Source organism: Drosophila teissieri, chromosome 3R (genome assembly GCF_016746235.2).
Source record: "Drosophila teissieri strain GT53w chromosome 3R, Prin_Dtei_1.1, whole genome shotgun sequence".
NCBI lineage: Eukaryota > Metazoa > Arthropoda > Insecta > Diptera > Drosophilidae > Drosophila > Drosophila teissieri.
The window spans coordinates 20,271,418-20,547,837 of NC_053032.1; the positions used below are offsets into that span (position 1 = coordinate 20,271,418).

The following is a 276,420-nucleotide window of genomic DNA, read 5'->3' on the forward strand; positions in this document are numbered from 1 at the left end:
GGAATGGAAATGAAAATGGAAAAGTTTTCGTACCGCCTCCCAGCCTCCCACATCTACATCCACATTCACATCCACTCGAGTGCCAGATTGGAGTAGCAATGGTTACACAAGCTCTGCTGGCAGCTCCAGGAAAAACTTTAAATGGGAAATTTGACAGACAGACATAACGGTATTTTAAATGCGATCCGAATCACACACATGCGTCCCAGCAGCATTGTGTGTCCATCAGCAGCTCAGGCGATATGTTCTACACACATCACAGCATCACAGCATATACATCCATATACTATATCCTTGGCTTACCTATTCCAAGTCCGAGGAGAGTTCAAAGTGTGTGCCTTCTGTGGGGCAAATTGAAAAGTTTAGCCGGCTAATGAAAAACCGGCTGGCCGGGATCAAAGCACAAGTGCCGCCTGGCATTAGTGTTAGTATCGCTGCATTTGCGAAATAGCCCTGAAAATAAATATATATAATTTGCAGCAGCGTGGAAATAATAATAAAGAGAACAAATTTCAACCGGGGGAAATGGCAAGGTGCAAATGGCATGAAATTACCGCAAAGAGCTGGCGACCCAAAATGTCTTACCCCCCCGCCTGCTGCTGCTTCTCCTCCTGGCCCAAATCGAAAGTGAATAAGAGGGGGGCAGGGGAGAGGGGCCAGGACAAAAACCCAAAACAAGTCACCGAATCTTCCACACGTACGTATGAATGCGCCCATGTGCGTGTGTGCACCTCATTTCCGGGCATTGTTTTCGGCCCCGTACACGAGTCTCCTGCCTGCTGGGGCTGTCGTTTAGCCGGTTCCTGCACTTCGGTGCACTGAGAGAAACGAAGGAGTGAAAAGCATCCCTTATACTTCAGCACGAAAGATGAGGAAAGATAGGAGTGCCGTAGTGCTTAAAGTATATACATGCGAATCTTGCAGTTTATCAGCGAGAGATAGCCTGATACACCTCTGATTAACTAGAACTTGTATCTTTTGATAAACCTCTGATTAACTAGAACTTGTATCTTTTGATTTTGGTTCGGATTCATTTAATGCAACTTTTTAGTTTATTTTCCAGTGCACTGTGTGGTTGTGTTCCCAGTTCTGGTTCTGGGTGCTGTTCTCAATGCCATTCTCGTTGCCGCAGTCGTGCCCGTTCTACTTCCTGTTGTCGTTTGGCTGCTGTTTTCACGTTATGAGCTACTTGTTGTCCCGGTGCCGAGGCCTCCTTCTATCCTCCACCTCCTGTATCCAAACACATGCAGATGCGGATCCGTAGGCCTGCTGCTGCTGCTGCTGCTGCGTGTGTGCGACATGTTTACATAAAGTCCTTTACCGCTTCTAATGCATTATGGCAACAACACGAACGCCACTCGACGCTGCTTGTATTTATCGTACGTTCTTGCCCCGGAGCCTCTCCTCGCCTCGCCTCGACCGGGCTAGTTGAATGCGACAAGCGGCAACAGCAGCAGCAGCAGTTGCAGGATGGGTATGGGCAAAGGTGCAACCTGCAGCGTGCAACGTGCAGCACACACAGGCACACTTTGAAATATCACAGACGCATTGCACTGCTGCTGCTGCTGCTGCAACAAAGACACACTCACACACACCGTCGCCTACATATTTGCATACGATATTTATTATGCTAAAAATAAGCCAAGATTTAAAAGCAGGCGAAATAAGGCCAACTTGTGTGCCTCCATTCGGGTTCCTACACTCGCAGCTGCATAATGAAGGCGAGGCGGGAAAAAAACAAATGTCATGACAACTCTCACTCAAGCAGCCTTCACACCTGCCTTTCGCTTTTGCACAGTCTGCTCGCTATCCTTATCCGTATCCGTATCCCCTTTGTGCCACCGGAAGTGGGTCACGTATGCTTCTTCTCCTGCTCCTTGGTCTCCTTGGCTGCCTGGGCTGCATTGGCTGCCTGGGTCGCCTTGGTCTCTTGGTCGAGACAAAGCGGGGTTGGCTGTAATTAAGCCCGCGATGATGATGGCGTCGTTGCCAAACGGGCTTGCCACGTTTGTTCCTCAAGTGCCAGCGCCGGATGCGGCTGCTTGGGGGAAATTCTGGTGATTCCAGTTCTGCGTTTGAGCGCAGCCAACCTTTGCAAATTAACTTAAATTTTTAAAAGCTTAATTCGCTTGCCAGTTTGCCAGCTTTCCAGTTTGCCGCCATGCTAAGCGGGGCCTAAGACGCCTGTAATGCGTTTAGCGATAGGCATTTGCATGCTTTTAGGCGCGCCGCATCCACGAACAAAACAGCGCAATAAAAGCGAGTAGCAAAACAAAAGGCTGCCATAAAAAGTGCTAAATCCATTTTGCAACAGACGGCTAACCCAGAACCACCCACCACCCAGAACCACCCACTCGCCAGCCAGACGGGCTGTGCGTGTAACAAGTGCCACTCAAAAAAAAGAGCGAAAAAAAACCTGGGAAAAAAAAGTGGAAAAGAAAAGGCGAGCTGGCTGAAAACAATGAAGGCGAAAAGCACTTAATAGGCTGCCACAGCGCCGTTGACATGGCCATTTATATGCCGCAACTTGGCAGCGTTTTTAATTCATAATGCAGTGGGGTGGTGGAGGGGGAAGCAGGGGCGTGGCCCCTGCGCAGGATGCCGTCAGGACTTTGTGACAGCAGCCTTCACGTCTAAGCCAACCAGGAAGCTGTCCGCTATCTGAGTGCCGCCTGTCATCACCTCTTTTCATCCCAGCATCGAACTGCGCCATCGGAAGCTGCTGAAACTGATTCCATTTTCCAGATCAATCTCAGTAACTGAATTTGGCAACATCGAACTGACAACTAAACCGAGTTGGCCACGTTAGCGTAGGTAATTAATAAGCTTGACAACGAAGTACATGCCCAAAATAGGTATTCCTTGCTTTGAGGACACTATCGCAACGTCCTTTGAATTGAGAGCAATGCTCGTCTGCTCAATGTTCGTTAATGAAGGGGGAAAATAAGCCATCTCTGAATAGTCATTCGATTCCTTGCCTGAATGGACTTCTTTGTTGCCAGCCCTTCTTATTCATAACATTGTTGCTGTTCCCGGGGAGCAGTCGTCGTGAATCCAGCGGTCCAGCTCTTTGTTTGCTGCCCAAATTGGGACATCGCTACATTGCTACGTATACGTAATATCATTTATAAATACGCCTAACAACACCCAAGCAGCCAGGCCCCATACGTATTGATGTGCAGCTAATGCGACCCCAGAGAATGACTGGCCAGCAGCAGCAGTAGTAGTAGCTCCATCGGCGGCAGAAGGACCTCCAGGAGCAGCAGGACCAGCAGGAGCAGCAGCATCACCACCAGGAGGAGCTGAATCAGAAGCTGAAGCGCTAACGAGCTGTGCCTTGGCTGCAATTGTTGCCAGAGCTGAATGCCAAAGCAAATAGCAGCTGAGGGGCAACTGAAACTAAAGTCAAATGCAGCAAAAAGAATTGTAAAAAACGAGGCAGCAGTGGCAGTACAACAAATAGCAAGTTTGTTCGGCGCCAGGGACACCAAAAAAGGAAAGGATGGTTGTGGGTGGTTGTGAGTGGGTGTGGGTGGGTGTGAGGGGGGGCAGGCAACCAAATCAGAAAATCCGATTTGCATGGATTTGTTGGTTTCTTTTGTTGGCGTAGAGTATCCTTGCCACTGACGCCAATGCTGTTGCTGCTATTATGCAGCGCAGAATGCTTGCTGTTGACTTTTTGTTATTTTTTCTTAATGTCTGCTCAATGAAAAAAGTAAAAAAAATGGAAAATAAAAGTAAGAGTACAACAAAAAAGCTGAGGGAAACCGGCTACCGCTGCCACTGCCACTGGCATCGCCTTTGGTGCCCGCTGAATTTTGCTTGTTTGTTTGTTTGTTTCTGCTAAATTGTGTTTTCCCTGTTCATTCATTCGTTTGGCTTTCCCATCCGTTTTCTGTTCAGTTCAGTACTGTGCTGTTCGGTGCTGTTGCTGCGGAATTTTTCAGTGATTTTACATGTAAGCATCCTTGTGAGCTCTGTGGCATGTCCACAATTGAGGCAGCCACTGCGAGTCCTGGCAGGACAAGCCTTTCGGACCGCCTCGCCTATCGTCCATCTGGAATCCCTGTCCGATTTTATATGTTTACCCCGCTTACAACTCCGTTCACTGTTTCCTTTCATACCCGCTACTGGCTGCTTCCGAGGGTATATTGTATTCGTGCACATGTATTGTGCATGGCATGCAAATGAAGTCGATAGCAGAGACTATAGATTGAATGGATTCCCAATTGTATGGCTGCTCAGTAATCCTGCTTAAAATATCTCAAAATGCCTTTATATTACATATACTTTAATGTGGTTCATTACGATTTAATAGGTAATATGCAGTCGCATCGTTGCACCTAATAAGCGCGTTTTATATGTCTCTTTCTGAGGGCAATTCCCGTGGAGAAAGCGTCAACGAAGTTGTCGTTTTGGACTGCTACATCGAACAGTTGCTTGGAGAGTCACCCCTCCCATTCCCCATGCGGGAATCCACCGAGTCCAAGTTGCCTCCTCCAGTTGCCAATTGTTCGATTCTATTGCACGCTGTTGCTCACTGGCCACATATATATCCCTATATATATATATAAATGTATGTGTGCGCTGGTGTGTTCTACAAGGATTTCCCATGTACAATAACGTAATCTACATAATTTTCTTTCAGTTTGGTTTCTCTCATGTCTCCCATGTCAACATTTCCCACACCGTTTTTCAATTTTTGTGGCCAGGCATTTGACTTTGGTTTGTCCTTGCCGAGAGGAGCGCACTCACTTACTCGCTCACTTGTTGCCCACCGCCCACTCATCCACTCAGCCACCCACTGCCATCCACTGCCCCCGCTGCCATCCACTGCCCCCCACTGCCACCCATGCATCCACACATTGAAGCGAGGTCCTTCGGTCTGGTCGCTTCCCTCCTGTGGCAGCATGTGTTCGCCTTCCGGCAGCAAAGTGTGAGAGTATGAGAGGGAGCAGCAAGCATCTCGACCAGTGGCTGTGTGGCAGTGTGGCTGTGGGTAGCTGCATGCTGCATGCGACCCACTGCATCATCGGGCCGTGCTCCAGTCATGGTCTACTTCTCGCCAATCGCATTATTATGCGGGACATTGTGGCCGGCTTTCAGCGTTGCCATAACGCTGCCAGGACCCAGGCAGGACACAGGCAGGACCCAGGCAGGAGCTGGTGAAAGAACTCCAACTGCGGCGCCAGCTTTGCACACACGGCTGAAGCCATAATCCATCATAAGTTAAAATGCCTAACCCATTTGCAGCAAAGATCGCAGTGGCCATTGTTTGCCCTGGTGAGCCCACTTCGCTGGCCAATTGTTGATGGAAATCCATTTCATTTTAACATGCTGCCCAGCGGCCGCAATTAGTGCACAGCCAGCGAGGGGCGCTTACTTAGCTGGCTTTCAGCTGCTCCCGTTGCTCCTTGCTGCTCCTGCTGCTCCTTGCTGCTCCTCGACCGGATCCGTGTACGAGTCCGGGTCAGCCGGAGAGACTCCGGGCGACTGTGTGTCCAACTGCCCGGCTGTCAAGCCCTTGTTGTCACACAGCGAGAACCTGCAAGTCCGGCACATGGCATGCATGCAACGTCGTCGCCGTCACCATCGTGGTATCTGGACGTTGTCAGGCAGCTGCCAGCTGAAGTGGCATTAACTTCTCCGTGCTCCATGCTCCATGGTCTGTGCTTCCAGAGATTCCCGTGCTGGGCTTACGTTTTAATACTTAATTCTATCTCATTGCCGTTGCTCACTTTAATTTTCCTGGATTTTGTCTCGGCCAAGTGATTGATGCCAGGGCAAAGTCTGGGAAATCTCAGAAAATGCCAAGTGGGATAGATTAAAAACGTTGTTTAGATATTACAGGCTATACTAACAGCAAATCACTTTTGCAACACCCTTTAAAGAGCACGATGTTCAGTGCAGTTTTCTAGAATTTCCAGAATCTTGCTTAGGCCTTTAACTTGCCGGATTTCCTGGCAAATGGCTTAATTTAAAAGTTGCGCAAATTGCACACTTGGCCCTCCAATAGAATGTGGACCACGGCTAACAAAGTGCCACAATTTTCTAATTACAGCCGCAGTGAGTGCGTGCATGCCGCAGCAAAGGCAGCTGAGGCACGCAACCAAAGCGAATGCAACAAGCGCCAAACTGCTGCATTAAATTAATTGAAAAATCAGGAAAGTAAATAAAGCAGCAGGCTGAGCAGTTGGGCGTGGCTATGCCTGGTTTGGATTCGGTTGGGTGTTGGGTGGCAGGCAGGAAAGAAGTGCAAATTAAGGGAATTCAGTGCACGACAAAATCGAATAAACAGCGGGCCGAATAAACCAACGACCTGCGCTTTGAGCCCAAACGATTCAGGTCGCCAAAGGGGTCGAGAGTCGAGAATGTGGCGGCGCACATGCAACTGCAAATGTGGCAGGGTGAGAGCGGAGTGAAGTTGCCCATCGGCGTAATCCCACTCGAATCTCGGGCTTTCCGCTTTCAGCAACCCACTTTCAGCTTGCCACCCACTGAAAAACGTGAGGTCCTGCGAGCGTTCATTAATCAAAACAATTAACGAGGCCGCATTTGCGCGACATTTCCTTTTTTTGTCAAGTGCCCGCAGGCACTTCGCCCACACGTAGCCGAAAAAATAATGAGCAGACATATTTAGCGCCCGGCATTATGGACTTGGGAATCCAGCAGTGTCCTTCTGTCGTGGTGGCCAGGCCCCAAATGGGGACGGGGACCCGCAAAAACCATAACAATAACCAATTTGTCAAGCACATTGACCACATCCACAAATTCGGGCAACGCCCCCCTTTCCGAGCTGGCTCCGTTTCGCCACGCCGTGCCACTTATGGCAGGAAAACATAAATTTCATGCCAAGAAGAAGCTGACCCCCCTCCATATCGTTTCCTTTGGATCCTTTCGAATCCTTGGAATTCCCCCGAAGCCCGTAGCCCCTTTTTTACCTCCTCTCCGATTTCCGCTTATGAGAAATGGCTGCTGATGTCAGAGCTGCATTTCCCGTTCCACTTAATTTCAGCGCTCTGCGCTGCTGAGCCAATAATCTTCTTTACTTTTCCGAATGGCCAATGGCCACAGCACAAACATATCACATATAACAATATTCTCGAGAAGAAAAACTCAATTTTGTGGGCATACGTCTTATGGCCCATATCTGAGTCGATTCCCATTCCTCCCAGAATAAGTCGTTATTATTGTGTTGTTTTTTGTGCTGCTGCAACTGTGAATAACATTTGTGAAATTGCTGCAAATGTGTGTAAAATGTTTCGAAAGTTAGCTGGCATTGTTTGCGAGCAGCTGGATTAAAAGCGTATTTTAGCAAAATTTAATTTCCGGCAACATAGCCTTAAATGGTTTGAAACTTGCACTTGTGTTGCTTAATTGCCTGAGTGAAAGTAACTTTTATGTTGGGATTTTAACGCCACATTTAGTGCATATTAAAAGGGACTTTATGAAAGTATAATATTGGAAAACTGCCGAGCGAAAAGCAAACATTTAAGGCAGTGCAGCGTGATATAAGAGACAAGGTGAAATTAATTTGAAAAGTAATGCCGTCACATTTCTCACACATTATTCGGTTCTGTGCCGACGCATCCGCAGTGGCACCTCCGCATCCTGCCACTTCTGCCACTTCTGCCACATCCTTTTTGTGCCGCCACCAAGCTGATTGCAGTTGATAATCAAAGAAAGCGGCCAGCAGACGAAGTCTGGTTACGAAAACGGCGGACATAAAGTGGCAGCGAAAGCCGTGTCCTGGCCTTATCCTGTCTGTTGTCCTGCCACCGTCTGCTTCGTTTATGCAACAATTAAAACTCGCAATGAGCGTGATTGTAAATTAAAAGAGATAAAAGAATATGTCGCATGTGCGGGCTGTGTGCCGTGTCTTTTTTCGACTTTTTATTTACTTTTTATTTTGCGGAGCCACATGAAATATGCGGCTGGCTTTTATTTATGATTTCCGTTGATAAATTCACCGATCTCCACCCATGTTGGTGCCCATGTAGGTGCCCCATGTCGGTGCATGTGGGCAAACAAAGGGCGGAACGGCCAAAGTTATCGAGAGCATGCAACTTCCGGGCTTTGGGGCATTTCTCTTGCAGCTGCAGCCTTGACACCCGCAGCTGAGCTGAGCTTTAAAATGCAACTGCCCGCCCCGCAGCAACTTAGTTGACCCAAGATGCTGCTGCTCCTGATTAACCAGCAGATGATGCCGCGTTGTCGTCCCTTACTTACTCGCAACTCTGGCAACTGGCAACCTGCATCTGATGGCCCGCCGGCGAGTCGTTTTCCTTAACTTTTAATTATTTCGCGAAATGCGAAAACGGGAATTGCATTTCGAGGCAGCCCAAGACACGAAATGCGAAATGCGAAATGCGAATCCACTGACCCCCTTTTGGCCATCTACCATGTACCATCTACGCCCTCGGGCGTTTATTTTATTTACCCAGCGCCATGCAATCTCAACTTGCAGCCTTGTAAATCAGTCAGTCAGTCACCAAAAGCGAGAGGGCCGAGTGCCAAGGTGAGGGTAATCTCTGGCTCCACCTCTAGCTCCTGCTCCTGCTCCTGCTCCTGCTCCTGCTCCTGCTCCTCCTCCTGCTCCTGCTCCTTCTCCTGCTCCTTCTTCTGGTCCTGCCAGCATATTTGTTTTGTTGTAAATCACAAGGAGCAGCAGCGAAGCAAAAATGTTGCCTGCTTTCTGCATCGCATCGCATCGCATCGTCCGTCCACCACCACTACACATGCCACTTTACACCCAAAGCAAACACGATTTTCATTTGTATAGTATATAGCAATCCAAGGGGGGAGTGGAGTGTTATTTATGCAGACCTATACCTCTCTATCTCCTCCCCACTGCCACTGCCAGTGCCACGCCCCCTTTGGCCATCGAAGGCAACGCGGGAATTGCTTGTTTCTCGTTTTGCCATATTTTTTCTTTTGCCGCCGCTGCTGCTGCTGCTGCTGCCGCTGTTGCTGTTTAACAAAGCGCATAAATTCGCTTGCAACTGTGTCCTCAGGGTTGAGTGGGTGGTGGCAGTGGGTGGTGGCAGTGGGCGGTGGGTGGATAGCGCTGACCCGCCCAGCTGCATCCCAATCCCCCGCCGATCGGCGCTGCGGCAAAAAGCGTTCGTTTCGGCTTGCTGCGCTTTCTCATCTGCCTTCCGCCTCTGTTCCGAAAGAGGGTCCTTTTTTGCACGCCGCCTTGTTTGTTTGTGCCACTGAGCTGGTCAAAACGATTTTTGCCTTGGCTCGTTGGCAACACCCCCCCCCCAAATGCCCTCCCCCTCGCGAATGCCCTGACCAAAGCAGCAGCAGCAGCAGGCGACCCCTTAACCATATGCAAAATGTTGCTTTTTCTTGCATTTCTCCTTTTCCTGTTGCCCTCGCTGTGTTTTGCCCCTTATCTGCGCGCCCAGTTGCCAGTCCCCCCCGCACCCCGTCCGCTAAATATAATAAAAAATAACGCTTGCAACTTAATCTCTGACAGCTCGTTACCCGTTTGCATGAGCACGATATTCATGAGCTGCTAAGCTCGAGTTACAGTTACTTGCTACTGCGATTGGGAATGGGTATGGGTATGGGTGTGGCATTGCACCGCGTTGCAATGTTGCACCACCATATCGCTCAATTGCTAAAACCACCGCGAGTGTTTGTCACAGATTGCCTTATTGCTGTTATTTCACCTGGCGCTTAAAGTGGAATTTATTTATGCACTTGCCACTTGCCACTTGCTTTGTGCAGCCAGCCCATGCGACTTTGACATTTCGATTGAGTTACCTCGACTTATGTACCTACCAGGTTACCGGCTGGCTGGGTGGCTGGGTGGCTGGCTGGCTGGGTGGCCATTTGGCCATGTTTGTAATTCCAGAAGGGTCGGGCTGCCATTTAATTTATATAATTATCAGCGGCGAAGCGCCAAAGGGGTCAGCTGGGGCATATACGATAAGCTACTTTCAGTTGAGACCTGACACTCGCTCGGCGGACGCTCGATAAGGCGCTTCTGGCCCAAAGCACACACACACGCACAATTAGCGAGCGGGCCAAAAACCCGCACACACACACAGACACACGCACACGCACACTTCCGCGTGGCCATTACGCATTCATTGGTCCGCGGGGAGTTCATTGTTGCGGCCAGCAGCTGCGTGCTGCCAAAACCAAATGAGCAATTGACTGCTGCCCCTGCCCCTCTGTAATCACCACCCACCGAATGACCTTCCCCTGTGGGCCACCGCACCCGAACCCGCACCCGAAGCCGAACCCACATACCATTTGCATTATCTCGCTGCCCATTTTAATGTGTCGGTTTGTAAATAATTGCAAAAAACACATAAATTATGTATTTTAATTTACATTTATTTTACGCGTATTTTCAATGAAACTGTTACTTGGCCGCAGCTCCGGCCGGGTCGACAACAAATGTTAATTTATTGTTGCGTTCCCGATTCTTCCGCCCTGACATTAAATAATTGTGCATTTATATGATTTAATTTGTGGCCACTGGCCAACGGTCAACCAAGCGGAATGGGCATGGAGCGGGATTCCCGAGGATTGCCATTGGATTGGGTTGGATTGGGTTGGATTGGATAGGCAATGTGCCGCCGGCACTGACTAATTGCAGGCACCACCACTGCGCTCCGTGTTGTCACACATTCGAGGCTCGAACGGATTGAGGTCATTGGGTGAGCTACAGATCCACTGCCCCACCGCAGATGGAGGGCAGGATACAACAATAGCTTCTATTTCCAAAGTGTAGCCTAAATCCTGGCGTTTCCCTGGAAACACAGCCAATGGGTCAAGGTGTTACAGCTAATTGTAAAATATAACTGATGTAAATATGGTTAAATCCTTCAAAACATAAGATAAGATTCACATGTGTTGAAGCCTCCTGAAACACATTACCCTTCGTTGGGAAAACACAGCTAAACGAGTTATAATTTCGTGCTCTACTCTACTACTCTACTTAGATATTTTGCATTTTGCAGTGTACTTCGAGTGGATATGACTGCCACAGAAACAAGACCGAAATAAACCCAAGTGTGGAGATTGAGAAGGCTGTTGCAAGCTGGGGAAAGCAAATAAATGCATGATGTATGTGCAACCACAGAGGCTTTTCCTCCAGCATCCTCTTATGTCGTCTGCTCGGAATCTGTGTCGGATTTAATTTGAATGCCCGGCTGGGATTGCCGGCGTGCCTGAGTTGCATACGGACTCGATCCGAGTAACAGCTGCAGATTAGCCAGGCATTTAGCACCGGGACTACACAGGATGCACTGGTTGCACTGGTTGCAACTCACCTCAAGTCGATCAATCGAGCGGCTGCAAGGCGGCAAATGAGGCGTGCTGGGCTGCTGGCCAATGATGACCATGGTGGCCATGATATGGTGGCCATGCTGGCGATGGAGGAGCGGCAAAATTACTTGCAAACAAATAGGTATAAGTGGAAAGTTTCCCAACAATTTTTCTCAGCTCGACTCCGACTTCGCTGGCTGCTGCCACATGTAAGCCTTGGCGGCGGCAAAGGCAAAAGTCGTTAAAAGTTTATGAAAGTCAAACAGAGGAACGTGCTGAATGGAAGAGCCAACAAGAGGAGACCATCGGGCACAAAACAAAAAAAAAAAACAAAAAAAAGACGAAAAAAGAATGAAGACCAGAAATTTTTATAAAATAACTAAGCGCAACGAAACGTGGCCCGCTGGCCAGAGGCGAGTTCCGCCCGGACGGCCAGTCATGTCGATGTCCCTGCTGATTATGTACTTGGCCATCTCACCCAGCTCCACCCATCTCTTGGCCATCTTGGCCAAGTCATTTTTCAAAGTTTCCACTGCGCCACGCTACGATTTGATGCTCACCATTTGCGGGCTGCAAATATCCTGGAAAATTATCTCATTTCGGGCAAATAATTCGGAAAATGTTTAAGGTATTTGCCCGTCTCTGACCGTGAAGCCAGTATTTTCAGCTTTATTATTAGGATTTATCTTGATTATTAGTTTACCATTTACGCATAAAACATTTTCAGTTCTAAACACGGTAGCATTTGAATCTGAAACTATCAATACAACAAAAATAACTTCTTTAGATTGCTTAGAAAATCCCCTGCAAATGCATTGCAAGGTAATTCGAGTGTCGCAACTTTGCGAGTGGAGTTTTTCCTCTGATTTGCCTGGAAATGTTTGCAATTTTTTATAGAGCGCCGCAAATTCTGGCCATGCCCCGATGGCAAACAACAATGACTCGTCGAGGGGCTGAAGTACGTTGTCAAGCGCCATTTTCCGCTTGCAAAATGATTTGATGGCAGCGGCGCTTCCGCCCCAAGTCGTCCTCGTCTTGGCCGTTTCCGGATCGGGATTTAAGGCGAACCGAACCCACTTCCCACTCCCACCACCCACTTCCCACCGTAATCCACTTCCCTGCCCGGCAGTTCGTTCCGCGCCAGTTGCGCTGCATGCCATAATCTTTCATATTGTGCGGCTGCCATGTCAGTTTTTGCATTATGTATCTCAGAGTTAGGACGAGGAGTCAAGGAGCTGAGGGGTGCGGCATTATCAATTTGTGCGCTCCAACTTTGTATTTAACTTTTGGCTTTCCACTTTCTTGTGGCCATCAAGTGGCCTCCAGCTCATCCTCATCCTCATCCTCATCCTTAGAACCATGCCCATGTCCCCACCTGGCTGCCCGGATTCTCCCGCCGCTCGAGAGCCGCACCCATTTTAATTTGAACTGTCAAAGCCGTGCGTCGAAATCATAAATTTTATTAAGCGCAGCCGAGCGGCCATTTTGGATATGGATACCCAGTCCCTAGCTATCCGTATCCCAATCCGGACCTCTTCCCCTGCTCAACTCATCTCATTTCATCTATTAGCCGGACTGCACGGTTTAATAAAAAAGTTTCGGCGTCGCTTAAGTGGGTTGGACAAAGGGCGCTGAAAAAAGGGGGCGCCGAGGTTGCGGTTAATACACAAGTATGTATGGCATACGTATACGTATATATATATCAGGAAAATTCCAGAGGTGAGCGTGTCCTGCGCCCTGTGGCCCTGACTTTTTGTAAACTTTTTTAATGCAGCCATTTCGGGGCGGGAGGCAGGGCAAGGATGTGTCCTGGAAGTTCGGCTGCCTTCTAATAGAGTCGTAATAACTTCATCATTATTGACGCATAAAACAAAATTTATTTATGCTCGCTTCTCGGCCCGCTTTTCGCATTTGCTTCTGCTTCTGCTTTTGCTTCTGCTTCTGCTTCTGTTTCTGCTTTTGCTTTTGCTTTTGCTTCTGTTCCTGCTTTTGCTTTTGCTTTCGGTTTAATGCAATACAACAGACAGCGGCAATATAAATACTTTTATGTGCGTGTGGGCCGAGCCACGCCCACCGTTTCACCCGCAATGGGCGGGCAAGGGACGAGTTTTATGGAATATATTTTTGGAGAATTTCGCTTTTTTATTTTATTCCCTTACGCATTTAATGAACTATGATGAGGGTCGCTCGGCCCTTTCCCCCAGGTTCCCATGGCATCGAAATCAGCACCCTTTTCGATTTTATTGAACTTTTTTTTATTAACTTTTTCGCATCGCTCGCAATTTAGTGTCCCTTTTTTTGGGGGAGCGAAGGAGGTCTTCTGCTCGTCTTAATGATAATTTCTCAGGATTTGAAGGCAGCCGAAAATGCTTTTGTAATTGCGTGAGGCGGTGGAGAAATTGCGGATTTTGGATTTATTTATGCACATTTGTGGAGCGCACAATGGTGCCACGCCCCACACACCACAAAGTATATATATTATACTAGATTCGAGCATAAATTTCCAGGTGAGAATGGGAAAAACGAAACAAAAGCCTCAACAAGGCAAACTTAACTAACTGTGAAATTTCTTATTGTGATTGCGTTTGTCATTGCGTTAGTTTACAACTCTGCACAGGTGTCCTTGTGCTCCAGCGCAGGAGTTCACCTGTACACCAGCTATACATCTATACACCTGTACACCACCTATACACCTGTACACCAGCTATACACCTGCCCCTGCAGCCACCCACTCACATGACAAGCGTCGCCTGCCACAACTTTCCATGGAATTTCAAAGACATTGACTGCACATCTCTAAGTTATGAAAATCTGTGCGAGAATTCTCTTAGCTAAAGCGCATTGAACTGTGCAAATTGCGAGCAATTTAATTTTTTCTCGCTCTCCGTCGGAATCAGCTAGCTGGCATCCCGTAACCCCCCCGCAACCCGCAGTCGCACGTAGTCCGTAGTCCGTAAGCCGTAACCCGTGTTCCGTACTCTGTGCTCTGTGCTCCGTATCCGTGCCACATCCCATTGGCCCACCTCTCACGCAGCTGCCCCGCGGGAGGTAGCGAAAACTTTGCGTAATACCAAAAAGTGCTGGCAGCACATTTCGAGTGCAAACTTTATATTAGAGTTGAAGTGCCACACACACTCGCACACGCACACACACATACACTCGCACACACACACACTCGATCGCATACACACCGACACCGACTCCGGCAAGTAAGTAGAAAAGTGGCAAAAGTGCAAGTACGTGGCTTGGCTTGCCTCGAAGTGGCCAAAACCCCTCGCAAATGCAACGACGCGCCCTTTCGCGACCCTCGCGTTATTTATGAGTTGCGTATGCTATAACGAACTGCAGCGAAGCACACCGAGAGAAATCGGATGGTATCTAGTGATCGATTGTGGAACCAAAGTGGATCCTACACCCAAAGAACTGCATTAGGAAACAGTTGGTATGCAAACTATGTGCAGTTTTCGAAAACGCATGGGGATTAGTTCTATAAGATACGCAGCTCATGTCTGGCTAATTCCTGGAGTAAATAGTATATATCACGATATTTTTGGTTTAGTGCATCAAAGGCAAAGGCAGCGCACACAAAAGCGCAGCAGCACAAAGCAATGCGCCAATATGACAACGACAACTGCGAGAAGCTGTTGGCTGAAAAGTCCTGCAAGGACCCACTGGTCGCAATTACAGAGCACAAGTCATCGACTTGCGCAAAGTTCAGCCAACTTATGATACTCGGCAGCAGCGATTCCCTGCTCATTCCCTGGCCATTTCCACTCGTTTTTCCCATTTCTTTTCTTCACTCCACTTTTTTTTTTAGCTTGCATACTTTCCGGTAATTCGAAAATATTGCGAATTTCCCCCCGGCTGCATTTCACTCTCGCGAATCGCGAATCGCAGGTAGTTTCTGCTAGTTGTCACGGAAACTGCCGCCCACTGTCACCGCCCACATGCAAGCCACTAACTACCTGGCCGGCGGAGCGATGAAGTTGCCTTGGCACCTGCTTGCCAGCAGTCCAACCCTTTGGGCCGCCAATCCTTTGGCACGCCACCTTGCGTTTCAAAGGAATTAATACACGTTAAGCCATTTGCCGCCCAGCACCATTACCTTATTGCCCTGTCGTTTGCCATGTGGACGCAAAACACGCTTGCAGAAGTCCACTCATATGACAACATGCAAATGAATGAGGCTCCGTTTTAAAATAAATCAAATTAAAACCAGAGAGTTTGCTATATAAGAGTTCCTCGACTATAAGATACCCGTTACGCAGCAAACAGTCAGCTTTCTTTATGGCATATTCATAGAAGTTGGCAAAAAAAAATAAACGGACATGGCTAGATCGACTCGGCTATTGACCCTGATCAAGAATATACATATATACTTTATATAGTCGGAAAGGCTATTTTTGTATGATAGTATAGTATGATATAGTATACCCCTTTACTCTATGAGTAACGCGTATAATAAGCTCATCATCATATAATAAAACCAGTGTCCAACTTATTTCACATGTGTTGAACAGAATCATGAGTACGCCCAATAAAAGACAGTATTTAACAGAGTCTTTAATTATATAAAAATAATAGTGAGGAAAGCTTTCTGATGAACATTTGCTAGTGCATAATCACTTGAAATGCCATTTTGTTCGATGTGACTATTTTATTCCCAGCGTTCGTGTTGCTTTGCGTTCGGCGATTTGGCTGTGGAACGTGCGCTGTTAATTGCATAATTTCAGATTTATTTTTGATATTTTTAATTCAACCCATACCCCCTTCCCTGTCATCGTCTACTGGCCGCTGGCTGTTCCTTAATGGGCGGGAGCACACCGGGAGCTACTTGGCATAATCGCGGGTAACGGGCGAGTCAATAAAAATAAAAATGAATTTGCGAATTGTGCGCATTTAATGAGTTTCACATGTGCGTTTTTAATTAATAACAAAGCACGAACGCCCACACCCTCGCAACATTGGAGTATAGAACACATATACACATGCTGCATATCCGCGAGGAAGTGGAAAATGGCGTTGGTTTATTAAAATAATTTCCCCGGGCGATTCTAGCAGTGCATTTGCATTGTATGTTGGCATTGGGAATGCGCGTCGAAAGCCAAATATTTCTCCACTAATGCTGACCGCTGTGCTCACAGGCCAATATTGGATTACGCGAGGTAATTAGGCTTCAACTGTGTTCCCAATATCGGTTAATTCTATTTGATCGCCCCGTGGTAGGTGGGGCACTTTCGCTAATTTTTATCACCCCCACAGCGAAATCAAAACAAATTTAATCATGTTAATATAATTACTAAAAATTAAGCCATAATCAACACACGGGGGAGCACAGCGAAAGTAGGCAAACACCTGCCAGCCGTTGGCGCCAAATGGCAAACAACAAACGGCAAAGGTCCTGGAAGGGGTAAAGGTAATGGGGAGGGGGTTTGGGAAATGGGGTACATAACACCAAAACGACCCAAATTATTTTTAATTCCCCGCAGGATAAGCGCGCCTGCGACTCCAGAGGCCCTTCGCCAACCGGCTTGCCTTGGCTGCAATTTATCCTGCGTGCTGCGCATATTAACGAAATGATTATGGAATTCATAATTACGCACACACCATGTTGGTCCCAGTGTGTATTGTAAAATGCGTCAACACATTTGCCAGCCAGCCAGCCAAACGCCGGCGAGAGCTCCCGCAGGAGCCGAGGTCGTCAGACAATGAGTTCTCAGCCTCTCAGTCGCTCAGTCCTTTGCCGGCCCACATGGCGCATACGCAATTTCCACTGCTCAAATATTTGACGCATACAGCATACAGCGTATAGCATACAGCGTATAGCATACAGCATATAGCATATAGCATATAGCACATAGCGCGTGATTAAATTAAATGCCGTGCGAGTTCGAATCGGAACAGCCGGGCGACACAACTAATTAAAAACGCCCAACATTGCGACGTGTCCGGGACCACGAAAGGAATTTGTTTGTGCCCCAAATGCGATGGTGAATGCGACGGGGTCATCGGCCCACTTGACCGTTGCGTTGTCCAAATATGCCTGTGTGTGCGTAATGAACTGCTCTCGCCGCATAATGCGATTATTGTCCCTGGCAGCTGGCTCTCCCACTTTCTCCCACTTCCTTGCTGCGCAGGATAATTCAATAAATTGCAATACCCTGCTGTTGGCCCGCCCCCAAGGGCATTTAGATGCCAAATCAAATGCACTTAACTAAACTAAATGCGGCCGCAGTTCTCGATTTGCTTGCGCCTCAAAGTAGGCAACGAATTGCGCACAGCATAAATTTCGCTCGAGTGAAGCGGGGAAATTGTTAAAAAGGGACCAGAACCCACCGAAAACGATTTTCCTTGGCGAACTGAAAACTTTTTTAAGTTAATTGAAATTCAACCCAGCCTGGGCACGGGCCACTCACCGGGCTGTAGAGATACATACCTCCAGCCCCCGGAAAAAGGTTTCGACTCTAGTTTTCGTTTGATCCGAACTGGGATTGCCACTGCCCATTCGAGCCAGGATATTTATGTCCGTGCGTAGGCCTCGCAGGGCAGAAACCGATTCCGATGCGGATGGGGATGGGTATGGACTTGTTGAATAGCCCACGAATATGTAGCGAGCTGCGCCATCTTGGAAGCAGCCCGGGCAAACAGTTTAGTCAGTGCCTGGCAATGTGCTTAAGTCTCATTTATTTTTCATGGGCCGGCCTATAAAAATTGTAATTTCATTACCACCGACAGGCGGTGGTGCTGCCAGGTGGGGTGGCAAGTGCAAAATTGAAACACACTTGAAAAATGAAGGTGCCCCGCCAAAGCAAAAGCAAAAGCAAAAGCACAACCGCAACCAAACGAACAGCAAAGGTGGCTCAGTGGCTCGGTGTCTGCCACTGACTATGGCCTTTTTATGAATTTTTAAAAATGTTGCTGTTTTGGCGGCTGTCGGATGTCGGCTGCCGACGCTGATTTCGCAGTCATGGGCAGTCCTGTGGCCACAGGACCCAAATGCCCGGCCACTTGTTAGCCATTTTACCTTCGCCACATGCGAGCTGGTGAGATTGTGAGCTGGTGAGCTGGTGGGTGAGTATGTGGCCAAGGTACTTAACTTAAATGGCAGATACACTCCTGCCCAAGCCAGTCGACATCAATTTAAATTGAATTTTCACTTACCCGAGCATGCGGGGACTTTGCACTTGGACTTTGGTATGCAGCCCAGACACCCGGCAATTTACGTCCTGAATTAGTCTAATGTAAAATTTAAACCTTAACCTGGGCATTTTCCCTTTGCCGTTTCCAGCTGCTCATCTGCTTGGCCGTTTTTCCCACTCGCTGGCCAGCGAATTTTTTGGGAGGGGGGAGGGGCTGAGTTTATAATTGATTAGGCCCGACATTTAATTAGCAGCGAATATTTCTGTGCCATTGCGGCTTGGCTTTTGAGCACATTCATAATGCTTTGATGGCGCGCATACCGCGTCCCGCTTCAATGTCACCAATTATGCTAATTAAAGGTGCCGGCGGAAAACTGGAGCCCCGAGCTCAACAATGCGCGCAAAATGTCTCCGTTTACGGGCGCAGGATATCAGGGCGGGTCCTGTGGGCTGCTGGCTATTTTTAAACGGCAAATTGACGGACTCAAAAGGGCCGAGGCTTAAAAAAGGGCTAACTAACTGGGCGGGGTCGGGTCAATTGACAGCCGAGTCGTAATTATCAAAATATGTAGAAAATGGCTGGCTGGCTGGGTGGGTGGCTGAATGAGACAGGTCCTGGGCGCTTCTGGGCCTTCTGCCTTCTGGAATTGACAAATTAACATAAGAATGGCTGGCCAAGTGAGCAGCCAAAGAAAAGGCATGAAGAAAGAAAGGAAGGAAGGATAACGTTTACGGCAGGATAGCAGGAAAGCAGGAAGGCGGGGCAAATCCCAATTTGCCGCATATCTTAAGCCTGCGAGCGGTAACGAACCTGTTGATGAATCAAACTCGAAATTCAAATTTAAGACTACGGCCAGGGCGTGTCCTTGCACAATGTCTGCGTCAGCTTAACGCTTGCTGCACTAATTCAATTAAATATTTGTCTTTGTAGTTTTCGTCGGCTGGCTAGATGGGGATGGTATATGCCAAGGCGGTGGAAATATGATGAGGACCAGGATCAGAACTAGGACTAGGACTAGGACCAGGCTGAGGCCCAAACTCAACACCCGAAAGACAAAGAGAAAGCCAAGGCAGCCGGCTGCCTTCTGCCGGCTCAGGATAAACAGCCATCGCCCATCGCCCATCGCCGGGATAATGCAAATATTGTCGAGAGCGCGCAGCTTTCACTCAAAAAGTGAGAGCGAGGGAATGGATGGAATGAATTTATTGCTTTTGGGAATTTTCCACTTGATGGCACTTAATGCGATTTAGTATTTAAATGAAGAAGGAGATGGCACTGGAGTTGTGGCACAACAAAGACGATAAACCCATTCGGGCGCATTAAATTAATCTCAGCTAAGGCATCGGCCGCATCTCAAACGACTTAATATGGGGCCACGCTAATCCGGCTACCGATTTTGCCTGCATTCGTATGGCGGTGTATCTATACATCTATTCTCGACAAAACATCGATGATGTTTTCCTCCGGCCAGGGAATAGTTTTCCGCTGATTGAAAATCACATCGGTCACACACGAATGCAACGAGACCAACTGACAGGCAATCTAAAATGTTTTGCTGGCTGCACAAGGGCGGCGCCTCCGATTACTGCAACAATGGGTTTCACATTCAGTTTCCATTTCCACTTCCACTTCAATTTTAATTTCTATTTCAGTTTCAGTTGCCGCTGCCGAACGCAAACTGCGAAATCCCCCGCACTGATTTAGTGTAAATATATAGGCATATAGCAATAGTAATTGGCGATTGTTTTTTGCAGTGATTTTTATTTCGTTATCGTATCGGATAGTGTAGCATGACAATATGTTAGTTGAATAAATAAATAAATAACTGGTGTGTCGTAAAAAGTGTAAAGTGTAAAGTGCATAAATCTAGTTGCCGGGCGAAGTGGGGGCAATGTCCTAATTAGGTGTGGAATATGCGTATAAATATTTTTATAAACGGTAACTGTTCTATTTGGTTAACAAAATAAGCAGCCAGCAAGCAGCCAATTGGCCGTTGCATAATTCAATTAAAGCGCCTGCATTAATGCTAATGCAAATAGCTGCAGAACTAATTGACTTTCCATAATTTCACCGCTCGGCTGGGCCAGCGAATAAATATTAAAATTAACTTAAACTCGCTACCCGTCACATAAAACGAAACTAGAGAACATTATGCACGAATTATGCTAATTGCGTATAATCAAAATAAGTTGAAACGAAATACGTCTAAATTGAACCGCCACCCGGTAAAGAATAAATAATTAATCAAGTTATCAGATATATAGAGCATTATAATCGGACGAGGTCGAAAGATTTTTAACTTTTTTGTTTGCGGAGTGAAGAGAAAAAACTTTCGAGGAAACCTATGGCTAAGTCGAGCCTTAATCGCCTTACAACTACTATTTAACATGTGTTCGCTTATTAAGTTGTTCATAGAACTTACTTTTGATATATCATAGATATATGGTTCCTAAAATTACCTCGACACCTTCATGCTGCCAGCGAAGGATGCCCAAGTCAGGTGGGTCCTTCAACTGTGACTGTTTCGACTGTGCTGCGAGTGCTCCGGACACTGCGACCTTCTGGCCAAGTTCGCCTCGGACTACTAATGGCGGTCCAGCTCCAGGATGCACTCCAGTCGCTCCAGTCACCGGACATCCACCAGGTGAGTCATTATCCTTCGCGTGGACAGGCAGCAGTTGAATAAAGATGTCGCCGGTAAGTCAAACATGCGCAGCTGCAGCCGAATGACCAGCTGCAGTGCGGGATCAGCTGCAGAGTTAGATCTACGATCGATTGCGGTGAAACTGCGGGGGTCACTTAAAACCCGGCCACGGCGAACTTACCTTCGCCGGCGGACGCGGATTTGAGCTTAGTCTAGGGCCAAACTTAATCGATGCACGAACTTACCTTCGTGCCTAACAAGATTGTGAGTGGTGTATGTACAAGGACTAAAACTAATGCTCGCTAGGCCCACAAGGCTAGTCGAGAATAGTCAGCGGATCTTGGATCATGGATCATGGATCAGGTGGGTCGGTCAGGTGTGCCACTTACAACTAGCAATAAATAACTGGTAGCTCCTCAGGTTACACGACCTACTACTGGCTGTAGGGATGGCAGAACTGGTAGACCAGCCGCTGAGACCGCTCCGTCTTCTTCATGATGCCCTTCTTGTAGTACTGCCGAATGGAGCGGGACAACTTGTCGTAGTTCATCGCCGGTCGGTTCTTGCGCCGACCCCACAACTTGGCCACCCGCACCGAGTCCTCGATCTTGAAGATGCCCTTGCTGCGGTCGATCCACCGGATGGCCGTGCCGTTCACCTGCGGCGAGGCCAGCAGCTCCTTGAGGAACTGCCACAGGTGGATGTGGGAGCCACCGCCGCCCGTTCGTCCACCATTGGCACGTTTTACTGTAGCCGTAGCGCCGTTGGAAGCGTTGGTGGCGGGCGGAGAAGTGGAGCTGCCGTTCAGAGGTGCCACTGGTGCATCTGCTTCCATATCGTCATCATCTATGGAAAGATTCATACGAGTTAATCAACTGGCCAAGATCAAATCACATTGAAGTCTATGCAAATAGTTGGCCATCTATCGAACTCACCTTCGCTGTCCTCGTTGTAGTCCAGGTCCAGATTGGGCATCGCATAGCTGGCCGGCCAGAGATCAGTGCTCGCAGACTGCTGGGAATGCTGCTGATGAGCGGGCTGGTCGGCGTAGGCCATCTTCCAGATCTCCAACTGGGCGTGCAGCGTGCTGCCGCTCTGCAAATGAAAGAAAGAAAGCCGAAAGTGAGACACTTCGAATGGGAACAGAGCCTTAATCCTTGGCCATATCCCCAGATCGCCAGATCGCCATCTAGACGGCATATCAATTGGAAATTCTTGGGCTATCCAAGTGCATAAATTATGTGCAGTCTCCATGCTACAAAAGCTGCACTGACAGCAGCAGCAGCAGAAGAAGTATGTAGTGGTAGCAACAACCAGAGACAACGGCGACGACTTACTTTCACCTTGCAATGTCGTTGCTGGTCGTTGGCTCAGTTCGAGTGCTGCCAGTCCCGCTCGTACCCCTCTTTAACCCCCCTCCCCTCCGCAGTCATCTGAGCCGCGACGATGGCTCGTAATCATCCGTCCAAGTGCTGCAGTTTCACCAAACAACCTTCACACATTCTTTCACCTTTACAGCCATGACCACGGTTACTAATTTCTGTTTCTTTGGCGACAGGCCTGCTCTCCGATTTCGTTGTCGTGCGCGTTCGTCGCCTAAGTCTTTTGTTTTCTGCCTTTCTCACTGCACTCTCTGCGGCTGCCACAGCGAAGGCAGCAACAAAAGCATAAGCAAAAGCAAAAGCACAAGCAGCACCTAACGAGCCTAGGCGAATGTAATCATTGATATATTTTTGGCAAAACTCTCGACGGGCCGAGAGCACATGCTCGCTGGATGGTAATGGGAATGGGTTGTGGATGTGGATGTGGAGTAGTTTAGATGGATGGCCAAACCGCCAGCTCTGCCTAATTGCTGGCAACAGGTTTCAAGTTTTTGAATTTGAGGACCGAGCTGCGAGCTCTGAGCTTTGGCTCTTAAGTTTTAAGTTTTAAGTTTTGCGTTTTGCTTTCTGATTTCTGATTCCGAATGGGCCTGTAAGCCGCTCTGGCTGGCAGCCATGACGTCAACGCCAGTTACGAAACTTGTTTCGTTTTAGTTTTCGTATCGTATCGTATCGTATGGTTTTGGTTTTGGTATCGTTTCGTTTTGTTTTGCTCCTCGTGGTTTTTGTTGTTTATTTGGTTAGCCATTTCCATTCCATTTCGATACGTACCCCGTACGCGAAATTCAATTCAATCGCATTGATTGGGCCTCTCCGCATATTGGCTCTTTGCTATTGGCATTTGCATTGTGTTATTGTTTTATATGCCATGGGCTATTGGCCCGTTGCTTTGTGCTGATCGATTTTGTAATATGCCCAACTATTTTGGCACTCGCCCAGTTAAGTCATACGTGTGATTTTGAGTCACCCTTCTTATGGCCTGCCTATATTTCTACATAATTCCTAATCAGAGGTGTCATTGAAACACCTTTATGGTGGTTTCTTCTATTTTCTTGGAATTTGGAAAAACACCAGTGTCAACCTATCTTGTGCCCATTATATGTGTCATCTTTTGCAAATATTGACAAACTTGCTGCTTTAATATGAAATTTAAGTGTATAATTAAATAAGCCACTTAAAATTTGCATTTACGTATTTCTTTGATTCTTCAACTCGATAATTTAAAACCCGTTGTTTCAGTTTAGAACCTATAACTCCCAAATGTACTTTCGTTTCCAAAACTGCTTATTATATGTGATGTATCTAGTGGCTGCCATTAAATCAAACCAGTTCACACATTATATCTAAATGTAAGGCTAAAAATACATTCTTTTGGCTCCCCAATAATTGGTATTCAGTTAAACAAAAATCACAAGCCACCTAATAACTCGGTAGAAACAATGAAGTGTTTACAGCTGGAATTCCGCGACTTCTGCAAGTCAAGTGGAAAACCCTAGAGATTTCTGCGATAAAGACGGTGATTGACTTTCGGACTCACCTCTGGTAGTCGACGCACGAATTCCTCCTCGCTGAGTAATGCCAGTGCGGCTCCGTTTTCGCAGAAGTGCAGCTCCAAGTCGCCAACCGGCGGCAATCTGAACTGGGCCAAGGTGGAGCGGAGCCAGGCGTGCACCTGGGCGGGCGACCAGCCATTGGGATCTGCGGAAACCATTCAAGTTATAACAAACTGTTCGAAGGACTCGGGTACTCCACACTCACCCTGCGATATCTGCAGCTCCGCGCAGATGGCGTCCGCCTCTCGCTTGGCATGTTCCAGGGCCAGTGAAATGACGGGCTCAAAGTCGCCGCGCACCTCGGCCAAGCCGCCGATGAAGGATTCCAGAGCCAGGGGCTTCAGGTTGTGGCGCTTCTGGAAGCTGGTGTCCTCGAGGCACTCGCGCAGCAGCTGGTGATCGGGCTTGGTGTCCTGCAGATTCTGTGCACTGTGTAGACTCTGCTGCTGCAGCAGGGAGTTCAGATCGATGAGACTCTCGATGTCCGCATCCAAGGGCTCGGCCTTGATGCTCTCGCCGCAGGACGATCTGGGCGATGGCGTTTCGCAGTTGGACTCGGGCGGCGAGGGCGGCAGGATGTGCAGCTCCTGCTTGATGCTAACCGCCTCCAGGGAGGGCGAGGGACTGTTCAGGCTGTCGTAGCTGCCGCCAAAGCGGCCAAGTCCGTAGGCCGCGAACTCCGACTGCAGCGGACTGGATTGCGGCGAGGGGTAGGCGCTGTGCGGGTAGGCGGGCGGTGGAATCAGCTGGTGGCTGGAGGGGATGGGGTAGGGCGCAGGGGGCTGCTGCTGGAGGGGGGGCTGGCTGTCCCAGGCGCACTCGACCTTGATCTGGGGCGCGTTGTACTGGAAGACGGTGGTGGGAATGGGGGCGGACTCCTGCGGCAGCAGCGACAGGTCGAAGTTGTCTGCATAGGAGGAGTACTGATCCGTTGGCGGCTGGGCCTGGAATTGGTGTGGCTTCAGCTGCGGACTGTGAGGCATCTGCAGAGGTACAAAGAAAGTGGTGCCAAAGATAAATACACAGTGAAAAAACAGACATTTCTTATTAAAATATATATTAATAATTTTTGCTCTACAAAATAATAGTAGCACAACTATTTTTCCTATCTTAAGCTTGCACAGTTTATTTCTGCCAGTTATCTACATTCGTTTCTATATATTTTCGCTCAGTGCATGAACAAGAACTAGAGTTAGCCAAAAAAAAAAGAGGGCCAGGCTGCTAATTGAAAATCAAAACACTGCTGGCGCCATCTTGCCGGGACTTCACTAATTATCCGGCGATCTGAGATGTGGAATCGCGGCCACCTGTCTTAATTATCACGCCCATGAAAGTTAATTAGTTTTATTTCGTTGATTCCATCTGGATTTTTGCGTATGTGCGTATGTGCGGCCGCCTTTCTAATTCGTACTCGCAGCACCTACCTGACAAGGTATGGAAATTTTCGGTTCTGATTCGTTTCTGTTTCGAGTACTGATTCGATTCTGATTCTGGATTCAGTACTGATTCGTTTCTGAGTTGCTGCTGATTGAGTTGAGTGCTGATGAGTTTGGGTCTGAGCTTAACCTTAGTTATCCACCGAGGGTGGCGGCACTGGCAGCGAAGCCGACGAGACAAGAGCAGGAGGCGTACTAAGCTCGCAGTGGCATTGATTTTCTCATTTATCAACTTGTGATTTGCGATTTGCGATTTGCCACCAGTGACGCCACAGAAGGCAGCTGCGAGAAGGAACAAAAAAAACAAAAAAAAACCCAAAGGCCCCTAGACGAGGGGGGTGTGTACTTTTTTCGAGCAGCCAAACAATGACTAGATCAGAATCAAAGCGTTCTCTCAGCTCTGGGCTTCACAAACTCATTCGTCGTCTAGGCAAGCAATTTATTTGCCTTATTCAGTATTTTAGTTTTTCAGTTTTATTTGTTTATTGGCACGGCAGCGTCATAAAAGAAGGCAATGTTAATACGGCTCGACTGCGCTACCAATTTTGAGCTGTGAGAAACTGGTTTTTCATTAAGCAATGCAGCCAGACTTCTGTGGGCCCAAGGGAGAGGGAGTGAAGGGGGGCTATATGGCTATGCGCTGTGCGCTTATTATTATAAAAAACAGCTCATACTGGATTTTCCAAGTAGTGCTTGTAGCTGTTTTTTTTTAGCTATCTGATATCGGGGAGCATTATTATTATTGGCTGCGCTCGACGACGCCATAATTCTAACTAGTCACGATGTTATTACAATTTCTGTGTTTTAATTGCTCGACAACGGGGCGTATGAGTGATTTCAGTTCGCTTTTCTCGCCTGCCCGCTAATTGCCAGCACAAACATTTCGATTTCGCCGCAACACCGAACACTTCGGTGATTACCTTGCGTAATCTGCATATTATTAGAGCGATATCCACAGCCGTGTACTTCACCCGAATCCCGAGCTGGGTTCGAAGTCAAATAGAAGGAAAGTACCAAGGAAAACTTAGGACATGATTCAGCAGCTGCAGTCAATGACTCAGTCGATTGGCCATAAAGAAAAAAACTGGTGATTGCCGGGCAAAAACTGCATAATAAATTGAGCTGCTACGGGCCATTTATGGACCATTAAGGACCAGACGGCCTGCAAAAATGTCAACTAGTTATTACACTCGGCTTCCAAATGTGTGATCGAAAATAGATGCTAAACTCGCATTACATTTTATGGCCATTAACTGACCACCCTCATAAATTCGACTTGAACTTTAGAGTCGAGCGAAAGACTCTCCAAATAGTTAATGCAAAATAATGCTAATAAATAATTCCCACATTTTCCAATAAAAGCGAACAGCATTTGCATAATTTCCACTCAGACTTTGATTTATTCGCTGTGTCATAGTCTCCTACCCTTAGACAAACCCACATCCTCGCAGCTGGGCGAATTAGATCACTCGGGTTATTCCAGTATATGGATTTCCTGCTGCTTTGGAGCGCTGTCGAAAACAACAAAGACCTCGGCGATCTGAATCATGTGGTGTACTCGTAAATTTTAATTAAATCTCGTTCTACAAAAACCGTGAAAACAAGCTCAGAACTCAGAACTGAGAACTGGGAACTCAGCGATTGTGACAGAATCGGAGTTCCCAGTGCCGCAGAGAAAGATGCGGACAAAAGGCTTTTTTGTGGCCAAACGCTGTTGGCCGGTAATAATTCATTGGCGTGTCGGACATGGGGCGGCTGTCAATAGAGGCTTTTGTTTTGAGCCAAGCTGGAGGGGATGGGGGCCGAGAATATATGCGGCCATATCGATATGTCGAGTTACCATTGGCACCCGCACCCATCTACGTCACAAGATTGCTGATTTCGGCTTGTTTTTCGCTTGTTATCGATCACCAAGCGCTGGGTGTCAAAGGCGGCACATGGAAACAATGGGCCCACGGCAGCAATTAGGATTTGGAACGGCTCTGCCAAGTGGCTGTCAGGTGCGGATTGTATTTTTAGAAAAACCACAGCGCCATTACAGCCACATTTAGCCGGCAATTCTATTTTTACCGCCATCTACAAAGGCACACCAAATTGATACGACTTGGAGTGTGGGTGTACAGTGCCGTGTTGTTGTGAAAGGGAAATATGTTAGGTTCTGGACTTTCCACCTGTCCACAAACAGGATACATTAGTACTCAATACTCGACTCACTTCGATTCGATGAAAACTCTAATCGAGGAACACGACCAATGACTAATGCCGCATAATCGGATATTCAGAGCCGATGGTCAGGAACTCACATGTCGACTGACACGCACCGACACCGAAAAAATTGAATTCCAATTAAATTATATCAATTCGGGCATTCGAGCAGCAGAAATGCCATAACTTCAAAGCTGACTCATTTCAAACGGGCGGACGAGCAAATAAATCGAATATGCCGAATTTTAGTAAAATTCCAGCTGGCTGCTAAAAATTCATTTTCCAGCATAAACAAAAGAAAACAAAAGACAAAACAAATTCAAATCGGAGCACATCCGAAATCCGAAATCTGTACGCAGAAATCAGAAAACAGAAACCTTAAATCAAAGATATGAAGACCATGTTGAAAGCAAACATTTTGAGGCGCTGTCAAAGGCAGTGGCAGATTTGATTTCCCTTTTAGGGCCAGCAAATTGAAAAACCCTTAGCCGAATTAGCAACAATAATATTTGAGCAATGTGCGCCGGGCGCAGAGAGAGAGTAATAAATTGAAAATACACATCCAAACTTCGGTAGAGGCCAACAAAAAAAAAAAAAAACAAAAAGTAAGAGAAAAACAAGTTTTATGATTTTTGTGGCTAACTCAGGCTGAGACTCAAAGTCAAACAGAATAAAATTCATTAGAACAAGTCGAAGCCACTGTCAAGAATGTGGCATATTTATTTGTGTGCGCTTGTGGTGGCTTTCTGCCTGCCTTTGCCTAATAATAAAATCAAGTTTACGTTTTAAAGACAAAAACGACAGCAACGACAAAAGCATTATTAAAAGCTGCGATCAGATAGCACTCCGGCCAGCTTATTGTCGTAGCCGCCCCATAAGCCGCACAGCCCCACAATAAATGGAACGAATAACTGGCGACTGGACTGGATTGGACTGTACAACGCCTAAGGCGAACTCACGACCGATCTATAAAGTATACAAGTATATCAAGTATAAAGCCATTTAGCCAGATCTTACACGGGGCGCGCCCAGGCCCATAGACAAAGGAGACCTTGGTTGGCCCCACCAGAATCGTACTCGCAATCGTACTCAGAATCGGCGGCATATGTATCTGAATCTGAATCTGAATCGGTATCGGCAGACAAAAGGTTGGAGTGAAGGGTACATACATACATATGTTCTTAGCGCGGCCAGCACGAAAAAGTACAATAATAATAATAATATAATCAGTTGCAAGTGCAGCTTTGGCGGCCTTGAGTGCTGACATGCAGCTGAGTTATGGCCAGGTGATATTTAAATTAATTTATATGTATCTTTGAACTAAATAAACAAACTATGCTAATGCCGCACGGTCCTAGCCTCAGGTGTTCACTTGCCTCTCAGCTCTCGGCGACAATTGTCAGGTAATCTGTTCTAATCGCATTATGGCAATGGAGCTGGCAAAAGCCAAGCCGAGCCAAGTGAAGCGAAACGAAGCGAAGTGGAGCCAGTCTGACCCCGAACTCCGCACTACCCTTTCCCTCGGCCAATCGCAAATTGTTTGTTTAATGAATGTTCGCTTTATTCGCGCGGCATCGGATAAACCTTATGCCATATAGCACATATACATAGTACCTTGCCCATGGGTGATGATGGGCCAGGGGGTTACGGCCATGTTGAAGTGCGCTGTCAACAGCATAGGCAGCGCACACACACATGCACATGCACACAAAGACAGAGACAGAGATACTCTGGCAAATCCCCAATCCACGTACAATCTACCAGAGACCATCTACCAGCTCTCGGATGCGTGGGTTAAGCTGTCAAAGAGACAAGACTTATTCTGCTTATTTTTACATCGCCCGACTGGCTGCCTTCTGTTTGTTTCACTCATTATTCTGTATCTTTGTCTCCGTATCTCTGGCTTTTTGTCCTCCTATCTGTGTGTGTGTGGTGCAAGTGTGAGTGTTTGCAGTTTGGTGTTGGTTTTAGCCACTTCGTGACGGGGCAAAACTGTGCTGCAGCTTGCCATTCTTCGCTATTTGCATTGCATTTAATTGTCGACATTTCATGCTAGATAAATGGCTGCCAGCAAGGTTAATAAATATCTCAAATGGGTGCCACATTTCAATTATGCTGCATTCTTTGCAGCCTGCTTAATATGCCAACTGTCAGTGGCAACTGTAACGACCCACAATGTTCCGGCTTTGCCCTCTTGTCCTCTTGTTCTCTTGTCTGTCTTGTCTTGGCCTGGGAAACTAACATCAACTAACCAGCTAACCAAATTAATTAAAGCTCCCACTTCGACGGCAGGACTGAAAGATCTCTGCCTCTCAGTATGCCGCACATTAACCCGCCCGATAACTACTTGGACACACTCCTCTGATGGACAATGCAGACATCGACTAGCACTCCCACACCCGCCGCACAAGTGGCACTTACAAGTGGCACCATCCCAGTTCAGGCTGGGAGACTGGACTTTTGGCCCATCCCACACCCACACCCACGTTCTGGGCAGGAATGCGCTTATGTCTAGGCACTGAACCCTGCAGATCCAATCCCTTCTGCACTCATTATGCGCTGCACGCACTGACAATTATTCCGTATAAAAGACGTTGCGAAGCCAACTCATTTCAATTTGCATAAAAGCCAGGCGAGATTCAATGCTGAAGCCGCAAGACAAGACCCGCAACCACAGGCTGCCGTGGCAATATTTTAGTAATACACTGCAAAAATATGCCAAATATACCAGCAAATAATTGTCATCTTGCGGAGTTTCAAACGAGTGAAAAGAGTGGGCTAAAATGGTGATAGAACTTTCATTTGGTATGTGAAAAACTAATTTCGCTGAGTGCATGTGCCACAACAATGGCCAAGTTGGGAGCCACACCCAAAAAGTGATTATTATTGTATAATCGGTTTGATTGATAACCAGTCGTTCTGGACAGGATGGAATAGGATTGGATAGCTTGGATAGGTTGGATAGGATTGGATATGTTGTATATGGCCCTTGACTGAGCGAACTTAGAAATGCCACTCTCGATGGATTCTCGATGGTGGATGGAGATGGAGATGGCCTGGCGCTGAGGGAAAGAAAAACCTGACAAGTTGAAGTATTTATGTCATGTCGAGTTTTCCTCAACTCAACTCAGCTCTCGTCTTGTCTCGACGCGGCTTAGTGTGGCTGAGCTGCGAAAGCGGCTTGCATTTATAATTGTTGGCAGTAGTATTTATTTTATTATGTCCATAAATATAATGAGAGATGAGTGTGTGGCTGCCGCTGGCAATCTAGTCTCCTTGTCTTCTAGCCATCTTGCAATCTCGCAAGTTTGCAATCTTGCAGTGCATTTCTAAGCGCTGTTCCAAGCCACTTGCTTCTGTGTCAGCGTCAGCGACAGCGATTGGAAAAGCGCGGAGACACATTTCCATCAAATCAATCAAAAATGGTAAATACAAGTTTTTTTCCTCGCCATTTTCCGTATTTTCTTTTATTGCAATGCTGCAAGCAGCATCACCAGCACCAGCAGCAGCAGCAGCAGCAGCGACAAACGTCAAAGACTTGCGTACATAGCCAATGGAGCTTAAGTAGGTCCAACAAAAAGTATCTGCTGGATTGGAATGCACTTTCCGAGTGAAATGCCAGTGCAGGCCGACATGGCAGCTCTTACTCGGCGTTTGTGCTACTGTTTGTTGTCGTGCCATAGTTGACAATCATTTAGAATCACTTCTTGCAAAATGAAAGCATCTTTTGAAAGTTGCCTTGAATGCTATTGCAGTTGCTGTTGCTGTTGCTGTTGCTATTGCTGTTATTGTAATTAAAGACAAATGCGAAAATGTAACTGGCTGACTTAGTGGGTATGCTGTAGACTGTATACTGAATACTGGGTACTGGGGTACTGGGTACTGGGGCTACTCTCACCCAGTGACACGCATTCGCATCAGCATTCGCATTCGCGGGATGCCAAGTGCAAGATGCGGAGCGAAAGATACTTTTGCCGCCTACACGAGATGCGCTGCGCTGCTAATTAAAAGCCGCAGAGGCAGCTTTTCTGCCACCAAACTGCGCATAATGTGCCAAGCGACAGATACAGATACAGATACTCTATATTCCGACTCAAATGGCCCCCGATGATAATGGCGGGCGAAAGGTTATCATCATCTATCAGCTATGTATTTCTATGTATGTAGTTCTATAGCTACAGCTATGTTTTCCAGCCACTACGGATACAGATACATTATCGCCACTTACCTCACTGGCTGGCATGTACAGCATTTTCTCGTACTCCATTTCTGAGTCGCGCTATAAACAATTATGGTATTTCGCAGATATTTTCTCAGGCTCTATAGCTACTGTATCTCTGTGGCTTCCAGCTTCAGCTTCAGCTCTAGCGTAGCTGTATCTCTCGACATGCAAAATTCGAATTGTCAGATGCGAAAGTCTCGGGTGCTCTGTCTCGTTCACACGCGCGGCCTACCGCTCTGGCCGTCTCTTTCTGGCTCTTTCACTTGTTGCTGTTTTGGTTTCGGACTTAAAATGTTTAACTAGATTCACTCAGCGTTTTGTTTCACTGCCTCGGCCTTGCTGTTCATAGTGGGGGTTTTTAAATAGTTTTCGAGAGTTTGTTTTGTTTTATTTGGACTTTTGAGCCAGTTTGTTGCATTCACTGGCTATTCACTGCATTTCGTTACTAAAATTTCCACTGGCAAACTTGTTGCTCTCTCTCTCTCTCTCTCTCTCTCGCTCTTTCTCCTTCTCTTTCACTGTCTCTCTGGCTGTCTCTGTTTGGCACTGGAGTGTATTGCTCGGTCCGCTTGTCGACCGTTCGCCAAGTCTTCACGCTCGATTCTGTGAGCGGTACGCGCTGCGATCGCTCCGCTTACCTCATGCGCCGAGCTTTTGAGCCGCCAAACTGGTTGGTAAGCTCCTCTTTCTTGCCGAGAGCTTTGCCATTCAGCCATCGGCGCAACATCGATGCCAAACAAAGGTCCATCAATAAACAGATACCCAAATACCCATACCTAGATACTCAGATACCCAGATACTCAGATACCCAGATACTTAGATACCCAGTTACTCAGATACTCAGATACCCAGATACTCGGATACCCCGATACTCGGATACCCAGATACTCGGATACCCAGTTACTCAGATAGCCAGATGAAATTTATTGGCTCGCATAAAGTGACGCATACAACTGGGGCAACTGCAACGGTGATTGAATGCAGCCCGCTGCCACGCCCCCCGCCCAAAAATAGAGTTTCCAAACGTTGAAATGTTTGCAATACTCGCAGGGCGATGCACGTCGATGGCATTATCATTTCCGCTTCCGTTGCATGAGACGCGGAGACGCCGCCAGCAGAAATGTCCTGAGATGTCCTGGCGAAATACAATTTAATTTGGCATTTATATTTCATTGCCCAGCGGCAATTTCGCTGTTTTTGACAACCCATAAAAACGGCGACGCCGCCTGAAGTCCAACTTCAATGTATTCCTATTTCAAAGTGTTCTGCAGTTCATGTAACATGCATCTAAATGCAACTTATTCCAAACACATATCAATTGCTTACACAATTATTTATTTATAATGAATAATCGAAATCGCTTACAACTGCTGAGAATCAAATGACATTTGGCATCACTTTCATTTCAACCTGTCACTTAGTCCCTATAACCACAATAAATTCTTTCAGCCAGCCAAATTAATTTAAATGCTAATTTTGTTTTAAGCCCATACAAATGCATGCTATCGACACATTAGAAATTGTAATAAATAATGCAATGACGAAATCTTTTGATTTATAATAATCGCGTTTTTTCAGACTAAAGCCATAAATAAAAGGGCCATTTGAGATTTGATTAACAAGCTTGGCATGCGATTGTACTTAAACCAGAAATGTTATTTATGTTTAAATCACACTCCCTCTCCTTCAAGGGATTAAAATATAGAAATTAGCGAGGATTGCTGCCCAAGTGGAACCCTGCAAATGATTTCCACCTGGACAAACGCGCCATTGTGGGTCATCCGGGTTGAATTGGCTCAGCAGGAAGCGCTGTCGCCTAAAATGAAAGGCATGTCAACAGCAATTGGCACTCAGCAAACCAGACGCACTTGCTCGGCGCTGGAGCCGGCTCACCACGGATTCCCAAGCCCCGCCGGTGGCCATCATTATGCCAAATGCCGGCCCCTCCGCGTTTAGCTGCGGACAACGACCAGCCTTTGGCTCCCCCTCCCTACACGGCAAATGTTTTCATATAAGGATATGTTTGAAATTACATATGAAATTAAACCTAATATGCAGTATATCAATTTCCTTAGAAGTCTAAATAGACATGCTTCAATTTCCTTAAAAGTCTCAATAAGCTTTTAACGAAATCAAGCACCTTAAAAAAATGCAAGCTTTAACTACACATATATGTACATACATTTTTAACAAAGGGTGCCTAGCTAGATATGATTGCAAAAAATTGACTGAAAAGAGTGGAAGAGTTTGAAGTTGAAGTTGCAGTTTGAAGAGCGCTTGTATCTGATTTTAATTTCTGTGTACGGAGCGGCGGGGTGCCCATCAGAGGCAGCGGGGCTCCGTGATGGACAGCCGGCTCAAAGGAGCGGCGTGCTTAATGGTGAGCTGCAACCGCCGAGAGCCACGGTGTGGCAGCTCCTGGTGGGGCAGCATTATCCACGTCCAGGCAGCCTCAGCCGGTTGGATTGGCCCGGGAAACGTGCTGAAGTGGCAGGACACGCAAAGGCCACGACAAACAGCTGAACAGCTGAATCAGCCCCTGCGGGCGGAGCACCGTTCAATGGGGAAATGACGCCGACTCCAAGCTGGCACAGCTCCGCGGGCCACCTACTTAGATTGAGCGGCTGGGAATAGTCATCGTTTGCAAGGTAGCGAAATATTTCAAAAACATATCCAGAACTTGCCTCAAATGGTGGCGAAAATATAATTAAAGTTCCTAAATCCTAAAGTCAAGTGTGCGATAAGATTAGCTAATCGGGACACCGAAGCCGCCGCAAAGCATCGTTTAATCAGCCTGGTGCAAGATAAATCAGCTGGAGGTCGGGGACGAGACAGGACACCAGGACACACAGTGTGGCTGAAGGATAACCTGCGGCTGCTGTCTGTCGATTCGTATTAAGTCCAGTGACCAGAGCCCAGGGCCCAGAGAGTTGATTCGATTTGCTGGACATCATGTACTTGGACTCTTATGAGTGCCGAGAGAGATGCGATGCGACCTAATGCGATGCAAGGGGCACAATGTGCATTGCATGGGCTCCATTGGGATCTCACACTGATTGCTCCTAAATCAAAGCAAGGATTAATGCGTTGGTCGACAGTGGTTGGTGGCGACTGCTACTCCCAGCCAGACAGACATATACAAATAGAGAGGGCCAGGACCCAGCCCCCCACACTCACACACATAGAGACAGGCACGCACACAAAGGACGGGAGACAAAGTCGAGGCAGGAAGTGGGCTAGAACAAGCCTCACACATGGGCGGGGCAAAGACGTGAGGTGTGACAGCGCATGCAGCCGGATGGATGGTCAATGAGACACTTCCGGTGTAGGAGGCCACAGCAGCAGCATTGATGTAAATGAAAGCCGTTTCGCTTAAGCCGGGCACAATGGACCGTGCGCACTCCGGAAGCACTGCATCCACGATGGGATTCGATGGCGGAAGCGGGTGGCTGCAGGATGGCTCATGGCGCAGGAAGGCGAAAGGGAAAGGAATGGGAAATGGAAATGGAAATGACTGGCTTCACAAACCCCCGGCTCGCTGGACGGGATCGTTGAGCAAACTGTTGCACGCCTGTTGGACATTCAAGTAGCAATCCTTTGGGCCCTTCGCTCCCCAGCGGGCAGTGCAACCAGTCTAGCTTTTTCTCGATAATTCTAAATTTTTTTTATATTTATACTACTACTGCGTTTATACTACTTAAATTTCGTTTGGCTATCTCTTGCAAAATCCCCGATTCTGTTGAGCTGCAATTTAACCCAGGCTATCTGTTTATTATTTCGACAAAGAAGAGATTAAAAATATAAAATACAATAAACTACAAAGGCAAACAAACAAAAAAAATGCACTGAAGTGTGCGAAATATATTTGGCATAGTACTCTATGCCACTGAAAAATTGTGATTTGCTTTTATTTTAAATGTTCGAATAAACCACGTTTGCATGCAAACCCCAAAAAAAACATGTTTTTTGTTTGCCAACTTTAATATGTTGTTAATTAAGTGTTTTTAGGTGTTCCATGGCGGCAAAAAAGTGCATTTTTTCCGCCAGCTCCAGAGGCTGTGACCCTGGGCGAGGGATCCACCCACCAAATCCCAGTTTTGTGGCGAAACTTTGTATGAATCGAAATGAATCGAACTGAATCGAAATAGCGAACGTATAACGAATCGTTGCGGTGTCAGTTCGCTTGGAAATCCGCTCGAAAGCCATTCACAAATGTAATCCGCTGGCCAGCTCAATATGCGGGTATGTAAATAATTGCCACCACCGTTAGTGATTTGTCCAATGCCCCAAAGGGCACTTGATCCGATTCCGTGCCGCCCATCGCAATGCTGGACCAGGAGGTAACCAGGAGGACGCTGGGTCTGCAAAGGAATCGCGACAAGTTGAGAGTGTCGGCTCAATGAGCCGACGCGTTGATTTCAAATAAATAAAAATGTTAATTTTAAAACTGCGCTTCGCCACTGGAAATTACAGTTATTCGCTGTACGTGTTTAATTATTTTTAAATCACGGTTTCACGGCTGGAGTCCTCCGACAGGACGAGAGGACAACTGCAGGACATCGATGAGCACGGCTGTTTTTGCAGGCTCATCACGTGCCGATTGTCAGCTCTTCGAGAGCATTCGATGGCGGCCCACAACAGTCCACTTAAAGTATTATTTCCGCAGCTGGATCCTTAATTACAAGGACTATTTCGTGTGGTTGAGTTTTGCGTGTTTCGTGTGTTTTGCGGCCCCGAATTATAAATAGTAATTATGAGTTCTTTGAGGGCCGGCGAACCGGCGAACCGGCGAACTGCACATGACACAACTTCAATGCATAACAAATAAGGCAAATAATGACTTTAAGGCCCAAGACAAAGAACTTTCGTTGGTTTCATTTGCATAACTCGGCGCAAAGTGAAAGGGCAACACATTCACACACACACACACACATGAGTGAGAAGTCAAAGGTCAAGCCCAGGAAGAGGCCGTAGCTTTGAGGACTTGAGCCGCAATTTATGATTTCACACAAACAGAAAGACAGACAAACGGACACATTTTTGGCCGACGGGCAAATGCATTTGCCGTTATGCAAATGACGCACTCACTGACCAGTGACCGTAACCTGATGTCCGTAGGATGTCCGGATGTCCCGCTGTCCTGATGTCCCGCCGTCCTGCTGTCCTGATGTCTTGATGTCCTGATGTCCGGACAGGAGTTGATTAATTTGCTGCAGCCCGTCGTTTTTCGGGGGGCACTTTCTGTTTGTGTTTTCCTGACTGCATAATAATGAAACCTTTTGTCGAATTATGATTTCATTGTCTTTGCTATTTATTAATTAAAACGAAACGTTTTATTTGAGTTGCCCAAAACAGGAAGAGAACAGGATGGCAGGATGAGGGTGGTGCGGTTTACTCCATAGCGGTTGGCATCCACCCTCTGTTTTCTGACTTTGCCCAATCTCTTTTTGGGGTTACTTTGCCAACATCATCATCGAATCAAATCTCTTTTCGTTTTCAATCAAATAATTAATTGCAAATTTGCGGTTCGGTGCAATCAGTTTGCCTTTGACAGTCCCTATCCCCCGAATTTCCCTCATTTTCCCTCTTTTTTACGTTGGGTCCTTGTGGGCCTGCTCTTTTCTATCTTTTTTTTTCGGTTAGAGAAGCTGGCCAAGGCCAAGCTCCTTATGCAAACTGGCTGACTGTTTCTATTCTGGGCAAAAATATGTATCTCCGTGTACATATGTATGTATGTATGTATCTCGTGTACATTCATTTCTTGGCTCTTTCGCATTTTCCACTCGACGGTGACGTCAATGGCAAGTCACTTGAACCAAATCGTAATCATGTAGAGCTCATTTGCCTTGAAAGCCGAGTGCAGGCAATTGAAAAGTGGAAAAAGAGGCTAACAGGATAACAGGTGAACGCCTTCGCTTTCGCCTTTGCCGTTGCCTCCGCATCTGAAATCCCAACTCCTGCTACTCCTCCTACTCCTCCTACGCCGCATCCTCCAGCTGGTCGTCATCATTATTGGCAGCGTTGAACGTAATGGCCATTCGTGTATAATGTTGCCAGGAATCAATTGAATTATGGCGCTGCTCAAGGACTGCCAATCGAGAAACAGCCAGCCAGCTAGTCGACAAGACAATCGAGCAGCAAATTGCGTAGCCCGAAACCGAATGCTTGACTGGATGTGTCTACCTCCGCGCTCTGTTCCTCCCCAGCACCTGGGCCGCCCTTTGAGGCTGCTCCTCCAGTTCCCTCCCAGCCGCACTTATCTCGGCCATTGTCTTCCCCAAATGCAAACGCCATCCGAGCATATTGAGCATATTGAGCATCTTGAAGAGCTTCTGGCCACCACTCCTTCCATTCCTGTAAGCGCCTTTGCTTTGTTCGATTCCCTGCTCTACATGCAACGCAAAATCCACAAGGATGCAGCAATTATATGAATGTTATACTCGGAAATGAAATAGTTAATACTACTAATGGGTAAACTAGAGGTAACTATGTGATTATTTATATATTTCATATATATATTATTAAAACTAGGAATAGTTTTTTCGCGCTGTGTATCGGTACTGTCTCATAACGTGCATCCGTGTCCTCACTATTTGCATGCCACGCCCCTCGCCGCCCCTCGCTTCTTTGGTGTTGCGCTTCAATGGTTTTGTTGTCCCTCGCACCGGAATTGTATGTTAAATCCTTTTTGCGAACAAATTCAATTGTGCTTGTGCAATTTTTGTTTGATAACTGCAAACCGGTGTGTCTAAATCTTTGATTGCCTGTGCGAATATATATAGTACATATAACATAGTCGCATAATAGTATATATACTTCGTATACGTATATAGACTAGGTCGCATTGTTGGAAAATACTTTATGCGATTATGAAAATGCCTGATTGCACCTTTTGAACTGGCGTATTTGGAAGCCGGCCGAGAGCTCTAATGCTATTTAAAGATTACCCGCCTCCGACGATCGATCCCCAGACTCCACTCCTCTCGTGCGAAGTTGGGCGAAAGTTTGCAGCTTAAGCAGGATGTGCCAGGATGCGAGAGTGGATTGCCGGATTGCTGGATTGCTGGATTGCTAGCTGTTGCCGGATTGCTGGCTGTTGCCAACTTAGCCACAGTCAATTAAACGCGAAGCGGGGAAAAAGAGCGCCCGCAAGCGAATAAAACGAAATCTAAATAAATAGCAGGGGTAACAGCTCAGTATGAGAGTAATACGAGAATCCTTGGGGTCCCTCCTAGCACGCCCTGCACTCCCATGTCATTGCACGCGTTATCCTTCAAGGAGCCGAGTAGCCAAGGAGCACAGCAGCCATGGCGAGCAAAGGAGTGAAGTTTCCGCCAGCAGCTGTAGCAAAATTAAATAGAAAACTGGAAACTAAACGAGATTATCGCCGCGCCACAGCGATACTCGTATACTCTGCTGCGGCAAGGACCTCGCCTCGCAGGATATCCGAGTGACACAAAGAGCTCGTCCGAGCCAAAATGCTCGGACCCGAAAGCCATCAAAGTCGCAACACAGATAAATGACGGGCGTCTATATATAAAGTGGGGGTACACACACACACTTACTTACTTACTTACATACGTATCTGTGTGTGAATGGGCGAGTGTGTTGCCTGGCATCGAAGGTCCTTGCAAAGGCAAAGGGACATTGCTCTGCTCATTGAACTGCGGCTAAGAATGCAGGGCGCCAGCTCCTTCCGCTGCTCCTCCTGCACTTGGTTATGAAAATGACAAATGTGCCGCAGCTCCAGCTCAAACTGCAGCTGGAGATGGAGATGGAGTTGGAGCAGGAGTTGGAGCAGGAGCTGTTGCTACTGCTGCTGCACTTATAATTAAAATATGCAAATGCTACCCGGTATGTCAGCGGCAGGACTGCCACATGTAAATATTTATGCAGCACGCCGCTGTTGCACATAGCGCATTTTATTGCTACCGAGCTACCAACTACCAGCTACCAGCGAGAGAGTTGGCATAATTTGCATGTAAACGCGCCATTTTTCTTGAGGTCGCCCACCGCAGCTCGGCGTTTAATTATTTTGTTTGCCCGCGCCGCTTCACTCCACTCGCTATTTATGCAAATGCAAATGTTTTCACATCAATTTCCAAGACTGCGGCCCTCATTAAGCCGGCTGTCCTGTGATGTCCTGTTTCCACCCCACCCCCCTTTGCATTCCACTCCTTTCCTTTCCATTCCATTCCATTCCGATCCATTCCATTTGATGGTAGAACGATTATAATTGAGTTCCGCCAAGTGTTTTGCCGCTCAATTGATTGCGCATACGCAGCGTGGTACAATATTTACGCAATGCCAATTTTTTGTTTTTCCCGCGGTTGATTTTGGCGTTGTTTTTTTTGCACCCGGCTGGCTTACCAACATGTGTTGGTGGGGCATAAATTACGCAATTGATTCGTGCGTGGGCTGAGCAGTGGCCTTAATCAAATTAACCGGTACAGATGTAAATTAACTTTTCATATCAATTGCAATTCAATTAATTAGCATGAAACGCAGACCTCCAATCTCGGCTGTAGGGTAACCGAAAATCAGGATCTGCACGGCCTTAAAGTGCCACACGGCCATGGAAAAGTCATTAAGCCCGGCTGTCTGACTCTCACAATTTTTTATGGCACGCACTGATCTTACAAAAATAAAAAATTAAAAAATAAAAAAGGCGAAAATAAAAGGAAGAAGAATGGTAGCGCGAGGAAGGAGGAAAAACCTGCGAAACACCTTGCGACGTGCGGGCAGTGAAACGTAAATTACAATTAATTACATTTTAATGACGCTTGTTTAATTCAGCGTTTACAATTACATACACAATTATGGTGCCGGGTAGAAAGCGGGTAGAAAGCGGGTGCAAAATGGGTAGAAAATGGGCGTTAAGATGCAGGACACTCGCTCATTACCCCACTCGCACCACTGCACTTGGATGGCTGCCATTTTTATGCACTTGCCGCCATTGAATTTAACAAATTTCGCCAGCTTTCTCTCTCCTTTGGGCTCCTTCGACTCTTGGACACGCAGCCATATTAACGACTCGGGGAAATATTTTCAGCAACTGACCCCCAGCCACCCCAAAAACCTTACCATTGCCAGCCAGCTCTTTCATTCGTTCTCAGCGTAATTAACTCGGACCGGCACTTTAATTAAAGTGCTCGCAGAACAATCAAAGGGAATTTAAACAGGGGGCCACACAAATAAATGACAAACCGAAAGGCGAACGAGCGACGACGACGAAGGAATGAGCCATTCAGCGATCCGGCAGCGAACAATTTCCCTGAAATATAAGCACATTAATTCACCGTGGCCTCCGGAGGAAGTATAGAGATGGAGATGGCGATGGAGAGAGGAGCTTGGGCGAAATCAGACAACAGGCAAATTAAGGTGCGAATCCATAAACACACAAGTGCGAAGCTATAAAATGCCGGCATTCGGCGAACTGCGCTATGGTGTCTGCTTGCCAATGGGGCGTATGCGTAATGCAGCACCAGCTGATAGCGGCTGCCGGTCCTCGGATTCTCCGCCCCTCCCCCTGCCCCTCCGCCTCCCCCTGCCGTGTGAATTGTGGCCATTGTGGCAGTGGCGATACACTGAAATAATTAATTGGGCTCATTAATACAACCAATGAGATGACAACAAGGGGAAAACAAGGGACCATCTTTAAGTCTTTAAATCGGTTAAAAACAAAGCATATAAGTATGTATTACTTCTCATGCAATACAGCTCTCTAGGCTGGTGATTTGAAATTACCTATAAAGCTATCTTAAAGTAGTCAGTTAATTTGTATTTGAATACATTCACCATCTGATACATTTATTACAGTGTACGCATCAAAGGAATGGCAACAAGGCACGGAGCGGCGGGAAGGGGAAACAATAAATACGCTTCAACTATTTGGCAATGGCGGCAGGCAAGTTTAAAATGAATCCAACAAGAGCAAGATGATGTTGCGGAGGCCACAGCGAGCAGACATTAAATTGCAATTTATGCCAATGAGTTCTTAATGTACAGCGGCGTACGGCACAGCAATTGGTTCCCCCTAATGGCCGCCAACTCGCTTGTAATTTATTTGCAAATTATTATTAAAAGTTTGCCTTGACTTCTGTGCTCCCTCCGCTCCCCCCTCTCGACCTACAAGGCCGGGACAGTTCCTAAATGATTCGCACTTAGTTTGCTGTCAGCCACAAAGGCACAACCGCAGCAATGGAGGCCATAAATCAAAGTGGAGGCCCAGTACTTGGCTGACCTTCACACTCGTCCTGTTTACACACGATACACGGAATTCCCCGAGTTTCACTTAGAGCCCATAGTACCACACTCGCAATTAGTTGCCAATTAGTTGGCTCTGGGACCGCTAATCCTTGTCCTCAAGTAAGTGCAGGTTCGGTTGTGGGCGGCAACCGAACCGATATGTGGGCGCTGATAGCTGACATCGTGCTTATTCAATTAAACGCTCGGCAGCAGCTCAATTTCAAAATCACATTTATCAAGCCATTAGTGTTGAATAATCGCACATTCCAATCACGGCGACTGACGGCTGCACCGTAAGAAATTAGCTATAAATTCGGTAGCGTTGCATAAGGAAAGGGTTTACTACATAGTATAATATATCAGTACTCATAGATAGTCCCTCCTTTGGCAAGGACCTTCGCAGTTTATTCACTGATTTAACGTCACTAACCTCTGCTGTTCTGCAGTGTAAGGAAATTGAAATTGAGGTAGGTGGTTGGCTTGGAAGCCACTCGCATTAAAAGCAGTTGCCGCTTTGCTGATAACAAAATTTGCCTACCATTATAAGCAGGCTTGCATTGCCATTGACAATCCCGCTGCCTGAGACACAGACTGAAGATGGCCCAAAGGATGCGAATGCGGAATGGGAGGCGGATGTGGTTGTGGCTCTGTTAGTGGCACCAGAGCACATAGATGAGGAGCTCAAGCACCGACGAGTGCACTCGAGGCTGGCAGACGAAGGGCGATGGCAGCATAACCCATAGAATAACCCAATAAGGTGGCACAAGATAGGGACAACGAGTGCGAGGCGCTGCACAAAAACCAATTGTTGGCCCGGCCATAATGCACGGCAGCAATCGCATTAGAAATAGTTGGGAAATCAAAAAGATTATCAGACCGGCTAGAGAAGAGCAAAGGAAGGAAAGACGACTGGCTGGCTGGATGGCAAGAAGAATGGAAAATGAGGTCCCATCCAGGCCACAATGGCGTGTGCCGCACAATGGAAGTCAATTTGAAGTGGTGCGAAATCCCTGGAATTTAAATTATATTCCCTACCTATGCCGTAATGCATATATTCCTAATAGATTACTACTGGCGAGCTCAGAAAATGGTTACTTCCACTAGCCATGTAACAAAACCACAGATTATAGCGAAATAGTTTAAAAAAGATTGAATAGGAAAATGTAGGCATTGGGTAAACAGGTAAATTTGCATGTGATAAGCCTCTTAATGACCACACCAAATAATTAAACAATTAAAAAGAACTGCCATATCAGTGTGCTTGCTAATTGTCCTGCAAAATCGCATCTACGGCAATTCAACTAATGCCGAAAACAAATAATTGACCCGCTCGAAGTTCCATTCAAATCTGATTGCGAACTTTTCAGCGTAAAATTGCATTCGCAGCCATTGTGCGGCCGCAGATCCGTGGAGCCACCAGCGTTTGCCACCGACCGCCATTATGATAAATGCGCCCGGAATCAAATGATGCTGAAAAGTATGCTATGGTTTATAAGGCAGGCAGACAGCCGCCGGATCCGCAGGATGGGCTCTGGCCCATTCGATTGCCTGCCTCGCTGTGGCGGCGACTTGCACTGGCTGCCACTGCCACTGCCACTGCTAGTGCCACTGCCATTGCCACAACGAATTAGCGCCGTAAATCGCATTTAAATCGTAAAATTCCCCCAGCCAGCAAGTCGCTTTACATGCAGCCGGCAGGATTGGAGCTGCGAGCAAGGAGTATAAGTGCAAGAAAGAACGATGACAGGACGAAGTCAGAGACCGAGATATGCTAGTGGATGGAGCATGGGAAGGCCCAAAGATTTTGATCCTATCAACTAAATTGCATTTGGCAGTTTGCGAAAAACTTTTATCCGCCGACCACCCCGCACGCCATAATTTCAGTCAAATCCCCGCCGATCTGGGAAAACAATGAATCAGACAGTGCGGCACATCCAAGGGGTAGAGGGTAATGAAAGTCAACGGCATCGACTTGGCCATTGCACGCCTCATTTGGCCGAGAAGATGACGTGACATCGATATCGGGGCGATGTGCTCGGTAATTAGGTCGATTGCCAGAGCCCATTAAAGTTTACGACATGTCTTAGTAAATCGGCAAACACTTAAGCCGCAAGTGCTGCTCTAAACTGGCGATTTGACCAAACAAGTACCTCTAACCTGAGATTATTGGCCCTTAAGCTGCTTAAAGCAAATATCAAGTGCAGAATTAAGGCACTTCAATTTTAAGCAAGCTAATTTAATTGTTATTAGTAAACCAGTAATGTTTAATCATACCTAGAAAGGGAACTAACCGGTAATTTTTCAATATTAATTTTCTTTGATTTCTAATCTGCTCTTTCCTTACCCATCCAGGGCTCTTTGGTGGCTCTGGTGATTCGAAACTGGCCTTAACTGGCTGCTTCTGCTGCTGCTGCTGCTGCTGCTGCTGCTGCAGTTTCCAATCGATTGCGCCATGTTCGCACTTCATACGATAATGTTGAAGTTTTGCAATTTGCGGCAGTGGAAAGTTGGTCTTTGCGCCTGGACGCTGCTACCTCAAGATTTATAGAATATTTTTTCTTCGTTCGCTGCCGTTCGCTGCCGTTCGTTGGTTTTGCCGGCAAAGTTCTCTTTTTAGGTGCTTCTTTTTATTTTTTTGACTTTGGCAAGATTTATGCGGCAAAGTCGGCAGGAGTTGTGGAGTGTGCTTGCGCATGTTTCGATAATTTGCGTGATTTTTGCATTTATCCGGCCCAGAAACGAGCAGCGCGAGTGCATGTGAAAGTGGATTTGGATGGGGCACGGCTGGATGTGGAGGATGGGGCATCATTAAAACTTGCTGCCACTACAAATGTGGGCCAGACCCGCACTCCCATTCCCACTTCCCCCCGCGGCCGCAGCGCACTGCTGTACACATTTTAAATAATTTTATAATGATTCCGTATTTATTTCAGCTGGCAATTAAAACCGGCTTGCCGCATAAAATATTTACTTGCAATTAGAGCAGCAGCCAAAGCCACTCAAGTGCAGCTCAGCCGCGCCTTCGCGGATGCTCAGAGGATTACGACGGAGGAGGTGGTGATGAAGTGGGTGGCGCTGCAGGAGCAGGAGGAGGAATCGAAGGGGGCGGTTGTCCGAGGGCCGAGGGGAACGAGGTTCGAGGGTCGAGGGTCGCCATGACAGACACTAATTATGGATTCTGCAATTTGCGACGTGCAGCTAACCGCAAGACATGGCAGCGACACAGGAAGGATGTGCCACAGGACACACCTCACTGCCATTCGCGCTGCCATTTTGCGGTTCTTCGAAGGGGATTGGCCGCCTTGCCCACACCATCCCCGTCGCGTCTTGGCCACGGGAAGCCCCTGCAATGGAAAGTTTACCGGGCTGGCGAGGTGCACGGAGGGAAAAACAAATAAATATTAGGTAGTCATCAAGGCGAGCTTTAATTGGCGCTTTCGAGGAAACTCGCTTTTCATCTCCGCCGTAAATGAGACCAGCTAGAGATTTCACTTTCGCGCTATAAGTAGAATCGCCATGAATCCAAGGGATTCACTATGTATCTATTAGGTTTATGTGTATCTATTACTGTATCTGTTTCTATAGTTGTAGCTGTATCTTTTAACTGTATGTGTATCTATTACTGCATCTGTATCTATTACTGCATCTTTATCTATAAATGTAGCAGTATCTATTACTGCATCTTTATCTATAACTGTAGCAGTATCTATTACTGCACATGTTTATATTACTGCATCTGTATCTATTACTGCAGTTAAATTCGATATCCTTGTGATGTATTGATGGCATTTCGTTCAGTGCACTTAATAAGAAAGTTCAGCGGCTGCCTGCTGGTAATAAGCAAATTGAGATGACAAAGTTTATTGTTGATTTTGTGTGGCCGCACACTCGCGAGTCCATGCTCGGTCCCTCTCCTCCCCGCAGCTTCTCCGCTGCCATCTCTTTCTGCTTCTCCACTGGGGACTGGGCCCCTAAATGAGTTATTTAAGTAGCACTCGCGCCCCAGTTTAAATGCGCTCGTAATTTGCCTTTGTGCCATCAAAGTTTCCTCCGCATGTGTGTACATGTGGCATGGAAACACACTCGCACACTCCTGTGTAAATGTAAGCTATTAATGCGCCTCCTTGGGAGACGGCCTCGAAAACACCCAGCCACCCAACCACCCAACCACCCACTGGTATCAGCCCACAAAATGTGGAGTGTACAAAATGTGCGTCGTACTTGTGAGCTGCTTTCATTTCGGGCTCTGTGCTTCTGGGTCTCTGCGCATGTATTTTACTTCGCTAAGTACGTGATTTGATTAGCGGCCAAAAATCCTAGTCCTCCGTCCCGCTTTTCAGGCCAAATCCGGAGAAGTTAAGCCGGAGAAACATGAGCGTTCAGATCCGACGTGGATATTAACCCTTGGTTGGGCATAACTGCGGGTGTCCATTTCAATTGAATTGTACATAAGAAGTTGCAAAATTTACATTAGTAATTCATAGTACTATATGTTATAAGAAGTGAAATATTATCCTTAACATAAAAACAACTTTATTCGGAAACCACATTCAGTACCTTTAGCATTAGCATTTACTTTTGAAAGAATTTATAAAATGTATTGCAAACCCTTTTAATATTTTTCAATTGAGAGCATACAGAAACAGTTTACCTGTTGGCCTACTGAAATAGCTGCTGAAATAGCTCATTTTATAAATAATTAAATAATTATCCATGTAACTTTGTGAATACACATGTTCACAACACTTGAAAGTGAAATAAAATTAGCGCTTTGTCTAGCGAGGGGTTAAATGAAAATCCTTTGTGATGTGCTGGCGGAAATCGCCTGTTGATGCTGCAAATTATAGCGGGCAATTTCCCATTTCATTTTTCACTCGGTCAGTGTCCGATATATAACACCCCCGATGTCCAATGTCCGGTGTCCTTTGTCCTTAGTCCTTAGTCCGATGCTATAGCTCTTCAGTGCAGTGGAATGTCAACAGCTGAATACGTGAGCAAACATAGAAATGGCTGCCATTGACATAACACACACAAATACACAGATACACGCACACACACATGCAGTGAGAGTCCTGGGAAGAAGTAAACGAGACATTAATGCTATTACGCTTGTGTGTGGGTGAGTGTCGCTTGTGTAAAAAGCAACTAATGAAAACGGAAATAAAAACCGCTCGAGGAATGCTGATGACTCTCCAAGGATGGTATTTAATATGCGTAAATGTGTGTGTGTGTGTGAGCGAACTAAAGAGTGTGTGGCTCCTCGCTCCTCGCTCCTTGGAATTGTGTGTGAAAGTCTCGTGTGGGCAGGAGCTCCACCTCCAGTTGCAGCTCCTGGTCGTCCTGCTGGCATGGGGAGGCACACCATGCCAACCCATTTCGCACGCGCACCCAAGCACTTAGCATCAATTTGGTGGCTCGTCCATAAGACTCGGCAATCTGGAGTGGGGGGGAATATGGGCCAACTCGCCGCAGACAACTAAGTAAAAGCATAAGTAAGGCACATAAATCAAAAATTCAGTGCCGCCGCCTCGCATTGCTGCCTGTCAGTGTGGCACGCACAAATACTCACTCACTCACTCACTCGCTCACTCCTGGCCAGCAATCTAGCAATCCAGCTCCTGCTGCCACCTCTGAACCTCCTGAACCCTCCTGAATATGCCGCTCGTCCTGCGGAATTCCTGGCCAGTGAAGCCCTAGTCCAGCCCTTGGGCAGAGCAATTACCAGACAAGTACAGAGGTAAGCCCACGGCAAGTCCAAGTCCGAGCCGAACACAATCGAAAACCCAGCTAGCGTGAAATATTAAGGCGCAAGCGGAATAAGTGCACTGCTAGAAACTCAAATAACTTCCGAATAACTAGATAATTGTGAAATAAATACAAATAAACATATAATTGTTTATTATTCAGTTTATCATTGGCCACAAACTGCACTCAAAGTGTTTATGTACTGAAGAGATAAGCACACACAAGTATAATGAAGTTGCAGTTCAAACAATATACTAAGTGATAATGTTAATATTTATAAGTTGGGTTGTGCTCTTTTCACAGACTGACTTTTTTTGCTGAGTGCTGGTGAGACCTCTTCCCTTCACACCTGCCATTATCCTGCAAAGGACTTTGACTCGGACGGCGCCAGCCAACGGGACAGGACAGGAGGACCGCTCCTTGGCATCTGGCGGAGACGGCACCTGCGGAATGCCGCCAACGCTCGCTGGAATCTCTGTGAAAAATATTTCTATGCACTGCTCCAGTCTTAGCCAGCTCCTTGCGGATCCTTTTACCCCAAGTCATGGCCATAACTCTGCCAATGCGGGGAGATATATAAATTTGCTGTGGCCAGACAGGTGTGTAATTTATTGATTATTCCGCTAGATATGCCACGCCCACACCGCACACTCCACACCCCCCACACACACACACACATAGAGGCACACATACACTGGCTTACAGCCGAACTCCCACTCACTTGTTTAGACATTTTGTCATCTTCAATTTGTGTCTGTCACTCCGGGCCTCCATCCTGGCGGCACTGGATCGCTGGGGGGAGGAACTGAGGAGGGTGTATGTGCGGTGCATTTCCGAAAGTGGATTACAAGCTGAAGGCACTTGTAATCGCTGTGTTAAGCCAGGAGGAGATGTTGGCAGGATTGGATGCTATTGAACCGAGCGGAAGTGCCAGTGGCAGTGGTAGTAGTAGTGTAAGTTCCTTGCCTCGACTTGGCAGTGGATGGCTGACTGGCTGGCTGGCTGGCTGGCTGGCTGGCTTGGCATCTTCATTTATTTGCCCGGCTCTGGCAGGCGGCGTTTATTGAGTTTTAATTGGATAAGTTATAGATGCTCATGTTGCATAAATTCCGCAAACTCCTTTGTTTTGACACCACCAAACCAAAGGCAAACCGGCGCAGCTGCAGATCCTTGGCTGCTGGGCAAAATTGTGCGGTCGTGCGTCAAGTGCTGGGGAACGTGCAGCTCATTTACCTGACCAGCGACGCTTGCGGGGATGGGGCCACCAGTTCCAAACCCCACGACGTCCACTGTCATCTGCACGTCAGCACAATCATTGAAAGTTGGCCGGGAATCTCGCTTAATTAATGCCAACTAAGAAAAGCGTTTGCCGAGCTCATTTTCATTATATAAACGCAGCCACTTTGATTTCCATATAGCGAGCGGCAAGGAGTAGGATTGAAAACAAACAAAAAAAAAACACCAAAGACACCAACAAGAATACGGCAATAAATACACAAAAGCTGCGAAAAACAAAAGCGGCGAAAAGGGAAAACAATGGAAAAACATTTTACTGGCTTGTCGCTGTCTTTATTGCCGCCTAATCGCAATGGACCGCGCCGAAGTTGTTCTTTTTGCCAGGCTGCACTAAGGCGGCATCATCAGTCATGCTACTTCATTATTATCGCTGACATTGCCACCCCATGGTATGCCACACCATACCGTACCATACCATACCATGCCTTACCATACCATAGCATCCCCAAAAGGACACACCCACTCCTTAAGCACCCACTTCCGCGCCCGCTTGTCGCTTATAATTCATTTCTATTGTGCCCCGTCCCTGAAAGTCCTTTTTGATCCAGCAGACTTATTTGTCTTGAGGAAACTCGCAGTAAAATTGCTTTTCCTACTACGCGCTCACTTCCTGTTGCCGCTTGTTGCGCTCCGCTCTCGAGAGTCTGGAGCTGGAGCTGGAGCTCATGGCTGGATGCTGAAGCTGGAGCTGGAGCTGACGCAACTTTCCCACTGCCATTGTCTTGCCGGCTTTGTGCGAAGGCCAGGGTCCAAAGGATCGGTGTTAATAGACGCCTGGCTGCTGGCTGCTGGACTCGCCTGCAACACGCAGCATCAGCTACAGAAAACAGCGTCAGCATCATCACACTGCTCAAAAAAGGTATCTACCTACCATTTACCAACAAATAGTATTTCTTTTTCTATCACATATCAAAAGGTTAACACTTACTTACAACAAACATTTACCTTTCTTAACGAGATCCAAGATAACAGCACCCCTTGACTAAGTGTGTTTTATTTCCACACATTTTTTCAGTTCCAACTGATTTGTCTCAGTGCAGCAGCGTCGGCAGCGAACGCTTCAAGTTGGCTCTTCATTTGTCGCTTTGTGCTTATTGTCATTGCGCCCGGCTTCATTTTCTTGTGATTAATGTCGTCATTAACTGCAATTAACTTTTTTAGTTGCCGGCCGCGACAAATCTTTGCCGTTTTTGCCTGAACTTTGGTCGCCAACTTGACTGGCATGTTGAGCAATGTCAATTTGAGTCGTCCTCGGCATCCCTCACTGGACGCCATCAGTCATGTATGCCAGTGTGGGCGAAACTACGGGCGACAACTTAATAGTTTTTCCCCTAATTATTTGTCAAGCATTCCGCTAATGGCCTGGGTCGACCTTCCACCTACCACCTACCAAACACCCACCCACCCATCAGCATTCGCAAAGTTCTTCGGCAAGAAAGCTGAAAAAAGGAAGCGCTAACGAATCTCACATGCACTCGACAACTCATTGGGGAAATTGCTTCTGAATTCACGCACGATCCAAGTTTGTCTTGCTCCAAAAATAGAGAGTGTTTACTAATTTTAGCTCAGAGGTGCTCACAAAGTCGTTTGAACTTTAATTTTTTCAATCATCATATCTTTGTTAAATCATATAATTTGTAGTAGTAATAAATGACCGAAAACATGTCTTAAAACTGCAAATTCTTATGGGCAAAGTTCACAGCAACTTTAAATGTGATACAGCCAACTTTTGCCACGAATCGCGAGCCCTACGCGAAAGTAATTCCGCTCGGGGCAAGTGCACGAAAATGTCCTGCTAAGTACGAAATAAAAGCGTTACGTGTGTGTCCTGGCGTGCACTTGCCGGAGCCATAAACTGGCCGACTTCCAGAGTTCCGGAGTCGCGGACTACATATGTATATAGACGTATATTCTTATATGTTTATATGGCGAAACTACAACTGCGACCTCGATGAACTTATGTATTTACAACGTGGACGCACGCGTGCTCCACTTGCTCGCCGGCCTAGAATTATGCTACAAATTTTATAATTTCACACCTAGGGGAAGCGGAAGAGCAGCCTCCGCCACCCCAAAAAACGGAAATGGCTCGTAAAACAGCGGCAAACGGCATTGAGAAGTTTCGCCACGGCTTTTGTTGCTCCTCCGCCTTCCCGGCCAGAAATTTCGCCATAGGATGGGTGCCTTTTTGGTTGTTTTTTTTTTAGTGGCCTCCTCGAACACTCCACACACTCAGCTGGGACTACTGGCTTGCATTTTTGTGTTTTAACTTTCTTACAATAAAGTGATGTTATCTTGGTGCCTGCCAGCTACTTTGCGGCTTAGGCAACAGGCATGTGGGCGGGCGTCTCTGGTGGGCTGGCGGTCTGGCAGTGGGCTGGTGGTCTGGTGGGCGTGGCCAGGTGGGTGTGGAAGGCGGTTGACAGGATCTAGGGGAAATTACTCTGTGCTTTATCGTGCATATAAATCTATTTGCTCAGGTGTTTTTAGCTGCTAATATGTTTGTGATGACTTTATTTTGCGTTTACCGCCAGCTTTGCCTTCATCTGGCTTTTGGCTCCCGGCATTGCCTTAGCCAGTTTTCTTTACTTTATTTTTCCTACGCCCCGCCCACGGACGCATTCCTCCCTCAGCCACCTTATTTAGATTGGGCTGGGCGGCACCCCAAAAAGCTTAGCCGCTTTTTTTTTGTTTGGTTCCACAAAAGTTGTAAAAAGGTTTTTGAGCCAGGCCAGATGCGCTGGAGGCTTAAGGAGCCGTACTCTGTCGAAACGCGAAACAATGCCAAGGTTCGCCGTAATATTTCTGCAAGCGGCCAATGCGACCAATGCGACTAATGCGGCGTATGCGCAATTTGCGTAAATACGTGACGAGGCCCAGGCAAATTAAAAGGGTCGGGGCATTAAGCTAAATGTTTAAAGCACTAAGCCAACGGCATGCATGTTGTCATCAGGCGGAATGAAATATTCATACTGGGCCAATATACATACGTGTGCTTGGGGCCTTCAAAAGGCTCGGCAAAGCTCTTAAGCCTTTTTTTAATGCCTTAACTACAACTAGACCAGGTTGTGCGACCCATCATCCTTACGCCCATTTGAACACACAGCACACACAGCACACGCACCACACGACGATGTCGCCGCGACCACACCGCATTTGCTCAGGGGATTAACTCTAAAGATCTTAATGCCTCTATTTCGACGGTCTTAAGTAAACTTCCGACCAGGCCGGGCTCCCAACAACAATGTGTGACAAGTCAAGCAGTAGCGAGCCATCTCCTCCGCCCCCCAGAGCGTCCTTTTTTTCCAGGAGCAGGAGTAAGCCCACACCGCCGACTACCTCTTGGTTTTTGGCTTTATATTTGTGTTTGTATTTGGCCCAGTGTTTGCTTTGCCCACTGGCTCCACTCATGTCGCCTGCTCCAGCTGCACAGGAAATAAAATTTCAGAAACTATATTTTCATTATTTACTTGGAATATATACAGATATCCAGCTAACATCTTGGGATATAATGAAGTAATTTATAAATACTTATTTACAGCTTTAAAGCACTCACTTTTAGATTGTTTGTATTTTTGAGAAATATAACTTTAAACAACATATTTCTCCCAGTGCGGCTGTGATTCCAGCGCTGCTGCTGCTGCTGCTAAGCCTCAAGCAGCACTTCCGCATCCTGGTTTGTGTGCGCTTCTGTGGCCATTGGGCCTGCTCCTCATACCGGGCCACATATGCACATTGTCATTGCCAAGTAGCACTAATATTATTTACTTTTCGTTAGCTTGTGTTGTGCCAGCTCAATAGATAAACACGTGTCGCCATCAGCCATTCCCGGCATGATGGGCCATGAAACGGGGTCTGGGGAACCCCCACCTAATGCCTATGGCAACCCCTGTCATTCTGGGAGCTGGGAGCTGGATGCCCGGTGGCAACAATTATGCCGAATTATGTGCTGGAACTTTGGCTGCATTCTCAATAAGCCAAACTTTTCCCCGGATCGCAGGAACGGAAAATTATAAAACGTTAAAATTGAAAAATCATGCGCCAGTGCGGAGCAACAAGAAGCCAACATCCAGATGGTGCCCATGGCCAGTCGACGAGGCCGAGAGTATAATTGAAAAATATAAAGTATCGCCGCAATCTGATTAAAATTACATTTAAATAATAACAACAAAAACAAGGCGGTCAATTGGGGGCGGGGCGGGGGGCAGAGGGTAGCAACGAGCGAGCCACAAGCGAATATTCTGTGATGTGCGTCAGGCACGAAACTTGCAATTACAGTTTGCAACGCGGTGGCAGGTAAAAAACTTTACAAAACTTTCCAATTGCTTTTCATTGAATTGTTATCGATAGTAAAGAGAATGGAAAAAACACAAGGAAAAATGGGCAAGGCAAAAATAGAGGAAAATGGACAAATATACCTGGTTGAAAGCCTGAGGTAAGAAATTCTTCAAAGGACTCGCCAAATCCGTAGCATACTTTCCAGCGTTCTTTAAGTTTCATGTGCTACGCTTTAACCAATTTAAACGGGTAGCTAGGAAAAGCTTTACTTAGTTTCCGCTGTCATAGCATTGTGATTTATTTATACAGTTTGCTTTTACAAAATATGGTTAGATTAGGGGCTAAGGCTTTGATTTCTGATGGGCATGATATACATATTAACAGATGTATGTAATGCTTTTGAACTGAATGCTTGCAATGGTGCACGGTAGCAGCTCAACTGATCTTGTTGCGCAGATAGTACTTGATGAGCTGAATGCACACTTCGGCATCTTCGGCACTGTCGTGGCCGGCCTCTGTAGAAAAAGGAAATATTTAATATTCAATACACATGAAGAAATAGACTCGACTAACTCACCATTCTCCTGTATAATCCGCTTTAGGTTTTCGATGCACAGTGTTTTCAGAGCGCGCTTCTTTGGCGGTCCCATCTTGTGGGGAAACAGCACCGAGGTGTCCACCACAACGTCGTGAATGAGTTTCAGTGCCTTCAGATCGCTTTCCAGGCTGTGGCCAACGAGCACGCTTTTGGCATGAAACATGGACATCAACACCGCCTGCACGTCGCGTATGCTACGCGTCTCGTTGGAGAGCATCGCCTCTGTGATGCCCGAGTAGCTAAAGTAAAAGAATTGCAGATTAATGAGAAACAATCGAAAAGCTACATTCACGCACGTCGTATTGTAGTCCACAATCTGGTTGTCCGGCTTGACCAGAGCATCGTAAACGGTGCGGCCATTTATGTCCACCACCGTGACGCGGGTTAACTCTATTCCGTGCGTGGTGTAGCACATCTCGCAATCCAAGGCAAATATGTCCTTCTTGGTGGGCACCATGTCTTCACCCCGCTCGATTGTCTTCACGAAGCAGGTGAGCTTGTCCGGATCGTAGTAGTCGCTCACGTGGTAGTTGGCGTAGGTGCAACCCGGTGTGCCCGCCGGTTGCTGGCAGCATCGATGCTGGTTGTCCGTGAATCCTCGTCGATATCCCGTGCTTTTCGGATGGTAGTTACACATGTCAAAGCCCTGGTGCTCGTATATATCCAAGCTGAATACCTTGCCGCAGCGGGAACAGTAGCGCTCACTCTGGTTGGGGCGACGGTTGGGCCGGCAGGCGCGTATCACTGCTGATCCGCGCTTCTCGCCCGGACGCGGATAGCCGTTCTCCACCAGCTGCTCTTCCGTCAGGCGCAGATCGAAGACCATTTCGTATGCTTTCTCAGCGTCTAAAGCATCGAAAGGCTCGCCATTGCCCAAGGAGCCAAGTTTTCTGCAAAAGATATTTATTTAAACTTTTCTTAGCCAAATTAAAGACTATATGCAATTGAGATGTTAGGAATACTGGCAAATATCATAAATGTTAACTTTTATGACTTCCCGGTTCAAATGTGATGTCATAAACAGAATTTATGTTTATGCTTGTGCCCAGGGGCACTATTTACAATTAAACGAGTCTCATCTTATAATGTGCATATAGATAATCAATGTAGTTCAAAATACAAACCCACCCCTTTTTCTCAACGCTCCAGGACGTAGTAAGCGCCCGCTTGCCGCCCAGCATCATCTCATGCGACACCGTCTTGCTGGCCACGCTCGGCCTGTTTCCTGCCTCGATTGCCTCCTTGCGGAGCTTGTTAATCGCCAGCATGCAGCTGTTCTTGTAGATGGCAGGCGTGTTGCACTTTTTGAAGACGGCTAGTTCCTCCACCTGGGCGCGCTCCCAGGCATCTGCCAGCTGCGGATAAATGATGGTGCAGTGCTTCACCATCATCTCGTAATACTGTATGCGCACGTTATAGGATATCTTCGAGCTGCTGGGATCTAGGACGGTTGGCTTCTCCGCGTTGGACACGGGAGCCGATTTGTCTAGCGCAGCAGTGGGCTTGTGCGCCACTCGGCCGGCGCCCTTGAAGGATTGTGCAGGCGTGAAAGCTGGCTTCTTCTCGGCCTGCAGCTCTTCGATCTTCTTTTTGGCCCGAGCGATGGCCACAATGTTGGCCACAGGTGCTATGCTGCGGGCTAGTAATCAAAATTATTTGATTTATATATTATATTATACATTTCAAAATGGAATGCTCACCTGAACGCACTGGTGGGGTCAATGCACTTCGCGGAATAAGGGGCGTGAGGTTGGAGTTGACCTTGGCCTGACGTAGTTCCTCCTGCGCTTGGCGCACCCGCTCCTGTGCCTGACGTAGCTGCTCCGCAGCGGCTTCGGCTTGCAGCTTCTCCTGGCGCCGCAGTTCCGCTCGCCGGTCGAAGATCGCCTGCATGGCATTACGGATGTGATTGGGTTTGCGCATCGCAACCGAAGGAGCCAAATGTGGCTTGACCTTGTCAGCGTTCTCGTGGGCCACCCGGCGCTTCTGCAGAGCCGCTGTGGCCGCCTCTGTGAAGGTATCAATGTCCGGCGAAGGAGCTTTCCGCTTACGAGAACTCTCCGGGTTGGCTTCGCCGCCTTCGTCCTTGTGCATCTGCGCGAATTTTTTTTCCATTTCGTCAAAAATCATTTCGCACTGACGAACAATTTCTCCTTCCGAGGTATCTGCTTCAAAATCGAAGTCCAGGTCATCCAGATCATCCTTTGGTTCCGCCGTTGTCAGCGCGGTAGCTTCAGCCTCCTTATCTTTATCCGCTTCCGGTTCGCTCTTCGAAGAGCTAGTGTTCTTGCTCGATGACGAGCTGCTCTTAGACTTGGACCGTGAACTAGAGGAACTGGATTTGTGATGATGACTCTTCGAGGCGGATGATGAGGAACTGCTCTTGTGCCTGCTGCTGGAACTTTTCTCGTCGCGGTGCTTATCGCTGCTGGATGACTTTTTGCTGGAAGAGGAGCTGGAGGAAGACTTGTGCTTAGAGGAACTTGAGCTCGAGGTGTGCCGCTCCTTGGAGCGCTCTTTGTCGCTGTGGGATGACTTTCGCTTATCCTTATCCTTATCCTTTTTCTCCTTTTCTCTGTCCCTGTCCTTATCCTTGCTCTTCTCTTTGTCTTTTTCCCGATCCCGATCCCGATCCCTGTCTTTGAGCTTTTCCTTTTCCAGCTCTCTGACCTTTTCCTTTTCTTTATCCCTTTCCCGCTCCTTGCTCGGCTTATGTTCATTTTTGTGGCTGTCCTTGACATCATTTAGCTGCTCTTCATGCTCTTCCTCCTCGTTTTCAGACATTATTTCCATCTTCTCTTCTTCGTCGTTATTCTGGTCATGGTCCTCGATCTCCACCTGCATCTGCTCATCAATTTCCTTTTCGAGAATCGCCTGCCAATCGTTATCTCCTTCACCATTTGCAGCTGAGGGCTGGCCGGGCACATATTTGGGAGCACTGTCCACGACCGCCTCCGGCTTCTTCTTCGCCGGCGAGGCGTTCAGAGCCGGCTTCTCCGGGTGGTACTCCAGATTGGACTTTTTCCGGGGCGCACATAGCGTGATCTGGGGCAGTGGAAGAGAGAGCAGCTTGGGCGCCGGCTTGTACTCGGGCACGGGTGGGGGTTCAGCAGGCGGAGCGGCCTCCACCTCGTCTGTAAACCGGAAGTGAATAGAATTTCTTGCGAAATTAACTGGACGTAAATATCTCACCTTTGCGGACATGCTTAAAGTGACAAAAGGGACGCTTGCAGGTCGCCGCATCCTGGCCGTCGAAGTACGGGCACAGGAAGCCCTTAAAGAGACCCGTGGATGGCAGCATTTCCACCTCTTGCTGGGATTAGTTGTTTATTAAAGCCGCTTAAGAAAGCAAGCGTCCCAAATTTCTTTCTTTTCTTTATGCCTGTCTCTTTCACTCATTTCGTCAGATGTCAGCTGTTTCAGCTGCTGGCGGCGTTGCCAGATGGGCGGCAGTTTGGATGCTATGACTGGAATTAAATAATTAATTTTTTTTTTATTTTTAAATAATTACAATACAAATAATGTCTAATCTAATTAATATCTGATTTGTATTAATTTTCTTAATTTTTTTAGCATATATTTGTGCATATATAGCAGCTGATTGCAGCAAGTCCGCTTGATTATATCTGGCGGCTTGGAAATTAAAATCTGAACTTTAATTTTCAAAAGTTATGCTTTACAATGGATAATTTCACCTAAAGAGAACATGGTGTATAACGGTATACACAGGTAGTGCCAAAAGTCTGGCAACTCCTGCAAACAGGTGTTCGTTGCGCCAATTTCCTATAGGGTCGTTCGCCGCTTGTAAACAAAAACGCAGCAGTTTAAAAATAAAAATAATTGATTAACCTATTAAATCGTCTGCTTATCTAGCCAAATGAACTTGATAGCTGCAGAATCGGTTTAATTTCGATTGAGTGCACCGCAAACCGAAGTTCAAGTACAACATTCTACTGCGGCCTCATTGAAGGTTTGTGTGGGTGTGTCCGCTGGCATCTATTATCTAGAAATTCATATAAAAATTCAAATGAATGCGGCTCTTATCGGTGGCCGACTGTCTGCAGTACCAATGATTGGGGTGATATACTATCAAACTGAGTCAGTGGACGCGGGTGGCGGATCCCACGGTGCGATAACTCAAGTGCTCCTCCCCTCCGGCGAGGTGTGCTGTGATATGGAACCAACCTATGGATTCAGTCGTATAACGGCAGTCTGGCGGTTCGGTTGTCTCCGGCAAAAGTGAATTCTCCATCGAGTCCAAAGGTCAGTGGGCTAGAAATTCGCCTATGATTTCACCAGTGCGCCCGGGAATATAAATATTTATAAAGCTCCCCAATCCGGACTTTGTCCCGCTCGCGGAGATTGGTGCAGATAATCGTCTAGTTGCAGTCCCATAAAGTTTACATTCAACTTGGAGCATACTTCGCACATTCGTTGCACATTAAGCTGTGTGATATTAGGTTGCACACCATTTTAATGTTTATCCTTCGTTGAGATTAATTTGTTTTCGATGTGAATGTACTCTGTAATTTATTGAGCGAACTTTGGACCCGATGAATGCGATTCCCGATATGATTATTGTACTAATCTAGCATAGGCCTATAGAAAGCAACCACACACGCAGAATGATATCAACGATTCCAACTTGTCCCCCGCAGCTAAACCACCATGGACCGGGCAAGCCTATATTTCATGAGCAAGGATGATAAGAACACCTTCGACTTCGATGAGACTTTACCCTCGCTCCCGCTGCCGGAACTTAGGGATACCATGGAGCGCTACTACAGCTGCATCCAGCCATTCGGGACCAAGGAGGAGTTGGCCCAGGCCCGCAGGACTATTGATGAGTTCCAGAACGGCGTGGGCGTCGAGCTGCACGAACAGCTCAAGAAGCGGGCGGCCAGCATGAGGAACTGGCTGGGCAGCTGGTGGGAGGACTACGGATACCATCTGATTCGGATGCCGCTGCTGCCCTACCAGCTCATGGTCATGCCCGCGCAATTGGAGATGGTGGGCGTACCGGAGACACCCGAATACATGCTGAAGGTAAGTGGTCCGACATTAAAAGCTCAATGGGAACACTTTATGTTATCATGTAGACTCTTATTTGCTTATCTGCAAGTGCATTTGACTTCGTGCCTCTTGCTTAACAAGTTTTGAGGGCTTCATGATTGAGTGTATGTTTTTCGCAGAGTCTGGCGCGGCACATTTACCACACGCTCGAGTTTTGGGAACTGACTAGAACGTCCAGCATCAAGCCACTCTCCTCGAACGGCGGCAAAATAAAGTACTCCTCTGCGCTGTACAAGCACTTCTTCTCCACGTGTCGCGTGCCAGGCGAGGAACAGGATCGTATAGAGAAGCATTTTCTCACCAAGGATGAGGGTAAGACGCCGAGTCACATCCTTATTTCCGGCAAGGGACGCCAGTTCATCTTCGATTGTGTGCACGAGGACGACACTATCCTATCGGCTCCCGAAATCCTTGTGACTCTCCAAAGACTGCGCAGCATACTCGACTACGAGCCGTTGGGCGATTGTGTGCCCACCCTGAGCCATGACGAACGTACCAACTGGGCTCGCAACCGCAACCGGCTGAGGGAAATCTCAGATGCGAACAAGGAGACGCTGCTTCTGGTGGAGAGCGCAAGCATGGAGATTTGCTGGTACGAGCAATCACCCAAGGACTATGAGGAGTCCTCCCAGCTGGGTCTCTACGGTGATCTCCATTCCCGCTGGGCTGACCGCAGCAGCAGCATCATCGTCTTTCGCAACGGACGCTTCAACTGGGCGGGTGAGCACAGCTGCTACGATGGCACCGTCAGCATCAGTTACGCCACCTTCATGCAACTGAGCTTCCTGGAGGTGCCAGAGCCCGACTGGTCCGTGGCCGAGAAAGGCAATGTTATAGAGGTCAAGGAGCTAAACTTTCAGCTGGATGACACTCTCAAGAGAGAGATCAAGCGCGTACAGAAGGATATTGATGATAGAGTAAGATAGTCTAGATAGAAACCTTTTATTGAACTGATTAATCCTTTTGTATGTGGTATCCTCAGGGTGTTGACGTTACTGTGACCTTCACTGCGTTCGATGACTACGGCAAAGAGTTTATGAAAACCCATCGACTGCATCCAGACTCCTTTGTTCAGGTTGTAATGCAGTGGGCCTACTACCAAATGCATAAAGAGTAAGTTCCTCTTTGGACTTACAAGACATCATTATTACTCCACGAATATCCAACAGAATTGCTCCCACATATGAGACCGCTCTGATGCGTCAGTACTACAATGGACGAACGGAGACTCTGCGATCCTGCACTGGTGCTGTGGCGGAGTTCCTACGGGCGACCTCCAACAAGCAGGTTGGCGATATGTCACTGGCGAAGGCTTTCCGTCGGGCAGTCGATGAGCACAAGCACTTCATGAACGAGGCGCGCAAGGGACATGGCATCGATCGACACTTGTTTGGCCTGTGGTGCGCAGCGTATGAGAGCAAAATGGACATTCCCGCCTTCTACGATGATCCCTTGTACACCAAGAGCGGCGGTGGAGGCAACTTTGTGCTTTCGTCCAGTACTCTGGGCTTCACTGCCAACGTTGGCTTCGTGGCGCCCATGGTCTTCGATGGCTACGGCGTCTTTTATTCCATCACCTCTGAAGCGTAAGCTAGATTCTTATCTTTCTTGAAGTTGCTATTTAATTTCTCTCATTCTAGTGTGTTCATTAATACCACCGCTTATCGCGATAGCTTGAAGACAAGCGCTCGCAAGTTCAACGACATTTTCAAGGACTCATTCCGCCGCATCAGCGTACTCTTGGAACAGTTGGCCAAGGAATCGAAGCTGTGAAAAGCTCATCTAGTATTAAGAAGAGATCTAATCATACTTTATGTCGTTAATTGGCTCCAGTTCTTGTTAGTTCCGATCAGAAAGTACATTTTTGGATCATTTTCTATTTTGTTCTACTATTTTGACTATTATTTTTAAATAGCACTATTGATAGATCAACTAGATTTTAAATTTTAAACATTATTTTTTAAAAATTGGTTTCCTTATTCAACCCACCTTTGATCGGAAACTAAACGAGAACCTGGACTTTGTAGTTAGTTTGTAAGTTAGTGTGACAGAAAAGGTGTGCAGCATTTGTAACTTCGTGTTAAACGTTTATTTAAATTCAATGATCGATTAGTTTATGCAAATACATTTCTCTCGGTAATTCTTTTGTTTCAACTCTAAAATACGGCTAAATAAGCTAAGCGCCCAGCCGCTTCAATACGTTCAACACTTGTTCACTTTTGACTTAATAAGCGAGCGCCGCAGCTGGCCCTAGATACTACGTACAAATTAATTGGAGCTTGCGCCGGATTACAATATATATATTTATATACTCGTCTATATACGAAAACTTTTCGTTAGTAAGTTCGATTATCTGGGAGCTAAATGCTAATTACAAATGGTTCTCACTGCGTGTCTACAATTTATGCAGTGCTTCGGAGTCGCAGACCCGAGGACAGAATGGGGAAAAAAATCGTCGGATGAGCTGAGTTAGGAGCAGGGCCGTCCGCACTAGTGCGGCGGGGGCGGAGGTCGATAGTAGCCAGCGTGCGGCTGCAGCATTGAGTAGCCGGAGGAGGGCGGCGGTGCTATCCGTTGGCCTCGTCTCTGCTGCTGCTGTGGCGGCAAGCCGGCGTACGCCTGCACTCATTCCTGCCCAGTGGCCGGAACTGGCTGAAGGTTCTGCTCGGTAGCCGGTGGGGTGGCTGCTGCCTCGTCCTTTGCTCCCCCACCTGGAGTGGCGCCCTCGCCGGTGGCCTGGAAGGCCGATGGTCGCTGCACAAACATGTTGTCAATGATGTGATCTATGTTGTCAGATATGCCCTCCTCCTTGGCTCCGACCTTAGCCTTATGCTTTTCAGAGGGCGGGAGAATGGGAATCGCGTTGGTGGGACGACGCTGGGGCAGAGCTGATGGTCGGCTAGTGGTTTGAGCAGGCGGCACAAAGTAGGTGGTGCCACCGACTGTGTTGTAGTTCTGATACGGCTGAGCCGGCTGAGTTGCGGGCGGAGCCTGTGCCGGCGGCGGTGTGGGTTGTGTTACAACCGGAGGCCCTGCTTGGGCGTACGCCACGGCAGCCGGCGTGGTTGGCAAGTAAGCGGCACTAGCCGGATTCACATAAGGTGCCTGGGGCACTGGCACTGGCACTGGAACAGTCTCCGTTCCGGTCACATAGTACGGTGCCGCCTGTGTTTGCGGATATGCGGCTGCCGGTGGGGCATGTGGCTTTGGTGGTGTTGGCACTGCTCCTGCGGCAGTAGGTGGTCCCAGTTGCATGGTCTGCAGTTGGGCCTGCAGCTCCTGTTGCTGATAGGCGATCTGCATCAGAACATGTGGGTCCTGGATCATGATCTGCGATTGTTGTTGCTGCTGCTGTTGAAGATGCAACTGCTGCTGCATCTGCTGTTGCTGCTGCTGCTCCGCCAAGTGCTGTGATGCCTCCTGCTGGGAGCGACGCAAGCTGGAGTAGCGCTTGGGCGCATTTCGCTGTTCCTGATGCAGTGGCTGCTGCTGCTGCTGGGGCGCCTGACTCTGGTTAGCCAGCGAGTGCATCTGGACACTGCCCACATGGCTGGGATCGTTGCGTTGCTGCACCTGCTGCAGTCGCTGCGACAGGTTCGACGTGGAGAGCGGCGTCTGTGGAGATTGTTGCTGTTGGGACGGCTGTCGTTGTTGCTGTGGCTGTTGCTGATGCTGAGGTTGCTGCTGCTGCTGTTGTTGGTTGGAGCGTGGAGTGGTTTGCTTCTGGTTACGGTTATCCAGTTGGTCTGGGCCCCGCTCCCGCTCTCGTGGCGGCTGTCCACGGCTGTTCTTCTTGAACTCCATGCCATTCTGACGTCCGGGTCCGCCGTTCATCCGCCCAAAGTTGCGATTCCTGGGCCCACGATCACGTTCCCGCTCTCTTTCCCTCTCCCGTTCACGCTCCTGGGATCTGTGAGGATTGGAGCCACTGGCCAAGGGCTGTTGCTTCTCTGCAACCAAGCCTCCAGCACCGACGGACCGTCGGTTTTCCTTTTCTTCACGCGAGGATGATGTTCGTGGACCACGTGGCTTTCTCTCGTTGAGCGCCGGGAAGTCCTGTGGCCGCGGCGGCTTGCGCTCCTTATTGCTTGCTTTAAGGTAGGCCTGTTCGTCCTCCCAGTTTCTTGAGTATTTACTAGGCCCACGCGTATATCGCCGGCGACGTCTGGCTCTGGGCGGCGCGTCCTCGTTTCTAATGTCATACCCGTATGTTTGCAGCAACTCTGCTCGGGATTTGGGAGCCTGCTCCGCAGCCTCGAAGCGATCGTGCGACCAGCGATCACCGCCTGACGCTGGCTGCCATTTGCGCATAGTCTTGGATGCCTGTGAGATCTGTGGCGTTTGGCCAGTGGGCGTGACGCCGGCTGCCGCTAGTCCATTGAGTTCGCCATTTGGCTCCGCCGCCGCCTGGCCAGCACCGTTTTCCGGTTCAATCAGGATTTCACCCTCGGTCTCAGCCGTTCGGTCGTCGTGCTCGTAGAAAGTGCCCCGCTTGGGGATGTACTGGGGATTGCTGCGGTCCTCGTCCACCTTCTTCTGGGCTTCGCTGTCGGCGACGGAGCGGTCCAATGCCTGCTCCCCGTCGCCATCATCCGTTTCGCTGCCCACCTCCTCGTCCTCGTCATCCGTCTCAGATTCCTCCTCGCTGCCACTGCCACTGGCGCTCCCGCTGGCACTCTCCTCGTCGTCGTAGTCCTCGCCGCCCTCCAGATCACTGGCCGTGTCGTACTCGGAGTCGTGCGGATGCGAATTGGAGTTGGGCTCCTGGGTGGGCGAGGTGCCCGGCTCGACGTCCACGGTGGCATCCGTTGTGGGCGTTACAGCCACTGGCGCCTCGCTGGCAGCTGGAGCCGTGGTCTGGGGGATGTCGGTCGGGGGCGTGGCTGCCGTTGGTTTCTCCACTTCGGCCATCGCGGGGTCTCTTCGGTTTTCTGCCTCGCTACTGCTGCTGCTTCTTCTGTGGATTGGTATAGAACGGGATTCTAGGTGTCACTGGGATAGTCGAGCCAGAGCCCCGTATATCAACTTACGTGCGAATTCTTGACAAGGACTGACTACTCTAGTAAGCGTGCTCCTTGCTACGAGAAATTGTGCAGAAAAACCAATAATTTCGCTGAGTTTTCTCGACAACAACGCAATCAGAAAATAGAAAGTCTAGGGTTACCTTTCTCTTGCCGCGAAGATGCCACACCGCTGAAAACGTAACGACAGGGCGAGATACGTATGCAATGCACATACGTAATTGGTATTGAAATACTGGCTGCTCTGGTAGTTACCGGTTGAAATAAGAAATATTATATTTAATTCTATTTTTTAGTTTAATGTATTAAGTATGGAAAACAAAACAAAAATGGCGGAATGCACTTAAGAAAGATGAAATCAAAACCTATGTGTTCTTGGAGTGTCTGTGTTCTATAGGGGTTATCGAAAACTCTATCGACGACTTGTCATCCCTGGCCAGCTGTTGGAGGGGAAAGAAAGAAAGCGCAGAGCGGAGTTCGAAAAGAGCGACAGACGGTTAATTAATATCACTTGGAATCTGAAATCGGACGAGAAGCAGACTCCGCAGAATAGGAAAAGATGTCGAAGTTTCTGGGCGTGCCGCTGAAGAAGCCGTCGGAGGTGGACGTGATCAAGCCGCTGAATAATCTCATCCAGAGCACCTACAACGGTGCGTCGGAGGAGGAGAAGGGCAAGTACGCAGAGGCCGTCAACGAATTTTCGAAACAACGCAATACGGCGATTTGGAAATTCTTCGAAAAGTACGAGGCTTCGCTGGAGATTGTGTACGCGTAAGTACCACCAAGTCTTTGTGGCCATTTCCCGGGGATCTCCGGATGAGTCACTCGCACAAAAGAGGCAGCTAATCACACCCGTTCCATTCAATTCAAACAGCACCTGGTGCTTCTGTATTAGTGCGGTCGGTGGTGGTCAGACGTAAACAAGCTCTCGGATGACGTAGTCGTTAACTAATGGATATTGTTTTGCCTCCGGGTTTCGTTGCCTACTCTGTATTTCCAGCTATTATGACCAGATATGCGCACTGGAGACAAAGATATCAGTTAGCGAACTGCAGATACCCTTCAAGTGGAAGGACGCCTTCGACAAGGGCTCCATTTTCGGCAACAAGATCAGCCTGAGTGAGTGATTCACCTCCATGTGCCAAGTATATTTCACCACTAACCTGACTACCCATAATCCACAGCTCACACCTCATTGCTCTATGAGAAGGTATGCGTGCTCTTCAACATTGCCGCCCTGCAGAGCAGCATCGCTGCCAACCAGCCGCTGGATTCGGATGATGGCCTTAAACTGACCATCAAACTGCTCCAGCAGAGCGCCGGCATCTTTCAGTACTTGAAGGGGGCCACGCCGGCTGCAGTGCCCTCGGAACCCACGCCCGATCTCAGCCAGGATTCGCTGACCGTGCTGCAGGCTCTGATGGTCGCCCAGGCGCAGGAGGTTTTCATTTTGAAGGCAATTAAGGGTATGTAGAAGCTATTCAAATAAGAGAACGAACACCATTTATATTCAAATTCTTATCTATGAGCAAAGTTTCGCTGTTTACATTGGGCGATATAACTATTTTATCAGTTAAAAGCATTTCAGTAGAAGTCCAGTGTGAAGAAGTTTCATATACTTGGCATACAATGAAAGTCCTCAATGTAACGAGATTATCCGATAATATTAATTTTGTTTCGCGGGTTCATGACCCTATTATTTTCGTTTAATTTATATGATAAGAACAATTGGAATGAATCATTCAATTCAACAGAGATAAAGTTCCGACCACTGTCTCAAAAGAAATCGAAAGACATTTCGCTATGAATGAAAGTCTAACAATTTAAAGCATTTATATTCCGCCAGATAACATGAAGGACCAGATCATCGCCAAGCTTTGCTGCCAGGCGGAGGAGTCCTACGCCGATGTGCTGCGCGCCATGCAAAAGGAGTCTGTGCGCAGCCTGTGGGAGAAGGAGTGGATACCTACGATTGCTGGAAAGCAGGCTGGCTTCCATGCCCTCACCCAGCTGTACCAGAGTTTGGTGTGCCGTGCCGCCAAGAAGATTGGAGAGGAAATTGCTCGTTTGCGCAACGCCATTGATCTTTTCAAGGCAGCTCAGACGCGTGGCGGAAATGAGACCTACTTGGATGAATACTTTAGCCGCGCCAAGCGCAACTTGGCCGAGTCCACCAAGGACAACGAGTTCATCTACAACGAGATCATACCAGATCTGAGCACCTTGACCCCTCCTGGAAAGGCCCAGTTGGCCAAGCCACTGGCCATCGCTGTCCCCATGGCTGCCAACTTTAAGGATATATTCAGCAGTCTAGTGCCCGTGGAACTCCATCGCGCACTCACCGCATCCGATATGCGGCGCAATGAGATCGTCAACGTGGAGATCATGAAGCTGCGTGAAGCCACCCAAACTCTGAACGCCGTTTTGGCCAGCTTGAATCTTCCAGCGGCCGTGGAGACAGCTGATGGCAACAGTGGGCTTCCACCGTCGCTAAAGGAAAAGGCCAACGAAGTTCGCCAGAAGGGCGGCATTGAAAATGTTCAGACGCTGCTTAAGGATCTTCCCGAGTTACTAAACCGCAACCGCGAGATCCTCGACGAAACAGAGCGTCTTTTGGACGAAGAACGCGACTCTGATAACCAGTTGCGTGCGCAGTTTAAGGAGCGCTGGACTCGCATCAGCTCCGATAAGCTAACGGAGATGTTCCGCACCAATGCGAAGAAGTATCGCGAAGTCATCACCAATGCCATTGAAGCCGACAAGGTGGTTCGCCAGAAGTTTGAGGCCAACCAGAAGGGCATCCAACTCTTGTCCTTGCCACCCGATCAAATCCAACAGTCTCTGCCCTCGGCCAGTGGCAGTGTGGATCCCAACTGCTCCAGCGTGCAGCGTCTCAAGAAGCTGATGGACGACGTGGAGACCATTAAGGCGGAGCGTGAGGCCATTGAGTCCGAGCTTAAGGGGGCCACGTTCAATATGAAGGACGAGTTTTTGATTGCCCTGCAGAAGGATGGTGCTATTGACGAGCCCGCCCTATCGTTGGCTCGCATTGGCCAAGTACTCAATCCTCTACAGCAGCAGGTGCGCGAGAGCGTGGAGCGCCAGCAGTCTTTGGTCAGCGACATCCAGAGCGCTCATGGTGCCTTTGTCTCTGAAACGGGCAGCTGCGGCAGCTCGCGGGATACTTTATACCAGGAGCTAGCAACCGCTTTTGATAGCTACATTGAACTTTCTGGAAATCTACAGGAGGGCACCAAGTTCTACAACGACCTGACGCAGTTGCTGGTTGTATTCCAGAACAAGATCAGCGACTTTGTGTTCGCCCGCAAGACAGAGAAGGAGGAGCTGCTCAAGGATTTGACCACAGAGTCCAGTCGCCAGGCTTGTCCGGCCACCCCGGCCCTGCCCTCGCACTATGCATCCACATCGGGCAGTGGCAGCGGTAAGTGAAGCACCTAAACCTAACTAAACACGATATCGAAACCGTTCTTTTCTTTCAGATATTCCACCTGGTTCCGCACCCGGTGTGCCGCCTGTCGCATCAACGGCCAACATTCCGTATCCGGCTCAAGTGCACGGCATGCCCATTCCATATGGAGCCCAACCAGGTGTGCCCTATCCCGCCTATGTGCCCGCTCCAATGCCACAGAGCTTCAATCCGTACGCCACCTTGCCGTATCCTGGCAGTAAGTTAATGTCCCAGTCTTACATGACTCTTCAATAATGCTGTGCTTTTTCTGTAGATTATCAGTACCAGGGATTCCCGCAGGGACCCCAACCCGGCCACTACGGAACATACCCAGGCAGTTATGCCAACCAGCAGGGCGGATATCCGAACCAGAAGCCACCTGGCTGGTAAATGGCACTGTAGCTAAGCAAGTTCATGTCCACATGTGCACAGTATGTTCCGCCCAAGAGTCAATCGCATGGCAGAGCCTCAGATGAGTCTGGATGGTGGGCAGACAAGATGGGTGGTATTCGGCATTTAATGCTCCGTGTTCTGGTTCTGTTTGGAATTTGTATCATACATGTTGATGGCTTATTGGATTTTAATCTCATATATGCAACCATATTATCACGTATCACAGTAAACGTTCTTACCCTAGACATGTGCGTTTAACTAGAGGGAGTTACTTTTTAGCCTGCGAAAGAACTCGCGCTTCATTTCGGCAATTACCCGTGGAGCACACATGCTGCTTACTAGAAGCTCCCAAGTGGAACTAATGGGAGTTGTCTCTGGTGGGCTGGCAGCTTTTCGGAATCTCTTGGAGTTGGCGCTGAGGAGCCGCTTGTATTCCTCGTGGGGCATCACTTCCAAAGGGCGCACCGTGAGGTTGATACTATTCAACAAAGTTTTCCAATCCGCTTGGCTGATATAGTCGATATCGTATAGCTTTCGGCTATTCTGGCTACTCTCCAGATTCTGCACCGCCTGCTCGAACTGAGCATAGAGGTCGCTGGGCTTGGTGGACAGGTTACCCATCTGGTTGGGATTGAGCAGGTACTGCTTAATTTGATCGCTCTCTCCCTTGACAAAGCTCTCCACGATGTGCATGACCAGGAACTCGTCCAAAACCAGGTCCATGTCCGCTTTTAGCGGCACCCAGTAGTTAACACTCAGCGACGTGGACATGGCCTCAGCGTAGTGCCACCAGTTACGCGGCACGATCAGTACTTCGCCCGCCTGCAGGTTGCAGTGATAGGCCTGCCGGCCCAGATGCTCGTAGCTCTGCATCTTTGCCGGATCCGGGGCGTAAAAGTTCTCCAGGCAGTAGACACTGGACTCCTCGTAGGGAATCCTGGTGCTCTGCAACGGCGTCTCAGGCGGAAAGAGCAGCCACGACTTGCTGCCGTGCACCTGCACCACGATGTTCACGCCATAGGTGTCGTAGTGGCACGGTGTGTTGGCCCGTTCCGATCCCAGCCAGAAGCGAAAGTCATCTCCGATGTCCGGGAAGCCGAAGCTGGAGAAATCGATGCCTCTCCGGCAACTGGGTGGCACTACGTCGGCTCCCTTGTACTGGTAGGCCGCCCAGTGGGTGTGCTCCTCCGTCAGGACGTACTCCCGCAGGAATTGCTGCATGCTGAGCTTACTGGCTTTGGTCCGCTTTCGCTCCCACTGCGGCGTACTGCTGTCCGCCAAGTCCATCAGCTCGAAGTCTGGAAAAGAGCTGGCCTCCTGATCGAAGCGCTGGCACCAGTCGTGGAGGGATCCCTCGAAGCACTCCCATTCCAGCGGAAACTGGTCCAGGACCAGCGGCACGTGGGTGTTCAGGATGAGATCCCTAAGTTTGCAGTTCGCTGCCATGTTTTGTTTACTTTCCCATTGGGTAACAAATACATATATATTTGTTGCGCTATGGTCACACTGCGCCAAGAACATTTTATGGCGGGATTATTTAAATTAAATGAAATGTTACATATTTACATATTAAATGCTACATAGTGTCCTTCTAGAAAATTCCCAATATAATGTACCGTGTAATCATCGTTCGCTATTACCCTTCTTAAAAATGGATTAGAAATTCTAGTAGCCTTGCTTTTGCAGCATGCAAGTTTATTTGATTTCCTTAAAAATCACACCCTTGGCTGGTGGATATCTCGTGTCATCATCCTTTGATGGTGTGTCCCCTCAAGCGTGCTGCAGCTGCGCCCAATGTGGCTAGGAAGAGGATTAGTAACTTCATTTTGGTTAACTAAGTTTCGTTTGGCCGCCTTATATATTCAATACCTTTCAAGTGGATAAAAATAATTCGCTATGGATTATGGTGCTGTAATTAAGATTCAGAACTAAGTTGTGGCGTGACATTATTATTTAATTACATTGTAAATTGTATAACGCATAATTATGATTTTGTATTTAATTTACGTTTAGGGTTTCAAAAGTGGTATTCATTAATTCGATATAATTTTTTCATCCATAATCGCATTCATGGGCTGTTTTACCCAGCCTTCATAATTGATTTTCTGGTGAATCTGCTTTCCTTTCTTTTCCTCCATCGTTTGCGCCTCACCGACCTTCTTCCAGTCGCTGTTCTTATTCTTGTCCTTGGACCTCTTCCTCCGTCTTCGCCCGGATGCGAAAATTGCAAAGATGACCAGGACGAGCACGAAGATGATGGCCAGCCTCATTTTGGTCGGCTGTGGGGCCAAGTGCTGACTTTTAAAGGCGGAACATATTAAGTAAAACCAACCAATTTGATATTGCAATTTGCCTAAGGTTGGAATCGAACGGCATCATTTTATATATGGAATTTAGTTTTTGGTGGAATATTCCACCTATGATATGAATAATTAGAATGTGGAATATTTTTGCTTACACATTTTATTAAAATTAATTTTATTAAAAAAACTAACTTTTACTTACAGACACTCAATAGGCCAACCAATTTACCATACTACGTCTAGGGTATCAACGATCTTATTGATTTGTAGCGTGTTTCAAGTGTAAATGCGATTAGGCGAAATGTTGGTTTAATTAGTAGGAATTTCGAATTACATAATTGCAATCAAGATTGCGTGAGTAACTTGTTCTGCAGATCAAGTTGTCCAGTAGTTCCAGATGGAGGAAGAACCCCAAACTGCCCCGCACGCAAACGAGTCTTGTTTTCAGATCGGTTTGGCTTGGTTTGTTTTGGTTTGGCATGGATTTTGCTGTATTTCGTTGGATCCCCGGGGTCTACCGAGCAGAGCCAACACTTTGAGATAATTATTTTGATATGACGGGCGGAAATGGCGTTAACAAGTGGCTAGAAGTGCGACAACGATGGCCCGGAATCTGTTGCACATTTGGCCAAACTGCTGTTGGCCGACATTTGATTGCCAGTATGGGAGTTTGGGAACGGCGCATTCCCTGATGACGGCCGTAAAAAATCGATGAGAAGGTCCCATCCTCCAGTTGTCATAAAAGTGATTTACGTCTCAGTCGCAGAACCACAAGTCATTAAGTCCACTTAAGCCGCGCACTCCATGTGCCACGGACACGGAACACGGGACACGGGATACGGGTGAAAAGTTCAACGCTCGTGAGTCAGCAGAGTCGCTGGCAGAATCGGAAAAGCATAAGCTGCAAAAACAATTATGCGCCAGAGTCGCCAAAAAATACGCAAATAAAAAAGAAGCGATAAAAAAGCAACGAGAAAAGCGAACTCGAGAAGGGAAGAACAAACATACAACATTATTTATGCGGCAGTTTGGAGGTGCGCCATCGCAATCGCCATCGCCGTCGTCTGTCTGCCAGATTTGTTGTCATTATGGGGCTGTTACTGCTGGCGACTTGGCGCTGTCTTATAAAAAATGTATCTGCATCTGTATCTGTAGCTGTATCTCTATCTGTATGTCTGCGGCTTTATCTGCGGAATGAGAAACTGCGCATGCGCACGCTCGCCCCGCTTCCGTTTTGCTGTGTGCTGTTTTTTTGAGGCCCAATCTTAAATCTTCCCATAGGGCTTAGTCGGGAACACGCCCGACATAGCCGCTTATATAATTAGCTGGAATTTTTGGTGTTTTTGTTATTTTTTGCTCCGCTGAATGGGCAGCCAAATTTGCCAGACACCCACCCTTCCACCGACCCCTCCTGGCCACCTTGGTTCACCTTTGTCCAAGTCAATAAACTCGCAGCAGACAGTTCCGCCCCCCATTTTTTTTTTGTTTTCTTTAGCTCTTTGTCTGCTTGCGACTGTCAGCTATCAGCTCTTAAAGGGGATTGCACTTAAAAATCAGTCAATATTTATTTATCAAAACAAAATCGTTCATGCACTTAAACCTAGCTTGATTATGCCATAATTTATTGCTTGCCGCAGTTGCTTAGCTAAATGCAGTTTGGGCTGGTCCTTCGGCTGGGTGTCCTTCATAAGGTTCGGACTCAAGGATTTCAGATCGAACCGATATGTATGAAGGTCAATGTGAAGTCCACAAGAAATACTATTCAAATATTTCAGGCTACGAAACGTATATAGCTCATTGAAATCTGCCACAAAGCTGATTAAAGTTTGAGTATAAAATTTCAATTAAAATTTCAATATACAAGTATATAATCCGATTAGTTTTAACTCCGTTGTGATCTAGTCAGAGATTCCAACTCAGTCTGTTCTGTTTTTACCATAATGATTTTGGCAGCACTAAAATCTCAAATGAAAGGACTGCGTATTGACCTCTTTGTGCTGACATGGCTGACCGTAGATTGAGATGAGGTGCACCCACCTTGGACCAGCCCACCTGTTATTGTATTCATTGCCGTGGTATAAAAATAGACCGCACCCATCGCACTTGTTAAACAGTTGCTCAGGATGCCATAGATGTAGTGGGGAGTCGCCGGGAAAGGAATCCGAGTGGAAACTGGACGGAAGAGGAGTGGAGCTCCCCGGTTAAGAAGATTGAAAACAGAACGCCCGTCACCGCAGTCTTTCGAGGGTGCATCCAGGGGCACCAGGGCCGCTGGATTACGAGATGATGTTCTGGTAGAACTGCGGCTTCTTCTGGTGCTCCTTGATGACATAGAATCCCTTGGGCTTGCCATTGCCCGCAAAGTACTTGTGGAAGCTCTGCTTGCTGACCGCCTGCGCGGGTGCATAATATGTGGGTGACTTGGGCTTGAGCGACTTGCGGTACTTGGCCTTGCCGCCGCCCGCACTGAAGCCCTTCTCGGCGGTCTCGTTCTCCCAGGGCTGGCGCCAGGTGGGCACGCTCTGGATGTCCAGCAGCCTGTTGCGATCCGCCGCCGAGACGTGGGCGAAGTGGGGCTTCTTGGCGAGCGCCTCCTTCAGGACGGGCAGGTTCCAGTGGTAGATGCGGCCCGGCCGGCCATTCGAGCTGAAGGGAAACGAGACCTGCAATTGAAGCGCACTGATTAGACAACATTACCCGTGCTCTGCGACTGGCGTCCCATAAATCAGCCGTGCTCCGGCGTCTGAATCGGGAATGCCACGCACTTGCTCTGGACATGTGGACTCGAGTGGATTGGAGAAGAGTCGAGTGGAGTGGAGAGGAGAGGAGTGGAGTGGTGTGGACTGGAGTGGGGTGGCTCAAACAAATTGCATTTTTAATTGAGGCTCGGACTTGGTTAATGGCCTGCATATTAATTTCTGGTTCAACCGGGAATGGAGCAGCATTGGGGCAGCGGTGGAGCAGCGTTGGAGCACCGGAGTCGTGAGAGCGTAATAATTTTCGTGCCACTGCTTGTCGGACATCCACTGACATTGACACTTGCCGCATTAATTCACAAAGGCCATGTATTACAGCTCGGAATGCTGTAGAGCACCCGGATGGCACTGGACTCGCACTGGACTCGCAGATACCCAATACTCGTAACCGCTCGGCATGACCCTATCGAAGATCTATTTATAGGACAGCTGGCCGCAGCGCATACCCATTTTGGGGCATTGGGGGTAACACGCATATAAATAGCAACAGCGAGCAGTTGGGCCCCCCTTTCGTGGCTACCACCAACTGCCATCAAATGGGTAATCCATTTCGCTTCCACTGCCACCAACTTGCCACTGCCGCTCCTCCTTGCCGCCGAGTGCAATTTTGCAATTTGTTTTATGCGCATGCGCGCCGATGTTTATCGCGGTCTAGGTCCAAACCTGGCTGAGAGCCAGTTCTGGCCATGGCCAGAAGGGGCCATCCAGCCAGTCAGCCAGTCAGCCAGATCCAGACCCAGTGCATTGTGTGTGTCTATGGTGTAACCTAATGGAATCCCGTTTACCTTTTTCCCGTTAGCTTTCAACGCCGACGCCTCGGCAACTGGCGATGTTGCAACTGCAACTGCTGCTGCTGCTGCTGCGGTTGATGCTGCTGCTGATTTTGCTGCTGCTGCTGATGCGGCTGCTGCTGCGCTAGTTGTGGCTGTCGCCAGTGTCATCTTGCTGGGTGCGTTACCTTTGTGGGCACCATGGTTGCCATGGCCAGACTTGTCCTGCTGATCCGCGACGGAATTCTTCGCACCGGGTCCAGCATAGTAGTGCATATTTGGCGGCAATTTGATGATGAACATGTGTGAATCATCGCGCGAGGAATGGCGTCGTGACTCAACCGCCAGTCGCTTCCTGTTGTGGCTGTTGGGCGCCTTCACCTTCATGAAGCCCATCTGGCTGCAACGACCAAGTGAGTTGGTGTTATGTTATGCTTGATAGTGTCTGTCTGCCTGGCGAGCGTTGTAAGCGATTCCCATGAATATTTCACTACACAATTTACGGCTTACCAAGGGGGTTGAGTTGGATATGGCGCTTTAATTAGACCCAAAATAAGGGGCTGTCTAACTGGACAATGAGAGAGAAGTGGCTTTAATCTTCGGTTGTTGCTAGTCAACTATGCAAACTCAGATGTGCGTACCCAAGTTGGCCATGTTACCCCAAGAATTACCACTTCTAAGCCCCTGTAGTCGTTTAATCAGACATCCTAATTGGGATGCAGCTTGATGGCTTAATTAAAGATAGATTACCTCAGCACTGGAAAATTATTAATCATAGTGTAGTAGTGCATTGCGTAGCTACCGTAAAATAGCCCTAATTTGCCCTTAAATAGCGCTATTAAGCAAGGGTTCTTTAAGCAAATTATATTAAGGCTAAATTCATTAATATTTGTTATGACTACAAACTGCTAGAATTGGCTCTCTGCTGGTTTATTGTCAAGTTTATTCCAAGGATGTGGGCTCACCTGAGCAGCTTCTTGTTGAGCCCGTGAGCGCTTCTGGCCAGTTGCTTGGGCTGCTTGATGGCTGCCATGCCCGCTCCTGATCGCCTGTCCAGCCGCTTGGGCCTGTGCATGTGTGCCACATCCTTGGCGGATGCAGCGGATGAAGTGGATGCGGCGGGCGCAGCCAGCGCTCCCGAATTGCTGGCACCCTGGGCCATCGCAGCGACGCACAGGAGGCAGTAGAGCCTGCGGAATGGAATGAAAACAGCTTTAATGGGCAGCATTTTATGGGCCGGCACTGCCAGTTTTTATGTGCGAAATTCAATAGGGGATTAGGTAGCCTGCGGCTTTCGATTGGAGCCCACGGGGCGGTGCTTCAAGGTTCAGGGTCGTCCCAGCGGCACTCCCTTTGACAGCTGAGATGGCCCGAGGTCTTCATTTCGAGCTGGTTTTTGTTGTTTTTTTGTTTTTTTGGTGGGGCAGCGGTGTTGAGTGAGTGAAGTGCTTAACTTTAAATAGATGTTGCCCCTGCCCCTGTCCCTGCCCCCAGTGTGAAATTGAAAACCACTGAAAACTACACGCCGTTGCTCGAGTGTCAAGTGGTAATGAGGAAGAAAACGGAAAACAAAGCAGATAAAATGCAAATAGGCACGTACAATTACGGGTATCCATCCCCGAGTGCGGCTACCATGGGTGAAAGAGCTGGGAAACCCAAGAGCCATGGGAGCATTAGAACCATCCACATATCTCCACCTCCGGTCGGGTGTTGCAATCACCGATGCCTTTCGCCCAGAATGCCACAATACGGCTATTACTGCTCGTGCTGCTCATACTGCTGGACTTTCAGCAGGTCTTGAGGTCTCCAGAGAAGATCGGCTCTTCGACTTTGTCAAGCGCAATGCTATTGACCGACTAAGCCAGTCAGTACACAAAGTACCACAAAGTGCCACACACTAGCAGTTCCTCATTGGAGTGCAGCCCCTTGGCGGTCCGGCGCTCGTTACAAATTATCATGCAAATTGGCTGGGCTTTATGCAATAAATGTAACCGAAGGCCAGCCGACGTGCCCGGCATTCTGAGCCAAGTCTTAGCCTTCCAGCTACCAAAGATAATGCATGCAAACAAAAACCAAAAAAAAAACGCAGCTCAAAAACCTTAGAAGTCAAAGAAGCTGCATAAATTTCGAGTGCAGCAAGGCAAGGAAACTACGCCCCCAGGCGGGATTAGAGGCCAGTCAGGAGCAGGAGCAGATGGAGGAGCAGGAGCAGATGGAGGAGCAGGAGCAGATGGAGGAGCAGGAGCAGATGGAGGAGCAGGAGCTGGAGCTGATGGACGGGTATATGGGTATTTGGGAATGGGGGCCAATCGATTTTGCGGATTGCAAATCCATGGGAGCCCAATCGAAAGCGCCCAAATCAACACGTACTTAGCAGTGGCCACCACATGCTGCCATCGTGTGCAGTGCTCCATCCACATCCGTGGAGCACACACATCCCCATCCCCATCCCCAACCACATGGCGATGCAAGCCAAACAAACACCCCAGGCGGGTAGCTCCTACTCCTTTGTGTCCTCTTGTCCTCTGTGTGTCTGCGCTGTGGTTTTTGTGGCCATTTTCATGTTAACTCCGTATTGATAAATTGCAGAATAAGTGAATGCATTTTTTGTTTTTTCATTTACGTTCGTATTTATTTTGTAGCTGCCGTCCGGGTCCTGAACATATGCGGCATTTTTGAATTATTAATGAATTACCAGGCACAAAGGAGCCCGCAGCCATACAACATCCCATACAAGTGGATGTATGTGCAACACGAGGTTGCGTGTTGCGTTTGGGACCACAGACCAAAGACAAGGGTTTCGTGTGAAAATTTTGGCAACAGCAGCGACTCACATCATACCACCTTCGATAACTCGGAACTTGTGTTTGTGCCGGGATCAATAATTCAGAAGCTCAAACCACAAACCCCTTGGAAACTACTGTACAGAAACGTTCTTGTCAAAATTGTACGTTGTATAATTGTGGAAATATTGTGAGCGGAGATAGAGAGGAATACTTGTATTCAAAATGCGCTTTGATCTGAAGGAATTGCTCCTGGTTTCCATGTCCGCCAGTTCAGATGGAGTCATACGTCGCCACAAGAGATTCAAATTCGGCCAAGTGAGCTACCTGGTGCACTACGAGCTGCACCAGGGAAAGCTGATGATCCGCCATGTGAAGAGGATGCGACGCACTCCCTCCTTGAGCAGTCGTCTGCAAAAGCGTCGTCGTCGTCTTTTGAAGCGGATGCTGAACGGAGGCAGTGCACCCACAGCGGTCGTCCAGCCACCACGGCTGATGCAGAGCACCACCAGCCAAACGCAGCTGCAGGAGTGGTTCAACAGCCAGGTGGACACCTCGGACCTGGTCAGCAACATCTCCAGGGAGGCACAGACCCATGAGCCCGGCCAGCAACTCACGAGCATAGCGGTGGGCACAGAAGTTGAGCTGGACAGCAGGGCCAGCCAAACGCTGCTCCAAGAGTGCACATCCAGTCATGTGGACACCTGCGACTTGATCATCACCATTGCCAGGGATCAGCAGACCTTCCATCCCGACCATGTGACCCTTGCCAGCCAAACAGATACCCACGACCTGCATTGCAACACCACCCAGACGGATCTAAGCTCCAAGACCACCAACACGCAGACCAAGCTGGCCAAGCTGACCTGCCTGGGCACCCAAACGATGGTTCACTGTACCACTGCCACGGTACAAACCCAGAGACACCGCCAACACATCAGCACGCAGACCATCGACGACGAGGAGGAGCTAATCAAGCCCCATCTGCAGGCCCTGTATCTCATCCACGAATCTATCAAGAACCAGAGCAACCTCATCCAGAATGAGGTGCTGGAAGCCGTCAATCAACTGGTTGATATCAGCCTGCTGCAGGTGAAGCAAATGCGCATGGAGTTGGACCTGCCCAGGGAGGCGTCCTTGGAGCCAATGACACCCATCCCGTCGAGCCAGATCGGGGATAGTCAGCCAAAGGAGAATTCCTCGGCCAAGACTGACTCATGCAAATTGGAGCCCAAGTACAGGATTGTAAGGTAACTAAATGCTAATTTAACTGCAATCCAAGAAACTTGCTTATACCAAATACTTACAAGGGAACTTCTAATATTTTGGGGAAAACCTGTTGTGATTCAGAGTGGAAATTAACCCTCATATATTTGTAAAAGGTTCTTACATTCACATATTCAGCAAAATAGCCCAGCTGCACTTTTTACAACGCGTTTAGCTTAAATCGCTTCAGGGAAATTCCGTCAATTCATTAGTTATAAGAATGCCAATTTATATGCCCTAAGTGCCATAAAGAGGAGAAATATTTTTATAGATTTGAGAAGAGCTGCGCGTTTCTTCAGTGCAGTTTTGCCGGGCAAATAACAATAAAAGCAGCACTAATTTAGCAGACAACTAAAAGCCCCCATCCCTCGACCCGCAGAGTCGTCAAGGACAAGAGGAGTTCCTTGGGTCGCTTGTGGAACTGTACGCAGAAGTGCAAGGGCTGTGGTCTGCACATGCACCGCACCAGGCACCGGGTGACCAGCGAGTAGGTGACTCACTTCTTCATAACCAATCCCCACTTATGTGCATACTACATATCCCACCAGAAACCAAGGAACCCAGACGGAAGTGGAGACGGAGGACGCGGTGGTCAGGAGCGAAGTGGCGACGCAGACGGAAAGGGAGCGAGCATTCTGGACCATGAAACGCATCTAGAGAGGATTGCACACAGTCCTGGGAACTTACCCCAGCAGCCAGGCCGCCGTTCTCATCCAGCTTGGACTCATGTTGATGAACTTGTGCCTTCTGATTGACACTTTTAGCATGTGGCAAGCGACGATTTCAAGTAATCAAGTAAACGCAATCGAATCACAATTGCAATGTCTTTTCGTTGTGGCGCCAAACGTTGAAAAACTGCATCTAAACTCGCGTTAGTTACGTGCGGGCTTTTCAATTCGGAATTCGGTAGAAAAGATACTCGGATTCGGATTTGGATTTGGATTTGGATTTTCAAGTTCGCAATTCGACCGCAGATACGTCCGCACACGATAAAATCTCGCCAAAGACTGAATGAAGCGGGCCGGTCGTCGTCGCTGTTTATGCCACAGAAACAGAACGAAGCCACCGCTTGGATTCGGGTACTTCAGCTGGGTGCTGCACCATGTGAGTGGCCAACATGACTAACCCACCACATAGGATTGACCCGTGCCGAGTACAATCACTCGGGTTCTCGGAAGAAAGTCACATTTGGAAAATGGAACTTTCGAGCTGGTATGCAAATATGTATTTTCAGCTTTCGAATGTGGGAATTACTAACTAGTCTACCATTCACTAAATTCTTCTTTTTCTTAGTTTATAAATTACTTATATATTTTTAGCTATTTTATTTTACAATTTATTTCGACTTTTTTGCATAAAAAGGGTTGAATAATTGATTTAAATAATAGATAGTAGACCTCTTTCAGTAAACTCTTAAATATTTTCTTTTAAGCTAATTCCTTATAATTTTACAACAAATAAGTAATGTTTATAAGCCAAATTGTGAAAGGGTATTCAGCATTCAGCGCTTGCAGCACGATTCTTGGTTCTTTCTTCTCCGCCTTTGGTGATTCGTGGAGTGGCTTCGACTTCGAGTTTGGAGTTCGGCTTTTTGTTTACGTACCCATTCCCGTACCCGTGCCCGTGCCCCAAGCCGCTTGCCTCACCATATTTTACCCATTTTTCCGACGGTATGCAAAAAGCAACAAACAATAATAACCAAAGTCACGCTTAACGACTGTGACGTCGCCGCGACTTGGCCTGGTCCAAAACCCCCTCCTCCTCCCGCCCTCCCTCCCTCCACGATGGCACTTTGTATGGACTGTGGCCAGTCTGCAGATCGGGACCGGCTTCTAAAAGCCAGGCCAAATAATAAACATGCAAGTGCCGCATGGCGTGGCATAGAAAAGAATAAAGAGTGTCGGCCGAAAAGTTGCAGTCGTCGCCGTCGGTTGCGGAGTTGGGGTGTGAATGTTGCACGGAGACATCTGTGACATCCCATGGAAACTTGGGAGTAGCCCGCTGTTCCGCTGCTCCGCTGATTGATTGCCAGGATGGTACAGTGGTCCAGCGTTCATGGGAAACGCCCCCGTGGCAAAGGGGTTGCAGTTTAATTGAGATTTATTTATGGTATGTGCGCGGTCAAAGACAAAAGAACCCGCTCTACCCAAACCCAACCCAAACCCAACTCAACCCAGTGCCAATCCCAATCCCAACCCAATCCGAGTCCCAGGTCAGGTTCCCATCAGGAGCCACGTCCATAATAACGAGCAAACAATGCGCTACGTTCTCGGGATCTCTGGCAATATTTGGACAGTGGGCAATTGGAGAACTCCAATTGTGCGGCTGCTGTTTCAGTGGTTGTTATCGATGATGTTGTATGTTATGTGGCCGACCAGGCCACTTCACAACTCCGCCACTTGAGCGGGCCAAAAAGCAACGGTTTGGGTTTCAAATTGGGTGGACCGGCGTCCGCCTGCTTGTTATTGTCAATTGTTGGCTATGAGTGGCATTGGCTTTGCTTTTGCTTTTGCTTTTTATTTTGCTGTTGGCCTTTCTTTTGCAAGTGGCAGCCTTTGTTTTGGACAAGTTAACAGATTGCAATTGCAATTCCAGGTGGTGCCAGTGGTCGAGTCCACGAGTACTCGAGTGTGTGGGTGACATTCAAACATTCTAACTGTCTGGCTCTGGCCTGGAATTCGTAACTCCCATTCTCATACCATGTCCATAGCCATGCCCATGCCCATACCTATCATCGATGGCCAGTTCGGGGCTAAGTGGCATGTTGCGGTCCACTCATACAGCAATTTTGGGGCAGCTTTAAGTGGTGCAGGCAAACAAAATGTGTGAGGCAACCCACCAGCCGAACGGATTGTAATCAAATGTTGCCTGAATTGTTTCCAGTGCAGAGCCAACATCAAAGTGAACGCCCACCTCGAGTTCAGCTCGTTAAGCCCAATTAGGCATTCGCAATTTCTGGCTGGTCAGCTCCTCGCTCTATAGTTCTATGATATCAGAGCACAACTTTCACTTTAACTGCGAACAATGGCCACAAATTCGCAGACATGCGGGGACAAAAACTTTGCGAAAATCACAACAAAATGGCAGACGACGGACAACGAAGGCAACATGGCGTCTGTTTCCTTCCGGTCTACAGATTGAGTTGCCAAAAAAAAAGAGGAGAAAGAAATGCAAGAACGTGGAATGGAGTGGAGACTTTGGTTAGCCTTTTTGCCAGCTGAAGTAGGAACCTGTGGCCTCTTGGCCGTAAAGTAAACCACCTACCATAAAGCTGCCATAAAAAAGTGTGCTGAGAGGCAATCATTTCCATTTCCCAGAAGTACCAGCTATGCCAGGTACCAGGTACTTGCAAATTTCCGCAAGCGGCCGCAAATGATTAATGTCAATAGACGATGGCCGATGGAAAAGCGCTGGAATCATTCAAGAAAGCTGCCAGGTTCTGGGGAGCCAGCCATGTGGGTCGTGAACCCAGCGAATCGAGGACAGCGCCGATCCGCAAGCGTCGTGTGGGTGCACAAGTTCAAGTGGTGCGGTGGCCCAGGTGATTCAGCTGGATCTCTTGAATCTGTTGGATCTGTGGGTTCTGCTGGTCAGGTGCGGCGATGGATAACCTCGATAAGTTGAAAATTGCCGGGCAGAGGCATAAATGCTTGCACTTGGAAAAGAATGCTGAACATGTTCATAGTTGGAGGAAATATTGTTGGATCTTTTCAAAAGAGTTGGTTGGAACTTACTCATGTTTGGAAGATTTTGATTGCCGTATAGTTTATTTGGAAAAACTCGTGGGAAATGACATTACTCGATTTGAAGTAGGTAGCAAGTTCCTCATTTTTCTGAGTACATACAATATAGGTGTTGCAATTACGCTCGCCATGAGACAGCAATTTGGTGTGAGCGAAAATCGTCCACGCCTCCCAAGCACAATAATTAGCTGGGCGATCTAATGGGGAATTGGAAAGTACCAACGCCTGCACCTAGGGATATGGCAACAGTCGTTTTTTATTCGTTATTCGTTATTTTTGTCTATCAACGTCGTTTTTTTCCACGCTTTTTTCACTGTTTGTTAGCCATGCCAGGCATGTCCAGCAATTTCACCGCTCGTTCAAACGGCGGCGGCGGCATTTGCCTATGGCTTATTTTATTTGCCACGTCACTCCCGCCGCACATGCGCATTGCTCAGCGAATGTGACAGGTGAGCCAGGGAAAACCTTTTGGCTGGGAAACCAGGGAAGCACGCGATCCAAGCCGAAGCGCACTTGCCTAGCCGATCCGATCCAAAAGTAATGGAATGCTCAGCTTCAAGGGTCATTGTCATCGCATGCAGACTGGAGGAGTGACTCCCGTGTGGCGGCGGTTCTCTAATTCTCCAATTCAATTACCGACTGCATTCTCGACGGCCCCACACGGCCACACACGGCGTCACCAACTGCATCTGCAACTGCAGACAATCCCACTCAGCTGCAATTTAGCTAACGGCGGTTCTGCATTAGGCCATATTTGGCTGGATCCGGTAAATGCTTTCAGACTTTCAGACGCCTTGATTGACAGCCCAAAGAAATCGCGGCAATTGAGGTGTTGACAGAGTGTCAACCGAAAAGGATCTGGCGGACCCAAATTAATCACAGGGGTTCAATCTATTGAGCTTGGAAGTGAACCCGATAGCAAACCAGACCTGTAAACAGTGGCTGTTCCTCAAAATATAACCTTAGCGCGCGTGTATTTTGTAATTTTATGCATATGCATAAGTGGGTATTTTACTTATTAAGTATTACTATTTTGTTCGACCGGAATAAAGGGAACTAATGTGCTTAAAAACATTAAGTTCTACGTGTTGCAGCTGAAAATGATTGTAGCACGTGTTCGACCGACTTCTTTTTATAATACAAAATATTGCTGGTAATAATACTTCTCAAAAATCCACTAAAAGACTATTTTTATTTTTTATAAGTTTCTCTTAGTTTAAATAGGGGAACATTTTCAATAAGGCGTATAAAGATTATACCATTCAAATTGATACGATTTTTAATTATACTATGTCTCCCTTTCAAACGCAATAAACTAAGCTGAATCTGAAATATTTTCTTAAGCCACAATTTCTACTCCATTAATTATCTAAAAATTTTAAAGATTCGCGCCAAGCTATGTACTAAAATCTAAAAATACTAAATAAGAATACCAACTGCAGTTGTTGTTAGGCCTTTCTCCGTGGTGGTTTAATTGAACAACCGAGGTACGGTCACACTGCAAGTTAATTTGGAAAATCTGAGCGAAAATTTTCTAAAAAGGGTTGTTTGTGTATTGAAAAGCCTCAGAATTGGTGTAAAAATGACGTCGCTGGACCCGGCGCCAAACAAAACGTGGGAGCTGTCGCTGTACGAGCTGCAGCGCAAGCCGCAGGAGGTGATCACGGACAGCACGGAAATCGCGGTGTCCCCGCGGAGCCTCCACAGCGAGCTGATGTGTCCCATCTGCCTGGACATGCTGAAGAAGACGATGACGACGAAGGAGTGCCTGCACCGCTTCTGCTCCGACTGCATTGTGACCGCCCTGCGCTCCGGCAACAAGGAGTGCCCCACGTGCCGCAAGAAGCTCGTCTCTAAGCGCTCCCTGCGCGCCGATCCCAACTTCGACCTGCTTATTTCGAAGATCTACCCCAGTCGCGAGGAGTACGAGGCCATCCAGGAGAAGGTGATGGCCAAGTTCAACCAGACGCAGTCGCAGCAGGCGCTGGTTAACTCCATCAACGAGGGCATCAAGCTGCAGTCCCAGAACCGGCCACAAAGATTCCGCACCAAGGGCGGCGGCGGCGGTGGTGGTGGAGGTGGTGGTAATGGAAATGGTGCTGCCAATGTCGCAGCTCCCCCGGCACCAGGTGCACCCACTGCTGTGGGCCGCAATGCCTCCAACCAATTGCACGTCCACGACACAGCCTCCAATGATAGCAACAGCAACACCAACAGCATTGATCGCGAGAACCGGGATCCGGGTCATTCGGGCACATCGGCAGCGTCGGCCATTACCAGCGCCTCGAATGCTGCGCCCTCCTCGTCGGCCAACTCGGGCGCCAGCACTTCCGCCACCCGGATGCAAGTGGACGACGCGTCGAATCCGCCCTCGATGAGGAGCACTCCCTCACCGGTGCCCTCCAACTCGAGCAGCTCTAAGCCGAAACGCGCCATGTCGGTGCTGACCTCGGAGCGGTCCGAAGAGTCTGAGTCGGACTCACAGATGGACTGCCGCACCGAGGGTGACTCCAACATCGACACAGAGGGCGAGGGCAATGGCGAGCTGGGCGTCAACGATGAAATCGAGCTCGTATTCAAGCCCCATCCCACGGAAATGTCGGCTGACAACCAGCTAATACGCGCACTCAAGGAGAACTGCGTGCGCTACATCAAGACCACGGCCAATGCCACCGTCGATCATCTCAGCAAGTATCTGGCCATGCGGCTCACACTCGACCTGGGCGCCGATTTGCCAGAGGCCTGTCGCGTGCTCAACTTCTGCATCTACGTCGCTCCACAGCCTCAGCAGTTGGTCATCCTGAATGGCAACCAGACATTGCACCAGGTCAACGACAAATTCTGGAAGGTGGGTTTTGCGCTCTTTACCACGATTATATATCGTCTTCATTCTAATAATTGTATGATTCTAGGTAAACAAACCGATGGAAATGTATTACTCGTGGAAGAAAACCTAAGCGTACGAAGCGTTTTTAGTATTAGACCGTTTATTTCTGAAATGGAAATATATCTAGCTGTAGAGCTTAACACGTATATAAAGCATTCAAGTAACACAAAATATATGTAATTGTAAGTAAAAGGTTTCATGATTGAGTTTTTTGGAATCCCCTGCATAAGTCCTCAAAACAAAATTGAGAGTTAAATTTCTTCGTCCAGAATCCTTTGCAATGTGAATGTAAAGGAAATAATCAACATCAGTATCGGTTGCATTCAGCATCAGATTTATTTCTGAATAGAAAACAAATTCCTAGTGCGTAAAAACATTACAAGGCATACAATATGTAAACAACTATATTTTTAAGTTAAGTAGAGAGTTCCGTATCTGTGGGTTCAGTTTAGTAGAATGTGAATGTTTGGTGAGCTTAGGCTCTAGCACGACTCGGAATACACCATGCGATAGGAGGACGGTTTCCGTTTCTTCGTTGTATGACTAAAAGTTGACTGCGGTAATATATTTTTATGGTTGTGGAGGCCTCCAAGGCACTGGGATAGGTAAAAAGAGGAGCAGGGTTGAATGTACTCCAAAAGGTAACCGTGTGACTTTGGTTGGCGTTGCACAGTGCACACAAAAGCATTGATTAGCACCGAATATATGTATCATTTTGGCACCCGACGCATCTTATCAGCAATGGCGTCCCTGAAGTCGCGAAAATCGCTGCTGCCCTCGATTTCGTTTCGACATTTGCTCTGGATGCGATAGAGCCCTCTGCTGATATCCGTCCGATCTGCACTGAGCATGCGCCTGGAGAGATCCTCCTCCAGATCGCGGGGCAGGCCCAGATCAATCAGTTCGTCCACCTCGTCCTGGGTGAATGTGCGCTGATGCTCCGCCAGGAATTCGGCGCACTTCTCGTAGATGTCCAGGTACTGCTCGGCCTCTGTCTTGTCGCCGGAGCGCCTCGTCTCCATGAACTTGCGTAGCAGTCTGGTGGCCTCCGCGTCCAGTAGCGTCTCATGCACACTGTTCGACAGAGTGTAGATCCTCCGCACCTCGGCGACAGTCATCTCACTGCATCCGCAGAAGCACCTTATCACCTCCATGGCTTTGTTCTAGCGATAGGATATAAAAGACCGATGACTAAGTGTCTTCCTGTTTACCTTTTCCTTGATTCTACTCACCTTGCTCGAACGGCTGCCCATGTCGATGGTGTAGCTGCGACTAGAATTGGGTGAACCTATTTCTAGAATATGATTACTTGACGGCAGGTGTACACACCAGGTTCAATCTGACTTCTTATCTTATTTATATTGCATATGACCGGCAAGACTCTTTTTTTCCAAAAATTATATTGGTCAACAAAATGGGCAGTGTGATTGCGCAGGGGTGTGCCGAAAATTCCACGATTCCCAGCCATTGATGGACTAGCTCTGGTCAGTCTGAATAAGTTTGAACTGCGAACTTGTTGCGCGCGCTATTACAAAATATTAAATAAACAATATCATATAAACAAAGACTATTCCCTATCAAAATTATTATGTTATTTATAGTTGTATTTTATCAATTATTCGATAGCTGATTGAACTTTTAAGGAATCTCATACTTTATTAGGAAAATACATACATAAATGAAACGCTTGTAAACAATAGAAAGTCTGCCATTTGATGGCGCACCTACAGCTTGGACTTGAGGGCCTTCATTAGCTTCTCCAGCTTGAGGGCCTTTTGGAAGTCGCCGCTGATCTTCAGCTTGCCGGTCATGTAGGCGGGAGCCGCCTTCAGTTTTCCGGAGAACATGTCGAAGAAGTTGTTCGAGTTCATGGTGAGCGTGGCGTCGGGAGCGGCAGGTGGTGTTCCGGCACCGCAAGATCCAGAGCCGTTCTTCAGGTCCAGGAACCAGGTTCCCTGCTCAGCACCGCTGATGTTGAACTGGAAGACAGCCTGCGTCTTGGAGACAATCTCTGGCGAGAGGAGAGATTCGATTTTCACGAACAGCTGGGGAATCTTGGCGTCTCCTCCACTTGCCGGAGCAGGAGCTGCATTTCCTGCCGAATCGTCATTTTCCACCGGAGCTCCCTTCTCCTCCACGAAGAAGTCAACCATCAGTTTGTCGGCGTTCTCGCGGAAGCAGGCGTAGTCCGTAAGATCAGTGACACCCGCCGATTCCAGCACCTCGTCGTCCACAAAGAACTGACCTGTGGACTGCCTGGGCTCACGGGTCAGGATTGCGTAGGCCGCATCGGCCATGATCTCCGGCTTGCGTGACCACTGGGCGGAGTCGGGACCCGTCAGCATCTCGATGGCCGCAGTGTGGATGGCAGTGCGCGGCCACAGAGCGTTGACGGAGATTCCCTGGTCCCTGAACTCGGCCGCCATACCAAGCACACACATGGACATACCGTACTTGGCCATGGTGTAGGCCACATGGGGGCCAAACCACTTGGCCTTCATGCTCAGCGGCGGCGAAATGTTGAGGATGTGGGCGTGGTTGCTCTTCTTCAGGTACGGCAAGCATACCTTGGACACCAGAAAGGTGCCACGAGTATTGATGTTGTGCATCAGGTCGTAGCGCTTCATGTCCGTGTTGGGGGTGCTGGTCAGCGAGATGGCGCTGGCGTTGTTGATCACAATGTCGATGCCACCGAACTTGGCCACCGCGGCCTCCACGGCGCTGCGCACCTGTTCCTCATCGCGGACATCGACCACACAGGGAAATGCCTTTCCGCCGGCCTTCTCGATCTCCTCCGCAGCCGTGTATATGGTTCCCGGCAGCTTGGGATGCGGCTCCGCTGTCTTGGCCGCCACCACAATGTTGGCTCCATCGCGAGCCGCCTTCAGAGCAATCTCCTTGCCGATTCCTCGAGAGGCTCCTGTGATGAACAAAGTCCGTCCTGCTAGTTTTCCTGTGTTGATCATCTTGTTCAAAGTTTAAAGACCGTTCGCTGTGAGATCTGGACTCCCACTGGTAACGGTGACAGTGTTGCAATCGCAGATCCCAAGAGAAAGTCCAAAGTGCAGATTCAACCGATTTAATCCACACAACAAGTTGCCGCTAGAGATGGTCGCCTGTCGCTCACGCACGCGCTTTTTATTACTTTATGATCAATTGTATAATTTTTTTAAATTTAAAAAACCAGAAATAATGGAATTACAACTTAAATAAAAATTTAAAATTAATAATTTTCAGTTAAAATTGCCAATATAAACGTAAAACTAACAACCATCTTTTGAGTCATCGAAAACACGACAAGTGATCACATCTCTGGCTCGATACCGATTGGCGCACTTATCGATAAACAGTGCTATCAAGCTTATTCAAATTCTTGCGCAACTTATTATAAATAAAAAATTAGATTAAGACTTAGAACGGCTACCAAGTACTTTTATTAGTTTCTAACTCTAACTATCATATACAAAAATGGCACACAATGGAAAACAACGATTCATCTGTAAAACTCAACACCCAACAACTACCTTTTGCATGTGTAACTACAAATTCCTGTTAATTAGTGGAACCACTTGGGTTCTAAAGTTCGTAGGCCCGGTCGCCGTTCTGTGATTGTTAAATGAGTGTGTCCTCGTCCTGCCCCTCGAAGACCATCAGAAGCGAGTGCTGCGAGGGTGAGCGACCCAGGGTCAAGCCGCCCAAGGATCCATCTGGCGAAAGCAGACCAGTCTGCAGACTGTTGTTGTCCCGATAGCCGGAAGTCGAGGATGTCTGCGAAACGGAGTCCCAGGAAATCTCGCCCAGGGCCTTTGCCTGCGCCTGCGGTACCTGTTCCTCCTGCGAGGTGACCTATGAAGAACGTATGTATGCGGATTTCATGGCCAAGTACATTAGTAGATTCTGGTTGACTTACAATGCTGGGTGGTTCCATGGGCGTCAGGCGACTGCGCTTGAGCCTGAAGGTCTTTCGACTGGCCGCCTTGGATCGCTGTAGGCGTGAGCGGGTATGATCCCCGGAACTGTCCTCTGCGGGGCTTTCCGGCGAGAGCGGTGTGGTGGATGTCTCTCCGGATGAGTGCCGGAACTCCACGGACGATACGAAGCGCAGCTTGGGCGGCTGGGCCTTGAAGGGAGCCTGTTGCAACGACTGCGAATGCGAGAGATGCGAGGGCACGGCGGAGGCGGCACCGGTACCAATACCACTGCCCGATCCATGTCCCGAACCGCTCGGCGTTGGCCCCACCAGCGTGGGCGCCGATCCTGCGTCCGCCTCGCCGCTCTGGCTCTCGCTGGTCGTCGTGTGCGGATCCCGGCCCGTGGAGCTGCTCGAGAGCGACTCCCGCGGCGGGTGCAGCGTCTGCTGCGACAGCGTGTCGCTGGGCGTGCAGATCCCGCCGGATCCGCTGCGCGAGTCGATCGGCACGGCGGAGACGTGGGAGTGCGAGGCCTGGCCCGTGGTGGTTCCTGTGAAGATAGATATAAGTGAAGGTCTTTGCTGCGACTTGTGGGCTTCAGCCGCACTAGTTGCCGCCGGTGTGTCGCTCTTCTTCTGCTCGGAGCTCTCGCGATCTGTGGAGACTGAAACATGAGTGGGTGTGTGGAGCAAGGATTGGGTTTCCGTCCGTTCCGGTCCCCTTACCGTAGCGTTTCTCCTCCAGCTCGTCGCGCAGGTCCCGCAGCTCCCTGGCCAGTTCTAGCAGCAGAGCTCCCTTGGACTTAATCCCGCCCTGCGGCGGAGTTCCACGCAATCGCTCCCGGATGATGAACTGCATGTGTCGCTCGTGATCCCCAATGGGTGGCTGCGATATCTGGAAGATATGAATCGTTAATGTGGTTCGATTTTTAAACAAATTTTGGAATATATTCAAAATGGCAAAAGGTCATAGGAGGGATTGCATTTTGCGTATAGTCTTGAGGCAGAGAAGTGCAGGTCGGAAAACTACTTGGTTAAAGGAGATGTGGGTATCAAAGGATAGTTTAATCGGCTTACAGATATGCATCATAAGAAATGATAATATTAAATTAATCAAAAATGGAAACTTGAATTCAGTTAGGGGAACTTGGGTTCATGTTACCCAGGCACAAATAGGCCTCTTGCCGCTCTATATCACAGTTCATCATCATTCGACTCTCAGCTCGATTTGTATAAACCATTATCTTAAAGTTATCCCTTTAAATACGATTACTGCAAAGATGGTTAATATGTTTGGGGTCACCAGCAGTGAGCATACACCCAAGGCAAAATCCATCGTTGGGGTCACCAAAGTAGAATGGAAGTAATGAGACCCCGTTTCTTACCTTGTGCAGAATGAAGGGCAGCAGGACAATGTAGAGGGGCGTTCGGTGGGTGACCACAAACTCCATAAAGCTCCAGAGATCCGGGGCCGCCTCATTGCGCCTGCCGAGATCCCTCATCACCCGAACGATGCGGGGCCACTCGTTGGAGAGCCGGCTCTCGAAGCAGATGCACACGATGCGCAGGGCTAAGAAGGCGGCCTGGTAGAGGGACCCGGAGATGCGGGCTGGGCGCTTGGCATCCCGACTGCCGGTGAAGGTGAGTGAGCCGGCGCGTAGGTCGCCGGTCACCCGGTTTATTTGGGACACGGCCTGCCCGGTGCGACCCGCCGGCGGACTCATCGCATTCAACACGGCAGTCAGCAGGAAGGAAACGTCCGACATCTTCAACTCGCCCACGTCGGATACGCCGCGGCCCGAGCAAACCTTCAGACACAGTGGCATTATCAGATGCATTAGAAAGCCCTCGGCCTTTTCCTGCGTGGCAAACTCGGCGCTACCGCCGCATATCTGGACCAGGGAGAAACAGTCCACGGGGCTGACCACCTGCAGGGCCACCAAACGCACCACGGCCGAGCAGAAAAAGGCCGGCGGATTCTGAGACATGAGCGCTGCTCCTGCGCTGGAGACGCCCTCGGGAATGCCGGGCTCGTTGACGATCAGATTCTGCACCGTGCTGATGAGCGTTTTCATCTGCTGCCAGTGCAGCACGTACGAGTGCCGTATGATCGTCTCGTGGATGCCCTTCAGCAGTCCGGCGGCCGCCTCCCAGTCCGTATTCCTCCTGATCGATGGCTTCTTTGAGATCTTGAGGAACACCTTGTCGATGCGCCGTAGTATGGTGACCAGTGCGTTGCGCAACGTATCGTTGGACCACTCCGCCCGTGGCAGAACCGCCTGCATATAGCGCTGCAGTCCTCGACAGGCCATGGACTCCGGATCGTAGGGCGACACCTTCAGCAAGGAGTGCGCGATGTCCGCCAAACGTATGTGGCACTTGGCGTCCAGGACCTCGGTGGGTTTCGTATCACTGGGCATCTTCTTGGCCAGCTCTGCTAGACGCACGGTGGATTTCGTGAGGAAATCGGCCACCACGGAGAGTAAGACGTCACGTGGTCTTCGGTACTCGGTGCGTATCATTTCCGAATCCTCGGCAGAGTCCATCATGTTCTTGGTGCGAGCATCGGTCATGTATTTGGGATGTGTTTCCTCCTCAAAGTCCAGGCCGGGTGAACATGGAGGTCCCCGGCTGCAGTTGCGCTGCGAGGAGCCCTTGTGCTCCGGACTGTTCCGATACGGTCCATTGTAGCTCTTGGCCAGACCCTCGCAGTTGTGCACCATGGTGCGTATGGCCACCGCCAGCTGGAGGATAATATCGCGCTCCGACTTTCCCTGCAGCGGAATATAGCTGGGCGACTGGATCTGTTGCAGATAGCAGGGCAGAATGGCCTCCAAAATGATCTGAAAGGATCAATGGTTAGTGGGATTTCTATCTAGATCATAAGTATGGACTCACTAGCATTTGGTATCCGCGTGTGCTCTCTGCGGAGTAGGACACGACCATGACACATAAGGTAATGCAATCCAGAACCGTGACGTCGTCATCCTCGTCATGGTAACAAAAGTCAATGGCCTTGAGGGGCTTGGGTTCCTTGACCAGCTCCGCAATGTTTAGAGGATCCGGCGAGGGATCCTCGAGACTGAGGAGCAGGTTGAAGAGGCAGCTCGACTGCACTTTGTGGGCTTCACCGTACGTGCCATCCTCATCCGTATCGAGAATGGCGGAAACGGATCCAAACATTTGCAGGATAAAGGGCTTCCGGTTGAGCAGGTAGAACTGCTTTACCGCATACTCAATGGTGGTGGTGATCAGCTTGTTAGTCTGATGCAGGGAGTAGACTTGCAGCAGGGTGGGCATAATCATAAAGTAACCGTTCGTGGAGAAGATGTTCTTGAAGTTGAAAGCGGCGTTGATGAAGGTGGCCATCACATAGCGCATGATGCACGAATCTTCGGCGTGCAGAATGGAGGCGCCGGAAAGGACGTTCAGAAAGAGTTGGATGTCCGCTGAGTAGGCAAAATTCCCAGCCATGGCCTCGAACATGCGGGCGATCAGTCGCACCCACATGAACTTGTGCAGGACGTCCAACCCGAGCAGCACCTTTCCGTACTCGCCACCATGGTGCAGATCCAGATCCACCTCGAGTGCCTTGCGCGGAAAGGAGGGCAGCTTCATCAGCTCCTCGTGCAGGAACACCACCCGCTGCACCACCATGTCCACGTTCTTCAGAATGGCCCATGTCAAGTGCACCTTGCCGATCTCCACAAACTTCTTGGTAAGCTCCTGTTTCTGGAGCGCCAGGAAGGACTCCTCCGGACGCATAAGCATGAGACGCACCTCCGGGTATTGAGATCTCTTGAAGAAGTACAGATCACGGATGTACCAGTTGGGGTTGAGGATTTTACCTGTAAGATATCAAGAAGTAAGAAGGAAATCACCAGCTTTTAGGTCCAATCCAACTTACTGCTCTTGTAGTCTACTAGGCAGTAGTGACTCGTGTTCTTTTCATCGATGGGATAGTAATCCAAGGCCTCCTTGAGCAGCTGACAGAAAAGAGTATCCTCCTGGACGGGAAATTGAGAGGGTATGTTGTAGTCATCGTCCGCTGGTCCATGCACAACAATCTTTTTGGCTGCGGGCACATTGGCCGTTAGCAGGATGGATGCGTCGCATTGCTCCTTACGCAGAATCTGCTTCAGGTCCTTGAACATAATTCCATGGACCGAGTGCACCACCATCCAAAGCACAGATAAAGCTGAGCCAACGAGCTAAGAAGGGATGATTCTTAGGTAAACTATCTATACTTATGAAATGCAGTACCCACCTCTTGCTTCAGTTCGTTGGAAGATCTGACGTAGAACATGATGTATCCTATAATCGAGTTGTAGAGCGCAAATGCCGCCTGTTGGGGCAGACGGGGCACAAATCGGATGAGGTGTCGCAGGAGCTTGAACATCTGATCCTGGCGATCGCGAGTCAGGCGCTCAAAGACATAGCGCAGGAACAGAGCTGACTCCTCCACCAAGCACACCCAGATCACCTGGTAGGCAATCTCATATACCGCATTGCCATCCGATCCAATGGCCGCATCGTCCAGGCAGCCAACGATCTGCATCACGGAGGAGCAGAGCACGGAGGGGAAGAGAGAGTGGGCGTGGTGCAAGTGCGAGGACATGCGAGTGCCATCAAGGTCCTCCTCGATCTCATGGTCCTCCAGTTTCTCCATGCCGGGCTCATGAGATGCCTGTTGGCTGATGGGTATCATGGTGATTAGGAAACTGTGGCGCTCTGCCCGCTGTTTGTCCCTCTGCTGGCGCAGGGCATTCCGGATGGCCTCCGTCTGCTGCATCTTCCGGCTCTTGGTTGCGGTGACCAAGGATCGCTGAAAGGTAAAATGGCGTTAGACCATTAACAAAGACACCCTCCCGACCAGTACATAACCCAGTGTCTCCGCGGCCTTCTCACTCACATGTCTATCTTGGTTCAGGGTTACGTCCATGTCCTTTGTCTGCTGGACTGGCATCCAGGGTGGATCCACCACCGGCAGACTTTCGATGCCAATCTTGGGCGAGGGCAGTGTGAATTCGATGCCACCCGGTGGCACCTTGAAGGTCACATCGTGGGCATTCTCCTCCATTCGTGGCCAGACATGGAAGCGGCACTTCCACAGCACCAGATAGCGCTGAATGGCCCCAATCCTTATGTCCGGATCCTTGTGCTTCAAAGCCCTCTGCATGATGTCGAAGGCAAAGTTCTGGGCCTTCACCGAGCCCATCAAAAATACGGCGGCACTTGAGGTGGCCGTATCGTGATTGGTCTCCAGCAGGAGTTCCCAAGCGGCTGGCATTGCCTCGATGACCATCTCCTCGGTGAGCACAACTGCACCCTTTAGCAAGGTGGCGAGTGGAAAATGGAACAAGTTACGTATATGAATGCGGATGAACTTCAGGATGGGCGGTTCCTCCTGCATCTTCTTTTCTTTTTCCTGTCGAAAAGCTTTGGCCAACTTCTCCGCCATTTCCAGGTCAGGATCATCACTTATCCTGTAAGCACGTAATTAGCAATATAGTTGGGTTACATATGGATACCACCTACCGATCTTTGCGTGACAAGCTATCCTTTCGCTTGGACGGGGATGTCTGAGTGGAACTCTGTTCCGATACTTTCCTAGTGGAGCGAGCTCGAGAAGTATGTGGCTTACTGGAGGTGATGATTGTGGGCTCGACATTGGGATGATCTGCATCGAAGGTGAATCCAAACTCCTCGCCATAAACCTAGCAAATAGTAAAATGTTTTTAGCTCAAGCTAGACCTCTGTCAAGGATCTCTTACCTTTCTGGTGGCTTTGACCAAGCGAGTGCAGGATCGCATGTGTCGCTTGTAGCAAAATGGATGGCAATATCCTTTGTGGGTGCAGTAGTAGTTATAGCTGGACATAAGATCGATGATTGCTTTAAGCCATGGCATATTCTTGGCCGTATCATCGTTTTCGTTCGAGTCCGTGGGCGACTCCGGCTGCTGATCGTCGCTGAGAATGCCCGGGGATTCCTCGCCACCACTGATCATGCCCTGCTCCGAGGTGTCGCTGCGATCGGAGAGCGAGGACACCTTGCGACGTGATTGCATATTGACTGCAGGTATTAAAACAACAAGTTTAAAATAAAAATATAACAAATTCTAAGTGGTACTTACAATCGGTTTCGATGTCCTTGCTGTCCTTGGTGTTGCGACGCAGCTTCAGCGAGCGGCGCTTGAAGGATCCTCCCGTTGTGGTGGCAGTGCCTCGTCTCAGCAGGAATGGCCGAACAGCCGATGCAGTGGGTCGACGTGCTGGGAATATAGAATAATATGGATAAATATATATAATTGATAGGTGTTTAAAAGTTTACAGATGTTACCCTCTTCGCCCTCCTTGGTCAGCGTTGTGTTGCTGCTGTTCTCCGACTCATTGTCCGGTTCGTGGAGCACGAAGGATATCTTGCGCTCCGACTGGCCGGCGCCATCGTTACCGGCCGCTATCGACTGCAGGCTCTGGGCGGAGGTCTGCGAGTGACCCATGGAGCTGAGGGCCATGGACCAGCGGCGATTGGCCTCGCGATAGACCTTCTCCCAGGGCGCCGGCTTGTCGCGATGGATCAGCTTGGATGTCTTTGGTAGCATCAGGTAGGTGTCCCTCAAAAACGCAGTTATCTCGAAGAGGAGCACACAGGCGATCAGCTTCAGGGAGTGCGGACAATCATTGCCGTGGGGATTCACCGATGTTTCGTCCAGAAAGTCCTCCTCTTCGTCCTGCTGCAGTAGCTCGCGCTGCTTCTCGGGATCCGTGAGACTCGCATTGACCGCCTCGTACTGCAGCCGCTCCGTGAAGAGGATCTCCTCCAGCCTGGCGCCCACCATCTCTGCCCACTGGTGGAACATCTTGCCGGCTGCCCGTTGCAGGATGTGGGTGCGTCTGGCGCTCGTTTGGCTCACCTGCTGCTTCATCTGATTGAGATTGATGTTTGCCCCCGAGGCCCGGTAGCTGCCCACGTTCTGCTTCATCCAGGCGGGCCACTGCCCCTTGTTGCACAAGTGGACAAAGTGGGCGCACTCCAGCAGGAAGGTGGCCCTAGCCACGAGTGGAGCTTGTGGCTGCGGAACCAAACAGAAAGATAAAGAAGCGACTCTCGAAGCGGAATGGTATGTATACTGACCAGATCCAGAACGGCGGCCACCAGCTGGGGATCGGGAAAGGAGCCGGGGGCACAGGTCTCCAGCAGGAAGGAAAGTCGCAGCATGCCCACGCGCACCGGTTCGGTGGGCACCAGCTTGCGCTCCTTCAGGATGACCACCTCCGACTCGCGCGGACCGTCGCACATGTCCGAGGAGCTGCGGCGACTGAAGTCCGCCGTCTCCTCGATGCCGCCCACCTTCTTCTTGCCCTTCACAATGCCGCCGAAACGGTTCAGCCGCCGCTCGACGCGTCGCTTGGCGCGCTGAATGGACCGCCCAATGCCATCGCTCGACCGGCCGCGCTGGATCTTCAGCGAGGCGTGCCGCATGAACGTGGAGGAGATCTCCGGGTTGAGCGACCCGATCTCCAGGTCGATGGACGATGCCTCCTTGGGCGTGCCGCGGAACCAGCGCACCAAGCCGCTGAGCCGTCCCAGCGAATTGCGTTCCGAACTGGACGTGGAGTCGGACAACAGGGCGCGTTCGCTGTGACGCGGCGTCAACGTGGGTCGCACTCCGGTGGTCCTGCGCCGGAAGTTGCTCAGTGGCGACTGGCTGGTCTTGTAGTGCTCCTCGCAGGCCTCCGTCTCCAGCAGGCTCTGAAATGTACGAGGCGGGAATGAGCTTCAGATTGGGACTTAGGGATGCTGCTCACCACGGCGCAGGCGGACGAAGTGCTGCGTTTCTTCAGGAGAAGACGTCGCTGGGAACGATTGTCGTCGTTTTGCAGACTCTGATTTGCATTGGCCTGCGGAATGTGTCTGCCAAGTATGAATTTGAATAAGTAAACCTTCTCATATGTGATTTTGGTTACTTACCTGATGACACGAGTGGTCTGCGCGGAAGGACCCTTCTTGTGGGGCCTTGGAGTGACGGCCAGGATGCCGCTGAGGGCCACCAGCCGAAACGGACCGCCGTGGGCGCCCTTCACATAGGTGACCAGCTGCCGGATGTCGCCGTACAGGGCTATATTCTCCGGACCCTTCAGATCCTTGCTGGCCTCCACAAAGCGGCTGACCAGCGGCTTGAAGACCGCACCAACCACCTGGGCCTCGGCGCCGCCGCTCATGCCGCCGCTAAAATTGGTCGAATAGCCGCCCTGACCTGGTACGCCGCCAATATCGGTGTTAGCATTTTTAAATCCACTCTGTCGTTTATGAGCTATTGCATCATTTCATACATACATACATATATATATATATACAACGTATTGGTGGTGACAGTCAAAAGAATCGGGAGGTACAACTCAAAAGCATTAGCAAAATTCTTGGCATGCATAATGGGAAAATAGAACCACAAACAGCATGGGGGATGCGGATTCCGGCCGGAAGAGCAAATCAAAAGGCGTAAGGGAAGCCCAACACAAAATGGCCAATGGAACTCATAAGTCTGGTTGGATCGAGTATTAAATAGGGGGTTTTGGTGCGCCTACAATTGGTTGGCATCCAAGCCCAGCATTTGCGGTCTAGCAGCTGGCCAGCAAATAAGTGAACACTTACTCAGTGGCGACAGCAGGGAGCTGGGATCCACGCAGAAGGCCAGGAAGGCGTGGAAGTAGTCGATGAGCTCCGGCAACGGCGATGTCTTTACCATCTCCTGCATGAAGCGCTTGGTCCTTTGACCAGCCTGCCGCAACATCCTGGACAGGATCTTCTGGCATTGGTTGCGCAGGAAGTCAGCCGGTGGCCCACGAACACCTAAAAATATATTAAATATCATCAACAGAATGTGGAATATATTTACAGCTCAGTAGGGTCGACCTACCATCATTGCAACCGTGTGGACATCCCAGGACCTGCAGCGCTCTCCTGGTAATGCTCATCGAGATCTCGTGGGCATGCTCACCCAACTTGAGCACACCCATTTCAATGAGCAGCTCGCAGATGTTCAGACCCGCTTCCAAAACGCGGAGTGAGCAAACCTGTGCCGGATCCCGCTTGAAAACATTGCTAATGGCCAGCAGGATAATCTCGTAGTCAATCCCGCCATCGCGTGTTATGTAAAAGGAGGAACCCGGCGCCTCCGACTCATCCACGCCCGTATAATCGATGTGGGAGTCCGTGTGGGAGCGCAGCATTTGGCCACGGTAACGGGTGGTGGTGCTGCCCATACCTGTGCTACCATTACCACCTCCGTTTCCAGCCATGCCAGCTATACTGCCGCCATTACTCAAGGCATCCAGCTGGGAGTCAATGGAGCCCTGTGGGAAAATAATTGGGTCTCAGTAGTAGTTCATTATCATATCTCGAGTGCAAACTTATTTCGCCAAGGACAAACCTGGCAGACCACGTTCGAGTCATAACAATGATAATGGCTCACCTGACGCTTCATGTAATCAGGCGAAGGTGTGGGCGTGTGCTCCGTCACCGTAATGATGGGATTCCGGGGATAGAAGGCCGTAGAGCGCGGACAGGTGGCCTGCGATGGCCTGGGGGCCTTGGGCGGCTCAACGTATCTGTAAAATCTTGTATTTTGTAGGATACGTGCGAGAAAGCGTGTGTGTGGCATTAGTCAAAAACGGCGTGCGGCAAGCTGAGGGATCAGGGGTGGTTACTAGAGGGATAGCCAGGTGATAGTTGGAGAAAGATAGTTGGGTGAAAGTGAAGGGTGAGAAAGTAACAGGCTTGGACAGGTGCCAAAAGGTTAGCATACAAGAGGTAGTACGAGTAAAAGGAGGGAAACCATCATGGGCACATGGAGCACATAAAGCATAGAGTGTTTCTTGGAGATCCAGATACAAATCATAGTCAGTTAGCTTGGTAGACCGAAACTCACCCGCTATCAAGCAGACAGCTGGTTGTTCATTGGAGAAGAGTAGTACAAGGCATAGGGTATAGAATATATAGCATTAGCATATAGCTCGACAGCAAAGAATGAGTCTCTGAAGAGTGTGGAATTTCGAGAATCGTTTGGAAGTGTCACCTGTTTGGTATGGATGTGTGTTTTTTTGGTCTGGTGTCAGAGGCCTGATTAAGAGTCAGTCGTATTCTTTTGATTTTGGCTAGCTGGGGGATTTATATATTTACCTCAGACTGGGCATGGACTTGCCCTTGATCAAGTTACTGGCTGGTTCGCGACTTATCATCGAGGCCGATCGAGAGAGCTTCTTCTCACCCGTGTCCAGGCTGCGATGGTACTCCTATGTGATATCATAGAACAATATTACTATCGGTCAGTGTGAATATGGGGGTACATTTAGATAACATTAAACTCTCAAGCCAAACGAACACCATTTAAAATGTAACATTTATATGGGGATTATAAGCGGGAGCCAGGCAGAAACACGTAAGAACACTAAACATAAGTTTTTGCTCCGCTTACTGCATGTTGCAGTGGTGTCTTGCCATTGGCTGAGTTTGTATCGAGGCCTACTTTTTCCAAATTCTTCTCCGACTTCGAGAACATCTTGGTCTCCACGAAAGCCCGCAGATCGGCCATCTTAACGCGTTTCTTCTTCTCACTGCCGCGTCTTTCCGTAGTGCTGGGTGCACTTTGAGGTTCTTCTAAAGAGTTTGGTTGAAAGTATACATAAGAAAGGGTGATAGAACCAGTAGAACTTATAGCGTACCTGCCGCACAGGCTGTCACCGTGGGCGATGGATCTGGTATTTCAATGTAATCCTTAACCACAGAACTGCCTGGACTATCACGACTATTGCTGCCTGGTCCCTGGTACAGTGAAATCTCGATTTGCGGTATGGGCAAGGAGTTCGAGCGCTTGCGAGGTTGGTTCAAAGTGATGGCCGCCTCCTCGCCAATGTCACTGAGTCTGAAATGGAAATGGCAGTTATGTGAGTTGAACATCATATATTAGCTATTATTACCGATTGTATAGATACTGCAGGCTCCAGAAGATGCCCTCCTCCTGCCAATGGGAGATGAAGAGGCAGCGGAGCACTGCCACATCCAGGAAAGTGGCCGCGGACACATCTGCCTTGATGCTCTCCGACTTATCCGAGTCCGTCTCCTTTTCGATGGAGGCACTGCGCTTCTCCTTCATCGAGGCACCGCGCATGAGTTCCTGCTGATCAAACTCGAACTTGGTGGAGGGCATCTTATCCTTGTCGCGGGAGTTCATGGACTGGCGACTTCCTCGGCGACTCTGGGACTGTTGCTGTTGCAGCAGACTGGCATCGGCCTGGTCAACAAGATACATTGGTGGATGCTTACTTACATGGTTTATGAGCTTACCGTAAAGAATGAGTTATCCATTAGTTGCGGCGCTGAAGGCAGTCTGAAGATGACCACACGTTCATCCTCCACGCTGGAGGCTTCTTCTGGTATGGTTTCGGGAAAGGCAAACTCCTTGGGCGAAGAAACCCAGGAACCCTAGATGTAAGCAAAGTTGTAGAAACAATCAATTACTTTAGATTTGTTTTAAACCAACCTCCTCGTCCTGCCTTCCATAGTCGGAGATACCGCTCTGCGGCGAATCCGCCTTGGGTGACATGGCATCCGCACTGAGTGAGTGCTTTCGGGCTGGGAAAACATCCGTGGATCCTTTTGGAGTGGGTGCACACAGCAAATTGCGAGCCTTGGGCTTTACGGGAGCTGTGAAACATGGAGCTCCGGGTGCTCGATTATCCCACATTCCCTGCCAGAGCTTAATGCCATTCTCCAGGCGAAAGTTCTGGAAATCCGATTCCTTTAGATGGTGTATAATGGGTGCAAATAGGTACACAAAGAGCTGAAAGGAAAGGGTATTAAATATGTCTATATATAAACGTAGTATTAACTTACCGTTATAGTTGGCACAGAGAACAAGTACTGATCAATGGACTTCGACTTGGGCTCCGCCGCATCTCCCAAGCCCAGATCCTCGCCGCCTTCATCGTCGGCACATTCCTCGGCGGCGTAGAGCAGGATCCACTGCATGGTGTAGAGTAGCTTGGTCTCCACAGGACCTATGGCCTGCATGTCCTTGACGCGGTTGTAGAGCAGAGCGGCACAGGCATGCATGACATGTGGCAGAGCTCCTTGCAACAGACGCCATCGGGGAATCACACCCAAACCCTTCGTGAGGGGCGGTGACAGCCCAAACTGAATGTTCTGCACAAGCACTTTCTCAAAGGACTGCAAAATGGGTGTCATAAATATTATATTACAACCCTGTTTATGCTTAGACTCACCTTGCAGGCTTCCTTTGACTCCTGAACATCGAAGATATGGCGGAGAAATTGTTAAATTTATAATAAAACACTTGAAGCACAAATGATTTAAAGCTACCAAGATTACAGCAAAATATAGGGGTCTTCAGACAAAAGAAAAACAATCTTAAACATAGGTACATAAAACATTTAACATATACAATATAAAGGGCACAAAATGAAGCTTTTAACCTCAATATTACACATATTTTTCACATAATATGCATGTAGTTAAACATTGAGCAAAGAAGCTTGAGGAAAAAAGGGGGTTACTCACTACTACAAACATTTATAACTTACATGGTGTCCCGGTGCATGTTGACAAAACTACATTCAGATTCAGACAAATTGCGAAAGATTTTACAATGTTAATTTGTACAGTTTGTCATTGTAGTTGTGGTTTTAGTTGGGTTGTGTATAAAGCATACTGACTGTACTACACACAAGCGCAGGAAAAGTTTCCAAGCCTACATTGAGCTGGGCAAAAAGTGGAGCATACTTTTTTGGGCGGTCATTAAATCATGTTCGTGGCTGTATGAAACTTTTCCCGGCCTGGCACAAATGGAAGACAGGGCTGTTGTTTAGTTTGTGGAAGGTGGCCGTGTTAGTAGTTGTTAAAGAAAAATAAATCGAATGCAGGAAAGTATATAAAACATCAAACATCAAAGTTGGGGCTCAAATTTGGCTTCCAATTTTCCATGATTTTGGCGGAGTGAAATCAAAAGGAGAAGACATTGAACACAATTTTTTGGTCTTTAATGCGAATTGCTTGTGCCAATCTGAATGCCAATTTGGTTTGGGTTTCGGTATGTTACACAGTCCATCCTTACAACAAACACGCATAGCGAATATACAGCACCCATTCTTGTATTGGGAAAATGGTTCCTTATTGTTGGCCCTCTTAGCTCTTTTCGTTTTCTATCTCTGGCAATTGACTTAGATGTTGTTGGCAGGCCCTAGCCAAACTCACCAGACAGGTAGACTCGTGCAGTTTGCCCAGCTTGGGCCGGATGAAGGGCGCTATTTGCCGCCACAGGAATGTTTGCACGGACACCGGCAAGCCGAGGTCCTGCAGTCCACTGTCCTGGTCAAAGTCAAAGTCATCGTTGTTGTTGTTCGCCGCATGGCTGTTGTTGTTCGTCTGCAGGTTGTTGTTGTTGGTGGCGTTGCTTGTTGCTGCTCCCGTTGCGGCTGTCCCCGCGGCATTCGTCACCATGGTGGCCAGCTGGAATGGCACAAGGACACAAATCAAATGGCGTGCAACAGCTGGCCATGCCGAGCCATTCATAAAACCAAGTGGCGCTGGGGGCATTAGCATATGTGCAACAGGTGTTTGCGTGCGCAGGCCCAACACGCTGCTCCTGTTGATTTCCATTTGCTATTTTTCCCAGCGACTAGGTCAGTGCCACTCATGGCACTCCCCCGCTGCCCAAAAAAAGCCGACCAAGTTTTCGGTCCTGGGACGCTGCGCAGAACGCAGACTCCGCATCAGCGGCGAGAACGAGGCGACTGGGTTATAGATACAGAACTGGGTTTCTGGTATACATGCTAATTTGGGGCAAAAATTTTCACAGACTTATATAACCCGAGCTGGGATTGTGGAAAATTTCACTTTTTCCGCGATTAATCGCTGTCGCACTGTCAATTGTTTGCCATTTAGCACACACTCAAATCAAACGTGGCCAACAATTCGCTTGATTGGCGCCGCACCCACTGGAAATCGCTTCTGGCCATCACAACTGGGCTGGGCCCCTTGGACAGGCACTAATTGCAGAGCCTTTCTGCCGTTGGCGCCCGCACAGGGACCCTGAAGCACTTTTTGTTTGATTTCAATTTGTGTATTTTGCCCGTTTTTGCCCTTTTTTCTGCACTCCAACCAGTTTTCTTTGTGGCTCTGCAAGGGCTTACCTTGATTTGCGCGTAGCCAGTTTCGGATAACGTTTACTGCTGGAGCGTTCGGATGCAACTGAGACAAGCGTCGTTAACTGACGAGCTCTGAGCTCCCCGTCGTTGTTATCCTCCGTATGCCATCGTTTCCAATGCCGACAGCAGCGGGCCAGCAGTGCGTATACAGGATATTTTGCCGAGAAACACACACACAAGCGCAGAGAGTCATACTACCACCACCCGCACTCAGCATTAAGTATACGCACTGAATGGGCGACAAAAAGGCTGCTCTCCGTGTACGGGGTGTCCTGGCACTTGTTATGGAATGCCAGAACACACTGTCCCACCAGGACACCCTGTTTCTGAAGCACACTTATCAATGATAACAAATGCCTGAGGGTGGGCATTGCGTATACGCCGCGGGGCGGCCATTAAACTCCTTTGTCTACGAGCCTCCGGGGTGTGACTGCAAATAAATAATGTGGTATTTAAGTAGTAATGGCCAAACATAAGTCGCTGTCCTTTCGGACTTGAGTGGAAATGAAATTTACAGCCCTGCCTTTACTCACTAATTAATCTTCTAGCTGATTAAGCACACTTTGCTTTAAACTGGCTAAGTCCTTTCTAAAATGTTTATATTCTCCCTATTTTGTTGATTAACATTAGTAAAAGGAACTTAAGCTCTGAGATATCTTAAAATAACTTGATTACCAGCGCACAAAGCCCTTAATCCAAAAGTTGTTTACAGAAACGAGTTCTATAAATACAAGCACATGATTTCAGTCTCAAGGGGCTATTTATCAATGACTTGCGCACATTAATCTGCGCAGATTCGTGGCCACCATCGGCTGCTGATAGCAGCTGTTCAATCAAGGACCAAATCGGCCCAAATACTCATGCACCAGTTACTCCCCCACCAGCAACAACAGGTGGCCCCAAGGAGTAAACAATAACAAAGCCAGGGAGGCTGCGCGGCCAAAAGCCGAACCGAAGGCTCAATGCATTGAGAGACAGGACGAGACAGGATGTCCCAGAGAGTGGGTCTGATGAGCATCAGCCGGAAGTTGGGCGCACAGCTGGGCTCAAAACTGGGTCAAAGGAAGGCCTGTCTGAAGGCACGGACACGTACGTGTGTACATGTACATCTATATAGAATGTCAAGGACATGGGTAGATGGGTACATGGAAATGGATGTGCCGGTGGTGCCAATGGCCCGCTTGGCTTAATGGCCACTTCCTTGCCAGATTGGCCGCCTTTAAAGCACCTCGCTTACCCTTCAGGCTTGATCGGTCATTATATACCTACCAGCACCCATTTACCTATGCAAACAATTCGAGCCTCTAGTTGTTGCTGTACATTTTTGCTCTGAATACGCTGCGTGTATCTGTGTCATAGTTTTTATAAATAGCACGCATTAAAATGTTGTTGAGGCGGCACACAAAGCACAAGAACACAAGAAGGCGCCTGAGGGGCCAGTGGTGCGCCTTCTATGTAGATGAGATGCCAACGAGGAATAGAGCATTTTGGAGCATGTATAATGTATAAATATTGAAAAGGCTTTCAGGTGTTCTGGCGGTCGGACAAACAAGAAATCGGGCATCTAACACCCCCACATACGACCGGCTGACAAAACATTTCGAATGATAACAGGCCAACAGGCTAGAGACGTGAGAAATAGAAAATACGTACGGGGCTTGCCAAAAAGACGATCAGGGTCGATGAGTGTATAAATATATACATGTATAGGCCAAATTTATAGTATAGTACATAGTGCCATCGAAACATCTAAACATCTACACATACCCCGTGAAAACGCCAGCATGGAGGCGCAATCTATTGCGCAGCGCTAAACAATCAGTTTCCATCCCCATCCCCAACCCTCCTGAGTGTGAAATGTTGCCCAGAAAATATTATCTGCAAAATCATCTGTAACATCGAATGATATTCAACACTATCCGGCTGGGAATGCCACAAGCGATTATTATTTTGCCTTCACGAACGAAGGAAAAAAAGAACAAAAATCCACAGAATTGCCGAAAAAAACAAAATGCTTAAAAATAGCCCGCCTAGAGAGCGGACAACAAATGGCTCTGGCTCCATAGGAGAGCCCCAATATCTGGTGGTCGATGGTCCATGGGATCCCAAAGAAGAGAGGTGGCATTCGAAAAAGTTCCCCAAGATGAAAGTAAATTCTTGCCATCGCACATTCTACTGCGTATATTTCGGTGTGTGTGTATAGCCTTGCGCAGGAAAAGAGCGAGCGTTTCGTCATCCATTCGTATTCGTACTCGTATTCGTTTTTGAATTCGTATTCGCAGCTATGGCTGTAGCTGTATCTGTATCTGCATCTGTATCTGTAGCTGAGTGCTCGGCGATCGGCTGGTTGGCTTTCACCTCAGAATTACCTTGCCGTACTGCCGCTGACGAATAACGTTCAGTCGAGACCGAGCTCATCCGCGATACAGTTGATTTTCGCATCAAACAGACAAAATGGTGAGTGCCCAGTCGGCCAAGGAATCTTCACACATCTTCCACCAATATCCACCAATATCCAGTGATATATACTATGTATATATGCATCAGCTGAAAACGCCACATTTTCCACACTCGAATTAATGCCAAACTCTCAAATCTTTTTCGATTCCGTTGACAGGCTGATGTTCCAAAGCGTGAAGTTGAAAGTAAGTTAAAAAAAACCCGCACAAAAAGGATTATCTCTAACCTCAAACGAAATCCATCAAAGTTAAACCAATAAATCATATTGAATGAAAGAGGTAACAGAATGCCTAGCAAAAAGGACTAAAAACCAGCAAAAAAGTATCCATAAAAATACAGATTACATAATGTGCGCGTGTGAGATACACAACAAAAAAGTACACAAAAGTCGGTGAACATATTTCGTAATCACTTGGAATATAACGCATACATATACGCGTGCCTATATATAACACTATGCGGAAAATTTTCATTAAGGAATGCCGTCGTCTATATGCATCGCCTGATCTATTTTCATCGATCATTTTCGTCGACCAGAAACCGGGACGGATAAAGGTTGCCAACACAATTCCGGTAGCGAAAATCTAGTGCAAAGTTAAGTTTATCGAGTTTATTGAGAAAAGCCGCGGAAAACAATGAAAATCGTGTGTGTATATGTCGCGAACCCGAAGGCGCGATCGTCATCGAGCCGAAATGCTGGTCGCTTTGAGATCTAATTTTGGCCAAGTTATTTCTTCAGATTTATTTTCGATCAAACGCACAGCGAAAGAGATGAGAGAACTACGCGACTTTGTGTGTATATACGCCTATACTATGTACTCTATATACTGTGTATATAGCGCAGACGAGGGCGAAGGCGTTCGGTTCGGGTGTCGGATTACGTATACGTAGTGTGTTCTTGGGGCTGGCAACTCTCCCAGATCCCCCATCCCCGATCCGCGATCCCCACTCACGCATACACACACACAGCAAGTAGGCAATGCCCAGCCATGTCAAGATTTTCATGATGACCAAAAATGTGCGTACCAGAAATTTCAGGGTTACCACATCGACCCCGTTTTCGAACTGAAAAAGGGTGGTCAACACCCACCTCGGCTAAAGTATTTTTAAAACAAATAACGAGGCAACCTAATCAAAATGAAAAAAAAATATAAAATATAAAACAATAATTTGATGGGATTTACGTTTGATGACTTGCGATCAAAATGCAAATGCTAATCGAGTTCCTTTCGCGCAGATGTCGAATTCGTTTTCGAAGTCATGGGCTCCCCCGGTGAGGGCATCGATGCCGTCGACCTAGGTGATGCCCTCCGCGCTCTGAACTTGAACCCCACCTTGGCGCTGATCGAGAAGTTGGGCGGCACCAAGAAGCGCAACGAGAAGAAGATCAAGCTGGATGAGTTCCTGCCCATCTACTCACAGGTCAAGAAGGAGAAGGAGCAGGGCTGCTACGAGGACTTCATCGAGTGCTTGAAGCTCTACGACAAGGAGGAGAACGGCACCATGTTGCTGGCTGAGCTGCAGCACGCCCTGCTGGCGCTTGGTGAGTAATCTGCTTGGATATATATCCTGGGATATCCCTCTAACTTCTTGTATCTACCAAAAGGTGAGAACTTGGATGACGAGCAGGTGGAGACCCTGTTCGCCGACTGCATGGACCCCGAGGATGATGAAGGATTTATCCCCTACTCCCGTAAGTATTCGTTCCTTGGACGACCCTGATTTGATGTTTTTTTTTTTATTCGTTCATATACGATTTGTAAACGCCGTTTGTCTATTCCACATGTCACTCTTTGTCTGCGCACAAACCAAAAAATCCCCACCATACTGCACTGTGCACTTTGTATCCACCAACTCGACCTGAAAATCAAAAAACCAAAAACCAAAAAACCCAAAAATGTGTGTATCCATGTTTGCGTATCCATTCCATCCAACTCCCGAATGTCAAATGGTATGGTCTCTGCACGGTGATTGCGTCTTGTTTACCCGCCGTTTGTCGTCGATCCACTTGAAATTGAATGCAAACAGAGTTCGTCCAGCGCCTGATGAGCGATCCCGTCGTCTTCGACTAAACAGTAAGTAGGGATGCTGGAGCCCCAGGCCCACACTCTTATGATGTCCGGATGTCTACTTGTCCAACGAATTGGGGAAAACACATGCTGATAATGCCCGTTTTTCACTCTCTACTCCACAGCATTCCTCGCCAGAATGTGTGACAGACCAGATCAGCTAAAATAGTTGAAAACAACAGCTTCAAACCAACTACAACAACACCAACAAACTTTTAGCGACAACCATTCTCCATAGATGTTATATTCATCGCTAACTCTCTCTATCTCTCTCGTATATTATTTTAATTAAAAATTACTTCTGCTACTACAACTGCAAAATTGAACTTCAAGATAATATTATTTTTTAAAAAATAAAAAAATTTAAATTATAAAATAACGAAAACAACAAAAAAACTGAAAAATATTCAAAGTTTTGTGCACCATCATTTCTTGTTATGAATTATTTTGTTGGTTCAGCCAAATGCAAAGCAATAGTTAATGATGATTTTATATGAGACGTGAATAAACCAAATAGCAAATAATATAATGTTTAGGCAAATTCAACATCCGAAAGCGCCCAAAAAGGCAGTTAACAAGTCACCAAATGTGTGAATGGCGGCCTTTTAGCCTTCTCAGTTTACCATGTGAATGTGTGAAAGTGAAATAAGTCAAATGTATTTAAATAAACACTAAGAATAATTGTGCCGCCTGCCTGTAAGGTGTTGCACAATCAATATAAAAGAATCAGATCAGGGTGGAAAGGTTGGGATAATCCTATAGAAACGGTCTATTTAGGGATGCAAATATTTATAAATGATTTCGCTTGCTTGTTGATTAAAAACAAGAGCATAGAACTGAGCAAAGTATTTTATAATAATTTTACTCAAAAGGCTGAAATCTCATATTGAATCCATATGTTCCGCAAAGAAGTATCTAGATATTTTCGCCGTAGACTAAACGGATTTCTTTAGCTGGGACACAAACCAACAATGAGAAGCAGACGAATAAACAAACGATTTAAATACCGTGTACTAAAATGTTTTCATAGCTTTTTCTCAAAGAGAGAGCTTTCGAAATATACATTTATTTTATTGGTGGGTTTTTGTCCTTACTTTCTTAATAATTAATTATTTATTAAATTTAAATTGAAAGAATGAAAAATTGGAAATGCCCGCATCCTGATTTCCGCCTTCGTCGTTTATTCAACAATAACAATTATGAGGTAAAAACAACAATTTCTCGGGGGTTGTGATTCCGCTGAGCTTTTGCGTCGACGGCGATTCAAAAAAGTGTCAGAAAAGTTTCGGTTAAATGCGACGACTGCGAATCAGTTGAAATCGAGATAACAAGCCGACAAGCCGACCGAGCGGGTGCTGTCTCGTCGATTTAAAATTTGCACTAGCAAAAATCCAAATAAATTAGCAGAGTGCCAGTGAAGTGAGTGAGCGTGAGTGCACAAAGTCGAAATATAAATATTGTCATTTACGCCGTTTCAAATTATATATTTCTGTGAGCATTTCTCAGCGATCTATTAACGGCCAATCGAAAGTGAACCCAAAATATATTATTCCACACGCTGAACGAGTGTTAAGTGAAAAGGACTAGCCCAAAGATACACACACACACAGAAAAATACCGACAGATCTGAAGTCCTTTTCGAGTTTTCCCGTGAGTGCAACAAATACACACGCAGCACACATACACACGCACACTCGCTCGACTTTCAATATGGCGGATGTCCTGGAGAAAAGCTCACTGCTGGATGCTGTGCCACCACTAGGCGACCCCCACCCACCGCTGCCCCACCAGCAGCTGCAACAGGAAGCAGCAGCACCAGCAGCAGCAAATGCCGCACCACCAGCACCACCGCAGCAGCAACAACCACCACCGCATCAGCAGCAGCAGCAGCCACAACAACAACTGCAACAGAAGCCAGCAAATGCGAGGGCTAATCAGGATCAAAAAGGTGAGGACGATACACTGGATACACAGAAAGGAAATTGTTCACATTTAACAATATTAAAGTATTAAGCTAGTGAAATGATAAGAAATGATGTGTCAAAACCAATATCGTATGGTAGAAACTTTTCTATCTATAACTAGCTTCTATATGTGCAGTATGGTGCACCTGAATTTAGCAGTTAAAGTGACTTCACAGCGCATTACGCATACGCCGTGTGTGCTTTAGAAAATCAATTAGGAAAGTTCAAGGCACGCCTCCGTAGCCCAGTTGCACTGGTGATAGCGATAGCTATGGCTCAATTAGGCAAATTATATTGCCGGCACACCCCAGGACATTGATGGTTATGTCGGGCGAGCATGCAGGCCGTGGACTCACGTCATGCCCGCCACATTATGCAAATGGATTTTGGCCGGTTCAGTGCTCTGTGTGTGATCTGTTTGAGTAACCGCTTAGACCGGCAAGTTTACGGCTTTGGGGCGCAGCTCAAGGGGGCTCGACTACCGTCGGCAGGATGTGGATGCGGCTTCATTGTGCCCCCCGCCCAGCTCTCGGTGTAATGACCTGCAACTGTGGCAAGCCACCACCCACACGGCGGTCGAGTGCAGCTTTTAATTGTTCCTTATGCCCGGTGCCTTTGCCTCCAGTCCGCTGCATGGGCTACGTGCAAGTGTGTATCTATCAGATACATATACCATATACTATGTACGAAGAGATACCGATATGGCCGACTGCGATAAAAGTTATCAGCCATTTGAGCTCGTGCACTCACAAAAAGATTATCCCTGGTCTTAAGGGTGTCATGCTGCACTTGTGCCTTATAAAAATAAGCAAAGCTCCATAAATCGAACTTTAAGTCTTTAAATCTCCCTTAACAGTCTAAAAATGATCCTAAAATGCACAAAATATATATTATTGTCAAAACATAAAGTGGCTAAGTATGCAAATTATTAATACAAACCGAATCAAGTGTGCTGATAGGCTATAACTATTTTTCCGAGTGCACTGCTGCTGTGGTTGCTGTGCATTTGACCTCGTTTCAAATCGAGCTGTGTGCGTACCTCTTCACACGGGGTCGTTCAGTCTGCAAAGTTCAGAGGCATCAGCTGGCTGAACTCTATATTGAATTTCCTGTTGAATAGGGTATTCCGCATGCGACTAGGCTCCATTTCGCACTATTCTCTAAAACAGTTGACTTCATTAGGGCAGTGCGATGTGTGTGCAGCGAAGAGATACACCCCTGCCTCGTCGGGTGAATATTAAATCAAGTGTGTTCGAGTCAAGAGCAAACCGGCTCTGCTAAATAAAAACAATAACAATGCGCTGCTGCCGTAGCATTGTTTAGCGCTAAAAATAAAAGTAAAAATATAGTTGTTGATTACTATCAGAGCTGTCAGCTACATGAAGTCACCCGCTCGCTCTACATCAGCATCTAGATTATATGAGCCACTCGTGTTGATAACACTTTCTACCTGGCTGTTTTGCACTTTCTTTGGCTATCATATTTTCTACAAATAATAATAATAATCATCGTGTGACGTAATTGTGCTCAATTGAAAACAAACAAATGTATACTGCGCTCAGCGATTTTATAAATAGCCCAGAATCGCTGCAATTTCTGTCACCCATTTCGCGGTGGCTTTTCAATTATCACAAAACGCTGCCAGTTTCGTTTCTCATTTGCAGTTGGCGCTGCAATTGATTTTCTTCTCTCTGCCTTTGGTTTTTCCTATTGGGGCCGTGTGCCAGTTTGCCGTAGATACCTTTTTCTCAGCGGAAAGCTTTTTAAACTCTGCTAATTGTTAAGGTTTCCGCTTTGTGAAACAATTACCAAATATTTGGAGCCATATTTGTGGGGCACACCCATGCACAAACTATTCAAGCAAATCGAATTTGGATTTTGGCTTTTGATTTTGTGACTTTGGGATACGCATGGCCTGTCCATATGGTCTTAATGATTAATTAATTAGAAGAATTTGTATCCACCTATCAGTCGAACAGCCAACCTTATGGCCAATTTGTTCACTGGTTGTAGAACTTAGTATGCAAAACGGGAAGCTATAAAGTAGTTAATGCATTGTGTATCTGATGGATGCATCTGAGAATGCGGCACAGTTGGGGCTTATTAATTAATTTCAAAATTAAAAGTTTGATCAATAAAGTGGGCAAGAGAATATTAATAAAGTACTGCCTTAGCACGGGTGTTTGCCTAATTGTTTTTCCGCGAACAAAGTGTCGCTAGACACGCGACATGCAAATCCCTTTCGATCCGTGTTACCCTCTAATTAAAGCCACAAAAGAGTTGTCAAATGGCTGCGGAGCGTTGGCACCTTCAATTCCAGTTCAATAAACTCGGCCAGGGAACTGTCTGCGATTTCGATTTGCTGCAATCTGCCCGATTTTCCACGACAGTTTTCACTTTCCCCAGCAGGAGGTGGTGTCTTCAGCTGGGCGGGTTACCCAATCCAATCCAATCCGATTCGAACCCAATTCCATTACCAATTCCCATCCCAGTTGGCTTATACCGCTTTGGACAGACGCCGCATAATTTGTTGTTCTGCTGGAAGTTGTAGCCAAGTCCATGTTTGGTATAGCAGCCCGTTTTGGGCGACGTATCGTGCGTGCGGCTGCCGCACTGACAATTGCCACATTTTGTGGCAGGCAATCAATAATCGAAGTGCGTCAAAAATACAAATGTTAAAGTTACCAAACCGCCTGCCAGTTCGACCATAAATACGGCCATGTTCGACACGAAATGCGCGCCACCAGAGGTCCTAGTCAATATAGCCATAAATTTGGCTCTTGATTAATTGATAAGGTGTCGCATTCAACATGGGAATATGAGAATAAAGTGGTGCATATGTTACTTTTTATACTATCAAACTATAAAACGCGTTTACCTGATTTTCAAGGAATATACAAAATTAAGAAGACATATAGAAATACTCGTTATATCGATCTTGGGAAAAATGTTTACTTTTCCATTAGTTTATTTGTAGTAGCGAGAAGCGCGACCAAAACCGCCACGATATTCCACCTGTCCGCTTCCGGCGCCCGCATCGCCTTTCTTGTCCACTCCATCGTCGCCAGGAGCGCGTCTGTAGTTCGATCTGTCCTCGTCGGCCTTCGAAGCACCTCCAAATCCACGAGGTCCCGATCCTCCGGGTCCGCCACGCGGACGCACTGGCTCCGAGCGAGCAGGACGCGTCAGAGTGGAGGGCACGATCTCCGGGGGCAAGTGCAGATAGGTGCGCAGCTCCTCGATGCCCTCGTTGGTCAGGCACCAGTAGTAGTGCCGCCAGGCGAACTGCTCCGTGACCCAGCCACGTGAGTGCAGCGACTGCATCACCTTGATGACTTGCAAATTGGGTATCTTCTCCAGATCCGGGTGCTTCTGGATGGGCGAGTCCTTCTTCGCCACAAGCACTCCCTCCTTGAAGAGGTATTCGTAGATGGCGACACGATTGGCCTTTGGAATGAACATCTTGAAGCTAGCTGATTTAAATCGAAAGAATTCCGGAAGAGCGAACTTCACTTGGCGAAAAGTCACAGAAAAAGGAGATGGAGTTTAGTGTGGCCAGCTTAAATTTGTGTTTCCCGAAACTTCCGTTTTTAAGCACTACCTATTGGCATTGGTGTTCATTTAGTGTTAAAAAGTTAAAAAGTTCATCGTTCAGTGTTAAAAAGTTCATCGTTCTTTTAAAGATAATATAGTTTGGTTAAATCTTTTTTAAGTTTATGATCATTTTATATGCACCCCTTCTGATTTAAGAAGCGAATCTATTCTCATATCCTGAGATTGCCGGTGGTTTATTACCCCATTTATGTCAGTGTGTTCCCTGCATCTTGCCGGATTGGATGCGCTTTAAGCTTTCGCACTCCTGAGAAGGAGCTGTGATTCATCTTTTGCGTCGCAGGACATTCTGGCCAAACATGCGCACTGCGAGCGGCGGCAACCACATGAGGAATTCCTCCCCCGCAGGAATGCCGAGCAGAATAATCAATGAGCGAAACGCAGACACAAATTGACCAAGGGAAGCCAACCAAGAGGAAGGCATGCCGATAGATACAACGTGAGCACACCACACAACACCCACCACCCACCGACCGGCTGCATCCCCCAAAAAAAAGCTAAACAAATGCCGGAAAGAAAGGAAAACGAAAGCGATTAGGGGGTGGCAAAACCACCCCCCTTAGGAAAGTGTCAACAAGAAGCAGTCGACCTTGCTTAGCGTGCGTTTCCGATTAAATGCACTCGCTTTACACAACATTTAAGTAATTTTCTACTAATTAAAATGGTCACCAAATCGATTATTCTATTTTAGTAAGTGCGTATTAACTTATAAGCACTAATGTATAAGCAGTGAACAAAGAATATAAAAAATGTAACGGATTTATATTAGTTAATTTCAAATTCGAAACGGCTGTTAAATGCAAGCAGTGCTGGTTTGGATACTAGCTTTACGCCGGGTGGTTGTATGAGCTTAGCGCGGACAGCAACCAAGCGGCAAATTGCATATAAAGTCAGGCGAATTCGTTTATATTAGCAGGAAAATATATTTAAATCAGAAAAAAAAACCTAAAATAAACTTAATAAAAAATAAAATATTTAATTCTTTTTTTTTAGTAAGAAACGTAATTAAGTAATTATGACTTTTAATTAAACGCAATTTTTTTTTTCTTTTCCAGGTTTGTATGCAGATTTATGGAGTTAATGTTAAGTTAATGAAAACTTCAAATGGCTTCACTTATGGGTATGTTGAATATGAAGAACCGCCAGGAGCCTTGTAAAATCAAACTAACCTAGGCATTCAGCCCCAGCGTAAGCACCCATAACCTTGGCAATCGAAATTAGGCTACAGAACTATGCAGACATTACCCCAGGACCAAGCTCCTGCCACGTCTAAGGATGAATCCGTGGCACCCTCACGTCAGCTTGGATCGTCGCTGGTTTACTTTTATGTCTACGCATTAGAGCGCCGGAGACTTGCGTGCTGGCTGCTTGTAAATAAATAGACAACAATTAGGGGAACCTATGACAACAACACCTGGCTAATGGAAAGGTGCGTGGCAAGCGGTGCAAGTTGGCCCTGCATGGATATACATAAAAATATCCGTAATATCCATCCAGTGCCGTGGGCAAAGGATTAGGTCTGCAAAAAGGAATGCACAAATGCGCGTCCAAAGGCCTCCCCCGTGGCCATTAAATTAATCAAGTCAAATGAAATCTGCATATAAAATCAGCGTTATAGGGCCCCCATTCGCTCATTGTTGGCGTGTTGAATTTGCATTTTTCCCCGGCGCCCCACTAATAAATTTGTATGTCAATAGAATAGGCAGCAGGCAGCACAACGGGCTGCTCCACCAAAAATATATCCTGGCAGCGCTTTGAACTGCGCAAGGACACATTCTGTTTATGCGCCCCGAGAAGTTTACGAGCGGCCACGCTCCGCCAGACCAACTTGGCGGCGTATCAAAACAAATTCTAAGTATTGTAATTCGAAATTTTTCAAAGCAAATAAAAGCAGTCGAGTTTTAACACTCGCGCCAAACACAACGCAGTGCAGAGAGCTGGCGTCGCAGCTCCGCCAAAATAACACAATAAATTGAATTAAATACCAAAATAAATGTAAAAGTTATAAACAAAATATTATTAAGCCATTTTGTCACAGTTAAAGTGTGTGCTAGTCCTAGGTAAATTGGCACCACATCCCCGTGCTCCGTGCAAAGTGCAAAGTGCATTAGCCTTCTCAGACTGTACGTGGCCAAGTTATTGCCCTCTGGCTAAGGAAAATCGATACAATTGCATGGCGTTTGTTGTTTTATGGCCAACTGCAACTGCAACTGCAACAATTGATAGTCGTTGGACTGTGCGATACGAATCGCTACTGCCACTGCAGTGGCGCGGAAATTCAATTGCCAAAGGACCAAGTTTTGTTAACCATATTTCACCGAGGGTGTATCTAATTGAAATGCAATGCAGCCCGGGCTTAGGAAACTTTTGTGCTTGCACCTGTGCAACTGTTGACTTTCCACCCAACCAACCAACCAAGCAACCCATCCCATTGGCTGATAATCAATTTGGCCAAGACCATTTGGCCACAAATGACAGTTGAGTTGAACATTGTTGTGCGGTTGACATGAACATTGTGTGGAATTTCGGTTGATGTCAGCCGCGGGTAAATCACAAATCATTGCGGCCCTAATTTGCAGTTGCTGCCATTTTTGCCAGGCCTACTTTCGTTTTTTACTATTATTATTATTTTTTTTTTTTGCTACTGCCAGGAAGTTGGCGATTGCGACTCTGAGTCGGCACAAGTTGCACTTGCCTCTTTAGTTGCCAGTCGGATGTGGCACGTGCTGAGGTTGCAGCTCCTCCAGTTTAAAGTATCCCTCGTCGTCCTGTGCAATTATATCGATTCGCCCGTCAAATGTAACACACCCAAAAAATACAAAAAAAAAAACAGCAGAACTTAATGCAAAAGTTTTCGCTTTTATTTTCCCGCATTAAGTTAATTGCCAGGCAGTGCCGAGAACCAGTCCATATAGCACATAGTACCCAATAGTATCCAAATTCGAACAGCAACCCACTCAGATATGAGTGATACCGATGCGGTGAGTTTTCAAGTACCCATTTCGAGTATTCATATATATATGTATATATTTTGGAGCTGCACTTAGAGCACACAAATTCGCCCATGCACAAATGATTTACGAGCATAATTTGCATAGGGAATGATCCAGGTTAATGGATGTATTATTCCGCCGACCTTGCACATACATCATTGTCAGTGGAATGAAAGAACCCTTTGCGAAGCAAATCAAACAGCGATTTCTTGTGGCCCGTCGATTTTGGGCCTTAGAACTGCCAAAAACTTTTGTTGAATCAATAAGCCACAAAAACAATTTGGGTCATGTTACAGCTGGCAACCGAATTTCATGACAAAATTCCCTAATGGTAACCAAAGACCAAATACCCAACCAAATATCCATGTATGTACATATGTATGTACATATAACCCCAAGTAGCCGAGAATACCAAAACAATAAAATGTAAACAAATGCAGAAAGAGCCATCAAATTTGAAAGCACCCACTCAATGTGAACTATATTGATACGTCTGCTCCGATACACGAGCTTTAGCTTTGGCTTCACCATTGCCACTTGGCACTTGGCACCCCCACAGCTTGCAGAAGTAAAAGTAAGCCCACAACGATATATGGCCATACATATGCAAATGATATGGGCCAGTTTACCGCGGCAGGAGCATGTGGGTATATATCGGTGGCATTGGCCACCAAAAAGCGACTCCGCCACGTATTGGGTTACCCGACACTTGCACATTTCTGCACCGACACCGCAGCCGAGAAGTTCTAGTCCTTCGCTAGGATGTACAGCACGGCAAAGGATCGCTCCGGCCAGGAGGTTTCGCCACCGGATTACCCAGTGCAGCAGCAGCGTGCTCAGTCCAAGTCAGAGTATGGCGTGGATCCCGAATCTGTAGATCGTCCACCGCAACCCGCTCAGGAGTATGTGCCTTATAAGTCCACCGATTCAGCTGTGGAACCAAAGAAAGAACCGCTAAGAACTCAGTTAAACACAGGCTATACCGATAGCTCCTCCTACGGCTCAGATTCAGTGTCCAAACAGCAGCTACGATCTCAGCCGAATCCGGAGTACCAGAGCACTGCAGGACCTGCATATGATCCAACTAGGGATGAGCGCAGCCAACTGCAGCCACAGAGATCCCAGCCAGCTGCCGATTACTCTGCATACGAACGGCAGCAACGACCGCCGCCGAGCACAGTAGACTACACCACCGGCTATAATGCACCACCCAAAGATCGCACCACCCTGTCACGCAGCAACTCGCGACCCACCCTCTCACTCAATCCCAAGCTCCAGACTATACCCAATCCCGAGTATGTGCGACCACCACAGAACTTTGTCTTGCCACCGCAGATGCGTGCCGCCGTGGGGCCACCACAGCCGCGTCCACCGTTCGCCGGCGCCAGGCCGATGGTCGGCATGGGACCACGTCCACCCATGCCACCGAACATGGCGGCCAGGCCACCACCGCTGCGCACCACAGACAGCAAGAGCAACCTGCTAATGGGTCCACCGATGCGGCCGGGCATGCCACCGCAACTCAATATGCAGCAGGCTCGTCTGCCCAATGCCGGCGGACAGCTGAGTCCGCCGGGCCAGGGACCACCAAGGCCACCAGGCGGATTTCCCTGGAATCCCGCAGGGGCACCGGGTATGCCGCCAGGGGCACCGGGCATGCCGCCTGGGGCACGACCTCCGCAGAATATGACGCGACCGCCGCCACCCACTTTTGCACGCCCGCCGCCGGGTCAGCCGCTGCAGGCACCCTTCAATCGACCGCCCTTCAACCAGCCGCCCATGCAACCGCAACCGCAACAACCACCACAACAGCTGCAGCTGCAGCAGCAACAGCAGCACATGCAACAGCAGCAGCAGCAGCAACTACGCCCACTTTCGGCAGCCAGTGCACACAACAACAACGATGACGACGACGACGTGGTCATGGGTCCCGCGGTGACCCCGCTCAAGAGCTTCAACCCCAGGCCCGATCCCATGGGGGAGCCGCTGCTGGAGGACATGGAGCCGCCCTTCGAGACGAGCTCCCCAGCCGGGGAATCCAAAAAGGGGCCCGGCTTCAGTAAGACTCAGATCGAACGAAAAAACATAGCCCATTTGTGAAGCCATTTCAGAGTTTAACTATTATCATTTCACTACTTGTTTTGTATTTCAAATTTAACTATCTCAAAAACATAGGAGTTTGATTGCAATATTGTTTTTATGTTAAAGTATCTAATTTAAATTCTTTGACTATTTCAGAGGGTGACAATGACAGCGGCGTGGATGAGTCCACTCAGGAGAAGGTGAGTTAATGTCGGCTTGGAACCAGTTAAGCAGCTAACTAGTTAGCCATAAATTGTTACCTCTGCTGCGTCGCCGTTAATTGAGAGGAAATTAACTGGAACTGGCAGCAAATGAATTTAATTCCGTTGACCGCCTCATCCGTCTGTCTTTTACCCCGAATTGAGTTCTCAAATCATAAATATCTGTAAAAGGCCGGGGCAACCAGCGGGCGATCTGCGAGCTACAAGCTCCACGCTCCATTAGATCCCATATAGCATACTCGTATAGCAGATAGTAGCACATAGCATACGAGTATATCACATATGCCATATAGCATATAGCATATTGTCTGCGACAGTTCCGTCGCTCAGTTCCCAAGTTGGCCTGCGTTCCGTGTGTTCGTGTGCAGACGCCAAAGTTCAGACTAAGTTTTGTGTTGGCAGACGGCAGTTGTTGGCGCGTCGGAAAAACCCACAGAAAGTGCGACAAAAGTCGAACAAATCCCAAGTATATATACTGCATATATATGTGCAGTACGTGAGCCACACAGGTGCGAGTAAAAAACTGCCAGAAAGTAAAAACGAGGCAAATATTGCCCAAAACCCGCAAAAGAAACATACACAAAAAGCGATTTATATGCCTGGTGATATCTGCGCACAGATAAGTGCCAAACACGAAAGGGGGGTTTGGTTTTGGGGCAAATCGCAGCACAAATATACACATATATCCAAGCCGGAGTTGTTGTCTCTATAAATACCCATCCATATGCAAAAGCGACACGAAGCGGCGACAATCGATAAAACAATGCATAAACTATAAGTCCTTCGTACCGAGACATCCAAATCGGCAGGCGCACGGCCGTACGGCCATAAATGCCATTGGCATTACGTTGACAGCTCCGGAAAGCCCGGGAGTGTTGAGAGCCAGTCGTAAATAGATAATAAACCCCGTCAGCACAGCTACTGGCCAGGATGCATCTCGTTATAATGGCCGATACGACCTACTTGCTAGTAATCCATAATCCATAATCCACACGGAGTTACCACCTAGCATCGTTAGTTTACAAAAGAGTGACCTGTGATTGTTTCTTGGCAGGATCGCAACGGACCCAACTCGCCCAGTTCGCCCGTGAAAACGCCCACATCGACCTCATCGAAGCCGGACAAGTCGGGCACGTCGCGCCCACCGAGTGCCACGCCCTCGAACAAATCAGCCCCCAAGTCGCGCAGCGCCTCCAAGAATCGCTTGCTCCTCAAGACCCCCGAACCCGAGCCAGTCAAGAAAGGTGAGTTGCTATCTATCAAATAGATCATATAAACCATATTTGTTTGCCCCATCAGTTCCAATGAACAAGGTACAAGTGGGACATGCGCCTTCGCCCAATCTGAAGGCGGTACGCTCCAAGATCGGATCCCTGGACAATGCCACCTACAAGCCGGGTGGTGGCCACGTGAAAATCGAGTCCAAGAAGATCGACATCAAGGCGGCACCGCGCATCGAGGCCAAGAACGACAAGTACATGCCAAAGGGCGGCGAAAAGAAGGTACGTTCGGATTGTTCATTCTCCACTCCAGAGGATTAATCCATGGGCGGGATCGGTGTATCCACTTCAAGCATATATATTCTGGTTCCAGCCAGTACATGACTCTCTCATAAATCTCTGTAAATTTCTCTCATCTACAAATGGCTTTAAAAGTGCGGAGAAAATCTATCTTTCTCCAAGCGCAAGAAACGTAAAGTATAGTCGCGTAAAGTAAAGTAAAGTAAAGTATTGGCAGAATAAAAGCAATTTCACGGTCGATTTGCCATTTGAGATTCATGCCCATTATAGATGGGCAATCGTCAGCACGGTATCTTGTATCTTGTATCTCGTATATTGTTGTAGGAAATGCAATTACCAATTCGCAGCGACACTTAGCAGCATAATTCCGTTGCCTTATGTAGCGTATTCCAATCCCATCCGTATCCGTAGAACTGGGTGCGACTCTGACATTGAGGCGGATATCATCCGTTCGATCGATATTTTGACTTTCGCTTATAATCGTTTACCTACCTTGTATCTATTTACAACTTACGACCAAACTGAACCGAATCGAATCCGCACACTCACGCACCAACAAACACCACAAACCAAAAACACTGCAAATTCGTAGATAGTTACAACAAAGTTGCAGTGGAACGCCAAGTCCAAAATCGGCTCGCTGGAGAATGCCGCCCACAAGCCGGGAGGCGGGGACAAGAAGATCGAGACCCTGAAGATGGACTTCAAGGACAAGGCCAAGCCGAAGGTCGGCTCGACGGCCAATGTGAAGCATCAGCCGGGTGGCGGAGACATCAAGGTATGTGCCCAACACCCTCCCCCTTCGTGACCTTTCACCCCCTCTCCCCACAGCGATTTCATGTTTGAGTTTGACCCAGAGACGAGAACGAGTTCATACATATGTATTGATTTTTGTAGCGGTTAAGCATGATTTCCGATTGCTGTTGGCTTATGTTGGTTTTTTGGATGCTCCACCTAAGTTACCAACTGGCATGGGCATTACCAACTGGCATCTATCTATTCTATACTATCTATCTGTTTCTCTCAGTGCATGAGCTGCAATGTTCTCTTAGTTTTAAAGTTTTAAACAGCATGCTGCCACGGCTAACCACCTCTGAAAGGTTATTACCATTAAGAAAGACAACAACCTTTAGAACTAACACTCAGAACACCCAAAATACCAAAAACTTGAACCACTTTCCAGAGCTACGATAGGAAGATGAACATCATCTATGGCGAGGGCTCCAAAATAGTCAGCCATTGCGCCAATAACAAACGTTTGGATCAGAATTTGTATAATGAGGAGGAGTAGTGTTTTAGTTGGGTAGGTAACACCCGCCAGATGTATGTATGTACATACATATGTACATCTATTCCAAAAATGGTGCTAAAACGAACCACACACACCTAGTTTAGTTTCGGGGTCAGCATTGTATATAAGCAGATTAGAGGGAGAGCATTATGTTTAGTTCCTAACCATACCGAAAACCACTCTGAATAATTGAGAATAACTTATTGTTTCTCCACCCTTATTTTAACGAACCGAAACATGTTTAAACCATATTTTGGAAACTGTATTTTGTTTTTAACTCAACCATTAATCAACAATTTCGAAGGATAACAACCCCAAGGATGTAAGTAGTCGTGATAACTCTTTTTCCCAGTGTAATCAGTGTGCTTTTGTATAGAAACCTAGATGCATCATGTTTTTTCTCCATATTTTTGATATTTTTTAAAACACCTAAGCAACACTTTTCCAGATCCCAAAGTCACCGCACCCTGTAGCGTATTTTTGTACCATTAAATGTAGCCTTAATACCATCCATTTGTTAAGTTCTGTGCTCTGCTGTTTCTGTGTGTGAAAATTCCAAATTTCAGTTGTGTCCTCCCTCCGATTGGCCGTTGTCGTGTGTCCATAATAATCCACCCGCAATGTCGCAAAACCTGTAAAATGGAATTACCCCCCATTTGCCAAACTCGATCTGAACTATGAACTTGCTAATTGATTTCTGTACGTTGCCGGTGCCGGTGCTACTTTTCAGATCCAAACGCAAAAACTAGAAATTAAGGCACAAAGCAAAGTTGGCTCTTTGGATAATGTAAAGCACAAGCCCGGTGGCGGTGAGAAGAAGATTTTCGATGATAAGGATTATTTGAAAAATGTTGAACACTCTGTTGCACTGACAACACCACCAACACAGGTAAACTACGTGTACATAAGCTCAAAGTAGTTACGTATGTACTATCTATGTATCTAGAACTTAGCATTAACCCTGATTTATTACTAGACTCTTTTTAGTTCATTTTGAAAGCAACCAAAAGTAATCGATACAAGTATTTTCCAAACATAATACAAGTATATTATCGCTATCCCATTTTGTGTTTACGTCGAGAAATTCATTTTTATGTAATCTGTAATGGCAATCAATTACGTTGCATTTTCGATTAACACCTTATGATTTCAATCCGCAACCAACAGAGCACCACACCCCAAAAAGAGGCCCACACACCACCCAAAACACCCAACCACCCACAGACACGCCCCACCCAAACCGCTTTCAGATAACTCCCAGTTAACACCCAAAGATCAATCCGTTCATGGGGAACTGTGATTATGAGATTACAACTAACAATTGGACAAAGTATTCAGTATTTTGGCACATCTAGGCATCGTACTGTATTTTATAATGGGCATTCGTGAATTTTCTCAGGGAGAGCCACCGAAATCTACAGGGATTTGAAACCATCTACAAAGTGTCTAAAAGAATGCTATGCGAGATAGAAAGTAGTTAAAATTCACTGCATACTTCTAGACACGTTTGAAGTGATTGCAAAGCTCTTGTAGTTGGTTAGCTACCTTGATTGTTATAAGTTTTTGATTTTAGATGATTTATTGTCTTCTATTTTTTGATTTTCAGTTCAGTTACACTTATGTACTTTACATTTAAAAATGAATTTCTTTCAAACTCAAACTGAGATTCATTGGCAACAGCGCTTTCCATCCATGTGAAGATCCCGAAGAAGATGTTTGAAGATTTATAGTACACGCAACTCTCTAAACTATAATCTCTCTCTTTCTTTCTCTGTTCCCCCTCTCGCTCTCGCTCGCTCTCTGCCAACCCCGCCGGCTAAATGTAGTTTGCGGCACAAGGGCGCTTGATTGCCACGATCCATCTAGAATTCGGTCTCTGTAACTCAGACTGTGTGTGTAACAATATATTTGAGTCGCTTTTTAAATGAACTCCCTAGCTTTAACCAAGACATCCATCAACTACTGTACTAAACTACTGTACCTAAAGCCAAACGATTAACGATTAACTGATGCAGGACTAAACCGAAAGCAAACCAAACTAAACTCAACTGAACACTAATCGAAATCAAACTAGAACTAGAAAAGCTCACACCGAAATCTCGAATGAGTTTGCAAGAGTTTCTATTTTAAATTGTAACCAATATACCTATACGCAAGGTGTATAGATGATGTAAACTGGCCTGTCCCTGGGAAAACTCCCAATGATGCGGTGTACATTGAATCCCGATCCTTGGGTTTGAGCCCACGGACAAGGACAGTAGTGCCCGCAAAGGGCCCAATGTTTGTTAACTCCTTTAGTATTTAGCGAATGTCCTTAAACAAAGTATTATTTTAATGGCGAACAGCCAGGAAGAAAACCTTACACTACTTAGGATAGTACAAATTTTGAACAATATACTGATCCGCAATTGCTCAAAGAACCCCGAACCCAAAAACTCCGACCCTGAGGACGGTTTAGCAAGAGGCTGACCAGCATTTATATCATCATCCAATGATCATCTAACAACAGTGCTTTGCTCGCTCACACTAAAACATAATACCACTCAAACATCGACCTCCACTCTCACATCAGTTTTAAATTACGATTAATTATGTTCTTCATTTCTGTGCTTAATATTTCTATTCTGTTTATTTTAGGAATATATATACAATTTTTATTAGGCTAGTCATACGAAACTAAGTGCATTAAATTCTAAATTCGTACCGAGTTACGTCCATTAGAGTTATTTATCGCCTATTGCTACTTATAACTACCACATCATATACTCGAAATCCGAATGCAATGCGGTTTTAAACAATATATAGAAACATTCGATTTGATCACGCAAATCCCGTAAGTTAATGTGCGTTGCGAGTCCCTCAAAGACATGTCCGTTGCGTATATCGATAGTTATATATACCTAAATACTTAACAGTGCTGTGATAGACTAACCGAACCGTTGGTACCGATCCAAGCCGATCCAAGCTGATCCAAGCTGATCCATTTGCCAGTCCAAGTCCACCTGCATCCATACCAAACCAAGCCGAACTATATAGAAAGCTCCCTACCCAAAATGGTTTCATGGGCATTTGCTTGCGACTTCCCCGTTTACTCCACCGCATTCCAACCATTCCAAGTCATGACTTTAACTCTAACCAGACTTTTGGTTTACCCCATACTAGTTTACTTTATGATTTGTGCAATCGATACGCATTCACGTTTATATTTTTATCTTGAACGCAGAGTCCACTACCATCCATGACGGCTTCTGGCGCTGATGAAAATTTAAATCAACAAAGCTAAATGCCGAAATGCCCGAAATGCATGTCGAGCTGAATCTGAAAGTGTATCCGAATCCGAATCCGAATGTGAATCTAAATCTGACTCTTTCTTTGCAAGCTAAGATCGAAACGAAAGTGAAAAATGAAAACACTGAGCAAGCAGCTAATTTGAAATGTACTATCTAAGCAAAATCCACACAAAGCAAAACGAGAGTTATGCGATAATTCCCACACACCCTCACATGCCAGTAAATGCGATCGATCAGATCAATTCGATAGAGGTGCAAGCACGCAATGAGATGCAGATACTCGTACATCTACACAACCACCAACCACCACCCCAAATAGAAGCGGTATTTGGTATACAATCGAAAGTATATTTGACTAGTTGAGCAATGCACTCTTAATCATCAGCTACCAGACATGAATTATATATCTCAATGTATTACCAGAACTTCATATATACATACAAATATATATATACATATATATATATATATATATATACATAAAAGTATCTAAATATTTAAGCAAATTATACAAGAATCGTACGAATAAACAGTATGCTTAGTTGAAAATGTTACCACTTGACGTCTAAATGTTAAACGACTAAGATAATGCAGCCATTTAGATACTTTTGCGACCAGTGACAAGCAAAACCAAAACCAAAACCAAACCGAACAGAACAGAACCGATACAGAACAGATAAAACCACGTATAAGCGTACTTTTACTATTAATTTGTATCTTATTAGTCAAGCGCATCATTCTCACGATTTATTTACACCCTGTTACAAAATGTAAGAACAATGGCAAAATTTAAGCAAATAAACAAACAAAAAAAACGTTTTTTCATTTACCAAATCTCGGCGTTGTTGCACTTAGTATTTGAATTCCAACAGCCACCTTTATCGTATCGGTATTGAGATAGACACTCAAATCAAATATTGGAGATACCCACAAGTATCTTATTTGGCAAGCCACGCCCACGCCGCAAGCGTTCCAACAAAGCCACGCACGAGCACACATCCTCTACTCTACTACCTCATTGGATGCATTGGTAATCGAAACAGATAAATTTTGATCAAGCAAATTGTAAGTCGCCATCTCAATCGAGCTATTGACAACTGACAACTGTTTTGCATCACACTCCTGCTCCAGCGCATCTCTCGAGCTGGGGAATCTGTCTAAACACTCTCTTTCGATCCCCGCAGTATTGGAAGGCGCCGCGCATCCAGCGGGCCACCACACTCACCTCGTCCATGTCCCTGCCAGCGGAGTGCCTGGTCCTTTCCGTGTCCATGCCCTCGCTCAACTCGGAGCCCAAGCGTCCCAAGAGTGCGGGGCCCAAGAAGAAGCCCGGACAGGCCGTCCACTCGAAGCCATTCCGCCTGTATTGAGTCAGTCGAGCTGAGCCAGGATATGAGCCAGGAGCTGGCTGATCCACAAGTCGCACAAGACGTCACCCAATCGAAGCACTCAGAGATTTGTGCACAAGTTGATATCGCGGCACGCACTTCTAAAAACATACATATGCAGAATACAAACATTTTATCAAACCGTTGATTGTTTTAAAACCGAAAAAGAAACGAAACGTGGCATTTACAACAAAATAAACGACTAAATGAGAGGCAAAGTTAAGCACAAAATACAGCTGGTTTCGTTTGTTTCTTTATATAATTACAGTATATATTTTCGTAAGTATTAAATCAGTTTTACGGCTGCTACATCTCTGGAGCCAAACGGCCTTCGTTTACATTTCATTTACATAAGACTTGCGTTAGATTTATGTATAATTAGTACAAAAATTGTCCTGGGATTTCGTTACGTCTCAACTTTATCATCATGCTCATTGTGTGTTTGGAAAATTGTGTGCCTTTCTTGGTTTCTTGAGGTTTTTGTATTCGTTTTTGATTCTTGTTCCATCGTTTATTCGAGTCGCGTCACATTTAAATGCATTTGGTTGCCTTTCCATTTACATAATCCTTTTGCTATACTTACGCCGTAAAAGTTGTTTATACAATTCGTTTTTAAAGTTAGGGTAATAAATAGGTCATTATAAAATAATAAACAACAGTTGTTACATTTTCAAAAGACATTGTCAAATGAGCTTCCAGTGATTATGATTATGATTCCAGGGCCGAGTTAGAATAAAAAAAATGCGCATGCTTGAATATCATAAAAAGTGGCTTCTCTAAGAGCTCGTCGTCAAGTGAATTGGCCTGGTTTTAGATTTGCTTTCTGGGGATTGGCTGCCTTAGCTCATGGCTATATAACTATAATACATTTAATGGGAAATTAGGAAATGCATAGATGCTCGTGATATGCGAAACCAATGTTTGCTGCGAGTTGGCTGCGGTTCTAATAATTTTCTCTTTTCTGCCTGATACTATTCGTACAATACATTCGATTCAATTGACTAGATTTCTACATATGTAGTGCATTAGATTTATGATTTCTCTGTGGTTCCGATTTTGTTAACAATGTTGTTTCAGTTGTTGCGGGAGGGAATCGTGGTTTGCCAAATGTGAGACCGCAACGATCCCCAGAAAGAGAGCACCCAAACAAAGAGAAATTTCATACGAATTTTGATGGCAGTACATTTCGATTCACAGAATTTCGTACGATATTTACCGTTTGTTTAGAGTTTCTTTCCGGGGTCGTTGCATTACGAGAATATGGAAAATTTTATAAATAAATACATGTAATTGATTTGTCGATGAGGGCGCTGCGTGAGTGTCAATGTGTTGTGGCCATTGTGCCGGTGTACGTGTCGCTTCCGAGGAATCTCTATACTTTGCCAAAGCCAATAACATTCTACCTTATTTACATAACTAAACACTTTCGCTGGCGTCGCTTTAGCGGCTCTGGCCTGAGCACCGCGCGCACCGCTTCCTCGAATACCTGAATTTGCAATCGGAGTGGGGAAATCAGTCGAGAATAAGAGGTAGGTGAGGGTGTGCCGGGCACCGATGACTTACCGGCTTGAGGCCGCGCTGCGTCAAGGCGGAGCACTCCATGTATTTCACAGCGCGTATCTTGTTCGCCAGCTTCTGGCCCTGCTCGCGCTTCAGCGGCGTCAGTCCCTGCTCTGCCAGGCCGCTGAGTGTCTCTCGATCTTCGCGCAAATCGATTTTGGTGCCTGGAATACGCCCCAAGATATATGCATATTTGTAATTCTCGTTTTCTGACTACAGATTCACATCGCTTGGCAACTTACCAACTAGAATGATGGGCGCATCGGGGCAGTGGTGCTTTATCTCCGGATACCATTTCGAGGTGACGTTCTCAAAGGACGAGGGACTCGCCACGCTGTAGCATATCAGGAAAACGTCTGTCTGCGGGTAGGAGAGCGGTCTCAGGCGGTCGTAGTCCTCCTGACCTGCCGTATCCCACAGTCCCAGCGAGACCTGTATTGTGTCCACTTGCATGGGCGCCGAGTAGTTGTCGAAGCTGTGAAAAGATATCATAATAAAAGTTAGATATCGATCTGCGGTTGGCGGCAATCGAGGCACAAACTTACACTGTGGGCACATATTCGCCGGGAAAGCAGTCTGTCGTGTAGGAGATTAGCATGCAGGTCTTTCCGACGGTGCCGTCACCAACGACTACACACTTTATGGGCCTTCCGGTTGACATCGTGAGTGGCTGAGTGTGTCGATAGCTGTGTACTGTGTGTGTGCTGTGGGCAAAAATAAGATGGAAGATGAATGTCTTCGCCAGCTTAATTCAATTAATTAAGTTCTACTCGAGGCAATAAACCCGCCAGAACCAACTGACCGCAAATTATTTCACAGTCTTACTCCCTTAGTAAATGAATTCTTTGCAATGAAAAATATGAGGCAATAAATTATCCTATTCGTTTTATAGGTTTTTAAACATAATTTACTACCAAATACTTTTTGGCGCGCAAGCTCATACGTTTACGATAAACAATTTCATTGGTTTTTGTGAAGTTGAATGGACTTTTGAAATTTAAATAAATAGATAATACGAATGAAGATTTTTACTATATGCACCATATGCTATAAATGGTTTAAATTATGGAGACTAAGAAGTAATACCTGCTTCTTGAGTCGTACTCTAGTTATGTTAATGTAAGTTATAGTGGGACTGTCCAAGTTACAGAATTCCTACTGTACAGGGTGTAATGGCGAAGGTCTACGCTATATCTCTGGGATGATCAAAGGCAGGGCTCTCGAAAGGTGTGTCCCGGCCGCAAAAAGAAAGCAACCGCAATGGCCGAGGCTGAGGGCCATAAAGCCTAATAAAACGAACGAGGGTCTCATTTCGGTTGCGGTGGCACTTTGTTTTCGCAAATAAAATTTTCAAAAATAGATCATGATGGGCGACACAGACTGGGAAAAACAAAAAGCATAAATGGGAGCAGCGGACCAAATGGCGACCGCCCCTCCAGTGGCGCCCCTTCGACGGTGGGCGGGGCCGACCGAGTGTTGTGGTGACGCGGAAGCCACCGGCAGACGCACCGCACCAACATAAAAAAGAAAATGGGAAAATGTACCGCCCGAAAATAGACACAATTAAGTTCTCATAACCGATTCAATTAAAGTTCAACACACAGAGGCGGCACATATTGCGCCACATGCAACGAGGCGGGGCGTGGCCGCGGGGGCGGTGGCGGCAGCAATGAAAATCTTTTGTTGTGGCACAGTATCGAATGGGAATACAATATTATTTTTACCGTTTTCACCACCTCCTATCCTTTTTCTTTGTCTGTCGGCAGGCGGCGACTGTTTTGTACTTTGCTTATATCACTGTGCGATTTCCTGCGGCCGATATGCGTTCGAGGCGCTGGTTCATGCGGCGCATTTAAATAATTGATTCGCACTATTTCGTTGCGGTTTTTACTTATAAATATCTGTTTGAGGGACAAACGCAGCGTTCCCGAGCAATTTTCGTGTTTTTCCTTTTTGTTTCCACTCCACACAAACACACACCCACCTTTTTGACAGCGACGCTCTCTCCGCTAACAGTGCTGCCCACTCATGGCCAGAAAAATAGCTATATCTGACGGGAGGTATAAGGATAGTTATATTTGACTTTCGGTAATAAAAACCACTTCTATTGAGTACATAAACGGTAATATGGTTGTATTGCTTTTTTAACATATTCCTTAACTATATCCAACTTCTTTTTACAATTTGCACCTTGAAATCAGCCAGATTTGGCGGGGAAAATGAAAACTGGCGCTCTCTCGAAATTGACAAGCAGTGTTGCAAAGGTGCACTGCAAAGGCGCATTTGGCGCTTTACAATACTTATGGGCATGGTTATAGAGAGGGGTTAAACCAATATTTATAAAATGTAAACCAAATTATTTATTGAATTGTTCTTTGAACAAGACAGTCTAATAATTACTTTCTAATTAAATAATTATCAGTTACTCTCACGTATGCTCAAACCCTTACAATTGCTGCTGACTACGCTCATGCTTATTATGTCCACAGTTGTTGTTTTGAGCGGCGTAATGAGCAGATTTGTTTATAAACTTTTACAGAGTGTAAACCAAACAAATTCAGGCTGCAGACTCCTGTCTTTGTCTGCTGTAAGAAATGCGGAAAGGGAATCTCAAGAGGGGGTCCCAGCCCGCACAGTACTGGTGGAAAAGGATTCGCACATAACACTAATTGGTCTAAATCGCGAGCAGCAGCGCAATTCGATTGATGCCAACACCGCGGAGCAGCTGACCGAAGCCATCAGCCAATTTGAGGCGGATGATAGTTCACCGGTGGGTGTGCTCTACGGCATAGGCGGTTCCTTTTTTGCCGGCTATGATCTGGGGGGACTGGGGGGGGGGGGGCCGCGCGGAAGCCTCAACTTTCTGTTGCGTCACGAGGGCTCCGTTGGGCCTACTAGGCGACATCTCCGTAAGCCACTCGTTTGCGGCATCAGCGGATTCTGTGTGGCCGGAGGACTGGAGCTGGCTCTAATGTGTGATCTGCGAGTGATGGAAGACACTGCCGTGTTGGGATTCTTTAACCGACGGCTTGGGGTTCCATTGAGCGATGGTGGAACTGTGCGCCTAGCCGCTGCAGTGGGTTACTCCAATGCCATGGACATCATCGCGACTGGAAGACGCATCTATTCCGGGGAGGCCCGCCGAATAGGTTTAGTGAATCGCGCTGTAGCCACGGGCACAGCTTTGGGCCAAGCTGTGAATCTGGCCTTTTCCATTGCAAAGTTCCCCATGGCTTCCCTAATGCACGACAGGAATGCTGTTCTGGAAAATGCCAATGCCTACAACAAAGACGGATTCCATGTGGCCAGCTACAATGAAATCATTAATGTAACCTCAGCTATGATAACAGATATGCAGGAGGGCGTAAAGCGTTTCAAGAACTGTGAGTAGTTTTCGTTGTCATTCCTAGAAACTCCGTATTAATTGCATATATTTCTACATATTTTAGCTGACATAAAGGGCGCCAAAACCGACTCGTGGAGCATCAAGGAAAAAACCATTCCAGATTGGGAAAAAGCCGAAATTGAGATCGAAAAGCAAAATCAAAAGACATGACATAGTTAACTGATATATAAAAAATTTTGGTAGATCCTCTGGTTAGTTGCAATACTTTGTTGTTATTTATAAAACGAAAGCCTTTATTCACGTAAAATACATTTATTTAATGATTTATGTAGTTGACCGCCGTAATCGCTTACGACTCGCGCTTATTTCAATATTCACAACAATTACAATAACGAATTTTCCTTGAAATTAAGCCTAACTACAAAAAAGAGTTGAGAGGAAAAGCACAAAGTTCTGTATTCCTTGCTGTCGATCGATTCAACATTCACAATTAGTTTACACTTATAAAAAATATGCTAGCGTCAAGTAATCGGACTTGTCGTCTTACTTACAATGAATTTTTGTTATCAAGTGCTGGGCCAAGCGGTTTGCTGGTCTCGCCAATATGTCTTAGTTCTAGGAGTTAACAAAAGGAGTTATTGCACTTAAATCGAGTAAAGCGAGAAACGAAGCTCTATGCAAAAAAGGCTGCTCTTGTACAAACTAGTGTTAAAAACCGACTGATCGTTAATCGTGTTATAGTAGTTTGATTTAAAATACATCGTACATTGTACATCGTCGTACTACGGCTAACATTTACACTCGGCTACACTTAATCCAAAAAATTTGTCATACAAATATTGCACAAAAATGGATCGGACTGTGAGTTTGCACACCCATGTGCGCACTCGTGTTTTAATGTGCTGCACATGGCAAAACCTTCAATCAAGTGGTGGTACGTGTTCACATACATAATCACTAAAGTACGGTGTTCGGAAACCTAAAGACCACAATACATATACAATATATACAAAAGAAGAAGCAATTTTCGCTAACCATCCGTCCATCCCACCGTGTCTGGTATAAAAATATATATAGCGTAGGCCAAAAAAGCAATTGCTGCATTCAGCTGGCGACATTTTAAAGATGCGGTGCGATGCGATACGATGCGGTTTCTGATCCCTCAATCCCCGATTACTTAAGTCGCTGTGTCACGTTGGCCAGAGCCACGGCAAAGGCCTGGAGGGCGGAGAAAGGATACTGGAAATCCAGGGTGTAGGCATTTCCATCAATGCGACCGAATTGCATGACCTGTAAAGTAGATCCAAATGTTATTTGTGCGCTCCTATAGATTGCTTTGTATGCTAAACACACCTGCTTGCCACGAAACTCGATTTGGAAGTTCTTGGCAGACTCCTGGGTAACGCGACCGCCAAAGTCCAGCTGGTACACCTGGCTCATCTCATTCCACATGGGCGCCTTATTGTGCATCACAAATTCACGACGCACTGGCGCCGGATTGGCACAGCTAGCACTGCCATTCGGCTCAATCTTGCCGCGCTTCAGCTGTGGATAAAGATTTTTCCATCAAAATATTTTAAGTTTATAGATTAACCAGCTTACCTTCTGGCGCAGTTGGGCCTTCTGGAAGGTTTCCAGGTCGCGATACTGCTTGCCATTGCCCGTGTTGTTGCTCTCCTCACCGGATCCATTGGTCTGGTTACCTTCATCATCGGAGCTCTCGATAATACTCTGTTTCTTGCGCTGACGCCGGTTTAAAAGCGGTGAATTTAATATGTGGCGAATGGGAGAGTTGCTCTGCTGCCGTTTGTTCTTTTTGCTGGCTGCCGGAGACGCTGGAGAACTTCGAGGCAGTCGTTGTGGGGTTGAAGGAGGCGTCAGACGACCCTCGTCTAGATCACGAAGACGACTTATTATGTTCTCCAAAGTAGTGAGGGCCTAGCATATGGAACATGGGTTATTAAAATTCATCGTTACAATTTATCATCACTTACCTGAGTATGCAGAGAAACGGAAGCCTTGGCCTCCACCGGTGTGGCTTCCACAGTTCCACAAGCTGCTCCCGTGATCTCCGGCTGCGGTTGCCGCTCTAAAGTACTGGCATTACTAGAACCATTGAGTTGCGCCTGGGCTGGCTGTTCTTTGCGCCTCCAACGCACCTCGGACAGCTGCTTCACAAAGCTGAAGCCATTGTCCTGCTTCCTGCCCAGCAGTGGAGTCGAGTTCTCCGTGCCCGACGTTTCCTTACTGCGGCCGATTCCAAATCGATGTTTCCTTGTAAAAAGGGGCGAGTCCGTGAAGCTAGTTATAACATCGAAGCGTTTCTTGGGCGCTGGCTTGGCCTGCACCACAGGAGGCTCCTTGGTCGGCTCCACAGCGGGCACGGCGGATGTAATCTCATCCAGGACGGAGCTCGCCGAGGGCTGACACCGTTTGCAGGCACTGCTGGGGCTCATGTTGTTGCGGCACTTGAAGCACAATGTGTTGGCCGCACTGCTGCAGGCGCTGCTATCGGAGATCTCCTGGAGCTTGCGCACCACCTGCTCGTGCTCCTTGCTGGACAGCTTTGTCTGTAGGGACAACAGGTCGCAGGAGTCCAGGCTCTTGGACTTCCCAGTTTGCTGCAGCTTGTGCCGCCGGGCATCCTCCTGCTGTTGCCTTTTCCGGCGATTCCTTCTCTTGTCCACCAGTATCAGCCGCTTGTTTGGCGCATCCTTACGCAGAGCGGACAACGCTTCGTCGGATGGCGTGATGGCCACCGAATCCAGATATCCCACACTGCAACTGCGCGTAATGGAATCGGGCAGGGCAGGAGCTATTGAAACCACTGTTGGCGTCCGTTTCATGCTGCTGCTACTTGGCGTAGGCGTTGGCGATTGCGTCTCCTCATCGATATACAACATCTCCCGTCGCTTAGCCGTCGAGGATGTCGTTGGCGCCGCACACTTAACCCGTGCATCCATTCGCTCCAGATTTAAATTGAGGTTCAGCGGCACGGGATTCACATGGCTGTTGGCCGAACGCACTGGCTCCGACATCAGGGCATTCTTCACCTGAACCACATTATTGGCATAGTCCGCATTGCTCGAGTACGACATTAGGGTGGTCTGTCCAGCGGCGGGCACTGCTGGACGCTCGAAGATGATGTCCGAGGGAGCCACTGCATTCTTGGGACTCTGCAGCGTGGGCACTGCTCCATCGCAGTACAGCGGCGAGATGGCGTGACGCGACTGGCAGCTGGAGTTGGAGCTGGAGCGGCTGTAGCTGTTTTTGAAGCTGCTGATCGTTTTGGGACGCGTTATGGTCTTACTGCAGCTGGGTCCAGGACCCGAGCCATTCGACGGAGCCTGGTGCAGAAGCACAGTGGTTGACTGACTGGCTGCAGCTCCTGCCTCCTGGGATTCATTGGATGAATCATCATCGTAACTCTCCGCCCGAGCCAATGGACTTAAACCCGCCGACGAGCCAGATCCTCGTTCTCCGTTCACAGTCAAAGAGTTCTTGTGTCGCGCCAAAATTCGATTTGGACGTGGTGACATGGGCGCTATCAATGGTGCAGATGCTCCATCGGTGAGGCGACGTTGCGGTATTATCGGCGGCTTTAAGGAAGCCCCATCCTGAGTGGTGATCACATTAACCTGCGGCACTGCATCGTGATGTATTCCCTGGAGCTGGTGATGCTCGTCCTCGTCCTCAGAGAATATGTTCGGATTAAAGCTGGGATCGGGACCAGGTGGAAAATCGTCGCGCAGCTCGGTGATGACCAGCGTCATTTGACGCGGCTGCAAATGCAGTAGGGACGTCTTATAAGTTACTTGGCCTAAATTGGCTGGGACGGTTTTGGCAAGTCCATGGATCTTGAACTTGGTTCCCCAAATGTTGGAGGTCACCTCGACCAGCTTGACTTCCTGCTTGAGAAAACGAAAAGAATCAGTGATGGCGTGGGTCTTCTTTAGAAGTGAATGTCACCTACCTCCGGCAGTGTGTCCACATAGGCCAGTTCATCCAGGCTATCAGGATCGTTGGTTGTGCCGCCACCAGAAGCGCTCAGCCGATCGCCCGCTTGGTTGCGTCTCTTTGGACGCACTCGCTTCTTGCGCGGAGTGCGTGGGGAGCCGAAGCGAGATCTCTCCTCGAAGTCACTGTCTGATGAGTCGGTGCGCCCACTATTCCCGGTGGTGGTGGACTGGCTGGAGCCCGAGGAGCTCTTGGCCTCGGCGGAGTATTGAAAGTACAAAGGGGAATCTGTCGGAAGAGATCAATATTAAATAACTTTTGTCTATCATTATTTATTGAGATACCTACCATTAACTTGAGGATCAAAGATGACAAACTCGGGACGAATCTTGGAAGTGCGCTTGCCCTTGAGCAGCGGCACCAATCCGCCCAGATACTCCAGATACAGCGTATAGCAAGTACCAGAGCTCAGATTGGAGTCGTCATCGTGCCGGATCATGGTGCAGTGCAGCCGGGTGGAACAGAGCGGTGGTCGCGAAACAAAATCACGCAGCGACTTGAGGTCAGGTACACAGCACTGTATACATGTATTCAATTAGTAAACCAGAAAATTGCGTTATGAACTTAACTTACTCTTATCGTTTGAGCAAACAGATTGCCAATGAGAGACTTAATCCTAGAAGGCAACGGCAGCAGGGGCAGCAGCGACTCGGATCCGACGCTCGCCTGGATCTCCAGGCGGCACAGCAGCTGCAAGGAGGCCACCCGTCTGGAGACCCAGGCAATGTGGACCTGTGTCCCCGTGGCGATGAATAGTCGCTTGTCGTTGTGGCCCCAGGTGATGGCCGAAACGGTGGCGGTGCTGCATGGAATGTGAGCCTGATACAGACAGGTGCCCGTTTCCGTGTAGAACTTGACCAGATTCGTGTAGCTACTGGGCGTGCCCATGTCCTCTGTCTTCGTTCCATCCACTCCCGTTCGCAATGTTCCCGCTACGGCGAGCAGCTCGCGGGAGTTGCTCCACTCCATGACCATGCCAAGGGCGCCATTAAGGCATGTGTTGATATGTGCGGGTAAGACGTCGTCAAACGACTTTAGCAAGTAGATATATCCATTCTGGAAGCTTACTGCTAGGACAAAGGAGCGTTTGGCTATGGGAAGGACAAATATGCGGGTTAAATTGGTTTATCGTCTTCCATTTGGGTCACTCACCCGCATTGGTTACACCGGGCTCCGCCTCCTCGCCCTCCTCCATCTTGAACTTCTCGCAGGACCAGGCCATCGAGGTAATGGGCACATCGTTGGACAGCTGAACCTGCGACACCATCGCTCCGTGCACGTCCATCACGATAACCTGACCCTGGGTGGTGCCGAAGTACACCTGCTGGTCGTCGGGCGTCCAAATGCCGCAGGTAATGGTGGACTCCAGGTTGAGCATGGAGGACCAATATCGCTGCCCAGCCACGGATCCCACCAGAACGAAGCCATCCTGGTAGCAGATCAGCGCCATGCGGCCATCGTGTGACCAGGAGAAGTGGGTAACCGGTGTGTTCCGATCGTTGATCAGCTCGATGGACCAGCGACCCTCATACTTGATCCACACAAAGATGATGCCCGAGCTATCGCAGGAGGCCAGCTTCTGATACGGTTCATTCCACTTGACCAGGATAACCTGTTTCCCAAATAATATCAGTTATGTAGGTACTTTAAGTCTCGGCATGGTGACTACACAACTTACATCCGATCTATGGCCGCGTAGGTTATAGTTGGTCCTCAGCGGATAGTCCATGTTCTTGCGGCAATGTGAGGTGGTAAAGGTCACGCCCACAATGCCGCGCACATTGCCCGTGGCCAGCCATCCCTCCTGGTAGTAGTTGGTGCGGTTCAGCTTCCATCCCTCGTCCTGAAAAGAGTCAAGAAAAGAAAAGCCAGTTGAATGGGATGTCCACAGCTGCCGACAGCTGCTTGGCAGTGCGCCTAAGCAGTCGCCAATTGCGAGTCAAGTGCCCGTTGCTGGCTTCCAAAACGGATTACCGCAGGCTCGAGGTCCGTCGTCCCTGGCCCATTCACACATTTGCCACCATCGACAGGCGGCCGGTTGGCTTGGTAAATATGCTCCACTTTCCGACTGCATCGCTTTATTCCTTACTCTTTGAGCCGATCAACCTGCCAGCTGCCTATTTCGCAGCCCGAGGCTGGGCATTTTTACTCAACGCTTGTGGATTGCCAGGAACTCGGGGTCGTTGGGGTATGCTCACCATGGTGATGACAAGAAATGCTCTTTACTTTAGGCATGTTTTACGTTCTAGCTTCATTAGGAGCTTAAGTCAAACAATCCTTTTTTATTTCCTAATTAACGGAGTGAACCCAACATCAGGAAGCAAGATTCAACAATCGCATGTAATAAAGTACTTTATGCTAAAGTTCCTTTGCTTCACTACATTTAAACTCGGTTCAAGTTCTTTGTTTTTACAAAAATCGTAATTATATTCCTTGCTTTGCTTCTTGTGCAATCAAAGTTAGCAATCAATACGTACGTACATAGTTCGAAACGAATTCGCTTATATAAAGGTAAATGAGAACTTGGCACTTGTTTGGGAATGAATTGAAAGCAATTATGCCATCCAATTAACATTTCAAAAGCTTCCCACAGTCGCCATCAGTCAGTCGAGCATTCATTCTGCAACTTTTAACTGGGTTTGTTTGCCTGCTGGGCATTTTCCCGCTGCGGGCTTTCTTTAGGCAAACTCTTTGCCAGTTTATCAACTGCAGCAGCAGCTGCTCCCAATGCTCCTCTTGCTGCTGATGCTGCTGCAGTGGCACTCAACCGCAGTTCCTCCTCCTGTTTTACAATTTGATTTGATTGTCGAGAGCCGCCAACCGCCCAACCACCCAGAATTGATTGTTTTTCCGGGCGGGGCCCGCTCACAAAAGCTTAGCCTACATTTCGGCGCGCAGCCGAGGAATATTTCAATTTAAACCAAAATTCGGGCGCTTTCAGCATTTTGGCTAATCCCCGCTAAGCCGAATGGGCGTTTTTTGGCGCCCAAATCCAATTTGTGGGGCATAAATTAAAATGCCGCCGCAGTGGCAAGAACAAAAATTACGAAAATTTGTAATTTCCGTTTCGGACAGTGGGCGGCGGACAGTGGGTGGTGGGCAGTGGACAGCGGACGCAGTGAACCTTGCTGGGCCGTTAGCCAAGTTAATTGCTTTATTGGCCTGATTGATTGGCGTGCATATGCTGATGTCCTTGCTGATTCAATTATATAATTGAACGAGCAGCACACACACTATCTGTCATGCAGGCCATCGAATGGCTCACATCCAGGCTCACCATGGCTCATTATGGCACAATTGAGCAGGGAAAACGCTTCATTGGCAACAATTATGAGCAGCCGGCATTCGTCATTCCGTCATTCGCCATGCGGCATTCCTTTGTGGAGTGTTATTAACCTTTCACTGGGCCACTTGAACCGAATCTGGCCCGTGCTCTTGGCCAAAATAGATGCACTCGAGAGCCACTCGATTTTGCATTTTCCACAGCATGCTCGATGGCACTTCAGCTTAATAAGTATATCACGAAGCAATAAATTGCTACAATGAAATCGTTTAGAAAATGCCTGGCGAATCAATCGAATTATGCCAATGTTTGCTTTAAGCATTCAACTGCTGGAAATTTCCGTTTTCACTTTGGCTAATGCAATTTCCCTCAAACGCTGTAATTTCATTTCATCGCAAACAGCAGCAACATCAATGTCAAAACGGTGACATCAAGGCAACGGCGCTGACAGCCTCACACTTTGGCCACGTCTTTTGCTCTGGGCCTTAAATGTTCAAGTGGCTACTTGTAACTTGTTAGCCGTTTGGCGAGGTTGACACCTCCTCCTGCCCGTCTGCTGCATTCGCATTCGCATTCGCTTGGAAAATGACCTGAGAAACGTCTGAGTTCTCCATTTGAAATATTTAAATTCGTTGCGACAAAGTTTCTGGTGTGTTCTGGCCCGTGGAGAGAACATGGCCAAAAACCAGATGCCTGCCTGCGATTATGCTGCAGTTGTGGCTGCAGCAGCGGCAACATGGGCTCCATAAATTATGTTGCAGCCATTTGGCACACGAAGCGGCATTTCCTTGCCGCTCCATTTCGCAAATACACAGCACACACGCATTTAATTAAAAAGGCAGAGAACATTTTTAAGGCTAAAAGCGGCAGCACCTGACTGACCGACCCCATACATTTTCCCCACTTTTCGCGCACATTAACCATAATTGCAATTTATTATGCATGCCAATGGCAACTCGCGACGCATTCGCATCCGCTTCATTATCCTCATGAACACGGCACTAATGGCCCAAACTGCGGATAAACGGACAACTAATGCTAATAAGCATTTAATGCATTAAATATTTGGTTCAACGCTTCACAAGTGGCCCATAGAACATCAGAATGCTGTCATTTATTAGCCTAAAAAACCTTTATAAATTATAATGCGATTTTTCATATCAAAAGGCTATCAAAAGGCTCTTTTTGAACGGCAGAGCTGATAAACATTTAATAAACTGTTTAGCTAAAATGAACAAATCGATTTATTCACAAAGCCTAATGTCCAAAAACCTTTGACTAGCTGAAATTGTCCGCAAATATGGCAAACATTTAAAATATATTTAATGAATACCCAATTATGCTTTTACCAAAAGCCTTTGATCTCTACACTAAGCCAATAGAATTTCAACTTATTTATTAGTTTGTCAAATGCCTAGCAAGTGGACAGCACAAATTGATGAGCTTATTGCACTTTCCAAGAACACTCTAATTTATTGATAAAGCCAGAGAAAATTGTTCAAAATTTCCTTTGCTAAGCAGGAGAAGGCTAATAAATACATTTTCAAAAAAACTTTAATATAAAGTGTGGCATTTTGAAAATGCCCCGAATCGTTTGAGCCCGCATGACAAAGTCAAAGAACTCTTATGCAAAACAGAGCACTTATGCCCATGTGCGAGTATATATAGAAGGCAATCTATATGTGTATCTTTGGGCTATTTTTGCACCTTTTGCAGCCAATTTTAAACGCCATCCCGAAGGCTGTTTTGGTGCTGCTTGTGGTCTTATTTTCGGGGTCGTTGACAAGGAGTTCAAAGTGTGGCCTGGAAAGCCATCGAATCCATTCGGGTCAAGTGTAGAGGCAACTAAAAACAACTTGGAGATGGAAAAGAGAACTACCAGCCGCCGGACTGATGCCAAAGAGTTTCGAGAGCATTTTCAATTTTCATCAACTCGCCGTCGTCGTTTCGCAAACATTTTCTCTCGGCGAACGAAAGTGAATTTACGGAAAATAGCGGCGATCCATCAGCACTTGGCCTCAGTTGCCAAAGATCTTTTGCGCCGTGCGATCGACGATCTCTCTCGTGCGGATACTTCTGAAAATGGTCCACATTTTCTAACTACCAAATTCGAAAACGTATCAAAAAATATGTGTGCAAATTTGCTTTGGTTGGGCCTGATTGCCTTTGTGGTTTTGGCCAAAAGTGGCGACTCCTTGGCGACCAAACGCTACTTTGGAGTGGGCGAAAGGGTGAATGGAGACCAGCTCCTGGTCAAGGATGTGCTCCATTCCCGTCCAGCCAGCGGCGGCGAACTGCCCGGAATGACTTTCACCTACGAGGTTCTGGAGCCAATCACCTGCGTCGAAATTCTATCGGAGGAAGTGAGTGATACTCATATATTCTACAATATATGAGTATTAAACTTTTACTGTTTAACTTTTATGGAGCTCTCAAAGAAAATATCTAAAAATATGATAAATATAGTTTGACAGGCGAAAGAATAAATCGATTTTGTTGTGTACACAGCACAAACTTGTCATGTAAAAAAGATGCAAATTAGTTACGAAAAAAAACTGTAGACAGAAAATATTGCTGCATAATTAGTCAGAAATTGTGTATTTTGGGTTATGAACAAGTGAGCTTTATGTGCGGATATTCTGTGGCTGACCCCTTGTTATTTTAATATTATTATTTTTTTTTGTTATTTTGCACATGCACGCAACGAAAATAGAAACAGAAATTGACATTTTTTTCGTCACAGCCAAGCGACAAAAAGTTTGGCCCATAGATGTATATTTATATCCAGTGCCGGGCTGTGTTTACCACAAGTATATCTACTCGCTCAATATATTTTCATATTTTTGTTTATTAGCTTTGCCCTAAAATATGAGGGACTTGCACAAGTGAGGCGCACGTACTATTGCTAAAGTGTTCAATCTATCGACAACTGGGTCGATAATTGAAAATGAAATGAATAAATATGTACTAATACTAATAATACTCGTATTGTATGAGAAAATCGCATACTTTGAAGCCAATAAAAATAAAATAGCGTGAGGAAATGTGGCAATTTGGCAAAGCCGACAAGTTAAATGGGCAAAGAAGGTGGAGGGAAACGAGTACATATTATTTCTAGAATAACAAGAAGGCAAATGTGAGCTGAATGCATTTTCGATTTGAGCATCTTTGAAGGCAATTATGACGCGGGATTTTCCCTAGAAAATACACCGAATTATTCGTAAATCAACTTTTGGCGAAGTACATATACGTAGATGTCCGTGAATCTGATTGTCAGACCGAGTAAACAACTCGGAAAAATGTGGCAATCGCTGATGGATGTTGCCGAGATGGTCGCGCCCGATTGGATCTGTCCAAATTGGCGGGGATTTCTCATTTGGCATTCGTTTTCCATTTCAGAACATTTCGGCGGAGGTGAAATTCAGCTTGGTGAATCGCCTCATCGTGGGCATAATCCAATTGGCTGCCACCAATCAAAGCGTTGACCCTGCTGCCACTCCCGAGGAAGCCACTATTCCACCAACCGCCGACTTCGATGTGACCATCATGGTGTTTGGCCTAAATGATACCTCTTCGCACTTCGATCCCGCACTGGTCATCAATCGCGATCAGCAGTTTCAGGGCGAAATGGAGCCCTACGAGCAGATCTTCCCAGAACCGGATCAATTCGTCGAGGTATTTGACAACAACAGACGAGATGCTCTGGAGATCGACGAGGAATATGACAATCTGTCCGAGGAGGACATCGAGAGCTTTACGGAAGGTCCTTTCGTAACCGATTACTTCGATAAGCCAGACAAGTACATTGAAGTTGGCAAGAGGCAGGCGGGCAAGTTTATCAAGCATACTATGCATATGATATCTAATAATTCCCTACCTTTTAGGCGATGAACTTCTTTACAACTGCTATCAGACATCGCCGGATGATTCGGAAACGCCAACCAACCATTCGGTGGTTTTCTACTACATCGACAATAATTCGATAACATACGTAAGGTTTTCTATACTGGATGTGAGTATTACGGGCTATGTCTTATGAGTATCAATGGACTTATACAATTGGCACATTTTCAGCACTATGCCAATAGAAATATCTCAGACGCAGATTATAAAGCGCCCCAGGCGGAGTACAGTCACTATACGAGTGGCACCCTGAAGGCGGTGATTACGGATTTCGATTCCAAAAGCCTCTTCGTCCAGATGTACATCTACGGTTATCGAGGCCGCACGGCGCCGGCCAGCTATGAGCCTTTCCTGCCGCCGCCACTGTGGCAGAAGGCAGTCCTGGAGTCCCGGACCAAGAGCAATGCCACACCGCATCTGACGCCGCTGCAGACGCTGCAGCTGCTGCTGCTGACCGGCCAGAGGACCACTCCGCCGCCGGAAGCCTTCAACGGCACCGTGGAGGCGAAGGAGGAGCAGCGAAGCATTCGGCCGGAGGAGATGATGTTCGAGCGGATCCAGGATGAGAGTGAGAAGAATTCGGCACTGCGCCAGATGAACCAGAGCATGGGAATGGGCGCTCTGCTGGGCCTGCTCTTCCTGATTCTGCACAACTAGGTAGCCGGGGGGGAATCATTAGTTAATCCATGGAAAGCTTTATGCGTAGTCTTTAGTCCAACATTCTGTCTATTGTATTTTACGAAATAAACTTTTGGCCTAAGCCAAGGCACACACACACATACACTCTTCCGCAAATTGAAAAAGTTGCGGCGAAAGTAGGTCATGGCGTTGGCTTGGCCCCTGGACACCCAACCCCCAATCCCCAGAACCTTGCCCAAACCGCACCCACAAACACTCTCACATGCGCCAACCCCTGGCCCATAAACCAACTCCCTTGGCAAATTATCTGCGTCGGCGGTGGTTGATTTGGCCTGGCCAACACAGGGGGAAGGGGGAAGGCGGAAGTACGGAAAAACGAAAAAGAGTGGAAATCCAACTGACGACAGCGGCCGTTTTCCAAAAACCCATCTATCCAACCATCCACCCACTCAGCCACCCACTCCCCATCGAATGTGTTTATTTGCTTGGACATTAAGTCGGACCCAAATGTGTCCTTTGCCTTGGCAATTTATGTGCCTTGTATTTTGTTTCAACGCAGCGAAGAGCAAGTAGTAGCATGAATTGGGGAAAAAAGGCAAATTTGTGTAACATCGGGAGGCGAGAAATCAAGAGTGCCACATAGCAAATAATCCTTTAGGCGCTTAAAGTGTTTCGTATGGGCTCCCAACTCGAGAACACAGCGTTTGTCAAAGAAATCTAATAACTTTTATTTCAATTTCCTGCTAGCAATGGCTACATATCCATGTGACAGTCGTCCTGCGGCTGCAATGCTATTTCGTCCTTTGTTCCATGTCGTTTGCAGATGGCAAAGTACAAAATATAAAGTACAAAATACGTAATGCTACCTGGGCGTCTGCAGCAGCAGCAGTAAAAATGTCACAGCCACACCGAGGGACCAAGATGAAACCGTAGAGGGATAATGGCTTTCACATGGGAAACGGACGCAGGACACGGGACGAGGATGGCGACGAGAACGACTGTCCGGCACAAAGGACATGTGACTGAATGAATGACTGCACCGGAGTTGGAGAGCTTCGCAGATTGGACTTTTACCGCAGGGGGCACGAATGCCCGACAATATTTATGTTTAATTTACAACTGAAATTAAACAATATTTGCACCACTTGCCGCGCTTCCCACAGTCCAAAGAGGAAAACTTTGTGGAAACGTTTAAAGGAAAATCCTGGGCGTGGAACCACCAGCTTGTGCGGAATTGTAAAAATGTTTCTTTTTATGCGTGCCAGCGCTTACAAAAGTTTTTATCCTCGGACTTATAATTCAGGAATTATACGAGTGTATACACAAGCAAATACTTGCTTAACACACTGAGGAAATGCAAGACCTTTGAATAAGCAATGAAATGAGGAAGACATAAATGGAGATAATAGGTACACTACTAAATACTAATGAGAACATATTCTTCAATATAAATCTATTTTTATTTATTTTATATATATATTATATTATATTATTATTTTTTTTATATATTTTATTAGGGAATAGTTATTTGACTACATAATATATTTTGGGTATCTTTTGTGTTGTACTGGGTTTATTTCTCAGTGCTCGTAAGCGTGTCTGTGCCACAAGGCGTGGCATTGTAAACAATATGGATAAGCAGCGCACAAGTGTCGTCCGCCTCCAAGCACCCGGCAACATGGACTCAACTCGATATCCGAGGCAAGCCAAGGGCACCCAACCCAATCCAATTCCAATCCCAAGCCCAATCCCCAATCCCCGTGCCGCATCCCACAGCCCAAGGCGACGCCATAAGGGGTGACGTGAGCTTTTGTCAATAACTTAATAACTTAAAATATGGTTTAATGCTCACGTAACAACATTTTGCCACTTGTGCCGTGCACATGTAGGTGTGAAAGGCTTGGATGGCTGGCAGAGGTGGTGCTGGGAGGTGGGTGGTTTTCGAGGAAGGTTGCTTAAGGTCTCATCGCACCACTCACACACCCCCGCCGCCTTCCATCCTTTCAAAGCCAAGGAAATATCCACCGACCAGGACGACCAGACAATGCCAATGGCAATGGGAATGGGATTGGGATTGGGTTTGGGAATGGGACTGACTGGCAACTGGCAACTTTTATGGGCGTGCGGAAAAGTGGTTCGGTTCCTATGGCTTACAAGTGTATACACAGGATATAGTCGTACTGTGGCGATATAGCCTTATTCGCCTCCCGGCATTGCGCACGTGCTCCACCTTTTGATCCTTTTTAATGCCAGGCCCAAAAAGCGATATCGATTTTTTTTCTCGTATGTTATTTTATTTTTTCTTGTTGCCTCTGCCGCCGGAGACGCATATGTGTTCGCATTTAAAATAATTACAAAATATACAGCACGTTGCAGACACGAAAGCTTACAAAGAAATATTTTAAGAGGTATTGCTGTTAATGTGATTTACAAATAATTAAGAAGTAAGTTTTTCACGTGCGATTTCTAGAATATTAAATTTAAGTGGGTTTAAGATGCACCAACTGTTTTTGCCCGAGTGCAGTAGTTAATTGGAAGTTGTATTAGACATAGAATGTGTTTTAGTGTATCCTCCGCATTTTTGTTGCCCTCACATGCGCCCCATATGCGCCATTACCACAATTTGGTGGGGGCAGTCGCTCCAGTGCATCCTTTCGGCTCCAGCTGCACATAATACATTCGCTCTGTTTTTGTGTGTTTTGGAGACAAAACTCAACTCATTAGCGTTGGGGCAGAGGCGGTGCCACATCGGGATCCCGTCGCCCCACAATGGGAACACGGGGCGTGGCATGTGGGCACATGTCTGGCTCACTGGTTTCTGCATTTGAATTTGCATTTTATTAAATTTCAAAAGCCCTTCACACATGCCCCCATAACCGCACCCCCCCATCCACTCTCGAGTGCCCACCTGAAGCCCCCATTGTTAGACAGGTGGATGGTGCACGGTGGTGCAAGGTGGTGCAGGGCGGTGCAAGGTGGTGCAGGGTGGTGCAGGGTGGTGGTGATGATGCCGAGTGCAAAAGGTTGAGCATTGCATATTTATGCACTTAATAACGCATTTTAGCATGCTCAAGTGCATCTCATCTTTTGTTACATTTCGCAGGAAAAATAAACGGGGGCTGGGTTGGAAAGTGGGTTGGTTTTTCTGGGGTGGATGGAACAGATGGAAAAGCGAGTGAAATACAAACGAGACAGAGCCAAATGAGTTTTCCCTGTGAGAAGCAGCCAAATGCTGCCTCTGTGAGTTGACAAATGGAGCATGAGAGTCGCTGACATGTTCATATGCAGAATCCATTCTCATATTACATGAATGCTCCCAGTGAAATGGAAGCGAAATGTACACAAGAAAGGGAATGAATTAAAATGCATAAGGACAACACTGTCCAAAGTGGAATATTTATTGTTTAATCTCAATAAGAGAGAATGTATATACTGGATTTTCCATATCCTAAGGCCCCCCAATATCAGGATACTAATGCATTTTTCTCGTTTTGGAAAGTGTACCTACGGCAAAATGGAAAATCGAAATCTCCACAAATTCGAGAGGCCATCCAATCGAATTCAGAGCCTGGGGACCACAATCAACTTTAGTTCCTGCATTCCCGGCCAGCGTCACTGGCATCACTCTGGAATTATGCAATAACAATGGCCAGGCAGTTGCATAATTGATTGATTGAATCCGTATGCAACAATTGCACAGAGACAACTAGTTGGCCAGTGAGTGGCTAGAGTGCTCCGAACGGGAATATTGCTGTGGGCTTGTCCTTTCCGAGCGACCATTGTGGCCAAGTGGCAGGGACGCCAAAGGACAGAGCACAAAAACCGCAGCTCCTGGCGAAGGACTCGATGGAAGGCAGTGCAAACAAACAAACAACGAAATGCTGGACAAACCAATCAATGACACAACTGAAAGCCACAACGTCAGCCAAGCCAAGTGTGAAGAGCCAAGTGGGAATGATGGAGCAGTTAGACACTTGGAAAAACTATCTAGCAGTGTAATGAATAAATTGTAAATTAAAAGAGCCTTTAATAGATTTTTTGGTAAGTTTACGCAGGGAAAAAAACCCCTTAGACATGTTTTTAATGTTCTTATATTGTATAATATTATAATATTTAAATGCCAATTTCTCTGTGTGTACCAAGGAGTCATCGCTCAAAACATGTGTGGAAGCGTTGTGGGCACATTAAATTACAGTTTTCAGAGCCAAGAACAAACAATCGAAAGTGCAGACGCGCCTCCAGCAAAAAGGATGTGTGGATGTGACGTGGCCAAGGGTCGATGGTATTGGAATCGCACGACACAAAAGGAAAAGCGGCGCCAATCGGGAAAGCCCCGCCCCGCCCCCTCGACGAGCCACTGCGTCCTTGGCCACAATGCTGTCTAATTGAAACTGTCGCCGGCAGAAGCCTGGTCGTAAATCAGGGCCAGCACGCGAAACTAAGCCAAGTCTGTTTCGAGATGTTGCCGCTGCCTAAACAATTAAAAAGTTTTCAATTAACTCGCGCGCCGCTACGAAAATTGGCACTTGTAATCGGCACCTGTTCAACAAGCGTAACAGAACAGCGAGGCCTGCGGATGTTTTCCCGGGCATAGCGATGTTTTTCGGGGGTTTCTGTTCCTGTTTAAATAAGCCTAGAAGGGTGGGGGGCGGTGGCACTACCACAAGCAGGCACGTAATACATTTATTACGCGTGAGCACGCCGTTCCCTGATGAAAATCTCTGTGCGTGTGTGTGTGTGTGTGCAAATGAGTTTCCAACATTGCGTTGCATACTTTCGGGGTGGCAAAAGTTAGGCTTTAAAGAGCAAAATGCAAATGCCCGTGCTTTCTAGTGGCTTGGGAAAAGGTATAGTGGCAGTAGAGGTACTCACTTTCCGTGCACTTAACCCTTCTTTGCTGCTATAAATCTGTATAGCAAAGTGGTACTTTAAAGCATTGCCAAACAAAATGAAGACCGGCTATGATTTAATTTTCCTATTAGGTTAAACATTAAACATACGAAGACTTGAACCCACCCACTCTTCAACAGTGTGCCACATTAAACCCCTTTTGCAGGGCACACACTTAAAGCGGAAAAGCGGAAAGGTGGCAAAAGCGGGCCATTATCCTGATCCGGTGGAAATTAACTTAGAGCACGCAGCGCCAGCACAAAATGCGCGACTGAGAGCATAATGGTCTGCTGCACATAATTAGCCAGTGGCTGTCCGGTGCCAAAGGCCATTCAAGTGGTTTTGTGGTCAGTGACCAGCTTTCAGCAGTCGCAGGATCCCTCAACTGTCGCTGGGATTGAAAAGAACTCAATTATTTTTTACTGCGCGTAATTAAAACTCAGCAGAAACACATGGAAGCCGGGGGAGGCGGAGATCCTGGCTACAGGATTGCTCAGTGTCAGTGGCACTGGCAAATATTAATGATGTTAAACCCTCCAGCAACGGCTAATGATGATACTGCTACTGCCACTAATTCCAACGTTCGTCGACTTCATCAGCAGTTGGCAAGTTAATTACGCTAAGTGAACCATTTCAGCTAAAAGCCATCATCTTCAGAGCTTCGTCTACAGTAAGCGTCTTCAGCAACTTCAGCTCGAGTGGAAATTGTTATTCTTTTTGCATTATTAAAAGTTTGGCAAGACCAGGCAAGTTCATAAAAATGCGCCAAACTCCTGGGCTTGCCATAAATATGCAAAATATATATTCCCATATTCAGCTGAAACTTTTTATGCCTCATGGGCCGCACACAATTTTTAAGCATGTGGTTGAAGCTCGAGCATATAAAAAATGCATTACTTTTTTAGGCTTAAGATATTACACTGGCCAGTAGAAACATTTTAAGCTTTCTATTTATAATTTCAATCGCCGGAAAACCTATTCCTCAAGAAAAGTGTTCTCCCCAAAAGTGTGAACAAATTTCCACTTCTCGCTATCGTTTCATCATTTAGTTATCATTAGATTTCATTTGTTATGGATTTTGCATAAAGCCCAACCCACCAGAGATGAAATTACGATGTTGAACCCGGGGATTTCCCATGAAAAAGGCGACATGTGTGTCATGTGCCAGGCTATTAAATTTCATTTTATGCTTTCAGTTTTTGGTCCTTGTCCTCTGGCATGTCAATTTGCTGCCTCAATTTATGCGAAAATCCCGCGACAGTTGTTCAACCCTTAGAGTAACGAAAAAAGAAAAGGAAACCAAAAGGAGTCCAGTCCTTGTTTGAGAGGTCCTTTTTCTACAGAAGTGCGAACAAACAGAAAACCAATACAGCAACAAGCTATGCCGACGATGACGCACTTCATCATAAATATTCTATTAATGGCAGTGCAGTTGTTAAAATATTATGATGCCATGAAAAACTGGACTACTTTTTGGTGTGGGGCTGTGGCGGGTACTTAAAAAATCACTTCGAAATATTTCTCGCTTGTTTTAATACGCACTTTTTCGCTGAGATGATTTATGCGCGGGGGAAATGGAAATGAGAATAACTCCCCAATGGGTTCGAATTTGTTTGCGTTTGGGGGGGAAAATGTCTGCTTATCGCTCGTAAATTGCTGAAAGGCGTAACAAGAAATTAAGCTTGTGGCTTAACGCACTTGCAACTGAAATGGCAACGCAATCGGAATGGAAATGGAAACGGAAATGGGTTCGGTTTTCTGTGTGGTGGGGGTGGCATTACGAGGGTAACGATGCCACAGACACGCGTCCCTCACAAACCTCGACACGTGTCCAACTTAACACTAGCTGCTGGTCACGAACACCTAAACAAACTGGTTGTTGGTCCTGATTTATACTCATTGCCTATACTTTTATGCATCTCCTTCCTCACTACTGAGTTTCTTTAAGTGCACTCGCTCGTGTTGAAAACAAAATTGAAAACAGTTAAACAAATCGCAAGCGAGTTTATTGCTGGAGAGTGGTGCGCATCGCGGCACAAAGGAGAGGTCCATCCAGATAACCAGCCTAACCAACACATTCCACTCAGCCAACAAACATATCCCACTCGACCAACTCGTCCAACTCAGCCAGCATATCCAACTCATCCAGCATATCCTGCATATCCCGAGCTGAAAAGGACCGCAGCCAGACGAGGATCCACTTGAGGCTGCGTGGGCGGCATTCACTTAACTTTAATTTTGCGCTACAGAACACAAGAGGATGGAGTCAAGGAGCCGAGACAGACGTGATTGGATTTTTATATTCAATATAAAAAGGATTATATGGCATTTGTTGTGCAGCCATTGAAAGTTCATAATGATTGGAAAAGTTAGGGCCACGCAGCAGACGAACCCACTTCTTCCGTTTGAGCTTTGGCTTTGGCCAACACGTGGCGTGTAAAATCAATTTTAAGACCGAAATGAGTGCAACGTGGCCATTAGGGACTCCTAATCCAGCGACACCTGCCATGTCCTTCAAAAGGCCTTAAATGGGCATACAGAAATAGCTCCTAGCGATGGTAAAAGCCAACGGGGTTTTCGGGTCTAAGCACTTCCGGTGTGAAAATGTTTGGCATGTGTGAAGTATCCGGTGCCTTGTGAAGATTATCTAGATTATATGCAGAGATGCCATGGAATAACCGAGCAGAAGCCACTTTCCAATTTAAGACCTTACCAACAACACCACCAACCATTCCGGCTAATGGATAATGGCCAGCGGTCGGTCCTAATAGTTTCGCCTGACAGTTTAAAGTGCCGGACAGTTTAATGGACCTTGTCCAGTATTTATTGTATTAATATTGCCAGCGCACAGCCTTCATGCACACTAAGAAAAATTAATGGCAGTTGCGAATGGCTGTGCTCTATAATTAAATTTAATGAGACGTATTCGATGGGTTTCACTAGGATTTTGAGGAAACCTTTTTGAAAGTGTCCAAGAGTATGCCACACTGTTGCACTTGCTTTGAAAGATTTTTATCATTTTAAGCTCGGCAGACTCTCCAATTTGGCTTAGTGATGCCTTGATAGGTTCCATGTTAATGGCTTGTGGCCTGGCTAATAGTTAATGACTGCGTACTCACCTCGGGTATATCATCTGGCACCTTTCCCATCCATGATAATGAGAGTATCGTGCAGTCGCATTTTGTGTTGATGTTTCGCTCGAAGTGTAAATGCATTTTATGGCCCAAAAGCGTAGGCCAACTAACTAGATCCTCAAGTGCTGGTTTTTCTGTGGTAGCTATTGCTGCTCAACGCCGATTTAAGCCACAAACATGTTGCTAAAATGAAGAGGGAGAGAGAACAAGAAAAAGAGGAATGGGTATGAGTTTCATTATCGTTTAGTATAACATGCCAATAACTAATTTACGATGAAAGCGAAATGGAGTATACTCGTATGTTGCCGTTGTCGCTACTCGTGTTCCCAATGTTGTTATTATTATTCTGGTTACTGCTGCTGCTCCTGGTACCTTATCAGGCCAAAACACACACTAGCACACGACCGAGAGCTGCCTTTCGGGTCATTGGATGGGCTACGAACGGGGATTTATTGATGGAACGGAACGATGTTCCGCCATATGTTCGCAGTGCTCCCCCTAAAACGCTATCAACTTCATCGTGCTTCTTCAGGGGTTGACAAATTGCACCACACACACACACACACACACCAACACATGCACACGCTGCGGTACAAGGAGCAAACACACACCCACGTATACGACATAATTTGAAGCATGCTTTTCAGGGCACACTAATTGGTATTAGTGGCTAAGTGGATGTGTCCTATCTTCCTTTACTTTGCCATTCGCCAGGATAACCCACTCACACATACACGCGCACACGGATCTCATAAAAATCCTTTTTACCAAATGGCTTACATGCAAAATATATATGTATACATCAACTGGCACTCAGACTTTGAAAACTTTATGCGGAAGTCGAATGCCTCGGTGGCCAAAGTTTTTGAATTTGTTGATTTTGTTATGCTTGCTCTTGAAGGGAAAAGTTAAAGAGTAGATAAGCTTGGCACAACAATTAGAAATTATTTAACTTTTCATAAATTAATTCGCAACTCAAACCATTTGGGAGATAGGATAGCTGATAAAAAAGATACTGACAAATTTTCAGTTTTAAACGACATATTTCAATCTGCCAAAAGCACAATGCGCCCCTATTTTTCAAATATTACAAATGGTGAAAGCCAAAGCGTTGTCAAAACTTCTCCATCACTTTCGCAACGGCACTCATTTAAATAATTTAAAAAGTTTTCGGGCAAAAAGTCGAGTAAAGTCTTGCTGGGCCAAGAGCTCTGGGCAAAGGAACACAATCCCTCGCTGAGCCAAGCGGAGCAGAGTCCTTCAGTATGAGAATGTTTCAAATTATGCTTGAATAATTGATATGGCTTGTTGCTGTCTGTTGTCTCGTTTGATGGCTGCTTGACTAGCCGGCTTCTCGTTTTCTGTACTTCGTCTAGGCAGCATGGCTCTGCACTGATCAAAAAGAAGCTCCTTTAATGGTATGAAAGTGAACGAAATAAGAAAAGCAACTGTGCTGCCTAAAAAGACTTATTTATTTGGAAAGCAGATACATAACACTTCTATAACTTTGATTGATCTTTCCCCATTACATATGATTTTGTACAGTGTATTGCCTGCGGCTGAGGGAACTTGAGGATGAACACGAGAAGTAGGGTGGCCGTCCAGAGACAAAAGCACACACGCATTTGCTTCAATTATGTCGTGAGCATTGTCTGATTGAATTGGATATGTGATATACCATTTTTGATTGCGTATACGCCCCGGGGGCGAGCCATCATCAGGGTGGGCATGTGAGAGCCAACTAATGGAATCTTTCGGCAAGGATTTGCCCTTTGCCTGCTTAAATATTGATAAAAAGCCAACTACCAGTCGCTGTAAATTGAAGAGTCCTTTGAATTCCATTTCAATAACACACAGAAAGACAGGCAGACAGAACGGTGAGCGAGCGAAAAAAAAATAAAGAAAAACATACAAAATGGGAGGAATGCATTCTCGAGTAGTTCACGAGATGAATGATTGCACATTCACCGTGGGGCACATTCCGAACGTGTTACTTTCGCCACTCAGCGATTGCCAGACAGCCATTGTTCGCCCGCTTTTAAATTGTTCAACGTGCCGCATTTGGCAGCCAACCTGCACATTGCCACCCACTCACCCGACTCACAGACCCACCAAAAACCCACCGAATCCACCTGCAGCCTTTCGGCGCTTTCATGCGACACTGAGCACTTTTTTAGCCATGTGCGGTTCATGGTCGCCATAACGCGTCAGAGGTACGAAAATAACTGAGGCGGCGTTGTCGGAAAAGCTGTCGAAATGCCAGTCAGACTTTGGCTGAAGCGAAAACGGCTGCTTCGAGTTCGGGTGGCGCAGATGGTGCAGATGGTGCAACGGACACGACAACCTGGGCCAGACATCATGAAATATGCATTTAACCATCAACAATGGCAAGCAGCCTTGGTAATGGCCACCAGCTAAGCTGGCGAGTAAATGGAGCCAAAATTACTCGGCACAGGATTACTTAATCCATTGCAAATGCATTTTTGCGATTGCACTCGATTTACTGCACCCAAAGGCCAACAATGGCGTTGTGTAAATAAATCAATTAAACAATTGATTCAATATCCATCAATTTGCCATCAAAATTTCAATTTGTTTTCCTTTGTATTTACTACAACACACTTTACTCTATTTTCCCAAACAAAACCCCGAAGCGTTCTACCTCCGCCTGAAATATATATAGGATTTGTTTCGGCTTTGCCATTAAAAGTTGATTAGGTGGAAAGAAGCAGAGGCGGAACACACATCGTTGTTCACAAAGTAAACATTCGCACTCTCTGCCTCCTTCTGTTGCAATTAGCCTGTCGAAATTAGATTGCGTATACGCTCCGTGGTACACAGTTTGCCGTGTAAGGCGCTTAACTATTATGTAGTCGTAACTGCTGGCGCTGTTTGGGGTAAAACTTTTGCGCTTCGCATCATGTTGACAGTGGTACCAAATATAGTATTTACATTGATACGTTCTCTTATATTTAATGTTTTATATGTTTTTAATATAGTGTTTTAGGTAGCTAAGCAATTGATCTTAGAGTTCGTATTATATTTTATTGTCACAAGCTTATATTCACTTATTACAGGCTCAAAGTATTATGATAATTCCATCTCATATTTACACTGTGCACCAGATTAACATTCGCCCCCACTTTATAAGTAATGCATAAATGTATATTTATGTGCGGGCCAGTGGCTTGCCAAGCCACCCACTTAATACCGCTAAAATCCTGATTTACTTTTTTATCCTTCGCGCATGTCCCTCCATTATGTCTGCGAATTAATTGTGGCAATTTGCTTTTGATCCTTGGGGCACAGGACGGAATTTGAATGCACGCAATTATTTCATTTTCATCATGCTTTTCATCTACCTAACGAGCTGGCATTGTTCATATTTTTCTTGTCCCTCGTTTATGTCTCGGCTATATTGCTGTCAGCGGTCCGGGAATGCCCTTGAACCGCCTGAAACTAGCCCAGCTCCTTCCCTTTGTATATCGTATATCGTATGGTGTGGCACGGCATTATATACATAGTATAGCGTAATGGAAGTGCAGCGGTGCATGCAACAAGAGCAGCGAATACAACAAGAACCACACTGCAAAGTCGAGTGGAAGGAACGAGCAACTTTGTGCCCAATTCGAATTTTCTGTGTGCGTTGCCCTCGACTCGCAAAGTTTTGTGACGTCGGCCGCAGGAAAATATTCCACATACCACATAGCCACATAGCGTTCACATGACGACATGTATCGGCGAGGTATTTATGCCAGCCTTTGGTTTCCAGTTTAATATTTGGGGTGCAAGGGCCGCTCGTAAATCAAGAGGCCTGGGTAGTAAAGTGCCCTATATGGCAAATGAATAATTTGAAGTTACTCTAATTGCAAGTCCTTTGCAGTATCCTTTTCGCTGCAACTCTGATGGATTTAATGCACTTCTATCTATTTCTACTGGTGTAGAATGAATTGAAATTATGATCAAACTTTCCAAAAAGTTACTTGTGTAACTTATATTCATTTTTTAAACCTTCAACTACAATTTTGCGGCTAACTACCGCTGTGAAAAAGGATCTAATCCTGGCTTCGGTGTTCAGTTTCCCCTAATTATGTGTGTCCGCTTTGTTGTGTGCCGCATGCCAGGCAACCAGTGGGATTGAAACAAGTTCAAAGCACACGTAACACCACCCACCACCCACCACCCACCCACCAGTATTTTCGTATGCCCCCAATGGGGGGAAAGTAATTGCTGGGAGCTCAGTTTCCACTGCCCGTGGGGCATTCGCTTTAATTAGCCACACGCCAGCAAGCACAAGAAATGCGTTTGAAAAGGACAAGAATCGGTGGAAAAAAAAAGCGGGAAACAACAAAAGGCGACACCAAATAGGATGTGCATGCATTTAATTGGCAAGGTTTTCCACGCCAAACCCCCCCTTACCCTTTCCCTTAACTCTTGCTGGGCAATGGAAAGCCCCGCGGACAGGGGAAAAGGCATAAAATTTTTGCATAAATGACGAAATAAATGACAGCCAAGAAAAGCAACATTGACAAATACGCACCCCGTGGGCCAGAGGGGGTGGGAAAAAGAGCTCTTTGGGGTGCCGGCAAAACATCGAATGTCTTTCTATATGCGCACTGAGCTTTAATGGTGGAAAAGCGATGGGGAAAACACTGGGGAAAACGCCATAGAAAAGCTGACGCTGGGCTCCTTACCCAGCTTTTCCCTGCTGCCCTCCATTGTTCACTGCCGCTTGTTTATTGACGTTTTTCTGGGGGCTGCGGGCGGGGGGCAGTTGGGGGTGTGTGTCGTATAATTTGTTTCTACTTTAACCTAACCCAAACCACCCCGTCCCCATTCCCATCCCCGTCCCCGACCCCAATTCCATTCCAATTCCGATTCCCGATCCCATTCCCCGTTGGAAAACATGCTGGGGAAAATTGTGCGCCTCAGTGGCGCTACGGAGTTACAACTACCCAAAATGTATCTGGGTTTTTGGGTGCGTTTTTCCTTCTCCTTGGCAATATAAACAATTTTTCCATTGCTTCCATGCCGGCGCTGCTGCCGCTTCAGTTATGCAAAATAATCAACATGGCAGCTAGTCAGAGATATTGGCAAGGCAAGCAATAACACAAACAATAACAATCACACAAAAAGCAACAAAAAATTGAAGAAACAAAAACAAAAGCAATAGCAAAGGCAAAGCCGCCTGTTGTCAATGGCGAAAATATTGGCAAAACATTCGGAAAAAACCGCAAATCGAGCAAACTGCACTTGAACTTGCCACAAAGAGCCGCCACATCGTCCTCCCGACGTCAGCTCGAATTATATAATGCAAATCGCGACAAAATACAGTCAAGCATCTTTAGCTTGAACAGCTAACTTGAGAGGAATAAAGCTGTAAAAACTATTTAACTTCTAGATTATCGCAAATATATTAGAGATAGCTGCATCAATATCAATGAAATCTGATAAAATTGTAGAAATTGTTCTCATGATCGCACTTATTGCGATCACACTGTACTTGCGAAATGGGGGGCAGGGGCAACTGAAACGCAGCGAAATAAGACAAAATGTAATGACCTTGGCAGCAGCGCTAACACACATTGCCACTCACACACCCCCGCATTCGAGCACACACAAACTTAAAAATAATTTCTCAAAGAGAAGCGCCAAGAACAAGCACAACAACAAGAACAAGACATTGGCGGTCATGCGTTGACGTCGCGGTCGCGGCCGCAGCCGCAGTCGACGTCGACGCTGGCAGCGGCATCTAAATTATGCAAACTGAGAAATTGCGGCACACACAGCTACACACACACACACACACGCACGCACAGACCGTCCAGATGTCGCCCCAATGCAAATGTAACGGTTATGTGCTATATGGCTTAACTGCTTATCGTCCCGGCTGACCAAACCAACTAACGGAATTTCAATTTCGGCACGCATTTTCCACGGGCTTTTTATAGGCGTGTGCTCCTGATTGCCCTTTTTCTCCGGCCGTACTTTTCCCGCCGGAGTCGTATCACGATTAGTGCACAGAAAGAAAACGTTACTACGATTCTGAAACTTTTCCAACCCCGGTGCGTTTTGAACTCAGTCCAGTTTTTCAGTTGAGAGCTAGCTTATGATGAATTTGATAACTTGACCAAACAAACACACATACTAAATTGAAAAAAAATAATTTGTCAGCGGTCTCCTGTTACACTTTTCTGTTTGAAATAGACCTCGGATTTCAGTGCAGGGAAAACATAACACACACGTAGTAGCCAACTGCGAAAGCCAATGCCGATCGATTTTCACTGTCATTGGTTGTTTGATGCGGATTAATCGAAAACGTGCGTGGGCAGCTCACTCAACTGAAACTAGAAACGAAACCGAAACGCTGGGAATTTAATTCGTGTGAGCTGGGCAAATAGGGCTGATAAAAAAAAAAACTTGTAACCAAGGCAAGAGCTAAGGCATCAAAGCACCTGTAATTAGCCCAGAATTTTGAAGTTTTTGTGGCGCCCGAGGTGTTGTGCTGATGTGGCCACAACAAAAACTTAGCCACATACGGTGAAACTTCCCTAAGACGAACCATTCTCCGCCCTTGATTAGGACTTCTTACATATTTTTAAGCTTTTTTGTTGCAAAAAAAAACAGATTATGCTGCAAAACCGTAGTATTTCGTTATTCTGGACCAAATCATATTAGCAGTGTATGAAATATTCTGTTTTTATAATTTCTGTTTTTATAACTTAATTAAATAATAACGAAGTCTTAAAAAGTCAACTCTGCCCAACTAAAATTTCTATCAATTCACGACTTTAAAGAGCCTTAATCGGTTGAGCTTAGGCAGTTTGGCCTGTAGTATAGACATTCGCAGTGTCCGTGGCTTTGGGCCAATCCACCACCAAGCGAGAGAGGCTAAAAGGATGTTTGCCAGCCAGGGGACAACGGAATTCCGCAACTCACCTGTGAAATCCCCGCCCCCTTCGCGGCTGCTCCTGCTGCTAGTGCTGCTGCTTGAAGTAGCGATGAAAGTGCTGCTGCTATGGGAAAACTGAATTGATCCAATCGAATTACTGCTTTTCAAGCGAAAAATTGGTGCAGCGCCAACGGAATCGAGTGTGTTCTTGCAACTGTTTTTTGGGGCAGACGTTCCCGTTACTGTTTCCCGTTTTCCTGCGATTTTCCTCTTCTTCCTGCTCCGCTCACACACGCACACAGATGCAAACGGGGAACGCACATGCAGCGCGGTTGGAGTACCGTTAGCACACACTGCTTGCAACGACGCCCGAACGTGGACTGTCTGAGAATTTGGATTCCGGAAAGTTGGCAGGCAAACAGCGACGAGGATAAAAGGGGGGACGGGGGCGCCCGGAGCGCGCCTGCGCTCTCAAAAGTCCATCCGCATCGTTCTTATCAACGGAACTGTCAAACTGACGGAATTTACGCGCTCCGGTTGTTGTTAACGGGTATTGATTTTCTAGTTACTGTATTAACTTTGTATTAATTCTTTGTGCTAAACCTAAGTTCTACCTATTTTTTCTATGACTACAATTCCTACACTTTTCTATGTTTTTTTTATAAACATTACTTTGCTTTCTACATTTATTTATAGTTTTTGAATAAACAAATAAACAGCAGTCCTGCTAACAGAAAGCTGTAACTGTAACTATGCTGTTACGATTGTAACGACTGCGAGGGCTGCACTGCTTGCAGCGATAAGATATCGATGTACCTGATTTCACCTGACTTGATTTACTAAAAATACACGGAAATATCGATATCTTATACGTATTATTAATATGAATTAAACGTGATTCGTGAGATGGGATAATAAATTTGTATAAAGTTTTACAGTTTTTCCTCTTTTATTTACTATTACATTACCTTTACAATTCATTTTACAATTAGATTACATTGGATAAATTTTAAAATAAGTTTAGTGACAAAAGCGTGCCGCAGTTAGATTGCTTGAGATGTTACCTCTTTAAAGTTAAGCTTTTTAAAATAAAACCATTGTTAAAAGTAATAAAACAAATAGATATCTATCTACTTATTAACATATTTTATATAAATACCTATACCAATCTGAGATTGTTTTTGTCACATTTTTATATTTTCATTTTTTATAATAAGCTCGGTTAGATATCTAAATCTTATCGATACCAAGAACGAATTGACAACCCTGTTAAGCAGTGCTTGCAACGCCGAAGCAGTGCAACGCTGTGCAGCACTGGACCCCCAGCAGATTTCTCGTTTCGTTTCACAAATAAATTGTCAATAACTTTGCCAGTCGCTGGATGCAGGTTGTTGTTTCTTTTTGCCAATATTGTTTGTTGTGCAGCCGCGTTCGCGAGTGTGAGTGAGTGTGCCAGTGTGTCTGTGTGTGTGTGTGCGTTTAAGTGCGGGGCCTTGGGTTGCCCCGAATTGCAAAGATTGCAAATAGAAAAGCAAAGAAAAACGGCCAGAGAGAAAGGCCCAAAGGAAAATTGTGCAATAGTCGCGAAAATCGAAGGACTCGCTGCAGGACGACGACGATGTGAAGCTGCAGGCGGGCGGTGAATCGGAATCAACTACGGAAATCATGTGCCTGGCGGCGGAGCCACCGCAGAAGCAACCGAACCGGAGCAGCACCTCACCCACATTCAACGCCAAGTACAGGCGAAAATGCCTGCTCCTCCTCACGCTCCTCCTCTTCCACGGCTGCTTCAGCGGACTCCATCGGGCGGCCGCCTTCAACTGCACCGCCCACGGCGGCCGCTGTCAGAACGATGGCCAGTGCCAGGAGGACGGCCAGTGCCTCTGCGCCGACGGCTGGCAGGGACCGGAGTGCCAGTTCTGCGGCGGAAAAGTCCGGTAAGTTCATACAAACATCAGGTCACATAAATACAGTGAAACCTCCATATTAGGTCACACAGTTGACCACAGATGGGTGAGAACTTTCACCACCCAGAAAGATCAGCTTCTGCCCAGTAAGACGTGCTGGTAAAGCCATCAATTTCATATCAATTTTTCATTCTGTTTGGTTCCACGCTATTCAGTGTGATCTCCTCTGCCTTTTCGGCCCGGCCTATTTGTGTCAGGCAACGGTTCAGATTCATCTGGTCGGACGGGTTCTTGGCCGGGTTTATCTCCACTCAGCAGTGCTTTCATCCACCATCCACCGTCTCCAATTTCTCCCATTCCTGTCCCCGTTCTCTTTCTCCCATTTCCCTCTAGAAATTCTTTCACCTGCTGGCCGCTTTCTTCGCCTCCTAACGCTTCCAATACGGATTATTCAATTAGTTTGCTTTGACTTTGAACTTGTTTGGGGCAGAGGCTAGTGCTTTTCGGCTTCTGCTTTTGGCCACATTAGCTTCTTCGTCAAATGTTTTGATGGAACAGGGAAAACTTTAGTGTAAGCTTATAGTTCAGTTGCTATATATGTATATATTCCTGAAAGGCAATTACACATTCATAAATGAAAATCTTTATAATAACTATTCGTCATGCGTTTGTATGTTATCGGAGTCAGATACAAAACGCTTTGATTATCTACTGTACAACTTCGTTAAGAAGAACCAAGTAACTAATAAGCAAATAATGGGATATTAACGTATAAAACCAAAAAAAAAACTTTTTCGCATAAATCCCACATACTATTCTAATAAAAACATGTTTGATTCTCCAAACATTAGATAACAGCTTTTTGCCAGGCATAGGGTGATACTTTAAAGTGGAGGGCAAATGCTATACCTTATATTATATAGGTATGTGAGAAGTCGCTGGGCCAGTTTGATTGCTCACGCTTACGCTGGCGTCATAAAGCTTTTGAAATGGTTTGTTTATGTTTCTTAACAACGGCTATTTGCTCGCGGAGCCCGATAAGCGAGCGTTCTATCTTGACAATAATTAAACCCATTCACCTGCCGTGCTGCTGATGATGGGCACCTGGAATTTGCGCACTCGAGCATTGAGGTCGTCGCTTCACCTGCCCCATCATCCAGAAACCAGTTTCCGGGCTCCACCGAGACCCCTGATCCCGGCCAGCGGTTGAGCGGTGGATCGGTGGATCGTCGGATCGCAGCGTTTAGCGAGCCATAAATTCCGGAGCCACACACATGTCCGCTCAATATGAGCAGTGATAAGGACTGGCCTTATCAGTAGTGAGTGTCCGCTTATCACCTGTGAATTTTCAGTCTTTTTGCTTCTAGTTAGAATCGAACCGCTGCCCACGATTCACCAGCTCGAATTGCCAAAGAGAGGCAACTTTATTGCCGGCTTTCTATGCAAAAACTGGGCGCATTCAAACTGGTTTCCAACTCACTCCAAATGCATTCCAGCCCAGTGGCCACATGACGAGGGCGCCTATTCACCTACTCCGGCTCCCGGTGCCGATCCCCCAGCTATGTGGCTCCATATATGTGGCTCCAGCCACACCATCTCCAAAGCTGTGCGTAAGCTAAGCGCTCGAGTGCACAGCGTGACTCACCGGCTGCCAACGAGTGTGTAAATCTATCTTTGGACGACATTGATTTTTCGTGGCTATCGTTTGATATGGCCCCAGGCACGGGCTGCATCCCGGCTGGACGAGTGTTTACTCAAAGTTTAGAACTGGCCGAGACACAACGCCCACACGACGCAGTCCTCTACAGATGCGGTCGCCAAAATAGGGGTTTCTGGGGGGAACAGCTTTGAAACATATAAGAATCTGCATGGAATTTTATGTTCTATTTTATATGGGTATAATCAAAGTCAAAGCCGTTTCAGAACTACTGAAAAATATGACCTTCCCATTCCCATAAATAAGTTTTTATGTCTTTCTGAGTGATGGCACAAAGCTAGAAACCATAAACTTAAAAAATCTCGTTTAACGAGCTGGTCTATTTCATATTTTTGACAAGCCAATATAATAATAACATGGTGACCAATGACGACAAAAATAAAACGATTGATGAGCTAGTCACCGCTTATATGGGGCAACAAGCCAAATTGTACTCTTAAGATAAGCCCCTGTGATTATCGTATAGATAAATAGGCAATTATTAGTGTAGCCACACTGAAAGTGTTTTCCACTAATCAAAAAATCCCATTACTCCTAATCTTGTGGCCGCAACTGTGTGTGTACTATGCGCAGTACTTATCGGCACTTGCTTGTAACGTGAGTCGCATTTAGAATGCGGAAGGCTGCTGATTCCACTTTCTCCGAGTACACTGGCTTGGCTGTGTGAGTTAATTGTTAAAACTAGAACAAATAAACAACTCAAAAGAGTGTGCAAAGTTTCTTCAATTGGTAAGCAATATGTAGGGTTTCACTTAAGGCTCTGGAATATTGCAATTATAATGTCAAATTTAAATCACTTAAAATTGCAATTTTACGCATTTTACTACCCATTTATAATGATTTAGGGACATTCTGTAGTTTTTATCTTTGCAAGCTTAGAAATATATGGAGTATTGCTGGTGAAAACCCATTTTTTATCTGCTTAAAGCTTATAAAGAGTGTTTACCCACTACTATACCATAATCATATAATAGTTAAAACGGTTCATAATTTAACGAATGAATATTTATTTTCCGGCAAACTTTTCGTTGTCATAGAACGAGCAATTGTTCTTTTGACCTTTTAATTTAAGAAACGAATGAAAACGACTATTAATACGGCTGCTGCAACTACAGGGTAGCATTTAATTATCATATAGATGAGTACATAAGTATGTAGAGCGCTGCGTTTTGTATTCGCACAGCTGTAAATTGAAATCAGAGCGACTAAATCAGGGGAAAGCAGTTATTTATAAGCGGATGTGCAAACAAAACACCAAGAAAATAATAAGACAAGACAGACAAAGGAAGACTTTGGCAGGCGACTGGCGGATACCCTACTCGAGTTTCAAGCTCTTAACTTGTCACATTCCGTTCCGTTCCGTTCAAGACTGTCTTCCAGACATATTTCCACTCGTCGTAATCCCCGTTCACAGAACAAAAGCCGCGGGAAACAAATGCCCCAAGAGTGGAAATTGCACAGCGACTTGTGGCCGGTCAACAGTTGAACGGCTTCAGTTCGGACACACATAGTCCACGCAATACGGACGCTGCTTTATAGCAAACTATACCATCTCGCATACACTGTACCCATATCAATTGTAGATTGCAATTGCACTGGCCGGCTGACCGGCAAATTCAATTATCTGCTCACAGCATCGGGCTATTGCCTTTTGCATGTGCAACGGGCGCAGTGGTGCACTCACTATCGCTAAATCGATAGAGGAATTGATTTATATTGCCACCTCGAAGCTAATGGATTCCATATCCACTCTCTCTCTCGCTTGCCATCTTTCAATCCTGCAGCATGTACCACCCCATGGGCACGATACACGACGGATGGGGCAACTATTCGGTGAGCGTCAAGTGCAGCTGGCTAATCGACGCCAGGCATCCGCACTGGAACCGCCGACATAACACCAATCCGTCGCGAACCGCCAACATACGGATCCACCTGCGCGAGTTCGCCACGGAGTGCGGCTGGGATCACCTGTACATATACGATGGCGACAGCGTGGACTCGCCGCTGCTGGCGGTGTTCAGGTGAGCTTCGTCTGCTTTGGCAACATCTTTACTCCATGACTAACCATTGGCTTTCCTCCATTTCGTTCAGTGGCCTTATGTACCGCGGCAACTTCTCCATTCGCCGAGTGCCACAGGTGATAGCGAGATCCGGCACGGCTCTGGTGCACTTCTTCAGTGACGATGCCTACAACATGTCCGGCTTCAACCTCACCTACAAGATGAACGGCTGTCCCTCGGATAGCGATGGTACGATTGTCGTTTACCTTGAGAAAGGGAGATTATAAATACTACTTACACCATTTCAGAGGTGGAGTGCTCCGGCCATGGCAAGTGCCGCGATGGCGACTGCATCTGTGATCCCATGTTCAGGGGTGAAGCCTGCAACATAGCCGCCTGTCCCAACAACTGCTTGGAGTCCAAGAACCAGGGCCATTGCCGCCTTGACCAGGAACGGTGAGTTGGCTCTATATTTTGTACATAATCTGTACATGAAGCCTTTTTTATTATTGTTCATTTTTTGTTTGCTTAACATCGTGTTTTAATATAGTATTCAAAGTGCCCTTAAAGGCATTTGTTATTGTTTTTATTATATAACAAACTCTTTACCGGCTATCTGTAGATAACTTGTCACTCGTCTATATTTAGAATGCAATTACATGCCTGACTAGCTTAACTAAGTGTAAACCAGAAACTAAACTAGAAAAGCGATTAAATACTAATCTATGTGTAAAAAGGGCAAATGGCTTGTTGCGAATTTGCAATTTCTCATTCAATCTCTCACTTTCTTACAGCTGCTCCTGTTACGAGGGCTTTGCCGGCGACGACTGCAGTCAGATCAGCGCCCACGGCGCCTGGTCTACGGTCCACCCGAAGCACTCCTCGGCGCCAGCCGGCAGCGCCTCCCATGGCGCCACCATCTGGCAGGACAAACTGCACATTGTGGGCGGTGAATCGTACGGACGAGGCGAACTAATGAGCACCTATGACTTCAATGGCAACGTATGGGAGACTGTGCAATCGGAGGATGGAAGCGAGGCACCTGACAAGCGATACGGTGCCTCAACAGTGATGTACGGCGGCAAGATCTTCATGTACGGTGGAGTGGTGAAGGGCCACGGCATCTCCAACGAACTGTGGGCCTTCGACGTCTCGGCGCGAACGTGGGCCAACATCTCGGTAAGAGCGGATCCCTCGTGCAACGCCACTGGAGGAACCTCCGCGATGTGCGGACCGCTGCATGTGGTGGGTCACACAGCTACCTTGGTTCCCGGTTACGGGGACAAGAACAACTACCAATACATGGTTGTTATCTTCGGTCACTCTCCAAACTACGGCTACCTCAACACAGTGCAGGAGTTCAACTTTGCGTCACGCGAGTGGCGCATTGTGCCCACCACCGGCTATGTGGTGAAGGGCGGCTACGGACACAGTGCCGCCTACGACTTTCTAACGGAGAAGGTGTACGTCTACGGTGGAATAGTCTCCGAGAGTGAGTCCAGTCAGGTGCTCAGCTCAAGGTTGTATGCCTATGAACCGGCCACGCGAGTTTGGAGCCTGCTGTCTGCGGCGCCAAGTGCGCGACTGCTACACACGGCCAACTTTGTGAACCAGGGACTTATGATGGTCTTCGGTGGAAACACGCACAACGACACCTCGCAGAGCTACGGAGCCAAGTGCTACAGCCAGGACCTGCTCGTGTACGATGTGTACTGCGACTCGTGGCACTACCATCCGATGCCGGGCCACCTGCAGGCGGATCTGGCCCGCTTCGGCCACAGTTCGGTTGTGTTCGAGGACTCGCTGTACATTTACGGCGGCTTCAATGGCCAGCTGCTTAACGATATGCTGCGCTACCAGCCGGGATACTGCAGCTACTACACCAAACAGGAGAAGTGCACGGCAGCGCGACCCGGAGTGAAGTGCATTTGGGATGTGCAAAAGATGCGTTGCATCGCCATTACCCAGGTGCAGAGATCAGCGATCTACGGACGCGAGCAGTACGATTACGTGGCTTGCCCGTCAAAGAGCCGCCTTACCCTTACTTCAGAGTTACTGCACGATGTACACCGTTGCCAGGAACTGGCCAGCTGTCAATCCTGCGTGTCCACCGCCTTTGGTTGCACATACTGCGGAAACGGAGTGTGCAGCAAGGAGCGGTGTCGTGAAACCACCTCAATGGCTTCGGTCTTCTTCGAGTCGTCCACGCAACTGGCCGTGTCCACGGTTAGTCCGCCGCTGAATGCCAAGCATCTGGACTCGTGCCCCATCTCCGAGGAGTACCTGGTGACCTCGGTGTGCGAACAGCTGCATAACTGTCGCGCCTGCTCCGCCAACCTGGCCTGTCGCTGGGACTCGGAGCACAACCGCTGCAAAAGCTACACGTCCTCCGGTGGAATGGGTTTCAACCGGACGCAGGATGAGGTGGCCTGCTCGCCGTCCTGCGCTTCACTGACCAACTGCCAGAACTGCACCGAAGATGAGTGCATCTGGTGCCAAAACGAACAGCGCTGCGTGGACCGCAATGCCTACACGGCCAGTTTTCCCTACGGTCAGTGCCGAGAGTGGACCACCTTCACAGCCAAATGCCGTTCCGCTCCCATTCAATCAACGGCTCTGGCCGTGGGCAGCACTACGGCACTGTCAAGTGCTCAATGTGGCTACTACAACAGCTGCCAGATGTGCCTGGACGATCCGGCTTGCGGGTGGTGTGACAATGGCTCTAACACGGGTCTGGGCAGGTGCGTGGTTGGCGGAGCACTGGCGCCCTACGATGAGACGGAGTGTGCACTGAAGCACTGGTTCTTTACGTCCTGCCCGCGGTGCAATTGCAATGGGCATTCGTATTGCAATGACCAACAGCATTGCGAACAGCCGTGCAACAATCTTACGACAGGAGCCCACTGCGAGAAGTGCCGCACTGGATACTGGGGAAATCCCATCAACGGAGGAAAATGCCAGCGATGCGATTGCAACGGCCAGGGCGTTTACTGTCATCCGGACACTGGCAAGTGCTTCTGCACCACCAAGGGTATTGTGGGCGATCACTGCGAGAAGTGCGACTCCCAGAACCATTACCACGGCGATCCGCTCAAGGGCTCCTGCTACTACGAGCTGACCATCGATTACCAGTTCACGTTCAATCTTTCGAAGAAGGAGGATCGCCACTTTACGCAGATCAACTTCAGAAACTCGCCAGGAAAGCCGGAGATCGATGCGGATTTCACAATTACGTGCAGCGTGCCGGCTAAAATGGACATTTCGGTGAAGAGGGCTGGCTCGCCGGACATGCTCATCTTGGTGGGGGTTAACTGCTCAACGTTCCGTCATCGGTTCCCCAAGACGGACTACCAATTCGGGCATTCGCCCGATGACAACAGCTCACTGACCACGTTCTACGTGTTTGTGCACGACTTCCAGCCCCCAATCTGGATACAGATTGCCTTCTCACAGTATCCCAAGCTCAATCTGCAGCAGTTCTTCATCACATTCTCCTCCTGCTTCCTGCTGCTGCTGCTTATGGCCGCCGTCCTGTGGAAGATTAAGCAGAAGTACGACATGTTCCGGCGACGTCAGCGATTGTTCGTCGAAATGGAACAGATGGCGAGTCGACCGTTTTCCCAGGTGAGTTCTGAATAAGGAAACTTGAATGCGTAGATGCTAATCCACACACATTTTGGCACAGGTGCTGGTCGATATCGAAAACCGCGAAAGTATTGATCTGAGTCTGACGCTGGAGGGCATTGGCCACCTGTCCAAAAAACGCAAAAAGGTAGGCGAATCAACCGATCAGTTCTTAAAATTATTTCCGACTTAGCAATCAAGAAGAGATTATACAAAGCAAGACCTAATTTGGCCTATTGACATTAACAAACTCTACAGTATGTTGTATCTTAATAAACTCATTGTATTTTCTTTCGCAGGAATGCCCTAGTCCCATCGCTTTGGAGCCTTGCAGTGGCAACCGAGCCGCTGTGCTCTCGCTTCTAGTCCGGCTGCCCACGGGTAAGGATTTATACTCATCTTGAACCATATATGTTTCTAACCTATTCAACGCTGTATCTGCAGGTGGCCTTTCGCAAGCGCCTTCTGGCCAGTCCGCCGGTCTGGCTGTGGCCAGCGCCTTAGTCACGTTGGGCAATCCGCGTCGTCCGTCGATCGATCAGCATCCCAAGGAGCCAAAGTCGAAGCGCAAGCAGAGCCAGCACCCAGACAGTTGTACATAATAACCGTAACACTATGCTTACCTACATAAAGAAATAATGATAACGATAATGATAATAATTATGATAATATGTAACTAGCGAATAGGTACGAGTATATAGTATATTTGCCCCGACTTTCTTCTACTAACCACACACAAAAGGCCAGCTAGCAAGTTGATAATCCGCAGTTATTATTACTTTAATGCATTAGACTAGTAACGAAACGAGAATGAAAGAGAGAAACAAACAAACAAATAATAATAATTTTTAGCAAAAGGACATATTTATATACGGTTATATACAATTTGATATAGTTGATAGGTCGAGTAGCGTTGCAATAGTTATAAATGTTTAATTTATTATTTATACCGCGAACGTGCGCTCAGTTCGATGGCAACAGCAGCTGTATTCAAATTATTAATGTATTTTTTTTACTTAACCACATAGCCTAAGCGTGTTGTTAGAATTTATTTATGCAAATTTTGTGAGTTGCCTCGGCAGCAGCTGCACCGTATGCCGCGACAGAAACAGAGTCAAATACAAAAGACATTCAATTGATCTTAGCAAAAAGTGATGAACCGAACAAGAGGACAGACAGACAAAAGCGATAGATACTTGTAAAAGGAGAAGACAGAGCGAGGTGACGGAGAAATGCAATACTGTGTTCAATAATAGAAATATTTCTGTTTTTAATATCCGTGCAAATATTTACAACGCAAGACATAAGTGGATCAAGACATAGACCGAAAAAAGAACAAAACAATGCAAGTGTAAATAATATACGTAAATTACTAACGCTATTTAGATAGTAGTTATACATATACAAATAGCTCTTGATATGAGAACGCGCCCAAAACAAATCAAACGATTAAATTGTACATGCAATCTAGATGAGATCCAACATTTACCAAAATTCCAATTAAATCACAAACTAATCGTAAGGTTTCCTCTTGGCAGCAGCAAACAAACAAAACAGTTGACTACTACAACAGAAACAACTCACACAATTAATTAACTCTATAATTCAAACTAAGACAAGTCTCACCAACTAACTAGATGCACTCTCTGATATACAAATCCAGCAATGGAACAACCTCTAGAATCAAAAGGCACTCGTCGAAAACTTTAACTAACACCTAGAGATCTTTTAAGAACCACACCTTTTAAAGTACACAATCTCCAGTCGAGATGTTGACGATCGCTTTGGTTTAGTAGGCAGGCAATTGTAAATCTGTTTCATTTTTTAAAGACAAACTAATAAAGTCCATTTACGAAATTTAATTTCAATTGTAAAATGCGTTCAAAAAACATACACCTAATATATAAAGAAACAAACTTGCCAATCCAGTTCCATGCCCCCCCCAAAAAAATCGGAAGTAATCGAATGCAACAAAAAACATTTGCGAACTTGTTTGTTATCCCAGAACTAGATGATCCCCGACCGCAGACAACAGCAGCAGCAAGATATACATAGATAAAGAATCATATATTAGTTTATTAACCAATAAAAAGACACTCCAAATGTAAGCAAAGTGAAGTGGCTTGGTTTTCATTACTCATTTCATTACAGCCGCTGCGCTGCGGATGCCAGTTATCCCATGCATTTCACAGAACTTTCACTTTCGCCGGCTCCACGGCGGCGAGGGGGGCTCCAAAAGTTGGGGGCGCGGCTGCATGGCCTGATAAACCGGGTAAATGTGAGCTGAATGTGTATTCAGGTCGAGGTTCGATTGGAGTAATTGTGGAGCTCCGTGGCAGCTCTCTTACACGTACGCGGATGTTGTGATTGGGGTGGCCCTTTCCTGTTTCTTTCTTTCACGGATTGTCTGTTTGACTGCTTTTTGGCCCCCTCTGCTCTTTATGGGCCCATCATTTTCGAACATCTTCGGCAATTTGTGTGGCTTTTGTGTCACGATATCTCCAAGCACCGCATTTAATTTAATGATGACGATTTTATTAATGAAATTAAAGAAGAAAGCCGACGGCAGCGATGGCAAAGCGATGGCAAAAGCGTGCGAAATCCGAAACGAAGCGGAAGTGCTGCCCACCAAAGATCTCCATCAACATCAAAACATCCATCAGAGGCATTCCACGCCCTTGCCTGCATTGACGTCTTCACTATGGAAGCATATATGTTTTTTATATATATTTTGTGCATATCCAAGTTGAGTCAGTCGATGTGCGGGCCAGTTAATTCGGTTTTACCCACTGCCAAGCTAATTCTGGCCCGCGAAGGCCAGCACGCACTAGGTTAAGTGAACGATTGCGCTCCATGGCAAATAATAATCAGCATTAGCCGATCGTTATGAATCAACGCTGGAATGGCCAGAGTTTGAGCCAGAACCAAATGCGCACTGCTCGGAGTGGAATTGGAGCATGAATAAGTGTCCACGTATGGGAGGAGCCCACTGAAACCCCCCCAGCTACGCAGCATATTTCAAAATTCCCCATTAACAGCAGCATAACAACTTTACGAGCCCCAGACAAAGGGTCACACATTAGTTGTTTTGCGTTATTTGAGGCCTGGTAATTATTATATATATTATAGCACTGGTTGTGTTATTTTCAAAGTGCTTCCTAATATTTTCTACCGATAACCGTTCCACTTAAATATTCAATGTTTGTATTGTTTCCAGAGCACTACTAACTTATAGCCAGAAACCTAACAGTCAGTTATATAATTTACTATAAATAATTTGTTTGAAATTCTGGGTAATAAATATAAATTGAAACTTTTAATCGTATCTTTGGGGGCATACCTTCGAATAGTTGGTAGTTAATACACCGGCCTTGCAGCCTAACCCCCAATGCGTCAGAGGCTTTTAATTCACTTGGAGCTCGGCTGCTTGGGTTTTGGATTTTGGCAGTTCGTGTCGCAGGCGCAACATGTTCGATCGAACCGCTTGGAGCCGTCTTGGCCAACTGGGGAGCTACTAGGCCAACGCGAAGACTTGCAAAAGCTCAAATGCGCAACGCCCGCCGTTGAGGTTGCACGCGAATTTGAATTGCCGCCGCGGATCAGTAAAAATTTCAAAAACGCGAGAGTTTTTTGCCCAAGTGATCGCAGTGAAAACCGAATTTGGCACAACAAAAAAAGTCCAACTCTGTGAGCCCAGTGAAATTCAGTGAAAATTTGCTAATTCCATAGCATTGGCCAGCTGTGCACCTGGATTAACGCACAAACCGCTGGAAATTGAAACCGAAACCGAAAACAAAAGCAAAACCATAACCGAATTCCTAAGCGAATAGTTTCACTTTTTATTGGATTAGCCGCAGCAGCATCCGAATTGAACAGGTTTGTTGGGCAACCGAGGGTGTGGATCCGTGCGGGGCTAATTGAAATTGAATCCGAGCTTTAAGTGCTGCTCATAAAGGTGTCAAAGGTGGCAAGTCAAATAGTCAAAGGGGGCTTCAGCTCAGCATCTCAATCTTAACGATTGAGCCTACATACGCTAATTGAATGCTCAAGGTGAACTATTGGCATTTACGATCGATCGTGCCTGGTGGCTTCTCGATTCTCCGAAAACTGGAATAACCAAGTAAACAACGCATTCTGTTCAAATATTTTGCTCATTACGAAATTATGTCAGAGTACTGGGCTTTTGAGCTCCCCACACAAAAGTTCGACATGCGCAATTTAAACGGCTCTAAAACCCAAAGAGCCAAAGAAGAAACGACATTAACTGCGCCAGTCCAAGCCGAACCGTTAGGCGTAAGCCCAAAAAAACCATTTCGCAAGTGTGGTCTAACTGAAGTTAACTGTAGCTGCAACTAAAGAAGTTGGCAATAAGCCACCAGCCAAGGGAAAAGAGCCAAAAATACCTGTATGACTCGCAGCTTGACTTTAAAGTGGAACATTTTCGCTTGCTGCGTTCCCAGGGGAAATGGAGATGGCTCATGGGTTCAGCACTGGGTCGATCCAATTAAAGATTAGGGAACTGACTCTACAGGCTGTGACCTCTGTCGATCTCTTACTTAACTGCCTGATTAAGTGCGACTGCGTTAAAAAGTTGGCCATAAAAGGGAAGAGGTCATGGAAAAGGCCAAATATGCAGATAGATGAGTTTATGATGTCAAGGCTTAGATGTCGAGCTTTAAAAATGTTTTTATATTATTTATACAATACTATTTGGTCATCAATCAGACTAGTCAGATCGAAAAAGCTTTGAATTTTAAAGATCTAGACGCACAGTTCAAGTTTTAATTGCTTGAACTCAAATTCCGCGTTCCCAGGGAAGTGTGTTACAGCTTGAGTACTCGCACTCACATATGTAATAGGATTATAAGTATTACCGTCTGAAGTGCGTTAGACGCAAAGCCTCCGTGAAATCCCTTCAGTTATGCAGCTCCCCAGCTCCAATTCTCCGTAGACTGACATGTGGCCTCATTTCACCAATCATTTAACTTTACACTCTAGTAACTTTGCACTGCACTCGGGCAGGGTCAAGACTTCCCTCGCAGGTCGGCCAACCGAAGTACCCACATCCCATTAGCCACACTTGACTCCTCCTCAATGACAAACGATAAGGCCGAGAGCCAAATGTTGAGGTTTTTCGAGCTTTTTTTGCATGCGAGGTGAAATCTTTGGCAGGCGCGCCCAAGTTTGGCCCAAGTTCAAGTCACCAGGCTTTCATTTCGCCTCTGTTGCAGTGAAAATGTGGCTGGCCTGGTTTTTGCAAAAAACACATGCAACAAGCCAAAAAGCATACAAACGTGCTGTTTTTTTTTGGGCTTTTTTCATTTCGGTTTTTCCGCCGCCAGTTCCGTGTTGAAATTTTCATTGTGGATCGACCAGGTGTTGGCATGTTTTCATGTTTGGCCAATTGCAAATGCGGCCACCGGCCATTGAGAAAATGATTCACACAGTTTTCACCCAAACCAAAGTAATAATCAAAAGACTTAGGCCACAAACTTTTTTTTTTGTGTTGCCTGATGGTCATTTCGTAGCTTTAACCGCCACGGGATGAATGCATTATATAATTGGCCGGGCATAATGAGGGAAAATCCTCGGTGTCATTAAAGTGGCCAGGGAGTTGGCCGCATCTGAGCCATTTTCAATGGACCGGAAAACGCACGCTCGCACACACGGCGCAAAAGTGAATTTTAAAGAGAAGTTAAAAAATAAATAAAAATAAATGATGTATAAAGTTGACTGGCTGTTTGCTGTGGGCTGTGTGTTTCGTTGCCCGTTTTTGTTGGCAAAGTGAAAGCGCAGCGACGTCAGCGACAGCGGCAAAGTCTGCGCAGATTAATCACCCGGCCGTAAAGCGAAGACAGTTGGGCTCCAAAAAAGAAGCCAGTATTCGGATGGGTTCGTGACCCCTCGAGTTTATACCCATTATACCCATTTTAATCCCCACATGTTATGCAATCAAATCGCTTCGAATTCTTTGCCGCGCCCCGAAAAGCAGATGCAAATGTATGCCTAGCTGATAGTGAAAGTGCTTAGCTAAAAATTCGAGTCTCACGCCTTGTGACGTCAAGCCATCGAGCTTAGCAACCATATACCACTCACGCACTCGAACGATCTCTCTGTCTTTCTGTTGATTTTTACAGCAACAGCGGCTGAAAACAGGAAATTTTTTGGCAACTCTTGGATGCCCGAAAATGGCGCACTATGATCAACGTTGGCTGAAGCTCTTCTCCGGCTGCCTTTTCCTTCTTTTGCTGGCGCTGCAGGTTTCGGAGGCCAAGCGATCAAATGGTGAGTGCACTGAAAGAAAATGTTAAGTATTCATACTACCTGTACTACCAGTATTTATAATTTTTATATAATATATAATATAATAATATATCATAAAAAACCCATGGCTCGTCAGTCAAGTGAAATTCCTTCTCTTTTTTTGCCGTGTATTGCCAAAATGACGGGGTTGCAAGTCAATGACTTCTCGAGCCAGAACATTATCATTTTTTCTTTGCTCTTATTTTGGCCAAAAAGCAGTCATTGAACTCGCAACGGGCGAATGTGGACCATTTGGTGGCTCATCAAGTGGCAGGTTGCAGCTGCATACTTAACGTGACGTGTGGAAATTCGTAATTCGTAATTCGTAATTCGCGATTCGTGTAGAACTCGGTGTGTCTGGGTGGTGTGAAAAATGGCACGCCATCATTAAAAAGCGCTTAGCAGCAAAATGCGCCGACCACCGTTAAGTTGCCGCCAAAAAAAAAAAAACAAAAAAAGAACTGCGGCAAAAGGGAAACAAAGCCAGTCGGCTTCTAAGTGCAGCAACCACTGTGTCAGTCGGTCAAAAGAGGTCCCAGACCCAGACCCACTCCCAACTCTGGCTCACAATAGGCCAACCATTCTGGTGGTACTTACCAGTTTGCCGCTTTGATTTCGTTTTCGTTACGGTTCTGTCTTGAACTCGTTATACACGTCTGCCATTTTTCCATTCTGCCATTATTTTTGTTTTGCCGAGCGGAAACGAAACGAAAGACTTAAGCGACAAACTCGATTTGGCCTGGGTGGCGAGAATATGAGTGGCCGCGGTTTTTCTGCTTGATTATCATCATCATCATTGGCCAGCTTTAATTGCCTGCTGCCCCAACGGCTTTTGCTGTTGTTTTTCACTCGCCACAGAAAACGAAAGCCATTTTCATTTCTTTTTTGATTTTGCGGCCGTCTGTTTGACCAAACGGCAAATACAAATTGATGGTCAACGCGAGCTGGAGGCGCTGCCAAAAAAACTTTCATTCAATTTCTAGCGAAAACTCCAGAAAAATAAAAGCAGCGACCGACCGCACAGAAAGTCAGTGAAAAGTAAATAAAAATAAATAAATATTTCGGATGAGCCGAGGCGGATGTGCGGCGAAAAAAAAAGAAATCCACGGTGATAAGTTCAGCGATTACTCAGCGGTTCCACAGCCGAAACTTGTTTACCAAACGCATGCTCGCATATACCGAAAAAATTACCTTAATTGAGGGCTTTTCGGATCTTATTTCATAAGGAAAACGAAACTGATATGACAAAAGCAACGCTGGTCTTTCTCATAACACTACAGTGTCTTCTACACTAAAATGCTCGGTACCCTTATTGCCTTATGGTTGACAGTTGCATAATGATGCATTAAATATATATCGAAAGTGCATAGGAAGTGACCAGCAATAACGACTGCAATTGACGCAACCGAAACTCAGCTGTCGCAACCCCGAAGTCAGCGTTGCGTGCTGGACAGCCAAATGGAATTGGGGGGCCAACTAGGGGGAGGCATGAGGCAATGGGGGCGGGATGATCACTCACTTTAATTGCATAAGCCCGTCGAGACAATGGCCTGGCTCTTCCCGCAGCAGAATGCTCAGAGCATCCGAGCCCATTTGAAGCGAATTGCTTATACGCCTCGTGGACAAGCTGTGCGCATACAAAACGCTCGATTCAAATCTGACCATGGAGCAGCCAAAAAAACATTTGAAAAACAGCTGCAAATGGCGGGCACTGTAACAACAATTTCAGCAATGCCGCCTTTGGGCACTCCATTTTGTATATTTAATTTCAATTTTGCAGTTTTCATAGACGGCGCGTTTCTGTTCACCGCACGCGTCACGTCCTAAAAAAAAATAAAAGTGAAATTGTCGTAGCTGGGACTCGTCGGTTGAATAACACGAAAGTGTGTCAGACTCTTTTTCCTCTCTCTAAAAATAAAGTGGAATAAAAAACTATATCATTTTTAGTTAGGAATGAGAGAAAAGAGCCATTTCTTGAAGAGCTTCCGCTTGCATAGGTGTTAAAGTAGAAAATGTAGTTGAATAAATAAGATTTATTTACTGAAACTAATTCACAACTAATTCGTTTTTTGTTCCTCGTTAGTATAAATCTATTTAGTTTATAAATTACTGACTAAATGAATTTTCTTTTTAATGAATTTCCTTTTCTTTATAGCCAATCTTACGGCCTGCCAGCACCTAAGGCGCTCGGAGTCGCGCAGAGCGAAAGCGCTTGAAGGATCCTCTGTACGAGTGCCGCGATGCCAAAAGAACGGTGACTTTGATGCCGTCCAGTGCCAGAATGAAAAAGCTGGACGGGATTGCTGGTGTGTGGATGACTACGGTGTGGAGCTGCCCGGCAGTCGAAATGAGACGCGATCGGGAGTGGTGTGCTCTGAGCCGAAGCATTGTGCCGCCTCCGCGTGCCGCATGTTCTGCCCTTCGGGATTCGCCAGGGATCCGGATACGGGATGTTCCGTGTGCCGCTGCCGGGATCCCTGCGATGGACTGGAGTGCCCTCGTGGCCAGTCCTGCCAGCTGCAGGAGGTGCAGTGCAAATCGGAGCCATGTCCACCACTGCCCACGTGCAAGAAAGCCAGATCGCTGGCCAATCTCTGTCCCGCCGGATTGCCGCTTGCCATCGACGATACCGTGCGACCTTTCCTTTGTGGCCAGGAGCCGGGAAAGCCGCAGTGTCCACCACTCTACCAGTGCCTGGTTGAGTCCGGAAACGACTACGGAGTGTGCTGCCCCAGTGCGTTGACCTTCCAGAAGCCCGGCATCTGTCCAGCTGCCGATCACTCGCAGTACACCGAGCGAACGGGCTACATGTGCGGTTCACCCTGCTCCCACGACTTGGAGTGCCGGAACATGGAGAAGTGCTGCTTCACCAAGGGATGCCAGTTCAACTGCCAGCAGCCGGGCAATATTACAGGTTGTCACCAGGCCAAGGCCTTAGCCGACATCCTGTCGATTAATGAGCGCGAAGGACGCGGCTATGTGCCCGAGTGCAACGGTCCAGGTGGTCAGTTCTCCCCGAGGCAGTGCTCTAGGAATGGACTCGTCTGCTGGTGCGTGGATCCCCGTACCGGACACAAGATCAAGGAGACCATGGGTGCGGCGAACAATGTGAACTGCGATGGTTGGGAGAACATGATCAGCAGGTCGTATGCCAGGAGTTTCCAGATGGAGCAGTGCGACACCAACATTTGCGCCGCCGTCTGCGAGTACGGATTCAAGGTGATTTGGACTTAGTTCCATAGTCTGGTCTCTTCACTAACCTTGTCTTAATATCTCCCTAGAATGACCACAATGGCTGTCCCACTTGTGAGTGCTCTGAGCCCTGCGATGGCTTCAAGTGCTCCATTGGTTCCCACTGCGAGGTGGCCACCGATCCCCTGTGTGAATCCGGCTCTTCCCTGTGCGCCTCCTGGCCCGTCTGCAAACCTGATCTGGTGTACTCCAATCCCTGCGATGTGGGAACCCCACTTTCGGACCCCGCCACCGGGGAGGTGATGTATTGCTACGAGGATCGTCAAGGACGCAGCTTCCAGCCCACAGCCTTCTTCGAAACTGAACCTGAATCGCAGTCGAAGCAGGGTCGCTCCATGAGCAACAGGATTATGTGTCCGAAGCAGTACAAGTGCACCAAACTCCATCGGGAAACGGAGAATGTGTGCTGTCCAGTGCCGGAAAAACCAAATCCAACTGAGGAGGCAGCGGGCACGCATCAGCAAACCAGTAAGTTTACCTCGGACTTCAAATAGTACTCCAATCTAAACGAAATCTGTTTACAGTGTGCGAGTATCTGAGGGACTTCTCCGAGCGCATGGAGGGCACTGAGGAGGGCATGCAACTGGCGGTTCCCTCGCCACGTTGCACCACCGATGGCGACTACGAGGCGCGCCAGTGTCAGTTGAAGAAGGTACGGGTCACCCGCGCCGAACAACGCAAAATTCTCGAGGAGAATACCATTAGGCGCATGAGGATGCTGCTGGCCAGTGCTGCTCCTGTCGCCACCAAGCGATCTCGCCGGGATTTGGAACGCCTGAAGCTGTACCGCGTGGAGGACAGTGCTCTGAAAGTGCAGGTGGCTGCTCCTGTCATGGGTCGCAGTGCCAAGGTGATCGACATGGGTGCAGATCGTCAGCAGGGACTGGGGCAGCTCTTCGAGACGGAATTCAAGAAGGTGGCCTCGGCAACCAAGAGGCCGCCGGAGAACGAGAATGAGCTCGTGGAAATGGAGGTGGAGCAGTGCTGGTGCGTGGATAGCTTCGGCACGGAGATTCCCCGATCTCGTGGCTTCAATGTAAGCGAGGATACCTGCCGTATTCTGAGGGAGGACTTGGACTGCCTGGATCTCACCTGCCGCATGGGTTGCGAGTACGGTTTCTCCCTGGATCCGGACACCCGTTGTCCGGCCTGCCAGTGCCGGGATCCTTGTGAGGGTGTGACCTGCGGCTCTGGAAAGGAATGCCGCGTGGTGGACGTGAGCTGCGAGGGTGAGTACTGTCCTCCAGTGCCCGCCTGCTTGCCCAGGAAGCCGGGACAGTGCCCTTACCTGGTTCCTCCGGGTCCCGACAACCTGGATGCCAATACCTGTGCCTATGAGTGCCGCACCGATGCCCATTGTGAAGGAGCCCGACGCTGTTGCTCCAATGGATGCGGCACCCAGTGCGTGGATCCTCAATTGAAAACCGCCTGTCAGCATCTGCAGGCCATTCAGCTGCACCAGAGTTCCGAGCTGGGAATCCCCGCCCGTCAAATGGCGGTGGCCCAGTGTGACCCAAGCAATGGCAAGTGGGATCAGGTCCAGTGCTCACCCGATGGTCACTGCTGGTGTGTGGATGATCAGGGTAAAATCCTACCCGGCACTAGGGTCAAGTCTCCACAAACACCTAAATGCCAGGAGAACTCCAGCTTCGCGTGCCCAAAGACGAACTGCAGCCTGCAGTGCGAGAGTGGCTACCAGATGGACTCCAATGGTTGTGCCACGTGCCAGTGCAGAAACTACTGCAATGAGGTGAGCTGCTCCCCGCACGAGGAATGCCAACTGATCTCTGTGGAATGTGTGGACAGCCCGTGCCCCAAGATGCCCATATGTGTGCCCCGAAGGGCGTCCGTTTGTCCCGAGGGTAATCCCCTCCAGCAAGGCGACCTGGACCTGAGCTGTGGACCCCACAATGAGCACGAAGTGTGCCCCACCACCCACTCCTGTCAGCTGAATCCGGTCAATAACCGGGGTGTTTGCTGCTCCAAGACCCGCGATGTTTGCTTCGAGTCCATGGACAATGGCTGCCTGGCCACTGGGAAGTCGGAGAGGAATAGCACTCGCTACAGGTTCAGTCCCAAGGCAAACAAGTGCCTGCCCGTGGTCATCGACTCCGAGGCACCCGCCTGCCAGACCAAGAACCTCTTCCACAACGAACTGGCCTGCAACTCCGTGTGTCCAGGTGGGATGGCAGTCTCTCCTTATGAATTTGGAACTTCTCGTTAATCCTTGTATTTATCTCATCCACAGTGCTTACGCAATGCGAACGCCTGAAGCTGAAGAACAGCCTGGCTGCCCAGCGAACAGGACACTCCTCAGTTTGGTTCCAGCCGCGATGTGATCCCGTCACCGGCCACTGGAGTCCCGTGCAATGTTTGGGCAAGCAGCCCCAGCCCATGGACAGGCACACGGAGATCGTCAGTCGCGCCTTTGCATCCGAACCAGCTGCATCCGCTGGCGAGGAAGCGCCCGGAGTTTGCTGGTGTGCGGACAAGAAGGGGGCTCCTCTCAAGGGAACCCTCACCCGGGAAAGCGAACCCATCTGCAACAGCCGACAGGCACGTAACCGCAAGGCCTTCGATGCGGGAGATCCTCTGATGGAGCAACTGATTGCCCAGCTCACCCAACTGAATGATGTCGCCAGCGAGGATTTGGATTTCGATGAGCTGGAGGCCCGGATTTTGCCTGCCACCGCCAATGCAGCGGAGTCCAGCGTTACGGAGAGGGTGCTAGAGCTGGCGAACTCCCTGCTGGACTCTCAGTTGTCCGTGGAGCAGGCCACCCTGAAACCCATGGAGCTGAAGACCACACGTTGTCGTGCTCTGGCGGAAACGGCACCATTCCCGGTTAGTTGCGATGAGGCGGGAGCCTTCCGTCCGCTGCAGTGCAACGGCAGGAGTTGCTGGTGCGTCGATGCGGCCGGAAACCAGCTGCAGTCCACCCACGTCTTTGGAGCTGGCGATCGTCGCTGCAGCCATGTTCCCATCGAGGCGGTGGCCATCGAACTCCATCTGACCAACAGCAGTGGGCGGAGTGTAAGGAATGCCTACGACACCATACGGCGGGAACTGCAGCAGCTACTCGGCGGCGAGTCCGTGGAAAACCTGCGCGTCCAGGAGAACTTCGATGGATCCGCTATCGTCCGCTTTGAGCTGCACAACGAGGCCAAGGTGGACTTGGCCTTTGCCATCGAGGCGGCCATTTCCGCCGGCGACTTCCGCCTGGCGGGCGGTCACTTCCGGCCGGACTTGACCCGCTCCCACTTTGTGCACCGCAGTGCTCATGTTCCAGTGGCTCAGGCGGCCACCGCCCAGGACGAGTCCATCCAGCTGGTGCTGTTCATTATGGCCACCAGTTCCGCCTTCCTGGTCAGCATATTTGTGGTCTACGTCATGCTGAAGCGGAACCGGAAGCTCAAGGCGGCGAATCCCTATTTGAAGGGTGAAGGAGGCGACAAGCCTGTGGACTACTCCGCACCCATCTTCGTGCTGGCCGCCGACATGGACAGCAAGAAGGGGTTCACGGCGTAGGGCTTCCGTTGTTGAGTTATCTAAATCAATTTGTAAATAAAACAGAGCAAATTTAAGATCTACTTTTAGGGGGGAGGAGATCAGAGGCCTTGATTCTGCCCCAACTAAGCCAAAAGGGGAGTGCGACTAGAGGGAACCCACTTTCGAATACTTATCGCATATGTTCTAGCAACCTAAGACGATTAATTTATGAATAAAGCTTTAAAATCGAATAAATTGTTTCTTTTCACATAGGGATAAGTTCTTAAAACACAAACGAATTATCTGTATCTATAAACGTCTTCTAATGAGAATAATAAAAAGAACGAACGTGTCAGCAAACAATTTTTGATTTTAATATTTAATAATACAAGACATAATTGTCCGCCTGTATGGTATCTTTCTTTGTAGCTGTAGATCAAAATGATCGATCAATCGCTATCATTACAATTAGCTTCATGAGTGCACCTCTTGTGCTACATAAAAGTATAACATTAGTAAATTTTGGCTTCATTTCATACAACTCGAACTCAGTTTTGTGTTTTCTTCTTTTGTGTATATATGTATGTATATATTGTGTAGAACAATCCCCGCAGAGGAAAATCGTTAGACATTGGTATAACTATATATTGTTCATATGTTTCTTGTATATGTGTATGTATGGTTGTGTATATCGTATGCTACGTGCTCACAAAACAGCCGGACTTCAAATGGAATTCCGAGCTGCTATTCTTTGTGTCTTGTTAATATACTAACAAAAATTGTAAGTGGCTTAAAATATATTCAGAGTTCAGATCGATAGATAGAAAAATGCAATACTCGTGGTTACAATTGGAAATATCTGTTGATTTTTGATTTGGAAAATGCATTGCTTACATGTAGAGTGGTTCGATGGACTTAAAACTTAGTGTTTAGCTGAATGCGGCTACGAGAATGTAAGATCGTTGAGCATAGAGAAGACTTGGTTCCGTCTATTGAGCAAATTGGATTAGTATATTATGGGCTTAAACTACTTGCACATGCAATTAAAACGTTAATATCGTAAGACTCGAGTGCAGATTGTTCAATATCATGGCCAGCTCAAAGTCGAGTGTGTAATGAGTCATGACTGGATGAGTGTGTGCATCCAAATGGAAGTTTCTCCCGCTGTTCGTGTATACGAGGCCCTATACGCCCCTAATATTTGGTTACGTGGTTAGTTGCTATTCATAAATTAATGCTTTTCGTGTACGTGTGTATATATAAATCTTGTAAAAGAACAAAACGTTTAGCAGCCAATTTCCCAAATTAAATAAACGACTGAATAAATGGCCGCCAGATGCGCTTACAACGAAATGAGTCAGGAGCTGCGGCCAGGGATGGATTAATAGGATTGTTTGGTTGGACTCGCACTTTTTGGACTTTTTCTCTACCCTTTACTTGCCAGCTCCGCCAGCTGAACCGTTGTTATTGCTGCGGCTGTTGTTGTTATTGTTGGCATTTCGGAACGGAATCGAGGCGCGCTGATCCTCCATGCGGCCGCTCTGGACCTTCATGATCAGTGAGAAGAAATCCTCGTCGGGTACGGTTGCTCCGCGGCCGGTCTGCCCACGTGCGGCTCCTGCAGCAGCAGCCTCTGGGACGGATCGCGGTGGTGCCTCCGCCTCTGCGTCCATGGTGACATTGGGGCGCGGTAGCTCGGACCGCTGCTCCTCCAGCCGCGAGCCCTGACAGCGCATAAGCATATCCAGGAAGTCATCGTCCGGCTGCTGCGTAGTGGTGGCACTCCTGGCGAGCGGCCCATGTCCAATGGCTGACGGATTCGCCGACGACGGCGACTTGAGGCCAGGCAGGTTGGTGGGATCCACGAACAACGAGTTCTGCTGCACCAGCGGCTTGCGTGTGGCGCCAGTGGCCATCGCCGGAGCTCCGGCGGGATTCACCTTGATTGAACAGCGCTGGTCATCCATGCGCTTTGATTGCGACCGCGAAAGCATCTCGAAGAAGTCGTCGTCCTTGGCTTTACGGGTCGCCTGTGCTCGTTGCTTCTCCTCCTGCATGCGCTTTCCATCGGGAGTGATCTTGATCAGGTCCAACTGCTCCATGCTCTGGCGACGAACGCGTACCTGGCGGGAAGCAATTAAAGTAATAAATATAGCTATGTATCTTCTCAGCATGTGTTTACACTGAAAGTTTAACGATGTGTTTTGGTACGCAGTATAAATATTTACCCTAACATAAAGGGGCAAACACTGCAAACAGCAGGTGTCGACTTCGAAAAATAGAACAAACTGAATGCCAATATTGTTCAAAAATAACTCAGGAATCGTTCATATTGCTTAATGTAATGTTTAAAGCTTCGGCATGTAAATATATCGCTTGTTTCTCTTACCATTCTTCCTTGGGAGTTCTCCGATCCGTCCGACTGATTTCCGCTGGCCGAGTGATCGGAGGCTGTGGATCGAGCCTCCTCCTCGGTGGGCGATGGCTCCGAGTCGGGCATTCCCAGCAGTTTTCGCAGATCGGAGATGTTCACTCTGGCTGTGCTTTCACCCACCGGATCGTGCAGCTCCTTGGCCAGTTGGAGGTGCTGTTCCGCATACTTCAGGGCCCGCTCATGGCCACCGATGGCAGAGTGGGCATTGCCCAGTGACCAGCAGGCCCTAGCCTCACCAATCCGATCACCCAACTCCTGGGCAATGGCCAAGTGCCGATTGTGATACTCGATGGCAGTGTTGAACTCGTGCAGCAGCGTGTAGGTGTTGCCCAAGCTGTAGCAACTTTGGGCCTCCACTTCGCGCTCACCCAGCTCCACGGCCAAAGACAAAGTGCGTTTGTAGTGCTCGGCGGCATCCTCGAATTGTCCCAGGAATATGTGCGAGTTGCCCAGATTACTGTTGGCCCTTCGCTCCGCCGCACGATCACCAAACTCCCTGGCAATGCGCAGTCGCTCCTGATGGTGCTCAATGGCCGCCTGGAAGTCGCCTAGAAGGTAGTAGGTGTTTCCTAGATTGCCACAAGCTCGTCCTTGGGCGCCACGGTCACCTAGATCCCGCATTAGCTTTAGGTTTTCCTGGTAGAACTCCACGGCCCGGGTGAGGGCCTCCTTGACATCGTCGCCGAATTTTCCCGGATTTCTCTGGCCCAAGTGTTTGCCCTTGGCGTGGTACACATTTCCCAGATTGTAAAGAGCGCGTCCCTCGGACAGCCGATCTCCCAGCTGCCTGGCCAGCGTAAGATGCCTCTCGCAACAGATGGCCGCCTCGTCGAAGCGGCCCATTACTTTTAGTGTGTTGCCCAGATTACCGGAGGACTTGGCCTCGCCCAGTCGGTCATTCATGCTCTTGGCCAGCGTAAGATCGTGTTTGTGGTACTGCATCGCCTTGTTGTAGTCGCCCAGGTAGAAGTAGGCGTTGCCCAGCTGGGAGTAGATGGCAGACAGAGTGCGCAGATCCTCGGTTCCGGCCTGAATGGCCGCCTGGAAGAAGGCCACGCCCGCCCGGCAATCGCCCGCCTTGCAAAGGCGTTCGCCTTCGAGGGCCAGTTCCAGGCACATACTGGATCCTCCGTCGGATCCGGAGCCCTGCTGGGAGTTGCCGTCGTGTGAATTGGCTCCTCCTCCACCTGTTCCCAGTCCCAAACTGGACACATTCTCCGCGGACGCGGAGAGCGAGGACATTCTGCTGCGAAGTCTCGCCTTTTTCTCGCGATGCTCCTTTTTGAGGGGCAGGTGTTCCGAAAACTGGGAGTTGTCCACTTTGCGGCGATGTTTTTCGGTCAATCTTTGCGGTTTTTAGCTAGCCTCAAGCTGGTTTTCAACTGCTGATGCGTAAAATTAGCTTCGACAGGTGAAATTTCAGCAATTAAGCGATCTTTTGTACCGTTTTTTGACTAATTAGTGCGTTTCTGATTCACGACCAGTGTGACCGGATGGGTTCGATGTAAAATACCAAGCAGATTAGAAATAATTACCAACTTCATATTGCAGGCCGTTAGATTTAAAAATAACATCTGTTATATTTTTAGTGAAGTCAAATTTCAAATTTCTTATAATTATTCCCCAAAAACAAAGATATTATTTTATTTATTTATTTATTGTGCTTTATATTCCCTTAACATTTATTTTAGTCACTAAAGCTTATGATATAATATTTTAATTTTTCAGAGTCTAGCATTTATGCGCCTTTCAACTGAATTTTTACAAAGATATTATGAAAACAACTAAACAAGGGAGGGATTTCCTGCCTGCTAGGCATGAACCGCATGACGATACCTTATTTTACAGCAATATTTAGTAGCCAAGCCAAAATACAAATTTATCATAGACTTTTCTTAATTTGTCCGCTTATTATTAAAAACTACTTTGCATGACGGTCGAAAAATCGCTAGATTATTTAGCATGCCATTAGAATAAAACGAAATTCGGAAAAAATTTTGGAAAAGTCAGATTAAATTCATTTAATATTATACATGCATATCTGCAATAGATATGAAATTGGTTGGAGAAATGATATGAGGAGAACTTTTTATGCGCCTAGCTTAAAAAAAACAAATTTATCATAGTCTCTTGTTAATTTGTTTATTCATTAATAAAATAACGGTTTGCGATTCGCAATATCTGAAAAACAAGTTTAGATTTTGTCATAAGAAAAGTATAGCTATGCGCTCTCAACTCTATCAATTGCAGTTTCTAGCCAACACTTTTGGATGCGCGCTTTTCAACACTAAACGCTTCAAAGATGGCGTCACTTCTACGGTGTCTGTGTGAACGATTCTAGTTGCCGCTGGAGAAAATTCGTAATTCTCGCATAAAGCGCACCTGCCGGCTACCAAAATCGATTGAAAAGCGAACGTCCCATATTGCGGCGCGATAAGCGGGTGAAATTGTGGCAGTGCGTGCGCGATAGACCGCTAGAAAAGCAGTGCAAATTGGAAGTCCGGATACTCGAAGGTGTGTGTGTGCGTCGCTTTTTTTGTGCAGTTTTTAGCTGCAGTCGGCCAACAGTGCAACGCAAACATTGTGTTCTAAATTACATAAAGCAGCGTATTTCTGCAAGAAGGCAAGCGAAAAAAAGGGATAAAAGGAAAAAATTAGCCACACAGAAGGAGAGAGAGTGGGACAGGGAAGGAAGGATACAGAGCGAGCGAGAGGTCGATGACGATAGCCTTGTTTGGTTATCGCCCTCGATAGGAATCAAAAACGGGAGAAAAACGAAAAGCAGCGGCGTCTTTCAGTACGCCGGTGTGCCCGTGTAGTTGACGGTATATTCCGGTATTTTCATGCATTTTTGAGACTAGTGTGACCGTGTGTAGAAGAGAGTCGCCAGAATTGAGAGCGTGACGCGCAACAACAGTTTCTGTGTTGAGTTGAAACGAAACTCACCACGCTCTCACCCAGAAATCTGGCACAGTGGTCCCGAAACGAAAGCCAAATGAGTAATCGCAACTGGGGAATCAAGCTAACTATTTGCACCAAACAATTGAAAGTCAGCTAGAAGAAAACCATAACAATAGTAATATTATTCCAAGTACCAATACTGTGTAATACAAAGCAGGCTTTTAATTTGTGTGTGCCTGCTCCCTCTCGCGTATAGTATATACACATGTGCAAGAGAGAGCAAGCCGAAAAGAGAGCGAGAGTCGGGCGAAGGAAAAAAATATCGCCACAGTTGCCGTATGCCGCCTTCGTCGTCGGTTGCAAAAGATATAGAAATCTTTTATATACACACATACGCAGTCGGTTTTTAATAAATTCTGCAGCGAAAATTCTAAACCCGAACAAGAAGGAGAAATAAAACGGAACTAAACAAAGCCGAGTGCAAAATTAAAGCCGAATTTCCAAGGCGAATGCAAATTTTTCAAGTGCGCAGTAAGCGGCTAAATCCCCAGACGCAATTCGGTGTTTCAAAAGTTTTAATAAATAAATAAATATGTAATTACACTCGCCAGCCCGCATACACACACATACACGCACGCAATCGGTTAGAATTCGTATGAGCATATATATTTTTTACTTATATTATTTTTAGAATATCGATTTTGTTGCCGCGTGCGTGTGTGTGTCTCTCTCGCACCGTGTGTGTGTGTGTGTATGTTTAAAACATACATATTTATGATAAGTGTGTGTGTCAAGCAGTAAAATGTGTTAAGAATTATGTTCATATAGACACAAGTTACCTAATCTTACTGCAAAAATGAGGAAAAAGGCAAAATAGATGAAAGGAATCAACAAACCGAAGTGAAGCGAAAGATAGAGCAAAGGCAACAGCGAAAAGAGCCCCATCAAAACAGCTGCGCTCTCTCACCTTTTACTCATCCTCCCATCCTCTCTCTACCCATTCACATGAACATTCTTACGCTTCTCCCATTCTCCCATCCTCCCATCCCGTTGTGCTCCCCACTCACACACGTACGCCATTAAAGATCTTTGTGTATTTTGCTTTGACACCGCATTTACATGTGTTGACCCCACTTGGACACCCTCCCCTCTCGCACCCCCACCCGCGCGTTGCGATGCGTTGTGCAAAATTCTCTCGTGAACTACAGTTCTAATTCAATTATGCCAACTGCTATACATCCACACATCCACAGTGAAACCCAGCAAGCAGCGCTAAAAAGCAAGAAACGCAAAGAATAAGCCAGAAAAAGCATCTCCGTGACGTAGGCAAACGCGAGAAACTGAAACCAAAACTGAAACTGAAAAACCGAGATATCGAGCAGCGAGAATCACAAACTCTGAATGCGAGAAAGGTATGCCAAGACCAACGGAAGTTGGCCCACAACGATTCAAATTCGATTCAAATCGATGCCATTTTGGGCCAAAAGCTCGCTCCATTTCCGTTCCATGCTTAACCCTTGGATGACTTTCGTGCCATTAATGTAACATCTGAATTAAGTTCAAAATTCTCACAAGAAACAGGGTACTTAATGGGGATAAAATATATAACATTTTCTTTGCTTCTGTAAACTCATTTCCCTTCTCAAATTTGACCAATAGTTATTATACACGAATAACGTAAAGCATAGCTTTAATTATAAACTTAAATATCAAAATATCTAAATCTAGCTAGATGTGTTAAATCAAATAGAATGCCAATTGCCAACGTCACTTCAATATAAAATGTCTTAACAAATTAAATAAATGTGCCCAAGGGGTTAAGCTATAACCACCGATTGAAACTCAGACAAATAACTGGTTCTAATTGATTGAGTGATTTGCTGGGCGGCGGGGAAGTGGGGATAGGTAGTGGAGAGTGGGGAGTGGGGGGCAGAACCTGCTCGGCAAATTAACAAGTTCCAATTGATATATACGTGTGGGGACACACGAAATTCGTCGAGCCTACTCGAAATTAGCATAAATGTGTCAAAATGGTAAAACAATTCTATAAGGCAGAACTATAGCTCAGCTGTAGCTGTCATCGCGGTGACAAGGCCCTCGATTTGCCCTGGAATTAAGCCATTATAAATCAGCGGACTGATCAGTTGAATTGCCATAATCCACAAGGCAGCCTGGGCACGCCCAGCGTAAAGTTCCCAAATCGAACGTGACTAGGGTGCAATTAAGTGGCGATGAAAACCAGATCATCATTTACTTTTCAGCGATCTAATTTCCAGTTTCTAGCTGCCAATCGCTTTTTGTTGTCCGTCCAACCGGGTTTGTCACCTGCCACCAACTGGCTAAGCACTACTGGCCCACTGTCTATCGCCAGTTAACTTGGCTTTGACGTCACTGAATTGTGGAATACGCCTCGCACTTGAAAGATGCAGCCCAGCAGCAACTCCTCTTCGAGTTACAGTGCGCAAAAGTAATTAAAAGTTGGTCGAAAAACCTATAAATCATTAGCAGGTCGCAAAATGTTCAGTTGTAGATATAACAACTTTTTTTTAGCATCCCTATTGTTATTTATGTTGTTGTGGCTGGGACGTTTCGCTGCCAATTTGGTTATTTGAATTCGAATTCGTAACAACCGACGAACTAAACTTTTGCTGCCAGTTGGCATATAAGATTTAACGACCTATTTTATCTATAAGAGCAAAGTTTCTTACCAAATGTGAGTTTCAGCAGACGAGGTGTCCTATTCGATTTGTCTATATTTGGCCGGTAATGATCCATTTTCCCGATGACCGACTTCTTAGCGAGATATTTTCTTGTGCATTTCCCTGGAGTCTTTTTAGCTTCTGAGCGATTATAACGAGTTAACCGAGGCAGTCAACCCAAATAAGTGTCATGCCAGGCAGCGTGTGCAACAATTTGTGAGCTCACTCATTGTCTGGCCACGTAACGTAATGCTGCCATAAAATGCCTCCGCATACAAATGTGCGCATATGAAGCGCTCCTCCTCCTCGTGGGCTCCCAGTATCGGGTGAAAGACGAGAGCTAAGCTCTATTATAAAATTACCAAGTCTCTGGGGCATTACTACCAGTATATGCCATGTACGACCTGCTTTGCGACTGTTCACCTTTTTGTCGGCTTTGACGCTAAACGCAGAAAAGCACATCTTGCGGCAGCTTTAACTTTTCTGCCTGGCCGGCGAAGTTAAAGAGCGTGCTCAGAGCCTATTTACCTTTTGGCCTGGCCCAGGTCCGCCGTAGGTTGACTCTTTCTCCGCGGATTTTCCTCTGCCTTGTGAGGCCTGGCAACCTAACCTCCTGATGACCACAAAAACACACTCCACTCGCTTCTGCACATTGCTGGCTGTCTGTTTTGACATAACTGACCTCACTGCGCTGCTTTCCCTCACATTTTCCCCACCTCGTTATGTACATACGGATTGCTGCTATTGCTGGGCCATGCCATTTTCCTAAATTTCACACGGAGAAAAAAATTCTTCGGATACAACAAGATTTGCGTTGCGCAACTTGTTTCTGCTCTATAAAATTCAATAAATATTTTCTTCCTTCGGTTTTTGCCTTCTGAAGATGTTTTTTACCAGTTGAAATGCATATTACATTGTATTCCCCAGAGAAACTCCACTCCCACTTTGTTTACCTCATTTTAGGTGCTCACTTCCACTTTCCAGGTTGCTCCCGAAATAAAACCGAAACCCATATTTCTTTCAACTCATTTTGAATACGAACAGACTCACTTTAGCCGGGCTGTAAACAAAGGTATAAAATTGCAGTCAGCTCCCTTCTATAGTCTGTGTATCGAATTCCTTCCCATGCATCGAGTGAAAAACATCTCCGGAACGCTGGCTTCTCTACGAAATTCTCGACAAATCGCTTATTTAATCAATTTGCAATTCGAGTTTCTTGTGCTCATTTCACCCACTCATCTCTCGGGTTTTTTTGTGTTTGACTTGAAAATATTTTCGTTATTTGCGATGACCAGTTTGCCCGAAGCGAAACTACAGTCTGGTCAAAGCTTTTTGTTTGATTGTTTGTTTGTTTGTTCTATTGGCAATTGAGAATCCGTTCCGTTGCAGCAAACGGGGGAAAAAATCAATTTTATTTGCTAGTTTGTTAGGCGAATATATGCGCGTATTTGTACAATTTGCTATGGTGGCCAGCGGTGGCTAGAATACGAGTATATGTATGTACATGTGGGCATATGCCAGGAGTACTCCAGTGTAAACATCGTTGGCGCACCGCAAATTAATGACCGTCTGAGTGGAGGGCAAATGTTTCTCTCATTATAATTAGTAGGCGACTGTCTGATTTCTGAGCTTTTCTGGCGCTGAAACGTTTACTGGGCCGAGCCCCAGATCGTTTGCCTTTGTTTTGCAAAATGTTGGCATTTTTTTTACTTCGCACAGCTAACAATCAGCTGTAGCTGCCAGATGTGAGAAAAATCCAAAAAACCCGCATATTTAGGCGATGAAAAGTCAATTAGGCACACTAAATTTATAAATACACTGCTTTTGATCGGCAGAAAAGCACGAACTAGAATTTGAACTCATAGGTGAGCAATATTGAATGTATATTGTATGTGTATCAATGAATTTCCCACCAGAATGGCAGCCAATTTGTAGCGTTACAACAAGATCATTTATTATTCTTAGTGAGTATCAAAGCGCAAATATTGATTTTCTGATTGGTACTGCGTCAGTGGAACATGTGGAACATGCCCATTAAAATTGCTATCTAACTATTTTAATTGATGACCTGCAAAACCTATTAGTTGTACATTCCACTTGTCAACAAACGTTTGGCAAACAAATTCCAAATTTTATTGCAAACCAAGTACATTTCCGCTTTATTGACCTCGATTTGCCAAATTCTCGGCTTCCATTTAGCACATAATAAGCTGACAGTTGTAATCAGCCTAACATTTAATCGACATTTTTATTAGTTAGCATACCTTTCGGCAAAACCTTATTTTTTTTGTAACAGGATAGTACTTTTATGAAATACAGATTCATTTTTCCTACTGTCTGACAGTCTTTGCAAATATTTGCACATTTTATGTCAGATTTGTTTGTTGTCATTTCTCTCTCTGGTTTTCCATGCCTTTCCCTCTGCTATTTTTCTTGTGCGGCAATTAATGACGTTTTCCACCGCACAGAAAATATAATTTTAGATGGGGGAAATTCGGTGGCAGTGAGAAATCATTTCGCTGATATTTTTACAGCCAGTCGAGTGGCAGGGGGCATTAAATAAATTTCCGTTTTGCCACCTATACAATATTCATTCCATTTGCAGTGCAGTTGGCGAGCGGATGAAATTTATTTTCGAAAAAATATTCTTAATTTATTTTCGGGTGTATTTATAGCCCAGTAGTGGAAAGGCAGCGGAAAAATCTTGGGCGCATGAAATCATTCGACCTTGAATTCCGTTTCAGACCAAATGGGCGCCCCATTATTAATCCACTCTTTGTTTGTTATGGCCACCAACAATGTCCGATGGCCGGCGACGACCTGGTCTAAATCAATAAACAACAGTCTCCAATCGGCGACAGCTGCTGCAATTAAATATAATCGCATTGCACAATTAATAATTAACACTTGCGGTGTGGTGTGCCATCCACGCAAACAATAACTATCTAGAGTATCTAAGGCATTTCGAAGCAATTTCTCGGCAGGTGGCAAGATTCTGTTTTCGGTTGGCGGCGTATCTTATCTGTTTCACCCTGAGATACATTTTCCTTTTCTTTTGTTTGTGTGCGCCGCCTGTGTTTATGCGACATTTTTGCGCTGATTTTGATTAGGCGGCTGCCACGCCCACCCACACAAAACGCCCGCTTATCACAGCTCAAATCGCTTAATTAAAAAGGCACAAAATGAACAAATGAAAAACCGAAAAAAAAACTGAATAAAACGAAAGCGAATGAGAGAGAGGTGTGCGCTTTTCAATACAAAATTTTCCATGCTTTGGCATTGAATTTGCACTGGCACACATATTTTTTCACTAAGTAGCACATACGCAAATCTGAACACCAGACCCGCTTATATATTATATGCATATATATATTTATATATGTATATATAGATAGAGAGAAATGCCTCTGTAGGTGGTGACGCTATAGGCAGGGCAAAATTTCATTGAACTGAGCGGCGTCTGGCGCAGAATTTGCATTTTTTCAGCCTTATGTTTCATTCGGCTGTTTTCTTTATTTTTTATTTTTTTTAATTAGTCAACGGCTGTCGCATTCGCCATGCGTCTTGCTCTTAATTATTTAATTAAATTGAGGAAACTGTTGTGACTGCCGCTGTCTGTTGTCTCTTTGCGTTTGAGCTCCACCTTTTGCGATTTCGTCATACGGTTTGGTTGCTCTTGACTGGGCTTTTGGGGCTTTGGGGTATATGGGTTCCCCGTTTAATAACAATAGACAAAACGTACAGCACTTGTCGCTGATGCAATTAGTTGTGGGCTTGTCGTCTACACATTGTCAACTAATTTCGTGGCACTTTCTCTTTTGCTTCCAACGCGGCAATAACTTAAATTAAATCTTACATAAAAACCAGAAGCACATGGCACCTGCATAAGTTATAACAGATGTGGTAATCAAATTAGAGGTGGCCGCAGCAGATAAGAATGCTCGGCAATTAGAATGCCACACTCCGGCGGAATTCAAATGGAGATAATTTGGTGATAATTTATAGAGCTGTTTGGCCAACTGGTTCCGGTTCTACCAAAAAGCTATTAAGTTCTTGAATTCCTCAAAAAGTAATTCCACGAAAGTCCAAGTCGCAGGACTACTTTAATAATATTTGTGAGAAATCGCATTCCAGGAACCATTTCCTTTGGCTTTGACTGGCATTGAAGTTTCCTTGAAGAGAATTCGCTTCTAGTGCGCACTAAACGCTTTTCTCTGGGCATAATTAAGCGCAAATACCAGGACATCGCACTAATGCCACTGCAGCCAAAAGAAAGTAAAGTCCTTGGTGGCAAATGCATTGCACAAACACGTGCTCCGACCCACGCACTTGGTTAATAAAGACTCAATTGCGCAAAAGGATGTTTTCTGCTGACGTAGACTCCTCACGGGTGCCGTGGTCCGTGGTACCAAAAATAGACGTATAGACTGGGGTCTATTTTTGTGGCCCATAAAGTGCTGCTTTTCCCACATTTCCCGCACGCTTTTCCTTTTGTCATTCGCGTGAATGTCGCATTGCGTGCGCTGCTTTCATTTGAACTTTGGCGAGGTGTTTTCACTACCAAAAAGCGGGGGCGCCTCAATTTATGGGAATTTTAGTTGTGGCTCAGCTAAGTGGGCTATCAATAAATTGAATCATGCTGTCAATTGAAATTTATACAGAGCACACGCGTTGGCCAAGAAACGGCCTTGAACGTGGCTTTAAAATGTGTGTACGCCATTGGGCCGATAAGGAAAGCTCTGTAGCTATTCATGCTGATGCATCCGACGGATGCATTTTATTTCACCGAGCTTTATTAGCTGACATCTGCAGAACTGAAATCGTTTTAGGCAAAGCTTCTCCGTATCTCCGCCACACACTCTCTCTTTTTGCCGCTTTTTGCTTTATTGCTAACTCGACAAACATCAATCGATAGTTTGGCCAGCCATTGTTTGCCTGCCATTCAACTTGGCCAGCAACTTTTTCAATCGAGTTGCCAACTTTGTCTTCTGGCCCAAGCGCAAGATGCTCCTACTTTCCGCTCCCGCCTCCGTGCGCCTGCGGGATGTTTTCTAATTTAATTTATTACTGCTCTCGTTGTTCATCTTTTGCTTGTTAAGTGTCCTGAATGTTTAATGGCGTTTTACATGTTACAACAAGTTGCTGCGATTTACGCAGTAACTATTCCCCCAAAGTGACCCAATTCCCTGCGAGATTTCTTCTAATTTCGTTGACTGGCTGCCTCTCTTCTGACCAGAAAACCGTTGCTGGCATCGCATGCGGTGTGTGTATCCTGCGCAAAAGTCAACCAAAACAAATCAAAAATGCAGCCCACAGAAATGTCGAGTGTTTGGTGGGGAAAAAAGAGGTTCCTCCTCTCCTCATCCAAAAAGAACGAACAACAGCAGTCGTGGCTGAAAGTTATTTCCCTTATCCCCAATGTCCACTGACCACCCACCCACTCGTGACATTTGCAAGTGTGTTTTCTTGGTTCACTCGGGGAAAATTCCCCCATGAAACCATATACGACGGCATTCTGGAAATGATTGAAGGCAAAAGCAACACAACGAATGCTTATTTGATTTATGGCACTTCATATTTCTACCATGCATTCCATAACTTGAACTTTTACCTCATCCTTTTTCTATTTATTCAATACGACATGGTTAAAAGTACAAATATCGAAATATTGTATATTTGATGCTTCTAAATGAAAAAATGCTGAATGATTAAGTTTGGAGTGGAGTAATTGTTTAAAATTGTTTCTCGCATGCGTCACATATATTTTATTGATAAATAACATAGGAGTCACGGCCGTTCCTTAAAACATTTTTGATAAAGGTATGGAATATTTCTGCTTAAGTAGGGAAAGGACTGTTGATAATAAGCTGAACTAATGTACATAGACTGCAGAATGTGCATTTCCCACTTCAGTAGGGGAATTGCACATATGTGCAAGTTGAAAGTGGCAATCAAGTGCAGACCCATTTCTCGCAGTGTATGGCTGGAGATGATGGTCGTGGTGGACGCCTGGAGGGCGCACGCCGAGCAGAGCGGACGGACCGAGTACTTACATTGTGCAAACTTTCGCCTCTTGTGCAGCTGATGCCGCTGCTTTTGGTGCCCTGTTGATGTTTTTGCCACGGCTGTTGATGTTGCTGATGCTGCTGATGGGCTGGCTGGGGCATGAAATCTTATAAAACTTATTGTTCCATTTCCTTTCACTTTATGTAAATTAAACAGTGCATTATTCTTGCATATGCGGCGCGGACGGGAAGGCCAAGTGGGTGGTGGGGGTGGTATGTGGTATCCACCATGGAGTGCGTGCTACATGTGTACATGCAGATATTTGCATTTGGCACTTGGCACATGTGCCAAGTTATCTACTTTTTTATTCGTGTTGTGCCTCCCCTGCGTGTTGTTTGCTTTTCGTTAAACGATGCAGAGGGTCGGAAAAGCTGTTGCATATGCAAACCTAATGGCTCCGCGCTGATTTGATTGATTCCACGATATCAATGCCCAGGGACAGTGTGCATTCACTGCGATAAGGTCAAGGTTTGGCGGACAGGGCCCCCTCGGTTTGTACTGAAATGACCCATATTTACAAAGAAGTTATCATAGTTTTGTGGCAGATGTTGTGTGGGTTGATTTGCTAGTTTAGTTGCCCACAGTTTCTACTTGATGGAACTTGGGAGTAACTTTTTCCTGTGCATTCAAGACCGCCCACGGCAACGGGCTTTCATCGATGATTACCGTTTAGAAATCAATTTCATGCTGGCAGCTTTAACGATTTCCCAACTAGGCAGACACGCAATCAAACGCAGTTTATAATTTTTGCCACTAAATTTCGATGTGCATGCCAGTAATTTGATGTATTCGCATTTTCACTGTCATGCCTTGCTGGAGACGAAGATGCAGGCGACTGGAGGAGAATTCTCACCGACCATGAACTCATCTCTCGTGCGTTTCACAAAAGGATTTTGCCAAGTGGTGCCCCCCCCCATATATGTGTGTGTATGTTAGTGTGTGTGGTGTGTCTGTGCTTTTGAAGGGGCAGCATTTACTGCGTAGTTTTTCCACAGTTTTCCCCGCTTGAAAAGCGTCTTTCTCCACCGCGACTGCAGTCCCCGATTCCTTAGACACGTTTCAAGTACGTAGCGAAAAGCGAAAACAGTGCGCAATATTTTCACACTGGAGAGGAACGGGGAAGGCGACGACGGGTTTGAATGTGGCAAAGGGGGAAATTCTGCTTATCATCATGTCACTTTGCATTACATAAAGCCGAAAAAGTGTGAGAAAACCCCCTTGGAAAACTGTGAATTTGTGCACTAGATAAACAGTCCTAGAAAAGTCATTTGGACTGAATTAAAATCCACCTTAAATGCAAAGTAAATCGAAGCATACCAACCGAATACCCAATGCAAACAAATGAAAAGCAACAATAGATTCGAAGGGCCACATCAAAAATCAATACAAATATGCATTAACTATTTGCCAGCTACTTAGTGCAATGGAATGAGGAAGTACAAACAAGAAAGCTGAATAGCAAGCCAGTAAATATGAGAAGGGGTTTCCCAAAAAGGCGCACAGCAATTATTATTTATGACAAACTAAAATTACGGCTACAGTTACTGTTGAGAGTCGAGAGTAATTTTTTGGTAAGAATAACAAACTGAATTATAAATCGTCATTCATAAACAGTTTATAATGAAAACAACTTAATCATTGATAATGAAAACGATTACTGTGCCTCAGATTAAGATAGTTCGACGCAATAGTTGCGTGCAAATAATTTGTGATTTACAAAAGTTTATAGGAAACTTAGGCAGAGAGCAATCAAATAATATGCAAGTCGCCATTAAAAGCCACTGATGAGGAATGCGGAACAATTTGGTGAAAGTTTATTGCAAGTTTTGGTAGCGTTCAAAAGCTGTTCTCGCCCTCGAACATTTTATTTAGCTTATTGATTATGGCTGGGGAACCAATAGACATGCGTCAAATGCATACTTTCGAAGGAGGTGGCAGGATGAGCTTCACTATATAGTACACGAGTGTATGTGGGGTTGGGTGACATTCTTGATAAGTGACAGAATGATAGATTTTATCAGCATGAGCTGTCTTCTGCATAACGTATGGATTTATTTACTGCATAAAAGAAAAGTACAGTTTATCCCAAAGAATGAAGTATTTTAAGTTTATCGATAAGGAAGCACCGATAAGTTCGATAGGAATATCGATTGGGCAGTCGTAGCTATGCCACCTCCATTTTGGGAGGGTGCCTTTGGGTGGGAAATTAATTTCCCACCAATGAGTGGGCGAAGGCTGCCGACTGGCGCTTAGTCATTAGATGACCAAACGATGACTGTATTCCAGTGTTGGGCGTCGAAAATCTTATAAATGCCAGCCGAAAACAACGGGCAAGCAAAGCACAGCAAAGGCAAAAGCAAAAAGCAAAACAAAACAGCTGAGGAGAACCGAAGTGAATAGCAGCGGACACAAAGCGAACTTGTCTCATTATTTTGTGAGCCGCCGCCTCCCTGGTCATTTGTTATTGTTTTCTACGATGATATGCTGGGGAATTTCGCTACCACTGTCGAGTAAATAATGTCATAAGGTCACACGCACAACACCACAAATTAAAGGGGCAACCCCACCGTACGGTGGGCCTAATGGTCAGCCATTGTGGTTGGTTTTTATTTTCGGTCATTTGTCTTGGCACATTCAGCTGGGCTTTACTGTGGACTGGACTGGGTTGGGCTGGGCCCCGTTGATGGTTTTATATAAAATAGCATAATAAATGGCCAGCCCAGTCTTCTAGATTCGCTATCGCCAGCGCCATTGCCACTGCCACTGCCCATATTAAATGTCACATCGGGGGCCACATTGTTTGCGCCCAGGTCCCGGCCCAAAGTGAAGGTGATTGGAACAAATTAAGGCGAAAAAACAGTGCAGAAATTCAATTATAAACAGCGCAGCGCGTTGAAGAGCGCTGGCCACTGCCACTCAACGTGGAAAATGGGTGGAAAATGGAAAAAGTGGCTGTGCGTTCAAGGCAGCTGTGCAAACTTTTCACTCGCACCCACTGTCTCTGTTTTACTCTTATTTTACCTTTCAGTGAGTTCCGGCTGGCCACTCACACTCAATCACACACATGCGTATTTTGGTTTGTCAGACACTGAAAAAAACGCGAGGAAGTCGTGTCAAATAAAGTTAGTACATGGGTTTTGTTTTTTAGTTTTAGAGATGGCATTCAACTTCAGTGTTTCTTGACCAGATTCTTGTGTCTTAAATCTATTAGATAACTTAAAAACCCAATTGGTGTTGAAGTTTTTTTTTAAAGTGTAGGGACGCCCACGCGCCTCGGCTTCCATTTGCACCGGCAGGCAAGCAGGCAGCTGGCCGAAGCGAAGTTGATCGCATTTACCTGTTTGTCACTCATACGCCTTGTGGTCCCAGTCTGTTTTATTTTCTGGCACGGCTCTTTTATTTTCTGCTCTCTTGCATGTGGGTGTTCCTGCCGATGGGCGTGTGTGTGTGGTGTGGTGTGCTGTGTTGTGTACGTGTGGTGTGTGCGACATGTTAAACATGTTTTCGCTTGGAAATCGACGGTGGGCAGTTGGTTTGACTTGCATTTGTGCAAATTTGTGTGCTTAACTGGAAACACTGAACAAGTTCCGCAATGTCGTCCTCGAAGTGAAAACTGTGCAGCAGCCACACACACACACACATGTGGCACCACTTTCCTGTCTCAGCCAGCCATTTCCCTCAGATTGAAGTTCAACCTGGGCCAGTTGGTGACGATTTCTCCCCCTCGAAACGAGCCATGCAAATGAATGAGTTTTCCCAGCTTGTGCGGCGCGTCCTTCATTTGGCTTCATTTCCGTTGAAGATGACAGCGGCATCTAGTTTCCGGTCAATGGCTTTTCCGGGCTCGTTTTGATTTAATTTACTCGCCATGCTAAATTTCATTTCATTTAACAGCACTCAGTTACAAACTGCTCGCAAGCGAGAAACTGCCGAACACAAGTTGGCCAAATTCTGGGCTTTGCGGTTGGCAGTGTCCAGCTGGCGAAGTCCATTTGGACCTCTCGGTTTTCGTGGTCAGCCGGAGAAAGTTCAGGATTCAGCGATTCAGCTCGCTCGCTATGTGCCAATCAATCAAATGCAATTGCAAATGTTGCACATGGGGCATTTCCCTAGTTGCTCAGTCTTTCCAATATTTTGAACCTGAAACAAAAAGCTTCAGCTGTATTATGAAATCAGCGCGAGTGCGCAGTGCTCTTGTGAATTTGAATGCTCACCTTGGTTTTCAGTGCTGCCACAGTCGCAGTGCCTGCTTTTTATCAGTTATTAGCGCTCTCTGTTATCTGGTAACAAAGAAATCACTGGCAAAGCCTTTATCTCCTAGCGCACATACAAACGCACCGGCAAAGCCAACGATTAGATACACCAGAATGTCTCATTTTATCGGACCTGCTGCTTTTTCGTGCCTTTCACTGCGATGTCAATTTTTTGAGTAATTTACACCGATAAGAAGCACCTATCTGACCAAAGCCCATACGTTTCTGTTTCTGATTGCAGTGCATGTGATGCCAAATATCCATAAAACGCAACAAGGAAATCGGCAAACGCGAATTACTATGTGAATGCAGCAATCGGCAATCAGCAGTTAGCCAGCAGCAGCAGCAGCAGCTCTCCCTCAGTTAACCAAATTGATGTGCCATTCAGGAGCAGCAGCGCAGAAAGAGGATCAGATCAGATCAGATCGGATCGGAGCAACGTAGAAGCTAAGCGAGAGTATTAACCAGAGTAAGGCGCATCGCAAATGCAACAATCCCTCCAGTAAACAATACAAACAAAATCAACAACACAAGAAGCAAAGTATAGCAAACAAAAAGAAACAGGTGAGTAGTTAACTGATAAATAAGCGTGATATAAGTCACAGTGAGCTAATTGATTGCCCCACTTTATTCCAGTGTACATACAACTGTAACGAATTTAAGCAACAAGCAAGCGCGGCTAAGGAAGAGTATAACACATTTTACGCCCCCGAGTAACCATTTGATAAATGCCAAGATAAGTCGTTACCGCTTTAATACCGCCGTCAACATTACCCAGCAACAAAAGCTGATCCAGCAACTCCAGCAGCAGCAGCAGGCGATCGCTTTCAGGGGGAAGACACAGAAGCAGAAATTGCAGTTGCAGCAGCCGTTGCAGTTGCAGATTGGTCAGGAAACGAACGGGATCGGAGGAGGAGCAAGAGTAGAAGGAGTAGAGCTGTTTGGCTTACCCAAAGGTACCGAGAACAATTGCAAGACGCCAAACTCAACCGCAAAAGTCGCCAACATAACACATAAAATTTTCGGTTGGCTACGCAAAACACGCAACAAACGGCCAGTCGAGATCCTCAACAGCGATTTCGGCGAAGACGGCGACGAGGGCGTTGGCGAGGGCAAAGGCCAAGGCGCAGGCGAGGGAGGAGGAGCAGCTGCCAGTGCAGCTGGCGGTGCAGCCGATCAATTTTCAGTGGCAAGCGTTAAAAACAAAGCCGGCAAGCTGAATACCACACAGACAGCCACGGAGACCGCCATCGATTCAAACGAACCCAAATCTGAAAAGATGTCATCGGGCACGTTTGTGGATCGAATCGACCCGTTCGCCAAACGTTCGCTCAAGAAGAAGGGTAAAAAGAGTCAAGGTTCCTCGCGCTACAGAAATTCTCAGGATGTTGAGCTGCAGCAATTGCCGCCGTTGAAAGGTAAATATCAAATGCATTCCAACTTACTCTACCACTTTACTCAATCCAACTATTATCCTCTTCCACAGCTGATTGCTCCAGCCTAGAACAGGAGGAGCTTTTCATAAGGAAACTGCGCCAGTGTTGCGTGTCCTTTGACTTTATGGATCCCGTTACGGACTTGAAGGGCAAGGAGATCAAACGGGCCGCGCTCAATGACCTATCCACCTATATAACACATGGGCGCGGTGTGCTTACGGAACCGGTTTACCCGGAAATAATTCGTATGGTAAGTATTCGGACTACCACAATTTTATCAAACTGAACTATTTCGCGGCCAGCGAGCTTATAGATACTTCAATTAGCATTTAATTACTTAATAATGTTTGTTTTCTTTTTATCAGATTTCTTGCAACCTATTTCGCACGTTGCCGCCCAGTGAGAACCCTGATTTTGATCCCGAGGAGGATGATCCGACACTGGAGGCGTCCTGGCCACACCTCCAGCTGGTGTACGAGGTCTTCTTGCGGTTCCTGGAGTCGCAGGATTTCCAAGCAACTATCGGCAAGCGTGTGATCGATCAAAAGTTTGTCTTGCAGGTGAGTGAAAAACTACGCATAATTAAAGTAACAATTTAATCACATGCTTTTTGGTATAGCTTTTGGAACTTTTCGACTCGGAGGATCCCAGGGAGCGGGACTTTCTCAAGACGGTGTTGCATCGCATATACGGAAAATTTTTGGGACTGCGGGCTTTTATACGAAAACAAATTAACAACATATTCTTGCGATTCATTTACGAAACGGAGCACTTTAATGGAGTTGGTGAGCTCTTGGAAATCCTTGGCAGGTTTGTATTAAACGTACACGGTCTTTCCATAAATCAAATATTAATTAAACTCTTGTGTATTTGACCAGTATCATCAACGGATTCGCCTTGCCTCTGAAGGCCGAACACAAACAGTTTCTGGTTAAGGTCCTATTGCCACTGCACAAAGTCAAATGCCTGTCGCTCTACCACGCTCAGCTGGCGTATTGCATTGTACAATTCCTAGAGAAGGATCCATTCCTTACCGAACCGGTGGTGCGAGGCCTGCTAAAGTTCTGGCCCAAGACGTGTTCCCAGAAGGAGGTCATGTTCCTGGGCGAGATTGAGGAGATCCTCGACGTGATCGATCCGCCGCAGTTTGTCAAGATTCAGGAGCCACTGTTCCGTCAGATTGCAAAATGCGTGTCGAGTCCACATTTTCAGGTAAGTCATGTCGAGTGATTTTATTGATATAGTACATATTATAATGTGCTTCCTTCAGGTTGCTGAGCGAGCTCTTTATCTGTGGAACAATGAGTACGCCATGTCGCTCATCGAGGAGAACAACGCGGTCATCATGCCGATCATGTTCCCAGCCCTATACCGCATCAGCAAGGAGCACTGGAATCAAACCATCGTGGCGCTCGTATACAACGTTTTGAAGACGTTCATGGAGATGAATTCGAAACTGTTCGACGAACTCACCTCCAGCTACAAGGCGGAGCGGCAAAAGTGAGTGCGACGCTGGAATGTTGAAGTGGCAAATGATGAGCATTTTTCTCCTCTGTTTTCAGGGAAAAGAAACGTGAACGTGACCGCGAGGAGCTGTGGAAGAAACTGCACGAACTCGAATCCAATCGTTCTAGTGGGCGCACCGCCGGCGGCAGCGCCACAACATCGAACAGCGCAGCTTCTGCGGCGTCAACGTCCCTGCAGCCACCCAGCTCCGCTGGCCTGAACTCTCATCAGCAGCAGTCGAATAGCGGCAGCAGCGGTAGCCTGTCCAGCGGCGGTGCCGGCGGCGACAATAATCCTGCGACCACAAATGCGAAAATCAAACAGGATAAGGCGGACAACTAAACAACGCGAGACGCGCCGGAAACTAACAATAAAAACCAACATCAGTAAAAGCGTAAGCGTAACGCGTTATCCGATATCCGTAAACGGCAGAGAGACGGCAAGCAACCACATCTAAAGGAGAAATAAATAGTTATACTAAACCACACATATGCTAAACCTTAAAACCAGAAAATATAAAACTAAAACGTATACTCGATTGACAAGACACCAACCAAGCTGACCCACAGCTCGCTTGGGCGGCTGTTGAAGGAGGTAGAACCGAAATCTGGATCGGGAGCTGAATCAGATCCCAGGGCGTGTGTGTGTGCGCGGTAATTAAGAAGCTTGAGTGCGGCATAAAAGAAATCTTTATAAATAATGTATCTTACACCTACAGCAACTCACACACACACACACACACACGTGCGCGACACGTATAAATATATATTACAAAAGAAGAAAATAATTATTAATTACGTTTAAGCGAAAACAAGTTGAATAAAGAGAAATCATGTTAGTAAGTGAAAAGCAGCAGAGCGATAACTATAACGGATTGACGATTGTTGAAGCGCATTGAATATTATTAACTAAACATATTGCTAACTAGATCCTAGCATAGATCAGCCATCCTAACCCCACCCACGAACACCACAACACCCTAATCAACGAAATGTTCACATGCTAAGTAATTGCGTTCATTTGAAGATTGTAAAATAGTTGAAACTGCGCTGTATCCTCAGACTTTAATCTTTTTTTTAAATTAACAAATTGCTCCATAGAACGGCGTGTCTTAGTGCAGACTTCCCACTGAATTGTATATAAATTATTCGAGAACTGTGCTCCCCATCACCCAGAATGAAACTTTGTTACTTAGCTTTAAGTGTTGCACACTCCGTCAAGACTTCTCGAAAACAGAAATTCCAACAATACCCGCTAAATGCCTGCGCAGTTACGAAGCCGAATCTGTATTCGAACGTAGACATGACAAGAAAAATGAAAAAAAAAACAAAAGCAAAGCCAAGTTTTAGTACATTGTTGAAGTTGCTGCTAAACGGGCCAAGATAGACAGGGAGCAGGCAAATCTATAAATAATTAAGAACACAATTGAATACCATACTATAACGTACGATAAACGCTGATCTATATAAATGTATGTAAAGTGTGCGGAAGATACACAAAACTATATCTCCCAGCTGAGGAATAGGCGCATGCGCGGAAATCACGATGTACTCGGCAAAAAAATGAATACAAATATTGAGCATTGTAAAAAGGTTAAGCTAGAGATACCAATAACCAAGCGAAACGATAGTTTATAGAACAAGGTTATGGAAAATTCAGCTTGGCATAGTCTGTCTGTCCCCCCTCCATACGATAATTGGCATCTTGCGAAACATTTCCACAGTCCACTCCAGACTCGATGCAACCAACACACAGACTAGAAATTCCTTTCCATAAATGTATATCTCTGCGGAAAGCGGTCCAGTGTCGAGTACCAAATGGTTTGCAAATGCCTTTCAGAATCTTCTCAATTGAATCAACTTATTTTCACTCCACACGGAAATGCGCACAATTGTCATTCGATTTGCTAAACAATACCTTCAATTGTAAATAATGTAGCTAAGTTAAAAACGGGCAATACTTTGGGCCGCTTTCCCAGCATCTCACTCACTCACACTTAGCCGCACTCATAGTAAGGAAATATATAAAATTTATATATGATGCTACACAATATGCTATTCATATGTATGTTTGTTTATTCAACTCTCACGCCCATTACAAAGTATAGAAGCATGCATTATAGGAGCAAAACTATAGGGAAGCAAATAGGACGAGATGAAAGTATCCACTCCACTAATGAATGTCACTCATTAGGCGAAACCGCAAAAGTTCATATAATATTAATGATAATTGTGTCTGTGAATCGTGAGTTATTATACACATATATGTATACATATATTGCAAACAAAACTGAAAAATGCGAAAAAACTACAAAAAAAAACAAAAATCTAAAGGAAACGTAAAAGTTAGCGTTATTATTAAATATGTTTGTAAAACGTCAACAATATGCAAGAAAGATAAACAAAATGAGAAAAGCGATCGAAAGGCGCATAGAGGAGGGCATCAACTAAAGATTGGTCGGCTAGAGCAGAGAGTATATTTCGAAAACACAAATTGAACCTATGGCCTAAATACTAAGCAACGTGTGTAAGAAAGTTTTGCATCTTTATATTAGCGTGTAATTAAACAAAACAAATAGCTAAACGAAGACCCAGCCTAAACAGCAACTACAACTAGAGCTACTACAAACTACCCACGAGTATCATCCACCCCCCATTAGTCCACAATAGCGATCAGATCGGATCTTATAGCCCCCGAGCGTTGAGTCTTACTGCCTTTCAAGATCCCAAGAAGAACACCAAAAATAATTAAACAATCGAAAAACAGGACTGTAGAATGTTAAAACCGGAAGGCAGCATTTCTTGACCTGTTTGTTATGCCAATCCAGTAACACCAAACTCCGATCCTAACTAGCAGATCCGAAACACAGATCACAAAACACACGAATAGGACCCATCTCTAGTTAAAGTTGATGTTTGCCTAGGATGCCAATCAGTAAAAACAAAAGAAGAACATATTCAAATAACGCAAGTGTAAAAACGAAACCAGAAATCACGTAAGCAACAAGAATAAGATAAATAAAAAAATGTTGAAAAAGAATGCCTAATAAACGATAAAAACATATTGTATAAGTCAAGTGGTTCAATGATTACTGATTATTGCCTCTTCATCATTTTGTTTGTTTTTTGTGATCAACAACACTTCTGTTGCACTCTGAGTTAACCTGTTTAGTCCGCATTCAAATTAAATGGTAACTTTAACTATAGTTTCTATTATTGTATTTATATGTATAAACAAATGGAGCATGTTAATTCGTAACTGCGGAAGCTGCTTAGAGCCAGCTGAGCAAAGAGGTATAAGCAAAAGCAAAACTCGTTAAGTACTTTTAGAGAGAAAACCCTGTACTACAAAGTGTACTACAAATAAAGTCGCATTAACAACGTTGCATCAGATCGATCTAAAAAAAAAGAAAAAAAAAAGATTTAACAAATGAAAATGCCGAAAAAAAAGGAAAAGCTAGCGAAACAATTGCAGCAACAATAAGAGCAAAATAGTTAAAGCGCTTAAACAATATAAACACTATGGATACTAACAATGAAATGCGAATGGAGCCGATGAAAACGGATAAATATATATGTGAATCATGTATTTTCTTATGTTCTAGACTTGTAAAAAAACCTATCGTATATTGACACACATGCTATTATTACGTTTAACTTTGAGTTCTTGTTCTGTAGGACGGTGTGCGAGGATTTCGATTCTTTTCCTTGGGTTAAAAGCACACTGCACCACACCACCCACTCACCCACACACCCACACTCACCCATACACACTCAAACACACACACACACACGACTAAACAAAATCTTATGCTGAGAGTAAATATAAAGAAAGTAAATTATAATTACACAAACATAAATGGGAATAAATATATATAGGTATATATAAACATGCATATATATAAAAGGAAAATTATATATGGAAGAGCATCGGAAAACAAAGGTTTAGTTGATTGCTTTTCGAATCCAGGCAGAAAGTATGCGAAAATAAAGTAAATTAACTAATGGCGAGAGGCAGCAGAAAACATTAAAAAAATTGCATGGCGCAGGCAAAAACAAATATATAGCTGCAAGCAGAATTAACCAAAAATGATTAAAAACCAAGTAAAACATGAAAAAAACAAACAAAAACTGAATGAATGAGTATGAGCAAACGGAGAGAAAAGAAGCAAAGAGATCAATCAACAATAAAAAATTAATAAATACAAAATAATTAACACAACGTGTTTGATTTTGAATGTAAACTGGGCACAGTGTTTAAAAAAGGTATATTCTAAATTTTGGGAACGATCTACATATTGAAATAAAAATTCAATTTAGATCTCACTAAGGACATCGTTTACTGGAAGTGAGATACTTTTCCAATGTATCCTCGAAGGACAGACTTTTTAAAGGATAATTTACATTCTAGATAAAACTAAACCAAAGCGATTTGAGAACTGGCTCCGATTCGTAGCTGAATGCCCAAAAGATGATATCATGAAATGCGATGATATCATGAAATACGATGATATCATGAAATATGTAGAGGAGTGACTTTATGGTAAAAAAGTATCTTTTTAAAAAGTGAACTGTCGGTTAGCAGTTTTAGCAATCAGCTTCTGTTCGCTGGGAAAGCTAGTGCAATCGCAGAGCTTTGTTGCCCAGCCACAAAAGCTGTGCACTGCAGTTGCTTCGCTGCCGTCGTGGGCTGCAGTTGGAAAATCGCGAGAAAAATCAATATTTGAAAACCCCAAGTGCTTGCAGAAAATCCATCCGTGATTTTCATCCATGAAGTGGGAGAACTACTGTGACTTTGTGGCGGGATGCTTTGGCGGTGAGTGGCAGGGCTCCAGCTGGTATTTAGCCCATATTGGCCAGAAGTCTGGGCATGACGCAATGAGGCAGCAGCCGACGATGATAGGCCACTTGTTGAGAGGAACTGCCTCAGGAAAACGGGCGCCATGGTCAAGTTCACGTGCAGCGCCCCTGATCCATCGGATTCTTGGCAAGCTGCTGTCTGCGGCGGTTCAACATCTGTTGTTTAACTTTGTGGCCACAATTTTAATTAATTTATGCTGCATTCTTGATTTTGATACTTCTGTATTCAGGTGCCTGTGGGGTGCTGGTGGCCCACCCACTCGACACCATCAAAGTGTGGCAACAGGCCTCGAACTCATCCGTCGTGACGGCCATTCAACAGATCTACAGCCGCAACAGTGGGGTAAGTTTGGAAGCGAGGATTACGTCTAGTTGGAGGTTTTTTCTACTTTAAATAATTTCATAAACTAAAATATAAGTAAAAGTTGATTGAATATATCATTTGATATATTCACGTGATTTAAAGCAGATAATAGTTTCCCATCCATTGCATTGTTATGTTTTCAATCCTGACTCCGACTGGACGCAATCCTCTAGAGCGGGCGACTGGGTGGTGAAGGGTTTAATCGATCGGCATCGCTTCAAAGGTGAACGGCTTCTACAGGGGCATGTTCTTCCCGTTCATCTCGACGGGAGCGATCAACTCACTGCTCTTCGGCATCTACGGAAATCATCTGCGGCAGCTGCGGAAGGTGTGCCACAGTGACTACCAGCGGGAGCAGCTGGAGTACCACAACATGTTCCTGGCGGGATCTGTAGCCGGATTCGTGCAATCCTTCATCGCCTGCCCCATGGAGCTCATCAAAGTGCGCCTGCAGACAGCCACTTGTACGTCATACTCAATCGAGTTTCTGTCCCAAAATGGAGGGTTAATGTGTGAAATTCCGCAGATTACAATGACTATCTGTATGGCCAGAGAAGAACCGCCTTTGGCACGTTCAAAAGGATACTCAAGACTGATGGAATCTCGGGCCTCTATCGCGGCCTTTTGCCCATGATGTGCCGGTGAGTTACTTATAGTAATTCCTAAAATAGATGGAAAATTGAATGGCTTCATGGTTACAGCGACGTCCTGCCTTACGGAATCTATATGCTGGCCTATCGTCAGGGCGTCGACTACATGGACAGGCGGGACTTTGTGCGCCGGCGACGCAGTCAGTCGGACGGATCCAGTGTGAACCTACTGGTGACCACGCTGGCTGGTGCCTGGGCCGGAGTCATCTCGTGGGTGTGTGTCATTCCCTTCGACGTGGTCAAGACGCTGATGCAGGCGGACGAGAACCACAAGTACCGGGGAATCTTCCACTGCGTGCGGGTGCAGTACAGGGCCTACGGCTGGAGGAGCATCTTCCGCGGCAGCTGGATGCTGGTGGCACGGGCGGTACCCTTCAACGCCGCCACTTTCCTGGGCTACGAGTATGCGCTGGAGTGGTGTCAGCGGTGGAATGGCACCTACGTATGACCAGGCAAGTCTGGACGAGATTAGGAGCTTTAGTTTGTATAATTTGTACATTGTTGTCAACTGAGAAGAGTGTGATTTTGAATTATGCTAACTTTCTATAATTAACTTCAATGCTGTATAACAGCAATAACAAATAGCTTTAATTGCCTCAATTTGTAAACGTTTAATCATATCAACACTTGCTTGATATTTTCGAAATGCACCTCAATTTTGTAAGCTTAAGAAATGAAACAATGAAAAATTACGTCCAATAGCCAAAAATTCTTCTACCGTTTTTATTTTTAACCATTAATACATATATTTGAATGTTTTTCAATCTTTATTTGAAATACTTTTAGAAATAACAATTGCAACAAGTTTTTGAGTTTAGAAAACATTCGAATCGGTTTGAGTCTGCGCTATTAGAGTCATCAACCATTTCTATGAATATTGAAAACATAGAATGGGTGTGACCGCACTGCCAGACGCGAGTGGTTAAACTCCACGGCTAAACACACTGCCCTCCGAACGGTCACACTGAGTCGAACGATGAACAACAACACAACATCGCGTCGCGTTCGTTAAAAAACGAGATAAAACCAAATCGAAGTAACAAAGTGTACATACAGCGCGCGATTTTGCTTATTTTCATTGCGCTGCACTTAATGACCCGTGGCCAGTGAATTTATTTGCAGACTCGAATGGTCAGCGCGTTTAAACGCAGCGAGTGGCGATGAGCAGCCGCCGAAAAAGATGGCAGCGAAAATTGTGCAAGTGAATTAATGTCGAATTGCGCACAATTATTATTCATTTCACTAGTGGTAGTATGTGCAGTTGTTTGTGGCGACGCGAAAAGTTCGCAAAGTTCGCTGATTTTGCGAACAGGAGGCTCGAAATAACGGTGTACAGGAAGGCGAAGAGAAAAACAAACTGAAAAGCAGAGCAAAACGGAAAGCAGAAAGAGCAAAAGTCGGGCGAAAACGCAACAGAGTGAATTGTATATCCATTGCTGCCCCCCAATTCTGTTATTCCCCTCCTTTCCCCCTCTCGAAATCGCCCCCAAAAAAAATCAAATTACGTGGCAAGTGGTCAGGCGAGAAGAAGAACAACAACAAGAAGAACAAAACCTGCTGCTGCAAGTTTTTTTTTTTCGTTTTTATTTGGTTCCCATCTCGTTGCTTTTGGTTTACTGTACGTGCTGAAAACGCCCCCAAATCCGCACCACCCACCACCCAAATAAACAAATAACGGAGTGCAAGAATCCCGCGGAGCCACCACCATCGCTACTATCGAAATGTCGTCACTCAAGGTCGCAGTGAGGGTTCGCCCCTTTAACTCGCGGTAAGCAACGATAACCTACGCCTATTTTATGATGATGTCGCAATTTCCTTGGCCATAGCTGTGTCTGAAGGCTATGGCCAAGGAAATAGCAGCCTCCTTCATAGAGCATTCAAACAGACGGACAAAGTGTTTAATTCAACAAAGAAAATACATAATAATAAAAATAAACGTTTCACATAAATGATCATAATATTGAAGATCGTGTGTTTCTAATGCAACAAAAATTGTATCTTTTTTCAATTCTCATTTAAAAATAAACATTTCTGTTGGCTTTTGAATGTCTTCTTATTATTTCCTATATTTCTCATATATATTTTTATAAAGATCTCATATGCATATGACTCAGAAATGGGCAAATGAAAAAAAAAAGGTTTGCGTTATCAATATGACCTCACTTATCAGTAGGAGAAGGTTTGTTTGCTGGGCTTTCCATCGCGTATCAACTTTAAAACGCCCCGTAAAAAAGTTTGGAATTTGGTTGCGCATTTCGCTGGCTCAAAAGTATCTAGAAAACAAATTTCGTTACAAAAATCCCCCTGAAATACAAGTATAAACAGTCCGAATGGGCCTACTTAAAACCACATTAAACCTTTTTTTTTATCGTTAACCATTTTTGTTGCTGCTTGTTTTTACTTTGTGTCTTTATCTTGTCTATCTTACGAAGCGGTCATTGCTTTTGGCACAGTTACTTGCGAATAAAACCGAATCGAAAAAAGCATTCGAAAGAAAGACGAACGCACCGAGAAGTTGGCAGAACTGCCGCACAAAGAAAGATGAGAGATACACATGTACTAGTAAAGATACATTCCGTAATGATGTCATTCATCTCAGGCATTCGATATAAAAATCACATTAACCCATACAATACGAGCTCTGTGCGCTTTGAGTTTACGGCTGCCGTGTGTTAATTGTGCATGAAATAAAACAACATCATCAGCGGCAAATGCTGTAATTATAGTAGCAAAAAACTGGAGCTAACTCCCTGCCGAGTTGTGACATCATCGTTTTGGCTCCAGCTTATGCAAAGCAGCTACTTATTATGACAGGGAACACTCGATAAGGCAAACGGATACATGTTCGATTTGTAGTCTTTGCTCACTTAAGTATTGTCTATGAATAATAATCATAATGAGCATTGTGCATAGTTGTTTAGTTTTTGAAGACTATTTCTCCGGCTGGAGCGTTCACTGTAAATATTTTTGCTTAGTTTCTTTGGCCTCCGGACGGAAATTTTTAGCACATATTTCCACGGCTCGTCAGTGGACATGCAAGACCGACTGCTCGCAGTAGCCTCCATGCGAAAACAAAAGCAGAAATAACGTATAAGTGTGCTTTATAGGCACTGCACCCGAAAAAAGCAAACAAAATATGCTTTGATTTTGGCACGAAACTGGCCGAGCAAGTTCCACATCCCATCGCATCGCTCATGAGTCACTGCAGCGAAATTCGTTGGTGTCCCGCATAAATATTTAATTGGGAAATGAATCAAGGCCCGCAAAGAATTTCCCGCTGGTGCCTGGCGGAGTTTTGCTCTTCCCGTAATCTCCATCTGGATGGGGATCGCATCGGGCCAAAGATTAACGAATTAAAGCCACTCAAACGCAATGAGCGCTGAGTCGACTTGAGCGGACTTGAGTGCAGCATGGCAAAGTGGAGCGGCGTAATCATGGCGGCCCATGAAGATGGGGGGAATGACCTAAAATTGTCGCTCGAAATGGGACAAGGCACTACACAGCTGTCATGGGATTAATAGAGCTTTACAGCCGCAGAGCAAACACCCTTTTCACTGCTTGAGATAGAGTAAAAGTTTAGCTGCATAATCATGGGAACAATCCAGCTCTCAAAGGTACAGAGAACAATTAGGGAGAGAATTAGTCATAATAATCCATGTACCCAACAAACAAGCATCTTCAGTAATAACTAATTGTTCCCCCAAATCTCACGAGTCTTACCATAACTGGTTTATAATAGCGCCGCATACAGACAGTAAATAAAGTTCTAATAACAATCATGTGATCTTTTTCTGTATATCTTGGTCGTAAAGCTATGATAGGAGTCTATAAAATACTAGATCCACGTTTTTCCTTGAATTTCCAGCTATCAGGGGTCTTCTGTTTGCTTAGTAGCGCCTTCGTGTGTGTTATTTTTCCAGCTGAAGTCTATTTCCGCGTGTGGGTGCCCCTATGAACTCCAGTCAACCGGTTCGGTTCCATCTTTAAACGAATGTTCTATGCCCAGCCGCGAGTTTTTCCATCTCGCTTTTTTATTTGCGCCGCTTTTCCTTTTGATGTTGCAATCAAGTCGTTGGTTTTCTTCCTCATTTTAGTGCTCCCTCCAAACCGGATTTTCTTTTCTTTTTTTTTTTTATAATTTGTAGCCAGCTAGCGGAGAGACGAGACGTCTGATCAGAGGGCTGGCTAACATGTCAATTGGATTGCATGGGCCAGTCCATTTCTCGTCTATTTCCATTCGCTTCCCCGTGAAACGCCCCCTGCCTTTTCGCCATTTGTTCGGGTCATGCAAAAATCGTTAATAGGAATATTTATGAGCAAGCGACTCGGTCTATTTATAATCCAACACGAATGGGCCCCCAGAAGGGGCGGGCTGTGCGGAGGTGTTTGGGAGAAATGCAAATACTATTCATTATATGTAACGTTAACAATAGACTGGCACTGGCAGACGTCTGTCAGCCGGAGATCCATTATTTGCCAAGTAATAAATAAAAATGTCATCCTCACTTCCCATTGCAGCGAGCTCGACATGGACGCCCAGCTCATCATGGAGATGGAGAACAAGAAGACGCGTCTTCTGAAGCCCCGTCTGCAGTCCATTCGCGATGCCGGGCGGGACAATCATCATGACTTCACCTTCGACTATTCCTACTGGTCATTCGATGCGGAGGATCCGCACTTCGCCACCCAGGAGCAGGTGTACAGCGATCTGGGCAACGACGTCGTCGATTGCGCCTACGAAGGTGAGCCAAGGTTCCTGGGGTCACAACATTCGATTACACAATGGTGACGCTCTAACCCCCAGCTAATTGAGCGAATATTGGTCTACACTTTGGCTTTTAGGCCGTGTCCCACACTTTGCACTGAAAAAATCTACAAGTACTTCAAACTTTATAGCATATTATTTGCACCATAGTTAAAACTAAAGAATTCGCGTGTGAAGAACCTACCGAAATCAGAAAATATAAAGAGTTCAGAGACAACTACATCAATATCTTTTTCTATAGATTAAGATATAACCTATGTATATGTATATCGATTTAATTTTCATTGTTGTACATAGATTTATTTTCTGTGCACATTTTCCATTAGCCCCACAGCGAGAGCGTTTTTCCTTCATTCTGTTTTCCTGCACTCACCAGTTTGTTTACATTTTCCCTGTGCGTCTGCTTATTGGCTTTGATATTGGGTGTTCCCTCGCGTTTCCCAAATTTTCTTTTTTTTTTCGCTTTGTAAACAACATTGCGGCTCTAAAAATAAAAACAGCACTAGAGTATACTAGAAAATACCCATACAACTGGCAGCAGACTGAAACGCTCTGCTGGCGACTAATTGAAAATGAATTTAAGTTTGTATGCAAGTAGGTGCAGTTAGCAATAATCATGCGAATTTCCTGCTACCGGATGGATGACCGCCGATCCAGAGTTTTCCCAAATTTCGAGAAGTACCGGGAACTTTATCGACCGCCCAAGTCTTAAAATTTCGTTGGTTATTACACGATTAAGTACTTTACCATCTGGCATGACAGCAAAAATAGTTATTGTGCAATTAATATACAATATTTAATTGATTGGAGTAATTAAAACCTATATCTGTTGCTCACGATTCGTATTTTGTTTAGTTAATAGTTTTCAGGCATTTTTAATACATTTCGAGCTGCTCACTTGCCATTTCAAAAATCTAGAGTACGTAATGCTTCGTGTAGCTCCTAAGTGGGCTTGATTCGATTGCAAAAGCTGGCCAAGAAAGTAAGTCAAACAAAACTTTCGCCCACAACTCAAGATGCCAAGCGAAATGGAACAGCTGTTTTTGCTCGGCGTTGCTTTGGCACGCTTTCAATATCAAATTACGAGCAGCCAAGAGTGGCAAAGTGGCAGTGGGAATGACAAACAGCTAACATGCATGCGCTATGCAGATAAAGCCAAGTCACTCCAATGGCCATAAACTAGGAGCGAGTGCAGTGGCGTCCAACTGACTGGCTGGCAATTTGAGTTGAAACTCTTCGGAAATGTGCAAGTGTGCAGAGCAGGAAATTTCAATGTTTATCATATAATATTCAAACGTTTGCAAACACGACTTCAATCAGAAAAGAAAACAGCTCGATACCTGATTACCATTGATGATGTGCAAATAAAGTACATATATCAAAAGCTTTGCTTAATACGAAATATTTATAAGTTGTATTGCATTTGGAAAAAATTGTTGGTTTCTTGCCGTGTAGCTTACTAAACGACGGATAATTTTTCTTCAGCTCTGAGCATTGTCTTGGTAATTGTTGTTGCACCACCTGTGCGGTCTCGAGTGACGTCGAATGCAAAAGCAAATCTTATCTCACACCTGTCGGCCATCGAGATTGTCCAACGAGCTGCTGAAAGGCTTGAGCCGCCCATCCTCCAATCTCCAGCCCCAGCCTCATACCCATCCCCAAACCCATCTCTATACCCACTGGGTGTAATTCGAGCTGGAGGCACTGGATCCGATGGCTTTAATTGCTGTTGGCTAGGCGCCAACGATGATGTCGCAATTAGTTGGCGCTAGTCGAAGCTTTAGAGGGGTCATCGCTTGAGTCATCACTTGTATTGAAAACATGTCTTGTTTATTTTTTCACACTGCCAAAAGTTTAAAAAGTTTTGTGCAAACAATTCAATGCTCAGCCATTAAATGGCACTTGGGACTGATAAGGGTTTAAGTGCAGCTATAAAATCAGTCAATGAATGGAAAATATCAATATTTAGAAAAGAACAACTGACTCGTAATTCCGCTCAGGGAGCAGAAGTTATTTGCCCTTCTTACTAAAACTAAATTGCCATACTCGGCGAATATATTTTATATATTGTTTGGCGGCAATCTTGCTCAACTTTGATTGTTTTTATTTCCACTCTAAATGTTATTATGTGTCACCGGTGACGGTGCATTCCCATTACTCAGTCACGAAAGGCTTGCCTCACTTTTGGGCGGTTCAGCAATTGCAGCATACCCTTCGTGACTGGCAATTAACTTTGTATAGCACGATGTGGTCGAGTGGCAACCGCCCAACGTTCGCTTTTGATAGTTCTTTAGCACAAAACAACGTAATGATCCATGGTCAAATTGCTATTAATAATCCCCAACACCTCCCGTTCATACTTACCACCAACTAATTATTCTGAATTTTGCATTGGCATTTCTTGAAGGATACAATGCGTGTGTTTTTGCCTACGGACAGACCGGCTCTGGCAAGACCTTCACCATGATGGGCACGCCAAACAATCCCGGCCTGATCCCGCGCATCTGCGAGGAGCTCTTTGCCCGCATGCGTGTGGGTCAGGAGTCGGGCACCGGCTACAGGACACACGCCAGCTATCTGGAGATCTACAACGAGAGGGTCAAGGATCTGCTGGCGGCTCAGAGCACGGGCCATGGGCTACGGGTGCGGGAGCATCGCAGCCTGGGTCCCTATGTGGAAAACCTGTCCCAGCACGCCGTCTCTGACTTCGATGAGATTCAGGTGAGTTGGTGGCATTCTGTGTGTTCCGAGAACTCCTTACTCATTCACAAAACTGTGTTACAGGAATGCATCGCAAGGGGAAATGCGCAACGCACCACGGCCAGCACCAACATGAACGATACGAGCAGCCGCAGTCACGCCATCTTCACGATCACATTTGTGCAGGCGGTTTTCATGAATGACATGCCAAGCGAGACAGTCTCGAAGATCCATTTGGTCGATTTGGCAGGCAGGTGCGTAAGCGTAAGCGGAGCATGAAACACTGCCCCAGAAAGTAAAATCTTACTAGAGAAAAATCATTTGATTTATGTACGACAGCTATTCAGAAACCAAATTTTCTTTAGCACTTACACTACATACCTGAGTAACTGATAGTCGGCGAGCTGGACTATAGCAATCTCTTTTGTTCATTATTATTTTCAGTGAGCGCGCCAATGCAACGGGGGCAACGGGTCAGCGCCTGAAGGAGGGCGCCCACATCAACAAATCGCTCGTGACTCTGGGTAGCGTGATCTCGGCTTTGGCGGAGCAGACGGGTGGCGGTCACAATAGCAGCAGTTCGGCACTTGCCACCACACCGAATGGGGCGAGTAAGCGGGTGCTCTACATTCCCTATCGCGACTCCATCCTCACGTGGCTGCTCAAGGACAGTTTGGGTGGCAACAGCAAGACTATTATGATTGCCGCTCTGTCACCGGCCGATTGCAACTACAGTGAAACTCTCAGCACGCTGCGGTACGCAAATCGGGCGAAGAACATCATCAACAAGCCGACGGTCAACGAGGACACCAATGTCAAGCTGATCCGAGAGCTCAGGGAGGAGATCAACAAGCTCAAGTCCATGCTGGCGGGCGATATTGTAAGCAGCTACCATATGGCATTATTTTAAACTGCAATTACATTTTGAATTCTTTTCCATCAGCACTCTCTGCAGCCATCGCTTAAAGTATTGGCCGATCTGCAAAAGAAGGAGGCCCAAGAGAAAGTACTCACCGAGGAATGGACAGAGAAATGGAAGGTGGCCCAGTCCATTTTGCAGGAGCAAAAGAGTCTGGGTCTGCGCAAGTCGGGTGTGGGCGTGGTTCTCGACTCAGAGATGCCGCATCTAATTGGCATCCACAACGACGTGACCACCGGCGTGACCCTGTACAGTCTGAAGGAGGGCGAGACGCGAATTGGCAGTGAGGATGCAGAAGTAGATCAGGACATCGAGTTGGCCGGCGACGGCATCCGGGCACAGCACTGCAGCATTTTCTTAAAGGGTGGTGTGGTTACGCTGCATCCGTGGCCCTTGGCCCAGTGTTGGGTGAACGCCCATCTTATTGACGAACCCAAGCAAATCTCGCAGGGCGATATTATATTGCTGGGCCGAACCAACATCTTCCGTTTTAACAATCCCGCCGAAGCTGCAAAACTGAGAAAGGATTTGAGTCGGTCGCAGCTGGACATGTCCCGGCTATCCCTGATCACCTCGTCCAAGGAGAATTTACTCACCTGCAGCATATACTCGGATGAGGATGGAGCATCGCCTTACAAGCGCCCAGAGCGACAGTATTATCCTCAGCGGCCCATGTCGCGAGACGATCCGGAATTGCAGGACGAGAATAGAAAGATTCTTGATACCATTGAGAATGCGCTCAAGCAGCTCAATGTGGTAAGTGGTTATTAAAATATATGTACATATATACTTGGTATTTAATGTCCCATATTTCCAAATCAGGAACGCGTCCAGATGCACGACCAATACAAGACCAAAGTGCGCAAGCTGACCGAAGAACTTATTCGCCTGGAACAGGAGGAAATGGACGGCTTGCAGTTGCTGAATTGCCGTGAGCAGGAGCTGGTCGCTCGCAAGGACATGCTGCTGTGGGAAAAGAACAATGAGAAAGTTCAGGTGCGTCATTCTGATCCCATCCGTTTGATTGCATGTCATCATTAATTGTTCCTGAAATAGATGGATTGATTATTGTGCTTGTTTATTGCCTGTTCATATTTATTCTTTTTCTTGTTTTGGCTTTATGTTCCTTACAATTTTCTGTTCGTTCCATTTTCGTTTTAGATCGACATTGTGTGTAGACAAATTTCAGCGTTTCAGACGCAGCTCGACTCTAAGAAACGAGATTTCTCTGAGTATGTAGCGAAAGAATTGCAGGAACTGCAAGATTGTGGCAAACTGGACGAGGTTTGTTTGTTTGTTTAGAATTTCTTTGCTTAGATTAGATTACATTTTAGATACAGTTAATTAGATATAAATCTATTACAATGACTAACAATCATATTTGTGTATTTACAGATGGGGATGAAGATCGAAGAGGGCACCCCCCTGAATGATGAACTACTGTTGCAGGTATCGGATTCCCTCGATCTGTTTGCAGCGCAGTTTATAAAAGATACTGTGCGAAGAAATGTAAGTATCTCTATATTTATTATAAAGAAAATACATTGTAATTATATTTAAACGATTTAAGAATGAGGAAATCCGGAAACTGGACAAACAAATTGCCGAAAAGGAAAGAATACTCAATGCCAGCACTACAAAAATAGCTAAGGTCGATGAGACCATGCTGGAGATCCAGGCCCAGCTGGAGCGCTTGCGTCTGGAACGCGCCGAAAGCGAGGCTGAGTCTCAGGCGATGCGCGCTAGGAAGCAGAATATGAAACTGCAGTTGGGCAACAAGTCGATGTCCACTTCTACAAGCACTAACGAGGCTGACGATGTATCCAAGTCAGATACGTACGAAACCTGTGATACCTTCCACACCGCTCAGTCCAACTTATCGCTCGTTTCATCGCCCACAATTACGGAAGGCCAACAATCGCCGCTCAGCAATTGTTCCTGCGATGCGGAGGATGAGGCCGAGGACACGCGGAAAGATGACCTTTCCGGCAGCAGCGAGGAGACTTCACGAACCTGTACCGCTGGTCCCAGCAGTGGCAGTGGAAGTGGGAGTGTAGGAATTGGTGGCTCGGGATCCGCGCCCAGCTGCACACCCAGTTCGCAGGCTATCATGAGTGACAGCGGTGTTTGCCTGGACAGTCGTAATCAGGCTATCCTGCAGAATGGTCACCTTAACAACTACAAGCAGGGAGTGCGCACAAGCGACGAAGACACCGGTTCCTGCTCCTCCTGTGAGCTGGGACGGCACTCCGATGTCGCTCGTCCGTATTGTCCACTGCACTCGCTGCGACGCAAGATTGCTGCCCAGAAGGCACTGATCATGAAGAACCTAGAAACGGACTTGAACAAGGCCCAGTTGGATGAACACATTGCCGATTTGCAGGATCTGCAGCGACGTTATATACAAATGGAGCAGGAGATGCTGCAATCGGTGCAGGACTTGGAGGCGCATGCCCAGTGTTGTGCTGACGAGCGCTCCGGCATGGAACGGCAGTATGAACTAGCCAGCTCTATTATGCGTTCGAGTGTCATGAGTCCCACCAGCATGGAGGAGTCCACTTCGCAGATATACTCACCCAGCATGACAAGATCCTGCCCATCTATGCGCGAGTTTCGTACGTATTTTGATTTTTAATATGTATGTTGTATGTTGTATGTTATTGATATATTATATTTTTATAGCTGAAGGCGAACACTTCATTACCATTCCGAGTTTTGTGATGCGGGGCGCCGGCAAGCAAACGCACTACGAATACGAGGTTCGCATCGCTCTACCCGATGGCAAGTTAAACATTCTGCGTCGATACAGTCGCTTCAGGGAACTGCACCTGTGCATGAAACACTGCTACGGGGCCAAGGTGAGTGTTTGCTGAATGAGAAGTTTTTACCGTTCAATACATTAATCAATTTCCCAACAGATATCTGCACTACCCTTTCCGCGGAGAGAGCTGTTCGCCTCAAACAGCGAGCCGGTGGCGAAGCATCGTCGTCGCCTTCTAGAGCTCTATTTGCGACGCCTATTCGTCGTGTGCTCGAAGATTCCGCAGTGCCCAATCTACGAGGGACCCGGCGGAACGGGCCTCACACGCGCCTCCCTCGTCCAGCTGTCGTCTTTTTTCAAGAAGGGCCTGTTCGAGAACGGCAAGCACGGGACGGGATAATAGTTAACCTACTGCTGAATTATCTCCTGCCTACAGTGTGTCTTTTTATTTACTTGTACTACCTGTTAAGCTATATGAACGACAACATGGACCTGTTTTGATTAGCTAGCCGAAACTACTGTGTAGATTAATTAGTTGTAAGCCCAATAGCTATGTAAGACCACCAGTGTCCTTTCTATCACTTGAACATATGTGCGACATTTTTTATACCCATTGTTATCAACTGAATCGGAGCTTTATATTGAAATCACTGTAAAAGTAACTGCCAGTGGCGACGTTGCAATCTCTGATTTGTACTACACCAAGTGCAAATATATATTCTATCTATTAGTATCGAGTTGAAGGTTTGTTTAGATGGTTTGTTGGTGTTTGCGGCCAGTTTTAATTAGTTAATTATTTCCCTTTACTAGCTAATTATACGCATAGTTGTACGACTTCCAAAAAAGTTATTCCAGTTATTTAGTCTGTGATTGCCAACTGAAGTTATAGAACAGAATCCAAGCAAATGAGCGTAACTGAACATTTCACGTGCGAGTAATAGTAATCCAACTGACAACTCCATAGTCTAATATCTCTTAGGCGTAAGCTACTTGTACAAATCGAACACTGATGGGTCTAGGTGGGCAGATGTTTAGCAGTAGGTATTAGGTTCACTAGCTATTTAAGTTCTAGATGTAAGTCGATGCGTCGCAATTATACTAAACTAATTATGAGTACAATTCCCGAAAATGTAACAACATGAAATGTTCAATGTAAAAAGCATAGACTAAGTTTACTTATAGCAATATGCTAGTTGATATTGAATGGTGAAATTGATCGATCGGCGGATCGGTGGCAATAAGTGAAACAATAATAGCCTAGATGTAGCAAAACCTGATGGTTCCGCCCACTCAAATGGAAGTCCCACAGGGACAAACAATTCCGATTTGACAACAGAGTGGCTGCTGTCTTAAAAAAAATAAATACGTAAATATATATATGAAACTAAATGCCTGTTCATTCTTATATAGTTATAAATTAATTAGTCGTGAACTAATATGGAGACCACTACTGTATCATATGTACATGTATAATATACATTGTATATACATGGTGTATTTTTACCTTACCGCCACAATATTTTTTCACATTGTACATCATATTGCAAAAGAATTTGTTTTGTATAGTGTGATAAAAGATTTATTATTTTTTTCAATTATGGAATTGTGAATATTGTTCAAAACTTTTTCATTTAATCGGTGCCGTTCCAAAAACATTAGACTTTCGTCGCCAGGTGTCGCTGTTCCTCAGTGTAGAATATATGTAAAATGTATTAATTTTTGTTTCTATTAATTTACGGTATATGCTTTAATTTCGGTCATGTTTATATTTTGCCTAACTTTTGAGTGAGCAAAAGTTTGAATTTTGAATTGCACGAGAATAATGGCGTAAGCAAATAACGTGACTACCATCTAGAAGAAAGGTTAATGTGCATTAGCCTGCTGTTTATTTCGCAATTTATGTCTTACCCCTCCAAAGAACTTGAGATTGATGTCAAAGAGGCCGCCGCATGTGAAAATAAGCTTTAAATGTTCCATTTGCAGGGAGTACTCCCTAAGTCCCATTTTTAGCATTGCAAAATCTTCGGCTGCAGGAAGGCAAACAATTTGGTGAAGAACTCGTGGAATACTATTGTACTGATAAAAATAAAACCATTAAAAACTTGTTAAAGGAATAGGCATACGTACTGTTTGAATGCAGAACTCGCTGTACAAGCAGGCTAGGAAAATATTGATCGACAGCAAGAGGAAAGTACCAAAGCGCACTGTTCATGGAAAATATTTGTTTATAGGTAAAGTTTCTTCTGGAAAACCCACTTACTATATTGACAGCAATCGTTGGGATTGATGGATTTGATGAGCGCCCAGTTGACAATGTGCAAAATGGTCAGTCCATTGTAGAGAAACAGAAGCGTCAAGGATATGGTAAAATATAAGCTGACCTCATTCACTAATCCCCAAATGCGTCCAGCCAGCAACTGATTGCGTTTTAGGGCCACACACAGCTCCTGAACACTGTCCCTCGAGTGGTTATCCTCGAGCTCCGCACCGATCTGCTGGAGGATGTGGCGTCCACGGAGAATCAGTTCATAGATCAGCAGCACAAACACGCAATACTCTGTACACTTAAGTTGTATGATTATCAGAACGATTTCGGTGAGCACTTTATTTGTCCAGTGCAGGAAGGGTCCGAGTGCCACGAGAGTAAGTCGTGGCGTAAGACCCACCAGCAACACTATCCACAATCCCACAGAAATGGCCAACCGGAAACGAAAGCTCCACCAGTGGTGTTGACCAATGAGACCCCTAGAGGCATTATTTAGCTCTATCTCCAGATCCGCAATATCATCATAAATCCTGGCCAGGCGCCGAAAGTTCAGCAGAATGTTCAGTTGATTCCAAAGGAATATGGCAACCACCAGGACCTTTTGCGTATTTCCCATAACTTTGCTAAAGTCCTCGGCGTGAAAGTGATGTAAATCCTGGTGCAGGGCCACGATGTTCGCATAGCACTCATAGATGACCATCAGCGAAATGGCAATTAAATAGCAGCCATAGCCCAATATTAGAATCCCTCTACGTCGCTTATGTAAGGTCCTGGTAAAAAATGTAGGTGGCGGTGTGAGTCCGAATATGGAATAAATCTGAATATATGGACGTGCTGCGGTCAGCAGACGACTCCGATTGGCTTCCATGTCCAGCGAGGAGTTAAAAGTCACTGGGAACACTAGTAAGTCAGTTGCTAAATAGCTGTGCACTTTCATTTTAATTAATTCGAAAAGATTATCAGAGTTTTTAATCAAATGATTGCTGGTAAAATAATTACGAGCAGTTAGTGTTTGATGTATACCATTTCAAAATTGTATTATAGTCCTTGCAACTTAATATTCAAACGTCATCATCAGCTTGGGATATATAAACTACCGATCATATCTTACTGTGGCGTATCGCTAGTATTTTGTCTGTCACTCATCTGAGCAAAATCCTGAATTTTGAATTGAACTAAAATAATAATGTAACCACATATGGTAACCAGCATCTGAAAGTGAGCAGCAAAGTGTTAAGTACAATCAAATATGGCACTAAATACCCCTCCAAATAACTTGAGATTGATGTCAAATAAGCCTCCACACGTGAATAGGAGCTTCAAATGCTGCATTTGCAGACAGTATTCCTTTAGGCCCATTTTAAGCATTTGAAATTCTTCAGCTGCAGACAAACATCCTATTTGATGCAGAATGTGTGATATGCTATTGTACTGAAAAGGTATATAATTTATTTAAAGCACCACATGGTTTTTAGGCAAGGTTTACTTACAGTTTTTACGCAACACTCACTATAAAAGCAGGCCAGCAGCAGATTGATCGACAGAAAAGTAATAGATCCCAATCGACCTAAAATAAGCATAGATAAAGTGACACTTCTTGATGATATAATGAGATGCCTTACTGAACTGAGAAAAATCGTTTGGGTCGATGGATCTAATGATAGCCCAGTTGACAATGTGCAGAATGGTCAGTCCGTTGTAGAGAAAGAGCAGCGTCATGGACCATTTGAAATATGTTCCGATCTCACCCACCAATCTCCAGATTCGTCCCATGAGCAACTGGTTCCGCTTCAAACAGACACACAGCTCCTGCATCCTGGCACCGCAGTCGAAGTCCTCCAGATCAGCCTTTATCTGCTCAAGGACATGGCGCACTCTTAGAATCAGTTCATAAACCAGCAGAACGAACAGACAGTACTCAGGACCTTTGAGTTGAAGCATTATAAGAATGATCTGGGTGAGTACTTGGTTTGCCCAATGAAAGCGGGGTCCAGTGCGTCCAAGAGTTAGTCGTGGTATAACACCTATGATGATCACCATCCACATGCCAATGGAAAGTGCCAATCGGAGTCGGAAGCTCCACCAGTGCCTCTGTCCACTAAAACCCTTTGAAGCACTATCTATCCTTATATCCAGATCCTGTATCTCGTTATAGATAAGTCCAAGGCGTCCATAGTTTAGTAGTATATTTAGTTGATTACAAGTTGCCATGGCTACTATAAGAATCTTTTGGGTCCTTCCCATTACTTTGCTGAAGTCCTCCACATGGTATTGATGAACTACTTGCTGTAGGGCCGCAATATTCGCATAGCATTCATAGAACACTATCACTAGAATTGCAATTAAATAGACACTATATCCTGCAATCCAACAGCTCCTGCGTCGCTTGTGAAGCGTCCTGGTAAAGAATTCTGCTGGGGGTGTAAGACCAAAAAAGGATAAGACTTGAAGATAGGGACGAGCTGTGGTCAGCAGGCGACTCCGCTGGGCTTCCATCGCCAGTGAGTTGTAAAAAGTCACTGGTGTAATGGTGCTGTCAGTGCTTCTATTAGTTAGTTGGGCAAGATAATCAGCTAGCTGTTCTAGCCATTAAACATTTAATCAAATAGAAGTCACTTTGTACACCAAGGAAGTTACATAATGTTTTGTTCACTTTATTCTAATAAAGTGATCCGTTTAGATATTGCCTACTAATTGAATTTCGCATTCAATCCGTCATTTCAGTAATGTTATTGCTTTCAAAATATTTTGTTTCGGCAAAAACTTGTAATTTGAACTGCACGAGTAATATTACGTAGCCAAATATGGTGACCACCACCTATAAAATAGATTGCTTTAATAAATATAGAACGATTATGATAATTAAGTATATACCCCTCCAAAATAGTTGAGATTTATGTTGAAGAATCCACCGCATCTGAAAAAGAGCCTTAAATGTTGCATTTGCAGGGAGTATTCCCTTAGGCCCATTTTTAGCATTGGATACTCTTCGGCTGCAGGCAGGCAAACAATTTGGTGCAGAATTCTCGGGATGCCATTATACTAAAATATTTTCGTAAATTAAAAATAATATTTCATATATTTTCTACTTCAGTAGTAAAACCTACCGCTTGAGTGCAGAATTCACTATGCAAGCAGGCCAGAAAAATGGTACTAGATAGTACAAAAATAACACCAAGCCGCGCTATAAGAAATATGCTTAAGTACATGTACAGATGGAAGTAGTTCCTAGTACTATACTTACAATATTGACAGCAATCGTTCGGATTGATGGATTTTATGAGACCCCAGTTGACCACGTGCACGATAGTCAGGCCATTGAAGAAGAAAAGCAGCGCCATGGAAAGACTGAAATAGCTGCCAATCTCACCCACCTCCTCCCAAATCCGACCCACCAGTAGCTGATTGGTTTTCAGCGCCACACAGAGCTCCTGAATCCTGTTCCTGCAGCTGCAATCCTGCAGTTCTTCATGGATTTGCTTGAGATGGTGACGCACCCGAAGAATCAGCTCATAGATCAGGAGAACGAACAAGCAGTACTCCAAGCTCTTGAGTTGCAACATAATCAGAATGACCTCGGTGACCAATTTATTGGCCCAGTGGAGATAAAACGCCAGTCGCCGCAGGGTGAGGCGTGGCACAAGGCCTATGGTCAGGACCATCCACAGACCAATGCATAGAGCCAACCGGAATCGAAAGCTCCACCAATACCTTCGCGCAGTGAAGTCCTTCGAAGCATTATCTACATCCAGTTCCAAGGCCGCAATGCCCTCATAGATACGTCCCAAGCGGCGACAGTTCAGCAGCATATTTAACTGATAGCATGTAGCTATGACTAGAACTAGAACCTTTTGGATCTTTCCCATTACTTTGCTAAAGTCATCCGCGTGAAACTGTCTCACTTCCTTTTGTAGCGCCACAATATTAGCATAGCACTCATAACAGACCACCAGTGAAATAGAAACTATGAAACAACCGTAGACGGCAATAAAGAGGCCTCTACGTCGCCTCCTCAGTGTCCTGGTAAAAAAGACTGGGGGAGGTGTGAGTCCGAATAGGGCCAAAACCTGAAGATAAGGACGAGCCGTGGTCAGCAGACGACTTCGATTCGCTTCCATCTCCTGCTAGTTGTCGATTAGAACTGTCAACCTTCATTTGCGTTTTTCCTCATTACTGCAATTACTGCCTTTTATTGGTTTTAAAAGATGATCAGTGTGCATTTGTAAGTTCAAAACACTTAACCTGGTGAAAAGCTATAAGGTACCTTTATTTTCATTCATTTAAAGAGGAAAATACCCTCTATATTAATTACTCAACTACTCTTTTAAATGAGACCTAATCCGCTAGGCGCCGATACTTGATTTGTATCTATCCTCAGCAATCGCCTGCACTTTAAATTGCAAGAGGATTATGACATAACCCGAAATGGTGACGAGCAACTGCAAACAAATTTTAGTCAGCGAATTATTTAATAAATAAATAAATAGAAGCTTACCCCCCCAAAGTATTTCAAGTTGATGTCAAACAATCCGCCGCATGTAAAGCGTAACTTCAGGTGCTCCATTTGCAGGGAGTATTCCCGCAATCCTCTAGTCAACATGGGGAAGTTCTGGTCTGCGGATGTGCAACGAATCTGATGCAGGACTCGTGGAATGCATTTATACTAGAAATATTTAAATTTTAAGAAAAGTAATAATCGTTATTTAAGCAAACTTACCGCATTAATGCAGCGCTGACACAGAAGGCAGGGCAGTAGAAGGTTTATTATCAGCGTAGAGCAGACAAGGAATCGTTCTGAAAGATAAGCATAAGGATTGCGTATTTCCCAAGTTATAAGACCATTTTCCCACCATAGTGACAACAAGAATCGTTGAGGAACTTGTTGATGTACACCCAGTTGACCATGTGAAGGATGGTCAGCGAATTGTAGAGAAATAGCAGCACCATGGTCGGCGTGAAGTAGATGCCCACGTCGCCCTCCAGCCTCCAAATCCGTCCCAATAGCAGTTGATTGCGCTTCAGAGCCACGCACAGAGCTTTGAGCATGTCCTGCTGCTCGCAGTCCTGGAATTCCAGCTGCAGCTGAACAAGTGTCTGGCGCAACCGCAGGACCAATTCGTGGATGAGGAGTACGAATACGCAGTACTCCAGACTCTTGAGCTGCTGCATTATCATGACGAACTCGGTGAGAATCTTGAAGTGCAAACTGACAAAAGGACCCATGGCCGTCATTGTCAAGCGGGGCATTGAACACATCATCAGGATCATCCAAATGCCCAAACAGAAGGCCAGGCGGAAACGGAAGCTATATCGTTGCTTTTGTCCACCAAAACACTGCGATGCCTCGTCCATATCGTGTTCCAAATTGGCAATGTCCTTGTAGATTTCGCCAAGTCGGCGATAGTTAAACAGCATATTAAGCTGATTGGTGATGGCCATAACAAAATACAGGCTCTTTTGTATGTTACCCATCACTTTGGTAAAGTCAGCCACATTGTACTCCAGGACCTCCTCGTCGATGGCGATAATGTTTACATAGGTCACAAGGAAGACCATCACAAGGATCGCGGCCGCATAGCAAACATAGCCAGTCATCAAGTACCATCTAAGCCGTCTATGTGGAGTGTGTCCAAAACTTTGGGGCGGCGGTGTGAGGGCAAACACGGAAAAGATGTCGAGATATGGAAAGACGGTGGCCAGCAGACGACTCTTCTTGGACACCATGTTGAAGGAGTTCTGAAAACCAACTGCTGACCAAATCGGCAGTTAAGCCAGGACCTGTGATGGATGCACTGTACCTGTGGGTACCTAATAGTATTTAAATTATCAGCAGGCTATTGTAATTCCATGTTGAATTGTGTAAAATGGGGAAATGGTAAAATGTGCAATATGCATTATCGAAAATACCTCGTCCTGCAATAGCTAATGAGAAAATGGCTGTAATTTCCAATATGAATACCCTAAAATACCTGCTTACCCAGACGGGTTCAGCCAAATGTGTACCTTACCCATCACTGCCTACTCACTTACCTAATTATTCAATATACCGAGCCAAGCCCATTTCACTAATTAGGTACACAGATAAGATGGGCTGCTTTTCAGGTGTGTGGGGTTTGGTTCCCAGTTCCCCAGTTGCCCAGTTGGCCAGGACGATTTCTATCTGCCGTTGCCTGGCCAATTTCCACGTCATAAGGCTGGTAATTGCCATATACCATGCATGCCATGCAAATGTGGGTTAAATTGTTTTTGTCTTTGGCCAGTCATCAGCATTGTCTCCCAACGATTGCATGTGCATCCACACATTTCCATCTCTCCATCTGTCGCTTTCAATTGCTCCACTTTCTTGCTTCATTTTCCATTTTGTGCACATAATTGCACTTCTTGTGAGCCAAAGTGGGCAAACATCCAACGTCACCCACTTCACCCACCTCACCCACTACCCACATCCTTGTACTCATCCGCTCGCAAGCTGATGCTCCTGCACAATCCAAATCAAACGAAAACACCCCCTCCTGCTCAATCCCCAACCGCCTGCTAATCCCGTGCTGGAATTTCCCAGGATCCCTGGTTCCCAGGATACACATTCACACACGAGGATTTCGATGTGGGTGGTGGCTGGCGCGGGGGCAAGACATTGACGGGATTAAGTGTCCTTTTTAATTTTAAACTACTCCACTTCACTTTGCACAGTCAATGAGTGCGCCACACCACCACACTCCACGTCCTGATCCTTGCGAGCTCACATGGCTCGGTTAGGCTGCCCCTACTTTTTATTTCTTGCTACTCTGGCCATGTATGTTTCTCTTTCGAGTCCTTTTCTTTTAAGCTTGATTAAGCACTTTGTGTAACTCTATGACATGGACATGCATTTGCATGCTGCTCTCCGTGCCGATGGCATTTTTAATTTGCCAAGCAACATATCCTGATCCTGGACCACTTCACGGCAGTGCTGTCGATAAACTCACCCGGGGAGTTAGCTAAATAAAATAAATAAACTATTATGGCTCCCAGGAGGTGTAATTTTCATATATATTTTAGTATAAATATATTTGTTGTACTTGACTAATGTGTTTATTAGTTTGAAATATAGAAAGTTTTAGAAATCTGTGTTATTTTATATTTATAGCTGAGAAAAACACTTACGAAAAAAGGCCAAATGGCCATCGGTGCCAGGACACTCAGCTTGAAGAGCTGCGCAAATTGCATGCATTAGCAAGGACGAGGTGATGAAGTGGGTGGCAATGGAGGTCCTGGAATGTGGGGCTACTCATTTATTATGCAGGTCAGCGAAGTAACAATGACTTTGGATTATTGTTTCCTCCCTGCCGCAGCAAACAATTGAAATACAATAAAATTAAATAATTTTTAACAAGCCACAGGAAAACGGAAGTGCTCGTCCATACTCACACACCCACATACTTACACACACAGTCGCAGATTTACACGGCCTTAATAGCCAATCTCTGGCATTGGCGAACAGATAGTCCGTATATAAACCGCTTTTTTCCACAGCATTTTATCATTCTTATTATAAATATATTGTGCATTGTTTAAATTGCATTTAACTTTAACATAAAAAATACACATTTATACGCATATCGATATATTTTATTCGCAAAGGTAAATAAATCCACACAAAGGCAGTGTAACTGTGTGTGTGCGAGTGTCTGCGAGCCATAAACAAATACAATTTTATTATTTATTATTTATGTATTCATGGCCATTAAACGGATATCCGTGGCCATGGCGCATTAAATTGCACTGCCTCCTGCCTCCTGCCCCGCCACTCAGCACTCAGCACTCAGCACCCCTTACCTTTTCATCACCTACGAGGACCTCGCCAACTTCCCCTATTTTCAATCCATAAAGCGGATCACGTGCTGTTGTCATGGAGACAGCATTAATGCTCCTCCAGTTCGCATCCTGATGGAGGAGAGATGGAGCGTAAGGAGATGCTGAGTTGCAGTTGGAGTCACAAGGGATACAAACACAACCATACTGCACAAGGATTATCAGGACGGAACTCGTATAGTTGATATTAGTTATAATACATTCCACACACGAATAACAAAATATTGCATTGAAAAGTAATGTACCTTACCCCCGTCGAGTTTTGTGTTTAAATCATTTGTGTATCCTGAAATGTGGTAAGCATTCTAAGTGTCAAGGTCTAAAATCGATCAATTTCCATTTATCCACATTTTAAGTTGGCTGCAATATATTCTGTAACTGGTAAACCCGAAATATCTGGCCGATTAATGCGATTGAACATCTCTAATTAATATTTACCCACAACTTATTCACATGCCACCTGAGGCATGTGATAAGCTTCCGTTGCGCCATAAGTGTTTCGTTATCCGAGTAGAAATCGCTTGCCAGGATGCGAAACAAATTTAAGGAAGTATCAATTGCTTTCCTGAATAGCAGCTTTTGCTGGTACTAAAGCTGGGATCTATCCCCTCTCTTCACTTCAATCGCTTGTGGCTGGCGGTTTTAGTTGACTTGGCACTGCGAGTCTGTCTTTTGCTATCAATATGTAATCAATGCTTTCAGATAACTTTGCCATTCGCAGCAAGGCTTTTGTTTTCTACAAATCGCAAGACGGAGCACCGGCATCGGTTTGGAGTTGGGTAATGGCAGCACCTAAGCCACCAGGCCACGCGAAACAATGGCTGCCTGGGATGGGAATGCGGTGGTGGTGGTGGTGGTGTTGCTGGGGCATGTTGCAAGGAGTTTGGAACACGGGATTCCAGAGATGGCGTGTGTCGCCTGCCTGGGGCGCACAAAGGGGATTTCAATAATACGCGCACAATCTGTGCTGAAAGCTTAAACAATAAAAGTGAAAATTCCGTCGAAGCCTCTGGATACGAGGGATAAGGATATTATTGGGAGGTGCGATCCGTGCAAAAGGATATGCATAAGTCAGATACTGTAGACTACACACGAGCTTAAACAGGTTATCTTGAAAAATATACATTTCATTTTCTATCAAGAATACAATATATACCCTCAGACTCATTTTACAGTGGCCCCTTCTTAGGTGCTTTCTGTAAAATGTATTTGTCATTGTGTTCTAACTTGTTTTCTCCCAGTGTGTTTCGTACCCCTATTCAAATCACGAAACCCACGAACTTGAAACATGTCCAACGCTGGAAGAACTTTAAGTTCCGGCTGAGAGGAACAGGACAATGCGACATGTGTAGCCGTGTATCCAAGTATCCAAGTATCCAAGTATCCAAGTATCCAAGTATCCTTGCCATCGAGCTCCCGATTGTCTGCCATGTTGCCAGCCAGACAATGCAGATTAGCCCCCAGAAGGAGTCAGTCCGCCCACCCACTCGAGACCTTCTCGTGAGAGACAAAAGCACTCAGCTGGGATTTTAATGAATAACAACATGAATAAGTGCGGACTGGGTCGCCGGAGGTTCGAAGACATATCCACAGCACAATCCACATCAATTACATTGCGGTTAGCTGCCATTGCCAGGGACTCGCTCACAGTCACAGTCACAGTCACTAGCACAGTCATAGTCACAATCACATTCACCATCACATTTACAATCAGAATCAGAATGGAGTGCCAGGAGCACGTTCGCATATGAATATGAAATGCAGGAGCACATGGTTTCGGCCATATCGATGAAAATCAATTCGACTGTCATTTGGGAATCTCTCAATTGGTCGCAAGCAGCTGAGAAAGTTCGGTGTTCTGTCCCAGTGTGTTTGTGGCACTGAATTGTCAATATCAGTTGAGCTCAAGTTGATTTTGCTCCATTATCTGTGCAATTTGGAACACGAATCGACGACGGCTGCAACTGTCGTTTGGGATCCAACCTTTTTGACCTCTTCGCCTGCGGCTTATTGGCCAAATTAGTTTTGCCTGATTGCAAATTGTGCAAGGACCGCCTCCGCCTCCGCCTCTGCCTCCATGTTCTCCTTTTGACAGGACGTAAATTCAATGTTATACATATATGTTGTACAGCTTGTTGATACGTTTTAAACCAGGCCCACATGGACATATTGCATGGAGCAACCAACCAACCAACCAACCATCACCCATCATCTACCACCCATCTTCCATCGCCCAACTGATTTATGTTTATGGGCTTGGAAAATATTTGCGCCACTTCAAAAGCATTATGATGATTATTAGCATTGTTTGCCATCGTAGTAAAACTGTCATACGTGTCTGGCTGACTGTTGGCCCAACATTTGCAGTTCAACAATATAGGAAAAAGTTGAAAAGAGCAGCGCCAAGTGGAGCTTCGACTGGAGCCAAAGCTGTAAATGTAGCTGTAACGGACAAACGTGAAACGTGACCGACGTGATGTTTATGCGAAAACATTTTCCCCATCATCTGAATAAGTGCGATTGCGATTGCGAGTGTGAGCACTGGCATTAGCATCCGACATCGGGTTATATACTCCCAGTGGTTGTATCCCCCCAAGTATGCACATCATCAGCGAACTCCGCTTGGCCCCAAAAACGAGCGTCGACTAATCGACAAAGTAAGGCGCAATTTTGGGCATGCCACTCGTTTAAAGTAATACAGAATTGAACACCGCAGCCGGATATGGCCTGTTGAAAGGATACAACACAGCCCCCAGGAAATTTCTGCTGAAAAAATGCAGGCACAGAAAAAATACATCAAAATCTTAGAAGTACAACTTTGCTTGTAAGGATTCGCAAAAGTGTGCTGTTAAAAAGAACGTTGAATCAAAACGTAGCTTCGAAAGTTCCTGATTAAGGTGTTCCTTCTACCTGCTACATACTTTTCAACGAATCTATTATAACCTATTACTCTATAAGTAACGGATATAAAAATGAGGTTTTTAAGTGGCACCAAGTAATGATTATAAACTATTAGCAAAACCTTCTTTAATCTTTTACGTATTCATCGGCAGCCTCAAAAACTTGTATTTTAGAAGCTTAAAACCGTTGTATAAGGCTTTTTCCGAGTGCCCATATGTATTCCACTGGCAATATCTGGATTGGGAACCCAAAGTCTCGCTACGCAGAAGACAAGTGTGTGACAATGCCATGGCTCCAGGTCGAGGCCCAAAGTAGAAGTGCCTCGCAAACTTTGTGCCCCCCCGAAAACGAGGCGTTCCTGGGCGAACTTGCCTCGCATATGGCGGCACCTACAAGGACAACGTAAACGACACGGAGCAAGACACCAGGAATCGCACCCTTGCTCTCACTGCCGCCGTCGCCATTTTTAGTGTAAATATTTAAACAATAATAAGTTGGCGGAAAAACGTGGGGAAACTCTTACGCTGCCAGCGCGGCAAAAACTTTTGTTATCTTTTCACCATGAAAATAGCACGAAATTGAACAGGAAAGCGCCGCCGGAGTCAGGTGAGAAGTGGTGGTGGGCGGATGGGCGGATGGGGAGGAAGGTGACAGGTGGCATGGGAGACTACACATCGACGGGCATTCAACAGACAGAGAGAGGCAGACAGACAGACAGTCGGGCTGAAAGCAGAAAGCTGAAAGCATTGCACGTGCACTAATCATCACGGATGGCGGTGCGCACGGGGAATTTGGCTGGTGTATCGCCTTTCATGTTTTCAATTAGCGTTAATGTCAGTGCAATGGCCCGATGAGCTGGAACGGGGACCGAAAACTATAGTATCTCTCTCCATTGGCCGGCCAATGTTTGCGTTTCGACAATACCACCCAGCCCATTCCAAATAAAGGCTTGTTAGTGGTCGCGCAGACAAAGGGATATCGTATCGCCAAGCCACAGAAGTTATACCTGCCTTAAAGTTGGTGAAAACTTTATTGGTTGCATGGCCATTGAGCAGAATAAGAGTTCTAAATATATTTTATAATTTTTATTGGGAATACAATTCGTGCTGTTCGAGACGTTTGAAATTGAAGTTGTGCAGAACTTTCGACTGCGACTGCGACTCGAGTAACTAGAAGTGGAAATTAATTTCCGACAGGCTCAATCCATCATTTATGCTCCCCCACAAAGCCAACTGCTTTATTCATACCATAACTGCTCTCTACGAGTATAGTAAATATGATCAGGGAACGAACGACTTGCCTTTACCCCCGAAAATGTCATTTGCATAACCGTCAATCATACGCCACGTATGCCGGCTCTTGCTGTTCCACCTTGTTTGTTTCTGCCCCACTGGGTGTGCACACACACACGATGCACAACCATCGGGAAATCACACCACCACCACCAACACCACCAGCAACATCACCAGCACCACCACCACCACCAGATCCCTAACCCAGCATATGTTCGATGGCACTGAAAATTTTGCTTCTCGATTTGCGTTTGCGTTTTATTTCGAAATTGAATTTCAGCACTGATTATATTCTTTTTCCACCTTCTTTGCCGCACACATCGAATATGGGAATGTGCGATGTGGACTTGTGGGGAGTCCTGAGGATCCTGTGAGTTCTGATGGGGATGCATTGATTGGTTGCGGGGGAGGTGCCTCCTGTTGTTTGCCGGGGGTGCATAAATAAGCGCCACTCAATTATGCAGACTGTGGGCGAAGCAGCCATAATCCTTTAGCTCTCCTACCTGCGACGTGTCGATTTGATTTGCTTTGCAATTTATTTTTGAATAGCGCTGACAAGGACACACATCGTGCACCTGGTATTTATTATATAATGTTTGCTTTGACAAAACGCTTTATAAGCTTTTTGTAGCGGTGCGTTAATAAAATCACCCCAAATCCTCTTCTCCAAAGATTTGTGCAATGTAATTTCAAATCAAACACATATTTACCTTAGCACTTCGAGGGCTCCGCTTTAATTTCAAAAGGATATTTATTGGAGAATTTTCATTTGGCGTAAATTGAGTCGGCAATTAGCTGCTTGATAAGAAATTGGGGTTTTTTTTCTGCTTTTGGTTGTACTGCGACGTCATTAGCTGGAATTTAAAACCTTTTTGCCGATGGAAAAAAGTTTGGGTCAATGCAAATATTTCATTTGAAGTGACACAGCGTTCGAAATTTGTCTGAATTCTCTGTCCCCAAACTGAGGAAATTTAAACGTGGCCCATTACATTTTATATTGCCATTTGCCTTTGAGGTTTTGTGTGTTACATTTAATTGCGAATTTCTGTTTCTGTTGCAAAAGTACCACTTTACCCTTCGTCCATCGTTCATCGTCCTTGCTGCTCCACTGCCACTTTGTCAGCTCGATTTTCCTCCTTCATTTCACTTCGGTTTACTTTTTCGCTTGTACGGCTTCAAATGTTCAACTCATTAAAAAGTGAAACAAAAATGGGTTCAATGCTCAATGGGAGGGATGTTAGTCTATTTACCCCGGCACTGCACCAATTTCCCAGCTGTAATTGGCTTTAAATACGGAAATTCGGAAATGCGGAAGTACGGAAAATTCGTATACACGGAAATATGCAAAGGGACAGTTGCGTGTAGTGCGGCGTACTCCCAATGGTTTGATAAATGTTTAATGACTCGACCACAAAAATTGATTGACATTTGATTTAACTGTTTGATATGCTCGACTGTTGACATTGCGACAGGCCAATTATATGTATTAATTACATTTTTACTGTTGCCCGTCGGGTGCAGAAATTAATTTAAATTAAGTCGGCAGTGAAATAAGTGACTTGAAGTGTAATTAAAAAACTTTATAAAATTGTTTAAAAAATTGGAAACCCTCGGGCGGAAAATAAGTGCTGTGGACTCCTCTCGTAAAAAACAAATACATTCCATTGATTGTGATGATCGCATTGATGACGCTTGAAAGTCGTAGAGCGATAGGAAAATGTCCTTGGCCACTCAAGTTGATGGAAAACTGTCAGCAACAGTTGGAGGCGCTTTTCGCAAATGAAAATACAAACGCTTTCACTGTCTTCACAGTGAATTAAATTAAAATTCCATGTATATGTGTGTATATATATACACGCTTATGCAATAAAGTATATATGCATCTATATATGTGGGGCAGCATTGTACTTTGGCTGGCATAATTTCAATTAAGTTGGCAATTGTTGGCCAAGTAAGCGGCCGACGCCCGAGCTGCTCCTCATATCGGGAATCAGCATATTTGCTGGACGTGGCTTTAACCGCCTGGCCGCACATAATTAGTGTCATTGGCAGCGATCCCGGCCAGAAATGTGGGCCAGCGAATGTTGCCGGGCGGGCTGAGGTAATTTCGAGGCCCGGGGCAAAGACAATTGCACTTTTGATAAATTGCGGCCTGGCGGCAACAGCTGCTGATCTTATTACCGATGTCGTTAATGAAATATTTCCCAGGACATTCGCGGCGGCAAAATGAGTGTGTCTGTGTGTGTGTCAGTGTGTGTGTGTCAGCGCCAAGTATTAATGCGAAATATTGCGTATACGCACAGTTAACAGCTGAATTGTGTCAAGGCTGAATGTGCGTGGTAAACAGAAGTGACAAAAATGCAGTAAAGTGCAGTAAATGCAGCGTAAGGTAGTAATACTAGGCGTTTAAACAATGCATAACAGCCTGTGAATAAAACATGTTATTATAAAATCACTGTGTTATTAATGAATTTTTTTACCCAACCTTAAAGCATATGATATAATTAAATTACCACAATACTTGTACAAATGTGAGGATTTTTTTTAATGAATTTTAAAGTTTATTCGCTTTATTTGACATGCAACTAAAATTATTGAATTGAACGAACGTCGCCTAAGTAAGCAACAACTTTTTTGCGCGGCTTGAGGTTCGCCATTTTCCCCCCAGCAAACTACTACTTTCCACGTATTGGTCGCTTCTCTTCTCTTTTATTTTCCATTTTCCTCTCTCTGGGTTTCCGCGATTTTTCCGAATTTTTTCGCCCACTGCATTGGCAATAAATCGAGGCGGTCGTTCACATTGAATTGGGTGCGGGTGGCTTGGCGCTGCTGGGCTGGTTGGTTAACCCAAATGGCAACAAATTAGAGCTCGCAATGTTTGCAGCGTTGTTCTAATTCTTCGCCTCGCTGCCGGTTGAAAAATCGAAATCACTCTCGCTGCCGCCCGCGGCTGGGGGCGTGGCAGGATGGGGGGCGGCGGCAGGTCCTGGATTTGCGGCCTGGGTCGGTTTCGCGCTTGAGCTATCATCCGTTTCGCTGCTGTCAACGAAATTAACGCGCTTCTTCTTCTTCAGCTGCTGCTGCTGCGCATCATTAGGCGCCGCTTGTTTGTCTGTCGTCGAGAGTATCGACGTGGGTTTGAGTGGCTTACTGGTGGCCGACGCTGCTGGTGGTGGCTCCGCCGGAGCGCCAGGACTCTCCTCCACTTCCGGGGTGGCTTCTGCTTCTGGATAGGCTTCCTGCGGCTGCTGCTGCTGTTGCATCAGTTGCTCCTGTGCTGGCAACTCAGGTTGCTCCTGCTCCTGCTGCTGCTGCTGCTGCTGTGGATCCGTCTGCTGTTCGTAGGCGCTGTAGTCATAGTTCTGCACCGCACTGGCATCGTACTCCTGGCCAGCGTAGCTGCCATCTGCCGCATACTGGGTGGCATTGGGATCGGCTATGTACTGGCCGCTCGCCTCATCGTATATATAGCCCGGATAGGCATTGGGATCATAGCCGGCCGCATATTGCTCGGCCTCGTAGTTGCCGTAATCCATATTGGTGTACTCCTGCGGCAGCACCTCGCCACCACCGGTGGCATCCACTGTAGTGGCGGCAGCTTCGGTTGCCACTGCTGCTGCGGGCACATCTGCAGCAACTGCCCCTGCATCCGTGGCATACGACTGATGCTGATAGTCTGCGGGATTTCCGATTTCGCTGTAAAGCGGCTCCACTTTGGCGTTTTGCATGGGCTGCAGGTTGGCGGAATCGATGCTGGCATAGATGGGCTCACTGGCATCGCCATAACTGCTGGCATCGTATTGCCCGTACCCGGACAACTCCGGCTCCACTTGCTGTGGCAACTGTAGCTGCTGTTGTTGCTGCTCCACCTCCTGAAGTTCCTCTGGCGATGGGTTGGTTGCCAAATTCTCCAAAAATCCCTTGGCTGGTACAGCAGCCATTGCCTCACCTGCTGTGGCAGCTAGTCCTGCTACTGCTGTCGCTGGTACTCCTGCTACTGCCACTCCTGCTCCTGCCACTCCAGCTCCTGCTCCTGTCAACCGTTCGCCGTAAATGGCATTTTCAATATTCTCAATCGACACACCGGTTTTGGGGTCCTGGCTGCTTGGCGGCGACAATTGATTACCCCTTGCCAGCTGCTCATCAACCGCAGCCGCTGCTCTTTCGAGTGCCGCCCGACTGGCTTTGACTTCGTCCAGCAAATCGTTGCTGATGCCAACTTTGCCACTAACCGCTGATCCGGCACCCACTCCCATTCCCGCTCCCATTCCCACTCCAAATCCAGATACAGTTCCCGATCCCAGCTCGCTGGAACGCACGTTCGAGGGGCGTTTGTCTTCGTGGGCGCTGGCTAAGGGTGTGGTTGTGGATGGGGATTGGCCATTCCGCCAGGTTGACTCATCGATTTTCAGCTCACCAAAGTATGCTTCGAAGTCGTGAGATGGCTGCTGCTGTGCCTCCTGGCCTCCTTGCTGCTGGCGTGGTATCTGTTCTGGCTGTTGTTGCTGATGGCGCTGCCCCGGCGGCTCATTATGGCCAACGACAGTTGGTGATTTTTCATACTCGACTTTAGTCACGCGTGAATTTGTCCAGCCATCCAGGTCGCCGGCTTCCCTCTGCGGTTGCCCAACCGCATCCTGGCCAGAAGTTGCCGCTCCTGCAGTCGGCAGCTCCGTTAACGTCAGCGAAGGCGACGATGTCTTTGGCAATTTATCAAATGTCAGCGAGGATGTGGCCAGCGTGGAGGAAGTGCTGCTCAGTTGTCGCGCACCCCTCTCCTGGCTGGACAAAGTCGATGTGGGTGTCGCAGGACCTGCTCCTGCTCCTGCTGCTGCTCCTGCTGCTGCTGCTGATGCGCTCGCTGTTGGATGGCTCCTGCCGCCCAGCTCCGCCTGATAATCACCTGTCAAGTGGGGCTGCATGCGCTCCGGTAAATCGGCATTCTCATTATCAAAGGCGCGCAGGGTGGCGCGCAAATCGAACAGGTTCGAGGTGCCGAGGGGCGCTGCAGTTCCGCCAAAGAGCTCCGGATAGTAAACAGGATGGCCAGCCGGCATGGGGGATGGCAGCATGGACTGCATGGGCGGACCTGCAGCACTTGCTGCGGCAAACTGGGGCGTCAACAGCATGCCCGCCTGCGTGGGCGTGGCCATGGCAAACGTCCAGTTCTGTGGCGTCGACTGCGGATTGGTCACCGTCACCTGCGGCTGCGGTTGTTGCACCAGCACCGGTATCACACCGCCGGCGGATGGAGCCGTCGATGGAGAGGTCGTCGTCGTCTGCTGAATGCAACGCAATGTTTGATTCTGCACCAATTTCGCAAAGTACATTTGGTACTGCAGCTGTATCAAAGCGGGGAAAAGAAAGATGAAGATAGAGGCTACGCGTGATGCACTTGGAAAATAAACGGGTGACAGTTTGAAACAAACAAATATAAAAGTTATATCTGTTTCTTAGGTTTATGATTTAAATACTTGCAAATTGGCTATGCTTGCCTATAAATTGCGAATAACTTGAACATTTTCTTAATTTCCCAAGTGTGATTGACTTTGCATTTGGCCATTGGACTCACCTTCATCATCTTAAGCCGCTCGCTGCGCTGCGACATGGCAGCCGTTTGCTCGTCGATGCGCTCCAGCATGTGGACCAGTTTCTTGTTGCGCTCGTTGCGTTTGGCCTGCTCCTCCAGGAACTCCTGGTACTTCTGGCGGCTCTTGTGGCGCACCGACTTGTCGCTGCAGAGTGCAAACACATATCCGTTTACCTTTTTGGGCAACATGATGGAAGGGGACAAAAGGGGAGGGACAAAAGCTACTTACAGCTCACTGCGCTTCTGCAAGATTTTATCCAACTTGTGCTCCAGCTGCTGGCGATTATCCTCGCTGCACGGAAAGGAAATCGAGAAGAAAGTCGAGTCAAAGGACATGAATATCATTTGTAAGCTGCTGCACATGCACACGAAAAGCTTGGGGCGAAAAGCTGAAAAAACACAAATCAATGGCCATGGCTTTTGTGCCAAAGGGCATTTCGAATATTCCACCGAAGGGATATTTTATGACATTCAGCTATGATATAATGAATATAATCTTTGTACTTTAGTTAACTTTAAATATAAGTAGTCTTTGACGCATAAAATTCAAACTGAAAGTTTCAACCTTTTTCTTTACTCTAATGTTTTCTAATTTGGAGTTTATTATTTATAACCTTCGTTTCATGATTCACTTAATTAAATTACATTTATTTGTAACGCTTATAATGCAAACAACTGTGTGATTAAATTCAATAATTGCATAATGAATAAATAACGCAGCCAATGAATAATTTAATGACTTCATTTTTTTTGTTGGATCTTTGGAGCCTAGTTAACCGGCTTAATAGTAAATAATGGCCTAAAAATAATGAATAGCCCATTATTAAGGACCATAACCATATCTTTTTATGGTTTGCTATTAATATTTTTTATATTTCTGATGTGCTCACCTGCGCTGCAGTTTCTCCTGCAGCAGCTCCACCTGCAGCTTGTAGTTCTCGAGTTCGGCTTGGGGAAACATGGCTTGAAATGGAGTATCCTTGGGGTATCCTTGCGACTGCTGGCCGTAACCGCTGCGATCCTTGCCACTTGGCGGCTCCTACTCAACTGGCCATATGCACAACTACTACCCGCTATTGACACAGTTTGCTTGGCACGGGGCATATTAATGCGACAGTGTGTTCTATTTTTGAGGCAAGTTTATTCGAATAGCCGCATTAAATACGCGTTTGTATGGGTGATTGGCATTTGTTGTTTTGTTGAGTCGCGTTGTCATGGCTGCCCGGTTTCTTGGCCCTTCGCGGTGCTGTTGGTCCTGTTTTCCTTTGCGTATTTATTTTGGTGGTTGCTTGGCATTGGCCAGGGACACTTGGCCCTTATCGATTTCCCTCGTCGACTGTGTCGGCTTTCCCAACGTGCCACGCATTGAGGAACGCGGCGGCGACTAACTTTCGATTTTTCGCCCCATGAATTTTACACTCCGCTGTCGTTTGTTTTTTTGTTTTTTATGTTTTCCCTGGCGCGGGCCTGTGTGGTATACTAATTACACGGCCGGCAAGTAGGTCACTTCTTTTTGAACTCCGTCCAGTTTTTGTGTTCTTGGCCAAAAAAACGTGGTGGGTCGTCTGGGGTCACAGGACCCGGCGGAGCCATTTATAATGCATTGCACGGGATTTGCCTGCACGAGTGGGCCCAGCTTCTTCCATTCCTGTTCTGATGAGTGTAAACACATGTTGTTGTCGCACACTCGCACCCCCAATCACACTGGGCGAAATTGTTGCTCATTTGGGGTTAAATGTGTTGTCCAAATGGAGCGTTCTTTAACTGGAATATTTTATGTGTAATAATAATGCATTCTAACTCAAGCAAATTGCTACCTAATTAGACTTTATTTATGATACCCCTTTTTCAAACATTAATAATTGGCTGAATACTTAGAATAAAATATATTGCTATATACCAGAATATTATTATTATTAATATTATTTTCCATTAATTTATATTTAAATTTAAACTTATTCTTGTTAGCTACATTGTGTGCACCTATTTGATCCCGTTTCTTTCAGTGCAGACGCTACCACTTGTGCTCGTCCAAGCGTGTGGCACCTGAATGTGAATTAATGGCAGTGGCGTCTATCACTCCCCCGGCCGCAGACAACGGCGCAGGACCTCTCTCACACGCTGACATATTCGCACGCTCACCACGGTGTCCTGCCTGTCCTCCATGTCCGCCATGTCCACCGCGTCCTGCATGTCCTGTGTGTCCCGTATGTCCGCCTGCCATCATCAGCCTTCCCAGCGTCAGCAGTGACCACTCTCGTGCTCCTGCTCCTGCTCCTGCCAGCGACACCAAAGCCGCAGCAACTCCGTGTCCTGCTTGACTTGCTCCTGGCTTTGGCGTTGTCGTTGTCGTGGCATTGGCTTCACTGCCTCGTCCTGGCTCGGCTCCTCTCCATGTGGCACACGTATAGTATATGCCGTGGTTGCGGGCCGCAATATAAAATTTTGGTTATTTACATGGGGGGGGATAAGAAACGGCCGGAATGGGGTCCTGTCATATGTGCGGCAGGTTATCTCCGCGGTTCCTGATGGCTCCGGGGGCAGGGGGCTGGCTGCAAGGATCAGGGGCGCAGTTTAAAAGGGGATACTGCACAGCAGTTTGTAGTTTCTAGCTGGCTTTGGATGTTCAGAACGAAGTGATGAGCCAGCCTATGGAAATTTGTAGTATTAGAAAATATTACCTTTTAGAGAAAAACCCCTTTGGTCGCCTTCCTTGACCTTGGCAAAAGGGCGAAATAAACTGGTTGCCAAGCGACCTGAACCACGGACAATTTCTTCCTTGTCGCTACCAATTCGGTTAACTGAAATACGCGTCATTCTTTAAGCGTTGTCCAAAAATACTCAAAGTGCATATATGAGTAGCGAAACCTCTTTTTGCGGTACAATCTTGGAGATACTTTGGCTTAAAGTTAAACACAAGAAACTTGAGTAGAGAAAGATACCTGGTTCCTGGAAAAAATCGACCACATGACAGTTTAGACAATTGTGATGGCGAACTTGAGAGGCCGAGAAGTATTTACATATTTATTATTTAGCCGCAAAAATTTGCGACAGGACCTTGAAGCTATTAATATCCTGGCAGCTTGGCATGTCCTGGCACCCAAGTAATTCTTTTGATTGGATATTGGCTGAGTGCGCACAAGGATATCAATGAAAAGTTTGTCATAATCGAGCATTTGCATTGGAAATGGTCGACGGCGGCGGGGGGGAAAGGGAACCTAAATGGAAATTGAACATTTTTTGCTGGTGGAAAATTTTGCTTGTGGCTTGTGGCGAACTCGGGCGATTTATGTGTTTGACTTTACGCTGCAGTTGTGCCAGAGAAGTGTATGTGAGTGCTTATCAGGCGCTGCACAGCGCACTCTTTTTTTGGGGGCACTTAATTTTGGCTGGCATCCTTAACATCCTTAACGGTCCTGAAATGGCGGCAATGCGCGACCCGAGGAGCTTCTTCTGCCGATTTGCAGTCAATGAAGTAGAAAACTGAAAACTTTTTCTTCTCGAGTCTATTAAAAATAATGGCAGCTGAAAGCAGAGCAGACCGCCAAGTGCGAACTGCTGCTCCCTCCATGTGTGCGCTTCTGCCTCCATCTCTTTCTCACTGCCCTACTTCCCTCTCTCTCTCTTCGCTACTCGCTGTCTCTTTCTCATTCTGTATCTCCGCGTGTGTGTGAGACATCGGCGGGCATTAAATTAATGTTCGCCCTGCCATTTTTCACCACGGCCTGGTCGCCAGACAACGCCGCCCGGTGCATTGACCACTTTCGGCGGTTCGCCTTTAAAGCGCACTACAAATCAGGGCTACTTGGTACCTATTCCACCAAGTGTGTTTAGGATTTTGGTTGGTACTCATTTAAATACAATATAACTAATACCTCTTAAGTTTACTTTTAAAGTTCCTTGAACCATAAAGGACACACGTCATGATTGCCCATGTAGTGCCCCCATAACCCAGGGTAACTGATAGGTCTATGGTATGACCGTGTAATGCCAAAGAGGTCCATGTACTTATATTATTTTTAAACCCCGTCGCTGCGGGCATGCTGGGAAATCGGTCGTAAAAACAGAGTCCTGCGAAGAGCGAACGGCGAACGACGAACGGCGTGCAGGTTTTGCGGTTAATGCGATAATTTAATTGTAATGCGGGTCTGGAGTCCTGTGCGCCAATAATTTAACTTGCAATCAGCGCGGCATTTATTGGGTTAAACATATAAGCCAAGCGAAGAAGCCGATGGGCCAAGCGAAGACGCATACTTGCATGCCCCAAGGAGTGAATGAACCCCAAGGATACACGGCTCCACTTACAGATACAGACACAGATACAGCTACAGACACAGACACAGATACAGGCACAGATACAGGCACAGATACAGCGCAGCGAAAGGGAAAAATGAAAGAGTAGGACCCAAAGGAGCCAGAGGATGGCAAATAAATTCAACGATTTCTGTCCTGCGTGCAATAAGGGGTCTGACGCAGTCAGTTGGGCATTTTCGCACGTAAGCCACGAGGACGATGACAGCAATGAAATATGCAAGCCAGGTCCCGAACTCAAGCATTTTTCCAAGAAGGAGCCGGCGTACCATGAGTCACAAGTTGAAAGTCGGGTGCAAATCCGAGTTCATGTTGGAAGCCAAACATTTATAAACTTCCACAGCCTAGCAACTGTTGCTGGGGGTAGCTCCAGGGATTGGCTTCCACATGAACCCATTGTCTCGCCGGGCAACACATTTCGGTATTAGTTGCCATGTCGCAAGGACACTCGACGCAGCAATTGCTGGAGCTGCGACGCATCCTGCTGCTGACCGTCTATAGGAACACCTTGAATCAGCTGGTACTGCAGCAGCGTTCCCAGCGTTTAAATGCCCGGAAACCGCTTTCGTTGCCCGCTTCTCTGCGAAGGCGACGCAGTTCGTCGATGGGGGAGCAGGAGAGGCCGGATCGCGTGCTCATTACGGGCAAGGTCCTGCCGCGACTGGAATCCCTGCTGGGTGAGCAGGAGAACGATGCCGATCTGCTTGATGAAGATGTCCTAGATGCGCTGAAATTCGAGAGGGATATGGATGCCCTGCGAGCGATTTTCGAAGTAGCCATGAATGATCCGGAGTTGGCAGAGAAAAGTTATCCACAGGATCAGGATCTAGAAACTAAGGAGGAGGAAGAAAAAAAGGTAGAAGGTGAAGATGAAGCTCAGCAGGATTTTGGAGATATGAAAATTATGTGTCTGCAAATCAATGAACATCAGGGACCCTTTGAGGTCGCAAAGTTCGAAGTTAAGAAGGATGCATTTAGGGGAGAGAACATGGAGTCCTTCGATGACAAGGACATGGCAAACCTTCAGATTCAAGTGATGGAAGCTCCTTGTCTCGATGATAAGGGTCTGGAAAGCATTAAGCAAGCGATTGCCGCCTTGTGTGGCAACAAAAGTGAGGAGTCCCAGGCTGCCCAGCAGCTGCAGGAGGCCAAGGATGAACTAAGGAAACTCAAGGTGGACCTCGAACGCGAAAAGTGCGTCACCAAGGACAAGCTGCAGGATCTGGAGGAGCGCATTGCCGACACCAAGTACAAGCTGCGCTGTGTCTCCCGGGTCAATGACCTCGAGTACAGCCTGGTGCAGCGCTGGGAGGAGGGTCGTCTGGCCCAAGGAACCATTTGGGGTGAGAATGCCGAGCGGGCCTACCTACGCGACATTTTGGACATCAGGCAGAAGCTATCGCGCGAGGAGCGGGTAAGTGCTGAGCTCCGCTCCTTTCGCCAGCGGGAGATCCTGGAGCTGCAGGCCAAGATTAAGAAGTGGCAGGAGCGCTATGTCAGCGAGATGCGTCGGGTGGATCGCGAAGCCGAAGCCTGGGAGCTGCGCATCCTCGAGCAGAAGAAGCTGTTGCAGAAGCACCAGGAGATCTACGAGGAGCGGATGACCTATGTGCAGGAGTATCGCGCCCAGAAGGCGGAGGAGCAGCGACTCCTGGACCTGCAGATGCATCGCGTTGAGTGCGCCGTCCGTTTGCAATCCTGGTGGCGTGGAACCATGGTGCGACGCGGTCTGGGACCATTCAAGAAGAAGCCCAAACGCGGCAAGCGGGGCAAGCCCAAGAAATAGGACACTAGCTACGCACTCTAGAAAGTTAATACTTACATATGTATATCTAATCATATCAGCTAATGAAATTGCATGATATCTTGTAAGCTTTCAATTTGACTTTTAAAATGAAGGATCGATTTTTCTTTTAATTTTTTAATGTAGGATAGATGTTCCTTTCAATTTGCCTTTTCAAATGTAGGATCAATGTTACTTTCAATTTGACTTTTAAATGTAGGATCGATTTTACTTTCCTTGCCTTTTTAACCCCCAGTTTTTCTTGTATTTTCCCCGTGCTTTTCTGCCGCGTTTTTCTCAACTCCTTCTCTGAGCTTTACCCTTGCTTTATGGAAATTAACTTGTGACTTAAAACCAATTAAAAGTTGGACGCGCTGCAGTTAACACGTCAGCGGTTGGCTACTGACGTCGCCCTTAATGACATGCCGCCAGTGTCAACAGGCGCAACTCGAGAATTGTTTACGCGATGCGATAATCATGCTGCCAGTGGGAGCAGTAGTGCTGCAGTGGAGGGAGTACTGTACTGGTGACCCAGTCGAGAGTGGGGGCAGCAGTTGAAGTTGCATCTGGAGTTCCATTGTTGCAGCATTTTATTTGTGTTGGCCGTGCTGCTCTTGTTTCTCGTTTCTTTTCTTTGCCGCATTTATTTATCCTTTATGCCGGGCAATGGCCAAAAGTGGTTTATTTGTTGCGCCGCATTCATTCATTGGCAACACAAATGGGCGGCTCGGCAGCCCCCAAGGGGGCGTGGCAGTGTGCCACTGCGGCTATATGCATTTTGTTTTCGATGCGTGCGGAGGAGATAAACTGCGACAATTTGCCCGGTGAATGAGTGGAACTTTTTCACTTCGTTGTCGCAAAAAAATAAAAGAGGGGGGGACACAAAAACAAAACTTTCCCACTGGAGTGTGCCAGTGTGGACATTGCAATTTAAAATATAATTAATGGTCGTTGCAGTAATTTATTGAATTTGCATGGCACAAGGCTGCATGGCTGTCATTTCTTGTTTGCCGTCGCCGTTGCCGTTTGCCAGTTGGAGGTCCCTGTTTTGCGAAGGTCCTTGCGCGGCTCCGGCGAGCGGAGTGTCTGCACATGCACTCACTTTTGTTTTAATGCACTCCGCCCGGTCAGTACAGCTGGATCCTTCCACGGCATTGTTGCCGCCTGGCTGGCCGGCGGTGCAACAATAACATCCCGATAATGACTGCCGAAAGTCCATTTGGTGCTGCAAAAATAATGCCCGGTTGCCACTTGGACGCAAGCGTTGGCGAACGAAAAGTCTTGCCAAAAAATATAGTACCAAAAAGTGTAAAAAAAAAATATACTGACCAAAACTGTGCTGCATTTTCAGAGAGAAAATGATTTAAAATACACATTTATTCATTTACTAACAGGCGAGTATAAAACAACTGGCTAACAATCACTTGAATTTTAAAAATTCATGTTTTACCACAATAAAATATGTCACTCGCAGAAAATATAATGAACACAAAAGTTAATAAACGAAATTTTTGAAGCAAAACTACGTAATACTATTTGTAGGCAATTTTTTAAATCTCATAGAAAAGTTTTCCCTTTTAATTACAATTGGTTCGTTTTCTTGGCTCCTCTGACAACTTTTTTGTACACCCAAAGAATGAAAAAGAATTACCAATTTTGAAACGGAGCAAAATGGACCATTTTCGGCACCAGCCACCAAATGTGGCCACGCTGGAATGCCGGGCCTATTGTTTGGCCGCCATGGCGGATGAATTAATGGAAGATGGGACTTGGACTCGGGTTGCGATGCATGGCGAGAAGGCGAGAATGAGGGCAACAGACAAACAATCTTCCACGCTTTTCCCCTCTTTTTTCTCGCTTCATTTTCCGCAGCTATCCCAGCTATCTCTGGCCAGGTCTTTTGCTCGTTTTGCGCCTGGTCCAAAAGCAACTCATTCTCGCTTCCTGCACTTTGCATGCCCCGCACTATTTGCAACTTGAAGAAAATGCTCCAGCGAATGCTCCATAATGGCCACCGCCGCTCCCCCGTCGACCATTTCCTTCACTATATAACTACTACTGCTACTGCTACGTTCCGTGTCATGTGCGTTACTTAAAGCATACAAAATGGCGTGGAGTTGGCCTTTTTAAGTGAGAGAGAGGCGCCATTGCATACCCCTGGGCTCACCGGGGGGCGAAAAAAGGACCCACCGAAAGGAGGCACCCGAAAAATTTACATACAAATTAGGGTTAATGAGCAGTGAAATTGTTATTTAACTTCAGTTGGCCCGTTAAGCGCTTTAAAGTGCCGGCGCACCACTTGAGCCAAAAGTGTGTTCGAATATCTAGCGTATCTACGTATCTATGTATCTGCGTATCTGCGTACTTTGCGACACGTTTTCGAAATTCTCTTTAGAACCGGGCTTAAATGGGTGGCCTTTTAGCACTTTATCGCTTTGCCGCATAACAAGATAGTTTAATTAATAATCTTGCGCATAATTCATAAATTGATTATTGCGCATACGCCACGTGTTCTTAAATGAATTTTCATTCATAACTTTATACATATATGTATAGCCATTTGTACAGTTTTTACTGCCCCGACGCGGCAGAGTGCGAGTTATATTTAAAATTTAATCAAACACTTTAATTTGATTAACAGCGCACGTCTTTCAATATAAATTTATGGCCGCACGACGCATAATCAGAGACCAGAACCGGAGCCGGAATGCCGGACTGCTGGTCTGCCGTAGTGCCGAAGTGCCGGAGTGCCGTTGAGCCGGAGTGCTCCAGTGACCAGCCGTAAAAAAGGGTTGACCACCGCCCGCACATCCGCAACCGCCCAACCCGCCCTCTCAACCGCCCTCGTCTTTGCCGGGCTTTCAACACATCAACGCCGTCATTTGATATGCGTACATGTGACGGGTGGGAGGGGGAATGGAAAGTGGGGTTGGGTGACTAATAGCGGCACGTACGTTTGATAAAATATTTTATTGGCATGTATGGGTGGCGTCCTGACGGGCCCAGCGATTTTATAGATTTTCCTAATGCTCCGATGGAGCATTCTGTTTAAAACTCGTCTCGTGCTAGGCATAGTTCGCAGCAGAAACCAAGCGAAAATACTTCTCAAAAATCTAAGATTTTCCCCTTAGCATAGATCTAAATATATGAAATATTTGCTATATATAGAAAGCCAGGCTCCATCAATTTGAAGTACAAAGTTCTTACACCAAAGCAGCCAAAGTTCTTATCTTTTATTGATTGTTTTCGCCATGCACTTGCCATAAAATTAGTGCAACGTCCGAACGGCAATTTGGCCGCACAAATCATTTTAGCATAATATGTACGAGTATACAACTCCGGCTGTGGAGCAGGCCAAACGAACGAAGGACGAACGAGGATGGCATTTTTATTGGCCTACGTGTCTTTTGTGCCATGGCAGTTGCCACACAACAGAACACAACGCACTATCTCGTCATGCGAATCTGGAATAAATCTTTCATTTCATTTCTGGTGCACGGAAGTCACGGCCACCGGTCAGCAAGTTTTTCGTTTTTCGTTATTCGTTATTCGTTTCTCCATTTTTATTTCTCGCCTGCGAGAAATACCATGATGATATGAATGCCAAACAATCCGAGAACGCTGTCATCTTTGAGCGGATACTCGATTTTCGCTGGCGCATTCCGAATCGAATCGAATCGTTTGGCATAACTTCACAATTAGTTTCGAGTCGTGGATGGTGCGTAATTTATGCTCATTCGGAGGAATGAGTCCGCGTTCAATGAACCTGTCCACATCAACGCACGACCCACTAAATTGAATTCTTTGTTTTGGCACCGAAAGCAGCAGCAGCCAGAAGCTACAAACTCCATGGCTGGAATGGCAAGAAAGCACAAAAAAAAAAAAAAACTGGAAAAAAACAGAGCAAAAGTTTTTAGCAAACGGCAATTTTCTGTTATTTCATTTGTTTGCCTGCTTATATTGCCCAAAGTAGTTGTTGTTCTTGTTGGTGTTGTTGTTATTGCCAGGACGCCCGTTTGGAATTTTAAATATGGCGTCTGTTTTGTTTGAAAACGGAAACGAGTGTCTGTCAGTTTATTTGCTTGCTTGTTGTTGCCGTCGCAGTCCCCAAAAACGAAGTCAACCAACTTTGGCAAAGGAAATGCCGCCTAATGTGTTAGTTTGTGAGCCAGCCAGCATGTGTATTATAGGTCGCTGTGTTTGTCCAACTTTTGCTGACAATTGAGAGGCCGTTGCCAGCGGCTCTGTTGAATGGGGATATGCGTGCGTACTCACATATTCATATATATATTCCATTCACCAACGTTAAGAAATGATTTTTTAGGGCTTAAGCAAACCTGGAGTTCACGCACAAAGAAAACAAAGTGGCATGACCCTTGGTTGTCTGTAAAGTCTGGCTGAAAGCATTTAACAGCATAAGACAGAAAATCAGAATGAATGATTTTGTATGTGCTGAATGTATACTTTCGCCCCTTCTATAGAGTAAGTTAAGTAGCCAACATCTCTGCGAAATGTTGCCTCAAATTTCAAGCACGTTTGAGCTAATAAAGTTGTTTTTACATTTTGAATAGTCTACTTTTCGGCGCATTAGTTTTAATGCTCATGACGATGATGTTTCACATGCAAAATGCACGGTTTGCTGGTGAACTCATCCCCATTGGGCTCAACTGGGATTTTTTATATGGAATCTCCCATGCGATATTTGATAAGGAATCTTCCATGCGATTTTTGATATGGAATCTCCCATATCTGCGATATTTGATATGAAATCTCCCATGCGATATTTGATATGGAATCTCCCATGCAATTTTGATATAGATTCTCCCATGCGATTTTTGGAATGGAATCTCCCATGCGATATTTTACATGGAATCTCCCATGCGATATTTGATATGAAATCTCTCATGCGATATTTGGTATGGAAACTCCCATGCCATATCTCCCATGCGATATCCGCAGATAAACTAACCGGCAAGCAAATTAACAGATAACCAGATAAACTAACCCTCAGATAATCTAACCGACAGGCAAATTATATGGAATCTCCCATGCGATATTTGATATGGAATCTCCCATGCGATATTTGATATGAAATCTCCCATGCGATATTTGATATGGAATCTCCCATGCAATTTTGATATGGATTCTCCCATGCGATTTTTGGAATGGAATCTCCCATGCGATTTTTGGTGTGGAAACTCCCATGCGAGATGGGATATGGAATCTCCCATGCGATATATGATATGAAATCGATATATGATATGATATAAAATATGAAACTAACCGGCAGATAAACTATCCGGCAGATAAACTAACCTCAAGATAAACTAATCCCCAGATAAACTAACCGGCAGGCAAATTATATGGAATCTCCCATGCGTTATTTGATATGAAATCTCCCATGCGATATGGGACATGGAATCTTCCATGCGATATTTGATATGAAATCTCCCATGCGACATGGGACATGGAATCTCCCATGCGATATTTGATATGAAATCTCCCATGCGATATGGGACATGGAATCTTCCATGCGATATTTGATATGAAATCTCCCATGCGATATTTGATATGGAATCTCCCACGCGATATTTGATATGAAATCGATATATGATATGATATAAAATATGAAACTAACCGGCAGATAAACTATCCGGCAGATAAACTAACCTCAAGATAAACTAATCCCCAGATAAACTAACCGGCAGGCAAATTATATGGAATTTCCCATGCGATATTTGATATGAAATCGATATATGATATGATATAAAATATGAAACTAACCGGCAGATAAACTATCCGGCAGATAAACTAACCTCAAGATAAACTAATCCCCAGATAAACTAACCGGCAGGCAAATTATATGGAATCTCCCATGCGATATTTGATATGGAATCTCCCATGCGATATTTGATATGAAATCTCCCATGCGATATGGGACATGGAATCTTCCATGCGATATTTGATATGAAATCTCCCATGCGATATTTGGTATGAAATCTCCCATGCGATAAATCTCCCATGCGATTTTTGGTAGGAAATCTCCCATGCGATAAATATCCCATGCGATTTTTGATATGAAATCTCCCATGCGATAAATCTCACATGCGATTTTTGATATGAAATCTCCCATGCGATTTTTGGTATGAAATCTCCCATGCGATAAATCTCCCATGCAATAAAACTCCCATGCGATAAATCTCCCATGCGATAAAACTCCCATGCGATAAATCTCCCATGCGATATTTGGTAGGAAATCTCTCATGCGATAAATCTCCCATGCGATTTTTGGTATGAAATCTCCCATGCGATAAATCTCCCATGCGATAAAACTCCCATGCGATAAATCTCCCATGCGATATTTGGTAGGAAATCTCTCATGCGATAAATCTCCCATGCGATTTTTGATATGAAATCTCCCATGCGATTTTTGGTATGAAATCTCCCATGCGATAAATCTCCCATGCGATTTTTGATATGAAATCTCCCATGCGATTTTTGGTATGAAATCTCCCATGCGATAAATCTCCCATGCGATAAAACTCCCATGCGATAAATCTCCCATGCGATATTTGGTAGGAAATCTCCCATGCGATAAATCTCCCATGCGATTTTTGATATGAAATCTCCCATGCGATTTTTGATATGAAATCTCCCATGCGATTTTTGGTATGAAATCTCCCATGCGATAAATCTCCCATGCGATTTTTGGTAGGAAATCTCCCATGCGATATATCTCCCATGCGATTTTTGGTATGAAATCTCCCATGCAATTTTTGATATAAAATCTCCCATGCGATTTTTGATATGAAATCTCCCATGCGATTTTTGGTATGAAATCTCCCATGCGATAAATCTTCCATGCGATAAAACTCCCATGCGATAAATCTCCCATGCGATTTTTGGTAGGAAATCTCCCATGCGATAAATCTCCCATGCGATTTTTGGTATGAAATCTCCCATGCGATAAATCTCCCATGCGATAAATCTCCCATGCGATTTTTGATATGAAATCTCCCATGCGATTTTTGGTATGAAATCTCCCATGCGATAAAACTCCCATGCGATAAATCTCCCATGCGATTTTTGGTAGGAAATCTCCCATGCGATAAATCTCCCATGCGATTTTTGGTATGAAATCTCCCATGCGATAAATCTCCCATGCGATAAAACTCCCATGCGATAAATCTCCCATGCGATTTTTGATATGAAATCTCCCATGCAATTTTTGATATAAAATCTCCCATGCGATTTTTGATATGAAATCTCCCATGCGATAAATCTCCCATGCGATTTTTGGTAGGAAATCTCCCATGCGATAAATCTCCCATGCGATAAATCTCCCATGCGATTTTTGGTAGGAAATCTCCCATGCGATAAATCTCCCATGCGATTTTTGATATGAAATCTCCCATGCGATTTTTGGTATGAAATCTCCCATGCGATAAATCTCCCATGCGATAAAACTCCCATGCGATAAATCTCCCATGCGATTTTTGGTAGGAAATTTCCCATGCGATAAATCTCCCATGCGATTTTTGATATGAAATCTCCCATGCGATTTTTGAAATGAAATCTCCCATGCAATAAATCTCCCATGCGATTTTTGATATGAAATCTCCCATGCGATTTTTGATATGAAATCTCCCATGCGATTTTTGGTATGAAATCTCCCATGCGATTTTTGATATGAAATCTCCCATGCGATTTTTGAAATGAAATCTCCCATGCGATTTTTGGTATGAAATCTCCCATGCGATATTTGATATGAAATCTCCCATGCGATTATTGGTATGAAATCTCCCATGCCATAATTGGTAACCCCCAGATAAACTAACCCCCAGATAAACTAACCTCCAGATAAACTAACCTCCAGATAAACTAACCCCCAGATAAACTAACCTCCAGATAAACTAACCTCCAGATAAAATAACCCCCAAATAAACTAACCTCCAGATAAACTAACCTCCAGATAAACTAACCGCCAGATAAACTAACCTCCAGATAAACGAACCCCCAGATAAACTAACCCCCAGATAAACTAACCTCCAGATAAACTAACCCCCAGATAAACTAACCTCCAGATAAACTAACCTCCAGATAAACTAAACGGCAGACAAATTAACCCCCAGGTAAACTAACCCCCAGATAAACTAACCTCCAGATAAACTAACCCCCAGATAAACTAACCCCCAGATAAACTAACCTCCAGATAAACTAACCCCCAGATAAACTAACCGGCAGATAAACTAACCTCCAGATAAACTAACCGGCAGGCAAATTAACCCCCAGATAAACTAACCCCCAGATAAACTAATCTCCAGATAAACTAACCGGCAGGCAAATTAACCCCCAGATAAACTAACCCCCAGATAAACTAACCGGCAGGCAAATTAACCCCAGAAAAATCCCATGCGATATTTGATAGAAATCTCCCATGCAATTTTTGATATGAAATCTCCCATGCGATTTTTGGTATGAAATATCCCTTGCGATATTTCATATAAAATCTCCCATGCGATTTTTGGTATGAAATCTCCCATGCGATATTTGATATGAAATCTCCCATGCGATAAATCTCCCATATATGAAAGCTCCCATGCGATTTTTGATATGGAATCTCCCATGCGATATCGGACATGAAATCTCCCATGCGATATGGGACATGAAATCTCCCATGCGATATTTGATATGAAATCTCCCATGCGATATTTGATATGGAATCTCCCATGCGATATGGGATATGGAATCTCCCATGCGAAATTTGATATGAAATCTCCCATGCGATATTTGATATGGAATCTCCCATGCGATATGGGATATGGAATCTCCCATGCGAAATTTGATATGAAATCTCCCATGCGATATGGGATATGAAATCTCCCATGCAATTTTTGATATGAAATCTCCCATGCGATTTTTGGTATGAAATATCCTTTGCGATATTTTATATAAAATCTCCCATGCGATTATTGGTATGAAATCTCCCATGCCATAATTGGTAACCCCCAGATAAACTAACCCCCAGATAAACTAACCTGCAGATAAACTAACCTCCAGATAAACTAACCCCCAGATAAACTAACCTCCAGATAAACTAACCTCCAGATAAAATAACCCCCAGATAAACTAACCTCCAGATAAACTAACCTCCAGATAAACTAACCGGCAGATAAACTAACCTCCAGATAAACTAACCCCCAGATAAACTAACCCCCAGATAAACTAACCTCCAGATAAACTAACCCCCAGATAAACTAACCTCCAGATAAACTAACCTCCAGATAAACTAAACGGCAGGCAAATTAACCCCCAGATAAACTAACCCCCAGATAAACTAACCTCCAGATAAACTAACCCCCAGATAAACTAACCTCCAGATAAACTAACCTCCAGATAAACTAACCTCCAAATAAACTAACCGGCAGATAAACTAACCTCCAGATAAACTAACCGGCAGGCAAATTAACCCCCAGATAAACTAACCCCCAGATAAACTAACCTCCAGATAAACTAACCGGCAGGCAAATTAACCCCCAGATAAACTAACCCCCAGATAAACTAACCGGCAGGCAAATTAACCCCAGAAAAATCCCATGCGATATTTGATAGAAATCTCCCATGCAATTTTTGATATGAAATCTCCCATGCGATTATTGGTTTGAAATATCCCTTGCGATATTTTATATAAAATCTCCCATGCGATTTTTGGTATGAAATCTCCCTTGCGATATTTCATATAAAATCTCCCATGCGAGTTTTGGTATGAAATCTCCCATGCGATTTTTGATATGAAATCTCCCATGCGATAAATCTCCCATTCATTTTTTGGTATAAAATTTCCCATGCGATATTTCATATAAAATCTCCCATGCGATTTTTGGTATGAAATCTCCCATGCGATATTTGATATGAAATCTCCCATGCGATAAATCTCCCATATATGAAAGCTCCCATGCGATTTTTGATATGGAATCTCCCATGCGATATCGGACATGAAATCTCCCATGCGATATGGGACATGAAATCTCCCATGCGATATTTGATATGAAATCTCCCATGCGATATTTGATATGGAATCTCCCATGCGATATGGGATATGGAATCTCCCATGCGAAATTTGATATGAAATCTCCCATGCGATATTTGATATGGAATCTCCCATGCGATATTTGATATGAAATCTCCCATGCGATATTTTATATGAAATCTCCCATTCGATTTTTGGTATGGAGGCTCTCATGCGATATTTGATATGAAATCTCCCATGCGATTTTTGATATAGAATCTCCCATGCAATTTTTGGTGTGGAAACTCCCATGCGATATGGGATATGGAATCTCCCATGCGATATGGAGTCTCCCATGCGATATTTGATATGACATCGATATATGATATGATATAAAATATGAAACTAACCGGCAGATAAACTAGCCTCCAGATAAACTAACCTCCAGATAAACTAACCGGCAGGCAAATTATATGGAATCTCCGAAGCGATATTTTGATATGAAATCTCCCATGCGATATGGGATGGTATGGAATCTCCCATGCGATTTTTGGTATGGAAACTCCTATGCGATATGGGATATGGAATCTCCCATGCGATATGGAATCTCCCATGCGATATTTGATATGAAATCGATATATGATATGATATAAAATATGAAACTAACCGGCAGATAAACTAACCTCCAGATAAACTAACCCCCAGATAAACTAACCGGCAGGCAAATTATATGGAATCTCCCATGCGATATTTGATATGAAATCTCCCATGCGATATTTGATATGGAATCTCCCATGCGATATGGGATATGGAATCTCCCATGCGATATTTGATATGAAATCTCCCATGCGATATTTGATATGAAATCTCCCATGCGATATTTGATATGAAATCTCCCATGCGATATTTGATATGGAATCTCCCATGCGATATGGGATATGGAATCTCCCATGCGATTTTTGATATAGAATCTCCCATGCGATATTTGATATGAAATCTCCCATGCGATATTTTATATGAAATCTCCCATTCGATTTTTGGTATGGAGGCTCTCATGCGATATTTGATATGAAATCTCCCATGCGATTTTTGATATAGAATCTCCCATGCAATTTTTGGTGTGGAAACTCCCATGCGATATGGGATATGGAATCTCCCATGCGATATGCGCAGATAAACTAACCGGCGGGCAAATTAACCCCCAGATAAACTAACCGGCAGATAAACAAACCCCCAGATAAACTAACCGGCAGATAACCTAACCCCTAGATAAACTAACCGGCAGGCAAATTAACCTCCAGATAAACTAACCTCCACATAAACTAGCCCTTAGTTAAACTAACCTCCAGATAAACTAACCCCCAGATAACCTAACCTCCAGATGGCCGAAAATTAATTTTCTGTTTTTTTTGCGACTTAAATATCAGTATTTTGATCAAAACATTCGAAATATTGGTTCAATATTTCAATGTCATATCTCGTTGAAATCGTAATTTTCAATCGTAAATTTCCAATCAAACTGTGTTTACCAAAAAAAATGTTTTTTTTTTCCAATTTTTTTTTTTTTAATTTTTTTTCAATTTTTGATGATGATTTTTGGATTTTGTCCGAAAATTGATTTTCTGTTTTTTTGCGATTTAAATATCAGTATTTTGATCAAAACTATTTGATATGAAACCGCTTTCTGGGACCCATTAGAGCTGGCTTCCTGGCCCCGTTAGTGCGCTGCACCTGACTTGGTTGTCAAAACAAGATTTCTCACTCATTATGCGGGCCACAATAAATATTTGCCTATCATTTTGCTATTTGCATTTGCCAGCGAAATTGATGAACGTTCGCGGCACACGAGCAAATTGAATTGGCCGAGCCATTAACAAAACTGAATTTCGCTTATCTCCATTTGCAATGGCCCTTTCCCAATGGCCCTCGAAAAATGACGCGCACACACATAAGCACACTCATGTGCCACATTTGATATGTATGCAGATTTTGCCGCTTCTGCTTCTGCTTCTGTTGCTGCTGCTGCTGCCTAGTAATGAGTAGCAGATAAACATGGCGATAAATTACTGCATTTTTGGGCATTCATTATTTACCATGTGCCATACGCGCAGTGTTGGCCCAAAAATCGAATACGCCGTAAACGGTATACATACGAGTATCTATGTATCTACATATGCACGCACTTAAATCAGGTCCGTCCTTGCGGCTGTCATGGGGCTGCTTTATGGCCGCATTTGTCGGCCATTTCTAGAATTACAACAAATTTTAATTAAATACAATCTGCAGCAAGCAATGCGCATATGTAATTGCAAATGGCTCGAATGCTTGCGGGCGAAACAGGCAAACAAAAAAAAAAAAACCAACAAAAAATAAGCAAATTTAATGCATAAAATAAGAGCACACAATAAAAAGACGTCAAAGTATTTAGCGCACAATGCAGCAGAATGCGACCAAAGCGCTGGGGAAAAACAAAAAAAATTAAACGACATGGCCAGACCATTAAGCGGCACTTGCTCCCTTCCTCCGCCCACTTTTCGCTCACTTTCCCAGCCCTTTTTCCACCCACTTGCCACCCACTTTTCCAGCCTCCATTGCACCGCAGCAATTTAATAATTCTCCCTGACAATGCACTTGCTCATTTGCCATTTGCTGTGCATTCAAATTTGTTTCTTGCAAAAGCAGAAATTGTAAAACAAGTGGGAAAAACGCATTTGACAACCTACAAAACAGCGCATCCAAAAAACTGCAGCTGGAAATCATACAAATTGCGCATGTAGGGTATGAAAAAAATTAAGTTTCGGATTGCTTGTTGCTGATGCCTGCCCGCTGGCTGAAAGTTGTTGCCGGTTGCCGTGACAGATGGGTGGACATTTTGTCAGCGAGCGACAAAAAATGGGCAAAAAATGCGAAAAAGATGGGCGATCTAGATCAGAACGATCACGGAATACCCTTACTTTTGACCTTATACTGCTGCAGAAATCGCCAATGTGAAAGAGCGCAGGTTGAATGCTACTGCATGCTATTTGATACATTCGAAAGTAATTTCCAAACTTTAACCAATATCTCGTAATAAAGAACTAATAAAATGATATAAAGTTTCTTTCTATGTATTTAATAAACTTCTAGATTATTAAAAGAAGTTTAACGTAGCAGCCAGATCGAGATCATTTGCAAGTTGATAAACTGAAGGGGAAGAGCAGGCCATTACTGGCTTTCAGCATAGCTACATTAATAATCTGGCTCGGCAAACTATATCATATAGTTGCCATTACTCCGACATAAGGCTCTTACACGAGCGGAGACAAAAAACAAATTGTTGACGCCAGATACAAACAATTTGCAATTCAACAGCTAAAGGGATCAGCATGGGACAAGCGCATTTGCTGCTGGAGGATGGCGTATGGAGAATGGAGTTTGGAGTATGGAGTTTGGAGGATGGTAATGGGAGTGGCATAGGGATAGAGATTGGGACACTTTGGAACCGTGGTGTGCAGATGGAGTCAGAGGATTTGGCAATCCTACACATGTTTTGTGTCTGCCAGCTCTGTTCTGTTCAGTTTGGTTTGCTTTGGTTTGGTATCTGGTACGATTTCTGGGCGTTATCAACAGCTGTCTATCTGTGCGTTCCACTTCAGTTGCTGTTAGTTGGGGTTTTTTGCTCCATGTTCAGCTGGGTCTCACGAAATGCATTTGTTTGTGTGTCGACTCATCGATTTTTTGTTACTGTTTCGGCTGTTAAAATTAATGAATTTGCTTGCCTGACATTTGGGGTCTCAGTTGCTGGTAGAAAATTCATTGGAAGACCTGAGAGAACGTAAGCTGGTCACCATACTAATTAGTCCAAATGCTGTGATTGTTCTTCCCCTGTTAATTGACCATTCAATTTGGCCAAGCATCGACCTTGCCCTGGGCAATTAATGCCACATGTGGCAAACACCTGTCCCTCTGCCCCACGGGGGTCATTATTAATTACTAATTAATGAATATTGTTGCGTAACTGGCTCATTACGGTCAATCAGCAGGCGTCGAATTGTGTTTTCCTTCGGCCACTCCAAGCCATTTAACATTTCATTAACAATTTAGAGTACTTAAGTGTTCGTTGGTGAGCAGATGGGAGGTTGAGAACGTGGCTAAAATGACTAAAAAGAAAACACTTAATGAAAATATTACGCGAGTGCGAGTAAATTGAAAGCCAAATGCATTTTAATGCCGCGTTCTCAACTAAAATGAGGCACAAACACCAACACAAACAAGGGCGCACTCACACAAGCACACGTCCACATCCACATCCGCATCCGCCAACCGGAAGCCGCAATGTGCAATAAAGATTGCAAGGCGCGTGAGTGTTGGTGGGCGGAGCACTGAAGAGCAGGGGTTTTGTGCACTTAGAAAAATGCACTTCCTACACTTGAGAGAAAAGTGTTTTAATTAAAGCACTACACATGCATTTCGTAATTTGCAAGTACAAACACCTGTTAGTTACGCTAATAAAGGTAAGTTAAGCTTAGACATTTCTCTATATGTGAATTGCCCATTTTTTCTCTCGGTGCTCTAGATGTGGCGGATGTTGAACGAGAAACTTTGAGGCAGCACGTAAAGATCGTTGCCATTGATTTATGCGCCGCGTGCCACTGCGAGCGTGAAGCGTGCAACAAGCTCGGCGCACAAAGAGCAGATTAAAAGGGGGGTGGGCAGAGGGGCTGGGATGGATGCTCGACCGACCGACCGACCAGGAGATGACCGTGGAGTTGGGCAGCTGGTAAATAAGTGTGTCAACGTGGGCCCTCGTCTCCATTTACACCAGCATAACACCCGCCCACTCCTCCCGCTGACAGCGCAATAAAGCGCGCTCCAAAGTATGCTAAGATTCCGTTCGCCCCAAAAAACGTGCCGGAAATGCTCGAAACGGGAAATGCTGCTCTCCGAGCTATTTTGCGCTACGAAATTTGATTAAGTCCACGCTGGCGATGAGTTCATTGCGCGTGCAAAATGATTCGCTTAACGGTGGCAGGTTTTTGCATAGAAACCGGACAGCTGAGTGGACCTGCATTTGACTGGAGAAACTCTAAACTCACTATTATTTTAATATATCACTCATACGCCTTGTTGTTTCCTCTTTAATTAGATTATTAAAATATTAATTACTTGCATAATTGCTCAATTGTTAGGAGTATTGTATTTCCTGCAGGCTTGTCAGTTTAAATATTTACCATTGAGAAGCAAGTCACAAAGTAATTAAGACAAAGTGAGTGGAGTAAGTGCAGTAAGTTAATTGAGATAAATAAAGAGAAATTGCAATTACTACTCAAAGGTCCACCCCAAGTGACATGGGATAGCTGCAGGACATGGACAGTTACATCCAGCAAAGCCACGAACATGTTAATTAACGAATGGTTCATGGTTCGAACTGGCTGCAACTACAACTACTGCCAACCAGGACCTAAACCAATTACAATTGCTGGCCAAAATTGCGTCTGTCAATGGCTTCAGTGCTCGATTTTTGTCACACATGACATGAGTTGCAGTCTGACAGTGGCCAAAATGTAGCGGGGGCCACAAATCGAACAACGATTGTTGAACATGCAGCATCAGCGGGCGACAAGTCCGCAAAATATAATCCAGGTGGCTGTCGAATTTTCGCCAAAGCCCCGAATGGTGTTGACATGGGGCTTTAAGTAACATGCAACTTGCTTCAATTAGCGTTGCACATCTAGTTTTTTTATTCCCGCTACCCCTTTATTATTCATAACTGCAATGGGGTAATGAGCCCAAATGAATGATAAATTATTCAGAGGCGTTCAGAATCACAGCGCCATGAATGCCAAGTTAGCCAAGCGGTTACGGCCAGGCCAATTTGGCCAAATTGTGCAGCTGTTGTCGCGGCTGCACGATTTGCATTAGCCACGCCCAGGGAACTTCGATCTGCCCCCTTTTTCTTAGCCCATCAGAATGCAGTTTTTTTGCTGCAGCGCATGTTGCACGTCATGTACGCCATGTTCGCCATGTTGGCCATGTTGCAGCGCCCTGATTTATGACCCCGGGTGTTTATTTGCTAGCCGTGGCCGAAAACTTGCCTCGCCGAGATTTATGGGCAGCCCAAGACAAACCGCACGCAGCTTCTTGAGTCGTTGGATAAACTGCACTAATAAGTCCGAGGGTTTAGGCCAAGTCAGCTGAGTGGCTGAGAGCTTGGGGCTGCCAGAATTGCCACAAGATACAAGGCAATAGACAAAACAAATGTTGGCAAAAGTTCACAAAGTTTTCAGGGCTCGAAAGGCGCAGGCAGCATAAATCGTTTTATTGAGCGCCATTCGGACCAAAAGAAGTTGCAGCAAGGCAGCAAGGCAGCAATTTGCCAGTGCAACTCGAGATGATATAACCAGGCACAATAAAGCGTAAAACTTTTGGCCAGCACAGGAAATTGGCAACAGACGGTCAAAAGTCGCTGCCCAATTGTTAATGGCTAATTATTTGAAGCTAACGTTTTTCCAATTCTACTGCTTCGCCAGGCTGCGCCTATGAGAGCAAAAAAAATGGAAGACAAAAACCAAACATTTCTTGGCACATTCCACACTGAAGGGACAAAACAGAAGCGCACAAGAAATGCACATAAATTTTACTTAGCCAAGTTGCAAAGAGTTGCCAGAGTCGCCTGCCAAGTGGCAGCCAAAAGAAGTCAAAAGAAGTGCAAAGAGCGATAACAACAATAAGTTGCGAGCATTGCTCGAATGCACAATGCAAGTGGCGATAGTTTGCCATAGTTCAGCCATTGCCAATCCCTCTACTTGCCCCTTTCGGTGGCACGCCCATGGCTATGATGAATCGCTCAATATTTCGCTTGCAAGGAAGGTGCTTTCTACTCAGAGATACTCAGTGATTTGTGCCTAAGATCCCTTTTTAGTACCCACTAGCTGTGCAAATTTCCAAATTCCCTTTTACTGATCGGTGGTATAATGAGCACTTATTTGTATAGATAAAAGGTCCTTGTAATCGAAATAAATATTATGTAAAAGTTGAACCTTTTTCCATGGAAAAGATTCTTATTTAATATACACTTTCGTCACACAACTGGTACCTCAACCCAGTCCAAAAGAGTGAATCCCCTTCCATCCGTGGTGCTACATCCTTTTAGTGTCAGGAAAATGGGAAGCCGCCAGCGAAATTTATGCGAGTTTAACAAGCAGCTAGCAACGGCAAGGTTCCGTTACACTTTCTTGCAGCAAATAGGCATAAATTTGCATTTAATGTAGTCGACAAAAAACTTCGGGGACGGGGTACAAAAAAATGAGCAGCACAAATGCCAAAAAAATTATTCTGCTATTTAGTATATAATTTCCTCGAATAGTCTTAGTTGCTATGGTGTGGTGTGCTGTGGTATGTTGTGGTCTGGTTTTTGGATCCGTGGTCCGTTCTGCAGTCGCCAGGTGCCATTAAAGCCGCATAAATTTTTTAAACTTTTGCCAATTTGCATTGCAAATGGCTCACACACACACACACACACATGTCCCTGTCTAACATACTTATATATATATTTGTGCATACATGTGCAGGCGTTTGTATTTTCGCGTTCTGCATGTGGTTCCGAAAGCGTTTGGGTCAGTCTATTAAAATGCAAAGAGCCAAAACCCCATGGCCCCAAACTCTCTGTCTCTTTCTCGCTCCTTTTTGGCGGCCGGAAGTCCATTTTGTCTTGTCGTTCACATCATAAATATGGACGGTCAAATGGCGGCTCTGTTTATGGCCAAGTCCTGTTTGGATGTGTGTGTATGTGTTGCCGCTTTTAATGACAATTTGTTGAGGTTTGCATAAAATTTCAACGAATTTCATTTGGCACACATTTCGACCGTCTTCGCTTTTAAGTACGTTTTCCTTTTTTTTGAGCCAGGCATAAATTTAAATAATTTTCGCTTTTGACGCCAGTGAAGTGCTGATTTCGAGTGTGTCTGTGTCTGTGTTTGTGGTTTATGACAGGATCTGTTGGCATTTTACGAGTGGAGTGGCTGAGGATTGGACAACTGTCTGGCCATCTCGGCTTAGTCTATTGAATTTTCAATCAATCTAATCATCATCAATACATGCCGGCTTTCGGTTTTAGCTCTGCCACATTCCATTTGCCACATTTTGAATGTCTTATTCATGCGCCTGCGGTTATGCAATGATAAATTTATGGCTCAACATGGGTGTGCTCAATTCGTCTCAATGTCAACGCCCGAAGTTCTGCAATATTCACTTGTCATCAATATACCATAAACACACATATTTGTATTTGTTAAAATGTGAAACAATGCCACGGAATGACAGCTTTTTAAGCACAGATACATATTTCACTGGGGCAATGCTTTTATTTGCAGTGTGTTTGTCTCTCTTTTATTAGTTTATTACTTTCCACATGGCTGCTTCGACATGACGAAATTCTCTGGTCCCAAAAAACAACAAATAAATAACCAGAAACACTACACCACGACGCGAACTAAGACATCGACAAAGTTGTCGTCAGTTCGCTCTCACTGCTTGTCACTTAAAGCGAAAAACAATTTTTCTCCAGCTGAAGAAGTGTGCGTGGACATGTGTAAGTGTATGTGAGTGGCTGTGTGTGTGTGTGGAAGCTATCTGAAAACCAATTTTCGTTGCTAAATTGATGTTTATAGCTATGTAGGAGCACGCCGACGACGGCGATGAGAATGACGATGAAGAGACGATGATGCGGCCGTCGATGGCTATGATGAGCTTGTTGCGGCCACCGCTCGTCGCCTGTGATGAAGACAAAGTGCCAATGCGAAAAACTAAACGCCAAGCTTCCGAGCAATCCTAGCAAAATCGAGCCAAGCAGGTGCACATAGAGAAAAGTGCACAAAAAAGCCCATCACCTAAATTAGCACCCACTAAAAATGGCATGGTCACACTGCATCGAAATAAACATCGTGTGGTGCTTTGGTCACACAGAATACGCGATGTATTTAAAGTATGTAGTTTGTTAAGATTTTTTTCCGTGTACTGCAAGTGAAACTCGCTTCCAGAGTGCAGCAATGAAAATCCTTTTCGACGCGACTCGATTCAACGCCGCTACCCTTCCTCCATTTGACAGCATTTTGATGCTTCCGCTTGTAATTTATGTGACACTTGCAGTGCCATAGATCAGGCAGCGGGGCCAAGAGATGAGACTGCTAGTTTCTGCTGGGACATCCTCGTTTTTATTAGGTCCTTGCAACTTGGGAGTTGCTTGATTTCCTCGAGCAAATGTGATCAATTGAAAACGGGCGATAAGCAACGGGTGGAAATGACAGGTAATCCACATGCTGCACTCAGTTAATTAGATGGCATAGGAAGTGCACATAAATAAACAATTTGGGTGGCAGCAGATAACCCAGCCGTGTACATGCAATTGCTGCATATTAATTGAAGCTCACTTGCACACATCGCCTTCTTGGATCTTGAACATCAGCAGCCCCCTGCAAATGCCATATTCTCCTCCCCCAAATGACTGAGTCATCAGCCCTCGGATTTGCCCCAAGTTGGGAGTAATTTAAAACGCTCCTGCTCGTGAATGCATTTGAAATGCTTTTCTACCGCCTTCCACTCGATGCGCTCGAGTGTCGCACCCCACGAAGTGGAGGGCAAATGCATCTGCCAACGCCAACGCCAACGCCATTATCCTGGGCATATGTCTAAGTCAGATCAAAGCCATAATGCTGGCTGAGTGCAACTGGGGTGTAAGTGCGGATGACAGCGATATTAGGGCCAATTAGATGTCCGACTTTGCCCAAGTCAGCATTTCACGGCGAAATGAAATGAATGGCCTTTATGGCGCATTTGCTGGAAAATCAGCCTCAAGGAGATATACAATTGGCAATGATTTAAATTGGCAAGTTTGTTTTTGTACCACAACTTGATAGCTAACCAATAAGTATGTCTTTCAAATTGCCACACCAAATTTAACATCTTATCTGCTTATTATTCAAAAACAATGCAGTCATTATGAGCTGAGAATAATGCAAGATATACACATCGTAAAATCTTTTGTTGGAAGTAATAAACTCGTTTACAGTTCAAAGAACCGAAGCTTAGAGCTAAATTACTAATATACATTTTGACTTGTACTAAGTATTTCCGCATATATGTTTGATCACGTTCATGTCATAATTTAATACTTTTCTAAGTATACTTAAGTCACGACACGGTTCATTCACGAGTCAGTCACACCTGCGGCAAATGTGAGGTATTTGTACAGCCGTTTATTTAATTAGATTCAGGGTTACTGAGCATAATCAGCTCGAGAGCAGCCGTCAAAAACGAAATGTATCCGCATCTTGTCAGACATTTGATCATATCTACTTGTTGGTGCAGGATAGAGCAAAACCATTTCATTCACAGACCGTCATGAATCTGCTAATCTGGTTGTGCCTCCTCGGCTCCTTGGTCACTGTCCATTCATTTCGCCTCGGCTTTCTTGGCGATATCTGGGGACTCGAAGACTCGGATAACAGCAGCCACAACAAAACCGCCCAGCAACTGCCGCCATCACCGGAATCATCGGAAATATTATATGTGTTTGGGGCAGCTGCAGAGGCTGTTAGCAATGTAGTTGATGGCTTTGCAAAGGTAACATAATTTAAATTGTGGAAAAAAACAGAACTCTCTACAAATAGATAGCATCAAGTTAATTAGTCTACAACCTAATATTTGAAAGAATAGCAGCTTTCTTTGCCGAGACAATTGTAAATATTTGCTTGTTTTGAGGTTTTGGTAACAGATTTTTGGTGACACTTGGAATAGAATTTAGGTTGCAAAGTGTGTCGCACTCCAAATATAGTTGATGGCTTTGCAAAGGTAAAATGATATAAATTGTGGAAAAAAACAGAACTCTCTACAAATAGATAGCATCAAGTTAATTAGTCTACAACCTAATATTTGAAAGAATAGCAGCTTTCTTTGCCGAGACAATTGTAAATATTTGCTTGTTTTGAGGTTTTGGTAACAGATTTTTTGTGACACTTCGAATAGAATTTAGGTTGCAAAGTGTGTCGCAATCCAAATATTGTACCAGCTATTGTATAAGTTTGTTGGTTTAAAAATTCTACTTTTAACTTCTTTAAACTTTTGTCTATAATGATAATTTTTTTTTTTGCACAGAGAGTTTTGGGACTATTCGGCAGTTTTGGCTCCGGTGATGATGGAGGCGAATCAGCGCCATCTGGAAACACAGCAAACGCCACAACCGAGTCTACTTCAACGACCCAAGAAACCACGACGACTAGAACAGCGACTAGCACAACGACGGCTACAACAACGGAATCCAGCAGCGAATCGACGGTGGAAACTTCCACAACAGATTTATCCACGAGTACTTCAACGCCATGAGGAGAAATGCTGTCGCCTAACCTTCGCATCGGATATTGCTCGGCATTGTTTGTTTCCCAGCTGCTTTCTGACTGGGGTATTTAAACAACGAGAATGTAAATATAAGCACCAGCCAGCCACAAGACTCTACGCAGCATGTGTTCATTATTTCGATATATAAGCAAAGGTTGGGAAACCTCGACACGGGGATATCCATTAAGAGCTCTTCACTCAACACACGCAGATCGATAATGTCTCAGCTTAGTAACTCCTTCGGCATCCTGTTCCTAACGATCCAGTTGACGGACTTCGTCCTGCCAGCTCCTATTGGAAATATACCTGCTGATACATCTGATGGCCTGGTGACTTTTAGGATGAGTTTAAACCGAGAATTCGATCAGTTGCTGCCCGAACTTGAGCTGAAGTTGCTGCAGGCACAGCAGCAGGAAGATAGTAAGTTTGAACTACTGAATATATGTATGAATGTATATAAAGCTAATGGATGGTCTGCTCTTCAGATTTGGAAGTGGTGCGCATGCAATTGCTGCAGATGAACTTACTTAAGTTGTTAATCGGCTTGGATTGCTTCATCTTGCTGTGCCTTTGGTACTACGCCAGAGAAGAAAAGTATCACTCAGTGCAAAAAGTCTGACAACACATTCTGCCTGCCTTTATCTCATAACTAATTTAGCTTTTAAAATGTAATTAATTCGTTGGAAAAAAAATAACTTTAAATTCGCAGCAAAAAATAGCATTCTGTTAATTAATTTTCAAAATGTTATTGCGCCGAATATTTAGATTAGTGTTTAAATGGTAGTAAGGCCACCACCCATGAAGCCCTCTAATGGTGTGTTTTAAATAAACTGTTATTGAATAATTACGAGCCAATTCACGCCTGCTGTTTGTTTAGGCCCGTTTGGCTGGCATCCAATATATGTATGTATGTATATCCAAGCCAGTACTCGCAGCACACAATTTCGCCCACTGCAAATGCATCGTTAAATATCGACAACAGTTGGCTCTATTCGGCTGTTTGTTGTTTGAACTTTTAGTTCATAAATATTAACAGCTATTAAAGCGCAAACAAACAGCGCCACCGAAGGCCAGTTTCCTGGCGCAGCAAATACCGGCTAAAAATTAATTTTAAAATTTAAAACTAACTGCATGCAATTTACGCGCAATTTGGCCAACGCCTGCAATGTAAAATGCAGCTCGTGGCAAATGCCATCAGGTGGTTGGCTGGTTGGTGGCTTTTTTGTGGGCTCAGCCTTTTGGCCTAATGTTCATTTAATTAAAACCGGAAATTGAGCAAGTGAGCCAGCGAGCCAGTGAGCCAGCGATCCAGTGACCAAGGCGGCTGAAAAGCGACGAGCCGTGGCCAAAAGTGTCCTAAGTGGCCGGGATGCTCGCTTTCTGCTCCTTCGGCAACTTTTCCCCCAAAAGACGGTGGAAATATTAAAAACGGAAAACACTTTGGTGCAAGTAATTCGCACAGGCTTCCACTCCGGCTGTCCTTTGCCATGTTTTCCTATTATTTTATACACCCAAGTTTTTCTTCTTTATTTTTTTTTTTGGCAGCCTTCTTGGCCGGCAAAAGTCTTGGCAAAAAGGGCGGCATACCGAAACGAGTTGAGAGTTGAGCTCAGCTCAGTTGAGTTGTGTGGAGTGGAAGTGAAGTGAAGTGAAGTCGAGTGCCGAGTAAAAAGGAAGCAAGGCGGCGCAATTAGCAAGTTTACTGCATGAAATTATGAAACGCTTAATAAAAGCGTGCTTCGCAAGAAAGAAAAATGAAAAAGGGTGGAGCACAAAAAAAAAAAAAGGGAATATTCGTACAATATATTAAAACACAGAGCTTCACAAGTGCCGGCAAGTTAATTAAAAGACTCGCATATTTGAAAAGTTTGCCCTCCTCATTTTTTCCATAGCCATCACAACACCATTACTGGTATCCAGTCGCCGCCACCCCATCATCATCATCATCATCATCATCATCAGCGTTCGAGGCTGCAATTTAATCATGTAAGTGCTGGCAAATTGTTGGCTAAAATTAGAGCCAGACAAATATTGCGCATACGCCTAGTATGCCAGTGTGCCTATATGCCTATATGCCTAGTATCCGCGTTAAAAGGATGTTCTTCATGTTGTTGATGTTGTTGGCTGGTTGCTGCTGCTGCTGCTGTTGCGGCCGCTGTTGTTGCTGTTGCCAAGTTTTATGCTAATGGTTTTCGTTTAAAGCCAAAAGTAATTTATTGTTGTCAGCGGGCGCCATCAAAAATGTTGCTGCACATTCATTATGCCTCCGAATTTGTTACGATGTGTGTGTCTGCGTGTGTGTGTGTGGGTACTTTCGAGTGGTGTGCATTAAAATTTTAGCCAGCCAAACAAAGCCGAAAAACTTGCATGGAAATTAAGTTGGTGTTCTTCAGCAAGCAGACAGAGTCGTGCCAAAATAAAAAAAAAAAAGTTTTCTCTGGCGATTTGCTATTTGCTAAAGCATGGCTAAATATGCCTTAAATAGAACTAAATAAATTTGGCTCGAGCAAGTTTTTCATCCAGCTGGCCAAACAAACAAATGCCGAGCGCCTAAGCCTTAACTAAATTTAAATATTTCACTCCAGCCACCAGCAGCAGCAGCACCATTTTATTCTCTATGCCATGTGACACGTTCTCAACCCACTAGCTGTGCCGGGAAAGCGGTGAAAAGCGGGGAAAACTATGCCAGAAGATAAAACAGCCGCGAACTTTGCAACATGTTTACGGTAAAAACGTGATTTTCGGCACAAAAACGGAGCGCTTGACCAAATGTGGCCAGGATCTCTCGAACCCTTTGCCAACTGTAAATAAGTTGAGTTAAGCGGCGTGGCACGCGCAACGTGAACCCGCCGTCCGCCCGCAAAACCAAGGCAAATGCCCGACCACAGCCATAAAAATTAAACATTTGTAGCTTTGTCACGTTTGTGTTGACACTTTCTTATCACAGTCGGGCGCAATGAGGGCCATCTGCCCATCAGCCCACTTGCCAACTTCCGTTTCCTGCGCTCGCCACCCACGCCACCCACACCACCCACTCAACCCGGCCTAAATATGTGCGTGTGCGTGTCAGCTTTGACTGCCGGGGTGACCCACCTGACCCACGGCTGAAATAAAACTTCAGGTGTATGTGAGTGTGTGTTTGTGGGACTGACACCGACCTCTGACAACCACCCAAGCCACGCGAACCACCCAAACCACCCAACCACCGTACCCACTCGTCGCAGCATATGCCAAGCGATTTCATTAAAAGCCCAGCAAGTGCGGCAACGTGTCAGCCTGATTCTGGATGTTGGCTGTTGGATGTTGGATGCTGAATACTGGATGCTGGATGTTGGATACTGGATGCTGGATGCTGAGTTTGCGGCCAAGACCCGGCCGCATGCCAAATGCCAACTTGGCGGGTTCTAGTGCCAGTTTTCGGTGGCATAATTTGCGTTTTCTAATTAAATGCGATTAGGGCGACATCACCTGCTGATCCACGGCTAGCAACTGCAATTGCGTGCTGGTTTTACTAATTATTTATTATGATTCAGGTTAAATTGGTCTCATAATAGTGGTAAGTTAAGCTGTATGCCAAACAATTATTATAACAGTTTTGTAGTACTTTAACAAAGATTGGTTCTTTCGATTTCGCAGAAAAATCTAGCTTTTTCACATATGCACCACAACGTGTTTCCTTTTCTAATTTGGGCAACTCCTTTTCAGCAAATGCGGTGAGATGGCAAACTAGCAATTTTCATTACGAGTTGAAGGCAATCCTCTCAATTTCCGAGCAGAAGTGATTTCAATGGCATTACCCTCGCCCATTCGACTTGGCCAACATCTCAGTTTTTAATTCTGCTCCAGAAGCTGGCTCAGTTTTAGGCCGATATTTGCATGCGGTGTTGGCCGAAGTGCTGGTCCATATTTTTCGGTCAGAGGTTGGTTCCCGGATACGAAATATGCACTCTATTCCGACCACTTCGACCGAAAAGGACCAAGAGCTCCTAATGCGTTGCTCTTGGCTTCAGGATGGGCTTGATAATTTCATTTGCATATTGTATACGGGGCCCTGTTGCTACTCGCATGCTGAGATACATTTTGGGGAGGGGAGTTTTGGGGTTGCTGAAATTTATGACATGCCATTTGAGCTGGGGCTGCGAGGTGGTGGGTGGTGGAGCTGTAGTCCTTTGGGGAGTTTGTTGCCGAGGTGACTTGGCAACTTTGTTGCCATGCAACTTTAATGAGTTGACGCACGAGACCACAAAACTTGACACCCAAAGGCTTTAAATTGAAAAAGTTTAATGGGCATGCGTATTTGATTAAGGTTTGGCATTCTTTTTAATCGTGGTTTCGGCGGTGCCTTTGTGCTCGGATGCAATAATGGCAAGTGCACGGGTGCACGGATGCACATTTATTGACAATTTCGTGTCTCCCTTTGACACCTGACATGTAGGCGAATGGTAAATGGAAGGTAGAGGAAAGGTAGAGCAAAGGTAGAGGAAAGGGAAATAGCTGGAAGCGTATAATATTTGAATTCGGCTTGGGGCTTTTCTCGCAAACTTCTCAGCTGTCCTTCGGCGACGTGGAAGTTGGGGACAAAAAGTCCTGTGGCTTGCTGCCTTTGCTTATTGCTGGCAATTCAATTAAATGCAGAGCTGCATGAAATGCCCTTTTCTCAGAAAGGGGCACACATGTGTGTGCGCATCGGAAATCCATAAAATGCATCACATGCCATCAAAGGCTCAAAAGTTTTTCCCAAAGGTGCCAGAACATTTATTATGCGGCAGGCGTAGTGTCCTGAATTTTTCCTTTTTTTTCTTTTGGGCGCCTCAGCGCGCACCGCTCAGCTATTTGTCTCAATTGCAATCAAACTTTGTGGCTTCCAGTGAGTTCCCTTAGCCAGTTTCGCTTTTCTTTTACCCATTTTGTCACGCAAATTGCACAAAAGTTGGATTGACTTGGGCGGGAAATTAAGTTGATGCTTTCTACTTGCCAGTCGCAAGTCCTGATTCTCGACGAGTCGACGAGTCCTTTTGTCAGTTCGCCGTTGTGTTTGCTTTGCTCGTCTACGCATTGTCATCGCCGCTTGCCTTGTACTTACTTATTTAACTTGCAATTTTGCCAAAATTTCGCAAGCATATTAAAAAGTTTTTGGGCTAGCTTGTAAGTGGCGCACTCGTCTGAAATAATAGCTGGCTGCCGGCAAGGATGCACTCTTTAATTGCAGCAGCTTAAGGAAATCAAGAGTGCACACAAAACACAGAGCACAGACGACGAACAAAATATCGCAGCAAGTAGTATACGATGAGTATATAGTGCGACTGAAACAAAACCAGAGCGCACCCGAAAAGTGAAGATAAAGCCGGGCCACAATGCACTCAAGCGCATTGACTTCCAACTAGCTTTGACTTGTGCCAAGCCAAGCGTGGATGGGCCAAAGTAGCTCGGTTGACAACCAAGACAGGCCCCACTGAGCTCGTTCTCGTCCGTCGTCCTTCGTCCTTCGTTCTTCGTCCTTCGTCCTCGTGCCACCGTGAAAATCAATTGGGCACTGCGCAAGATGCTGTCCAGGATCCCCAGCTGGGCCACCAGGCTCCCCCGGGTGTCGCCTGTTTGTCTACACTGGGATACTCGCAAAAAGTTTTTAAACTTTAAAGTGAAAAGGTGAGGAAATAACATACAAAAGTATCGAAATTCTAACATAAAAATCTCCAGAGGCTTGAAGGCATTGAAAAATTAATCTCAATGTGTGCTACACATAAAGTTCACCATACTTTTGAACTTGGCATTCTTTAAACCCAAGTTGTAATCATATTTTATCAAGGATATATATAATTTTTAAATGAAATACACAACTATTTTTCCCAGTGTAAGTGCAGTCAGCCAGGAGAGATGCGGGCAGAGGCTGCAGCTGAGCTGGCTTGAGCGCGGCATTATGCATGCGTTTGTGCATGAATATACTGCTGAAATGAAAACAAAAAAAAACGAAACAATGTTTAAGTCAACTTCCGTTTCCGGTGCTGCTTATGCTAACTCTTAGGCTGCTGCCTCCGTTTCTGTTTCGGTTACTGTTACTGTTTCTGCTATTACTATTACAATTTCTGTTTCCTTTCCGGGTTTCCTCTGCAACTAGCTTAATTATATATGAACTGCCACACTAATTGCCGAAATGGTTGCACGTTGCGTATGCGTATGCGTATCTGGCAAATCCACCCCAGCTCGGGCCAGCATCCACACATTACGTATACGCAGCGTACGGAATGCGCCATTTGTGGCGCTCAATGATTGAATGGGTGTTTGTTGTTGCAGGGCGATTAAATTACGTTTTGTTTGACTCAACACACAAAACACAGAGACAGCGTAGAGCTCGCCAAAGAGGCAGGTCTGCAAATCTAGTACATTTGCCATTTTGCATTTGCATTTTCCCCGTAACAGTTTGTTAAGCTTTGAACTTTTGCAAATTACATGAGTCCTGCCACAGGATGTATGCTGTTTACTGCCCTCGCAGTCGTTCCTGTTGTTTCTGTTGTTCTTGTTGTTGTTGTTGTTTCTGTTGTTGTTCCTGTTGTTCCTGTTGTTTCTGTCGCCAGTGTGCGTATGTACGTATGTATGCCTACGTGTTTGTCTGTGCTAATGTGTCACAATCTGCATTGGCGTTAAAACCTCAGCCGAGCAACGCCCTCAGTCGAACCCAAATGCATTTGGCCAACGTCTAGAGTTTGGGTACTCTCAAATTGAATTTGTTATCAAATTAGTTTCATCAAATCACCATTAGGCGGCAATTTGATGCCCTACTTATTCCATCGTGTGTGCGTGTGTGCTAACAGATTAGAGCCTCTCAACTTCATCTTCTCTGGCTGTTTGAAATTTGGTGTTTTTCATTGTAGTTTGTCTTACAAAATGTTACCTATAATACGCAAGTATATCTGTATAAATGGATATAAATGGGTATACAGCAGCACTGAGTATCCAGCAGAATGGCATACAGAAAGGCAGCCGAAAACAGAAAGATTTGTTCCAATAATGCCTTCAGCCATACTTTGCTCAGCCAAGGCTCCATTACATCCGCATGGTCCTCTGCATATCCTTCCCATTCGCCATTCGCCATGCGACTTGAAGACACAATGGCAACGCCAACATATTGCCGCAGCTGTCCATGGAAGTCGAGGGGGTTTTTGGGTGGCACCTCCTGAGAAAGAGGGGGCCACGCCTGCCGAGACAAGTGCATTACAGCGTACTAGGTTATTGATGTATGTTTGCATAATGTAGACGGAACTATATACCCAGATATACATATATGTATGTATGCTGCTTGGCTGGCTGGTAAGTTGCTTGCTTCTGGGTTGGTTGGTTGTATGGATGGACATGGGAGGGACGAACAAGTAGCCAAGGAGTATGCTAATAATGTTTGTGCTTCAATCACATGGAAAAACAATATTGAAAAATACAACTTGTATGGCAGCCACGAGCAATCGTTTAGGGGCCAGAGCTCAACCATTGTTTATATTGCCCGACCCAGCCAGCGGAGAAAAGCAACCCAACACTACAACACCCATCGCCCATCGACCATGTCCCTTATAAAGAGTTATGACAATGTTGTGTCAAAGTGTTATTGTGCCGTATTTTGTTGCGCCACAAAAGCAGCAGCAACATGGGCGCGTTTAGATAGCCTGCAAATGATCCAATTCGGTTGGGGTTAAGCGGCCCAGTAGCTGGAAATACAAGTATAAGGGAAGATGGAGCGATTTCAGCTATCTGTACTTGATTGAGCGGTTTGCCCATGTCCTTGAGGGCGCTTCAACCCGAATGCCAATGCTGGGCTGATGTCCTTGGTCCTTATTATAAGACAAGCCATTCCGATGTTTGGCAAATTATTCCGCACTTGGCTTTTGGCTTTGAGTGCTTTCATTTACACAGCCCGCAATGCAATGCACAGATTCTTAATCTTTGCAAACGATTTTTTCTTTTGTAATTAGTATCCAAGAATTTCGAGTAATTTATTTAGATGAAAGCCAGACCATTGAGGCAAAGACAATTTGAAACCACAACTTCAAGTTGCAGAAATCTATTTGCAATTACACAAGAGTGTTCAACAGCAAACATTGAGCTATGCTCGAAAGTTATCTCTGTATATCCAAATGCAGAAACTCGATTTGATTGCAAATTAAGTAAAAAAGCCAGGTATACGTATGAACAAATTGTGTTGCGAAAATAGATTAATATTTCTTTGCATTGCAATATTGAAATTTAATGGAAAACCCATTGAATAAGAGTGCCCCAAAAAATAAAAAAAAAAAGAACCAACTCTTAAGTGCATTTAAAGCATTTTGGCAGCGGGTGTAGAGGCTGCATTTTTGGATTTCGGCCAAATTTTCTATTTAGTGGTGCTAATGCTAATGGTTCTTGGCCAACCAACCTCGCAAACCTAACAAAACGAATGGTGTGAACACTTCCCATTGCCCCGGGCATAACTTCTGCACCCACAGACTTTGGCGTGGGCGTGGCAGTTGAAAAGTTGGCAGGCTCTGGAATTTACGGCACTCCGGCACAGAGATCAGTTAACGATTTGGCCACCCAAAAAGCAGTTGCATGGTGACAAGTTGCTGCAGCCAGGTAGGTAAGTTGCTGGGTTGGCTCACAAAAACACAATGCCACTGTGAGAGCTTTGAAGGGCTGGCGAGTATTGAACGAAACAATGACATCAAGGTCCCTGCCATAAAGCTCCTTAGTCACTCAATCCCCTGGATATTTTTATGTCTGTTGAGCCTGCCAAAGGACGACAAAATGAACACATTGCAACTACAACTGCTACTGCGATTGCAGTGGGAAAATACCCCTTTTGTCTTTGTTTGCCTAGCAAATAATTAAGTACGTGATGTGTGTCTCGTGCTGAGACGTTTTTAAGCACTTTTCAGCAAACATTTGCACAGCAATTAAATGTTTTTGCATGTCTGTTTGCATCGAGCAAATACTATCATCACATGTCAATGGATTCGCATCGGCTTTTGGATTTGCTTTTGGATTTGCCACAGCATTTTGTCAGCTTCGCTCTCAGATTGCCAGCTTAAAAACAGTTCACGTGGCGCCACCATCGATGGCATTTCGAATTTTGGAATGTGCGACGTCAACAGACGGAGGCAAAATTGTGAAAAATGTGTGTGCCACAAATAAACAAATCAGGTGCCTCATGGAGCCCACCCCCACTCGCCTCCTCATAATTTATGGCAATCCGGATGGAAGGGTCTCTGGACTCTGCAGGCCGGAATCCGGAATCCGGATCCCAAGGCAAGGATCCGAAACCAATCCAGTCACCGGCAACTAAGGAGCCTAGCTGAAATATTGGTCAACATTTTGCCCCACTCGATTTGTTTATTATTTCCACCCATTTCGCTTGGCAGAGGTCCAATCCAGGAGGCAGGAAACTCAGCCGGATCCGGACTTCGAAGACTTTTTGCGAGAGCACACTGGGCTCAAAAGTGGAATGGCAGCTGCCTACGTAGCACCCTCGAGTGTACTGGCCAAACATACATACATATATAGCCATAATACCCATAAATATGCCAAATCACTTCAGCCAATTCGCTGGTTGACCTGGTTCAGTCAGTTTCGCTCGGGGCATTGGCTAGATTATTGTTTTAATTACCGCTCATTCAGCGAATCAAATGATTATGAAAAGTTTGCTTTCGTTTGGTTCGTTTTTCTCCGTTTTTCATGCTGTGAAAAGGTCGGTTTTTCATAGGTCCACGCAGGCGAAACTTATATCCACTCGAACATGTGTTGAATTTAATTAGTTATTTTTTGTAAGCCCAATATCACTGATATCCAAACATTGGTTAGTTTTCGCGGCGCATTTTAATGACTTCTATGCTTGTGTGCACGTGCTCTGGTAATGTCAAACGCATTTAAAGTTCTCTTTTTATACAGTATAATTTACACACTTTTTTTAGATTTTTTTTTAAAGTGAATATTCAGATTTAAAGCTGTTGTACATTTTAATGGAATCAAATATCCACTTTATTTTGTGGCTAGTTCTTGGTTCCTATATAATTAGTTTGGCCAAAGCTTGTCTGTGCAGTTAATTGGTATGTGGCGCATCGCGACCGTTGCTGGTTTTAGCCCAATTGGCTTTGCAAATGCCCGTCAGTGGTTGTTGCACTCAAGCACTAAACCCTTTGAGCTCGGACCGAAACTCAAACTCAAACCGAGACCCCCGGCAAAATGGTCGGTGAGTGTAAACAATGTCATTGGGCGCATACACAGCTACACTGCTATTTGAGGCTTTAAATTAAAGCTCTGCTGCTGGCGGACCATTAAGGTATCCTTTGCGATGGCAGGTCCTGAATATTATCTAGTGCTTATCGCTCACTCAGCGTGCTCGTCCATCGATACATAATACTGCTGCAAGGTTGCGAGATTGTGGGTTATTTGTCGTTAATATGCAAACAGTTAACTGCAGCCACGCACATTACCGCAGCATGTAAGTGTGTGCCTGTGTATGCTAGTGTATGTGTGTGTGTTTATTGCATGGCTTATCGGCCCCGAATGTCCTGCATGTCCTGTATGTCCTGCACGCCCTGCATGTCCGTGCTCGACTCAAATATGGCCGGGTTCAATCATAACCGGAAGCGGAAGTTAATTGTGCACATGTTTAATGCAGCCAATGGTTGATGGTTTAAGCACTATTCCCCCACATCCACAATGACAACAACAATTAGCGAGTGCAAATATTGTGACGCAGCCGAAGATTACAAAATCCAGGCCAAAAACCAACCGAATATTCGCCGCCTGCACAGGCAAGCTGACGAAAAAAAAAGAGAGAAAAAAAAAGAAATGTAATTTGTCGCTAACCAAGTGTGTACTAACCTCATTTTACTAAAAGCATTAAAAATAAAATGTAATCACATGCTTCATAAAAGTAATAACTACACATACACACACACACTCGCTCACACACACGCACACAGAGACGCTCGTTTGTGTCTATGATAGAGCTTCCTGCACTTCAAAACGTGCCTGACTACGTGTCGCTATAAAAGTCCCTCCAGCAAGTGTGCGAAACTGTGTGTGTTCTGGTTGTGTTCCACTCTCATGCCTGTCACTGCCAAGAAGCAAATACACACTGCGTTTATGGGGGAAATAACGCAGCAACGTATCAAATTTTTTGTTCTTGCTGCGATCTTAAATAAATTATTACCTACTGCATTACTGCAAAGTATCATTAGAGAAAAAACAAACAGCAAATGTAACTAGTAACTCAAAGCACTGGAAATTCT

At 46.0% G+C, this 276,420-nt stretch overlaps 34 protein-coding genes across 49 annotated transcripts; 16 read left to right on the forward strand and 18 right to left on the reverse strand.

The window, feature by feature from the left end:
- Positions 1-20,170: 20,170 nt before the first annotated feature.
- LOC122619565 (DNA-binding protein D-ETS-4) lies at positions 20,171-32,465 on the reverse strand. Of its 2 annotated transcripts, none has more exons than XM_043796580.1 (5): positions 31,878-32,465; positions 24,214-24,991; positions 23,993-24,153; positions 22,009-22,168; positions 20,171-21,919 (listed from the first exon to the last, which is right to left on the reverse strand). In XM_043796580.1, exons 1-5 carry the CDS (start codon positions 31,914-31,916, stop codon positions 21,507-21,509), a joined length of 1,551 nt encoding a protein of 516 aa, XP_043652515.1. In that variant the 5' UTR covers positions 31,917-32,465; the 3' UTR covers positions 20,171-21,506. The 2 variants fall into 2 exon arrangements, with proteins under 2 accessions (XP_043652515.1, XP_043652516.1); XM_043796581.1 differs by lacking the exon at positions 31,878-32,465 and adding an exon at positions 25,575-25,626.
- Positions 32,466-53,707: 21,242 nt separating this feature from the next.
- On the reverse strand, positions 53,708-57,415 carry LOC122619857 (RNA exonuclease 1 homolog). The gene is made up of 6 exons (XM_043797053.1): positions 57,229-57,415; positions 55,737-57,170; positions 55,165-55,675; positions 54,333-54,926; positions 54,016-54,275; positions 53,708-53,953 (listed from the first exon to the last, which is right to left on the reverse strand). The coding sequence occupies exons 1-6, from the start codon at positions 57,335-57,337 to the stop codon at positions 53,874-53,876; spliced, it is 2,988 nt and encodes a 995-aa protein (XP_043652988.1). The 5' UTR covers positions 57,338-57,415; the 3' UTR covers positions 53,708-53,873.
- Positions 57,416-57,810: 395 nt separating this feature from the next.
- On the forward strand, positions 57,811-61,249 carry LOC122622550 (peroxisomal carnitine O-octanoyltransferase). Of its 2 annotated transcripts, none has more exons than XM_043801087.1 (6): positions 57,811-58,006; positions 58,695-59,082; positions 59,229-60,026; positions 60,092-60,222; positions 60,279-60,695; positions 60,750-61,249. In XM_043801087.1, the coding sequence occupies exons 2-6, from the start codon at positions 58,705-58,707 to the stop codon at positions 60,880-60,882; spliced, it is 1,857 nt and encodes a 618-aa protein (XP_043657022.1). In that variant the 5' UTR covers positions 57,811-58,006; positions 58,695-58,704; the 3' UTR covers positions 60,883-61,249. The 2 variants fall into 2 exon arrangements, with proteins under 2 accessions (XP_043657022.1, XP_043657023.1); XM_043801088.1 differs by lacking the exon at positions 57,811-58,006 and adding an exon at positions 58,153-58,299.
- LOC122622549 (protein CASC3) lies at positions 61,180-64,299 on the reverse strand. Of its 2 annotated transcripts, none has more exons than XM_043801085.1 (2): positions 64,140-64,299; positions 61,180-64,066 (listed from the first exon to the last, which is right to left on the reverse strand). In XM_043801085.1, exon 2 carries the CDS (start codon positions 64,018-64,020, stop codon positions 61,735-61,737), a length of 2,286 nt encoding a protein of 761 aa, XP_043657020.1. In that variant the 5' UTR covers positions 64,021-64,066; positions 64,140-64,299; the 3' UTR covers positions 61,180-61,734. The 2 variants fall into 2 exon arrangements, with proteins under 2 accessions (XP_043657020.1, XP_043657021.1); XM_043801086.1 differs by having other exon boundaries at positions 61,180-64,091; positions 64,140-64,178.
- A 262-nt stretch (positions 64,300-64,561) lies between these two features.
- Positions 64,562-68,237, forward strand: LOC122622548 (programmed cell death 6-interacting protein). The gene is made up of 6 exons (XM_043801084.1): positions 64,562-64,901; positions 65,131-65,249; positions 65,315-65,596; positions 65,977-67,572; positions 67,631-67,816; positions 67,874-68,237. The coding sequence occupies exons 1-6, from the start codon at positions 64,690-64,692 to the stop codon at positions 67,987-67,989; spliced, it is 2,511 nt and encodes an 836-aa protein (XP_043657019.1). The 5' UTR covers positions 64,562-64,689; the 3' UTR covers positions 67,990-68,237.
- A 7-nt stretch (positions 68,238-68,244) lies between these two features.
- On the reverse strand, positions 68,245-69,439 carry LOC122622552 (bifunctional peptidase and arginyl-hydroxylase JMJD5). The gene has a single exon (XM_043801089.1). It carries the CDS (start codon positions 69,436-69,438, stop codon positions 68,251-68,253), a length of 1,188 nt encoding a protein of 395 aa, XP_043657024.1. The 5' UTR covers position 69,439; the 3' UTR covers positions 68,245-68,250.
- A 227-nt stretch (positions 69,440-69,666) lies between these two features.
- LOC122621448 lies at positions 69,667-70,285 on the reverse strand. Its single transcript, XM_043799302.1, has one exon. It carries the CDS (start codon positions 70,260-70,262, stop codon positions 70,026-70,028), a length of 237 nt encoding a protein of 78 aa, XP_043655237.1. The 5' UTR covers positions 70,263-70,285; the 3' UTR covers positions 69,667-70,025.
- Positions 70,286-71,920: 1,635 nt separating this feature from the next.
- On the reverse strand, positions 71,921-78,660 carry LOC122619096. The gene is made up of 4 exons (XM_043795808.1): positions 78,558-78,660; positions 74,787-75,011; positions 73,837-74,221; positions 71,921-72,958 (listed from the first exon to the last, which is right to left on the reverse strand). Exons 1-4 carry the CDS (start codon positions 78,635-78,637, stop codon positions 72,572-72,574), a joined length of 1,077 nt encoding a protein of 358 aa, XP_043651743.1. The 5' UTR covers positions 78,638-78,660; the 3' UTR covers positions 71,921-72,571.
- On the forward strand, positions 76,727-78,686 carry LOC122619095. The gene is made up of 3 exons (XM_043795807.1): positions 76,727-77,854; positions 78,250-78,357; positions 78,419-78,686. The coding sequence occupies exons 1-3, from the start codon at positions 76,830-76,832 to the stop codon at positions 78,525-78,527; spliced, it is 1,242 nt and encodes a 413-aa protein (XP_043651742.1). The 5' UTR covers positions 76,727-76,829; the 3' UTR covers positions 78,528-78,686.
- A 258-nt stretch (positions 78,687-78,944) lies between these two features.
- LOC122619094 (E3 ubiquitin-protein ligase RING1) lies at positions 78,945-84,692 on the forward strand. Its single transcript, XM_043795806.1, has 3 exons — positions 78,945-79,082; positions 83,056-84,461; positions 84,526-84,692. The coding sequence occupies exons 2-3, from the start codon at positions 83,196-83,198 to the stop codon at positions 84,568-84,570; spliced, it is 1,311 nt and encodes a 436-aa protein (XP_043651741.1). The 5' UTR covers positions 78,945-79,082; positions 83,056-83,195; the 3' UTR covers positions 84,571-84,692.
- A 153-nt stretch (positions 84,693-84,845) lies between these two features.
- Positions 84,846-85,847, reverse strand: LOC122621138. Its single transcript, XM_043798896.1, has 3 exons — positions 85,830-85,847; positions 85,733-85,772; positions 84,846-85,663 (listed from the first exon to the last, which is right to left on the reverse strand). The coding sequence occupies exons 2-3, from the start codon at positions 85,751-85,753 to the stop codon at positions 85,211-85,213; spliced, it is 474 nt and encodes a 157-aa protein (XP_043654831.1). The 5' UTR covers positions 85,754-85,772; positions 85,830-85,847; the 3' UTR covers positions 84,846-85,210.
- A 283-nt stretch (positions 85,848-86,130) lies between these two features.
- LOC122620501 (hydroxysteroid dehydrogenase-like protein 2) lies at positions 86,131-87,602 on the reverse strand. Its single transcript, XM_043797991.1, has one exon. The coding sequence runs from the start codon at positions 87,464-87,466 to the stop codon at positions 86,225-86,227; it is 1,242 nt and encodes a 413-aa protein (XP_043653926.1). The 5' UTR covers positions 87,467-87,602; the 3' UTR covers positions 86,131-86,224.
- A 320-nt stretch (positions 87,603-87,922) lies between these two features.
- Positions 87,923-102,661, reverse strand: LOC122620619 (protein unc-80 homolog). Of its 3 annotated transcripts, XM_043798179.1 has the most exons (30): positions 102,619-102,661; positions 101,681-101,935; positions 101,011-101,037; positions 100,693-100,713; positions 100,304-100,636; positions 99,951-100,250; positions 99,755-99,892; positions 99,388-99,701; positions 99,133-99,332; positions 98,886-99,067; positions 98,591-98,703; positions 98,340-98,357; positions 97,884-98,019; positions 97,329-97,764; positions 97,064-97,261; positions 96,383-96,668; positions 96,223-96,325; positions 95,546-96,163; positions 94,751-95,483; positions 94,545-94,682; positions 94,185-94,483; positions 93,949-94,127; positions 93,323-93,896; positions 92,678-93,235; positions 92,318-92,621; positions 91,309-92,258; positions 89,796-91,253; positions 89,137-89,305; positions 88,411-89,075; positions 87,923-88,346 (listed from the first exon to the last, which is right to left on the reverse strand). In XM_043798179.1, exons 2-30 carry the CDS (start codon positions 101,924-101,926, stop codon positions 88,113-88,115), a joined length of 9,930 nt encoding a protein of 3,309 aa, XP_043654114.1. In that variant the 5' UTR covers positions 101,927-101,935; positions 102,619-102,661; the 3' UTR covers positions 87,923-88,112. The 3 variants fall into 3 exon arrangements, with proteins under 3 accessions (XP_043654114.1, XP_043654115.1, XP_043654113.1); XM_043798180.1 differs by lacking the exon at positions 98,340-98,357 and having other exon boundaries at positions 88,411-89,066; positions 97,884-98,028; XM_043798178.1 differs by lacking the exon at positions 98,340-98,357 and having other exon boundaries at positions 96,383-96,725; positions 97,884-98,028.
- Positions 102,662-104,956: 2,295 nt separating this feature from the next.
- On the forward strand, positions 104,957-107,574 carry LOC122619963 (myosin light chain alkali). Of its 2 annotated transcripts, XM_043797203.1 has the most exons (6): positions 104,957-105,090; positions 105,251-105,278; positions 106,331-106,636; positions 106,700-106,786; positions 107,122-107,168; positions 107,288-107,574. In XM_043797203.1, exons 1-5 carry the CDS (start codon positions 105,088-105,090, stop codon positions 107,163-107,165), a joined length of 468 nt encoding a protein of 155 aa, XP_043653138.1. In that variant the 5' UTR covers positions 104,957-105,087; the 3' UTR covers positions 107,166-107,168; positions 107,288-107,574. The 2 variants fall into 2 exon arrangements, with proteins under 2 accessions (XP_043653138.1, XP_043653139.1); XM_043797204.1 differs by lacking the exon at positions 107,122-107,168.
- A 916-nt stretch (positions 107,575-108,490) lies between these two features.
- Positions 108,491-125,709, forward strand: LOC122619416 (microtubule-associated protein 2). 6 transcript variants are annotated; one of them, XM_043796342.1, is made up of 8 exons: positions 108,491-109,110; positions 117,970-118,013; positions 119,089-119,278; positions 119,334-119,536; positions 120,147-120,332; positions 121,150-121,167; positions 121,576-121,734; positions 124,069-125,230. In XM_043796342.1, exons 1-8 carry the CDS (start codon positions 108,873-108,875, stop codon positions 124,126-124,128), a joined length of 1,098 nt encoding a protein of 365 aa, XP_043652277.1. In that variant the 5' UTR covers positions 108,491-108,872; the 3' UTR covers positions 124,129-125,230. The 6 variants fall into 6 exon arrangements, with proteins under 6 accessions (XP_043652277.1, XP_043652281.1, XP_043652278.1 ...); XM_043796345.1 differs by lacking the exons at positions 108,491-109,110; positions 121,150-121,167 and adding exons at positions 116,479-117,790; positions 125,267-125,424 and having other exon boundaries at positions 124,069-125,200; XM_043796346.1 differs by lacking the exons at positions 121,150-121,167; positions 124,069-125,230 and adding an exon at positions 125,320-125,709.
- LOC122619417 (40S ribosomal protein S10a) lies at positions 112,048-112,693 on the reverse strand. The gene has a single exon (XM_043796349.1). The coding sequence runs from the start codon at positions 112,586-112,588 to the stop codon at positions 112,094-112,096; it is 495 nt and encodes a 164-aa protein (XP_043652284.1). The 5' UTR covers positions 112,589-112,693; the 3' UTR covers positions 112,048-112,093.
- A 712-nt stretch (positions 125,710-126,421) lies between the features above and the next one.
- LOC122619742 (ras-related C3 botulinum toxin substrate 1) lies at positions 126,422-129,060 on the reverse strand. The gene is made up of 5 exons (XM_043796848.1): positions 128,808-129,060; positions 127,629-127,787; positions 127,326-127,558; positions 127,087-127,247; positions 126,422-127,009 (listed from the first exon to the last, which is right to left on the reverse strand). The coding sequence occupies exons 2-5, from the start codon at positions 127,742-127,744 to the stop codon at positions 126,932-126,934; spliced, it is 588 nt and encodes a 195-aa protein (XP_043652783.1). The 5' UTR covers positions 127,745-127,787; positions 128,808-129,060; the 3' UTR covers positions 126,422-126,931.
- Positions 129,061-129,548: 488 nt separating this feature from the next.
- Positions 129,549-131,223, forward strand: LOC122620061 (probable enoyl-CoA hydratase). Its single transcript, XM_043797340.1, has 2 exons — positions 129,549-130,466; positions 130,533-131,223. Exons 1-2 carry the CDS (start codon positions 129,554-129,556, stop codon positions 130,637-130,639), a joined length of 1,020 nt encoding a protein of 339 aa, XP_043653275.1. The 5' UTR covers positions 129,549-129,553; the 3' UTR covers positions 130,640-131,223.
- A 111-nt stretch (positions 131,224-131,334) lies between these two features.
- LOC122620060 (tubby-related protein 4) lies at positions 131,335-157,630 on the reverse strand. Of its 2 annotated transcripts, none has more exons than XM_043797339.1 (11): positions 157,235-157,630; positions 150,281-150,478; positions 136,125-136,289; positions 135,599-136,058; positions 135,020-135,537; positions 134,735-134,963; positions 134,403-134,674; positions 132,424-134,337; positions 132,032-132,367; positions 131,783-131,974; positions 131,335-131,719 (listed from the first exon to the last, which is right to left on the reverse strand). In XM_043797339.1, exons 2-11 carry the CDS (start codon positions 150,374-150,376, stop codon positions 131,603-131,605), a joined length of 4,299 nt encoding a protein of 1,432 aa, XP_043653274.1. In that variant the 5' UTR covers positions 150,377-150,478; positions 157,235-157,630; the 3' UTR covers positions 131,335-131,602. The 2 variants fall into 2 exon arrangements, with proteins under 2 accessions (XP_043653274.1, XP_043653273.1); XM_043797338.1 differs by having other exon boundaries at positions 132,424-134,340.
- LOC122621910 lies at positions 136,328-142,411 on the forward strand. Its single transcript, XM_043799928.1, has 5 exons — positions 136,328-136,492; positions 139,739-140,092; positions 141,129-141,558; positions 141,614-141,741; positions 141,804-142,411. Exons 1-5 carry the CDS (start codon positions 136,328-136,330, stop codon positions 142,287-142,289), a joined length of 1,563 nt encoding a protein of 520 aa, XP_043655863.1. The 3' UTR covers positions 142,290-142,411.
- An 869-nt stretch (positions 157,631-158,499) lies between the features above and the next one.
- On the forward strand, positions 158,500-168,548 carry LOC122620224 (attractin-like protein 1). The gene is made up of 8 exons (XM_043797595.1): positions 158,500-159,124; positions 162,596-162,832; positions 162,903-163,060; positions 163,120-163,267; positions 163,606-166,435; positions 166,497-166,583; positions 166,735-166,816; positions 166,880-168,548. The coding sequence occupies exons 1-8, from the start codon at positions 158,853-158,855 to the stop codon at positions 167,035-167,037; spliced, it is 3,972 nt and encodes a 1,323-aa protein (XP_043653530.1). The 5' UTR covers positions 158,500-158,852; the 3' UTR covers positions 167,038-168,548.
- Positions 168,549-169,998: 1,450 nt separating this feature from the next.
- On the forward strand, positions 169,999-179,671 carry LOC122619672. The gene is made up of 6 exons (XM_043796730.1): positions 169,999-170,311; positions 172,573-172,720; positions 174,894-175,957; positions 176,020-176,458; positions 176,515-178,170; positions 178,239-179,671. The coding sequence occupies exons 2-6, from the start codon at positions 172,624-172,626 to the stop codon at positions 179,516-179,518; spliced, it is 4,536 nt and encodes a 1,511-aa protein (XP_043652665.1). The 5' UTR covers positions 169,999-170,311; positions 172,573-172,623; the 3' UTR covers positions 179,519-179,671.
- A 439-nt stretch (positions 179,672-180,110) lies between these two features.
- Positions 180,111-183,410, reverse strand: LOC122619523 (G-protein-signaling modulator 2). Its single transcript, XM_043796506.1, has 2 exons — positions 181,869-183,410; positions 180,111-181,602 (listed from the first exon to the last, which is right to left on the reverse strand). The coding sequence occupies exons 1-2, from the start codon at positions 183,153-183,155 to the stop codon at positions 180,913-180,915; spliced, it is 1,977 nt and encodes a 658-aa protein (XP_043652441.1). The 5' UTR covers positions 183,156-183,410; the 3' UTR covers positions 180,111-180,912.
- A 796-nt stretch (positions 183,411-184,206) lies between these two features.
- LOC122622275 (serine/threonine-protein phosphatase 2A 56 kDa regulatory subunit epsilon isoform) lies at positions 184,207-203,850 on the forward strand. Of its 3 annotated transcripts, none has more exons than XM_043800602.1 (10): positions 184,207-184,427; positions 186,068-186,226; positions 198,074-198,396; positions 198,469-199,250; positions 199,319-199,518; positions 199,634-199,828; positions 199,888-200,078; positions 200,147-200,480; positions 200,539-200,768; positions 200,831-203,850. In XM_043800602.1, the coding sequence occupies exons 4-10, from the start codon at positions 199,112-199,114 to the stop codon at positions 201,114-201,116; spliced, it is 1,575 nt and encodes a 524-aa protein (XP_043656537.1). In that variant the 5' UTR covers positions 184,207-184,427; positions 186,068-186,226; positions 198,074-198,396; positions 198,469-199,111; the 3' UTR covers positions 201,117-203,850. The 3 variants fall into 3 exon arrangements, with proteins under 3 accessions (XP_043656537.1, XP_043656535.1, XP_043656536.1); XM_043800601.1 differs by lacking the exon at positions 184,207-184,427 and adding an exon at positions 185,155-185,408; XM_043800600.1 differs by lacking the exon at positions 186,068-186,226.
- A 1,581-nt stretch (positions 203,851-205,431) lies between these two features.
- Positions 205,432-207,345, forward strand: LOC122621050 (solute carrier family 25 member 45). Its single transcript, XM_043798780.1, has 5 exons — positions 205,432-205,589; positions 205,864-205,976; positions 206,221-206,461; positions 206,524-206,638; positions 206,699-207,345. The coding sequence occupies exons 1-5, from the start codon at positions 205,544-205,546 to the stop codon at positions 207,093-207,095; spliced, it is 912 nt and encodes a 303-aa protein (XP_043654715.1). The 5' UTR covers positions 205,432-205,543; the 3' UTR covers positions 207,096-207,345.
- Positions 207,346-207,602: 257 nt separating this feature from the next.
- LOC122620851 (kinesin-like protein Klp98A) lies at positions 207,603-218,277 on the forward strand. 2 transcript variants are annotated; one of them, XM_043798517.1, is made up of 12 exons: positions 207,603-208,415; positions 211,166-211,389; positions 213,820-214,133; positions 214,197-214,366; positions 214,557-214,992; positions 215,056-215,787; positions 215,854-216,027; positions 216,193-216,315; positions 216,427-216,540; positions 216,602-217,646; positions 217,714-217,889; positions 217,950-218,277. In XM_043798517.1, exons 1-12 carry the CDS (start codon positions 208,369-208,371, stop codon positions 218,190-218,192), a joined length of 3,798 nt encoding a protein of 1,265 aa, XP_043654452.1. In that variant the 5' UTR covers positions 207,603-208,368; the 3' UTR covers positions 218,193-218,277. The 2 variants fall into 2 exon arrangements, with proteins under 2 accessions (XP_043654452.1, XP_043654454.1); XM_043798519.1 differs by lacking the exon at positions 216,193-216,315.
- Positions 218,278-219,520: 1,243 nt separating this feature from the next.
- LOC122618909 (putative gustatory receptor 98d) lies at positions 219,521-220,926 on the reverse strand. The gene is made up of 4 exons (XM_043795503.1): positions 220,053-220,926; positions 219,920-219,996; positions 219,701-219,868; positions 219,521-219,643 (listed from the first exon to the last, which is right to left on the reverse strand). The coding sequence occupies exons 1-4, from the start codon at positions 220,924-220,926 to the stop codon at positions 219,521-219,523; spliced, it is 1,242 nt and encodes a 413-aa protein (XP_043651438.1).
- A 239-nt stretch (positions 220,927-221,165) lies between these two features.
- Positions 221,166-222,554, reverse strand: LOC122618910 (putative gustatory receptor 98c). Its single transcript, XM_043795504.1, has 4 exons — positions 221,681-222,554; positions 221,549-221,625; positions 221,322-221,489; positions 221,166-221,270 (listed from the first exon to the last, which is right to left on the reverse strand). Exons 1-4 carry the CDS (start codon positions 222,552-222,554, stop codon positions 221,166-221,168), a joined length of 1,224 nt encoding a protein of 407 aa, XP_043651439.1.
- A 211-nt stretch (positions 222,555-222,765) lies between these two features.
- On the reverse strand, positions 222,766-224,176 carry LOC122618911 (putative gustatory receptor 98d). The gene is made up of 4 exons (XM_043795505.1): positions 223,303-224,176; positions 223,166-223,242; positions 222,933-223,100; positions 222,766-222,876 (listed from the first exon to the last, which is right to left on the reverse strand). Exons 1-4 carry the CDS (start codon positions 224,174-224,176, stop codon positions 222,766-222,768), a joined length of 1,230 nt encoding a protein of 409 aa, XP_043651440.1.
- Positions 224,177-224,401: 225 nt separating this feature from the next.
- On the reverse strand, positions 224,402-225,782 carry LOC122618912 (putative gustatory receptor 98b). The gene is made up of 4 exons (XM_043795507.1): positions 224,909-225,782; positions 224,776-224,852; positions 224,554-224,721; positions 224,402-224,497 (listed from the first exon to the last, which is right to left on the reverse strand). The coding sequence occupies exons 1-4, from the start codon at positions 225,780-225,782 to the stop codon at positions 224,402-224,404; spliced, it is 1,215 nt and encodes a 404-aa protein (XP_043651442.1).
- Positions 225,783-234,750: 8,968 nt separating this feature from the next.
- On the reverse strand, positions 234,751-238,653 carry LOC122621422. Its single transcript, XM_043799274.1, has 4 exons — positions 238,583-238,653; positions 237,922-237,984; positions 237,675-237,837; positions 234,751-237,444 (listed from the first exon to the last, which is right to left on the reverse strand). Exons 1-4 carry the CDS (start codon positions 238,651-238,653, stop codon positions 234,994-234,996), a joined length of 2,748 nt encoding a protein of 915 aa, XP_043655209.1. The 3' UTR covers positions 234,751-234,993.
- Positions 238,654-242,436: 3,783 nt separating this feature from the next.
- LOC122622018 (dynein regulatory complex protein 9) lies at positions 242,437-243,789 on the forward strand. The gene has a single exon (XM_043800120.1). It carries the CDS (start codon positions 242,437-242,439, stop codon positions 243,787-243,789), a length of 1,353 nt encoding a protein of 450 aa, XP_043656055.1.
- A 20,313-nt stretch (positions 243,790-264,102) lies between these two features.
- Positions 264,103-265,282, forward strand: LOC122621284 (probable secreted beta-glucosidase SIM1). The gene is made up of 2 exons (XM_043799104.1): positions 264,103-264,394; positions 264,926-265,282. Exons 1-2 carry the CDS (start codon positions 264,173-264,175, stop codon positions 265,151-265,153), a joined length of 450 nt encoding a protein of 149 aa, XP_043655039.1. The 5' UTR covers positions 264,103-264,172; the 3' UTR covers positions 265,154-265,282.
- Positions 265,158-265,796, forward strand: LOC122621285. Its single transcript, XM_043799105.1, has 3 exons — positions 265,158-265,248; positions 265,320-265,585; positions 265,651-265,796. Coding segments are annotated over exons 1-3 (402 nt in total). The 5' UTR covers positions 265,158-265,246; the 3' UTR covers positions 265,785-265,796.
- Positions 265,797-276,420: the final 10,624 nt, after the last annotated feature.

Coding starts and splice junctions, on each gene's coding strand:
- LOC122619565 (XM_043796580.1), bottom strand. CDS start 31,916: ATGGAGTACGAGAAAATGCTGTACATGCCAGCCAGTGAG. Junction 24,992..31,877: donor TGTACATGCCAGCCAGTGAG/GTAAGTGGCGAT, acceptor GTACCTCTGCAG/ATGCCTCACAGTCCGCAGCT. Junction 22,169..23,992: donor TCGTGCGTCGACTACCAGAG/GTGAGTCCGAAA, acceptor TTTCATTTGCAG/AGCGGCAGCACGCTGCACGC.
- LOC122619857 (XM_043797053.1), bottom strand. CDS start 57,337: ATGCTGCCATCCACGGGTCTCTTTAAGGGCTTCCTGTGCCCGTACTTC. Junction 54,927..55,164: donor TGGAGCGTTGAGAAAAAGGG/GTGGGTTTGTAT, acceptor TATCTTTTGCAG/AAAACTTGGCTCCTTGGGCA. Junction 53,954..54,015: donor GCGGATTATACAGGAGAATG/GTGAGTTAGTCG, acceptor CTTTTTCTACAG/AGGCCGGCCACGACAGTGCC.
- LOC122622550 (XM_043801087.1), top strand. CDS start 58,705: ATGGACCGGGCAAGCCTATATTTCATGAGCAAGGATGATAAGAACACC. Junction 59,083..59,228: donor CACCCGAATACATGCTGAAG/GTAAGTGGTCCG, acceptor TGTTTTTCGCAG/AGTCTGGCGCGGCACATTTA. Junction 60,223..60,278: donor TACTACCAAATGCATAAAGA/GTAAGTTCCTCT, acceptor AATATCCAACAG/AATTGCTCCCACATATGAGA.
- LOC122622549 (XM_043801085.1), bottom strand. CDS start 64,020: ATGGCCGAAGTGGAGAAACCAACGGCAGCCACGCCCCCGACCGACATC.
- LOC122622548 (XM_043801084.1), top strand. CDS start 64,690: ATGTCGAAGTTTCTGGGCGTGCCGCTGAAGAAGCCGTCGGAGGTGGAC. Junction 64,902..65,130: donor TCGCTGGAGATTGTGTACGC/GTAAGTACCACC, acceptor CTGTATTTCCAG/CTATTATGACCAGATATGCG. Junction 65,250..65,314: donor CGGCAACAAGATCAGCCTGA/GTGAGTGATTCA, acceptor CATAATCCACAG/CTCACACCTCATTGCTCTAT.
- LOC122622552 (XM_043801089.1), bottom strand. CDS start 69,438: ATGGCAGCGAACTGCAAACTTAGGGATCTCATCCTGAACACCCACGTG.
- LOC122621448 (XM_043799302.1), bottom strand. CDS start 70,262: ATGAGGCTGGCCATCATCTTCGTGCTCGTCCTGGTCATCTTTGCAATT.
- LOC122619095 (XM_043795807.1), top strand. CDS start 76,830: ATGCGCTTTGATCTGAAGGAATTGCTCCTGGTTTCCATGTCCGCCAGT. Junction 77,855..78,249: donor CCCAAGTACAGGATTGTAAG/GTAACTAAATGC, acceptor CTCGACCCGCAG/AGTCGTCAAGGACAAGAGGA. Junction 78,358..78,418: donor AGGCACCGGGTGACCAGCGA/GTAGGTGACTCA, acceptor ATATCCCACCAG/AAACCAAGGAACCCAGACGG.
- LOC122619096 (XM_043795808.1), bottom strand. CDS start 78,637: ATGCTAAAAGTGTCAATCAGAAGGCACAAGTTCATCAACATGAGTCCA. Junction 75,012..78,557: donor ACGGCGGCCTGGCTGCTGGG/GTAAGTTCCCAG, acceptor TCCATTCCGCAG/GCTCTACTGCCTCCTGTGCG. Junction 72,959..73,836: donor TGAAAGCTAACGGGAAAAAG/GTAAACGGGATT, acceptor CTTCAATTGCAG/GTCTCGTTTCCCTTCAGCTC.
- LOC122619094 (XM_043795806.1), top strand. CDS start 83,196: ATGACGTCGCTGGACCCGGCGCCAAACAAAACGTGGGAGCTGTCGCTG. Junction 84,462..84,525: donor TCAACGACAAATTCTGGAAG/GTGGGTTTTGCG, acceptor GTATGATTCTAG/GTAAACAAACCGATGGAAAT.
- LOC122621138 (XM_043798896.1), bottom strand. CDS start 85,753: ATGGGCAGCCGTTCGAGCAAG. Junction 85,664..85,732: donor TGGGCAGCCGTTCGAGCAAG/GTGAGTAGAATC, acceptor TCCTATCGCTAG/AACAAAGCCATGGAGGTGAT.
- LOC122620501 (XM_043797991.1), bottom strand. CDS start 87,466: ATGATCAACACAGGAAAACTAGCAGGACGGACTTTGTTCATCACAGGA.
- LOC122620619 (XM_043798178.1), bottom strand. CDS start 101,926: ATGGTGACGAATGCCGCGGGGACAGCCGCAACGGGAGCAGCAACAAGC. Junction 100,637..100,692: donor AGTCAAAGGAAGCCTGCAAG/GTGAGTCTAAGC, acceptor CCCATTTTGCAG/TCCTTTGAGAAAGTGCTTGT. Junction 94,683..94,750: donor GACCAAGGAGGGCGAAGAGG/GTAACATCTGTA, acceptor CTATATTCCCAG/CACGTCGACCCACTGCATCG.
- LOC122619963 (XM_043797203.1), top strand. Junction 105,279..106,330: donor TCCAAAGCGTGAAGTTGAAA/GTAAGTTAAAAA, acceptor CCTTTCGCGCAG/ATGTCGAATTCGTTTTCGAA. Junction 106,787..107,121: donor AGGATTTATCCCCTACTCCC/GTAAGTATTCGT, acceptor GAATGCAAACAG/AGTTCGTCCAGCGCCTGATG.
- LOC122619417 (XM_043796349.1), bottom strand. CDS start 112,588: ATGTTCATTCCAAAGGCCAATCGTGTCGCCATCTACGAATACCTCTTC.
- LOC122619416 (XM_043796345.1), top strand. CDS start 116,494: ATGTACAGCACGGCAAAGGATCGCTCCGGCCAGGAGGTTTCGCCACCG. Junction 118,014..119,088: donor ATGAGTCCACTCAGGAGAAG/GTGAGTTAATGT, acceptor GTTTCTTGGCAG/GATCGCAACGGACCCAACTC. Junction 119,279..119,333: donor ACCCGAGCCAGTCAAGAAAG/GTGAGTTGCTAT, acceptor TTGCCCCATCAG/TTCCAATGAACAAGGTACAA.
- LOC122619742 (XM_043796848.1), bottom strand. CDS start 127,744: ATGTCAACCGGAAGGCCCATAAAGTGTGTAGTCGTTGGTGACGGCACC. Junction 127,559..127,628: donor GGCGAATATGTGCCCACAGT/GTAAGTTTGTGC, acceptor ATCTTTTCACAG/CTTCGACAACTACTCGGCGC. Junction 127,010..127,086: donor CGCAGCGCGGCCTCAAGCCG/GTAAGTCATCGG, acceptor TTGCAAATTCAG/GTATTCGAGGAAGCGGTGCG.
- LOC122620061 (XM_043797340.1), top strand. CDS start 129,554: ATGCTTATTATGTCCACAGTTGTTGTTTTGAGCGGCGTAATGAGCAGA. Junction 130,467..130,532: donor CGTAAAGCGTTTCAAGAACT/GTGAGTAGTTTT, acceptor TACATATTTTAG/CTGACATAAAGGGCGCCAAA.
- LOC122621910 (XM_043799928.1), top strand. CDS start 136,328: ATGTCCACAGCTGCCGACAGCTGCTTGGCAGTGCGCCTAAGCAGTCGC. Junction 141,559..141,613: donor AGTTGGCAAGAGGCAGGCGG/GCAAGTTTATCA, acceptor CCTACCTTTTAG/GCGATGAACTTCTTTACAAC. Junction 141,742..141,803: donor TAAGGTTTTCTATACTGGAT/GTGAGTATTACG, acceptor GCACATTTTCAG/CACTATGCCAATAGAAATAT.
- LOC122620060 (XM_043797338.1), bottom strand. CDS start 150,376: ATGCATTTACACTTCGAGCGAAACATCAACACAAAATGCGACTGCACG. Junction 134,675..134,734: donor CTTTGATCCTCAAGTTAATG/GTAGGTATCTCA, acceptor CTCTTCCGACAG/ATTCCCCTTTGTACTTTCAA. Junction 134,341..134,402: donor ATGTGGACACACTGCCGGAG/GTAGGTGACATT, acceptor CGTTTTCTCAAG/CAGGAAGTCAAGCTGGTCGA.
- LOC122620224 (XM_043797595.1), top strand. CDS start 158,853: ATGTGCCTGGCGGCGGAGCCACCGCAGAAGCAACCGAACCGGAGCAGC. Junction 159,125..162,595: donor TTCTGCGGCGGAAAAGTCCG/GTAAGTTCATAC, acceptor TCAATCCTGCAG/CATGTACCACCCCATGGGCA. Junction 166,817..166,879: donor TCTAGTCCGGCTGCCCACGG/GTAAGGATTTAT, acceptor CTGTATCTGCAG/GTGGCCTTTCGCAAGCGCCT.
- LOC122619672 (XM_043796730.1), top strand. CDS start 172,624: ATGGCGCACTATGATCAACGTTGGCTGAAGCTCTTCTCCGGCTGCCTT. Junction 176,459..176,514: donor GGGCACGCATCAGCAAACCA/GTAAGTTTACCT, acceptor ATCTGTTTACAG/TGTGCGAGTATCTGAGGGAC. Junction 178,171..178,238: donor CTGCAACTCCGTGTGTCCAG/GTGGGATGGCAG, acceptor TCTCATCCACAG/TGCTTACGCAATGCGAACGC.
- LOC122619523 (XM_043796506.1), bottom strand. CDS start 183,155: ATGTCCTCGCTCTCCGCGTCCGCGGAGAATGTGTCCAGTTTGGGACTG. Junction 181,603..181,868: donor AGAACTCCCAAGGAAGAATG/GTAAGAGAAACA, acceptor GCTTCCCGCCAG/GTACGCGTTCGTCGCCAGAG.
- LOC122622275 (XM_043800602.1), top strand. CDS start 199,112: ATGTCATCGGGCACGTTTGTGGATCGAATCGACCCGTTCGCCAAACGT. Junction 199,251..199,318: donor GCAATTGCCGCCGTTGAAAG/GTAAATATCAAA, acceptor CCTCTTCCACAG/CTGATTGCTCCAGCCTAGAA. Junction 199,829..199,887: donor ATCAAAAGTTTGTCTTGCAG/GTGAGTGAAAAA, acceptor TTTTTGGTATAG/CTTTTGGAACTTTTCGACTC.
- LOC122621050 (XM_043798780.1), top strand. CDS start 205,544: ATGAAGTGGGAGAACTACTGTGACTTTGTGGCGGGATGCTTTGGCG. Junction 205,977..206,220: donor TCTACAGCCGCAACAGTGGG/GTAAGTTTGGAA, acceptor ATCGCTTCAAAG/GTGAACGGCTTCTACAGGGG. Junction 206,462..206,523: donor GCGCCTGCAGACAGCCACTT/GTACGTCATACT, acceptor GAAATTCCGCAG/ATTACAATGACTATCTGTAT.
- LOC122620851 (XM_043798517.1), top strand. CDS start 208,369: ATGTCGTCACTCAAGGTCGCAGTGAGGGTTCGCCCCTTTAACTCGCG. Junction 214,367..214,556: donor TTGGTCGATTTGGCAGGCAG/GTGCGTAAGCGT, acceptor TATTATTTTCAG/TGAGCGCGCCAATGCAACGG. Junction 214,993..215,055: donor CCATGCTGGCGGGCGATATT/GTAAGCAGCTAC, acceptor CTTTTCCATCAG/CACTCTCTGCAGCCATCGCT.
- LOC122618909 (XM_043795503.1), bottom strand. CDS start 220,926: ATGGAAGCCAATCGGAGTCGTCTGCTGACCGCAGCACGTCCATATATT. Junction 219,869..219,919: donor GCGAGTTCTGCATTCAAACA/GTACGTATGCCT, acceptor TATTTTTATCAG/TACAATAGTATTCCACGAGT. Junction 219,644..219,700: donor ATCTCAAGTTCTTTGGAGGG/GTAAGACATAAA, acceptor CCTTTCTTCTAG/ATGGTAGTCACGTTATTTGC.
- LOC122618910 (XM_043795504.1), bottom strand. CDS start 222,554: ATGGAAGCCCAGCGGAGTCGCCTGCTGACCACAGCTCGTCCCTATCTT. Junction 221,490..221,548: donor GTGAGTGTTGCGTAAAAACT/GTAAGTAAACCT, acceptor ATACCTTTTCAG/TACAATAGCATATCACACAT. Junction 221,271..221,321: donor ATCTCAAGTTATTTGGAGGG/GTATTTAGTGCC, acceptor GCTCACTTTCAG/ATGCTGGTTACCATATGTGG.
- LOC122618911 (XM_043795505.1), bottom strand. CDS start 224,176: ATGGAAGCGAATCGAAGTCGTCTGCTGACCACGGCTCGTCCTTATCTT. Junction 223,243..223,302: donor GAACGATTGCTGTCAATATT/GTAAGTATAGTA, acceptor TATTTCTTATAG/CGCGGCTTGGTGTTATTTTT. Junction 223,101..223,165: donor GTGAATTCTGCACTCAAGCG/GTAGGTTTTACT, acceptor AAAATATTTTAG/TATAATGGCATCCCGAGAAT.
- LOC122618912 (XM_043795507.1), bottom strand. CDS start 225,782: ATGGTGTCCAAGAAGAGTCGTCTGCTGGCCACCGTCTTTCCATATCTC. Junction 224,853..224,908: donor CGATTCTTGTTGTCACTATG/GTGGGAAAATGG, acceptor CTTATCTTTCAG/AACGATTCCTTGTCTGCTCT. Junction 224,498..224,553: donor ACTTGAAATACTTTGGGGGG/GTAAGCTTCTAT, acceptor ATTTGTTTGCAG/TTGCTCGTCACCATTTCGGG.
- LOC122621422 (XM_043799274.1), bottom strand. CDS start 238,653: ATGTTTCCCCAAGCCGAACTCGAGAACTACAAGCTGCAGGTGGAGCTG. Junction 237,838..237,921: donor TTGCAGAAGCGCAGTGAGCT/GTAAGTAGCTTT, acceptor TGCACTCTGCAG/CGACAAGTCGGTGCGCCACA. Junction 237,445..237,674: donor AGCGGCTTAAGATGATGAAG/GTGAGTCCAATG, acceptor GCTTTGATACAG/CTGCAGTACCAAATGTACTT.
- LOC122622018 (XM_043800120.1), top strand. CDS start 242,437: ATGTCGCAAGGACACTCGACGCAGCAATTGCTGGAGCTGCGACGCATC.
- LOC122621284 (XM_043799104.1), top strand. CDS start 264,173: ATGAATCTGCTAATCTGGTTGTGCCTCCTCGGCTCCTTGGTCACTGTC. Junction 264,395..264,925: donor TAGTTGATGGCTTTGCAAAG/GTAACATAATTT, acceptor TTTTTTGCACAG/AGAGTTTTGGGACTATTCGG.
- LOC122621285 (XM_043799105.1), top strand. Junction 265,586..265,650: donor GGCACAGCAGCAGGAAGATA/GTAAGTTTGAAC, acceptor TCTGCTCTTCAG/ATTTGGAAGTGGTGCGCATG.